This window comes from Nuphar pumila, chromosome 7 (assembly GCF_984573655.1).
Source record: "Nuphar pumila chromosome 7, dmNupPumi1.hap1.1, whole genome shotgun sequence".
NCBI classification, from domain to species: domain Eukaryota; kingdom Viridiplantae; phylum Streptophyta; class Magnoliopsida; order Nymphaeales; family Nymphaeaceae; genus Nuphar; species Nuphar pumila.
This window is the reverse complement of record NC_143255.1, coordinates 120,651,026-120,939,383: the sequence shown is the minus strand read 5'-3', so window position 1 is coordinate 120,939,383 and position 288,358 is coordinate 120,651,026. Positions and strand designations below refer to the sequence as shown.

Below are 288,358 nucleotides of genomic sequence, written 5' to 3'. Positions count from 1 at the left end.
CAGTTTGAATTTAACAATGATTTATACATTTAATCCAGTAGTGACTTGTTCAATGCAGCAGTGATTTATTCAATGCAGCAACGATTTACACGTTTCAAGCAGTAGCGATTTAGCCGATTTATAATTCATGATTTATATATTTAAAGCAGCCATGATTTATACATTTAATGCAATAGCGATTTATGATTTACAATGATATGTACTTATGAAGGGTTTGATTTTTAAAATGATTTGCAATTAAATTTATGTGTTGTGCAGGTTAGCAATGACTAGAATTCGTAAGACAAGAAAGCCTTCATCGTTGGAGGGGATGACTCTTAAAGAAATCATCCGCCAATCCGATATATATGAGGGTTGTGTAAAGAACCAAAATATAATGAACATTGACCATGAAAAAGACAGAAACAAATTGTTGGATATTTATTATGCGGAGCCTGATCCACCAGATATTGAAGATGAAAAGCAAACGAAGAAAAATGAGGAAGAACTAAGAATGAAGAAGAAGAAGAAGGATGACAAAGAGAAGGAAAAGCAAAGGAAGGAGGAGGAGGAGAATGAAAACTACGCGCACTTATGAGGCAAAAGGATTTCTTCCTGTCGACCATGCAAAATTAAATCTACATGAACATCATTCTTCATGTTATCTGTCATGATCGTCAGTTGCATCACACTATACTATGCATCGAGTTGTTATTTACCATGCCAATTAAAGAAACGACTTATCCTATATGTGTGTTGATGATAGCGATTCACGTGACAACGATTTAATGAAAGCTACGACGCTTTGAAGCGATTTCAATTTTAATCACTAAATGAACAATAATTTGAATACGCAAATTGCCACCACAATCGCACAACAATGTAAACGCCGCATAAACACGTTTCAATATCATAATAAAATATCTTACAAATCGATATACATATCACATAATATATTACAAATCGATATGAAAATTCAGCATAATAGCTTACAAATCGTGATTTGCGTAATACTATTCCAATATTTTCTATACAAAGACAAATCGTTGTGGTCGACATATACATCATTGTGTAAATCGCATAAATCGTCAACCATAATCCAGGTCTCACAAGGCATATCGATTTTTTATAACGAGCGAGATGTGGAACGACATTTACTGTTGAATCCCAAATGTTACAACGATATGTACTTATGAAGGGTGTGATTTTTACAACGATTTGTATGTTTGAAGCAGTGATTTATACGTTTAAAGCAAGAACAATTTATATGTTTGATAAAATAGCGATGTATACTTGTCGACGATAGCGATTCACGTGACAGCCATTTAATTGTAGGTACAAAGTTTTGAAGTGATTTCCATAGAAATCACTAAATGAACAACGATTTGAACACGCAAATGGCCACCTCATGTCGCTACAATGTAAATTCCTCACGCATATTTTTCAATTATATACTACAATATCTAACAAATCGATACTAGAAAACACTTAATATTTTATAAATCGGTACATATATCACATAATATATTACTATACCTAAACCTATACTCTAAACCTTAAACCCTTAATATCTTAATAAACCCTAACCCTAAACCCATAATATATTACTAAATACTAAACCATAAACCCTAATGCCTAACCCCTAACCCTGAACCCTAAACCCTAAACCTAAACCTAAACCCTAAACTTAAACCCTAACCCTAAACCCTAAACCTAAACCCTAAACCCTAAACCCTTTATTGTAAACCCTTTAACCCTAAACCTAAACCCTAACCCTAAACCCTTTAACTGTAAACCCTTTAACCCTAAACCATAAACCATAAACTATAAACCATAAACCTAAATCTTAACCTAAACTAAACCCTAAACCCTAAAACCCTTAAACCCTAAACCCTAAAAACCCTAACCCTAAATCCTAAACCCTAAAAACCATAACCCTAAACCTAAATCCTAAGCCATAACCCTAAACCTAAAACCCTTAAGATATTGCTTTGATTATTAATATCGACTTAAGATATTGTTTTGATTCTAAATAACAATTTTTAAGATATCAATATGAATTTTCAAATCGATTTAAGATACTGTTCTGAATCTTAATATTGATTTCTATGCTGATTCTTAATATGGATTTAAGATATTATCTTGATTCTTAATATTGTTTTGATTTTAAATATCGATTGTTAAGATATCAATAGGAATTTCCATATCGATTTAAGATATTGTTTTGATTCTTAATATCAATTTAAGATATTGTTCTGATTCTAAATATCGATTTTAAAGATATCAATACGAATTTTCAAATTGATTTAAGACATTGTTTTGAATCTTAATATTGATTTCTACGTTGATTCTTAATATCGATTTAAGATATTATTTTGATTCTTAATACTGATTAAGATATTGTTTTGATTCTAAATATCATTTTTTAAGATATCAATAGGAATTTTCATATCGATTTAAGATGTTTTGATTCTTAATATCGATTTAAGATATTGTTTTGATTCTAAATATCGATTTTTTGGATATCAATACGAATTTCCAAATCGATTTAAGATATTGTTTTGAATCTTAATATCGATTTTTATGTTGACTCTTAATATCGATTTAAGATATTGTTTTGATAATAAATATTGATTTTTAATATATCAATAGGAATTTTCATATCGATTTAAGATGTTGTTTTGATTCTTAATATCGATTTAAGATATTGTTTTGATTCTAAATATCGATTTTTATGATATCAATACGAATTTCCAAATCGATTTAAGATATTATTCTGAATCTTAATATCGATTTCTATGCTGATTCTTAATATTGATTTAAGATATTGTTTTGATTTTTAATATCGATTTAAAACATTGTTTTGATTTTAAATATCGATTTTTAAGATATCAATAAGAATTTCCATATCGATTTAAGATGTTTTGATTCTTAATATCGATTTAAGATATTGACTTGATTCTAGATATCGATTTCTATCCTGATTATGTATATCGATTTATAAGCTATCAACAATAATTTTCATATCGATTTGTATGATATTTGATCATTGAATTGCATTATACTATGACAATATTTTCGTAACAAAGGTAAATCTTTGTGGCCAACAAAGACGTCATTATAAAATCTTTTATTATAAAACGTGAACCACCAAAAATGTGAATCGGCAAAAAATCTTTGGCAGGTCCCATAAGCATTAAACTCCTCAGCTATAAAAGGAGTTCTTCGCAATATTTCCCTCTAAACGTTCCACAAAAAATCTAACACTTCATCTTCTTTCGTCAGAGCATCCTTTGTTGTCTCGGTGAGTTTTTATGTTGTGCAGGTTACCGATGGCTTATATTTCTAAGAGAAGAAACGCTTCGTCGTCGACAGAGAAATCTCTTGACGAAATCATCCAACAGTATGCTTTGTATGAGCAATTAGAAGCATACTACAAAATAATGAAGATTGAGAATGATAAAGAAAGGGAGTAATTGTCGGTAAAGTATAGAGCATAGCCTAATCAGTTATATATTGAAGATGATAATCCAACAAAGAATGATGAGAAAGAAGTACATATGAAAAAGAAGAAGGATGATGAAGAGAAGCAAAATAAAAAGAAGGAGGAGGATAATGAAAAAAGCAAAGGAAATCAAGGGAAAGGAAGGAGAAGGTGGAGGATTGAGGAAAGCAAAGGAATAATAAGGAGAAGGTGGAAGTGAAGCGAAGGTAAAAGGAGGAGGAGGAGGAGAGAGAAAAGCAAAGGAAGAATAAGGAGAAGGAGGAGAAGTGAAGGCAAAAGAAGGAGGAGAAGAGAGAAAAGCAAAGGAAGGAGAAAGAGGACGAGGAAGAGAAGGAAAGACAAAGGAAGAAGCATGAGGAGGAGGAGAGAGAAAGGTAACTGTAGAAGAAGAAGGATGAGGAATAGAAGGAAAGGCAAATGATGGAGCAGAAATATTTGAAAAAGCAAATAAAGATAAGGCAAATGAAGAATGAGGCAGAGGAGAAGGAAAGACAAAAAAAGAATAAGGAGAAGAGGGAAAGGCAATTGAAGAAGGAGGAGGAAGAGAAGGAAAGCCAAATGATGAAGATGGAAGAGGAAAGGCAAAGGAAGAAGCATCAGGATAAGGAAGAGAATGAAAGACAAAGGAAGGAGAAGAAGAAGAAGAAGAATGAGGATGATGAAGGGAAGAAAAGACAAAGAAAGGAGAAGGAGGACGATGAAGAGAAAGAAAGAGAAAGGAAGAAGCAAGACGAGGAAGAGAAGGAAAAAGAAAGGAAGAAGCAGAAGGAAGAGAAGGAAAGCAAAAGGAAAAAGTAGACGATAAATGCAAAGAATGGAAGGAAGTAAGAAGTACAAAAGCAAAGGAAGGGAGGGGATGAAGAGGAGAAAAGTGTGACCAAGATACGTTAATCGCTACTGTATGTCACGATGTACTGTTGTAGGTATTATTATGTATAGCGATTATTATGAATAGCAATTACTATAAATAGCGATTACTTTGTATAACGATTACTATGTATAGTGATTATTATGTATAGCGATTACTCTGTATAGTGATTATTGCGATAGCAATTAAAACGATAGCGATTACTTTGTATAATGATTACTGCGATAGCGATTACTATGTATAGCGATTAACTGTGATTTGATATTTTGTGTTACATGCATGTCAGAAGAGAAGCAGAGCAACAGGTGAAAAGTTGAAAGGGCGGTGTCAGTGGCTTGTAGTTCTGTCGTGGTTTAGAAAGCTCAATGAATATCAGAAGGACCGATTACGAAAGATGCACTTCGGCGGCCTTCTGGACCAACATTATTTTGAAAATTATTGGAACACCATGACCTACCTGGTCAATATGTGGAACCATAAGACAAACGCGTTCCAATTTGGGGGTTTTGAGATCACCATGACCTTAGAAGATGTGCCACGGATTACGGGTCTTAAGTGTCATGGAAGTGTTGTCCTAACACGGGATTAAAACTATAACCCAAGGGACAATTGCTCGACCATTCTAGGAATGTCGATGAAGCAATGACGTGAGTATTTCTGGTGGAGTCAATTGCTTAACGATAAAAGTTCATTTTTTCCGTAATAAATGGGAAGGTTGGTCCATTGCATGTGCATATGAAGCAGCTAAGCTAGAGTTGCGCGGCTTCCTTCTTTATTTTTTTGGACTTATTTTATTTTCTCATTGTTTGGTTCAAGAATAAGTTACTTGTGGCTGCAGTTCCTGGAAAACTTAAATAAAGTCGACAACTGGGCATGGGTGCTGCTATGCTCGCACACTTGTACAGTCAACTTTACTGTGTGAGTAGGGGTACGAAAATCGTCACGAGGTTTGGCCATTTGTTCAGGTATTTGTTTATTATATATTTAGTGCTTGTGGACTAAGCTCATTGAAGGTTGTAGTCTTACTAATATATTATTTTTATAGGCTTGGACGTGAGAGCATATTGTCGCCTTGTGTCCTCAATGTGGCCCTGCAGTTTGTGGTTTTCTCAAGATCGGTCAGTGGGCTTCAATAAATGTCAAGGAGGAAAATGCTCAATTCACTTTAGACGGGTTGCAATTAAATGAAGTAAATGGTTTAAAATCATTGTAATGTTTAGCATTCTTAAATAATCATCGCTTTAGGATTTGGTCTTCCTTAATACAAATCGTTATCTCCTTTGCATCTAACTTTCATTAGCGTAAATCATTATAATGTTTAGCATTCTTAAGTAATCACTGCTTTAGAATTTTGTCTTCCTTATTACAAATCGTTATCGCATTTGCATATAACTTTCATTAGCGTAAATTATTGTAATGTTTAGTGTTCTTTAGTAATCATCACTTTAAGATTTTGTCTTCTTTAGTACAAATCGTTATCGCATTTGCATCTAACTTTCATTAGCGTAAATTATTGTAATGTTTAACATTCTTAAGTAATCATCGTTCTAGAATTTTGTCTTCCTTAGTACAAATCGTTATTGCATTTGCATCAAACTTTCATTAGCGTAAATCGTTGTAATGTTTAGAAATCTTAAGTAATCATCGCTTTAGGATTTTATATTCCTTAGTACAAATCGTTATCGCATTTGCATCTAACTTTCATTAGCGTAAATTGTTGTAATGTTTATGATTCTTAAGTAATCATCGCTTTAGGATTTTGTATTCCTTAGTACAATTCATTATTGCATTTGCATCTAACTTTCATTAGCGTAAATCATTGTAATGTTTAGCATTTTTAACTAATAATAACATTCATCATTTTGTCTTCCTTAGTACAAATCGTTATCACATTCAATATTTTGCATGAATAATTATGTCTATATCTAAACCATAATCTCGATTATACAAGTTGTGTGGAGACCTTATGAGGATGAGGAGGACGAGGACGATGAGGTTATTGTCGAGGCTGCAAGACTGTCTGTATGTGATATTTTGCTCTTTAAAGAAGGGGGAAGTTAGATTTTCTAACTCAAGATTCAGAATAGATCTTGAGTTTTGAAATAATCAAAGGTTGAGATGGACCTGAATTTAAAGAAGGGATTTAGAAAATAAGAATTGAAAGTTGAATATGGATTTCAAAACTGGAGTTTAGAATTGAAAGTGAAGATGAAATTTGAAAATAGAGTGGAATTCTAGATAGTTTGAAATTAGAATGAAAGTTGGATGAGATCTAGATGGGATTTGAAATTGGATTTTGAAATATGGACCTCAAAAAACATGGATTTGGACTTGAAGTCTGGAATTTGCGATAGTATCTAAAATTTTGGATTTAAAAATGGATTAGAAATCCATATGGAATTTAGAAATGGAATTGGACTCGAGAAATCCAAAAGGATTTTGAGAAAGGAATTGAATTTGAAATCTCGTGATGAACCTGGAAATTTCAAAGTTGAATTGAACTTTGAATTTAAATTGAATTTGAACTTGAATCTGAAACTGGATTTGGAATTTTTTATTTGAACTATGAAATTTGATTTGGAATCTGATTTTTTTATTTTTAAAGTTAAATTGAAATTTGAATTTGGGATATTGAATTTTGAATTTTAGAGATGAATTCAGAATTTCAAAGTTAAATTGAACTTTGAAATTAGAATATTGAATTTTGAAGTAAAAATAGAATTTGAGAATATGAAGATGAATTTTAATTTATGAATAAGAATTGACGATTAATTTAAGAAATGAAGAAGATGTTTGAAGGATTGTCTCAAAATCACTTGATTTTTGAAGAAAAAAACTTGAAATAATATGATGTGATTCTGTCCTAAATGACGAATGAATTTAAATTTGGATTTTTGAAAAGTATATTTCATTCTTTAAGTGAATTGAAATAAGATTGAAGATATAATGCATTCCTGACTATGGTCATTGATTGTATTATATAATAATCTATATTTAAATTCACACGAAGAATGTTCATTGATATATATTTTGAGCTAATTTTAAGTTGAACTCTGATAAAGAAAAGAAATATTTAGAAAAACTATGATGATTTTTTAAAAGGGATCCAGTGTGGATCCAGTGTTTATCCATAAAAGATAAAGATCCTAAGCATTGTCCACATTTTGACTATGGCCATCAATGTGGGTCATTTGCTTAGGATGAAATACCTCTTATTAGAATGATGCACATGCCATTTGTATTTCACCATTATGGATTTTCAGAAAAAGAAAATAATGAAATGGATAATTCATGATATTTACATGCTCATACATTCTAATCTAAAACTGGAAATGTAAGGTTCTTATTAATATCTTGCTATTATATCATTTAAATTGAAAAAAAATCCTTCAACCAAGAAAGAAAACAATATTTTAGATGTATTTTTGCAAAACAAAGTTTGTGTAAAGGCATAAAAGGTAGTGGAAGGTGTCAATTCAAGGGCCTATGTGCTCGTACATAAATGGGATATTCTGATGAGGAGACTATATATATGTACATGTTCCTACTTTAATGACAAGGATGATGCTCATATGATGCTTTCATGAGATATCATAGGACATATGAACCAACTATGATGGAATTCAGAAAGGAATATATCATTGTAATGCAATCTAAGGTCCGAAGTACATGTGCCTAAAATATGGTATTCATGAATAGGTTTATGCCATGACATATCAAAAACCGTAAAAGGAATGAAACAACAGGGGATAGGCTATTGTGGAAATGACGACTCCCAGTATGAATGGTGACTATCATGAGATGGAAACATGGGGGCAGTAAGACACATGAAGATGTTATGCCAATGAATGGAAGCAAAGTAGGTAAGATGCCCTACAGTAGATATACTAAAATGAAATAATGTACATGTAATGAACAATGTAGATAAGCAGTAGATGCTCAAATGCACATGACAGTAGGTTAATGGGGTGATAGGGTAGGTGTTGGTTAATGCATGGTTATAGAGGATGAAGGTGCATAGGATTAAGCGGTTGGAGTGAGCACACAGGTGTATAGGATGCTGTTGTAAAAGAGGTAATGAAGTGGGTGATATTTACAGAAGGGTGAACAAAAAAGGGGTTATATGCATGGTTCCTGCGGGGAATGGAGTTGGGTTTTAGTGTACTGCAAGTAGGTGGGAGTGAGTATAGGAAATTCCTTAAGTGCTGTTGTAATAATGCAGTAGGGGATGCATGTGAGGTTGTGGCAAGGTAGATGCAACTTACAGCAAGTAGGTACAATGCTGCGATGGAATGGAAAGGGTGAGAGATATGATGTTAATGAAGAAGGAGCTGTGGTGACATGAATTAAAAATGAAGAAGTATAATGGAAGTGACAGATAAGGTGGGATGATTTATAGCAGGAAATGAAATTGTTTTTTTTTAGGAAATCACAGCAGGATGGTGTTGTGTGGCAAGCGTGTGATGTATTATATGCATATGTTGTGGAGTAACCAAAAGAACATGTTGGGGGGGAAGATGTTGTAACGGAAACAACAAATGGTGCCAAGTGGTGCTGATGTTGTTAGTGAAGGATGTAGCAGGGTGGTGTGAGAGTGTTAGATACTACCTATTGAGGGCAGCTGGAATGCAGGGAAACACAGTGGCTACACGAGTGCAGGAAGTGCCAGCAATGTGTACAGGTGAGTGGTTAAAGGACTGGTGAGTATTGTTGTGATAGTGACAAAAGAAGCATATCAGCAGTGTGCTGATATGGTGAAAGCATGCAGATGATGTGGCATGTGCATTTGTAAAGGTGCAGGTGCTATTGGTAGTGCACAGGGAGTGAGAGTGGATAAGGTTACATATGCTGCCCAGCAGGTGATACCAAGGTGAAAGAATGCGAATGTGAGATGGGCATAAAGTACAGTAGTGTAAATAAAGATAATGTGTAACATTCATTGATATGCTATGAAATTTCAAGTAACATATTCTGGCATAACAAGTATATTCATTAACACACTAACACAATGCTTTACCTTGATATGCAAGTATTAACAGAGACATTATTCAAAGGGTGAGTTTAAAACAACACCCCACAATCGTAACAACTTGATTGTCGACTTAACTCTTGAAGGTGACTTTACAACAACTAAAGGGGGGGGGAGGTTCAACATAATAGAGCAATGAATTCTCCTCTCATCAACAACAGAACGACAAATTGCAATGACTTGATTGCACATAGCAACCGATCCTTGCCAAGTAACTCTAGAGGATGGTTAAGAATTATTTTCTAATGTACAAATATCACACACGTTCACTTGATGGTTCAGCGATCAGATGCCCCTATCATCTCAAAAATATCCTAATCACATATGGCCTTTCTGTAAGCTCATAAGCCAAATTGTTCCAGGGTGGCCAATGGCTCCACAGAAAATTCTCAGATCATAAACTTATAATCGAAGTAACTCATAACACCATACTATGAAAAATAATACACAAAATGTACAGAGTATATAGAAATTAATCTGGATGGATCCAGATCTCTTAATCCTCCCATGATGATAGAGCCCAGAACATAGGTATATATATAAATGATTGCTGGTGTTTTGTAATTCCAAACAAAATAAAAAATAAATATAAAAAGATGAAATATAGTTCGATGAATATGCTCTCGAAGGGAGACAAGCCACCCATGAGAGAATCAACCGTCATTTCTTTTCAAAAATTGGAAGAGAGATGGTATGGATGAGGCACAAAAATAAGCAAACCTCGTAAAATTTATGGTATACCAAGAGAATCAGGAGGGTCGTTGGCTGCCTTACCTACTTTCTTCTTATTATCATAAGACGTAATAGAGTTTTGGGAATTATCGGGTAAACGCGATGGGTTAATAGGATAGCCCAATTTACAAGTTCAACTAGGTTTTTGTGATCCATATTCACATCCATTTGCCCTAGTTCTTGTTCAACTTGACCATCTGGGAGCGAGGAAATCCAGTTCGTACAAGATGCCACTCCAACCTTTCAGAAATAAACATCAAAGCCCAAATCATGGTTGTATATCCAGACTAAACCCTGCGAGTCATGGAAATCACACTGGAGATTGGAACAAACCCATGACACATTATTTAAGATCGAAAGTATTTTGGCCAAATTCTGGATCAATTCATTCCATGTCTTCAACCACTATAAAGGATTCTGGGTTAAATTAGCCACAAATGCACGAATGAGTCATGATCGGCTTTCAGTTGAAGACAATGAATCATCCGATTGAGAAGCTGATGGCTAATGGGGGGTGATTTTTACAGATATAAGTGTGATCACAACAAGGAATTGATGTACAACAAGGCTATATAAAATGTAGAGATGGATGATGCATTAAATTAGCTACTGAACCGAAAATATAACAGGTAAATAAATGATGAAATGCTTTAGCAAAATTACTAATGGTACGCGTGAATCACTAGATACATAATATGAAATATGCAGGGGATGGGAATGAGCCGTTGGCACCAACCTGAAGCCATAAAGCTTGCAGGTTTGGTGTTCACTCGATTACCCACAATGGATGCAGACTGGGAGATGAGAGTCTTATGTAAATTGAAAATCAAAATGAGCGTAGGAATTTAAAATACAGGTAAAGAAATGAAAGCAAAAGACAGAACACCAAATATAAACAGACATTCAAAGTGTGCGAAAAGGAAATTCGTAGAAAACTACAAAAGAAAAACAAAATATAGGAATGTATTCATTCCATTGATATCGCAATATGCAGGTCGATCTCGCTATATGCAGATCGACCCTGTAAATCATGCATTCGGTGAATAGAAATTAAAAGTGAAAGGAGGATAATGGAGATCATAAGAAAATAAAGCTTGAAATGGCGATTTTACAGAGGATCCGAAGGAAAAAAGGAGGAGTTCTTACCTTGGATTAATAGAGGTTGAAACTGAAGGAGTGAATCTTCTATACGTGCTGTCAGAGGGTCATTCCTTCAGTCGGTGAGAAAGATCAAAAGAGAAAAATCATGAGAAGAAGGAGAAGAGGGGGGGTCAGAGGAAAAGCGTGAAGAAGAAGCATGAAATGGTGGTGGGGAGCAGGGGATCGATCTTCTTTGAATTGCTTGGAGTCTCTAGTTCGCTTGTGTTGCCAGAGCTAAAAACCCTTTGATCCAAACAGAGAAAAAAAAAGAAAAGGGGAAGAAGGAGATTGAGAAGAAGCCGGGTGGAGGGGTGAAGAGGCGATCGATGACCCCTTCCCATGTGCCTCTTTTTATAGAGGGAGGTGGAAGAATCGGGAAGGGGATAGAGGGAGAACGTGATCGGGAGAGCGACTCCTGAGGCTAACGGAAAGCCGTTGAGATTTTACAATGGAGGTCTCCCATATCTTTCAAAATTTTACAAAAGAAGGTTTTCAGAAGGGGCTTTAGCTAAAAGGGGATTTCAGAAAAGGAGGTAAAACTAATTTTCCAAATTTTTTGAAGGAAAGACCCAAAAATGTAAGTGACATATGAGACTTTTAACAAGCGAGACCCAAATGAGTTTTTTTGAAGCATTTTTACAAAATTTTTGTTTTAAGACTTAAGATTTTTCTAAAATGGGTTTTTTATAAAAAATGCAGGATTTGTTTCAGAAAATGAACCTCAAATGGATCTGGATCCAAGATTTTCAGCAAAAATATTGGGTTTGGATATCAATTTGAGATCGAATCCAGATAAAACATCCGAGAAAATTTAAAGAATTGATTTTTTTGATTTTTTGAAGAATAAGAGATCCGGGATCAAAATTGGATCCAGATACCTGATTTGGATCAGAAGATGGGTCAGAAATAAGAATTGAATCTGGATTCCAGTGAATCCGAGAAATGAATGGAAATTTGATCAGGAATTGACCCAATTTATTTAGAGAATGGGCCCAGGGGTAAAAAGAGAATTTTTGGATTTTTTGGAAAATTTGGAGTGTTCACACTTTCCCTATTTCATCAATTAATGACCCTGAAGTTCCCATTTTTAAGAAAGCTGTTGAGAATTTTCACTTCTCTTTGGCTTGGTAACTTATAAATTGATATTAACAAACAAAACAATATCACCAAATCGACACTACAATCGCGATTTGGTTACATTGCATATACTGAGTGAATGGACGATACCGGATGGGGTAGAGGCCCTTGCTCGCATCTGTAACCAAGCATTCTTGTTAGAAGATCCCACTGCCTTACAAATATCTTCAAGTTTCCAACCGTCAAAATGATAAAATCTACTTGCAATAACAAAACAATGCCTTAATGACACTCACAACAACATACGTTCTTCAACAATAGCATGATGACATGGAAATGTACTCACCACGCTTTAATGGCACTTGTTAGAATGTTTGTGCGTCATTGTTTTTTTTCATACTGCCTAACAAAAATAAAGAAGAAGAGATGATTGTAAAAAGAGATGGCTGACGAATCCCCCTATGACGCCCACCAATGATCAAATCAGTCATTCGATTTCTAGTTATCTCCATGAGGTAGGAACAAACCCGAAAAAATTTTCTATCTAACACAAGGTAGGAACGAGAAGGCGTCCATGTGTTATAGCACAAGCTAAAAACAAAAGCGAAACGTGCAAATCTATATGCGGGGACCGGGAGGACATTTTCGTTTAATGCATATCTATCTTACGGGAGGACATTTTCGTTAAAAGCATATCTACCTTTTTTATATGTTATTTTATTATAAAGTCATTGTGGGCAACATTGGCATATGAATTATTGCGGGTCCTAAGATATTCCTTCATACACACCGGAACATGCGAATTTGTGTTTCGAGGAGAACACACAATACCCTCTCTTTTTTTTATGATGATGAAGGAACCCTCACTGAGAATTAGGCCACTCAATGGGTCCACCTCCCTGCAAGGTAAAACTCGGGGTTGAGGACACGACTACTCGACCTTATGTGCCCCAACTGTGATAAACCAACTTCAGCCACCATGCACTAGCGTGATTCGATCTTAGGCCTTCAGCTTGACACAAGACCCTGCTGACCACATGGATAGGTAAAACTCGGCGTTGAGGACACTACTACCTGACCTTATGTGTCCCAACCATGATAAACCAACTTCAGCCACCATGCGCTAGCGTGATTCGATCTTAGGCCTTTAGCTTGACACAGGACCCCACTGACCACATGGATAACCACTGAGGTGGTGTTGAATGACTTAATGTTCAGAGGTAGGCCACATAAGGCAGAGTGGTCGTGGCCACTTTGGGTCTTCCTCGCTTTGGCGAGGGTTCTTCATCATAAAAAAAGACTTAGGCTATGTTCGAGAGCCTTGCAATGAGATGAAAATAGGGTCAGCGTGTTACCAAAATATGGTATTGCCAATGTGTGATGCTGAGAGATGGAGTTGCTAAAAACATCCTCTGGAGAAAGGTGTTGAAATGTGGTGTTGGGCTTGCTAACGCCAATCCCAACGCATTTTTCAGCAATGCCACTGCACACAAACCACAAGAGTATGGAAGAATGACAAAAACCACAACACAACCTCTGATTCAAGTCCCCCAAACATAGCCTTAATGTAATACCTCATAAAGTGAAGCATGTTATATGTCCCCCCCCCCCTCGAAGACGGACGTTAGCCATAGTGCGTGTTTGGGGGTCCCAATGAGTGCCACATATATAAGCTTGTGGGGCTCGTATCCCCATGTTTAGCAACGTCGAAGTCCGGTGCGGTTGCAAAGACTTAAGTACCCTTTTCGCCATTGGTGCCATAAAATGATGATTCTATAAAATGAGCGGTTGCAAAGACTTAAGTACCCTGGAGATGGTTATTTAAGACCCAATCCCTGCACTACAGGATTATCCGAGAAAGGATACCCCATGAAGAAGGTCATGAACATCAACCCTCTCTCTCCCTTCTCTTTCTGCCTTTGTGCACATCCACCAGACGATCCTACATTGCTCCATCAAGCACCGACTGACTTGCACACTGACTGTAGCATGGTTCAACTTGATGAGTTGAAGAGCCTGATTCAGAGTTTTTGCTGACAAACATGCGCCCCCCGAAAGAAAAATTTTTGGGCCTTGTATAAATTCCTTCTTTTCTTTTCCTCTTGTAACTGTCGAAAAGGATCAATAAAGTGTTTTGTTTGATCGTTCTTGTTTATTGTTTCCTTCAGTTGTTTATTGCTCAAGGTTTTTGTAAAACCCTTTCCTGCGATTTCCTATTTTTTTTTTCGCTATGCGATTTTCGTAAATCACTACTCGAATTAGCGATTTTTCATTTTTTTTTTGCTACACACTTTTCGTAAATCTCTACTCGATTTAGCAATTTTCCATTTTTTTTTGCTATGCGATTTTCATAAATCGCTACTCGATATAGCGATTTTCCCTTTAATTTTTTTCGCTACGCGATTTTCATAAATCGCTACTCGATTTAGAGATTTGCCATTTTTTTTCACTACGTGATTTTTTTTACTCGCTACTATGTGTAAATTGTAAATCGCGATGTCGAACTCTGCCCCCTTGAGCACGATCTTCGCCGTAATCATGTTGTAGTTGCCAGCTATCCCGATGGCAGTTTTGAGGTCCGTGATGGGGAAGCCAGAGAGGAACGTGCCATTCTCGATATTGGTGGGGAGGTGGATCCTGTCGGAGAGCACGACTCTGGAGGTCGAGATGAGGACCTCACGGTGCCAAAACTCGACGAATGTCCACCAAGACTTGAGGGTGTGAACGCCCATGTTGAGCAGCGTCAGGGTGGTCTGGAAGGCATAGCTCTGATCGGAAGTATTACCGACGTAGGGGTAGACGAATTGTACTTTGAAAGACCCCATTGTAGGTGTACTGGAGGAAGATTTCGTTGTAGGTGTCCCTCGAAGGCGGCAGAGGGGCCGTCGCAGTCAGTTGCCTACTGGACGAGGGCAACATTTCAGCCACTGCTAGCAGAAAGAGAACAATGATCACCATCGGATCGCGGACTCTTTGCCTCCCTTAATTTCTTCTCTAAAGAGAGAGAGGGTTTTACCGTGTTTCATGTAAAGGAAGATGAAGAAGATGATGACGGAAAGTTCAAACGGAAAAGAAAGAAAGAGCGTTTTAGGTTTGTTTCGCTGTTTGGATTTTTGAAGAGTTAACATTATCCTCGACTTTCTAGATGGAGGATATTTTTGTCTTTTTTTTTGAACCGTCATTTCTCTTTTTTTTGAATGGAGGACATTTTTGTCATTTTCTTGAACCGTCGTTTCATGACGAGAATAGCAAGAAAGGGTACTTAAGTCTTTGCAACTGCACCGGACTCCGATGCTAAGTGATGCCGACACACACGGGAATACGTGCCTCATGTGCTTATATATGTGACATTCATTCGGTCCACCGAACACGCATTGTAGCAAACATTGCATCTTCGGGGGAGAACACACAACACCCCTACTTCTTCAGCTCACCCAAAACTCGTTTGGACTTGTAAAGTATGTTTGGCCGGCTAAGCCACACACACACACATAAACATATATAAAATGAATCAGCTCATGATCGGCTTGTAATGAGCTGAAGCTCGAGCTGAACCCATCTCGTGATGAAGTCGTCACAAGCTAACCACGACCAGGGGTTCATAATACAATTAGCTCAAGTCTTGATCGATATAAGACTAACCTGGTCGATGCCAAAAATATATACTCATCTGACCTGAGCCAAATACATGCGGAGAATGTTCGACCGGATATGGGATAATTTTGATCCATGTAGGACCCAAGTAGATTGGACCAACTTGCATCCAAGCCTGACATAGTGGTGCAAATGAACCGGATACGGGATTAGACTATATAGGACAGAATCTCGATCTAAGTACAAACAATATATCCAAATCATGTCTGATATGGTGGGGTTGAATCTAGATCGGAAATACATGTGGTCCAAATGAATTCGATAAAGAAAAATATTAAAAACAATATTTTGATGTGTAAACAATGAAATAGGAATGGATTTTGATCTGAACACAAAATATTCATCTGGGATTCTGAATGCATACTGATTCCAACATAACACGTCAGATTCAGATGGGATATCCAATTGTGCATGTATCAGAATTCATCTTTGATTTCAACTATGCCAGCCTCATGCTAAAGGTCAATCCTGGTTATAAATTGAACCCATGTGGATTTGATATTGACTCATTTGGGCTGGACACAGACTTGATTACGACCCATCCGGTTCCAACTTCATTCTGCTTTATTTTTTTGCACAATTTGAACCTGTATCTGATACATTGTGTGGGCCCCCTTCTACATCACATCATGCCCGACTCAAACTTTAATTCAGCCAACAAGGATGTGATATGGGTCCATAAACTTTTAATCCAGAATGAGACAGGCCCAGATCAATCCAGATCCTGATCAGATCGACGTCCGACCTCTCACGTGGAACCTCTCTGTCTCTCTCTTTGTTTGGAGATAGCAAGAAAAAATCATGTCATATTGTATATAATTGGTTATCGGATTACATTCAATCCCCACCACATATCTTACTCGATCTGTCACAATAAGATCCTGATCTGCGCTTCAAACAGAACCGTAATGATTTCTTGCATACAAATATACTTAAACTAAAGGTAAAACATTTGCTAATTGATGCCATGTCATCTCTAAAAATCACAGGTGCAGGTTGTTTTGATCCAATTGGACGTCAAAGATGCGGATCGGCTCTTGAATCATTTTTTTTATAGAAAAAAACTATGAGTTGAGAAAATATTGCATATTATGGGTCATAGATTTGGATGATCCCATTTCCCACAAAGCAAAATGTGTAGATTACATCTGTAAAGTTAGTTCCATGAAAAACAGAATCCCCACCCAATTCCATCGAACTAGGTTTGAATGGACTGTTTTGAGGTAAAAAAAACATCTCATCGCTCCTAACAAAACGAGCCAGCCAAACACTGGATCCGGTTCTTACTTCTCAACCCAACCCAACTCAAATTTTAATCTGAAACAAAAAAAGTTCTCAACCCAATTAAGACAGGACCCAGGCATAGCCAGCGCGGCTAGGTTCTTGTCAATATGCAAACCGTTTAAATCAAAATTCGGCTTGACTAATGTAGTGCATTTAGGGTAGGAAAATGACTAATGGTCCCGAGGGTGAGTTCGACATAAGTCCTTATATCAACATGTAAAGCATTTAGGGTAGGAAAATGACTAATGGTCCCGAGGGCTGTGAAGGGATCCGGGTTGCATCAGGTACCCGACCTGACCTGAACCTGAATTTTTTATTACGAGTGTAGAAAGTGCTGACCCGAATAATATGTGGATTGATGTGAACCCGACCAGAGCAATAAGTGGGCCGGATTTGGGTCATGATCTTTGTCAGGTATACCACCCCAGACATGCAGGTCCGAGATTGGGGTTCTAGACAAAACCTGAACTCGAACCAGGTTATTAATTATATATGGGTGGGTCTGGGTCAACCCTGACCTGGCCCGTTCACAGTCCAAGGTAGGGTTGTCAATGAATCAGGTATTGAAACCATCAAGATATACCCAACGTGCCCGGATAACTAGTGGTATGATTGTAGTTCAGGTAAAGAAAATGAAATCCTAAACCCATATCCATATAATTTAAAGTGCTTATATTCATTAAAAATACATAGAAAATACTCATGTCGGGTTTTGTTTGACCTCAGGTCAACATTTTTTATGTTCATACTTCTTTTTTTATGAAGACGTGATTTTTGATGAATTTTTATGTTCATACTTCATACCTTGGTAGGTACCGATTAGTGTGCACCCATCTTTCTAAGTTGCAGTGGTCCCGCAAACGAACAACCACGTCTGTGCACACTGAAAAACACAAACTTTATTTGGCTAGCCTAAGGCTAGAGTACAAGCTTTGAATCAACGGTGAATACACCTTGTCACTCACAGTTTTCCTGTGTGCAACTGGGCTCAATCGGAAGCCCTCTTGATTAGCCTTCCAACGCACTTTACACCTCCTAAAATGCACAAGCCAAACTCTAGAAAGGCTTCTTCAAAGTCGACCTACCCGAGCCTATCACAGACGAAGGGGAAGCTCACAGGCCTGTGCCACAATATCATGACCATTTTTTTCGCAGTCGAAGTCGTGCATATCTCATCGAATACATAGACAAAATACTAGTAAATAAAAGAAAGTTTGCAAACTTTTATGGTTTTGAAATAATCACCTAAACAACAACATGAGAAATTTGATGAAGTAATCATTTAATATAGTTTTAGAATTCATGACTTTGATAAATGCATATATAGCAAACTAGAAAATAATCATATTATAATTATTTGCCTTTATGTAGATGATATGTTAATCATAAGTAATGATGTATAATGCATGAATAATACCAAAAGTTTTCTTTCATCTAAATTTGACATGAAATATATGTGTTTAGCTGATCTTATATTTGGTATTAAATTGATTAAATACGAGAATAGTTATTATTAACTCAATCCCACTACATTGAGAAAATCTTGAGAAAAAATAATTATTATGTTTGTAAGTTAGTTGCTACTCTGATTGATCTTAGTGTTAAGTTGTTGACTAACACTGGAAGAAACATATCTCAATTAGAGTATGCATGTGTTATTGGCAGTTTCACGTATGCTATAAATAAAACAAGACCAATCATCGCTTTCAGCATGAGCAATTTCAGTCGATATACTAATAATCTAGAACAAGAGCATTAAGATGCAATATATCGAGTCCTAAAATACTTGAGACGAACTTTAAAATATAAATTATTCTATGAAAGAAAACCCGTTGTACTTGAAGGATATAATGTTGCAAACTGAAATTTTCATTCCAATGAGTCATTATCTACAAGTGGTTAGATATTTACCCTTAGATCTTGAACAACTACATGAAGATCCAAGAAGCAAATTGTGATAACTCATTCTACAATGAAAGCAGAGTTTATAGCACTAGCTTCAGCTAGTATACAAGCTGAGTGGCCTTTATGGGGGGTGGAGCCTATATAAACCTCAACTCTCACCCATTTCTTTCAGTTCTCTCATCTCCACGGGCTCTGCTCTCTCCCCACTTTTGGGTTTTTGAGATTCTAGTTCGGATCTCTATCATAGATCAAAATCCAGTTGCTACTTGGATCCACATGTTTATGCTATTTGGACCCATGATCCAACTATTATTCAGATCTAGATCCAGTTACTATTCAGATATAGATTTAGCTGCTATTCATATCCAAATCTAACTCTATTTAGATCTAGATTCAGTTTCTATTCAGATCCAGATCTAATTACAACTCGGATCCTGATCCAGTTGCTATTCAAATCCAGATATAGTTATAGTTCAGATTCAGATCCAGTTATAGTTTGGATCCAAAACCAGTTGTTGTTCGTATTCAAATTCAGCTATAGTTTTGATCCATATCTAATTGATGTTTGGATCTATATCCAGTTATAATTTAGATACATACTCACTTGTACTCAAAATTCATACTCATACTCAGGATCTATACCCAATTCAAACCTAGATCTTTCTATCATAATCAAGAGCATGTTCAAGGTAGTTCGTGTCGAGGTTATTGGGCTTACCCAGTGCAAGGGATGGTCTAATCATTCGTGATAAGGTGAAAGCTTAGTTGTATCTTACGAGCATAGTTGCACGAGTACCCATTACATCGAAGACTTGATCTTAATTGGGGCAACAATCGCTTGAAACACAAAACGTTTATGTGTGCCTTCGAGCTCACTCTTCAATCTGAGTTGCATGATCCACTAAATTAAGCAGAATTTTCAATAATTTTCAAGCGAGTCCTACAAAATAGTGTTTATGATGGTTGGAAACCTGGAGTTGCCCAAGTTGTCCTAGTTCAATGTCATAAATTTCAAACGATGACAACACAAGGTGCTTATCTTCCTCACGATTGTAAAAGTGGTGTACATGCTCACGGAGAACTATCCATAAGAACAAAAAGATGAAACCATTGTTGAAAACTGCATGAGACTAAAGTGGGAGCAGCATGACTTTGTGTATTGCGAACACATATTGAATGCACTCTTTGACACCCTGTTCGACTTCTACTAAAAAATCAACACTGCAAAGAAACTGTGGAAAGTTGTTGAAAGCAAGTACAAAATAAAGGATGCAGGAAAACCTAAGTTTTTAGTTAATAAGTATATAGATTTTAAATTCTTCGATGATAAGTCATTGCTACCTCAAATCTATGGTATACTGATCTTGGCTAATCATATCAAGTCTGAGGGTATGAACCTTGATGAATCATTCCAAGTGGTTGCAATCATTGGTAGATTGCCCATATCTTGAAAAGATTATAGAAATGAATTGACATATAAGAATGAAGAGTTTACCTTAGAACAACTTCGTCACATCTCAGAATTGATGAGGAAGCTCACTCTCAAGATAAGAAAGATGAAGTAAAAGAAGTTCGTGCTAAGGTAACATAGTTAAATGCAAACTAAGGTTCAAACTCAGACTTAAGAAGAAAAATAAGAAATCCAAATTTGACACTAAAAAGATAAAGATTGTTTCGTGATATACTTATAAAAAATCAAGTCACTATGCGAGAAATGCAAATATAAGAAGAAATTTCAAGGCAATAAAGTTAGTAAACATGATGATGACCTGTGGATGTAGTTAGTGAGATATTTATGATTAATTTGGATAAAGGGTGCTACGTGAATTCTGGATCAATAATTTATTCATGCAATAATAGAAGTATATTCAAAACGTATGAAACTGTGGGAGAAGACCATATGATCTATGTGGGTGATAAACATGAAGTCATGGTTCATGGAAAAGGGAGTGTGGTACTTCACTTCACCTTCAAGAAGTGTTTAACCCTCAAAAATGTGTATTGTGTACCTATCATTGTGATAAATCTTGTATCTACCCATTTGCTTACAACTTATGGTTTCAAACTTTTATTAGAATCCGGCAATATTATATTGTCGAAGAACTACAAGTTTGTAGGCAAAGGTTACGCCACAAATGGGTTGTTCAAGCTCAATCTGATAAATAAAGTTGATTCTGCTTCAGTTTATATGTTTGACTCATATAATTTATGACTTACTAGATTATGACATGTTAATTATAAGTCTTTTGAGAAGAATGAGTAACTTAAGACTTATTCCTAAATGCAAAACTGAACATGTTAGACAAAGTGACATCTAAATTATTAGATTTAATATATAATGATATATATAATTTAAGAAAAAAATACTCCAACTTATGAGGGTAACAATTATTTTATAACCTTTATTGATGATTTCACAAAATATGCTTATGTTTAGTTCTTCAAAACAAAAGATAAATCTTTTAAAAAATTTAAGATTTTTAAAGCATAGGTTGAAATCTTTCATAATTGCAAAATAAAGTCTTTTAGATCTTATAGAGGTGGTAAATGTCTTTCAAATGAGTTCATTGAATTTTCTAAAATTCATCGAATACATAGACAAAATAGTAGTAAATAAAATAAAGTTTGCAAACTGTTAAGGTCGTTGTATGGTTTTAAAATCATCTAAACAATGACATGAGAAATTTGATGAAGTAATTATTTAATATGATTTTAGAATTCATCACTTTGAAAAATGCATATATAGTAAAGTAGAAAGTAGTCATGTTATAATTATTTGTCTTTATGTGGATGCTATGTTAATCATGAGTAATAAAGTATAATGAATGAATAATACTGAAAGATTTCTTTTATATAAATTTGACATGAAATATATGAGCTTAGCTAGTGTTATACTTGGTATTAAGTTGATTAAACACAAGAATGGTTATGCATTAACTCAATCATATTTCATTGAGAAAATCTTAAAAAAAAATAATCATTACGATTGTAAATCAATTGCTACTCCAATTGCTCCTAATGTTAAGCTGTCGATTAACACTAGAAGAAACATATCCCAATTGAAGTATGCACATATTATTGATAGTCTCATGTATGCTAGAAATAAAATTAGACCAGACATAGCTTTCAACATGAGCAAGTTGAGTCAATATACTAGTAATCCAAAAGAAGAGCATTGAGACGCAATATATCAAGTCTTGAAGTACTTGAGAGGAACTCTAAAATATAAAATATTCTATGAAAGAGAACATGTTGTACTTGAAGGGTACAATGTTGCAAATTGGAATTCTCATTCCAATGAGTCATTATTTACAAGTGGTTAGATATTTATCTATAGATCTTGAGCAATTGCTTGCGGATCCAAGAAGCAAAATATGATAACTCATTCTATAATGGAAGTAGAGTTGATAGCACTAGCTTTAGCTAGTATGAAAGTTGAGTGGCTAAATAATCTCTTAATAGAGATTTCAGTTGGAGACAATCCAGTACCCCTCATAGTTATGTGTTGCGATAGTCAAGCAGTTATATACAAAGCATGAAGTAATATTTATGATCAAACATCTTGACATATCAATCTAAAGCACAATTATGTAAATAGTTTACTCAAGCAAAGAGTAATCTCAATTGAATATGTGAAATCTTGTCAAAACTTAGTGAATTTGTTGATAAAAGGACTTTCTTAATATATTGTATTTAAGACATCGAGGGGAATGGGGTTGAAGTTTATAAAAACAATCATTGTTGATGTAAACCCAACCATATGATAAGGGTCAAACCATATCGAGTGGTTCAATGGGAAGAACAAGTCTTTGAGTGATTGGATTGAGCACTAAATATTTTTTTATTTATGATGTCAAGTGCTCAAAACCTGTGTAAAAAGGTTGACTTCGAATTGAACTCTTAATAAGATCTATAGACCTTATGGCCATGGTATTTCAAATATGTTTACACCCTTGATGGACTCACCTATGTGAGTGTGAAGGTGAGGTCGCCTTTTATGACACTTAGACTTTGTCTCTAAAGTACTCAAGAAACTAAGATACATCACAAGACCCTTAATGTGCGGCTTGTATATATTAGTAGACACATTATGACCACTTAAAGTGAAAGTGTATGTTACAGTGTTTGGAAGGTCAAATAAGATTCTCAATTCAAAGCTAAAAATATTGAGGTCCCAAACCGATTAAGACTAAGTAACACTAATGTGGGAGTTCAAACCCAAAATGTACCTTCACTTGTGCACTGAATCTTCGTGAACAACCTTTTGAGTCTTCTTCTATAGTTTTGATCCATGTGAGAGATTGTTGAAATATAGCTCAAAACTATTTCTATATATTCCTTTTATTTTTTATTTTTCATTTTTTCTTACAAAAGTTGAGTCTCACATTAAAGGCTTTTGCAAAAACTCTTTTCCTTATATAGAGGGGTGGTGCTTTAAAGAGCATTAGATCTTGGGCTTGTACATCACTTATTATTGGATATTAGATCTTGATATTGACTCTTGACCCTTGACCTTTAACATTTGACTTTGGACGTTGGACTTAGATTTGGATTTGGATCTTGGACCTTAGGTTTTGAGCTTTGCGTTTGGTCTTTGATTTATCTTTTTAGTATTTAGGACAAATCTAATCCTCATGTCTAAAACTGACTGTTGATTCACCCATTAATTAACCTTGACCCAACATTAATCTATCCGGATCTTATTTTAATCCGTTTAAACCTTGCCCAATGGTTTTGCATAGGCACTAAAGGTTCAAAATGGTACGTAGACCCCCCCCCCCCCCTCTCCTTACCCCTGACTTGGTTGACCATTGACTTTTGACTCAGTCAAGGTTAGATTTGACCTTGTCAGGGTCATTTCTGTTCAATTTTTGTGCCCCTATTTTCATGACAATTGGGCCTTTATGGCTGGCCAGCCATGGCCCATTTAATTCTAGTCATTTGGGCTTCTTAAAGACCCATTATGGCCTTTACGGTGGCCGAGGGGCTGGGGCCTATATAAACCTCAGTTGTCTCCAATTTTTTTTATCTCATTCGGAGCTGTCTCATTTTGACTCTTTCTTCTTTTTAAGATTTTTAGAGATTCTAGTTCAGATCCAAATCAGGTTATGGTTTGGTTTTCTATACAGGATCCAGATCCGGTTGTTGTTCGCATCTCTATCTAGGATTCTAATTAGATTATTTTTCAAAACCATATCTAAGATCCATATATGGTTGTTGATCAGACCCATGATCCAGTTGCTATTCAGATCCAGAATCAGTTATAGTTTGAATCCTAATCCAGTTGCTATTCAAATACAGATCCATTTATAATTTGGATCTTGATCTAATTGTTATTCAGATCCAGATTCAGTTATAGTTTAGATCCTGATCCAGTAGCTATTTATATCTAGATCCAGTTAGAGTTCAATCTTAGTTGACTGCCCCACTAAATTAAGCAGAATTTCCGACAACAGGTTGTTCCTCACATTATAGATGCTATTCAGATTCCTGTGGATGGAGAGGAAGGACCTGCTGATGGCTGTGTCATAGAATTGGGTGGAACAGTTGGTAGAAGTGATTTCACTGGAAAGTATATCCAAGTATCCAGTTTCTAATTGACCATTAATAAGGCCCACTTTTTGGTTAAGTGAAAGGCTATGCTTACGTCATTTTATTATGAGTAACCTTAAGTATGTGATGTCTGTAGTTTAAATGAACAAAGCTCAAAGACCAAACTAATGTCTCATTATAGTTACTACAATATTTCAGAAAGGTTCCAATCAAGTACGATGTCAAAGATCACATGCATTCTTTTCCAGGCTCAACCAACATAGTTTTATAATCTAAACTTATGTGAAAATTTTGCTCTGCTTTAAGCAGGCTAGTGTCCAACCTTTTCTCATACACAGACTTTTAGTGAAAATCTTGGCCACAAGCCACTGATCTTGAATTGTTGCATATAAGTTCAGCTTGTTCAAGTGTTGTCCCATTGATCTATGCTACCTCCTGCCTACGAAATGTGACCTTTTAAGGTGATGATGTGGCATTTATACGAAAATGCAGTCCGCTCTCTCTGTAGTCTCTCTCTCTCTGTATGGCAAAATTCTTGTCTCTTTGAATGATGGGTGCATCATTTATATTGTGACACCATTTATGTTCATTTACAAAATCTTGTTAACATGCTGAAGCTGTTGGAAAATTTATTAGAGAAAAAGGTATTTGATTTAGAAAGTATACTGTTTGTGTATATTTATAAATTTGTTCTATATGATTGATTTACATGGGCACTCTTATTTAATGTGCAAGTTTAAGTATATAGACCAAATTGGCATCGGCACGTGAACCAAATCATTGCTGAAAATTATTATCTAGTATCTTGCATCTCAAGATTATCTTTTAAGTATGTATCGACTATTTGTGTTGGCAGCTTAAATATGTATCGACTACTTGTGTTGGTAGATTATCTTTCAGACATGATGCATTTTATCTCATGTATAGATTGAATCAAGTCTTTCAGAGGAAACCTAACATATGATCTGAATTTTCTTTTCCTGTTTTCTTATTTCTTGGTGAAAATTAGACTGGTTTCCACTTAAATCAATTTGAGAGTTGCATAGCTGAGAATTGTGGTTTCGTAAAGTTGATGATCTCTGGTTATGGTGTCAATTTGCTTTAAACATCAATATTAAATCTATACTTGTGATAAGTATTCCAAATAATCTATTCATACTGGGTCTTCATGCTGGTTACTCTGATTGCTTAGAAGCTTGCCTGCTGGTGTTTTGAGTTATTCATTTTTGAATATCTGAAATCTGTTGCGTTAAAGAGGAGTGGGAGGAACCACTTAGAGCCATTCCAGAGTGTGTGCTGTGGAGCATTGGCTGGTGCAATTTCTGCATGTATCACTACCCCTTTAGATGTTGTTGATGCCAGAGGCAAAGGCTAGGATAGCAATTTCTGTGTGTATATAATGTGAGGCAAAGGCCTGGATTATGCTGTTGATGGAGAAGTCTCAGAGTATGCAATTTTGGGATTTTGGTTTCATGTGAGGGGGATTCAGCTGTTGAGCGAGGAAAAAAAATACGATGTAAAGTGTTACCAGTTGTCTATTTGCTTGATCTTTTTATTGCACAGATTGTTTTCATAACCTTATCGGATTATCTTTACTTAAGCATTGCATGTAGAATCTATATTTTTTTTATATAGGGAGGAATTTCAATCTGCTATGCCGATTTTGCTTGGCTGAAAGCAGGTGTGGCTCTTTTAGATGCTGATCGGGCAGAGAACAAATTGTTGACTGAAAACCCTCAGTGACGATTGCAGACAATGTTATTGGGGTGATCTTTGCAGCCAGAGATACTACTGTTGGGTTTTCCTTCCTTATTACTCTTCGCCGCACTCCAAGCCCTATTCGCTGCAGTCTCTTTCAAGCATGTCGCCTGATCTTGTTGAGGACGTTTTCGTATTCGTTGGACAGCGATTTGTAGAAGTCATCTCAGTTGAATGACGATTCAGTTGTTCAGAGTTTGTGGATCAGCGATTTGTGGTTTGGGCTTGGAGTTGCGTAAGTCGACTTCATATTCGCTGCATAGCGATTTGTGGTTTGGGCTTGGAGTTGCGTAAGTCGACTTCATATTCGCTGCATAGCGATTTGTGGTTATCGTGAGATAGTGATTTGTGGTGTCAGTCGGACAGCGATTTGTGGTATCACTGGATAGTGATTTGTGTTGTCAGCAGGAGAGCGATTTGGAGTATCGCTGGATAGCGATTTGTGACTTCAGCTGGAAGTCGGTTCGTGATATCACTACATGGCGATTTGTGGTCATCGTTGGATAGCGATTTGTGGTCATCGCCGCATAGTGATTTGCTGGTATTGCTGGAATAACAATTAGTGTTTCTGATGCTTCGTAAGTTGTGCCAAACGTTTAGTCTTTTTCATGTTTAATGTGGGTCTCGTCCCCTATATATAGGATGGATGAGAGAAATGAAGATAACTTTTCAGTGAGAGCTTTGCAAAGCACGAAAAGGCAGAAAGTGTGAAACACTTTTAGGGCACCGAAAGGGTGTGGAGAGAGAATGGCTAAGAAGTGTTGCTACACTTCTTTCAGGACATCTTCGTCAAGGTGGTTGTTCAAATCATTTGTTACTTGTTCTTCAGTGAGGTATATCCTCTTGTTCATTTCGTTACACCTTGTGTGTTTGTAAGGCTTATGCCTTTTGGCCACTTTGTAATCTTTGCAAGAAGATAGTGTAAGGTGCTGACCTATCGGTCGTCGTGGACATACCTCAGTTGAGAGGGAACCACGTAAATCGTTGTGTGTTGTTTTTGTTTCCACTGTTGGTTTAGTTTTTTATTTCTTCCACTGTCATCGTCGCATTGTTTCCATCGATTCACACTTGTGGGGAAGACTCAATCATTCTGTTTGTTTTTGCTTTATCCCCAACAACTACAGCTAGTGTGCTCACATGGATCCTCAAGTATTTAGCAGAGAACCCATCTATTCTAAAAGCAATCATGGTATGTTTCAGTTCATTTTTTCCTTTTTGCATCTCTGTATTGTAGTTTTGAGTTTCTTCTTCTTTCATGTTGGTTTTGGTATAGAGTCTGATGTAGGGAATTCAACTTTGTGATGTTCAGGAGGAACAAAGGCTATAAGGAGGGATAAAGAGATTAGTGATGGAGACAAAACTCTGACTTGGGCAGATGAGGAACATGCCTTTAACATCTCCCGTGATATGGAATCGATGAGGGTAGCCATAGTAAATATGGCTGCAATAGGTTTTTATATCCTTCTTTTTTGTGTATGCGACAGAGATTTGCTCATGCGTTTTTTCTCTCATGCCGCCCCTCCCGAAGACGCACAGTTTGTAGTGCGTGTTCTGGGTCCGAATGAGCACCATGTATATAAGCTTGTGAGGCTCGTATCCCTGTGTGTGTCGGCATCACTTAGCATCGGACTCCGGTGCGCTTGCAAAGACTTAAGTACCCTTTCCCGCTGTTCCCACCAAGAAACGATGATTCAAGAAAAAGACAAAAATATCCTTCATTTAGAAAAGTGAAACAACGGTTCGAGATCCTCCATCTAGAAAAGTGAAATGTCGTTTTGAGAATTATGTTAACTCTTCAAAGTCCAAACGTTTCATTTTCGCCATAAGTAGTAAACTTTTGCACCATCTATTGTAACAGTAACTCCCTTTGACGACGCATCCCTTGTCATCGGTTGTTGCCACTGGACCCTCTTTTGTCATCGTCTGCTTTCACTGAAGCAGCCTTTGTCGTTGTCTTCTACCACAGGAGTACTTTTTGTCGTCATCTGATGCCATCAGAGAACCCTTTGTCGTCGTTTGCTGTCGCCAAAGCATTCTTGAGACAACGATTTTGCAGTGGCAGCATCATTGCCACCATCGGCTGTATCTACCTTCTGGGTGTTTTGTAAGGTTTTTTTTTGCAAAAAAAATTATTTATAAATCTGAATACTAAATCTTACAACTGATTGTACTATTCATGCTAAATAACACCTATTTTCATACTGAAACAAATCGATTTGTACCTATCCACCTTTTGGGCATTGAAAAATAGTTAGCATGATTTGTTCTTATAAAGCAGCAATGATTTAATGAAATTATCATGATTTATACTTAAGTTTGATAAATTGTACATCAATGTTTACGCATGAAGCCCAAATGTTACAACAATATGTACTTACTTATGAAGGTTGTGATTTGTACAACGATTTATAAGTTTGAAGCAACAATGATTTATATATTTAAAGCATTAGCGATGTGTATATATGAAGTTACCTCGATTTATACTTAAGTTTGTTAAATCTTACAACTATGTTTATTTATGAAGCCAAATATTGCGATGATTTATAATGTTGGTGATTGTTTAACGAATGGGATAATTTGTAATATTATATACTTGGGGAGACAGTTATAACATATAATGATGTGGTTAAATTTATGTGTTGTGCAGGTTTGCAATGTCTAAAGCTCGTCCGACAAGAAATCCTCTGTCATTCAATTTCATGAGACTTAATAAAACGATCAACCATTCCCATCTATATGAGCGTTGTGAAGGGTATCAAAATATAATGAAGATTGAGAATGATAAAGAAATGGACAAAGCGCTGGAATTGTTTTATGTGAAGGATTATTCATCAGATATTGAGGGTGAAGAGCAAAGGAAGCATGAGGAAGAACTAAAGATGAAGAAGTAGAAAAATTATGATGAAGAGAAGGAAAAGCAGAAGAATAAGGAGAAGGAAAATGAAAAGCAGAGGAAGAAAAGGTGTAGGAGAGGGAAAGGCAAAGGAAGAAAGAGGAGGAGGAGGAGTGGGAAATGCAAAGGAAGAAGGAAGAGGAGGAGGAGAGGAAAAGGCAAAGGAAGAAGAACGAGGCGAATGAAAAGTAAAGGCAAATAAAAAAGGGAGGAGGAGAAGAGGGAAAGGCAAAGGAAGAAAGAGGAGGAGAGGGAAAGGCAAAGGAAGAATGGAGAGGAGAATGAAAAACAAAGGCAAAGGAAGAAGGAGGAGGAGGAGAGAGAAACACAAAGAAATAATAAGAAGGACGAGGAGAAGAAAAGGCAATTGAAAAAGAAGGAGGAGGAAGAGAAGGAAAGGCAAATGATGAAGATGGAAGAGAAAAAGCAAAATAAGAAGCATCAGGATAAGGAAGAGAAGGAAAGGCAAAAGAAGGAGTAGGAGGAGAATGAGGAAGAGAAGGAAAGGCAAAAGAAGGAGTAGGAGGAGAATGAGGAAGAGAAGGAAAGGCAAAAGAAGGAGAAGGAGGACGAGGAAGAGAAGGAAAGGCAAATGAAGGAGGAGGATGGGGGAAGAGAAGGAAAGACAAAGAAAGTGGGAGGCTGAAGAAGATAAGGAAAGGGAAAGGAAGAAGCCGAAGGAAGAAGAGAAGGAAAAGGAAAGGAAAAAGTAGGAGGAAGAGAAGGAAAGAGAAAGGAAGGAGGAGGAAGAGAAGGAAAGAGAAGAAAATAAAAAAGAAGAAAGAAATTGAAAAGCAGAGTAGGGAGCCGAAAGCGCGAAGGAAAAAGAAAGACAGAGGATGGAGGGAGGGGATGAAGAGGAGAAAAGTGTGACCAAGGTACATAAATCGATTTTGCCTGTCACAATTTATTGTGATAACTATTACTATATATAGGGATTAATATGATAGTGATTACTATGTATAGCGATTACTGTGATAGTTATTACTATGTATAGCTTTTACTGTGAACGATTTACTTTGACTGTGATTACTATGTATAGCGATTATTGTGAATGATTTACTGTTATAGGTATGATTATGTACAGTGATTACTGTGATTGCGATTACTATATATAGCGATTCTGCAACGATTATTATTTATAGTGATTACTGTGTACAACAACGTGTAGAAGTACAAATGAGACTAATTTTGATTTGATATGAATAATATATTATTTTGTGTTACAGGGAGGTCACAAGAGAAGTAGAGAACCAGGTGAAAAGCACAGAGGGCGGTGTCAGTAGCTTGTACTTCTATCGTGGTATGGAGAGATGAGTAAATATCAGAAGGATTGATTGCGAAATATGCACTTCGGCGGCATTCAAACCAACATTCTTTTGAAACGTGCTGGAACACCATGACCCACTTGGTAAATAAGTGGAATAATAAGATGAACACATTCTAGTTTGATTCTTTTGAGATCACCATGACCCTAGAAGATGTGGCACAGATTATGGGTCTTAAGTGTCATGGAAGTGTTGTCATATTACGAGATTCAAACTATACCGCAAGGGACAAGTGCATGGCCCATCTAGGAATGTTGATGGAGGAATGAAGGTAATATATTTCTAGTGAAAGCAATTCCACATCGATGAAAGTTTGTACTTTTCGTAATAAATGGGAAGGTCGGTCTGCTGCATGTGCATTTGAAACAGTTGACCAAGAGTTGCGTGTCTTTCTTCTTTATTTTTTTGGACTTACTTTATTTTCTGATTTGTCTAATTCGAGAATAACTTACTTGTGGCTGCAATTCTTGGAAGACTTAGATAAAGTCAACAACTATGCATAGGGTGTTGCTATGCTCACACACTTGTACAGTCAACTTTACCGTGCGAGTAATGATACAAAAACCATCGTAGGATTTTGGCCATTTGTCTAGGTAATTGTTTATTACATATTTTGTAGTTGTAGACTAAGATAGTTTAAGGTTATAATCTTACTAATATATATGATTTTGTAGGCCTAGTTGTGGGAGCATATAGCCGCCTTGCTTCCTCAGTGTGGCCGTGCAATTTCCGGTTTTCCAAAGATCGGTCGGTGGGCTAGAATAAATAAAAAGCAAGATAATGCTAAGTTCATTTTAGATGGTCTGGAATTAAATGAGGTAAATGGTTTAAAAACGTTTACAATCGTTTTAGCATTTATCATTTATTAGTATAAATCGTTGAAATGTTTAGCATTCTTAAGTAATCATCGCTGCAGGATTTTCACTTCGTTAGTACAAATCGTTCTAATGTTTAACAATCTTAAGTAATGATCATTGCAAGCTTTATATTCCTTAGTACAAATCGTTATCGCTTTAGCATTTAACTTTGATTAGTGTAAATCATTCTAATCGTTATCATTCTTAAGTAATGATCATTGCAGGATTTTGTATTCCTTAGTACAAATCGTTATCGTAAATCGTTGTAATTGTTAGCTTTCATAAGTAATGATTGTTGTAGAACTATTTCTTTGTTAGTATAGAGTGTTAGCTTTTTAGCATTTAACATTCGTTATTGTAAATCATTGTAATATGTAACATTCATTAGTGTAAATAATTTTAATACAAATCACTTATTAGTAACAGTCGTTGTAATATATTTAGCACTTGTTATTATAAATCATTTTAATATTTAGCTTTCATTAACATGAATGATTTTGTTTATATATAAACCATAACCTCTAATGTACAGGTTGTGTGAAGACCGTATAGAGATGGGGAGGATGAGGACCAAGAGGTTGTTGCTGAGGTTGCAAGACTGTCTGGCTGCGATATATTGTTGTTTAGCAAATCTGAAGCCGAGTTGCAGCATGGTAGTCGAGTTCTCCTATAAGTTGGCTTGGGTCAGTCATCCCCAAAGCAGCCTATGGAAGTGAGAATCATGATGAACAGTGGTGAGGTCAGGAACATGGATTGACACGAATGCTTCAGGGAATAAATGGATAGCTGGTACAAAGGAGGTGTTTGTGCCATAACATATGATTATAAAGAACGACAATATGACCCCAACTATTTCAAAAAATATTGGGAACCCATGCATCAAAATCTAGAGATTAAGAAGAAGCAACATAGAAATATTGAGAACCCATGTGTCCCTCCTGCCCCTCATCATGTCGTCTCCCAGCATAGAAAACACATCCATCGTGTCCCTTTGACTACAACAACGATTCCCTCAGTTGCAGTACACGATGAGGAGCGAACACGACTCACTAAAAAGAAAGTAGACTCTGCCACAAGGTTTGAGATGCTGGAGAGGGAGAATAAGGAGTAACAGAAGCAGATGAGCAATTTGGGGAGACAAATGCAGTCACTGGTAGAGCTGATTACCAGTGGTTTTAAAAAGATCGCGGGAACCAAGATGTCATCGAGGAAAGAGAGTTCACCAAGAAAAAGAAAAAGATGATTTGTATGTTAATGTCCAACTGAGTCATCAACTGCCACTGAATAAACATTATATGATTTTTTATCATGATATTTATATGTTGTAATTCTATACTTCTTTATTGTAATTCTAGAATTCTTTTTTATAAAGTGGCATTCTATAAATGTAAGTTTCTTTTTTAAATAAGCGTAACACACAAGTGCCACTAAACAAATCATTATAATGTTCGACCTTCATAAAAAAAATCAAAGAAGTGTTTAGCGTTGTGTACTGCGCAAAATTAGAATTGCTTTTATGAGTTTTTTTCATATGACCTTTTAAAAAAGATTTTGAAAATAACTCGCCTCCATTTTAAAATATAAGGAAATTATGAAGAATGGGACTCGCATGTCGGTACGAGGTTCGACCATTCCTGGCGCTATAACCAGGGGTAATCGAACCAAGGATCAATCTAGTGCTTTGCTTTGCTCAACTTGTCTAAATTGATGTTCTATTTCTTAAATGCACAAAGAATCAAGCATGTGCTATGACTTAGAAAAATGCAGGTTGTATGCTTCGAATATTTGGAAAAATATTTGAAAAGGAGTGATTGAAAAATCGTGAATCAGAGCTGGGAAAATACTTTTGAAGAAAAGGAAACTTGAAAAATCATGAACTTGGACTCAGAAAAATATTTAGAAAAGGGAAAAACCTTGAAAATCTATTTTGAAGAAAATCTGAGCAACTTTGAGAAAGATGATTTTTCTGAGATGGAATTGGAAAAAGGGATGGGCGTGTGGCCCTGTGAAACTCTTTTCATGATGCAATCTAACCTAGATGATGCATGGATGCAATTTGAGAAAATATTTTCTAAAGAATTTAAGGAAAATCTTTGATAAAAAGAATTTTTTGTACCTTATAGAATTTAGATGAGATAAACTCAACACATATTCCTGATTATGGCCACGAATATGCATTGAATATATCTCATTTGATTCTAAAAGAAGAAAATACTTGGAAAAACTCTGAAAATATGCCATGGTTTCTGAAGATATCCTAAGAGTGTAGGTCGTTTGTGACTTAAAAGAAGATAAATCTGGATATTGTTTGTATTCTGACTATAGCCACAAATACAAACTCAATCGAGTTTATTAACTCCATAAAAGCGAGTGTGCATGACATTCGTGTTGATCATTGTGGATTTGAAATATACATGAATCATCATCCATCACACATTGACATTATTGAAAAATAAAGTATATGCAATGCAACCCTAATCTAAGCAGAAAAGTAAATTTTTATTCCAAATTCACAATTTGATCTACATCAATTATTGAAAGAAAATAAAGAAACAAAAAAAGGAACAATCTAATCTTGAACCTTCCTGCAAAATTAGCAAACTTGTTATTGGAAATACGTCGACGTTTCGGGATTTATCCAACAATATCAGAAATTGATGGATTTATCCAGATATAAGCCTTTTCTCATGCTTCTCTAAAATAAACACAATAAAGGATGATGCAGAAATAAATAAATAATAAAAATAAATAACTTTGAAATTTGAAATTTTAAGAAAAATGGCCAAAATACCTTTAAAATTTGACTTTTATTGCAAAATAGGGTTAAAAACAAGGTTTTCATAAAATATTTTTGTAAAAAGCTAAATGTGGGGATCAAACGAATTCAAAACAATACCAAATCGGTGAAGGGTACCCTAATATGATTATGAACTAGTCCAAACCCTAAAAATATAAAACTTTTCATGAAAAGTATGCAATATTATAAAAATAAATAAATTTTCCCGTGTTTTAATTGAACCAGGACTCCGCGGGCATCCTATTGTTATGAAATAACTAAATAATGCATCAAATGAATGCCAAAATCTGTAAAAATTGAAATGGATACTTCTAATAACCCTAAAATTAAAATGTAATAAAAAATTTATATTTTTGTTATTATTTAAATATTAAAATTAAATAAAGAAAGAAGATTATGTGATTTTGCTTGCGGGCACGTACCTGTCATAGTGTCAGACCCGAATCAGGCATCAAACAGTAGGGGTGGCAATCGGGTCGGTTGGCAGGTCATGTCAGTGGGTTGGCGGGTCAGCATACCTCAACACAAACCCCACCCGTTTATTAAACGGGTCGGCTGTGGCAAACATGAACCTGACCCATTTATTAAACAGGTAACCCGACACGACACGGTTAACCCGTTTAATAAACAGGTTGGGTAAACGGGTTGGCGGGCGGGTTGGCGGGTCGGGTTCAGATAAATGGGTTGGCAGGCGGGTTGGCATGTGGGTCGCTACATCTGCTCGAGAAAACCCTAAGTTCGAACGAGTTGTGTCTCTAGAAGCAACCTATGAAAGCAATGCAGGTAATTCCTGACAGAAAAAAGGAAAGAAACATAGTCTTTCTTGAACAAGACTCACAGCAGGCGGGGCCGCCGGCATTCTCTCCACAACCCCCGGCTCCAGAAACCACCATCCGAATTCCCTGCCTCCGGTCCGAAAGCTCCTACCTCAGGCCAAAACCAGTCAATCACCGACCTCAACTCCGGCAATGGTTGCGGAGTGAGCGAGAAGCAGTTCTCTGCCCTAATTTTTGGGACCAAAGAAGCCATCATATCGAGCATCCGGCTCTCTCGTCAAAGCACATGCTCCCGCTCGAGCGTGATCTCCCTGTGGATCCTCCTCGATCTGGCACCTTCTCTCAACGTCCACCGCAATCAACTCCGTGCGGATCTTCTGTTTCTCGATCTCCCACCGCAGAGCATCCCTCAAACTTAGGGTTTTCTCGAGCAGATGTCCGGGTTTAATAAACGGGTTGGCAGGCGGGTTGGAGGGTCGGGTTCGGGTAAATGGGTTGACCCGCCTGCCTAACCCATTTACTAAACCGGTCAGACGGGTTGGCGGGTTGGCATACCCCTAACACGAACCCGACCCGTTCAATAAACGGGTTAGGCGGGTCGACCCGTTTACGACACGAACTCGTTTAAGCCAAACCTGAACCCGGCTAAGAAGTGGGTTAGCGGGTCGTGTCAGATTTTGCCACCCCTATCAAACAGTAATAAAAAACCATAAAATTTCACATGAAGAAACTAGACATCTGAAAAAAATAATCCTTTTTACATATCGTTCTAGCAATATACGTTTGATTCCAGCAAATGTATAACGGTTCCAGAAAAGATAGTTCTGATTTCGGTTAAAATAAAAATAGCAAATAGAAGTAAAAAATTACCAAAATCACACAGATAAAACTAGACATGCATCTGAATTCGTGACTTCTTAACGACCAAAAAAACAATTTCCAGTTAGGGAGATACGATCCGCATAAATGATGTATAATGATCTCTGAGAAACAAATTTTGATTTATGATAAAATAAAAATCGAAAACTACCATAGAAAATTTTAAAATTTTTACAAAATATACTAGACATCCTGACAAACACATTGTTTATTACGGATCATCGATCGAATCTTCGATGAGGGAGATATCACCTCGATAAACTATCTTTGATTCTATATAGCGTTTTCATGGTACAAGAATCAGAGTTTGGTTTTTGAATTTTTAAACACGGTTACAGAACCCAAAATAGTCCAATTTTTTTATTGAAAGTCACTGACACACGCATGGTTCCACCCTAAAAAAATAGATTTTATTAACAAAAAATGCACATAAAATAATAATGTTCCCGCGTGGCCAGAATCAAGTTATGCATATTACCGATGAAACACATGAAATACCCTAATCTAAACATGCAAAATCATAAAGGAAAAGTATGATCAGTGCATGGATCATGATTTAATATGTAAATAACTGAAATAAACATGATCATGATGAAATAAATAAATAAATAATTCAAGGAAAACACAGTTAAAAACATGATTCAACCTTTGAAAGAGGGATTCGATCCATAGAGGGATCGAATCTCATCAATTCTTTGGCATAAACATAAAAAGCAATAATCTAAGCTATTTCAATAGATCAAAAATGTGGAAATCACTTTAATACAACCTTAGATCATATTCTTGAATTTATTTCACGGTTCTTGAATGAATAGCATGCTTGAATCTCATACCGAAGGGGTGACAATGGCTAAGATACTAAATAAATCATTAAGACTTAATAAAAATAATGAAAAGTTTAGAAGAAATCTTACCTTGGGGGTTGCAACAATGGAGGAGCTGCTGGAAGGAGAGAGAGAGAGAGAGAGAGAGAGAGAAAGAGAGAGAGAGAGAGAGAGAGAAGGAGAGGATGAAACAATGAGGGGGTCGACCCCCATGGCCGAAATTTATAAATTTTCTAACTCTTAATTAAAGAGTTTAATTAATTAAGATAGGGGGGGGGGAGGTTCTTGAAGTGTTCTAACCTAACAAGGCACTAATTACTAACCTTAACTGAGTCCTAGTTGAATTGAAACCATCTCAAATGTGGCGTCACTCCTTGTGGGCCCATATTTGGTTTTTAAAACATTTAATTAAAAGTTAAAAATAAGGTTTAAAACACTAAAGCGAAAATGGACTTTAGAAAATCAATTTAGACACTTTCAAAATTCTAACCTCAGTAAAACACTGACTAAAATCTAAACTAACCTAAACAGTTTCAAATGTGGCGCCATCTGGTGTGGGCCCCACTTGTTTTTCAAAAAACAATTTTGAAAATAAGGATTTTCAACAGAATTTAAAAATGAAAGATGAGTTTGAAATTGAAAGTTTTAAATCCACTAGAGTCCTACATGAGTTGAAACTCTCTCAAATGTGACACCAAATATGTGGGCCACACGTTTGAGTTTTTTAAATGGTTAGAATAAAGGTTAAAAAGAGTTTTTTTGAAACAGATGAAAATAAAAGCGAAGAATAAATTCGAGAAAATTAGAGTCCTGAACCAACTGAAACTTTTGACTAGAGTCCTAAACCAACTGAAACTTTGAAATTTGGGTTTTAAAAGACAAATGAAGAGGTTTTGAAAGATCTTTTCAAAATTAGTAAAAACAAAAAAAAATGAAATTAGGGTTAGAGTCCTAAATTGACTGGAACTCTAAAATAGAGTCCTAATCTAACTGAAACTCTCAAAATTGGATCTATTTTCAAAAAATAAGTAAAATAAAAGTAAAAAATAAAAACAGAGTAGAGTTCTAAACCGACTGAAACTCTGAAATAAAGTGCTAGAATTTTGAAATTTGATTTTTTTAAAGATAAATTAAAAGAAGTTTTTGTAATATTTTCTCAGAAATGAAGTCAAGGTTAGAGTCTCGATTCAACTAAAACTCTGAAGCAGAGTCCTAATCCGACTAAAACTCTAAAATTTTGATTTTTTTTCAAAGATTCTAAAAGATTTTCTTGAAAATAGGTAAAAATAGAAATGAAAGGTAGAGTCCTAATCTGACTGAAACTCGAGAATAGAGTCCTAGTCCAACTGAAACTCTAAAATTTTGGCCAAAATGCAAGAAACGGGCAAGGGGTAAGGCTAGCTCTGATTTGAAACCAAAATAGAATTTTGAAATGGTTCAAAAAGGTGAAAAAGATAGAGTCTTGATCTGACTAAAACTTTGAAATAATTAAATTTTGATAAATGAAAGAAGTGATCTAGAAGCGACACCACCTAAATGGGTCCCATCCGAGAATTGAGATCAGTTAAAAAATGAGTTTAAAACAAATCCAACTTGCTTTCTACGGAAAATGTTTTGAAATAACGGAATATGAGATCCTAGGGGTTGAAAACGGGCAAATATCGATCTAAAACCCAAGTTTTTGAAATTGATTTTGAAAGAGGGTTTTAAAACTCGAATCTAGATTGAAGATTTTAAAAAATCAAAGTGCTGGATCTCGAGGAAGACATACAATGCGATGAAATGCAATGAAATGTCACAAAATGACGAGAAATGATATGAAATAATATGAAATGACATAAAATGATATGAAATGATTATGAATTATAAACTCTGAGCGAAGGATTTGAAGTCTCGGACCCCTGGCAGAAACAAAGAATTGAACATTTCTGTTCGCGGATAAAAATTGAGGATTGGATTCAGATCAGACACTGGATTCAATCCAAATGTGAATTGAATCTCGGATATAACTAAAATTTCCAAGAAAGAAACTGATATGAGCTCTGATTGGTGGGTTTACCAGTTGGGGGAATGACAAAATGACATTTCAGACAAAATGATTTGAGAAATGATTTTGCCCCTGCAGGGCATAGAGTGACACTGGGGACGGGGTTTAAACTGATTTTGATTGGTTTAAACCAGATCCTATGGTTTTTGAACTCAGGTGAACTAAAATGACACCAACTGAAACAAATTCCTATGCTAAATGATCGAGAAATGGTGCAATTCTTAGAGAAATTGTGAGAAATGCACACTGAGGTGAAATGGACCACAGCAAATGCATTGGGTTTGAGCTGGAATAAAGATTAGTAATATTAAGATGAACTAAATTTAAAGCTCAAACACCAGTTCAACTGACTAGATTTAGCTCAATTTCAGCTCAACTGAGCTAAAATGGGCCAAAATAGAATCTGATACTACGAAAAGTGGATTTGAACTAGAACTGAGCCACTTGAACTCTTGCTAAGCTCAAGATAGACTCAGTAGAATAGGATTCACTGGAATTGACTGACTCGGGAACAATCAACTACAATTCAAGCTGGAATTGTGCTCATTTCTGAGAAAATAAACCAATTTTATCCAAAATGGTCAAAAATAAATAGGGTTCGCTCATCGTGAGCTCAGGTGAGCTAGAAATGTCAGACATTCTAACTTTTTTTAACTTAAAAATGAGCTCGATCGACTCTGACTAACAGGGATCTAAGGTGACCTAGGGGTAAAATGATAATTTTCCTAATAAAAAGGGGTGAATCAACTGCTAAACTAGAATCGACCTAGGGCTAGACTCCTACATTGACCTACGAGGGGTTGTCATCTGCTAAAAGAGGGTATCTGAAATGTATGAGGAAAATTTGGGGTGTTTATAAACATATTTACATAAAACCACGCTATATAAATTCTCTAATTATACTGTAATATTCAAATTGCCCTTGAATATTGTGGTGAATAGGCTGGCATGGTTAGCTTGTAATTGTGCTTTCAACTTTAGACAAGCCCAATAGGCTACTAGCTGTTAGGAGTTGTTAGTAACTATAATTAATTTATAAGGAAGCTGCCTAACACATTAGCCATTTACCAAGCAGCCTACATAGGGATGCCAATGGATCAGATATATTTGATGTCCAACCCAATTTTGATTCCCGTTAGTTGGATATCCAATTAGTTGGATTTGGTATTGGCAACATCTAAGCGAATCTGAGATGTTTACATCAAGATAACTGCCTACATACCCGCCTAAGGTATAAAATGACATTCTATTGAACAACTCATCTTATGTTGTCATGTGGTGTTTTGTTAAATAAATCAATGATAAGACATTTTAGCCAAACAAAGGTCAATTGACCCATTTTAAAACCAAGTATGTCTTAGAATATAACTCATACATGTGTTTATATAGAACCAAAACCAGTGACCAAAATAGATACACAACTAGAAATGATTGATTAATGGCCATATTACAATAATTAAATAGCAGCTAGTCAAAATTGAATATCCACTAGCTAGTTTTCAATAGAGCAGAATTGGCTCTCTTGAATATTTAATAGTAAAATAATCACTAGCTACCGGCTCATTAACAATCAATAATCAGTACCAACGGGTGCTCCGCTTGTCTGGTCGGAGCAGCTAGTACACATCATCTTGTGTTGGGACATTACAGGTTCAAAACCCAATGATATTGTTGTATAACTGGTAGGGATCTGCATAAACCCAGCTTGCCTTTCAAAAAAGCAACAACCAATAATCAGTATCTTCAACAGCTAGCTAACAACTAGCTCACAATATTTCACATATGTGTGGAGTCAAGTTAATGCATGGTTTCCTACCTTCTTTCAATCTCCCAAAACAAATGTATCCATATTGCGTATATGTTAGGTGATCAATTTTGAGATAAAATAGCAAGATATATTAATTTTTTTTAGAAAAAAATGGAATACATACTAAATTAAATGACCATTGTAAATAAGTATTCTACTAAACCCAAATAGTTTGAAAATAAGTATTCTACTTTGTGTTGAATTATGTCAAGCTTTTTCATAAGAAAAAAATCATAATTCAAATACTACAAGAAATATTATCAATCAAGTATGATATATCCACATATGATTAAAATTGAGTATATAATTTTATTATTTTATTTTATGAAAAATTATCACATTTTTTGTATATTTATATGAAATAATCAAAATAATAAGATATGCTATACACTTTTATACATGATCCATATGACATGCCAATTTAACTATGCAAATAAACTTGTTATGACCACATCAATGTTCTAAATTAGTATATAAGATCATAAATAATTTATTAAAGTATCTAAGCATAACTAGACAGATCAAATTGCAACTAACATATTCTTGCAATTAGAAACAAACAAGTAATTGTAATAAATAAACTTCGATGTCATTTTAGTTAATATGATAAATAAGATCATCATCAAAGACAACTACGCCTTCATCCCAAAACAATTGGGGTCGGCGATATGAACCAACAAAGAAAATCATTTTGGGTCTTCCACATGAATCTTTCTTCTCCAATCATTTCTTTCCAATGCCATGTCCTCGGTGAGATTCAAAGCATTCATGTCCTTTCCTATCATCTTCATCCAAGTCTTCCAAGGCCTACCCCAGCCTCTTTTAACTAATATATTTTCCCATTTCTCCATCCTTCTAACTGAAGCATCAATAGGCCTTCGCCGAATATGTCCAAACCACCGTAAACGATTCTCTCTCATCTTATTTTCAATGGGTGCAACGCCTACCTTCTTACGTATCTCCTCGTTCAAAATCTTATCTTTTATTGTATTTCCACACATCCATCTCAGCATACGCATCTCAGCTACACTCATTTTTTGAATATGATGTCTCTTGGCAGCCCAACATTTCGTACCATATAGTAAAGCGGGCCCAATAGTCATCCTATAAAACTTTCCCTTCAACCGCAATGGCATTCTACGATCGCACAACACTCCAGTTGCACTTTTCCATTTCATCCACCCAACCTTTATCCTATGATTTACATCTCCATCAATTTTTCCATACTTTTGAATGATAGATCCCAAATATTTGAAACAATCATCCACCGGTATTTCTTGCTCACCAAGCTTCACTACACTCCCATCACTACTTTGTTGCTTATTAAACTGACATTTCATATATTCTGTCTTACTCTTACTCAACTTAAAACCTCTTGCTTCCAATGCCTGTCTCCATAATTCTAACTTATCATTAACCCCAGCTCTAGACTCATCAATCAAAACAATATCATCAGCAAACAACATACACCACGACACATTTTCTTGAATTGATCTCGTAAGCTCATCCATCACTATAGCAAATAGGAAAGGGCTTAAAGCAGTTCCTTGATGTAACCCAACCGTTATAGGAAAATTGGTTGTCACCCCTCCACAAGTGCGGACATTGGTTACTACTCCTCCATACATATCTTTAATTATACTAATGTACTTGAGAGAAACACCTTTCTTCATCATTGGTCACCAGAGAACGTTCATAGGTACTCTATCGTATGTCTTCTCCAAATCAATAAAAACCATATGCAAGTCTTCGTTCCTCTCTCTATTTCTCTCAATAAGTTGTCTAAGAAGATGTATAGCTTCCATAGTTGATCTTCCAGGCATAAAAACAAACTGATTCTCCAATATCATGACAACCATCCTCAACCTAGACTCAATCACCCTCTCCCAAAGTTTCATAGCATGACTCGTGAGTTTTATACCATGATAGTTTGTGCAATCTTGTATATCACCCTTATTCTTATATAGAGGCACCAAAGTACTCTTCCTCCACTCATTAGGCATCTTATTTGTCCGCCAAATCTTGTTAAAAATATTTGTCAATCATTCTAAACCTTTCTCTCCCAAGCATTTTCAAGCCTCGATAGGTATACCATCTAGGCCAACTCTCCCTTCTTGATTTCATTTTCTTCAAAGCGCCTACAATTTCTTTCTTTTGAATCTTGCGCATGAAGTCACGATTCATCTCTTGAAAAGGAATGGACTTTATTAATAGGAGAATAATTGTAATAAATAAACTTCGATGTCATTTTAGTTAATATCATAAATAAGATCAAGCTTATTTAAATAAGCAACCAAATCTGCCAAAACAAAAAATGTTTGATTTTCATGCAATTCCATACATGAAAGGGGAGGAATTTGCATTTAGCTTAAAAATATATAATTTTAAAAAATTATTGATTTTTGATATACACTTGTGAAGCTATTGCTTCCGCAAGCTGATTATGTCAAGTGCTATCAGATTTTTGGTTATGATATGACCCAAATATATTCATAGGACTAAATCAAATATTTGAATAAAAAATATACATAAATTAAAAATAACATTAAGAAACAAATAAAAAAAAGTATGCCATTCACCAACCAAAGCTCCCAACTTCATGTTGATTGAAAAAGAAAGAAAAATAAGGCTCAAGACCACATCACCTTACTTTAATCATTATTAAAAGATAATCGGGCTCAAGCTTTTGTGCCCACCATAGGTTTTGGGGCACACTAAATGGGTCAGACTTGAGCTTCACTCTTTATTGCTTCTCTCTAGGGTGAGACCCTCTATTTATATAGTATAGAGACTTTAGTCTCCTATTAATAAAAAAAATTTAAATTATGCCAATCTCAACCATACTTTTTTAATAGTTTTAATTAAAATACGACTCTAAAAGTTATAGAGATTTTAAGGATATCAAAATAAATTCTAACAAACACAATAATTATAAACATGTCCAAAAACAAGATTTACAAAAAAAACTTGTTTGGCAAATCACGATTTTCACTCCATATATGCATTTATACTAGTATACTAATTAAGACCATATTGAAAGATGTACTAGTGGTCTTGCCTTAATATAATGCGCTCACACTAGTTACTTTTACGAGCATAAAATTTTGTTTGCTCACCCAGTATATAGACACACAATACAAATTTAGGATATGCTCATTGTTTAAGACCAAAGACTATATAGCCAATCATATTTCGAAGGTTATTGATGAGTGTGGTTAACAACCATTGTCTTTGAATAAAGCTACATGCCCTTGCTCATATCAATTTGCTTAACTGGCAAAGAGACATTGTTGGGTCTACTACAAGCATATGTATTGCATGCTTCACGATCTTTGTTGGGTCTTCAAGTGATTTTTCTACATTGGCATCGTTAGTAGGTCTATCTTTTAAAGAAATTGTCTTCAAGAGACCTTACCATAGAAAAATAATAAGATACATTATATCACCCCAACACACTTAGGCTTACATTTCTAACCTGATTTGTGAGACATTAAATACAGTGTATCCAAAGTTCTAAGGTTGAGGATTTTTCTCATGTTAAAATTGACACAACTTATATAATTTTTCAGATGAGCTCATCTTGCAATCAAAACTTAAAAAATAAAACAAGATCTTGCAAAAGTCATAGTTGCATGTAATACCAAAACAACAATTCACAAACATAATCAAGTCTCATATTTGATTATCCATGTATTTTATCAAAAGTTATGCAAGGCCATATAAAATATCCAAGAGCTATTGGCTCATAAAAAATCAAGAAATATTTTCTTCAACAGCTAGCTAACAACTAGTACACAATAACTCACATAAAGTTAATACATTTCATCCTACCAAATCAAACATAGCCTTATTGAGTTAATGTTAGATGGACATTTTTTAGATAAAATTGCAAGATATATAAAAAATTCGAGCTAAATTTGCAACACTTGTTAAATTAAATAACCATTGCACAATCAAAATAGTTTGAAAACAAGTACTTTCTACTTTCTCTTGAATCATGTCAAATTGTTTCTGAAGAAAAAAATAATTGTAATTGTTGTTCTCATGTTGGCAACAATTTCATAGAACTGGCCAAGATATCATTTTCATAAAGGAAAATTTGCACCGAAAGGTAAGGTACAATTTGTTGCATTTACCCAAATAGACCTCCTTTGTATTGTATAGGATCAATGAACCTCACATTTTAAATATTTTGCAAGTACATTGTTGACTAGACTTCATTCCCCACAAAGTATAATTTTCAGAACTGCTTCCATTTTATATAAAAATAGTTCACATCCAGTCAATTACATGGGTAGTGTGATCATCGCAAAAAAAAATCTCTTGTATTCCTTCTCTTTTCCTTTCTAGCCTCTATTTCCCTATTTTTAAGGGAAAATAAAAAAAGACAGAAAAGAAGAGAGAAGAGGAAAATAAAGAAGAGAGAGAGGAACTATTTTTTCGAAGGTCTCACTTGACCTTAATTTTGAAAATATTTTGAAAATTACTCGCCTCCGTTTTAAAATACTTGCGTGAAAAATGGAGAGACAGAATTCGCTCGTCGATACGAGGTTCGACCATTCCTGGCGCCTTTACCAAAGGTAATCGAACCAAGAATTGAATTTATGTCTTTTTACTTTGCTAAAATATTATCTAAGAATTTATTCTAAGTCTAAATGCACAAAGAATCATGCTTGTGTAATGCAAATGCAGAAATGCATGTTTTTGAGAAAATAGTTTAGGAATTTGGGATTTTCCAAGTGATTCAGAAATAAATTTGATAATAGAGTAAAGAAATGATTCAAAGGTTTGAAATTGGTTTGAAAAGTTAGATTTTGAATCTAACTTTAGAATTTGAAATAGATCTGGAGAAAGAGACTTGAAATTCCAAGTCTTGGAGTAATCATAGACTTGAAAGTAAATCTTGAATTTGAAGAAATGAAGCAGAGATTTCAAATAGAATTTTTTTGAAGTAAAAAAAGAATTTTCAAAGTCAGAATGAACTTTGAAGTTGATTCTGAATCTAGATTTTGAATTTGAGATTAAATTTTGAAAGGGAATTAAATTTTCAAAATCAGAATGGACTTTGAATTTGGATCAATTTTCAAGAATCGATTTTGAAAAAGGAAATTTTGAGTTCAGAACCTAAAAATAAGAAATTGAATTTAGACTTGAGAAATAGATTTTAAATTGGCTTCGGAAATGAGAATTGAAAATGGAAGTGGATTTAAAATCTGGAATAAAATTTTGATCTGAAATCTGGAATCCTAAATGGAATTGGATCTGAAGTCTGGAATCCAAGATGGAATTGAATCCAGAATCTGGAATCCAAAATGGATATTGGATTTGGAAATCTGAATCCAAGGTGGAACTAGGTTCTAAATCTAGAATCCAAGATGGAATTGGATTTTGAAAATCCAAATGCGATTTTTTTGAGGATGGATATGGATTTTGGAAATCGAGATTTCAATTTAAGAGTGTGTTTTAAACTTATAGAAAATCAAATTTTGAGATTCAGAATTAATCTCAAAACCTTGATTTTGAATTGAGAATCAAAACTCAATCTTTAGATAGAACTTTGAAAAATAAAGGAAAAACTTGATTTAAAGCTTGAGTTTTGAAATCAGAAGATGAATCAGAAATTTCAAAGTTAAACTGAACTTTGAAATTTGATCTGAAATGCTAAATTGAATTTGAAATTGAATCCTGGAAATGAAAATGAATTTGAATTTTCAAAGTTGAATTGAACTTTGGAATCAGATTTGGATTGGAAATTGAATTTGGAATATATGAATGAATTTGAATTTTCAAAGTCAAATGGGACTTTGAAATTGAGTTTTTGAATTTCGAAATGAGATAGAAAGCTGAATTGAAACAGAATTTGAAGATTGATTTGAGAAATGAATAATATATTTGAAAATATATCTCAAAATCACTTGAATTTTTTGAAAAAGAATTTTGAAAATATGATATAATTCTAACCTAAATGATGAAATAAATTAAAGAATTTTGAAAATTGGATATTTAAAAAGCATATTTCATTCTTTAAGTGGATTGGAATAAAATTGAAATTATAATACATTTCTGACTATGGTCATAAAATGTATTATATAATAATCATATCTAAATTCAAATGAAGAAGAAAATATATTTTGGTGCCTTTATAGAGTTTAAAATGAAATTAACTCTCAATATATCCTGACTATGGCCATTGATATATATTTTGAGTTAATTTTAAATTCAACTCTGATAAAAGAAGAAAATATTTGAAAATATGATGATTTTTTATAAGAGATTAAGTCTAAATCGAGTGTTATTCCATAAAAGATGAAAATCATAAGTTTTGTTCACATCCTGACTATGGCCATTGATGCAAATCGTCAACTTAGGATTTAATCACCTGTTATTAGAAGGGTGCATGTGCCATTCGTGTTCCCATTTGTGAAATTTTGAAAAAAAAAATGACATGAAAACAAGCGATTTCTATGATATGTATGCTCATACATTTTAATCTAATGCAACGAATGTGAACTTCTCATTAGGATCTAACTATTACAATCTAGATTTGCCTTGAAATTCAAATTCCTAATCTAGAAAAGAAATTCAACAATTTATAATTTTCTGCAAAGATAGAGTTATTGTGAAACAAGATTGAACATATGAGGCAAAATGTAGATATCATATTCACATTGAATAGAGAATGTATGAAGGCATTCATCTAAATGCATATGGAAATGTAGACGGGAAGTACATATGGAAGTATGTATGCATGCACATTCACACAACTGATACTCTATGTAAAACTCAAATGCCTATATATTGCATATATGTAATATATAATATCTGGGCCTTTATGCAAATGTTTATCAATAGATAACAAATGAGATGCATGAATGACATTGAATCATTTCTTACAAAATGCACATGTAGTACTTATGTGAATGAGGAAGATGCACATATGAATTCATGTAATATATGGTATGTCGATGTCCAGCTGGTCTAGAATGCTTACAATCATGAGATGTTTGATGCCTAATCAAGGCTGGGGGCACATACAAAAAGGTGAGAATGTATAACTATACTAGGCACAGTTGCAGATGAGATATATCAGTCACCCCTAGGATACAATCATGTGGCTTGGAATATATAGGTGCAGTGAGGTGAGCTACAAAATAGGCAGTTAAAGGAAGGTTTGGATATGATATACAGAATGATAGTGGGTGAAAGGGGAGTGTCAACAGGTAAGATGTAGCCTACACCAGGAAGAGGAATGACTATGGCAATGGTGGGATGGTGCGAAAATGCAGGAGGTAATGTATATATATCTATACTAATGCAGAAGCTAACAAGGTAGAATGATGGAAGCTACTTCTGTCAACACAGCAGGTAAACAGTGCTACACATGAGGGTATGTTGTGGCATTAGAAGGGGTGTAACGAGGATGTATGCAACACAACACTTTCGATATAACCATACTAACATATGCAGAATGCAATAATGCAACAATGTTGACAGTGATTAAGGCAAGTGGCTACCAGAATGTAACAAGAAAAAGAAATCCTAGATTTTGAGAAATACTTAATAAATAGTTGCAGAAATGCTAAATATGATATAAAATGACTTTCTATAGACATGAAGCCTGTATCACAGAGTGGTGTGACAGACGAATGAAGTTCTCTGGTTTTTCAGAACTAATATGTCTTATGATACTACGTTGAGTCTCCCTCTGAAAGTGCATGCATGATTGCCGTTGAATTGTGGCCCAAACACCATCAGATGACGCAAATGTCATCAAATGTCACCAATGCTTGGCATATATCTTTGTGATCATTGTTCAAAATTGCACCACACAGAAGCATGAAAGAATGCATTAGATCAAAAAAGAAATCATAGATCTAAATGACACCGCAGTATGGCAAATGTATTGAAGGTTGGTATTCAGCAATTGTAAAACTGATGGCAAATGCATATATGAGAGTTACATCTTTTCTTCCTTTCTCAAAACTAGCCAAGTTTAGTAGGTCACATTGCCGATGACAGATAGCTAGTGACAGAGATCTGATTTGATTTCTGTTGGTTGAACGAGCCACGACAAGGTTGTCCCGGCTTAGCATTCTACAAGCAAGATTCCAGAAATTTGAACAAATTTTCTAAGTAAATTTTAAATCAACGGCTATCCTCTTGAAGTGTCACTCATCAGTAGCTTTGGCGTGAGGCTCCTGTGGCTCATCAATTCAAGACAAGCAAAAGTCGTGCATCGACTTATGGGGCAAGTGAATTGATCACGGTAGCATCATACTTGGTCCTGTTTGACAATGCTTCATCAATCGCTGCATTTGACACTGTTAAGGATATACATCCACATGAAATTTTCCATTGATCCAAACTCTGCTAAACAATGAACTGGCCGAACCACAGTAGGATCGGTCTCTAATGGACCAATACAAAGGAAACACAACGTGATTCATATTTGGAATTAACTGTACTGACGTGCCTTGCAGAACTTAATAACAATACCAAGAATCAATGAAAATTTATTGATAATCACAGATATATCAATGGAAATAGACTTCTGCTCATGCAATGCTTGACACTCAGGTAAAAAAAAAAAATCAAACAAAGCTCATCGATTTTACAATCAGAAAAGAAATAAAGGTTGAAGGGAGGATGTATTATAGATAGAATAAAACTAACACGAGAAAGCAAATGCTAATGAGACCTAAAAAAATGACATCCAGACGAAATGGTGATGTCTTTGCAAAACCTCCACGATTTCTCAATAGGTGTGAATTGTATCAACTGATCTGTTACTCTCAATGATGTCGATGAATTCTTAATAGATAGTGATGCATTATAACCAAGATCGGCATAAAGTGAGTAAACAATAATCAGCAAAGTCGGTTGTCGGCGAGAATGAATCAGACGTTATTATTAACAGAGGATGCAAAGAAGCATGATGACCAAAAGATATTTACAAAATATAACAGAAAATTTAAGCAAATATACTGAAAGGAAATGTAATCAACGCGTTAAGACAGGGATCATACGAGAAATTGGAAATTCAGGAGAGAACGCAAAAATGAAAGCAAGTTATAGCTGGAAATTTTGGACTCGGGTTCAGATGAACCCTGTCGGATTATCAAATTCGACAGCCTGAGCCCAGAAAATTGTCGCATAAATGAGACAAAAAATAAATAATAATAAAAAAAATTTTTGCAACGTGATGATTCCATTACTGTTAAACAAATGGTAAGTAGGTTTGCTATAGGCAAACCACCGCTACCACTGGTGCTTCAATGGGATAAAGAACGAAAGAAAATAAAAAATCGGAGACTGGGGGGAGGGATCCTTACCTTGTTTGCCGAGGATTTCGATTTCTTTTCAACAACTATAGATAAGGCATTGTAGTTTGCAGAGTTTGCGAAGGAGGGGATTCTCCTTTCTACTTCTCGTGGAGCTCCCTTCTTGGATCCAAAAGGAGAGGATGGGGAAAAAGGGCACGGAGGGGAAGGAGATGGACCATCCTTCTTGGTGGAACTGTGTAGCTGCGGCTGGAGGTTTTATTTCGTTCCCCAGATCAGAGGAAATATCAGAGACCGGGAGAGAAGATAAGAAGAAGAGGTAAAGGAGAAGAAGAAGAAAAAAGGGGAGGAAGAGAGAAGGATTTCAGAAGGCTCGGTGGGGTGAGAACGGATCCTCCTGGGCTTCCCTTCTGCGCCCATTTTATAGAGGGGAGAAGAAAACTCTGGAAGGGGTTGTCGTTGGAGATGAACGGGAGAAGAAGAAGAACCTTGATCGATCATCGATGGGTTGAGAAGCGACTGGAGGGTTGGCGATCGAGAGAGAGAGAGAGAGAGAGAGAGAGAGAGAGAGAGAGCTCCTGAAGGAGGAGAAGGTAAGCGACTTTTGTAACAGAAAGCCGTTGGCAGGAATTTTTCAAAAATTCAAAAACAAGGCTCTTTTAAAAAAAATCTCAAAAAGTTTTTTTTTAAACCACTTTTTTGTATTTTTCTTTTTCCAAATTATATATATATATATATATATATATATATATATATATATATATATTTGTTGTTGTTTTTTCTCATATTTTCTAATTTTTGTGTTTTTGAAATAAAAACTCTAAAAACTAAAAGATTTTAAACTAATTTTGCAAAATAAAAAGAAAGATTTTCTGAGAATTCGGGTTTAAACTTTTGAAATTTCTTCAGAAAACGGGTTTGGATCCGAGCTTTGAGGAAATATTCAAGTTTTGGACCTCAAATTGAGACAAATAGAACAACGGATCCAAACGAATATCAGATGAATTGTCTAAGCCTTTCATAAATTATTTTTGGTATTTTTGTAATTTCAATTTGAAAATTGGATAACAAGGCTCAGATTGAATTTTTATACTGGATCCGGATCCAAAATTGAGTCAGATATATCAAAATGGATTCTGATTCCAGTGAATCTGAGAGATAACTGTAATTTAGATTGAAAATGCCTCAATTTACTCAGACAATGATGGCTATGGGCAAAAAGGAAATATTTACAAAAACTTTGAAAAAATTGGGGTTATCACAGGTAGCCACTAAATCTGCTCTATAAAAACAAGATAAAAAAAGATATTTGAGTGCAACTAGTATTTTATTTAAGTATTTAAAAAAAATGACCGTACAATATGACAAACTTCAATTTCAAAATTTGCACAATTCATGACTTCTTTAGGACCATTTTACCCTTTACACTAGCAAATATTTTGAGGTTTACACAATATATTGGTATCTTCAATCTTATTTCAATTCATTTAAAAAATGAAATATGATTTTCAAAAACCTAATTTCAAATTCTTTTAATCCATTCATTTAGGATAGAATTACATCATATTTTCAAAATTCTTTTCATATCATTTCAAAATTCAAGTGATTTTGAGATAATTCTTCAAATATCTTCTTCACTTCTCAAATCAATCTTCAATTCTTATAAATTTTAATTCTTCTTTCTATTCTCAAATTCTATCTTACTTCAAAATTTTAAACTTCAATTTCAAAGTCCAGTTTGACTATGAAATTTTGAATTCATCTTCTATTCAAAATTCAATTTCCAATTCAAATCAAATTTCAAAAGTTCAATTCAACTTTTGAAAAATTTCAAATTCAACTTTCTTGAATACAATTTCAAAGTTCAATTCAACTTTGAAAAATCAAATCCATTTCAATTTTCAGGATCCAATTTCAAATTCAATTTAACATCTCAGATCAAGTTTTAAAGTTCAAATTAACTTTGAAATTCTCAGATTCATCTTCTAATTTTTAAATTCAAATTTAACATCAATTTTATTCTTTATTTTTTTAAATCTCCAAAGTTTCATCTAAAGATTGAGTCTTGATTCTCAATTCAAAATCAAGGTTTTGAGATTAGTTCTGAATCTCAAAATTCATTTTTTCCTAAGTTTAAAGCCCACTTTTAAATTCAATCTGGGTTTCCAAAATCAAGATCCATCTTCAAAGTTCCATTTTTTTTTTTTTTTTAAATCCAATTTCATCTTGGATTCTAGATTTAGAACCCAATTCCACCTTGGATTCAGATTTTCTAAACCAGTCACATCTTAAATTCCCGATTGTAAAATCCAATTCATATTGAATTTCATATTTAAAATCCAATTCCATCTTGGATTCCAGATTTTAGGATCTTATTCCATCTAGGGCTTCAGATTTGGGATTCAACTCCATCTTGGATTCCAGACTTCGGATCCAGTTCCATTTAGGATTCTAGATTTTGGATTCAACTCCATCTTGGATTTCAGACTTCGGATCCAATTCGATTTAGGATTTCAGATTTTAAATTCAGTTCCATTTCCAATTCTTATTTCTAAAATCATTTTCAAATCGATTTGTTAAGTCTGAATCCATATTCAACTCCTCTTTCAGGTTTTGAAATTAAGAATTCATTTTTCAAAATCAATCCATCTGAATTTAAAGTCCATTTTTTACTTTAGAAACTCTGTTTTTTTCAAAATTCTATCTCAAGTTCCAAAAATCTCCTTTTCTCCTCGTTTCTTCAAATCAAAAATTCATTTCATAAACTCTGATTATTCCAAGACTTAGAATTTCATTCCAAATTCTAAGTTAGATTCAAAATCTAACTTTTTTAAACCAATTTCAAACATTTGAATCATTTCTTCAAATTTGTTTTAGAATCCCAAAATTTCAAAGCTATTTTCTTAAAAGCATACATCTTTGCATTTGCATTGCACAAGCATGATTCATTGTGCATTTAGACTTAGAATAAATTCTTAGATAATATTTAGACAAAACAAAAAGGCATAAATTTGATCCTTGGTTCAATTACCTCTGGTAAATGCATCAGAAACGGTCGAACCTCGTACCGACGAGTGAATCCCATCTCTCCATTTCCCCACAAATTTTCAAAACGAAGGTAAGTAATTTCAAAATATTTTCAAAAAATTAAGGTCAAGTGAAACCTTTGCAAAAGAGTTCCTCTCTCTTTCTTTCTTTTCTCATTCTCTCTTCTTTTCTATCTTTTATCCCCCTTCAAAAAGGGAACAGAGGTTACAAAGGCTAAGAGAAGGAAAAGAGACAAACAAGAGGACAAATTTTGCAATGATCACACAACTTCAACGATACAAATCGAGTTAAATTCTTAAATACAAATTGATTTCATTCATAAAGACAAACAAAGATATATCAATTTCACGGTAACTTAATAACTATAAATCGACGTGATTTACAACCACATTCATTTACAGAAAAGATGAGTATTTAGTTACAATACATCATGACCTATGGTTTGGCTTAAATACAATACATGACCATCATCATCAAAGAAAATAGATATCATCACCAGTATCAAACCCACATCCAAATAGTTATGTGCTTTGAATGCAATCTAGGTGCACATGAAATGTAGATTGCTAGTATAGAAAGCTTTAAAGTTGCAGATTGTATGGGATACCAACACATGGAGAAAATGATGCTCGCGCAACTGTGACATATTTGTCTTGAAGTATATCGAAGATTAGGTAGATATTTTTTCAACTGCGAAATATGGTTTGCGAATGATGGATGGTCTGACAGTAAAAAGCAGATCAAATAGATGGTCATGAGCATCACATTTTTTCTATCATGCAGAATATTTGTGCTTGCTTCGGTATGGAGGCAACGATTAAATATGATTATAGTCATTATATTCTGCATAAACTTTGATATACTTTATAACAAATATGCCACAATCATATGTGTCATGAATATATCGATGTATACACAGAAGATAACCACCATAATCATCATCAAAGATTATACAGATCTTTTCACACATCGTGAAATAATTATGTTAGCAGCATCAAACTCCATCTATCAAGCACAGGTAGAAGGAATACAAAAGAACAAAGAAGAAAGGAAAATACAATGAACAAGAAGAAGAAAATGAAGGCGGAGGAGAAAAAATAAGAAGAAGAATAAAAAGTTGTGTTGTCGTAGAAAAGAGGAAAAAAGGTTAAATAGATTAGGGTTTTAGACCTTAACAACGGGTCAGGTCAGGTCGGGTCGAGTAAGGTTTTATATAAAATAGGGTTTTACATAGATCTGTATTCGGGTTTTAGTTATACTAGGGTTTTACACACGTGTACACAAATCGACACAGTGTTTAGACTTAGTAAAGTAAAAATTGATTTAAGTAACAATTGCAAATCGATGTCACTGTTTCGTTCACAATATTTTAGTAACAGTTGCAAACCGATATGAGTAGATCGTGATATTACATATCGATATCGTTCACAAAGACATATCGTTGTCGTAGATGATGATGGTCATTTATTTTAAATAAGCCAAACCATTGGTCATGATGTATTGTAACTAAATACTAATATTTATTATAAATTAATATGATTATAAATCACGTTGATTTGTACTTAAGCAGCTTTATCTATGTGAACAATAAGTCATATCCCGATGTATACAATTATTGATTTTATAAAAGACAGACAGGAAAACAATAAACAAATCGACACGATGTTTAGACGCAATACACTATAAATCATTGTAATGTTTGACCTTCGTAAATAAAAATCATAAAAGTGATTAACGTTGTGTACAATGGAAATTATGATTTAGTTTTACATTTTTTCTATCATGATTTACATAATGATTGATAAAAGGTTGAAACGATTTGTATGTATGAAGGCTATGTGCTATTGCGATTTGCTTTTTTGGGCTATGTCTATGTCAACGATATTTTTTATCGCGATTTACACAATGATTGCTTTAACGGTTCAATTCGATGTCTCATTTAGAATTAATAAAGTACAAATCAAGGTAACTTCAATGATACAAATTGTGTTAACTTCTTAAATACAATTGATTTCGTTCACAAAGATAAACAAAGACATATCGTTGTCGCGGTAACTTCTTAACTACAAATCCACATGATTTATAACAACAGTCATTTACAAAAAATATTAGTTTGTGTAAATCGTGATAGGTCACTACATGGTATAACGTTTTATATACCAAATATATCACCATAAAGGCGATTTACTAATGGTATAAAAATTAAGCTATAATGATTTAACAACGATCATGCATAGGTAATAAATGCAACAACTTTTTAAATTTAAGATAGTTTATTTATAGAACTTTTTGCGCAACGATTCAACTAGAGTATATGTATAACAATTTGTATATGTGAAGGCTAGATGAGACAACAATTTTTACTAATGGTATAAGCATTGAACAATAGAGATTTACCTACAATATCAAAATTGTAGCTTTATAGGTTAGATGAGACAACGATTTATACATGTGAAGGATACATATTACAAGGATTTATACATGTGAAGGATACATATTACAATGATTTATACATGTGAAAGATACATTATTAAACAGAATTCACATGTGATTTCTGTGTTCCATAGCTCACTTTCTAATTGAACTGAGCCTGACATAAAACAGAACAATGTAAGACACCACATTAAGTTTCACAAGAAATGCAAATATCCTCCCAACATTGATTATATACCAAAATACTTGTAAAACTAGTGTTATCGTTCCACTCAAACTGGTGTGTAGGATTGAAGGTTTCTATATTGTAGTGCACGTTTGTAGGGTATTGCTGCATGTTGAAAATTACACAAGTTAGATAATGATAAGTTGCGCGTAATGTAATTTACATAGGAAGCAATATAATGTACTACATACTTGTTCATGTGAAGGACTTGGTTGTTTTTGCTTAGGGTTTGGTTGTTTCTTAGACCTTTTCTTGTCAACCAATTATAGTGCACCATTTGTCCTTCGACGTCTGCGATTAGAGACATGTTTTCTTTTGGCACCTTTCGCTAAGTGAATTTTTTTATCATAATCTACAATATTGACTTTTAACTTGTTGAAGATGATGTTTACGCTTCAGCGCAACTTCTCATGAGTGTCAAGGAAAGCAAGATTTTCACCTCCGTTGTTCGCTCCCATTTTCTTAGACTGGTCTTCATGAGCTGCAACATACTGATGGTGAATTAACTGCATGTTTTTAAGTAACTCCCTTGACACTTTTTCATGCATACATAGGCTCTACTTTTCAATTTAAGTTTTTAACGTGCATAAGTGTCCTACATAGTTATTGGTAACATGAGGCTATGTGACACTTCTCATCAACACTAGATTGACTGACATTATCTGTATCCAACAATTCAATCTTTGCTTGTCTCGTCCATCTTCATATTAAATATAACTAAGGTATTTCTTGTATCTTCTCTTGATTAACTGCTTTTAATGCATGACGACATAAAGTACATTTGAATTCATACATTTTATACGTACATTCAACTGTTCCATTGTCAGCATTGTACGTAACATGAGCTTCTTGCCTTTTGAGATGCTCTTCGCCCTCCCATACAATATGGTATTTGTGCATATTCTCGGTTTGCACACGTTCTTTAATGTTGCAATTCATGACCTGTATAACCTTCTTCTTAATTTATTCAAATATAGTTAGTGTATACAGATCTGCAGGTCGCATCAATATTTTTATGCCCAAAGTTACAAAGCATGTATTAAAGCATTTCACATTTTGTTCGAACTCATTCTGTCTAAGACCGTATACAAACAATTCATATTATTCCATAAAGCGAAACATTGTTAAACATGAATACAATGTTTTCTTCAGTGTGACATGCATAGATTCAGCTATTTGTGTGATTATCATACATGCATAAAAGTATTATCTTCCATATGCCAATGCCCACTTCTTTTTGTCTGCATATAATTTTTTTTTAACCACACACAGTCTTCAAGGTCATACATCTGAATCATTTTCTCTCAAGCAAACATAAATATGACCTCATCTACGCTCTCAAGTACACACCTTGTAAACTTTTTGTCAAACCCTCTCTTATGATTAAATATGTGTCCTATGTTCGTTTCTGCATTTTGAAATATATGTCAGAAACATAGTCGATGATGTGCATCTGGCCATACATAAGACATTGCAACCGCAGTTGCGTGATCACCATCTATAAGTACAACTTTATGTTGCTTTCCACTCATTTTTTGTGTAAATACTCTGAACAACCACTCAAAGTTTTCCTTGGTTTTGGCATACAAAAAAGCGCCAACTAATATACCACTATATAAGTGATGGTTCACTATGACAAACTACGCAAATGGTCACTGTTCAGTATTAATCTTCACTGTTGTATAAAAAATAAGTCCATCATTGAAGCATTCATAATCTATTCTTGACTTTGAATCTGCTCAAAACATATTCACAACATACCCATCTTCATCCAGTTGCATTGCACTAAAGAAACCAAGGTCATTGTTTGATTTCTTCTGTATATAATCAACCAAAGAACATATTTCTTCATTCTTTATATTATTTGTCATCTTCCTTCTGAAGTGGTTTATTAGATTCATAGGTGTGAATCGCACATTCTCGTGACCATCATCTATGTGCGCATATAAATTGTATATCTTCCTTGGTGCAATGACGACGCTATAAGCTATTTTAACAATTACAGCATGTGGTTCAGTTACTTTACGATGTGACCTTAACATAGGAGTCATAAATGAACTTTCTAATTCATGGTTATGATCACTGATTAAAGTATGAACTACATATTTCCCATTCAGAAGTCTTCTTAACAACATTATCGCTGGACATCCATCACTTGAATCTGACTTACTCCTTGTTGGATTTTCACTTGACTTCTTCCAACCTTTCTTAGAACAAACATATGTCTTTCTCACCATGACACCATGTGCATTTTTTGACCAAGAATACCTTATAACACTGAAGCCAAGTTTTAAGGCATAATTATTGTAAAATTTATATGCAACTTCCTCATTATTAAACTCTATTCATCCTGCGATAAGAGAATCAAGTGTACTATCATGTACATTCCCAGTGCCTGCACCTTTATCAAGTGTACTATCATGATCGTTTACCTTAATATCGAATTGCATTTCTTCGGCCGGAACATTCAAGTCAAGAGTGAATCCAATGACTGCACCATTCTTATCAAGTGCCTCATTAGTGTACATGTTCATTTTTCCAGGTGCGTCATTAGTACAAATGTTCACTTCTTCATAACTTTCCAATGATTGAGATACATTATCTTCACTGCAACCATATGATAAACTCACCACTGTCATAAGCAAGATATCAATTTGCGTTAGCCAACACATACATTTACTACGATTTATTCAATATGCATATAACAATGAATACCAAAGATACGATTGAATGAATCACAATATAAAAACAACAATGATTTGTTATTTGCTTATACTATGCATCGAGTTGCTATTTACCATGCCAATAAAATAAAAATTTAATGTATATGTGTGTTGATGATAGTCATTCACGTGACAATGATTTAATTATGTCTACAACGCTGTGAAGCGATTTCAATAAAAATTGCTAAATGAGCAACATTTTGAATACGCAAGTCATCACCAGAAGCGCGCAATAATGTATTTTTGCACACCCACGTTTTAAAATCATACTATAAATATCTTACAAATCAACACTAGAAAATACATAATATCTTACAAATCAATATACATATCACATAATCTATTATAAATCGATACAACAATTATGCATAATAGCTTACAAATCGACACGATAATATCTTATAAATCAATATACATATTGCATAATATATTATAAATCGATATGAGAATTCACCATAATAGCTTACAAATCGATATTAACAAACAAAACAATATCTCACAATTCGGTATTATGTTACAACCACAATTTGCGTTAGATTACATATGCTGAGTGAATGGACGATACCGGATGGGGTAGAGCCTCTTCCTCCAATTTGTAAACAAGAATTCTTGTCAATAAGTATGAGCGTCTTACAAATATCTTTAATTTTACAATGGTCGAAAAGATAACATCCACCTACAATAACAAAATAACGCCTTAATGGTACTCAACGATGACATACATTCCTCAACAATAGCATAATGACATGGAAATATACTCACGACGCCTTAATGACACTTGTTGTAATGTTTGTGCGTTATTGCTTTTTTTCATACTGCTTAACGAAAATGAAGAAAACGAGAAGTCTGTAAAAAGAGATAACCGACAAATGCCCCTATGATGCCCACCAATGATCGAACCAGTCGATCGATTTATAGTTATCTCCACGAGGTAGGAACGAACCCATAAATGTTTTGTAACACAAGGCAAGAACGAGAAGGCAACAATGTGTAGTAACACAAGCTAAAAACCAAAGCGGGAACCTGGACTCGAGACGACGACAAAAGGTGCTCCAACTCTAGCAAACGACGGTAAAGGGTGCGTCGTCAAAGGGAGCTCATGTTACAACAGATGTTGCGAGCTCATGTTACAACATAGGAGTTTACTGCTTAGGGTGAAAACATAACGTTTGGACTTTTTGAAGAGTTAAGATCATCCTCCCTTTTATGGATGAAGGACATTTTTGTCCTTTTTTCAAACAATAGTTTCATAGCGAGAATGGTGAAAAGGGTACTTAAGTCTTTTCAATCACACCAGATTCTGATGCTAAGCAATGCCGACACACACGGGGATACGAGCCCCACATGCTTATATACATGGCGCTTATTCGGACCCCGAAACATGCACTATAGCAAACCCCTCGTCTTTCGGGGAGAACACACAACACCCTCCCCTTTTTTAGTGTGATGCTTGGTGCTAAAGGGTTTCGATGATGCCTTTTTGTGCAATTGCAGAAAGCAAAATGCAGAAAACTACAAGCCTCCAACTGCCAATTACGGTTGGAAATTGGTTTCGGATCCTATTCAGATCCAAATCCTCAATTATTTAGCTGTTTAGAATCCAACTCGAGGACGACTTAACCGACCTATATGATCACCATCCACGTGTCCGTTTGAACGGTAAGAGATGAAGACATTGGGGGTGGGGGACCGAAAACTGAAACAAACCCAGGCATAACTCTTTATAGGGAGTTATTTTTTTCGCCCTTCAATTTCTCCTCCCCTTTCTCCCAACCGATTCATGGGGGAAGCAAGTCTCTAGGGTTCGTTTCCAAAACGACCCAACGCTCGTCGGAAGGCAGGAAATAGACGAAGGAGAGCCGTCGATCGTCTTCATCTTCGGAGATCGAATCGATCCAGCGCTGGCCCGCCATGTTCGAAGCTCATGTAAGGACTTTCATCCTCTTCTGCGGTCTCTGTAATCACCTGACCATGAGAGTCTCTGCAACTCATGAAATCTAATTGTTTTTCCTCTCTTTATTGTATTCTTCTCGGAATTCCGTCTTTGGATGGAATTGAGGGATCGAGATTTTCAGATAATTCCTTTTTCTTCTTATCAAATTCGATGGAGTTGTTGCGTGTGTACAGTTCTGCTGTGGCAATGCGTGTGATAGAATCGTTAAGTGCATGCAAGATCATCTCGTTCACGGTTTTGTGTTTTCCTACGTTGTTGTTGAGTGCATAACGTCGCCGTGGTCGCTTATCGGCATCTTCAATTGTTACATGAAATTGCTTCTTTGTCATTTGCAGAGTCGTTACTGGAATCTTTGACAATAGTTGAGTATGGAGATCGTAGTCTTTAATGTCGTGCGCACGATATTAATCATCTATGCAATTATCTCACAATTATTTACGAAAATAAGTTGCTTATTGGGCGTGACTAGAGAGTAAGAGGCTTTGGATTATAGGAAGGATCATGATATAAATCTCATCGCCTCCTGGCCATGAGTAGAAAGTTCAAATTGCAGTGAGTGGAAGTGCAGGACTTCGGTGCACAATGTATCTGATTTTGATGCGTGATGAAATGCATTTCATGTCAAATGGTTTATTGTTCTGCACGTTTTTTGATATCAAATATGGATTAACACGTTGAAGCATGCACAAAACCTGTCCAGTGGCTATTCCTGATCATTTTCCAAAAAGGATACTTGAGCTAATTGGAAAATCGTTACAAGAAAGCACGTGGTATTGATGGGTTGCCTACAGTGGTTTTACACAGTTTGGGGTGCTACTCTATGTTGCATGCTCTTCCTACTCTTTTAAGGTGCTGATTGAATAGATCATCAGAAGAGCTAGGTGAACTGCTTGATATCGGGAAGATGTATATATAGACAAAAACCACACACATACACACACATGTTTGTGTGTAGTAGTAACCTGTCCTAAATGCTTCTTAACACACAGTTGCACATGGTTTTTGCTTAATCCTAACCAGTATATGTGTTCATCATTTCTTATTCACTAAAAAACAATGCTTTGGATCGAATTGATTCCCTGAGAAACCTTGATTTTTGTTTCACCAAGTTTTGGTGCAATATGAGCTGTCAATTTTTGATCACTCTACATACACATCTAAACACGAAAAAATCCCTAATCTTGGACAATATGAATGAATCCAGATTAAGCAAACACCCAGAACATTGTCCCTTTGAAGCCGTTGAGGAGAGTTTAGGAACTACTTATTACTTTATATCATAGACACCTGTATCATTAAAGGTAATTTCTTAGTGAAGGTATTTCTCGAAGAGATTTTCAAATGTTGATAAATCTCGGGAATATCTTGGGAGTTTAAAAAATTGAAAAAATATAAATAACAACGAAAAAGATAAGAAAATAATAAGTTTTGCATTATTTTTCTTTAAAAAATATAAAGAAACACATGTTAAAGGTTTTAAAATATAAAAGAAACAAAAAAATAGGAAATGTAAACTTAAAATAAAAAAGGTTTTTTTTCCTCAAAATATTGTGATATTATCACGATATATTCCTGGTATTATCAGCTACCTTGAAATGGCTGATAATATCGCGATAGACATCGGTCACAGTGCCTTATATATGTATGTGGAGAGAGAGAGAGAGAGAGAGAGAGAGAGAGAGAGAGAGAGAGAGAGAGAGAGAGAGAGAGAGAGAGAGAGAGAGTTGCGGACTGCAGCCAACACACCAGGGCCATCCATGGCAGATGATGGACGGCCCCTGCGTACTGTGCATCGTGTGACGTACATGCAAAAACAGGTGACCACAGCTAAATGTCGTTTTAACGATAGTATCACATTCGTGTTGGCCATGATAGGGCAGATGAGGTTTGGCAGCTTACCCCCCTCTCTCTCTCGAGTCTCTATATGTATATATATGCAAATGCACAGGAGCATGAGCAAATACATGCATGGGTATAATGGAATATATCTCAATTTTAATCATCTACTCTAGGTGCTACTTCACCAAAAAAATTATTGAGAAAGAATAAAAGTTGGAAAATTGTACTTGTGTGTTTTATGAAGTTCTCATGTCAATTTTGCTGCTTTATATACTCTTGGTGCTATTTCAGTAAATCATTTTTGGTAAAAACCAAAAAGAAATCAAAATTGCTGAAACACCTCACAATTCCGATGGTGTACTACCCAGGTTTGGTTCCAACCCAACCTGAAATTGCACACAAGCTTTGGGCCATCTTGATGGAATTTTATTGAAGTCATTTTTGTCTTGTGCACTTATATAGAAGTCGAGGTGTCTAACAGTAACTAAGTTGAAGGCATTATTCAAAAGTATCTATCTGGAGTGAGTTTTTATTTTTAGTTCATCTTATATGTAAAAACTCCCTTGCAATTCAGGTAAGTTATCTTTGAAGTTTTGATGTTCATAACTGGAAAATTTGACCATCTACTGTCCATCTGGTGTAGTGGCTGTAGCCCTAATTCTGGTTGATGAATCAAGAAAGTTTCTCAGTGCTATGTGATGTTTCAGTAGGCCTCCATATAGCTGATATAATGCAGAGGTGATTATCTAATGTATGACATGCCATCACATTGTTTTGTTACTTTTTACTTTCAGGTATCACATTTACTAAAGAAGTACCTAAGTGATTATGTTCAAGGGCTTTCTGCGGAAGCTTTGAGAATTAGCGTTTGGAAAGGTTTGAGTATTGCTATTCTGTTTTGTTTTGACTATTTGATTAGAATGAACTTTCATGCATTCCAACTTTCCAAGCCTCTTTCGGTTTTTGGTTTTAATCTTCACATTCAAAGTGAACCAGACCGTGCTGCCTAGGTTATATAATTAGGGATGCAACTGGATCAGGTTTGGGTTAGGTCAATATTGTACTGACATTGGACCATGATTTTGAATGGTGGGTCCAGGTCTGGATCCAGGTCCATCTCATATCTCACTGTGTAAATCTGTAAATCAGACTAGATTTGCTTTACCAAAAGAAGGTATCAATGAATTTCTATTAAATAGTTTCATGGGATTCAACCAATTGTCCTGATCATGAGATATCAATGAGAAATGGGGGATTGGTGTTATCAGAGAATTTCCTGTAATTATTTTTTCCTAGTATAAAGTGAGTCAATTATCCACTTTGGTATCTTTCTGAATAAAATTGTTGATACAGTTCTTCAATCAATCAAGAGTTTTGATTATTGGATAAATAGGTAAAACATCTTGATTTTCAGATAAAAAATGCAAAACAGGTCTGGATAGACTTGGTTCTAGCTTGGGTTTAACCACTTTGTTAATGTGTTTACATGATTCTGACCCAGATATGGAAGTCCTGACCAAGTGACCATATGTGTTCTGAATCAATCTAAGATTTTGATATACCGTCCAGACTAGATGCTGGTGCTCCACATCAAACAAAGAAGAGAGAGAGAGAGAGAGAGAGAGAGAGAGAGAGAGAGAGAGAGAGAGAGAGAGAGAGAGAGAGAGAGAGAGAGAGAGAGAGTCCAGACTAGATGCTGGTGCTCCACATCAAACAAAGAAGAGAGAGAGAGGATGTTAGATTATGCTTGAAATTACTCATACTGGTTCCAAGTGCTGAATGATTAGCAAGAAACTTTGTATCACAATGTAATTGCTATTTGGCTGTGAATACTTGTATCTTTTGCGTTGGTTGGAGTCTCTTAGGATTATTGAAAATAGACTTCCTCATCTTATTGTAGGTGATGTTGTTCTGAGAGACTTACAACTGAAGGCTGAAGCACTGAATTCTCTCAAACTTCCAGTTATTGTAAAAGCTGGATTCATCGGCACAATAACATTGAAGGTGCTTTTGGTCTGCAAATCTCCAGTTGCTAACTCCTCTCTGGTTTATTCTTTTCATTTCATTCCTTTACTTGAAATCCTTTATTTTGGTGATTTTAGTTTGTGTTGAAATACATAATCATGTTTATTTTAAGGTGAAAATATTAATCATTTGATGAATTTAGGATTAATAAGTAAAGGGAACAGAATAAAAATGGTAGATGGAGAATATCATGTTTTCTTTAAGAAGGAAGAAAAGGAAAGATAAGAATATAATGTGTATGTATGTATGTATAATGGCGTTGTGAACGTTTTCTTTATAAACTGCTAAATTGACCATTTTGATGAACTTATTGATCATAATTGTCATTGATGTTAAAGCTCCCTGTGTATAAAATCTTCTTTCCTTTCTTGATGGAATCCGTTTTTATTTTAGTCTATTTTAGGTGAATAAACCACTATTGTTAACTTGTTAATGTACACTGTTGGTCCTTGATGTTAAAGCTCCCTATAAAAAGAAATGTTCTTTCTTCGCCATATTTAATTTTTTTTAAGTCTAATTTGGTTGATAAACAATCAATCTTTGTAGTAAATTTGCTGCTTCCGATTGTTATTTTGTTGTTTGATATAACTTTTAACTTGGTTTTCTTGATTAACTCCAACTGAATGAATTGGCTTTTACATTTGCTAAGAATTGTTCAGGATATCAGAATGGGTAAGTAAACTGCTGGTTCTGACCCTTGTAAAATGCTTGATGAATTATCTCATCCTTCCATAAAGTTTATGCATATGTCACAAAGATATGTGGACACAATGAAATGTGACACGGGTTAGACTTGCAAATTCAATTTTTTTTTCTGAAAATGGGACACATGGAGACAAATTTTTTTAATAAATAAAAAACTATGTTTGATGTTTTAATAATAAAAATGAATTCTTATTGAAATAATATTAAAAAGTATGAAAATATTAAATAAAGACTGTGCGAGTCGGCATGTCTGAGCGTGTCCACTTGTGTCACTAAGAACACACCCAAAATGGTGTTTCCGTGTGTTATAGGTTTATGCACTCCACTAATCATGTTTTGGTTGCTTGCATTTATGTGTGCATGTGTGTGCGCATGCCCATGCAGTTTACTTGTTGATAGTTCTTGTCAAATGCCAATATCTGCGGATAAAAGATCATTTAGGTGCAGTTTTTGTTCGAACTGCTCATTCACACATGTTCTTGATTCTAGGATACAATCATGAAACAAGAAATCTTCAGTTGATTTACTTTGTCGTGCAATAATTGGAATCATCAGATATAGACAAGTGGCATGAGATGGTTGAACAAACTTACCACATTGTCTCATATCTTTCAATTTTTTTGTATTGTTTGCTGGTGGGGGTTGGGATGGGGGTGGGGTGTGTGAAGTTCTTGTAGATTTATAATTTGAACACCAAAAGTTTTTGTGCTTGAAAAAAATTGACTTGTCATGGAAAAGTCATTGTCACTCGGTTAAAGCATAGAATTTTCTTTTGGTAGGTTCCTTGGAAGAGCCTAGGGAAGGAACCTGTTATTGTCATAATTGATCGTGTTTTCATTCTTGCCCATCCTGCACCTGATGGACGGACACTCACAGTAAGCTTCTTTGTATGTAATTGTTCTTCAAGGAGCACTGTATTTTTTAACAGAATATTCATGTGTTTTTGTTTGTTACTTCTTGTAGAAGGAAGATAGAGAAAAGTTATTTGAGGCAAAACTTCAGCAAATTGAGGTATGTAATTGCTTGTTACATTTTGAAAGAAGTCTCTTATTTTTCTTTCGAATGATTTGCTCTTGATTTATTCTGGCATGAAATGTGGTAGCTGGTATGTTTTTGATTGATATGAATTTGCCATTTAGGGTTGTCCATTCTATTAGTGGTGTGCCTATGGCATGTTGAGATGGTTGTGTTTGAACTTTGGTTTGACCGTAAGTAGTTCAATGGGTACGTAGTTGGCATATCATATCAAGTAATTCAAATGAACAAAGTAAAACTATGTTATTACTAAAGCCATTGTTATTGTTGCTTGTGTTAACATGAAACCAGCTTAGCCAGTCGGGTGGTTATTCTTATTCCTGCTGTATTCTGTTGGTACTTTGCATCTCTGGCTAACTGCCACTCACAAGTAGAACAAAAGACAAAAAAACCATCTATTTCTCTCTCTTTGCGTGTATGCATTCCCCTTAGATTATCTGGCACATCTGCTACTGAAAAGGGTTGATACTCTATTATAGCCCATTTAGATGGAATTAAGGATCTAAATGGCAACTCATTTTGTGATAATTTTGCATGAAGGTAAAACAAGAACAAGGGTAGTTTTTTGGATTAGCAAGTTGGGGTTAGGTAAACGCTACCCAGTTATAAAATAAGCATTACAATCAGATAGAAATTTCCAAAGTAAACCAGTCTGGTGGTTTATGTTTTCACACGACATTTAAATCTATACAATCCTCCATGCATTATAAAATCACAAAAGTTACACTTCACTATTCCTTTGCGAGACATCTTTAAGTCAACTAGTATACAATATTTCAATGCGTGACTCCCACCTAAGCCCTGATTAAGCCTTTTAGGGGTCTTCCGCTAAAGCTCCGCCTAGTGCTTTTGACAACTAAGGTTGGCCCACACCACATACTTGGATGAGTTGAGTTTGTAAGGAAAGAAGTTCACAACTTCCTTGTCGTCCAATGGTAAAGAGAGAAAGGAGAGAGAGAAGGGAGAGAGAGAGAAGAGGGCAATGAGGAAGGATGAAGGTAGAATAAGAGAGTTGTGATCTTAGATTCACGAACAGATGAGCAAGCGAGTTTCCCGATCATATGAACACTCCGAGCACGACCTCCAATGTCACCAAGGATCAAGAGTTCAAGGCTCTGATACCATGTAATTGAATGATATTCAAAAGAGAAGAGAACAAATGCCACTTATTTTCAAGAACACAAGTGCAACAAAGTGCTCACAAAAAATTACACACAGGAGAGAGAACACTAAATATAAAAATATTATTTTATTAACTTGAAAGTTTGTGCTTGTGAAAGAGTGATGGAGGAAGGAGAAATGAGAAGAAGATGAAGCCCCAAAGGTTTTGCAAAATGAAAGGGCCAGCTCCCTGTGCCTTATTGTACTAGAGTCACTGTGCTCTCTTGTGACTTGCATTGTAAAGTTGCGTTTCGAGTCTGTTTTGCTTTTGTTGAGTCTGATGTAAGCTGCCCGGTTCAGATGAATCAATACCTCGAAGGGGCAGCCCGTATACTTGAACTGTAATAGCCTGCAGGCAAAATTGTGAATGAATCAAATGCGTCTTTCTTTTGTTCACCCTCGTTGTGATTGCTTCTTGTGATTGCAATTCTTCTTCCTCTATTCTCTCTTGCTCTCTTGCACTCTGATTACAAGCTTCCACGACTGGCAAGCGAGCTGACAAGTAGGCTTGCGGTTGTAAGGAATGATCGTTGTGCCACGCTGGCCTATTGAAGGAAATAGGCCCGTGACAAGTGGTACCAAAGCCCATTCTCGTGCTGGGGAAGGGACTCCGGAGTCGACAGACGCGCCGACAGGCTACGATTTGTGAGCAAGATATCGTGGCGCTCTATCAAAACTTGTGCAATACCAATGACAAGGCAGTTGCCGAAGCTGAGGAGATGAGTTCACCTTGGGGCCAAGAGCAGATGGCTGCAACTGTCAACGGGCTGATGGAAGATGTGACTTCGCACGAAGAAGCGATTTCACGCGCAGTTGAATCATTCAGTGGACTGAATGATGTGGTGGCGAGCCTGCAAGAGCATGTGATCTTGCTCATGGAACATGTCACTTCGTTGACGACTATAGTGGCCAACTTGCACACTGAAGTAGGGGAGTTTCAATTGAAGAACCGCACATTGCAACAGACAGTGACCCTAAAGAGGGAAATGGTGAGAGGCCATCAAGGATTGATGTGCTAAGACCAGCAAAGTTCAATGATACTCGCGATAGCAAGGCCATTAAGAACTTCTTGTTCCAAGTAGAAGACTACTTGGATATTCAGAATATGATCGTTGAAGATCTTAGGATCAAGGCAACAACAACTCTCCTCGATGGAGATGCTATCACTTGGTGGAGGTGAAAGCGTAGTGATATGGAGAGGGGTCAATGCGTGATAGACACCTTTGACGACTTCAAAATGGAGTTGCACAACTATTTCATGCCAATGAATGCGCAGAGAGAGGCATACCTGATGGTCGAAGAGCTTAAACATACTGGTTCGTTACAAGACTATGTTAAAACATTCCAGAAGCTTATGCTTGAGGTGCCTAACATACCAGAAGAAGACAAGCTCAACTGGTTCATTGTGGGACTTCAGCCATAGGCACAATCTGAAGTGGAAAGGAGCAACCCCCATATTTTGAAAGATGCATATGTGACGATCGAGCGCTTAGTTGACACTCAACGTAAGCCCTTTACCCATCAACCAAAGTCAGTAAGAAGCCTGACCACGGAGACAAAAAAGATGAGCGACACGAGAACAAAGGTGAGACGTCGCCACGCCACCAATCCGACAAGAAACAAAACTACACAAAGTATAACAACAACAACAAGGATGCGATTGTGACATGTTGGTTCTGTGGCGATAGGCATATCATCAGGCAGTGCCCAAAGTGCCTCGTGAAGGACGACGAACATGCCAATGCTGCACATGCAAAATACAGTGATACTAAGACCATGCAACTGCGAATGAGAGCCATGCGGTCGATCAACGCAACTAGAAGTTGCACAGTTGAGAACATGCATGTTAGCAAAAAATTGATGTATCTCGAAGTCATTACGAATAGAAAGTCTACTTCAACAATGGTAGACTCCGGGGCTACACACAACTTTGTCTCGTGGGAAAAGGCAGAGCGATTGGACTTGAAGCCCGGGCCAAAACAGATGACCATCAAAACGGTGAACTCTGAGGCCAAGCCCATCCTTGGTGAAGCAAGAGATGTGGCTATCCTAGTGGGGACTTGGGCCGGCAAAGCCAACTTCTATGTGGTGCCCTTGGACAATTTTAAGATGATTTTGGGTATGGAGTTTCTGCGGAGCCAGAATATTATGATGTTGCCAAAGTTTAACACGTTGACGATCATGAGGTCAAACCTGTTCCACACAGTGCAATGCCTTACGCAGAAAGGCAAGTCTTAAGTGTTATCGGCGATGCAGCTGAAGAAGGGTGTCAAGCATGGAGAGAAGACATTCTTAGTTGCTGTGCGCGCAGAAGAAGGGAAGGTAGAAGCAACAATGCCGTCGACCCTAGCCCCACTGTTGGAGGAGTTTCGGGGGGGGGGGGTGATGCCTTCGGAATTGTCAAAGCGTCTTCCACCAAGACGTGAGGTCGACCATAAGATTGAGTTGACCCCGGGAGCGAAGCCTTCCGCGATGGTTCTATACCGCATGGGGCCAACTGAGTTGAAAGAGCTGCGCAGGCAGCTAGATGAGATGTTGGATGCATGCATCATTCATCCATCGAAAGCCCCATTTGGCACCCCAGTTTTATTTTAGATGAAGCATGACAGTTCCAAGCAATTGTGTGTGGATTACCGTACACTAAACAAGGTCACAGTAAAGAGCAAGTACCCGTTGCCACTAATAGCAGACTTGTTCGATCAGTTGGGCAGTGCCAGAGTCTTTTCAAAGCTAGACTTGAGATCGGGTTACTGGCATGTGAGGATTACAAATGACGATGAGCCGAAGACAACTTGTGTCACCCGTTATGGTGCTTACGAATTTTTAGTAATGCTATTCGGGTTGGCAAATGCTCCAACCACGTTCACGACCTTAATGAATCAGATTTTTTGCCCGTACTTAGACAAGTTCGTGGTAGTCTACTTGAATGACATCGTGATCTACAACAACAATATGTAGGAACATGTCAGGCACTTGCAAACAGTGTTTCAGGTGCTGAAGGAGAATGACCTTTGTGTCAAACGAGAGAAGTGTCCCTTTAGGTAGGAGGAGTTCAATTCCCTTGGCCACGTTGTGGAGCGTGGTGTGCTGCGCATGGATGGGCAAAAGATAAGAGCCATTCAGGAATCAGTTCCGCCAAACAAAGTCCTAGAGTTGCGGTCATTCCTTGGTTTGACAAACTACTATCGACGTTTTATCGAAGGCTATTCCCTCGTTGCTGCGCCCCTCACAGATTTGTTGAAGAAGAATCGGGTATGACTCTGGATAGGAGCGTGCCAAGATGCCTTCGACGACTTGAAGAAAGCCTTAGTGATGGAGTTAGTGCTGTGACTGTCTGATTACTCAAAAACTTTTGAGGTCCACACAGACGCATAAGACTTTGCTATCGATAGAGTTATTATGCAGGAGGGTCATCCGATTGCATATGAGAGTCGTAAGCTAAATGATGCAGAGAGGCGTTACACAGTGCATGAACGTGAGATGACAACCATCGTGTATTGCCTCAGGACTTGGTGGCACTACCTTTTGGGTGCCCAGTTTGTCGTTAAGACGGATAATGTGGCCATGAGTTATTTTCAGACACAGAATGAGCTGACGCCTAAACAAGCTCGGTGGCAGATGTTTTTGGCTGAGTTCGACTTTGCCTTGGAGTACAAGGTTGGAAAGACCAATGTTGTGCCGGATGCCTTGAGCTGCATGGCTGAACTGGCAGCTGCGTGCACAGAGCCTTCTGAAGTGGAGGGTGCATTACTGAGCCGTATCTGTGAAGGTACGCATCAGGATTCTACAACGCAACACCTTGTCTCTTTGGTGCAGGCAGAGAAGACTCAGCGATATTGGCTACAGGATGACCTTCTCGTGACAAAAGGGGGATGCGTATTCATGCCGCGGTGGGAAAGCCTCCGTCGAGAATTGCTTAAGGAGTGCCATGATACACTATGGGCTGACCATCCTGGTCAGGAGCGGACCTTAGCATTCCTTGATCGCGGCTACTATTGGCCACAGATGAGGAACGACGTGGAGGGGTACGTGAAAACATGCCTCATCTGCCAGCAAGATAAGGCGACAAACCAGAAGGCTGCCGGTCTTCTTGAGCCTCTACCAATTCCAGAACGTCCTTCGAATAGCATCTCCATAAACTTCATTGTTAGTCTGCCAAAGGTAGAGGACCTCAGTTCTATTCTGGTCATCGTGGATCGTTTATCAAAGTATGCCACCTTCATCTCAGCTTCTAAGGAGTTCCCTGCAGAGAAGACTGCAGAGTTGTTTGTAAAACATGTGGTGAAGCACTGAGGTATACCAAAGAGCATTGTGAGTGATCGCGATGCTCGCTTCATGAGCGAGTTCTGACGTGAAGTATTTCGACTACTTGGCTCGGATTTGCTGTTTTCAACAAGCTTCCATCCGTAGACAGATGGGCAAACAATGCACATCGACGGGATACTTGAGCAGTACCTTAGGCACTTTGTTAGTGCCAATCAGAAAAATTGGGTGAAGCTCCTTGACGTGACACAATTTTGTTACAACCTGCAGAAGAGCGAGTCTTCAGGCCACAACCCGTTTGAGATAGCCATGGGGCAGCAGTCACTGACCCCGCACACTCTTGCCGCACAAGAAAAGGGAAGGCCATCCTTCGCCTATCAGTTTGTTCTCGACTGACACGAGCAGAATCAGTTGGCGAAAACATTCCTGCACAAGGCGAGAAAGAGAATGAAGAAGTGGACGAGCAAACATCGCCGACCCGTTGGGTTCTAAGTGTTGGTGAAGTTATATCCAGGTTGCACATGCATCTTCCCCGGGCGACACCGCTGATTGCTCAGAAAGTATGAAGGACCCTTCACCATCACAAAAACGTGGGCAAGCTGCCGTATAAGCTGAAGTTGCCCCCAAACTTCAAGGTGCACCCAGTGTTCCACGTGTGCAACCTCAAGCAGTTCCATTCAGACGATGGAGATCCGGAACGCAGCGTGCCACAACACGCTCTCATCATGCAGAGGGCCCCGACAGTATAACGGTCCGAGAAGCACCTCAGTCAGATCCTTCGTCACAAGGTCAACTACTTGGGCGAAGCGAAAAAATACTTAGTGCAGTGGGAGGAAACAACATAACCTACATGGGAGCCAGCTTTCCGGATGAACAACCGCTACCCGACTGAAGTCAGGGCTTACCATGAAACAGATAGCGCCGAGGACGGCGTATGATTTGAAGGGGAGAGCATGTTTCCTTGTAACCTACATTGTAAAGTTGCATTTAAAGTCCGTTTTGCTTTTGTTGAGTCTGATGTAAGCTGCTTGGTTCAGGTGAATCAATAACCCGAAGGAGCAGCCCGTATACTTGATCTGTAATAGCCTGCAGGCAAAATTGTGAATAAATGAAATGCATTGAGCTTTCTTTTGTTCACCCTCGTTGTGATTGCAATTCTTCTCCCTCTATTCTCTCTTGCTCTCTAATTACAAGCTTTTGCGACTGGCAAGCGAGCTGACAAGTAGGCTTGCGGCGGTAAGGAAGGACCGTCGTGCCGTGCTGGCCTATTGAAGGAAATAGGCCCGTGACACCCCGTGAGGGTTACAAAAATACAGACATGAAAAGTAAACTAAAGTACAAGTGCCATTAAGGAGACTATTGCGACATTTGCTATTAATGAAACTTAATTGACTTTTAAGTAGCTTTCTAGTTTTACTTATTACTAACCGAACACTACTCTAGCCCACTATTCTAACAGGTAGCAGCCATGGATTGGATTGGCTGCAAAATGGAGTGCCCGGGTTCTTAGAACTGTTTTGCCTTTTTCCTTTTGTTCTCTTATTTCTTTTGGGGCACTGTTCTCCATGCTTGCTATGAACTTTTGCTGGTTGATTTTTTGTTACATGAGAGTTTATCTTTCCATTAATTGTAGCTCTAACCCAATATTTTGTGGAGGGGCTGTTAGTATTATTTTGTTTGGATCTTAATCACAAATATCAACAAGATTTTGAATATCTTGCAAAGAAGAACGTGATTTAAACTTAAAATGAAATCTTTACATATTAAACGTGAGATATTCAAAACATCGCTAAAAATGAATATCTCATTTTTTGTGAAATTTTAAAAAAATCACGAAATAAACTGATTATTGCTTCGATCACATTTTCTTCTCCACAATATTTAATGCAATGCTGCTTTAACCAGAGTTGCCAGTCGGGGAAGCGGGAGCAGAAAGCAAGGAACATCCAAAATTTTAGGGAGCGGGAAGTGCGGGACGACTTAGAAGCGAACCAGAAATAGTCTTGGAAGCGAGAAGAGGAGTGAACCAGAAGCAACCTAGGAAGGGAACCGGAAGCAACCTAGGAAGCTAAAAAAGAGAAAAAAGAAAGAAAAATAAAAATAAAAACAAAAACACAAAAAAAAGAAAGAAAGAAGGGAAAGCGAGCTTCCCCTAAATGTTAAGCACACTTCTCATTTTTTTGGTGCTTAGAACGTTTCTGAAGTGCCACGTTTCATGCTTCCAAAATGCGCTTTAGGAAAACATGCTTCCCCATGTCCTATGGCGCTTCTGGCAACCTTGGCTTTAACTGCCATGTAGGCAATAACTGCTGCATGGCAGACAACATTGAATGCTGCCCACCACCTCCAAAAAGAGCCTTCAGTTGTACGAGTGAAGGGCCGGGCCCTCACCTTCTTTTATAATGTGTGTGAGGGCCATCCTTCATCAACTCCCTTCGATATGGGACTATTCTGAGTCCCTTGAAATATGCTGTACAAGGATATACGGTATGTTGCCTGTGAAACTTCCCTCACACGTTGGATTTCATGTTCTCATCCCAACTCAACCCCCCCCCTCTCTCTCTCTCTCGCTATATATATATATATATGTTTCTATTTTTTAGTTTACCGACATTTCCCAAAAATGTTCCCAGAAAACACCTTTTTTGAAAATATCCCAAGATATTTATTTGTCCAGAATATCCTGAGAACGAGATTTGTGACTATGGTTTGGATGTTTCTACCAATGAGCGGGCCTGAAACTGGGTTTGTTGTTTACTGCAATTTGTTAACTCATAATGTGTATGATTTTGTAGTTTATTCCATTATTGATCTATTGGCTTTTTCCAATTTAGGAAGCAGAGTCCACAATTCTTGAAGCAAAAGATCGGAGGCAGAAGTTGGAAAATGTGAGTTTTTTTTCTAAAATTTTGAATTCCTCTTTCATTGGCATTATTTAAAAAATTACAATTTTTTTTCATCTGTCCCTCTCTCTTACTACATCTTGTCTTAAGATTTTGGTGTTCTTTCCAACGCATTGTCTTATTCAAGTCACTTAGGTGGTAATATCAGTTATTTATTTGTTTGCACTCTTTTAGGACTTCACATTTATCTTTTTGAGGTATTGCCTTAGAGATTCTATCTTAATCTTTCCTTTGCATCTATTCCAGACATCAGATGGAAATTCATGGTTGGGTTCCCTCATTGCCACAATTATTGGCAATCTCAAAATCTCAATTAGCAATGTACATATCAGATATGAAGACAACATGACGTAAGTTAATAACTGGATTACTTGTCTTTGATTTGTTATTATCCATTTCTAAACCATCAAATATGTTGAAGAGAACATCCACAGATTTCTTGTTCTATTGATCACTCCTCTTATCTCCTTTCCTTTATGTTGTCTAATCACCCTTTTGTTATTCTTAAAGAAATCCAGGACATCCATTTTGCTCTGGGATTACATTGGCAAAATTGGCTGCTGCAACAATGGATGAAAATGGGAATGAAACATTCGATACAAGTGGTGCATTGGATAAGCTACGCAAGGTGGGTCTGATTATCAAATACAAAATTTCCCAACTCTTGCTTGCAAATGAGAGACCGTATTGATAATTGGCTGTTTTCTGATAATTTTGCTTCTCTTATTGTGACATTGGTTGCACATGTAATGATTCCTTAGTGGCATATCTTGATAACCAGGTATATCACATCTATATGTTTACATATAGGCACAAGTAATGCTGTTGATACTCTATTTTGCCCAAGTACCATATGCAGATCTTCTATGTGGAAGTATCTCAGAAGAAGTATGCTAGTGTAAACATACTCATAAAAGAGTTTTTCTCAAATGTCTTCTTGTTAGTGATTTATCAGAGGAAAATAATTTTCTAACATTGGCAATTCTACTGAATAAAAATATTTCAATGCTGCCATTCTCATTTGATAACTACAGTTGGTATTACTTGATCTCTCCTTGCAGCCTATACTTTCATGGTGCTAAAATTGTTTTCATAAGGCATGGTACATTAATTGAATTTCAAAGTTAACTGCAATGTCAAAGGGGCTCAAGAGATAAGAAGTGATTGAACTATTGGAAATAGTCTCTGGTTAACCTTTAAACTTCTGCAATGGTTAAGTTATGAATTTCTGCTTCACGCTATTCCCTGCAAGTTCCAGGTAAAATGTGATTGTATGTTTGTTGCTCTCGGTCATAAGAGTTACATGTTCAACTGAGCTTTACTTTATGCTTTCAGCTTCAAAGATATAGTTGAAAGGACAGGCAGTAAATCTTGATAAGGCTTAAACTGACTGTTATATTTGAATATGTGCTGTCTAACCTTGCTTGTAACTCGCAGTTCCAAATTTGAAAGCTTCTGCCTCCAATGTCAAAAATTGCCATAAGAGCAAGACAAATTACAATAAAAACAAAAAATAAAAAATTGAAAATTACATATTTCCCCTAAAATACATTCTAAACATAGGAAAGAAATACCTATAATATACATATACATATATGTGTATATACACACACATATGTGTAAACATATATAAATCTATATAACTTTACACCAATATCCTTGGTAAAGAGGATTTTCCCTCTTTGTGTGTCAGGTGTATACTACTAGTTTTTGAAGAAGACAAAAGCATGCTGGAGTGACGTACATAAAGAATGGGAGCAATGGTTCGGGGAAGAGGTCAAAGACTTGTAGATAAGAAGCATAAATTGAGTTGTATACACTAGGATAAGACTCAATATGCTAGGAGACAATGTTGGGATGTTATTGGGAGGCCAAACTTTCAGAAGAACATGGATCTCTATTTGGCTAATCGAGACTCTACTGAAGAAAAGGATGGGAAGGGCATTTCATTATGGTGGTCGGAGCAGAGGATTATATGTTTTTGATGAACCCCAAGCTGTGTCATCTTTGGAATAATTGATTTTGGCTCCAATTTTAGAGGATGTTCGATTGTCACGTGGTAGTGTAGGATGTCTACCCTTGTCAAAGTTTCAAACTGTGTTACCCAATGTTATTAAGGTGTTGCTAAGATGTGATGTATGTCAAAGAGTGAAACATTATCGTACCTCGTTTCTCTGTAGTGTCTCAAGAAGTTGTAACCTTTTGAAATCCTATATTCTGATGTATATGAGCCATCCTGTGAGGTGTTAGTCGAAGGTTGAAAACTCCATTTTTTTTGTATCTTTTGTGGTTGATTATGCTAGGAGGACTATTCTTTTCTTGATGAAAGTAAAGGATGAAGTGATGTCAGTATTTCCCATGTTGCCCAATATTTCCTCAACAAAAAAACTAAAAGTCTAAAACTGTTTACAAGTTAAAAATTTATGCATCTACTTCTATATCAATCAGATCTCAACATCCTTCTTTAGCAAACAACATGATTGATTGATCCATCTGTATAAGTGATGTGTTTTCAGATTTTAAGTTCGAAAAAACCAACAACTATATCCATGTTAACAGATGCAGGGCATTAGATGCTGCATTCAAATAAACATGGTACACTGTGACAATTTTCATGTTAAAAATGCGCAGCTTTAAGCACGAAATGGGGGAAAAGAAAAAGAAAAATGGCCATAATGACTGATTGACTAATATAAGTATGTAGTTCAAGGTGATCCACTGTCATAAGTGTTCATAAATGCAGCAAAATTAGAGGCCATGCTCCAAAAGTGGATTCCATTTCATCTACTATTAGAAGAAGAGGCATATTCTGAATCTTTTGTTTTTAAAGGTCATATACAAGGATGATAGACATCAACATTGTTCACAGCGCTCAACCCATCAGCCCTATAAAATTTACAACACTGGGAAAAACATTGTTAAGTCTTTTGGCATACCTAAATCTGATTAAACTTGAACCTATCATGGAGAAGATTGTCTCTAAAATGACAAACTTCTAGTATGTAAGATGAGTTTTAATATCTTAATAGTTAGTACATACAAGAAGGAAATAAAACCAATATCTATAATGTAGTTGCCAACAGCAGATCTTAAATGACAAGGAAAGGAAAGAAAGAAAATAGCTTTCAATCTAATCAAAATAAAAAACAACGAAAATGAATACAATATATATGGAAACATACAAAATTAGGAGTAAGAGGTTAACTAAGTGAAAATATTGTCATGCCTAGTACATATAATGAACTGCAATAGCATACGAGTTTGACACAATCAAGATTAACCATAATTAAGGAAAAGCGCATAGAGTACCTAAGAATCCTAATTCCAAGGAAGCGGGAAAGGAAAGTGGTTGGGATCTTGATTCCCAGTCTTCACAGTATTTGGATTTTGACTTTTTTGTGAAATGATAGTGATATAATTATGACATATTTGGATGCTAGATTGTTTTTTCAAAATTTTAGGTAATGAATATATTTTAATGATTAATTTATAAGGTTGTATTTTAGGTGAAGAAATCAAAGATTTTCACTTTAGATTATCATTGGAAAATAGGAGTTCCACTTCAGGCTATAGGCACTCTAATGTAGGAAATCCAATGTTGCGGAAAACATACAATGATCTCTAGATTGTAGAGCAATAGCCTGTTAAATTTGTGTGCATTTATGTGTAAATTTGATGCTTACATAGAACCAGAAGTGGAGGTGAAAACACCTCTTGATTTATAGTTTATACTGGGAATGGAGGTGAAAACACCTAGAACAAGGTGGGAACTCAAATATCTTGCGACTCAGTGTGCCATGAGAGAACAATGCATATTGTAGGTATTCTCCCATACGCAATTGGGAAGGCAGGTCCTAAGGAACCATATGTTAGCTAGGGATGATAGACATGTTCTCTCTGATTTTTTTCTGTATATTTTATATGGATACCTTAGTTGTCAAAGGCGGTGCCTAGGCGACTTAGGTGCAGCCGCACCGCTTGGGCGACCAGGACTGGGCGGTGGGGCCCTATATTGCCGCCTAGTTTTTTTTAAAGCCTAGTTTTTTTATTAAAGACATCATTTGTTTTCTTCTTCGAGAAGAAAAAGAAGAAGAAAGAGAAAACATGTTATTTGTCTATTGCTTGTATTATGTTTATTGTTGAGAAGAATAAGAAGAGTAAGACATTATTCCTCTATTGTATTATGTCTATTATTGAGAAGAAGAAGATATTATTTGTGTATTGTTAATTTTTTTGTATACATGATTTTATTTTTTGTGTATTGTTCATTCACATTGTTAGTTGGATTGTTTGTTTATTCAATTGTTAATTTATTCTTAATTTGTTTGAGCAAGTTAAAGTTATGTAATATAATTGTTTTACAGTGTTCAACGGCATATTATTCGTCTATTGCTTATTATTGATTGATTTTATGTTGTATACATGTTTCTTATTATGTTTTTTATGTTTTGTTTAATTTTTTTTATTTTGATACCGCCTAGGCCCCTCCTAAATTTTTTTTGGGGCTTACCGCCTAGGCTCTGCCTAGCGCCTATGACAACTAAGATGGATACAGGATTGCACAGTGTATGGCCCTTCGACAGTGAACTTTCACTTACAACCAGCTCATACAACCGATTCCCATGCTTCTCAAGCTACTAAAACCAAATAGAGCTGTTTGGTCCCTTGAAGCTCCGGTAAAGGTCACAAGATGATGGACTTGCTTTTTTTAAGCATTTTAGTGGAGATCTTGTAAGTAAAATGACCTGGTCAATCATGAAATTTAGATCAATGAAATCTCCTCCGTAACATGCATCTGAATAAGCAGAAAGCTAGGGGAACAGATGGAGACTTGATGTCTAGGTCTATGTAGTTTTGCAAACTCAAACGAGTGCCAAAATCTCAAATCAAGGCTCTTGTAGTTTAATGAACTGAGTTCAAGCCTGAGTTTGGGGTCACTAAATGTCAAGCTGAGCTGTATCATAAGAGACGAGAACATATTGTAGATATTCTTGCAAAGGAAATTGGGAAGGCAAGGCTTAAGGAAATCATATGCAAGCTAGGGATGATAGACCTGTTCTTTCCGGTTTTAGTGGGAGTTGTAGAAAATACAATTGTTATTCTTATATAAGGACAATTGAAAGTTAACGAGGGCCTCCAATAAAGTCCACCAAATCACCAAAGTGAACATACAAAAGAGCCAAAAAAGGGCTCACTCAAAAAATCCACAAAAGGCTACACAAAAGAGGCTTACAAAATATAAAAATAATATTTTGTTGATGTTCAAAATATACGAGAATCATTACATTGAGAGAGGGGGTTCACTGCTATTTATATACAATATGGGAACTCAATAGAGATGTTGGAGCTAGTCCAACGACTCTATTTAGGGCCGATGGACGAGATCCAACAGCTCTATTGACTAGTCAACTTTATGTTGACTAGTTCAAAAAGAACTAAACAAACAAAAGAAAAGAAAAAGAAGGCAGTTACAATAATAAATATGAATATATATATATATATATATATATGCATATGTATATATGTACATAATGTGAAGAGCCTAACATGCAATCAAGTTTCCAACTAACTTGATACTTCAGACATTCATAAGCATATGCTAGCACAAAGTAGCATTCAAGTATTCACACCACACACCACCACACACGTGAGCAAAGTGCTTCAAATGCATTGTTTTATTAATGAATATAAGGGAGTAAAAACCCTTTTCATAAGGGAAGTTTACAATGGGCTGAAACCCTTATTTATAGAGGAAGTCAATAGAGAGGTAGTCGTTGGGCTGTACCCAATGGCTACAGTCCCAACGTCTCTAATTCTTTAGCAGACTGTGCAGCTGCACAATTTGTCTTTAGCAGAATGTGCAACTGCACATTCTGTCATTAGCAGACTAACGTCTATAATTCTTTAGCAGACTGTGACTGTGCAACTGCAGAGTCTGTCATTAACTGACAAACAATACAAATTTAAAAGAAACAAAAAAATACAGTAAGTAAAAAATAAAAAAAAAAGATTGCAAATATATAGGTATGTACTTTAAATACACACACATATATATATATATATATATATATACGTATACATACTCTTGTATTAAGAAGAGTATATATATGTATACATGTATATATATATTCAAGTATATATATGTACTATTTTCTAACACTCTCCCTCAAACTTATGGTGAAATCACTGAAAGTTTGTCAAGTAAAAAGCTGAATCTTGGTGAGCACAGTGCCTTGGTGAAGAAATTCGCAAGTTGATATTCTGATGTTACATAAGGAAGATCAATATTCTTTAAATATTCTTCACGAACAAAATGACAATCCATCTCTATATGCTTAGTTCTTTCATGAAATGTATGATTTTAAGCAATGTATATGGAGCTCTTGTTATCATAGCATAATCTTGTAGGATTCTGAATGTGAATTCCCATATCTAAAATTAGTTGTTTGAGCCACACGATTTTCATGGTAGTAGTTGTCATTGCTCTATATTCCGTTTCTGTAGATGATAGTGACACATTTTGTTGTTTCTTGCATCTCCATGAAATCAATGATTCACCTAGAAACACACAAAAACCAGTTGTTGAGCGTCTATTATTTGGATCTCTTCCCCAATCAACATCAGAGTATGCAATAAGATCTAAGGAGGAAGAAGAAGATAGAAAAACTCCCTTATTTATTGTACTTTTGACATATTTAATGATTATCATGATTGCACTCATATGAGTTGATGTTGGGGCATGTTGAAATTGGCTGGCTATATGTACAACATGAGCTATGTCAGGTCTTGTAATACTTAGATACATAAGGGATCCCACGAGCTGTCTGAAGGGAGTTTGGTTGTCCAAGGGCACTCCATCTTCGACTCGTATCTTCATTCCAACAGTCTCTAGGGTGTCAACAACTTTATCATCTGATAGTCCTGACTTGTCAATAATATCTGAAGCAAACTTTGTTATTGACAATATGTATCCTCTGTTAGATTATGATACTTCTATACCAAAAAAGTATGTTAGAAACCCAAGATCTATCATTTTAAAAGAATTTTTCAAAAATTGTTTTACTTTTTTGATTCCTTCTTTATCACTACCTGTAGTCAACATATCATCAACATACAAAAGTCAAATTGTAATCCCTGCAGGAGAATTCTTGGTAAATAAAGCTGTATCAATATAGCATGGTTTAAATCCATATCTTATAATAACATTGTTAAAAGTATCAAACCAAGCTTTAGGTGCTTGTTTCAGCCCATACAATGCCTTTTTTAATTTAAGCACTTTTCCTGAAGGAATTATCAATCCTGTTGGAACATCCATGTATACTTATTCATTAAGATTCTCATTCAAAAAAGTGTTTTTAACATCTATTTGAAATATATTCTAATTTTTAATCGCTGAAATAGCTACAAGCATTCGAACTGTAGTCATCCTGGCAATAGGAGCAAAAGTTTATTCGTAATAAACTCCGTATTCTTGAGAATATCTGTTGTCAACTAGCCTCACTTTATGTCTTTCCAAGGATCCATCACTTTTGATTTTTACCTTAAAAACTCATCTATGGTCTTCTTTTCGATAGATAAATTTAGAAATTTTCAAGTATTAGCTTCTTTAAGAGCATCTAATTCTATATACATAGCTTTTATCCACTCGGGTAAATTATTGGCTTCATTGTAACACGAGGGTTCAAAGTAAGAATGAATAGCTATAGGACAAGCTCTATGTTTAGGGGAGAATGAGTCATAAGATACAAATTTATTTGAGATCCTTGATGTTCGCTCAACTCTACGAATAGTCATTTGTTCTGAAGGTATTTCTAATACTTCATGATTACTTTGATTTTCATGTTCATTGGTTGCATTTCGATTCCTTCTAGTGTATACTATTGGTTCAGCTGTTGTTATATTCTCAATAGGAGGTTCTACATAAATATTTTCATCATTAGTCAGTAGTTTAAACAAGAATGAGTAATCGGAATTCATGTCTTGCGACATGTTTCCTTCAAATCCACTTTCATTTTGAACAAAATTAACATTCTTTGAGACGACAAGTTTATCATTTTTTATATCATAACATTTAAATCCTTTTTGTGTTTCAGAATAACCAATGAAAGCACTAAGAATAGCTTTAGAGGACAATTTATCTCCTTTATCATTTAAAACATAACGTTTGCAACCAAAGATTCTCAGTCCTTGATAATCAGGTTCATATTTAAATAAATTTTCAAAGGGAATTTCATTGGACAATGTTTTTGAAGTCATCCTATTTATAAGATATATTGAAGTTAAACGCTTCAACCCAAATATTTTTTGGAACATTTTTAGCAATAAGGAGAGTCCTTGTAGTTTCTATATTGTGTTTGTGTTTTCTCTCTGAAATTTTGTTTTGTTGTGGAGTTTAGGACACCATCTTTGATGTAGAATTCCTTCATTTTCTAAAAATTGTTTAAATTCATTTGACAAATATTCTTCTCCAGATTCAGTTTGGAGGATTTTGAGTTTTCTTTCAAATTGATTTTTAATCATGTTATGAAATGTTTTGAAGATTGCGAATACATCAGATTTAAATTTAAGAAAGTAAATCCAACAATATCCAGTGAAATCATCGATAAACACAACATAGCAGGAGAATCCTCCTTTAGATGCTACAGGTGCAGGACCCCACACATCTGAATGCACTAATTCAAAAGGCATTGAAGAGTAAAAAGTTCTTTGACCATAAGACAAGACTGTCATTTTGCCAAGTAAACATTCTTTACATTCAATTTTTTTTACAAATATTCTTGGTAACAAGTATAAGATTTAATTTCTTTATATTTGGATGCCCAAGTCTATGGTGATAAGTCCGTATATCTTTTGTTTGGGCAATGTTACAAAATGATTCCTTTGGAATACAAAGGAAATCCATATAATAAGATCTCCTTACTTAGAACCTTCCCCAATCAATTTTGCGGATTGACGATCGTGCACCCAACATTTATTTGATGAGAAAATGACATCACATCCATAATCTGAGATTTGCGAAACTGAAAGTATGTTAAGATGAAGTTTAGGCATAAATCTTATTTTTGGAATATAAAATTTGCTATATTTTGACAAATCATTTTTAAAAGTTCCAATACCTTCTATTTCTAAGGCAGTACCATCAGCAGTGAAAACAAATGATGTTTTTGAATTAGATTGACATTGAGATAATATAGACTTATGTGGAGTCATATGAAAATAAGCTCCTGAATCATATTGCCAAGAGCACATACCAGGAGAGGAAGATGATGCAATGGCCGCTCCTGAGGTAGATCCTTTAAGCAATGGTTGTTATGCCTCCGTTAGTTGAGATAAGGATTTGGTGAGGTCGTTGAGATTCAAAGTCTCCTTATCTTGTTTTGATGGTGCAACGTCAACACGTTTTTCTTGAGGTCTATATTTGTATTTAGGACATTCAGACCTAATGTGACCTGGCTCATTACAGTTATGGCAAATGATTTTTGATTCTCCTCTATTCCTATTAAAGTGAGACAATTTATATGGCTTAATGTAATGTCCTGGTTTAGATGCGGCAAAAGCGCAATCCTCTTCTTGACCATTGCTAGAGGTAGCAAAAATACTAACATTTTTACTTATGTTTAGCCTAGTTTCTTCTCCACTAAGTTTAGTGAGGATCTCATGAATAAGAGGAGGTGATGAAGATGATAGCAAGGAGACCCTTGTTTGTTCAAATTCAGGTCTCAAACCATAGAGGAAGGCGATGAGTCTATCTTCTTCAACTTGAATTCTTCGCATTTCTATACACTTACCTTCTCATTTGGGTTCAAATTGGGCAAGTTGGGTCCAAATGGAAGATAATTTCATAAAGTAATCTCTTACATATTCGGCGAAGGCCTAATGATGCTCCAGTTAGAAGGTTGGAGAAATGGGAAAATATATTAGTTAAAAGAGGTAGGGGTAGGCCTAGGAAGACTTGGATGGAGATGATAGGAAAGGATATGAATGCTTTGAACCTCACCGAGGACATGGCGTTGGATAGAAATGATTGGAGGAAAAGGATTCATGTGGAAGACCCAAAATGAATTTCTTTTTTGGTTCATATCGCTGACCCCAATTGTTTTGGGATGAAGGCGTAGTTGTTGTTGTTTGTTGTTTGATATTTCTAACCTTTTCTTTGAGATAATATTTGTGAGCCATATCTTTTTCGGTAAATATACCTTTAAGATATTCTCATGCTTCATTTGCCTTTTTGTAGCATAATAGATTTGAGGCATTTTTCGTCTCAACTCCACTTAGCATCCATGAAAGGATTTTTGCGTTTCTCATTTTCCATTCATCCAATTTTTTATAGTATTCTTTCATGGCTTTGTTTCTTTCTTCGAGACTAGTCTCAACCCCATTTTCACCTAATGAAATTTTGGGAGTGGGTTCAAGAATATTACCTCTTACGAATCCCCACAAACCTTGACCTTTGATGAACGTCTCCAAGTGTCCCGCTCAAATGTTGTAGTTGCTTCCTTCAAGTTTGAATGGTGGAATAAAGTTGGAATTCTTGTATTGTGTGAAAAAGATTCACCCATGGTGAATTAGAGAAGAAAAAAAGAATCACCACCACGAAGTAGAGTACGCACGCTTTACGATGTAGCCTACCATACACCAAGCTCTGATACCATGCGAAGCGCCTAACATGCAATCAAGTTTCCAACTAACTTGATACTTCAGACATTCATAAGCATATGCCAACACAAAATAGTCTTCAAGTATTCACACCACACACCACCACACACGTGAGCAAAGTGCTTCAAATGCACCCTTTTATTAATGAATATAACGGAGTAAAAGCCCTTTTCATAAGTGAAGTTTACAATGGGCTGAAGCCCTTATTTATAAAGGAAGCCAATAGAGAGGTAGTCGTTGAGCTGTACCCAACGACTGTAGTCCCAACGTCTCTAATTCTTTAGCCGATTGTGCAGCTGCACACTCTGTCTTTAGCAGACTGTGCAACTGCACAGCCTGTGATTAACTAACAGAAAATACAAAGTAAAAAGAAACAAAAAGATAAAGTAAGAAGTAAAAAATAAAGAAAAAGAAAAAAGATTACAAATATATATGTATGTACTTTAAATACGTATATATACATATACATATACATATACATACCCTTGTATTAAGAAGAGTATATATACATATACATGTGTATATATATATATATTCAAGTATATACATATATGTATTATTTTCTAACACATAATACATATGCATACATTGGTATGTATACATATAAATACACATATTATATATATCTACAATATATGTATGGACATATGAAATTTAACACTCCCCCTCAAACTTGCGGTTGGACGACCAAAAGTTTGTGCCTAAGAGAAAGTGAAATTTAGGTGCAATGAGAGGTTTGATGAAGAAATCTGCTAACTGGTATTCAGAGTTAACATAGGGCAGATCGATAGTGCCATGTAGATACTCCTTTCATATATAATGACAATCCATCTCAATATGTTGTGATAAAAAAGTCCGATTGCTGACAATGTAGATAGAACTTTTGTTTTCACAATATATTCGTAAGGCTCCATTTGTTTGAACTCCTATATCGGCTAAGAAATCTTCTGAGCAATACCAATTTCATAGTGGTTGTAGTCATGTCTCGGTATTCAACTTCAGTCCAAGAGAGCGACCTTTTGTTGCTTTTTACACCGCCATGAGATCAACGATTTACCTAAAAATGCACAAAAACTATAGTTGAATGTCTGTTATTGAGACCACCTCCCCAGTCAACATCAATATAAGAAATTAAATCTAATGTTGAATAGACAAATAAAAAAAGCCTCGATAAATATAAGTTTTAATATATCTAATAATGCACAAGACAACACCCATGTGAACAGAAGTGAGAGCATGCTGAAATTGACTAGTTGTGTGAACTGCATGCGGTATATCAAGTCTCGTAATTGAAAAATAAGAAAGTACTCCGATAAGCTGTTTGTATGACGTCAGATTTTCAAGCGGTTCTCAATCATCAATTCTCATAATGGCATTGACTACCTCATGAGTGTTAGCCTTGTTATGACCGGTGATTCCAGACCTAAAAACAATATTTAGAGCAAATTTAGACTGAGACGATAGATAACTTTTAGGAGAATGAACAACTTCAATTCCAAGAAAATATTTAAAAAACCCAAATCAGTCATTTCAAAATGTTTCTAAAGCTCATGACGTTTAGAATCACTATGCCTAGTGTATTGTATACAATTTTGCTCTCTACAGGATTACTCTTATCTAATCTCATCATCATGAGATTGTTCTTCACTCTCTGCATCATTTCTAAAGCTCATGACTTTCTTCAATATCAAAATCACTCTGTGGAGTGTTAGGACACTATTTTTGTTGTGTGATGCCATTTAGGTTAGGGGTTTTGGTAATCTTTAAATTCTTTTGATAAAAGTTCTCTGCCTGAGTGAGTGCGAAAGATAAAAATATCATTTTTAAATTTATTTGTAACCAAATTGTGAAATATTTGAAAAATATAAAAACTTCAAATTTATGTTTAAGAAAATAGATCCAAGTATGTCTAGAAAAATCATCAACAAAAATTACTTAATAAGAAAATCCACCTTTATATATCACAGGAGCTGGGCCCCAAACATCCGAATGTATTGACTCACGCGGTCTAGAAGAAACAAGTTTTTTCTTGAAATAGTAATCTCTTCATTTTGCCAAAGAATACCATCCTCACAAGTAAAATTTTCAGAATTACAAAATTTTCTCAAACTTGAAAATACTGAATTTTGGATACGTTCGGATAGCCAAGTCTTTTATGCTTTTGGTATGTCCCATCCTCCATTCCTTGATATCAACACTATTAATGAGCCAAGACATGATCTTGGTATGTCCCATCCTCCATTCCTTCCATTTTTTCTCATAATTATCTTGGGCTTTAGTTTTCTTACCCTTCGTAAGAGGAAGTTCCTTCTTGTTCTCTACCTTAGTGAGAAATAATTTAGGCTCCTGATCGGATCCATCCACTAGTTTCCACAACCCTTTCCCCCAAATATGGTTCTTCATAATTGAAGACCATGTTACATAGTTGGAATCATTAAGTTTCACCTCATAATGGCGACACTTTCTTTGTCATCCATTTTACAAGGGTGAGAGAGAGAGAGAGATAAAGAGATTTGACTGAGAAAAGATATGGAGAAGGACAAAAAGAAACAAACACGATCACTCCAAATTTTTTTGAAGTAGAGTCAACACCGATCTAGCACTACCAATAAATCACACAAACACTTGGATTTGAATCCAAGTGTGCAATCAATATCCAACGAACATCAACGAGGAGCTTCGCACCACCAAGCTCCGATACCTTGAAAGGAAACGAGAGCCTCAACAATGTCCTCCAATCACCAAAGTGGACACACAAAAGAGTCACAAAAGGGCACTCACAAAACCCACAAAAGGGCACATGAAAGAGGCTCACAAAATATAGAAATAATATTTTATTGATTTGAGAGAGGGCGTTCACCAGTATTTATATACAATATGGGAACTCAATAGAGACGCTGGAGCTAGTCCAATGGCTCTATTTAAAGCCGTTGGACTAGCTCCAACAACTCTATTGACTAGTCAACTTTATGTTGACTAGTTCAAAAAGAACTAAACAAACAAAAGAAAAAGAAAAAAGAGAAAGAAGATGGTTACAATAATATATATATGGTACACACACATATATACATATGTATATATGTACGTAATACATATCCATACATTGGTATGTGGACATATAAATACACACACATATTATATGTATCTGCAATATATGTACAGATATATACAATTTAACAACCGTTTCATAAGTTCAGCCTTGATTTTGATAAGTTATTTGTCATTTGATGGTTTGTGCAGGGGTATGTCTGTAAACAGGATGACATCCTAATTATAAACCTAACTTTTTGCAAGGAATGAGCAGCATATACCGTGATCATTCCCCCCCTCTCTGTATTCACCTCCACTTCTCTTAACTGCTCATTTCTTTGTAGTGTCTTCTTTTCCCATCACTCCTAATGTGCTGATGCTCTGCACCAAGCTAAACTGAAGGCTGAAGAGAGAGAGAGAGAGAGAGAGAGAGAGAGAGAGAGAGAGAGATACCTTAATTTTGATAAAGACTTGTCATGTTTATCCTCTTAACTCTACCTTATGCATTTGAATGGATTGTTTATGATAATCTCTTTCTTCCTAACTATAACCATTTACCATATTAAATTTATTTCCTCATAACTCCCTTAAACTAAAAAGGCGGGTCCCGAAACAGGACAACGAGTTTCTAAAATAGCAAAATCTTCTCATACATTCTTAAAACCCATGAAGCCCCAAACTGAACGACCTTTGTTGAGTGTCACAACATAGTGAAACTTGCTTGAAGCAACATATAAATGTTAAAATTTGTATCATACTGAGATCAATAATCAGAATAAGAGTGAAGATTCTCCAAAAAAAATTCCCTTTATTTTAATTGTTAAAACCCTATGGTGTCAACCCAGTACTGTAGGTGGAGAAGCTCTAGTAGGGGTGTACACTCTTTTGAGTTCAATGGTCCGGATCACATTGGATGCCAAATGAGCCGATAATACTTTCCCATACATGCACCCCTTGTGAAACTCTACATTACCATCAAAGCATGAAATGATGGTGCTTCTTCCACTACCTATTTCGATGACATTATGAAGGTTGGACTGCTTAGAGAGAGAGAGAGATTAACCTTTAAAAAAAAAGTTATAGTAACCAACTTGAGAGAGAAAGACAAACATGTAGAAGTGGGATAGAGATGGAGAGGGAGAGAGGGAGGGAGGGTTAAAGAAGTGGGGGTGAATGTTGGTTGAGAGGGGGAGGGAAGAGAGTCTTATTTTTTATGCATCTATGTTTTGAGTCTACTTAAGTTTGGAGTCAAGTTAGGGACAAATGAGAAACTGCCATGTTGTCTCTCTTAGGCTTGGATCCAAATTCCAAAGCAGATGGATGGGTTATTAAGTCTTTTTATATTATTTTATCATTTGCAAGCATCATCCCACCTGTACCTACCTCATTGGGCATCCAGGCTTCCAGAGTCCAAGTACCCCTCCAGGGTACTTAGCATGCCTGCTTCCATGGCAGGAGCAATGGACTACTCAAATACGGTAGTCAATTAATTTAATTTAATTCATTCATATAACCCATCCAGTGTGCTCCTGGTGCTTTTAAACCAGCTGAAAAGAAAACCCCAGCGCCTTTAAACCAGTCAGGCATTAGTTTAGGTTATGTGTGCATGCATATTCAATTTTATAAATTTGGGTGTACTTGTCGCAACCCCCATTGGTCTTTTTCAACCACATGCCTAGCCTTGGCAAAATACATGTGCACACATCACACCAAATGCGTCATAACACTTTCATAACATGTCACACAAATTATAACTCTCAAGTTCTTGTATGGCACCTAATCACAAGAACAATTTCGAGCTTTCACATAATCATGTTACTACAATATCCATTATCGTGCAAAATTCACAAGAACATGCACTTACTTTCATGACATCCGCATGCAGATTCAAGATATCAATTACAATATCATACTTAAAACAAATAGCATTATCGACCTCATCATTTTTTGTCAAAGATCAATGACAACATAATATCCTTTTTCATATGCATATAATAAATTCTGCATTTAGGAAGACATACTCATGTGTGCTCATTCCATTGACATGATGGGCAGAACATAAAACAAACCAAGCCTACATAATTTTACCGGTTTTCCAAATGGAACGACCATCCCAAATGAGTATACAACCATACCATTGAGGATGGGGCTTACCTGATATATATATATATATATATAGGTTGGCTGGGCTGCACCGGACCGCTACTAGTCATACCGTGATACCATATGATTTTGATCTTGCAAGGTTCTCACACAAGGTAGCACACACAAACTATATATATATATATATATATATATATATATATATATATATATATATATATATATATATATATAAAGGCAAGCTGCGCTGCGGCAGACCCCTATAAGTTATACAACATACCACTGATCAGGGCCTGCAACGTACCAGCAGGGTGGCACACCCTGCTGGTCACCCGAAAGGAAGGGAAAAGGGACAGGCTGGGGGTCGGGCTGACCCCAGCCTGCCGTGCCTTATAAGGTGGTGTGCTGATGTCATTACAAGAAACCAGCAGTAATGGTAATGCACGACACTTTGTGTGCATTTAGATTTATTCTATCACTCCTGTCATATATGAAAGACTTCTCCCTATTTTAGCAATGCAAACATTAAGTTTGACCAAAAATATGAGTTCTAGCCAATACAGTTTTCTTAAGAAGCCAACTAGGAAACACATCCTCCGAATATTTATGTGAATAGAAATACAATTAACACTTGCAGGGAGGGGAGAAAACTCATGGTTACTAAAATGACACAAGTAGAGAATGGTTTCACAATGTATTAAACAAATAGCAACAAATAAAAAATAAGAACCACAAGTAATTCCATACGCATGTATAGGTGTTGAACCCAGTCATGAATAAGCAAATCAGGCCGGGGCACTCTCAACCATAACCCCCATGCACATTCACATCCAGGGTCAGCTTGAGCAGATCAGGCCCGTGGCTCTTTATGGTGCATGGTCATTTTTTTTACTGCTGGGCTAATCCCCTTATATAGCCTTCTTAAAAGAAATAAACCTAGCAGAATCACCGTATTGCAGATCCTACTCGATTCATCATAGTATGCTACACAAACAAGAACTCAGTTTCAAAAAAAAAATAAAAGGTTCAGGACCAATAATATCCCATCCATTAATGGTCTGGCATGCCATGAAAAGGAAATGCAAATCTCAATACCCATACATCTTAACGTATTATACCTTAGGAAATATTATTTTTATTATTTTTTACATCGGCTTAGCTTCTCCAAAATGGATTTCTCGGAAATCGTTTTGGAGAAAACTAACATCGTAATCCTTGTAATATCAATCCCTTGCAATGCTTAGGGACCGATATGCATATAGGGACATGCATGTACTGATATGCATGTATGGATCTACCACAGCAGACACACATACCCCTAACACTAAGCATACACCAATGATCATGCGTACCTACCTTAATTCAAAAGCGGTTGGAATCAAGAAAACGTCCACTTTGAATTGATGGGATCGGTTGAATTGAATCGCCTCCCTCCACGCTTAGCTGCACTACCAATACCAAAAAGTTCTTATAATGGAGTCTCCTACCCCAAAACGTGTGGATGAAAGAAAAAGATAGAAGAGAGATCAAAGAAGAAAAGAAAAAGAACAAAACAAGAAAGTGAGGGGGGGATGGGTCGTGTGACGGGTCCCTCTTTTATAGAGGTAGTGAGTCTAGTGACCCAAATCTATTTGGAATAGGAATCCTCTTGGAGGTTCCTATTCACAATGGGGATTGATTTAGAGTCCACCTTAGTGGGGACTCTCAAAATCGTGTAAGGGGTGGAAGAGGTTACCCCCCCCCCTTTGAAATGAAATGGGGATCTTCGAAACACGAGCTTAGATTCACAAGGGCAAGTGTCAAGAATGACACTAAAGCATAGCCCTTAAAAAGGGTATAACTGGAAACAAAATAAAAATAAAAATGTATTTTTTATTGATATGAAAAACCAATTGCTTAAGAAGCATTGAAATAAAATACAAGAGGGGCTGCACCCCTTTATATACACAACTGAAAGAGGACTCAATAGAGCTGTTGGACACAGTCCAACATCTGTATTAAGCTCATTCTAGTTCAAACTGAACTAGATGACATAAAGAAAAAAAATAAAAATAAAGAAAAAAAATTACAGAAAAGAAAGAAATGAAATATATATATATATATATATATGTACAGTTTTACATTTTAACACCCCTTCAAACTTACGGTACAATGAGCGAAAGTTTGTCTAAGAGAAAGTGAAATCGGGGAGCAACGAGAAGCTTTGTAAAGAAGTCTGCTAACTGATATTCTGAAGTGACATATGGCAGATCAATTATCCCGTGTAGATATTCCTTTCTGACGTAGTGACAATCCATATCGATGTGTTTGGTGCGTTCGTGGAATGTTCTGTTACTGGCAATGTAGATCGCACTTTTGTTGTCACAACACATTTGTGAAGCCTTTGTTGCTTCAACTCCAATGTCAGCAAGCAGTCGTCGGAGCCAAACTACTTCCATGCTCGTGGTTGCCATGACTCTGTATTCAGCTTCAGTGGATGAGAGAGATACCTTCTGCTGCTTTTTACACCTCCACGAGATCAATGATTCCCTTAAAAAGACACAAAAGCCAGTGGTTGAGTGTCTGTTATTGGGATCACCTTCCCAATCAACATCAGTATATGCAATTAAATCAAGAGAAGTGGAGGAAGATAAGAAAAGTCCTCGTGAAAGAGAGGACTTGATGTATCTGATAATACGCATGACTGCTCCCATATGAACAGAAGTAGGAGCATGTTGAAATTGACTTGTTGTGTGAACAACATATGCTATATCTGGTCTGGTAATGGATAGATAGGAAAGTGCCCCAACAAGCTGTCTGTAGGGAGTAGGGTGTGCAAGAAGTTCTCCATCATCAATCTTCATTTTAACATTAACGACTTATAGAGTGTCAACTTTCTTATCATCAGTAATACCAGACCTGAAAACAATATCAAAAGCAAATTTAGTCTGAAATAATAAATATCCTCTAGGAGAATAAGCAACTTCAATGCCTAAAAAATATCTTAACAAGCTCAAATCAATCATTTCAAAATGAGATTTAAGAAGTGTTTTGATTGTTTCAACTCCCTGTTTATCGCTTCCGGTGATGATCATATCATCCACATAGAGAAGAAGCACAATGATCCCTCCATCAAAATTCTTAATAAACAAAGCAATGTCAGTTAAACATAATTGAAAACCAATATCAATCATAACACGATTAAACCTATCATACCAAGCTTTGGGTGCTTGTTTAAGTCCATAAAGAGTTTTTCTAAGCGAAGGACTTTACCTTTAGGAATACTTAGACCAGAAGGGGGTTCCATGTATACTTCTTCAACTAGCTTTCCATTTAAAAAAACATTTTTGACATTCATTTGAAAAATACACCATTTTTTGATAGAAGCTAAGGCAATTAAGGTTCAGACAATTGTCATACGAGTCACCAGAGCAAAGGTTTCTTCATAATCAATCCCATCTTCTTGGGCATAACCTTTGGCTACTAAACGAGCTTTATATCTTTCAAGAGTACCATCACTCTTGGTTTTAATTTTATAAACCCATCGACATCCTATAGTTTTCTTCCCTGGAGGAAGATCTTGAATATTCCATGTGGAAGCCTTTTCAAGTGCATCTAATTCAACTTTCATGGCTTCTATCCATTTGATATCATTTTTTGCTTGAAAATATGTGGATGGTTCTTCATATGAGTGAATTAATGCAATAACTGCCCTATATGTGGGTGAGAAAGACTCGTATGATACAAACTTTCCTGGAGGCCTCGAGACTCGAGATGATTGTCTAGTTGGAATGTTAGAATATTTTTCAAGTGCACATGGAGGATTAGACTCTTGTCGCCTGGAATATTGAATACTAGTATCTCTATGAACTTCTTCATTTTCAACATTAAGATCAATAATTCTTTGATCATCATCAAAGTTACAGTCAAGGTCATATTCATCAGATGTTGATGTTAGATCTAGCAAAAAGGAGTACTCAGTGACGTCTTTTAATTTTTTAAATTCAAAGAAGCTCTCATTTTCAAGAAAGGAAACATTTCTAGACCCATATAGTCTATTATTTTTGAAGTCAAAACATCTATAACCTTTCTGTTTTTCAGCATATCCTAAAAAGGCACAGAGAATCACACGAGGGGAAAGTTTATCATTTTTGTCAGTAAATATGAAACATTTGCACCCAAATATTCTTAGTCTAGAGTAGTCTGGAGAAATGTTCATAAGTTTTTCAATGAGAGTGATATTTTGTAACGAAGAAGATGACATCCTATTAATGAGATAGGTGGCAGTTAAGGCAGCTTCTGCCCAAAAGTCTTTCGGGACTTGATTTGCTATTAATAAAGTCCTAGTGGTTTCTATAATATGGCAATGTTTTCGTTCTGCCAGTCCATTTTGTTAAGGTGTATAAGGACACGATCTTTGATGTGTGATGCCTTGCAATTTAAGATAATTTTGAAAATCTGTGGATAAAAACTCTCCCTCTGAATCTGTGCAAAAAATAGTAATATCATTTTGAAACTTGTTTTTAACCATATTATGAAAAGTTTGAAAGTATGAAAATACTTCAGACTTATGTTTGAGAAAGTATATCCACGTATGTCGGGAGAAATCATCGACAAAAATAACATAGTAAACAAATCCTCCTTTAGAAATTACTTGTGCAGGACCCCAAACATCCGAGTGTATTAATTCAAGTGGTCTTGAAGAGAAAAAGGTTTTGTTCTGAAATGGTAATCTTTTCATTTTACTGAGAATACAATCTTTACAATCAAATGATTCAGAGTTACAAAATTTTCCTAGATTTGGAAAATGTTGGATTTTGGCTATATGTGGGTGACCAAGTCTCTTATGCCACAATTCCAACTCTATTTTTTGAATATTATAACAAAAAGCTTTCTTCTGCATTTCCAAAAAATCCATGTAATAGAGTCCTCCTTCTCTATGGCCTTCCCCAATCAGCTTGCCTAACTGGCGATCCTGTACCCAACAACCATGAGAAGAAAATGAAATATTACGCTCATAATCAGAAATTTGAGATACAGATAAAAGATTTAAATTTAATTTGGGAACATGTCTAATGTCTGGAATAAAAAATTTCTTTGTTTTATAAGTTTTTTCAAAATTTTCTATTCCTTCTCTTTCAAGAGAAGTCCCATCTACAGTAAAGACCTTTGACACACTTGTTATTTTTTTAACATATTTGGATAGACTTTGATTATTTGGGGTCATATGAAAAGTTGCACCAGAGTCAAGGAGCAAAGAAATTTTACCTGGATCAGAAAAAGATGAGGCTGCTGCGCCGGTTGAAGTTCAGATGAGGAAAATACACCTTTGATGAGAGGCTGGAGAATCTCCATTAGTTGGGTCAGGGAAACTGGTGCATCTTGATCTTTAGGCTTCGATCCAGCAATTGCAGCTCTTTTTTCTCTCGACTCCTTAAGTTTGGGACATTCTGGCCTGTAGTGTCCCGATTCATGACAGTGATGGCAAATAACTTTCTTCTTATCATAATCACCATTTTGTCTGGTAAAGTGAGAAGGCCTATATGATCGAATATGATTCCCTGGTCTAGACACAACTAAAACGGAATCATCTTCAGTTTTTAAAGAACCTTTCCAGAGACAATTTTCTTCCATTGTTTCAACCAATAGAAGAAATTTTTCCCCTGTGAAGTAGGGCCAATTTAGTGGTTTCAAATTCCGGCCTTAATCAGTGATAAACTGGTAAAAATGTTCAACATTGAGTTGTTTCTGATGAAGCTCGATGTCTTCGGCACAATGCCACTTTGGTTCTAAAATGGGTTCTTCCAAAAGTTCGGACAACCCATTGTAATATTCACAAATAGTTTTGTCTCCTTGTCTCATCATTCGAACTTTTTCTTGGAGGTTGCACACGTGTGCAATATCTTTAAGGGAATACATATTCTTAAGGTATTCCCATGCCTTGTCGGCACAATCAAATTTGGCAAGACTTGAGCATTTTTTAATGTCAACGCTATTGATAAGCCATGACATTATCTTCGCATGATATATTCTCCATTTTTTCCATTTCTTCTCGTATGAGGCAATAACCTTGATTTTCTCTTCTTCCGATAGAGAGACCTCTTAGTAAGAGATAGCTTAGGTTCCGAATCGGAACCATCCAGAATCCCCCATAGGCCTTTTCCCCATATATGGTGCTTCATGATTGAAGCCCATGTTACATAGTTCGTATCACTTAGTTTCATAGGCATGATGGTGACTTTATCATTGTCATCTATCGATTACAAGGAGAGGAAGAATAGGGATAAAAGAGAAACAAGAAGGAAAATGAAAAAGAAAGAAGAAAAAACAATACAACAAGATGTGAAATCTTCCCCACTGAAGTGATAAAACACTTCTCTTCAAGTGGCAAACACTTTTGCAAACAGACACGAAAATCGAGACAGATTTTCCTCAAGATTTAGTACTTCCGCGGTTCTGATACCATGAAATGAAATGGGGGTCTTCGAAACACGAGCTTAGATTCACAAGGGCAAGTGTCAAGAATGACACTAAAGCATAACCCTTAAAACGGGTATAACTGGAAACAAAATAAAAATAAAAATGTATTCTTTATTGATATGAAAAACCAATTGCTTAAGAAGCATTGGAATAAAATACAAGAGGGGCTGCACCCCTTTATATACACAGCTGAAAGAGGACTCAATAGAGCTGTTGGACACAGTCCAACAACTCTATTGCTAGTCAAGTCTGGACAGGACTTGACTAGCAACAGTCATTTTAGTTCAAACTGAACTAGATGACATAAAGACAAAAAATAAAAATAAAGGGAAAAAAATACAGAAAAGAAAGAAATGAAAAATGTATTTATATATATAATAATATAATATTATTATATTTATATGTACAATTTTTCATTTTAACACCTTTCTCTATCTTCCTTAATAAAAGTCCATGCCAAAAATGGACTCCAAAATCGTATTTTGTGAGGGGAGGGTGATTTCTACTTACCTTACTCAATTTAAGAGTAAACCTATAACAAGTTAGGGAGGGGTGCCACTTGGCTCCTCCACACAACATTCCCTTTTTAAATGATTCATTCCCAAAATCGTATGGGAGGGGTTTTGGGAAAGTCAAGACTTTCCTACTTGTTTCCCTATTCAAGGTGGTCTCTGGTACATATACCACCTTAGATTATACCATGGGTTTTTAACTCAATTTAAATAAATAAATTAATATTTCTCAAATATGGCAAGTAGGTGGGGCGTCCCACGCCAATGTCGACTATTTGATTTTAAATTGGACCCATCCCATAGCGGATCCAATTGTCTAAGTGGGGCCCACCTAGTGGCGTCCCACCCTGTGTGTTTGTTTAGTAAATTAACCCAAATAAAAATCCAATTGCACATTTATTTAAATTCAAATGCACATTAAATTTTAACTTCCTAATTCAATTTAAATTCAAATGTAATTGGAACCTCATTCTAAATTAAATTAGATTTCATGGTCCATTTAAAATATCTGAAATCCATTCTTAGAATATCTAAGATCCATTATCAGACTGTATATGTATTTAGAGATGTCAATTGGATCATATATTATCCGACATACTACTTGGATCCAAATTAAATTCTAATTTTACGTGGAATCTAATTTCAAATTAAATTCATTATAGAGATGCAAGCTCATTTGAAATTCAATTTTGAATTATCATACCCATTTAATCTTGTTTAATAAAAATTAAATCCGAAATTGAAACAAAAATTCACCTTTATTGATTTAAATAAGCTCTGAAAAATTCATAGTTATTACAACAAATGTGTTTGTTAAAAGCATACATACAATACAGATAGAAACTCTATTTATAGAGCCTTACATAGAGGAAAGAAAGGCGGAAAAGGGCGGCAGTCCAATAGTTGTTGGACTGCTTCCCAACAGTCATATCCAGAATTACAATAAAAATGAAAAAAAGACTACAGTCCCTGTTGGACTGTATTTATTACATGACATAAAATGACCAAAAATACCCCTGATATATTTTAACAGTATAAAGATGCTGTATAGTTGAATTATTTGACTGATGTGATATGTGCATCTCTTTCATAATGGCTATTTGCATAATAATTGATCCTGTGTTGGTAAAATTAATTTTTGATTGGAAAGCTTTTTGTGTATACATTTCATTTGTAACTGTTATCTACATGTAAATGTCTTGATATTGGCAACAGGAGATATTTGGGTTTGAATTTGAAAACAAAATTTCTTATATATTGTATAGTCTATTCATTGAGCATAGATTCATTTCTATTATGGTGGCTGGTTTGGTGCTATCAATCTTGTCCTGAAATTCTTGAAATTTTTATCCGATCATTAATTTCTATACGTTGCCGTGGTTTAGTCAGTACAACTTCAGAGATTGGCAGTGTATCATGATCCCGACAGCGCCCCTTGGAAGGCGAACAAGAACTGGGCAGATCTGAGTCCCAAAGAGTGGATTCAGGTCAGCATTGTAGGCCTGTTTGATGATCAAAGACATCTTACATGGTGAATCATTTCATTTCTTGATTCACTATTATTTGCTAGCATACATAAGTTTGAGATAAATGTGTATTATGCAGATTTTTGAGGATGGAATCAACGATCCTGATCCTGATAATTCGTCAGTCTCCAGATGGGCTCTGAACCGTAAGTTTTTGGTGTCCCCAATCAATGGGGTTCTCAAATATCATCGCCTTGGGAAGCAAGAAAGGAAGGACCCTGATATCCCTTTTGAGAAAGCATCGCTTGTCCTGAGTGATGTGTCCCTCATAATTTCAGAGGTGGGGTTTTTGATTCTTATAACAGTGGTTTTGCATATCCTATTATCTGCTACAAAGATTGATTGATATTGCTGGTTGCATCTGTTTGACCTAGCTGTTCATGGTAAAATGCAGGCTCAGTATTATGATGGTATAAAACTTTTAGAAGTTATTTCTAGGTACAGGACACATGTGGATGTTTCTCATTTACGACCGAAAGTATCTGCTTTAGAGGATGCTCGTGCATGGTGGCAATATGCTGTTCAGGCAGGATTGCAGCAGAAAAAAATGTGGTAAATTTTCATACTTAGTTCACTGAAGCAAAAGTAGATAAACTTCTAAAAATGAATATAAACACATTTGAGAGTCTTTTTTTTGTCAGTAACTAGCTTGCTTGGTTAGATGTTGAATGATTCAATGTTTTGGAACTGTCCAATATCATTAGCAAACAAAAGTTTTCAGGACCTCTATCATTCTTTTATTTTCCATTTATTAGGCTCATTTCCTTTGTGTTTTTAAAGAATTGAAGAAAACAGTAAGTATCAGGATGCTGAAAAAATACTTGTTTTTCGGAAATTCATGGATTCCGTTCTGTTACCACACGTAGTTTAAATCAATAGTTAATAAGTTTCCTTTAAATTTTCATTAAAAAGTGACTATGTTTGTTATATAGGCTAACTATATGCTTTCATGTTGTTACGGGCCTACTTCTTCAATAGGCCAGCGCGGCGTGACAGTCCTTCCATACCGTCGCAAGCATTCCGGTCGCTCGCTTGCAGCAGTGGAAACTTTGATAACTGAAAGTGCAAGAAAGTGAGTGAATAGAGAGGGAGAGAAATCACAATCACTCGGAAGCAATCACAACGAGGGTGAACAAAAGAAAGCTCTTCGCATTTACATTCATTCACATTTTTGCCCGGAGGCTCGTTACAGTTCAGATCTACGGGTTGACCCTTCAGGGTATTTTTGCATGGGTGACTCGGAGAAAGTTACAAATGACTCGACACTTTACATCAAGACTTATCCAGGACAAGCCATCTGCTTCGTGGTAGGCCCTGACTTCGGTTGAATAGCGAGTCTTCATCCAGAATGCTAACTTCCACGTCAGCTTCATTGTCTCCTTCCACTTCACCAGGTAGTTCTTCGCTTCGTCCAATGAATTGACCTTGTGGCAAAGGATCTTGCTGAGATGCTTCTCGGCTCGTTGTACTGCCGGGGCCTTCTGCAGGATAGGAGCACGTTGTGGCACGCTACGTTCCAGATCTCCCTTGTCCGCATAGAACGGTTTCAGGTTGCACACGTGGAACATCGGGTGCACCTTGAAGTTTGGGGGCTGATCCAACTTGTATGCTAGGTTGCCCACTTTCTTGGTGATGGTGAATGGTCCCTCGTACTTCCTGATAAGTCTGCGGTGCCGTCCACGAAAGATGCTGTGTGATCAGGTTAGAGTTTCACCAACACCTGGTCTCCAATACGGAACCTAGCAGGACGACTGTGCTTGTTCGCCCACCTCTTCATCCTCTTGGCCGTTTTGTGCAGAAACGCCTTTGCCAGCTAGGTCTGCTCGTGCCAATCTCGAACAAACTGACAGGCAAATGATTGTTAAAATATGATGTATATATATATATATATAGATTACGATACATACACATATATATTATCATATATATGTTTATGTGTCTATCTACATATATAAATATATATATTTATTTTGTAATACCCGATAGGGGTAATTCTGTCATTTCACTTATACACGCATATCCTAGATATGCTTTCTTTTACTTTTTTTCCTTTTATTCTTTTTCCTTTTTACCTTTTTTATTTTTCTGTTTTTATTGTTTGAGAGGGGTCCACATAGAGTCGTTGGACCCCTCCAACGGTCATAAATATGACCGTTGGAGGGGCTCCAACGACTCTATGGGAGCCCCTCCTTGGGTCCCTTGCTGTGTATAAATAAGGGGCATGGCCCCATGTATTCCTTAAGCTTCTTATGAAGCATTTTATGAGTGAAATATATTTTTTTCCTCTTTGTGTGTTTTGACCATTTTTTGTGGTTTATTTTGCCCATTTGTGGCCTCTTGTGGATGTGCGTGCTTCCGTGCTTTCTCTTGGAGATTTCACCTCTCTCATTTGGCACTTCATTACATGGTATCAAAGCCTTGGTTGAGAAGGCTTCATCGGATTCTCTCTTGACAAGTAATATCTCTCCTCTCTCTTATCTCAAAATTCTTTTTTTATAAATGGCCAACAAAGATGCAAGAATCGATCTCTCATTCAAATTGGATGGGACCAATTACCGCATGTGGACGACCGCTATGAAAAATAATCTCAAAGGTAAAAAACTTTGGGGTTACGTATGTGGAACCATTCTAGAACCACAATTGAAGTTAACCAAGTTTGAAGAAGATGAAGAAAAAATATTGAACGAAGAAGAAAAAGAAAAGACTATTCTTGATTACTCTTCTAAAATGGAAGATTGGGAAAGTGAGCATGCTAAAATCTTAGCATGGTTCATGAATAATGTTGAATTGAAGATTTGTGCAAATCTTGCAAAATTCAAAAAGGCTAATGAAGCTTGGTTTTTTGTGAAAGGAATGTACACCCAAAGAGACCTTGCTAGGCACTTTTTTCTACAAGAAAAGGTAAAAGCTACCAAGGAAGGTGATATGAGTATTAGGGACTACTATAGTGCTCTATCCTCTTTATTGGATGAGCTTGTTCTTCTCGAGCCGCAATGGGAAGGAAGTGCTATTGCCATGAGACAAGAGCAAATGAAAAAAGAGGTTCTTTCAATTTATTCATGGGCTTCGTCCCAAATTTGAGCAACTTAGAGGATCTCTTCTTCATAGGGCCTCTACTCCTCTAAGTGATATTTTGGCCGACTTATGTCAAGAAGAAACCCGTTTGGCCTTAAAAAGAGATGTTGATGAAGTACATGCCGTGTCTAGACTCGGCAACAATGTAAGATCATATAAACAACCACATTTTTGCAAGAATAATGGTGGTGGAGGAAGAAAAATCATTTGTCATAATTGTAATGAACCGGGCCATATTCGTCCGGATTGCCCTAAATTCAAAAAGAAGGTGGCTTCCGTGGGTGAAACTCCTCCAATCATCAATGAAGATTCAAAGAAGGATGGTGACATAAAGGAGTCCATCGCTCATCTAACCGAAACTCTTCAACAATTTATAAAGATGAACTCCTCTACATCATCCTCTTCACCTTCCACTTCCGGTGCCGCCATCTCCTCCTTTCCAGGTATGACTTCTTGGATTCTTGACTCGAGTGCCTCTTTCGATATGACTCCAAATGCATCACTTTGTCAAAACCAAGTCTCAATAAATTCAAATCATATGTATCCACCGCCGATGGAACATCCTTGAATGTTGAAGGCATTGGAAATCTTGAGAAAACTTATGACCAAAACAAAGAATTTTTTGTTCCCAAAATCCGAATTATTCCAAAACTTAATCTAAAGCTTTTTTTCGTTTCTCAAATTACCGATTTTGAGTGTAATGTTTCTTTTTCACCAACCCATTGCTATGTACAGGATCTCCGGTCCGGGAATCGGATTGGGCAAGGCTATAGAAGAGGGGACCTTTATTATATGGATTTTTTGTCTTTGCCATCCAAATCATTTTGTAATCATGTTCAATCTAAAGATATTGAGACTTGGCATAAGAGACTTGGACACCCTAGTATTTCCAAGTTGTACCTTTTTCCGTTTTTGGAAAAATTTTGTAATACAAATACATTTACATGCAATGATTGTATTCTTGGGAAAATTCACTCTCTTCCATATTCACATAGTAATTTCGTGTCAAAAAGACGTTTTGAACTTGTGCATTCCGATGTATGGAGACCGACACCCGTTATGTCCAAAGGGGGCTATTCTTACTATGTTTCTTTTATTGATGACTTTACTAGATACACATGAGTTTACATTATTAAGAATAAATCCGATGTCTTCACTAATTTTAAAGAATTTCACGTTCTTGTTCAAAATCAATTTTAGCACAATATAGCCTTATTTAGATCTGACTCGGGAGGTGAGTACATGTCTAAAGATTTTCAAAATTATTTTAAAACAAATGGAATTTTGCACCAACGATCTTGTCCTAAAACTCTGCAACAAAATGGTCTTGCGGAAAGAAAACATAGACATTTAATCGAAACCACAAGAACTCTTCTTGTGTCTAAAAATGTTCCTAAAAACTTTTGGGCCGAAGTTCTTCTTATCGCAACATATCTTAAAAATCGTATGCCCTCTTATTTAAAAAATGTTTCACCTTTTGAAAAATTATTTAAAATTACTCCAGATTTTAATAGACTAAGAATCTTTGGATGCAAATGTTTTGTACTTAGTCAAGGACAAGATAAATTGTCACCTAAAGCTCTTGAATGTGTGTTCATTGGCTATGGTGAGAATAAAAAAAGCTATAGATGCTATGATATTTGAAACAACAAACTGTATGTGTCAAGAAATGTAAACTTTATTGAAGAACAAAATGGTTTCGATATCCACACATCTAGGTAAGACATCAATTATTTTTTTCTATTTGACTTAGCTCCTAGAATTGAGTCCCCTGAGGCAATTATTTGTGATACTACTTGTGATGGCATCTTACATTATAATGATATACCACAACATGATAATGTTTCCCAAACTGAAAACCTTAATGATATAAATGTCTAGTTTTGTATCTCTCAAGGGTCCCATCACTATGGGTTTCTTTCCCTGTGGAAGTTCTTGGATAGACCAAGTATGATCCTTTTCTAATGCATCTAGTTCTACTCTCATAGATTTAACTCATTCAGAGTGATTAGGGTTCTATATATGAATGTATTAGAGCTATGCATGTTTGATATTTGGATGAAAAAGAGTTATAAGATACAAATTTGGATGGAGGTTGTGAAACTTTAGATGATTTCTTAGTTTGCAGTTCTTCACTCAAGTTGATTTTTTTTAATGTGCACGTGGTCGTTTTTGATTCACCTGTCTAGACTATTATAAATAAGATTGATCATCATGAGATTCTTCATTAAGAGGCTCACTATGTCTTGATTCAATAATATTTTCAAAAATCATATTTACAATCACAATCATCAACGTCTTGGTTGAAACCAAGGTCAAATAAGAATGTGTACTCAGTTACTTAGCTTGCTCTTTACCAAAGAAATTTTCTGTCAAAAAAGGTTATATTTCTAGAAATATACAAATTTTCATTTTTAAGATCATAACATCGATATCCCTTTTGGTTATCAACATAACCAAAGAAGGCACACGTAATAGCTCTTGGTGAAAATTTGTCATTTTTGTTGGTCAATACAAAACATTTGCAAACAAAGACTCATAATCTGACATAGTTAGGAGAGAGTTTAACAAGTTTTTCAATAAGAGAAATATTTTGTAAAGAAGAAGATGTCATTCTGTTTATAAGATAAATAGAGGTTAAGACAACTTCGGCCCAAAAGATCTTTGGCACATGATTAGCAATAAGGTCCTTAAAGTTTCAATGATGTGCTTATGTTTTCTTTCACCTAAGCCATTTTGTTGTAGTGTGTGAGGATAAGATCTTTGATGTGTGATGCCATGCAGATTAATCTAATTTTTAAATTTATTTGAAACAAATTCTTCTCATGAATTAATACGAAATATAAAGATTTTATTGTCAAACCTATTTTTAACCAATTTATGAAAGTTTTGATAATAGAAAAAGATTTCTGATTTGTGATTAAGGAAGTATATTCAAGTATGGCTAGTAAAATTATCCACAAATATGACATAATATGCATATCAACATTTAAATAAAACATGTGTTGGACCCCAAACATCCGAATGTACAAGCTCAAGTGGTTTAGATGAAACAAAGGTTCTATCATAAACACAATCTTCACAAGAGAAATCATTAAGATTACAATTTTTTTTTCAAATTTGAAAAATATTGGATTTTGCATACATTTAGATGTCCTAATCTTCTATGCCATACATTCAAATCTATTTTTTGGACATTACAACAAAGAACCATCTTTGGGTATCTCCAAAAAATTCATATAGTAGAGATCTCCTCTATGGCCTTGCCCAATCAGCTTTCCTGACTGGCGATTCTGTCCCAAACATTCATTTCAAGCTAAGAAAATATTAGAACCATAAACCATAATCAGATATTTGAGAAACGGATAAAATATTTAAGTTTATTTTATGAATGTGACGAACCTTTGGAATAAAAAAACTTTTTGTGTTTAAAATATTTTTTTCGAAGTTCCATATTCCTTCAATTTGAAGAGATGTACCATTGGTCGTAAAAACAATCAACACACTTGAGTGATATTTGGATAAAATATGTTTATTTGGAGTCATATGAAAAGATTCACCGAAATCAAGAAGGAAATTTACCGAGGTCGGAATAAGATGAAACAACGACTCCAGTTAAAGAAGACGCTCTCTTGAGAAGTTGTTGAAGAGCTTCCATTAATTGAACTAGAGATATGCTTCCAATGGATGAATCTTAAGGTATGAAAATAACACTCGACTCTTGTTGAGAGCTGATAGAAGCAACCTTCTTCTCATATGACCCTCTTAGTTTAGGACATTGGGGCCTAATGTGTCCCGGTTCATGGCAATTATGACAAATAACTTTCCTTTTATCATAGTCATTGAGGTGATTTATATGCACGTATGTAATTTCCCGGTATAGAGATGGCCAAGACCGAGTCATCCTCACTTTTGGTTATACACTTTTTCAATCTATTTTCCTCCATGCTTAACTCTCTAATAGTATCTTCAATGGATGGGCTTTTTCTCTATGTATATGGATGGATTTTATAGCTTTAAATTGTTGTCTTACGTTGTTGATAAATTGATAAAAATACTTCGCATCCATTTGTCTTTGGCGAAGACAATGCCATTTTGCCTCTAGAAGAACCAATTCTTCCCAAAGTTCTAATAGATCATTTTAGTATTCCCTTGAATCATAGTCTGAATTCTATCTTGTACATTGCACATGTGCAATATCCTTAAGAGAATACATTCTCTTAAGATAATCCCAACCCTTCTTAGCATGCTCAAATTTGTCAAGTCTTGAAGACTTTTTAACATCCACCAAGACATGATCTTGGCATGTTCCATGTTCCATTTTCCATTCCTTCCACTTGTTCTTATACGTGGTTATAGCTTTGACTTTCTCGTTTTCGATTAGAGGTACCTCTTTCCACCCTCTACGGTAGTGAGAACTTGCTTAAATTCCTGATCAGATCCATCTAATAGTCTCTATAACCCTATTTATAATAGAAGCCCATGTTACGTAATTGAAATCTTTAAGCTTTATGGGTTTAATGGTGACATTATTATTGTCATCCATTTTTACAAGGGCTAATAGAGATAGAAAGATGAAAAAAGAAAAGATAAGAAGAGAAGAGAAAAGAAAAGAGGAGAAAAAAAAGCAATATGAGTAGCACGAGCACTCCTCCACCAATGGTTCACATGATCACTCGAGCACTTGCAAGAACAAAGTATCCCCCAACAAGTAAAGAATGCACAAGCACAAATGCCACTAAGGACACAATTACAAGTGCTACAAAGAGCACAATCACAAGTGCCACCAAGGGCATACACAAAGAATAAAAATAATAATCTTTATTGAAGAACAATATGCAAGAAGCATAGTGTTTACAAAAAGGGGAGACCCCTGTTTATATTACACAAGACGGAGAAGAAGAAGAGTAAAAGAAAGGGAGAGAAAGAGCAAAGAGGGGAGAAAGGACCCTCCAACGGCTAGATTTCTAGCCATTGGAACCGTTGGATCAACTCAACTCAAAGTTGACGTGGTCCAATATATATATATATATATATATATATATATAAATTACAATTTAACAATACCGGTTGTAAGATATATCTTAGAGTTCTCTTTGTTCATGAGATATCCTTATAGGATGGGGAATAAGGTAGAGGATGAAGTCACCTTTAGATTTGAGTTGTGGTCGATGAGGTTACCAGGGTTCAGAGCCAAAGTGGATTTGTGGAAAGCATCGGCAGAAGTTTGAAGTATGGTTAATTCTTAGAACCTTTAGAACCTTTTCAGAACTATCCGGGCAATGAGTTGACAAAGGGAAAGTGTGATATCTTGTTTTCCAATATTGACCATCGATGTCCAAGGTGGTTGAATTCATTTTCTACTGCACATGTGAATTGCCACTAGTGTATATTGGTATGTATCTCACCAAGAATGGTGGAAAGATGACCTTTGGAAAGGGATTAAGAACGAAGAGGCAGCAAGAGTTCAAGCCTGGCTGTCAAGGTCCCTATTTTTGGCTGGTAGAATCACACTAACCAGTGGGAAAAGTGTCTGCATGTGTTTTGCAGAGTTCTAAAAAGAATGTGCAAAAGAGTGAACAAGTTTATGATAGAATATGGGGAGGGTCCTATCTTGGGGCTGGCTGACTGCTTTTAGGTTGGGCTCAAGTTCTTTGGAGTACGGAGGACTGGGGATCAGGAAGTTGCTGCTGCTCAACATTGCACTCTTGGCCAAATGATGGTAGCAAGTTTTTTCCATAAATCTATGTTGCATAGCTACTCATTTTCGCTCCCATTCCATATGCCATATATGCAAATCAATTGGAAACTTCATAAAAATGGCATTATTCCAGTATTTGGAAACTTCATAAAAATGGCTTTATTCCAGTATCTGCAGTCGTACCCTTGTGACATAGCTGTCAATTGGACTTGTATTAAGTTATATAAAGCAAAATATGGCTTTAAAACTAGGCCTTGGACATGGATTATCACCAGCAAATGGAAGGACTCGGCTATGGGTAATGATTGGTTGATGACACTACATCTGTTTGCCGCTATGCTAGACATTCAGCTGGGATATGGTGACAACCTGAATTTCTGGAAGGACAAGTGGTGCAATGCTGTGTCTATGGCTGAAACTTACCCCAGTCTATACCATATTGCAAAAGATATAAAAGTCGATACGTCGAGCGCTGGCAGCCAACAGTGGAATGGAGCAATCAATTTAGAAGGTCTCTCAATGACTGTGAGTTATAAGTTGGTACAAACATGGTGAAGGTGATGGATGAATGGAAACCGAGTGCTGCTGATTCAGTCACTTGGAGGTGTGACATATTAAGGGCATTTGCGACAGCATGTTCATTCTTAAAATTTTATGTGACATCTCTTGGCTTCTAAAACTGGTAAAAAAACAGGAACTGGATATTTATTTGAAAATGGTGTTTCTTATCAGCGTGGTGGTTCACGTGGCTTGAATAGAACAAGTCTTCAATGGAAAATACGCACACCATGTGTCTCTTCACTTATATATATGTATATAGGAAAATGAAAACCTACCCAATAAGAAACATTTATTGGATTTTCATTGTTTTTTTGTTATTCTGTCCTTACAGATGTGTTCAGCATGATTGATCTACTAAAAATTGACATTTAGATCATGCATTTTGGATGGAAAAAACGGTATTTGGAGCCTCAGAAATTTATGAAAGTATAGGCTGTTGATTTTTGAAACCGTATAAAAACTTATCCATGCATCGGAATCTAATGCTCCAAGAATTGATTCCTATAAAAACAAGAGGTCAGAATTTTGAAAAAGCACCAAAAATCCATTAAATGTTTCTTATTGGGTAGGTTTGGGAGGTTTTCATTCCCCTATATATATCAATGGAGCAAATTGAGCATCATGTGTTTGAACCACTCACATCAAACTGGTTTATGGAATTATCATCTTTGACTTGTAGCTAAAGTATTCTGTGGAACAAAGTAAAAAAATTCAAGGTTCCATAAAAGTGATTTCACATCTCATAATAAAAAACTGCCAAAAAGTGTTGCATTTTAACATGAAACAACTGAAAATTAGAAAGCAGGATAGACACTCCAAGAAGGGAGTTAACAACTTACACCTAACAACTTTGTTAAATTTTGAAGCACTACTTTGTGGTGCATTAAAGATACACATTATTGGTAGTTATAGTAGTAAAAGTTAATGCACTCTTTGCTCATTAATTGCTACTGTTTTTTTTGTATCAGTTACAGGTTATCATGGGATCGAGTGCGATCTCTTTGTCAGCTTCGCCGTAGATATGTTCAGCTCTATGCAAATTTTCTTCAACAGAGTTCATTGGTTGACAAGTTGGAAATAAGACAAATAGAAAGGGACCTAGACTCCAAAATTATTCTCTTATGGAGGTGTGGCATATTTAATACTTTAACATTTCGACTAATCAAGCATGATTGAGGCAACCATACCATTCTCTACATTGTTGTTTCTAACATTGCAGCACTTTATCAAATTTATCCTTTTTAGGTTGCTTGCCCATGCGAAGGCTGAAACGGTAAAGTCAAAGAAAGTAGCTCGTCAAAAGTCTCGTGTCAAGAAAAGCTGGTGGTCACTTGGATGGTGTGTGAACTTCAACCTGCTGATGGTTTACATTGGATTAAATTCATGCAGTGCCTGATGAATTCATTGTCTTCTATGCTACTGCTTTCCACTACTCAACTTTCTCTGTGTTCATGTTTTGAGTCATGCTTCATAACTCTGTGACCTAATGTTTTTCAGGGGTGCATCTTCCACGGATTCGGTTGAATCAAACCACACTTCAGGACAAGAGCTGTTAGAGGAGCAAAGGCTTACTAAAGAAGAATGGCAAGCAATTAACAAGTTATTAAGTTACCAGTCTGAAGAAGAAATGGCTTGCCTTTCAGGAAAAGATATGGAAAGTATGATGCAGTACCTGGTGAATGTTTCCATTGGAATGGCGGCAGCTCGGATAATAAACATTGAGCAAACAGAGATCCTATGTGGCAGATTTGAACAACTTCAAATGTCTGCTAGGCTTTACCCAAAGAGTATTCAATGTAATGTGACATTGAAACTCTATGGCTTGTCTGCTCCCGAGGGATCACTTGTGCAGGTTTATTTTCTTCTGTTATCATTTATTTAATGTTGTATACAAGATTCACTCTATTGGAAATATTTATAATTTTATTTGTAATTTGACTTTTTCATGTCCCTTTCAGAGTGTCAGTAATGAGCAAAAGGTGAATGCCTTGGCGGCAAGTTTTGTTTATTCACCATCAGAAGAAGATATAGATTGGCGGCTTTCAGCAAACATTGCACCATGCCATGTCACGGTAGTTAGTGGCTTCTTTGCCGTACTTTAAATGTAGTGTCACATCTGTTGCTTGTTTTTACCTTATGTTGATTTTGTTTAGCTGTTATAATATATTATTTATCATAGATGGGAGATACAAATTCTTTCACATTACGTTACTTTTTGATTTTGATGGAAGTAGTTCATTATTAATCATTTTCTTTATGTGGGTTCCAAGCATTTTTCAGAAAAGGTTGTTTGTTTTACATCTGTATGTTTCTGTATCATAATCTGGATGAAGGGAACCAAAATTCTTAGGTACAATGGATTTGTTTTTTTAGGTTTCTTTTCTCAATTGTATCTGTATGGGCTTGGTGGTACATATTGTAACTGTATCTGTTGCTTTTGTAATATTAGTTTGCATCTCTCTCTCTCTCTATATATATTGATTTTGTAATATTAGTTTGCATCTCTCTCTCTCTCTCTGTATGTATATATGGGGGTACAGTCGATTGTGCCTACAATCTAGTTTCACGATGCGAGTTGTCTTGACATCATGTAACCTCATAGATGTGTTCATCATGCTTGATTTAGTAGGAATCGAGTCTTGGATCATGTTTTCTCAATGAGAAAACATGTTTTTATGAGTTGGGAAAAATCCATGCCTTCATAGTTCATAGCCATTGATTTTTGGATAGCTGGAAAAACCTGTATACAGGCCGGATTCCAGCCATCCAAAAGCCGGTTCCCACTAAACAAAACATGTACATCACATTATATGGTGTTAGATATGAGAAAAAAACCCCATTTGCTAGGTCGTTTGCACATACGAACGACTGTAGCAAATCTTAACCCATATATATATATATATATATATATATATATATATATATATATATATATATATAAAGTCCGAATCTTTTGGATTTGATCACTAAAATCCAAGTGACAAAACCCCTCTTTGTAGCCAATTCAAAACGAGTTTTTTATTGTTTTTCTTTATACCACATTATTGTATTTCTTTCATTTAATGCTTCATTCAATCTCTCATTATTATTTTATTGTATAGTGTTTTTCATTTTTTCTACCCTTCTTGTACCCCCACGAGACCCTCAAGTATCTCTTTCTCATTTAATGGGCCATCTTGTCCGACAAAAATGGCCTCGAGATCCGTGCTCTGCAGTTCACACGATGAAGGAGAAAAAGAAAATAGATGGTGAAGAGGAATAGGATCATACCTATCTCTTAGGCCACATCCTTTTATACTGCTACGATTTATATTCAACATTACAAAAATACCCTTGTTAAGTGAAAAATAATACAACTCAGCCTTATATTACAAATGTTAAAACTACCCTTAGTAAATAATACTATTTCTACCGTGCCCCCTCAAACTGTACACGGGCTATTTAGGATCATGGACAATTTTCTCTTAAGCTGCCAATGTTGGATGTAGGAGAGAGGCCTGGTAAAATGATCTGCAATTTGATCACCTCCTTTGATGAACAAGGGCTTAATTTCTTGACTTTCAACCTTTTCACGAACAAAATGCTGGTCCAGCTCTACATGTTTCATTTTACCATGCTGAACAAATTGGTAGCAATAGCAACCACACTTCCACAAAACTTCTGCTGTAACCTCTGCCATAGACCCGTATTCAGCCTCTGTACTAGATCTGATCACAGTACACTGCTCTCTACTTGACCAGGAGAATATGATTTCCAAGAAAAACTCCATATCCAATGACTGACCTCCCAGTGCATGGGTCTCTTGCCCAATCACCTCCAAACAAGCCAACACTATTAGGAGAATGGAGACAGGTTTATTTCCACTTCTATAAACCAATCCAACAGTGATGGTGCCTTTGATGTAGCACAAGACTCTCTTGGCTGCCTCCACGTGACATCGTTTAGGAGCATGCATGAACTGGGAGATCTGGTTTACAATAAAAACTAGATCGGGACAAGTAAACGTCAAATACTGCAAAGCACCAAGAAGACGTGGCTCCTCAAGCTCCTTACATTTGGCATATCCCAATAATAGGTGTAGAAACCGGTCTACAATCCTTTATCCCAAATCTAGTAAGAAGGTCAAGAGCATACTTGTGTTGCACAAGTGTCATAGATTTGACTGTACGGTCTGCTTTTAAAACAAGAAAATATCTCAAACCCAAATACTTCATGTGAAACTTCGAAATGAGCATGCGTTTCAGTTTTGCAATTCTTTAGACATCATTCCTGGTAATAATGATGTCATCAACATACACCAAAACTATGGTAATATGCATTTAGTCGTAATGCAAGAAAAGGGAATAATCACACAGACTACGAGAAAAACCCTGTGTACAAAGTGTGTTGATGAAGGTTTCAAACCATGCCCTGCAAGCATGCTTCAGCCCATATAGTGCTTTCTTCAATCTGGGCACAGTGGTTCGGGGTCTCTCTCTAATTACCCTGGCGGATGTCATGTAGACTTCTTGAAGCACATCGTGGAGAAATGCATTCTTCACATCCATCTGACTTAGTTCTCAGTTGTGGATAGCAACGAGCAAAATAACAACTTTGATATTACCCATCTGCACTACAAAACAGAATGTCTCATCAAAATCAAGGCCATATTCTTCGGTGTAACCTTAGTTGTTATAGGCGCTAGGCAAAGACTAGGCGGTGAGCCCCTAAAAAGGCCTAGGTGGGGCCTAGATAGTACTCCAAATAAAAAAAGTTAAAAAAACATACAAAATATGTAAACAAACTACTAAAATTAATAACAAACATGTATACAACATAAAATCAATATACAATAAGCAATAAATAAATAATATGTCGTCAAACATTGTAAAACAATTATATTGCATGACCTGCTCAAACAAATTAAGAATAAATTAACAATTGAATCAACAAACCATACAACTAACAATGTGAATTAGTAATATACAAAAAATAAAATCATGTATACAAAAAACATTAACAACAACAATAGACATAATACAAGCAATAGACAAATAAGAAGAAATAAATAATTAAATAAACAAACCATGATGCAACTGATAAACTGTTAAAAAAAATTTAGAATAACTGAGCAATTGAATAACCAAACCATACGACTAACAATGTGAAATTATGAATAAAGTGGTAACCTGCTCAATGCAATTGATAACCTGCCTAATGCAAATAAAGAAGAAGCCATGCAACTAATAACTTGCTTAATACAAATAAAAGGCAAGTAGGCAACTACATAATTTAAACACAATTAAAGTCTTAACAATATTAAATTTACATTTAATTTATACTAAAATGTCACAAGTCATAACTAAACTACTAAGTGTTCATGATAACTAAAAAACTAGCTTCTAGAGCCTATTTGTCAAACATCAGGAAAATATTTCCTCGATTCTGCATCCAAATGCCACTCAATGATCTCTTTATGTTGGGCTATTTTTTTGTTAAGTGGGCCATCATCATCATCTTCAGAATCTTGAACAATGGTTGGAAGTCTTTCTTTGCATTATTGCAATATTCTTCTTCGAATTGCTTCTAGTTCAACTATAATATTAGCGCAAAAAGTGATAAGAATGGATGGAGAATCACATGAATGCACATATTGACTTAGACGAGCAATATGTTGTTTAAATCTGATTTGTCCACCTATAATAATAAAATCACAACACACATCTAGAAATGTTGTGCAGTATTGCCATGCAGGATCATGTTTTCAAGGGGCCATCAAAAAACATAAAATAAAACACAATAAAAAATTAAAACATAACCAATTAACTACCAAATAAAAATATGAGCATAAAGATATTCAACAAGTCTACACACATAACTAAATTAAGTAAAAAAGAAAAAAAATTAAGCAAGCAACTTATATGTCAAAGGCAACAATATGTAGCACATTCAAATATATTTGCAAATATAAATACATACGACACTCTAAGTTTGTTCAAGTCTAAAATAGTCAAAGAACCCCAATAAATTTATAATAAGTTTATAATAACAACTTGAATTTAATCCTTAGTTGATGAACTTAAAAGTCCATCATCATCATCGATATATTGCTATTATTCTTTAGTTTCATTTGCAGAGATAGCTTCTTCCTCTTCTTCTTCCACCCTCACCACCTTCTTTCCTTTGTGAGACCTTTTATTTTTTAGGTCTTTAATAATATGCATTTTTACCCTTGTCTTATGCCTTGACGATTCAGATGCCTTATCAATAAGATCTCATGTAAGTGACATGTCATCTTCGAAAATACCTCATCTTCACTTGACCACAAATCTTTATTATCGACTTCTCTTAAAACGATTGAGGTCGAGATCTCCTTTGTTCATTCGCTCCTCATACCTTCGCTTTAATCTCTGATTATATTGCACAAAAACCAAATCATTCAACTAGTGCAAAAGTTTGTTTCTTTTCTTAATATGAATATGCAAAAAAATATATATAAAGTTAAAATATATACAAATTGACAAATATTATATAGTAATTACTAATTAGTAGTAAATAATATTTTATCGCTTCAAAAGTACTCAAATTATGTTCTCAACTGGATGCACTGCATGTGAGGCCTAAGACTCGAACAATAAAGGTCTGGAGCTCAGGACAATCAATGGCAAAAGAAATCCACCAATCCACTAAAAAAAATCAAATTAGATGTAAATAAAATATATAAGTTATAAAAAATAATGTAAAGCTCGCCGACCTCAATTGTTTTGGGATGAAGGCGTAGTTGTTGTATAAAAATAGTGTAAAGCGATTTATATGAAATTTAATCTTTCCTGGCGTTTGCACTTTTCTCTTCTTCTTTGTTAAGTCCATCCCGAAAGGCCCACTAGCAGTTCTATATCTTATGAGTTGGTCTACTAGTGCTTTTTGATTCGCTTTGCTTCGAACGAGATGATTGTTGCAATCATATAAGCCATTCTTTATCTCTTCATTGGACTCAATATTTTTATACTCATAATATATGACTCATGCAAAGGTTTGTGCAATTGATTGCTCCATCTTTTATCGATTATCTCTCAAACCGGGTTATATCTTTCTCCGTCATCGTACAAATTTACCTATTAATTAAAATAATTGAAAATAATCATTATAAAAGCTAAGTTAAAATTTAAAAACAAAATTTACAATTAGTAGAATGCAAAAAAATTAACTTATACCTTGATATGTTCCTTTACACGGTCTATTGTCTTGTAGATGTAACCCATAACAGGTTTTTCATCGTAATCAACCAATCAAATCACGTCAATCAAAGGGGCCATTGTTTTCAGAGCACAACTCACTCCCTTTCAAAATTTTGAACTCAAAATCATGCTTTCACATTTTTTACCAATTGACATTTTTGATAAACTACTTTTTTCCCAATCATCTCCAATAAACATGGACCTTAGGCCTTTTTTGCAATTATATATGCTTTCTAGAGTAAAAAATCTAGTAGCAAATCTCTTCACTGCAGACTTGTGTAAGTCCCTTTGTGTGCGTGCTCTCATCATACTCAACACTTGAGTATGTTTGTATATGAATACTACGAATTGCCTTCTTTTATAAAAATGTTCTTCAACTCTTTCAATTCTCTTATATCTTTGAACATTTGATCTGTACAATGTGCAACATAGGGAGTCCAAAATAAATGTCTTCACTTATCCATCAACAACTTACCCGCTTTGAAGTAGTTAGAGGCATTATCAGTAACAACTTGAACCACACTCTCCTCCCCAACTTCAACAATATCATTCAACAATGCAAACAACAAATTTGCATCTTTTACTTCATTTGATGCATCGACCGATTTCAAAAACATTATTCCCAAAAGACAATTAACCAAAAAAATAATGAGTGTACGTCCTTTTATATCGGTCTAGCCATCTGACATTATGTTGCATCCATATTTGTACCAATGCAGTTTGTATTGGTCTAAAAACTCCTTTGTTTTCTTCATTTCTTTATTCAAAAGTGGTTCTCGTAGCTCGTGATATGATGAAGGCTTTATACTTTGTCCAAATTGACCTATAACTTCAATCATATTGTAAAATGAAGGCAACTTTGCTGTATTAAAAGGTATTCCATCGTCATAAAACCACCTACTAATGTACTCACACACTGTTTCCCTTTCTTCCTTTTTGAAGCGATTCTCTAACGTAGTTTGCTTGTTTGCTTCCCTTTCTTTTTCTGTTAGATCACTACAAAAATATAAATCCATGAGCCCTTTTGCTTGTGGTGATCTCAAGCTGAATGTACTACTCGACTGTCCCTCCATCTACGAAACTGCAACATGTCTTTTGCCAGAATCGAAAGCTGAGAACAAACTTTCACTTATTTCTTATATATTAACTAACTCTCTTATTTTTTTCATCTCTCTTCTTCTTCGATTTTTTCGTGTACTTAGAAGGACTTGCTTGAGATTTTTGTATTTGTTTTATCACAAGCCTTCACGTTTCTTCCAATCCCAAGTAGCAACTACTTTATTCTGAATATGCCTCGTTTATAAGTTATTCCACATTTAAGGCACGCCACAAAATTTGGATCTTGCTTATCCTTAATATAGGCCCACTTCCATGCTGGATCACCTGATTTTAGCTTGAAGTTCTGCATATCTTTGAAATTTGAAAATGTCGAGCTTGGAGTGGACCCGCTAGCACTTGCAGAAGAATCCCCTTCCATGTTCTAAAAAATGATAAGAATCTAAAAAAAATATAACATAAACACAAAATATGAATTCAGCCTTTCAATGAACACATATTACATATATATAAATATATAATATTTTACATAATAAGTAATAGTCTAAACATGCTTTTGAGCTTTTATAAAAAAATTCAAAGAAACAAATAAATAAGCATGCATGTGCAAGTGTTCATGCATATGTTATTTTCTGCAGTCAATGTGTTATTTTGATGGCACAAATGCTGTCAACTAAGGTGCATGCACATATATGCACACATAACCACAAATGAGATTAAAATACACAACATACACGCGTTGTCATCTATTGTTTATAAATTAGCTGCAGTCAATATGTTATTTTGATGGCACAAATACTGTCACCTTTTTATCTCACTGGTCACTGCAAAGTTCAAGATTTTCTCGTAAATACTGCAATCACTATCTCTCCTTTGCCCCAACCTGCTTATCGAAGGGCAAATGAATTAACTTTGCATAAGAATCAAATTCATAGCAAATATCAGAAGAAAAGGCAAAAGAAGTATGCAGTCATGATGACATAACAAGGACCCTGTTCATCCTTTTCATTTAAACAAGAACTTTATATTCCCATGAATAAAATGTTAAGGGAACAATCAATCATGTTTGATGGTTTGAGAACCAAACTGCTATACCTTGCAGAAAACACTGAGTACTCTACTGCAGTTTTTGTAAATCACACTTGTGTAATGAAGCGGATAAAATCCAATACACATGAAAGAATACACTTTCAATCAAGTAAAATACTTAATTGAATCAGGGATCCACCCGCACAAGGGTCTAAAGAATTGTTATTTCATATATTTACTCATGAAAATGAGTTAAGAAACTACAAGGCCTTCAAGGCCTAGTTATAATACAAAGCCATATGGGGAGCAGCTCCAAATAGCTGTTGAGCAGCTTCAACAGCTACTTTGGAGCTGCTCCCAATACTTCAAAAGCTGAAAAAGTAAAAAGTGAACAACAAAAAAAGTAAAAAACAGAAAAAAAGAAAAATAGATTGTCAGCCCTTAATGGGCCGATGCCTATTACATTGAAAATACCAAAATACTCTTGGATGGGTATTTTGGTTTACAGTTAAGTACATATACATATACGTATATATATGTATATATACATATACATATATGTATATCTTAACACCCCACCTCAAACTCATGGTACAACCACCGAGAGTTTGCCAAGTAAGAAGTAAAATCTTGGAGACAGAAGCGCTTTAGTGAAGAAGTCTACTAATTGATATTCAGATGGAACATAGGGCAATGTGATGGTCTTTCTCAGGAATTCTTCACGAACGTAGTGACACTCCATCTCAATGTGTTTCGTCCTCTTATGAAATGTATGATTGCTTGCAATGTATACAACGCTCTTGTTGTCACAACATAATCTTGAAGGTTCTGCAATATGAACCCACAAGTCTTCGAGAAGTTGTTTTAGCCATACTAACTCAGATGTAGTTGTCGCCATGGCACAATACTCAACTTCAGTGGAGGAGAGTGCCACCTTCTGCTGCTTTTTGCATCGCCATGAAATTAGAGAGTCACATACAAATACACATAAACCAGTGGTTGAGCGTCTATCATTGACATCCCCTCCCCAATCAGAATCAGAATATGCAATGACTTCTAGTGAGGATGATGATGATAAAAACAAGCCAAGATTAATAGATTTTTTAATATATCTAACAATTCTCATTACAACACTCATATGCACTGTACTGGTATCATGCTGAAATTGACTAGCATAATGAATAACATGAGATATATCAGGGCGGATAATAGAAAGATAAGATAAAGCCCAAATCATCTGTCTGTAAAGCGTTGGATCTTGCAAGGGCTCTTTATCATCTTTTTCATTTTAGCATTTATGACTTCCGGAGTGTCGACCAATTTTTCATCCGAGAGTCTTGATCTTTCAATGATCTCTGCTGCATATTTAGTCTGACAAAAAATAACCACGATGTGAGTAAGCAACTTCTATTTCATGAAAGTATTGTAAAAAACCAAGATCTGTCATATCAAAGTTGACTTTAAGCACATCTTTGATATGATTAACTCCCTACTTATCATCTCCTATGATTATCATATCATTTACATACAGTACTAAAATCACCATCCCTATATTAGAAGACTTAACAAACAATGTAGTATTAGTAAAACATGATTTAAAATAAAGTTGTCATCACATCACTGAACCTATTATACCAAGCCTTTGGAGCTTGTTTTAGGCCATACAAGGCCTTACGCAATCGGAGAGTCTCCCCATGTGCTAAAGTCAAGACAGGTGGAGGATCCATGTATACTTCTTCGTCTAGATTACCATTTAAAAATGTATTTTTGACGTCCATTTGAAATATAGACTATTTCCTAATTGATGCTATAGCAATGCGAGTTGTAATAGTAGTCATGCGAGCAACTGGGGCAAATGTCTCATCATAGTCAATCCCATATTCTTGACTATATCATTTTGCCACTAACCTAGCTTTATATGTTTTTAATGTTCCATCGTACTTAGTTTTTACCTTGTAAACCCATATGCATCCTATAGTTTTTCTTACTTTAGGTAATGTTTGAGTCTCTCAAGTTTTTTCTCTTTCTAATGCTTCTAACTCATCATTCATGACCTTAACCCATTCATGACAATGCTTAGCCTCATGATATGATTGAGGTTCAACATACGAGTGAATAGCCATTAGGCAAGATACATACTTTGGTTCAAAGGAATCGTATGAAACAAATCTACTATGAGCTTTTGAAATTCTTATGGATTTTCTAAGGCTAGAAAGGTCTTCTTCTTGGCTTTGAGAGTATCTTTCAAAAGCACATGGTGGATGACCTTCGATAAGTCGAGCATAGGTTTGTAAATTATCGTGAGATAAGTCTATATTGTTAAGACTCCTACTCACATTCTCATTTGCTTCGTGTATGACTTGGATTTCATGAATATTTTCACATTTATCATTGACTAGATAAAAAAAGAACAAATAGTTACAACTCTCTTGGATATTATCCTTGAAAAAACCCATTTCATTTTTGAGAAATGTAATATTTCGAAAAACATAGAATTTGTTTCTTTCAATGTCATATCATCTATATTCTTTTTGGTTTTCGGTATAACCCAAAAACACACAAGGAATTGCTTTAGGAGAGAGTTTATCATTCTTGTTGGTAAGAACAAAACATTTGCACCCGAATACCCTCAACCTTTTGTAATCGGGAGACGTTTTATAAAGCTTTTCAATAGGAGAAACATTTTTAATATTTTTTAAGGGCACTCTATTTATCAAATAGATTGCCGTAAGAGCGGCTTCGACCCAAAAAACTTTGGGAACATTTCTAGATACTAGAAGTGTTCTAGTGGTTTCAATAATGTGTCTGTGTTTTCTTTCGGCAATACCATTTTGTTGAGGGGTGTACGAACACGATTTTTGATGTATAATCCGATTTAAGTCAAGATAATTTTCAAAATTTTTTGACATAAATTCTCCTTCGGAATCAGTTCTAAAGATTTGAATATTGGTTTTAAATTGATTTTGTATATGACTGATTTTTTTTTAAAACAATCAAATACTTCCGATTTGTGTTTTAAAAATTTGATAGTTTTGGAATCAATTAACTAATTCTGAGAGAATCAACTCTGAAGAAGAGAAGAGAAGAGAAGAGAAGAGAAAGAGGAGATGCTGACATTTAATCAAATGTGAAGAAGAGAAAAGAAGGAGATGTTAACGTCCTTACCAGAACTGAAACGGAAAAGAAAGGAGGAAGAAAACACACACAGAAATCAGGGTTGAAGTGGAGATATTTTCTTGACTTGAAAAACTCAGATCATCTCCTTGGACATTCCTTCTGGAAAGCAATCTCATGCCCAGCTTTAACACCACTCTGATACCATGTTAAATTATGAAGATCTCCACGTTCACTAGTGCAGAAAAGAAGGAACGTGATATTGGGAGAAGAGGTTGCAGGAAAAACACGTTAAAAAAGCTTCAGCGTGTTTTCATTGTATTAGGTTATGAGTATTTAACTAATACACAATTTTAGGGTACAAAAATACCCTCTAACAACAAGCATAATTATAACACTTTCAACGTTTGGATCTTGATCCGATCCAGTACATAAGTCGTGTCTGGTCCTGCACAGATCCGACTTGGGCCCCGGACCCAATAACAACTTCTTTTCATAAAGTTCTTCAAAAAGGGGTATAGGCTTTTGGGTCATGTACATGGCTATAAAAGTATTGTACTCAGAACCCAAGCCTTTCAGGATTTGAGTACAAATGTCTAGATCCTCCAGGGGACTGCCTATCGCTGCCAGGAGATGTACTTCACTTTATTCAGAAACTCAAGTGCACTGGAATCACCTCTCTATACCAAACCAAACTTTGACGTGAGATGGTAAATCTTAGGGGTGGATATTTGCTCAACCCATTTGTGGAGAATCTGCCACAGATCATGTGCTGACACACCTGTAGGAATATGCAACAGTACTTCTTGAGAGAGATTAGCCTTTATGTAGGCTAAGACTTCTTGATCATTCTTACAGCATGTAGTGTAGGCTGGATTCTTTGAAATAACAGTCTTGGTAGCCTCACCATCCTTAACATCTCTTTGAACCTCAAACACGAACTCCGAGGGCATGATTTCAGGTCTGTCAAGGTGCCCAATCAAATCGTTGCTGTTGATGAAAGATATGATTTGCTTCTTCCAAGTGATGGTATTGTTTTCACTCAACTTCTTGGTGACCAATTGACTCATGAAAGAAGAATTAATTGGATTTGAGGAAGCCATTATGGAAACTATAAAGAGAAAATATGAAAAAAATTGAAATAAAGGATGGAAATATATCAAAAAAAGGGTTCAAATGAAAAGGGGATCAGATCTTATGCCTGAGAATAACACCAGAATCTATTGACGTTAGCAGGGGATGACATCACCAGGTCATCCTTTTTTTTGCTGATTAGATTACAATATGTAGGAACAGGTCTGGCCTTAAGGTCATTTTTTATCGACCTTTTTTACCTCTTTTTTTTTTGCTGGAAGAACATATTAATGCTGGTTGAGTCACCAAATAACACTAGATTAGCAGATTTTGTTCAAGAGTATCGATCTAAAGACAGAAAAACATAATATAAGAGGAATACTAAAGAAATAAGGAAAATATTGACTTTCCCTATTAATGTGGTAAAGAGGTTGGAAGAAAAAGAAAGAGCATACGTGAAGAGGGTATTAAGAGGAGAAAAAGAGCTCAGATTTAAAGAAAAGAGAATGCAAAAGAAAGATTAGTGTTGAAAACAATGATTTGGGATTAGGGTTTGAAAAAAAAGAATCTTGCCTCAGGATCCATGCCATATAGTTCACACAATGAAGGAGAAAAAGAAAATAGATGGTGAAGAGGAATAGGATCGGTGCCCCTCTCTCTCTCTTAGGCCACATCCTTTTATATTGCTGTGACTTATATTCAACATTATAAAAATACCCTTGTTAAGTGAAAAATAATGCAACTCAGTCTTTTTATTACAAAGGACAGATATACCTTTAGTAAACAATACTATTTCTAACATTGTCAACCAATGAAAACTTAACACATAACCCTTCTCTTTTTAGTACCCTCCTTTACTCACCTCAAAAATGCTTTCCAATGCTCTCTCCTATTCTTTGGGATAATGTAGAATGGTCTCTCTTTCTTTTAATCAAGCCATCATGTGTGCCCTTCCTCCAATCTCTCTCTCTCTCTCTCTCTCTCTGTGCATGATTGTCCACGAGCCTAGCTAGCCCAAAAGGTCTACAAAATGAGACCATTGCACAAAAGTAGGGTGCCAAAGTATCCTCAACAATCCATGGAGAAGCCACTGCATCTCGAACCGTGGAAAAGATGTTGAAAGGCAAGCCCTCATCCTCATGCTCATCATAATCCAAAGTGGCCCGTCATGACTAAACCCTGTGTCCAACAAAAACCTACTGTAGTTGACCCATCAAGATGACCCCAAGCTTGTCTTCAATTTTAGGTGTGGCCGAAGTCAAACCTAGTTGGTACCTATGAGAATTTTGAAGTGTTTCTCATATCCTGTTTTTTCTTTATTTTTTCATAAATTCTTCTGTTAAATAATGATTTGTTGGTTACATGAGCTAAAATAACTCTTTGGTGTGAAAATTTACAAACCATTGAAATAGCTTGTAGAGTACATGCAGTATTGAAAGTGGCATGAAAACTTCATAAAATGCAAAAATTCAAGCATGCAACTTTTGTTTTTCTCTCTTCTTGTCAATCATTTTTTAGTGAAATAGATTCTTAGATTATATGATTGAGATTGATATATATTTCATGAAGCCCATGTATTACATTGTGCCCATGGGTTTTCTACTAGTGTGTGTGTGTATACTGTATACTCACACACATGCACATAGATATACACACAGATTTATATATGCCCATGCATATGTACCACAAAAATAAATTTTTATATGTAAATTGATATATGTATGTATATATGCATGCATGAATTTATTGAGAGAGAGATGCCAAATTACATATATACATGTGTGTGCATTTAATGTAATGAAGCAAGTCCAAAGTGCTCAAGAAGAGTCTTCAAAAGACACCACTAACAAAGCTACCAAGGGAAAATAGCAAAGGCCTCCAAGGGCACAATCACAATTCACAACTCACAAAGAGAGCAAACACTCAGAAGTAAAAATAAATATTTTATTTAAGATAAAAATGCATAAAACATGCATAAAGTACACAATGTGGGAATCACCCCATATAAATACATAAAAGCCACAAAGACTAGCTGTTAGGCTATGTCACACGGACTCAGCTAGGGAGGCACCGCACCCGAGTCGACACGCCCCGACACGGGTGCGGACACGGACTCGGCCCAGACTCTGTCAACGCCGAGACAGACTTGGTCAAAGAGTTGAGGCCGAGTCCGTCCACATTTTGGACTTGGTCAACTTTGACCGTGTCCAAAAATGTCCATTTTTAAGACGAAAAACAAAAAAAAATCAATTTTTATATAACTTTTAAAAAAAAAATATATATGACCAGACTGCAATGCAGTTGCACAGTCACAGACTGTGCAACTGCAACTGCACAGTCTGTGCAACTGCAACTGCACAGTCACAGTCACAGACTGCATTGCACAGTCTATGCAACTGCAGTCTATGCAACTGCAGTCCATTTGATTGGGGATGTGTGATCTTTAAGGGGAAGCGTGATTCCTCCAACGAAGGGTGAGCTGCCTACTAGAAAGTTGCTTCTCAGTGTTCAGGACCAATACTTAGTAGTTGTATATGCATAATTTTATATTCTTGAAATATCTTTCAATTTATCAATTTAAAGGAATATAAATACAATACAACCAGGATTTAGCCAGAGCAAAGGTAACTGAAACATGAATGTGCCCTCTTCCTGTAAGATGTATATTTTCATATGCAAGTCATATTTTCTCTACTGAAAAACTTGATATTTTTATATATTCATGTACTGATAAATGACAATGAAATTGCTAATAAATTTTTTCTGTTGCTATGTTATTGCTTCTATATATATATATTATATATATATATATAGCCGAGTCTCCGTGTCCAAAATTTTTGAAATTGCGCCGCACCCGCACCCGCACCCATGTGACATAGCTGTTAGGACTAGTCCAACGACTAGCTACCAACAGCTATAAAGAATAAAAAGTAATAAAAAAGGAAAAATACAAAAAAGGAGTTATATATTATATGTATTACGTATAACATATTACATGTTGTACATATTGCAAAGAAATATATGGGGGAAAAAAGAATACATATGCATATATGTACACACATACATATATTATACACACACAATTACTTACAAAAATATACATGATAATATAACATTTAACACCTATGAAAGTTGATGTGGTGGTAGTTCGGTGCAAATGATGTATGTGTGCATGTATTTTTTGAGGGAGAGATGCTGAATTACATATATACGTAAACATGTGCATTTAGCACCTACTAAAGTTGATGAGATGGTACTTTGGTGCAAATGCTTTATAACAATTTAGAGATTGCATGCATAGTTTCTGGGTTTCACTCTCACTTTTTTGTTTGAACTTTGAATTAAAGGGATCTGTGTGTATTTACGAGAGAGAGAGAGACTTTGTTCCTTTTCTTTTAATTGTAGGTTCCGAAGTTTTGACTTCATAAATCATATTTAGCTTACCTAATAGACTACTAGCAAAGTTTAAGAATCTTATTTATGAACTTATAAGCCACCTAGGTGCAATTTGTTTGTCTTATACATTGATACAAATAATAATTGCAACCCTTCCATCACAAGCTGAAACGAAAAGCTCTCTACCATGAATGGAACCAAAACAATACTTTTTTGGATTAGGTTTACAAGAAGACACTGGAATTGAACTGTCCAAGCTCCAAAACATTCAATTTCTAACTTGATTAATATCTATAGTCTGATCTATCTCTAGAAAAAATCTTAGCTCAATCCAATAACTGGAGAACCTCAAAATCATCTGAGTAAAAGAGTAAATTCTGTTTTCCTGCAGTAAGCAAGGTCCAGAATTCCAATCTCAATTGGGAGTTGATAGATCTCGAGCAGAGAGTCCAGAAGTGCTCAAATTCAATAAGAGTGTGCAATTAAGAGTAATCAAAGGGGAAATCAAGATTTTGGAATGATAACACTTGAGTTCTGCCTGGAATTGTGCTCAGAAAATGCGAACACACTGACTTTGCTGCAATTTGACCTTCTATGAGCCTTGATTCTGGATCCACTCAAATTCTCAATGGAGATATTCAATTTCCAGTTCAATTCACATCTGATCTTACTAATTTTTTCTCATTTCACTTGGTTTTTATCATTGACCAATGTTCTACCTCCGATCAATCCATTAGATGTAGTGTGATCAAGCTTTATGATACTTGATCTAATCGATCAGCACGTCAGAATAGCTGATCACCTCTTAATCTCTCTAGACAATCGGAAGAACTGCAATTTTCATGAATTTTCATACCTCCGATCTGTTCCAGCACACAATTTGTCTTGATCTGAGCTTCAATTGCAGAGAACTCTATGAATTTCGGCCAAATTGCATTAAAAATTAGTCATGCTCTCCACGATTGCCAGATTTCAGGTTGATTGACGTCCTCTCAATCAAATTCCAGGACCGACTGCTTTATTACCAAAATGATACCAGACTTAGGTGATTTATTGGACGATGAGGGAATTTGGATGAGAACTGAGAGATTGGATGAATTAGGGCTAGAGATAAGGGGGTTGGCTAAGAGGATGGAGTGAAAAAAATGAGAGGGAAAAAGGTTGAGTGGGAGGGAATTATGGAGGAAAGCATGAATTTCTTAATAAATACTTGGAGATTTTTTAGGTATGGGAGCCAAGTTATCTAACTAGAGGCAAATCCACTCTAGTAGATTGGCGAGGAAGAAATCCAAGGGGGTTCTATAGAATTTTCCAACTTAGACCCTATGTATAGAGTCAAGCGAGCCAAAATGACAGCATTACCCTTTGGGTACATCCATAATATCCTAACTAGACATGGATCCTCACTTAAAATGGATCCAATTACAAGTGCCAAAGCCAATAAAAGTAGACCCACTTGGGGTTTGTATCAGAGTTTACTTAATGTCACAATCACCTTTCTCTTGATTTCTGCCCCATGCATATGCATTTACTATGACTGGATCCTCATGGATTTTAGTTACATCTGTTCATAAAGGCGTAGTCTAGTGAAGAATTTATCTACTCATAAGCAATTAAAATATGACATGGATGTGCTTTTCTTTTTTGTGTTTTATGCAAAATAGTCCGTCTCATTGATTAGTTGCAAAACTGTCCCTCTCTTATCTGACGTTAGTGCAAAGAGGTCGTTTAGTTAAAAGGGTGTTAAATTAACTAGGGTTTGACAGTAACCATGCTTGGAGGGCTCTGCAAAATGACTGTTTTACCCTATACTAAAATGAATACATCTTATTGTTGTTTTGTTAAAAAGTCCTAATGAAGGCAAAATGGTCATTTTACAAGCATTTAACTGCTGCGGTTAAAAGGTGGGGACACCTCTTAACTCCAAGGACGACTTTTCAAGGGTTAATCAAAAGGCAGGGACTATTTTGCATGTGAGAGACTGTTTTTGAAATCATGTAAGGCAGGGACCATTTTGCAAATCTGCCATAATGCAGGGGTTCATTTAAAAAAAACCTTTTCTTTTTTGTATTGTCAGTTTTTTGTTCTGTTTAGGGGCTTCCAATTCTATCTTATAAATTTTTTTCTGTGTTTTTCTTTCTGTGATTTCTAGCACGCATTAAAAACTAGCTGAAGAAAAAAATAGTTCGGTGGATAAGTTTAACTTGCCAAAACACACAACGTTAACACTTTGTTTTTCCTTTGTTTTAAGCAATCAAATCACCTACTTTGATTTTAAACACTCCCTGGGAGGGGCTATTAGCAAGAAGTGTTTATGTCCAAGTTGTACTTGCTGATAAATGGAATTTGTTTCTTAACTTTGATTGTTGATATTCTGCTCTTGTGCGTACCATGAACAGGTGTTGATGGTGACTTATGATCGTCTTTTGGAATTTATCAAGAGAAGTAATGCTGTTAGTCCTGTTGTTGCTTCAGAGACTGCAACAGCTTTGCAGGTAATACTCAAAACTGCAGGTTTGTTGGTTGTCTTTAGAATGTTGTAGCAGTAAGGGTTATCATACCATGCAGTTTAAATACATTTACTTTGTCATGATTTATATTTCTTCTTCATAGCAAATATTTGATTGCAAAATTTAATCTCAGATGAAGTTAGAGCGAGTAACAAGAAGAGCTCAAGAGCAGTTTCAACTGGTTTTAGAAGAACAGAGCAGGTTAATGATTTTCCTATTGTGCTTCTTTCATGCTTAGAATTCATCATGACTTGGGCAAACAGTTTGATAATAATCAAATAATCTCTTGGCTGGTTTCTTTCTGTGTCACCACTTCTGCTATTGGATCGAGGGTTGTGCTGAATCACACTGGTGTCACCACTTCTGCTTATGGATCCAGGGTTTATGAATCTAGCCTGCTTCTTTTAAAATCAAATCTGTAGCTGAACCACAACCTGCCATTCTTCAGTTGCCAAAATATTCAATCCAATTTTCATAGCTTTAGAAACCTCCAAATGGGAGAAATAAAGTAACAAAGTCGGAAAGACTAAAAATATTGGAGAAAACTTTGAAAGGTCTTTTGCAACTTCTAATGCCTACTACTGTAAAACGAATATGGAGATCAAAATAACAATATTCAAGTCCTTTTGGCTCTAACTCCAATTACAATTAAAAGAGCATGAAGAAGCAGGAGCACAATCTTTTAAAACTCATTTCCAGTAACCACGTACCTACTATGTAGCAACTGAAAAAAGGCCATGTAAACTAGGTAAAAAAAGGAAAGATTGCTTGAAATATGATCTTTCTTGCCAACAGTTAAATATTGGTCAGAATGACATTGAAATCACCAAATTAGCAAGTAGGAGCCAGTATAGTGAAGAAATGTTCTTTAGAGATGAGAAAAGAAAAGAGTCTTATGAAGTATGAGAAAAGAAAAGAAATCTCTCCAATCATGAATTGATGCAGATGAGAGTGAAAAACTGCCTGTTTTGCATGTTAATAAATTTTAGCATTAGGTATATTTTATTTTTACCCCAACCCTTTCTTCTTTCTTTCGGTTTCTATGAATCTAAACAACCAGTCAGTGTACCTATGGTTTAAAAAATTTGTGAACTTTATGATCATAGACTAGTCATTCCACCGGTTGGTTAAGTTGATTAGTTGTTCAATTAATTTCTTTCAACTAGGCAAGCAAGCTGTATCATTTGTGTGTTCCTAGTGTGTGGCTTGTCTAGCTGGCTATCTGATCAGTTAAGCATGGTTCTAACTAATAGGACAGTTATGATGTATAGCTTTGGTGAATGGGTACATCTTAACATTGATGCTCAAGGTGAGATTTCAACATGTTTAGAGCCACATTTTCTTACTGCATTAGCTTACGAGTGTCATGTTGCTGAGAGCTTCTCCTGACAGTACAACAGTTGTTGATGGCTCTGTCCTTTTGGCAGTTGTTTTCTGCATATGATATTTTCGTTTGTTTTTTGAATATTAACTTTCATTTGTTTCAGGTTTGCTCTTGACATTGACTTTGATGCACCAAAATTGAGGGTTCCATTGGTGTCAAATGGATCTATTGATAACTGTGGGCATCTGCTTTTGGATTTCGGGCACTTTACTTTGCGAACTAAAGTAAGCTACAAAATATGTAAACACCGTGACACTGAGGGTGTGTTTGGTTGCCTCGGATCTCAGATCTGAGTGATCTGATAGCCTAGGAGCCGAGATCCTAGAGTCTCTAGTGCACAGTGTATCTAGCCCGACTCCCCACATACTCTTTGGCTTCAGTATGTGTATCTAGGGGGGCTTTTGAGGATCTCAGAACCGAGCATCTGAGACCCTCTGTTTGAAGAATAAAGAAACTGTCATGGGCCCCATGCCAGATCAGACCCTTGATCTGCACCCCCTAATAATGTCACCTCTTTTTTGCTTGATAATGTGTTATCTTTTGCAGGAAGGTTCTTACGATGACCAAAAACAGAGTCTTTATTCTCGCTTTTACATATCAGGAAGGGATATCACTGCTTTTTTTTTGGATGCCCCTTTGAGTAGTGCATGCGATGATTCAGGCCTATTGACTTTCAGTTGTCCATCGCCTAATGTACGTCTTACAGCTGGAGTGAATGAAGTCAGCTCTCTTATTGATAGGTTTGGTGCATTCTTGATTATTGAGCAGGTAATTCTGCTTTCTTAGGTACCACTGTGGCAGGAATTTTATTGCACTTAATGACATTGCGTTCTAATAAAATTGAGGGTTTTCTTTTGTGATCTCATGCTACAACTAGTTATTGCATTCAAGTAGGTTTATCTATTATGATTTCATACTGTTAACTAGTTGTAACATATGCATTTATGTATGTAACATTTGGGATATATGTTTCAAGATCAAAGTTCCACATCCAAGTTATCCACCAAGAAGAGTTTCTGTTCAAGTTCCAAATCTGGGTATTCATTTTTCCCCATCAAGATATAGCAAAATTCTGGACTTACTGAACATAATTTATGGAACAACTACAAGCAGTGATCAAGTGGCTAACAAAAATATTCAGACTGGCATTTCATCTTATCTTGCTGCAGATGCTAGAATTCTCGTTTGGACGGTATGATACTTTTACTGATTGTTAATTAGAATAGAGCACAGTATCTGCTTCCTGTTATGATCATGTATTTCTAAATTTTTAGGGAATAGGAAATTCAACGGCTGAGTGGAGACCTTGTTTTCTTGTTCTTGCTAACTTGCACCTCTATGCTCTTGACTCAGAAACTTCTCAAAGTTACAGGCGGTGTATCAGGTATTATACTCACCTCTATGCTTTAACTGCTTTCATTTAATGTTTTGGGACTTTTGGCTCATCTACAGTCTCCTTTCTTGACCTCTTGCAGTAGATTAAGTTCCTTTATTCAGATGATGCTTAAAATTGTAGTCTTGATTTACAATTCTCTGATTTGGACAGTATGGTTGGTCGACAAGTATTTGAGGTTTCTCCGACAAGCATTGGAGGATCATTGTTTTCGATTGCTGTGAGTTACAGAGGGCTTAATATTCAAAAGGTGATCAACTGTTTCTAAATGTGAATCTGTGTTGTGCAATTAGATTGTCAACTTGTGTCATCTTTATTTCTCAGCATGAATTGATTAGTAAAATTTAAGGTGGGCAGAACATATATCTTCACCATGTGTTTGGTGTGGCTCTTGCTCACTTAAGCTATATGGCTCCGGACTTGTGAAAATGTATTGATGCATGATATCTGCATGTTATGATTTAACTTAAGTTTTTGATAGTTAAATAGTTGGTTTCAAGTAATTTTGCATTTCTAGAATATATAGATGAATTTTTAAGTGTCTGAAGCTTGGCCAAGTACTCATGAAACTTGTTATTGTGCTTTTAAACACATTGTACATGTGTCTCATTGTGTATATTCAAACTATGTAAATATCATAAAGGGATTTTGGAGGGTCTAAGGTACAGGTGCACCATGATATACATCACCATGAAAACCAAACACTGGAAAAAGTATAAACCTTCAAGATTCCATTGGTAGTTCCCTTCATTGCTTCTTTATAAGCGTGACACTGAGGTGATGATGGGTGATCTTCATCAAGCATTTCATCTTCAAAATCCGAGATAACCTCTAACAATGACTTTGTGGTTTGCGCCTTTCTTCTATCAATTTGTCTTAAGCTATTGGTTGAAATGTTAATGCCTACATTATTGTACAAAGTTCCCTTACCCTACGACATGACATTTGCACTGATATAACCAACCACGAATTACGAGCCATGAAATACACACACTTAGTAGTCTATTTGCAAACTCAACCGGTTCACATTATCACCATTTTAAGTTGTTTGTGTATCTCTCTTCCTCCCTCCATGGATGGAGCTAACAAAGCCTCAAAACAATGACTCATTTATAGGACCATGAGAAAAATTAGAGTAATAAACCATCTAAATGGACAAAAGAAGAGGATTAAGAGAGAGAGAGAGAGAGAGAGAGGCAATTGGTAGAAGCAGAAAAAGTAGATTGAGGCAAGAGAAGGAAGAAGTAAAAAGAGAAAGAAAGGGAGAGGGAGTGATAAGAAACCCCACTTAAAATAGTGCGGATCAATGTTATTAAAACGCGCCTCAAGGCACAAAAAGTGCACCTCGCCTCAAGGCGAGGGCCTTTGTGCCTTGAGGCGCAGCGTAAAAGCGCAAATGCCCTGAGGCGTACGCCTCGAGGCGAGGTTCGCCTCAAGGTGAGGCATACACGCCTCAAATTTTTAGTCAAATGGGGGGTCAAAGCCTCCATTTGACCAAAAATTATGGTTAAATATTAGGGCCCCCGACCCTAATTAGGGTCGGGGGCCCTCATTCTGTCAGCCTCGTCTCTCACACACTCTCTCCCACCTCTCGCTCGTCTTGGTCTCTCTCACTCTCTCTCTCTCTCTCCAACTTCTCGCTCGTCTCACACATCTCTACTTATCTTTCACTCACTTAGTCGCTCGTCTCTCACGCACTCGCTCGTCTAGGTCTCTCCCACCTCTCGCCTTCGTCAGCCTAAAAAGAAGAAAAAAAAGGTAAATTTATACAAGGCAAGGGCGACAACCCTAAACCTAAACAAGTCGGGTCTGATCCATAAGAAACCGGGTCTCAAACTTAAGCCCCAAAAAAAAAATGTTGGGGGGAGCCCCCGGACCCCCCTTACTGCAAGGGAAAAAACTCTGAATTAGGCTCCACAACTCATCAGATACTGGTACTTCAATGGGCATGGGTCAGACTAGTTTTTGGATTTGACCAATCAAACCCAATCCATTACCAATTTTGATCCATTTTATGATGCATAAAGGGTTGTTTTTATTCATTATTGTATGGTGCGTGATACACACAAACACACATGCATGTATACCTATTTTTTCTCAAACAAAAAAAAACACATATGCGCACATACACACACATAGCTGTGTTGTACCCCTATGCCCCATACTTTTGTAAATTCTGATGTTGTACCCTATGTGCCCACACCTGCATCCATACCCATAGCTGTACCTATGTGAGAGTTTATAGATTCAACGAGATTTCATTAGAAAAAAGTGAACAAGAAGCTTTTTGCAGCTTCAATTAACCTTTATCTATTATTTCATATTAATAGATGAATTCTGACCCTTATAATGACAAGCTACTTTTAGTGAATGTTAGTGGCAAAAATTTAACACACTACATTTGAATAATAAAGTTGCCCAATTTTTTAATTGTTTGATATTAAGTTTTTTTTATTAAATATTCTTATATGTTAGCTTATATCTGTGCTTTACTCTCATTTTGAAGAGTTTTGGACAAATATATTAACGTTTGGTTGTTAATGCTAAATGCATTTTCTAATTATGACATGATGTTGTTAATGCTAATATGTATTTCGTTGTTAATTTTTTATTGAATGAATGCTCATATTTTATTTCTTAGATACTTACGTAGATCAACTTGTTGCATTAATGTTACTTTTACATGTTAATCTATATTCTGTCAATATTTATTTGAGTTTTTTTAATTTCTTGTTGGTTGTTGCTTCATCAATAAAGCAGTATTTATTTATTTATTATTTTAGATATTTTTTATAGTTTTTTTTAAGTTTTCAAAAAAAAATTGAGGCTTACGCTTTACGCCTCGCCTCAGATTTTGGTGGAGTGCCTCGCTACGCCTCAACGCTTTTCACAACACTGGTGTGGATCAAACCTATTACCTTGAGGTTTTGAGTTTTACCTCCATGTTATACCTTCAAAAGTGATGATCGTGCCTCTAATCACACGGATATGACTTTTTTTAGCTTGTAGCGTTGCCGCCTCATATACCTACATGGAAGATTCCACAAAACTCACAAATATCAAGAGTTTTTCACCCAAAATCATTTCCAACGGAACTCTAACTCAAAAACGACCCAGATGAAACCAACTATAACAATCAAAAGCTGTAAACATGATCAGAACAGAGAAATTTCTCAAATCTGGACAGAAGTGTAACAATAAAAAAAATTCTTTGGATTCGGGTCGGCTCCGGACCCGGACCCAGCCTGAGGCACCGCCTCTCGTGCCTTTGAGAGACAGCGAGGCAAAGGGGGGAGGTTTCTCGAAACCTCCTTCCCCTCTACCCTTTTCACTGTCTCTCTCGATTCACTTACTCTCTCGCTCACTCGACTCTCTCTCCCTCACCGACTCTCTCGTCTTCCTCGATTCGTCGGAGACCACTGTCAGCCCGCCGCCACCCGCGACCTCCTTTCCGATCGTCGACCGACCGAAGCTTCATCGGCGACCCCCTTCCTTCTGGCGAGCTTCCCTCCGGTGACCCACATGTATGCTTCTTCGCCCCTCTTTTCCTCCTTTTCCCCTCTCTTTCCCTAGTTTGTCTTTCTCCCTCACCTCTCCGTTGCGCAGGGAGGGTGGCCGAGCCGCCTCCCTGCTGCCCTAAATCACAGGGGAGGGGCAAAGCCCCCTCCCTGCGAGTCCTTTTAGCGAGGGAGGGGCGGAGCCCCTCCCTGCGCCGTGGTTGGTAAGGGAGGGGCCGAGCCCCTCCCAGTACCCTCTTGTTGCAGGGGAGGGGCCCAGCTCTTCCCTGCACCCTTGTAGGTAGGGGATGGGAGGGGGTGGGGGGCTGAGCCCCCTCCCTATTTCCTGTTACGGCTGGGGAGGGGCTGAGCCCCCTCCCTGTTCCCTATTACGGTAGGGGAGAGGGTCAGCCCCCCTCCCTGCTTCTTGTTACGGCAGGGGTGGGGGTCGCCCCCTTCCCTGCTTCTTGTTATGGCAAGGGAGGGGGTCGAGCCCCTCCCTGCTCTTTGTTTCGGCTGGGGAGGGGTCGAGCCCCCTCCCTGTGCCTCTTTGCTCTTTAGGCGGGGGCATCGCCCCTGCCTCCACTGTTTTTCGGCAGGCAGGGGCAAGCCCCCTCGCCTTGTTTTTCCCTGGCATCAGACAGGGGCTTCGCCCCCTGCCTGTTCACATTTCATTAGGCAGGGGCCAAGCCCCCTGCCTCCGTGCATGTGCATGTTCATGTCTATTGAGTCCGATACAATTCATTGGATCTGAGTTCAGGTCTTCTGAGTCAAATATGTTTGACTGAATCTACTTGGTTAACTGGATCCAGTATAGTTCAGCTCGGTCCATTCAGGAATCCACTGCGAGTGACTGTCTAATTTGGTTGACTGGATCCTATCTGGTCAAACTGGTTTGACCAGTAACAACGTATGTAGTCAAAAGTGCTAGGCTGTGCTCAGTCATTAGACTCCTAAAAGGACTAGATGGGACTAGTCAGATTAGTGGATACCTCATTTAAAAAATAAAAAAATATACAATTATTACATAAAATATGTTTGATTCTTTTTGTAATAAGATGTTTTCATCAGACAAGTACACAATTACCCATGCTTTCACAAAATATATATAACCACAATATAAATATGAATATAAATATATTTTATTCATAACATATTCAGTATAATCAACAAAACATGCTTTCTGCCTTTCACAGAAAATTGATTGTTACACTCACAAATATATTTTATTCATAGCATAATCATTATATATATACAAAAAAAATCATACTATCCGCCTTTCACAGAAAAATATCACAGAAGCGCAGTAACACACATATATAAATAACATGTTACATAATCAGTAATACTAAAAACATGCTTTCAAGCTTTTATAATTTTTTTTACAAAAACTAAGACATATATCTCACTTTAAGCTTTTAACAGAAAAATTCATTAGAAACAAATTAATACATAGATATATAAAAAATGTAGTCATTTAGAATTACCCCCTTCCCTTTGTATGGTTATATACATATATATAATAATAATAATAATAATAAATGACTAAACTGCTTTAGTATGTACTCTCTTGTATACAAGTAATAAGTGTTTTTAACTAATCTTCATCTGTTACGTGTTTCTTACTAGTTATGTAATGTCAATAAATACTATTTTTTGCTGAAAATCGTTCAAACTGGATCATGTTTTTATGTTTGATATATGTATAATATAGAAATTAATATATAATATATAAACTAATTTCATAGTCATATAGTAGAAGATAATTTTTTTTTAGGTCCAACAAGTATTATACATATACCTATGCTTTGAAAAAGAAGCCAACAAATCTTAGACGAATTAGGGTCATATTGCATAACAACTTTGACTCTTTTATTCATGCATTCTAAATAATTTCTTCATTAACTTGTTGAATGCTTCCTGGTTAGTGATTACTTTTCATTTCATATGTCTCATGTAAAAATAATTTGTCAACCAAACGTGGGCTAATTTGTTTGTGTTTGTTCTCTTTCTATTTTTAAATTCCATTTCTATTGATTGTTTATCAATCATAGATGGAAATGAGCCAAAAACTTGCATTAAATATTCTAATCTAAGAAATGCAGGCTCTAGAGTCTTCTAGCACCATGATCACGGAGTTTCGAGATGATGAAGAGAAGGCAATATGGATGCGAGCACTTGCTCAAGCAACTTACAGAGCTTCCGTAAATCTTCATCCTTGCTCCGCAAAAATCTCTTTGTTCTGACATTTTTTAGATAAAGCTCAGAAATTCAAATTTTGCCAAGATCTTTATTGGAAATTTTGTGCAGGCTCCTCCTGCCATGGACATACTTACGGAACTAGCAAAAAGTATGCATGAGTCTGGATTACCTCAAGTAAGTTCTTATGGGAATGCAGACTTAGTTGTGAATGGCACTCTGGTAGCGGTGAAGTTGATGATCTATGGGGAGGTATGTTTTATAACAGTTGTCAGTGTGCAAGTTATCCCATTTTACAAATTTGGTTTCATAGAAATCCTGGTTTATAATACTAATTGATCCATAATAGTTTAGCTTATATAGATCTTGCGATAGACATGGTGTGCTTTCTCTATTTATTTATTTTTAATTTGTAGGTGGAAGAAAAAGAGAGTAAAAAGTCTGAAGAGACCCTCATTGTAGAGATCCTTGCAAGTGGAGGAAAGGTTCTCATATTTATCTGTGAAGATACTACCTTTTTATTTTTTTCTCAATTACAATTATTTGTGATACACTTTCTATTGCAGCATTCAGGTGCATTTTCATTATGTAATAGTTAGGGTAATATAATGATCATCTCAGTCTGTTAGCGCTTACTGTTATTATTTGTATTTGCTGCTTCCAGAATCACAACTCATGCTACCTCCTCGAAGGTTATTTTGCCTTATTTTACTGTAGAAAAGAACATTATGCCTGGCCATGATTTTTAGTGCATATATTGATGAAAGAATCATTCATAATACAAGGTGAACTGGATGCTTGATTGCCAAGAAAGGGGTTAGGGATTCAAAGGGATGTAATGGTGTAAAGTTTAAATTAGCTTCTATGAATCTAGGACGAGTAATTGGAATAAACTTCTCAAACAGTTATTCCAGGCTGAACATACAGACAAGTTGATTTTGCTGCATACAAATTGAGTAAATTAGGTGATCATGATGACTGCCAACTTGCATAGATTGAAAAGTTGCATCATAACTTAATCTTCAGTTAGCTCACACCTAAGCAATTAATAAGAGTTGTATACATGGACAAGCTTGCATGCATACCATTCAATAGAGATAAACTGGATTGCTTCTTAAAATGGACTAATCCAATGGCAGGAAAATTGGATGTTTTCTCATCATATGTCCCATGTCTTTCTAGTAGTCCTATAGGATTAGCTGATGACTGTATCACTCATGTCCATTTAACCTCAATTTTTCTTTTTCTTTCATTCCCATAAAACCTTTTTTTGTGAGTTCCTTAACAAAAGCTCTTAGCTGATCAATGATTTCTTTTAACCTAATTGTTGTGTTTTTCAGGATCCATAGACTGAAAAATTGTTGGTTGTAATAGTGATAATAAAGGGCTTTATACCTTAAATGGCTCACAGGCATTGGCATCCTTGAGAGAGTCCATTTTATCTCCTGTAGTAGAAGGTAATCAGTTACAACATGTCAGGTTAGGTCATCACCCACTATCTAAACTGTAACGCCCCAAAATTTCAAAGTTGCGAACCTTTCAGAAAACAGGCAAAAGACTAGAAAAAATCTCTTCCCTTTCAGAGTTTGTTTATAAAATCAGCGGAAGACTATTCTTTTGTTGAATTTAGAAAGGCAAGCTGACAACTTTGGGCACGTTAGCTAAAAGAACCAAAACGCACAATCCAAAACACTTGGAAAAGCCACTTTCATTTAAGAAGTTCCCCTAATAGTACAAAATTCGGATATCCAAAGGAAAACCCGTGACAAAACAAAAAAACGTCCAGGACACGAGCTAAGAGTAGGAAAAAGAAATCTTGAAGCCATCTTTCCATTGCATCATCGCATGTGGTGTACCTAATCATCACCTGTACCCATAAAATGAGTTAGTTTCGCGAAAAACTAGTAGGTGCATAAGAGAGACTACATGCAATTGAATTAAGAACATTTAATTCAGCATGCTAAGCAATTTAAAGCAGATCAACAGTTAAACATGTAAGCAGTTCAAAGCAACTGTCAAAACGTAGCATGACGATTCATTTGATCGTAAGCTGTGAACTACCACGCAACTAGCTTGTTTTCGTTCCTTGAACGAGGTCTCTACATTTAAACATTATCAAGACATCGTTTGTATTTCTCACTATTTCTAACACACTTTTTTCTAAACAACCTTAATTTATTCTTATCTCTCAAGGCCTTACGCGACCAACTGTCACCTGTTATGACTTACTCAAGGCGTCATACTTTCACAGAAAAACCCGTAATTCCGTAGAAGGTCCAAAACATGATCTTGATCTTAAACGACTAAAGATCTGATTCTCACATCTGGGTTCAACATATAATCATGCTAAAACAGAAAGCCAAAACTATAGATTTATAACTGGCTATCCCAATCAATCTCAGAAGATCATCACAGCTCACCATAACTTTTTATGGTAATCAAAATCATAAGATCCACGTCGGATCGCTTGGTCTGGGAAATGTACGACCTCATAAGAAATTACCACCATGGATGGTATACCTGGTTTTGGACAACACACTTCCTCACAAGAGTTCACCGTCTTTGCGGCTACCCGCTCTTGGACAGTGTACCTCCTCACAAAGATTCTACCGCTCTAGCCGGATTACCAAACCTTGATCATACATAACCTCATAGAGAATCCTTTGGAAACCCGATCCTCAACAAATGCCATATGCAATGAAAATTATTGCGATACACGCATCAACACAAATGACCGCTCTCAGGGTTGATAGCCATTACTATAATTAACAAGATCCACGCCGGATCACCTGGTCTGGGAAATGTACAACCTCACAAGGAATTACCGCCCTAGATGGTATACCTGGTCTTGGACTATACACTTCCTCACAGGAGTTCACCGTCTTTGCGGCTACCTGCTCGTGGACAGTGCACATCCTCATATAGAATCTACCACCCTAGTCGGGTCACCTAGTTTTGATCATACACGCCCTTGCAGATAATTCTTTGAAAATCAGGTCTTTAACAGATACCATACCCAGTGTTACATGCATCAATACAATCGACTGCTCTGAGCAATTGACTGCTCTTGGGGTCAGTAGCAACCAATCTGGGCACAAGCATATATACCAGCAATATACATCGAATCACTTCACATGGTAAAACAAAACATAAGATCACACATTCCTCCAATATGGTTCCAAGAACCATGAACATTTATCACATACTTTCAACATTTTTTATCATGTGGCATTTCAATCACATCATACAGAAGCATATAATACTACACATCGTATCATTGCCACCAGGAACATTGCATTCCTCAAATAGGACCTCGAAGCATGCATAAACAAAGCATGGGTTCTATACACATGAGAACACGCAGACTACATAATATGAATAAACTAAACATCAACATATGTAACTCCTACGTAGTTCGCTAAATTCATAGGATTCAAGTTATATGTGCAAATATTCAAATTATTGTATCATCATATGCATTCAAATTCTTATCTCAAAGTACATCGCATTCGACCTTTCTAGCGTGTAATTCACACACATATCTTCAAGACATTTCAATCAAAATCAAGATACTTATCAATTATGTTATACAGGTATGATATATTCACTTAGGCAATCATAACGCAATTCTCTGCAATAAAACTATGTATGCGTGATGTATTATTCACCTAAATAGTCTAAACTAATCATACAAATATCAGAGATACCAAAGTCATATGCAATTGCATCGATAAGCTTTTACTTGACGAAAATACATATTCAAAACGCACGAAAGTCTTATGACCCATCAACCAATGTGAACATATTTTATGTTTCGATATTACTGGCCTGCGGGTACGCGCAGACAAAACGTAAAAACAACTGAGATTAATTCAGGCATCAGTTATTCTATGTATTTTCAATAACCCGAATAACTAGTTGAGTCCGCTCCTAAGGAGACAACTTTAGCCTAGAGAGGATTCCTCAAAGGCAGGTAAGCAGTGCCACAGATGCATCCAACTTCTGCAAAAGTTCATAGGATCTACCACCTAGGATAATGTCTGGTAGTCCCTTCCCCTAACTCCAATGATTGGAGAGGCCAGATCTTTGCCTGTGGGGTGGTTGTTAACAACCTGTCCATTGGAGTTTTGTACCGCTCCGTCCTCTCCCTTGACAGACAACGAGAAGCGAATGGGTGCGTTAGGTGTTGCTTAACCAATGACCCATTCTATGCTGTGGTCTTTCAACCACTCGAGCATCTAGCCCGTGAAGGCGATCAGTCACCATTTTATGTGATTATAGTATTGTGCATTTAGCACCATTCGAGGTCGCACGACCGTCTTATCCGATCATCGCAGTACTAGCGTGTAGTGTACGACTACAAGTACTCTAGGATGAAAGGGGTGTAGTTCATCAATAGGAACCTCAACAAAAGTGTTTCACAAAGATATAATGTTTCTCAAACTTTACTTTTGACATTCTTTATCTTTTGAAACAACTAACAACTTGTGCCAACATCTGGCATGTGATTTTCTCGAATCTCATCCGCTATCGTGGTATCTACATGCCTCGCATGACTCGATACTGACCTCAATGAACGGGATACGGGTTTCTCAACAGAATCCCCGCTAAGAAGTTCGCTCAAGCCCCAATTCAGGGTTACTCGAGATATGCCGAATAGACGAACAAAACCAGCCAAAACACGTTCTTCTAAATACTTCGATTTGGGGCAGTCTATGATGCTTTTGTGCAGTTCCCTAAAATCTCAAGTCTACTTTGCAGGACTGTGTACTCGAAGAGCCATGATCCTTGCGAGGTATCCCTCTCCTTAAACGAAGATGTATCTCCAAGCTCTCGACTCAACTCTTGTCGCAAGAGAGAGAGATCGGTAAATGCCTTTGCATCCTCCATGAGGATCCCTTTATAGCACGTGCAATGAGCGAAAACCTGAGCGTCATCTGCAATAGCAAGGCAGTAACAAAATATTTGCAAAAGCAAGAGCATAGGCGCAAAGCGCGACGACAAGGTAAAGACTTGACAGAAAGTAAAGGACAAGGATCATGAAACCGCATCCTTGAGTTAAATGCGTACTCGTATAAATATATATTTGTATATATATTTATTTAATTATCTTTTTTAGTTAATTGAACTCAATTCAATTGTCCAAGTCCTTCGTGCAATCTTCCCCTACCTCGGAGAGTTGCAAGCTTGCTGGCGCCTGCGGGTGTAAACGATTGACGGCTTGGGTCGCGGAGCGCGAGCGGGATCCGTCATACGAGCTGCAAAAGTGACAATCAACATGCTATCTCAGTTAGAAAAGTAGAGAGGATAGGGGTGTTGCCGATGTCCTGACGTGAAAGAAGCAGAAGCAGGGGCAGCGTGCCCCCGGCGAACCTGCTTTACGAGCAAGAAACAGGGGCAGGGGCTGTGAGCCCCTGCTGATCTGCTGTCAGCGAGAAACATGGAGGCAGGGGGCTGCACCCCTGTCTGAAGAAGACAACGAGGGAGGCTTCGCCCTTGCCTGCCGGATATGCAAAGAGGCAGGGGCGAGGCCCTTGCCCGCAAGCCACTAAGGGGGAGGCTGGGGGATTCGCCCCTGCCTGCCGAATATGCAAAGAGGCAGGGGGCGAAGCCCTTGCCTGGCGCAAGAGAAGAGGAAGGTAGAGGGCCTTCCCCCTGCCTATCGAAAAACAGCGGAGGCAGGGGCGAAGCCCTTTCTAAACAGGATAAAGGGCGCAGGGAGGGAGCTCGACCCCTCCCCTGAACAACGAGGGTGTAGGGAGGGGGGATCAACCCTTCCCCTGGCAAATAGAGTGAGCAGGGAGACTGGGGGGAAGGGCTCAACCCCCCTTATTGCGATAAGGAAAAATAGGGAGGGGGTCGAGCCCCTCCCTCGTAACCCATACCACAAGGAGACAGGGATGGGGCTCAGCCCCTCCTTGGGGAAAAAAGGAAGCATAGAGGGAGCCGAGCCCCTCCCTCGTAACTTGTACAACAAGAAGACAGGGAGGGCACTCGGTCCTTCCCTGACGAAAAAGGGAAAAAGGGAGGGGCCGAGCCTCTCCCCTTCACCTTGCACCACAGGGAGACAGGGAGGGGGCTCTGCCCCTCCTCGACGAAAAAGGGAAAGAGAGGGGATCGGGGGTAGGGGCTTTGTCCCTGCCTACCGAGAAAACTCAGGTGGCAGGGGCAAGGCCCCTGCTGACTTGCCAAAAAGCGAGGCAGGGGCCAACAAGCCCCTGTCGAAAGCCTTATCACAGGCGGCAGGGGGTGTCGCCCCTGCCGACCTGCCGAAACATTAAAGGCAGGGGCTAGAACCCCTGTCGACCGACTAAAAGCAGACGACAAGGGGCGTCACCCCTGTCGTCCCGCTGTAAGATGTCAGGCAGGGGCTTTATCCCCAACCGGCTGACCTAATGCAGATGGCAGGGGAGCGTCGCCCCTACCGTCCTGCCGAAGAAGAGAAAGGGGAAACAAAGAAGACATTAGAGGGGAGTCAGGGGTTACCTGAACCAACCGCAGGAAAGGGGCCACCACCGGTGGTTTGCTGGCGTACGTAGGGGGAGTGACGAAAGGTCGCAAGGAGGGAGAGCAGGGAGGCGATGGGGATATCGCCGGCGTCGAGTTCCAACGTACGCAAGAAAGAGGCAGAGAGGGCGAGTGAATGCCCCCGACGTCGGGCTCCGACGACTGTCGTGGATGCCGAAGGTGGTCGGCTCCGACGGTGAGGTCCGACGAGAGAGGGGGAAGGGGGTGAGTATCGGGGAGAGAGAACGAGAGGGCAGAGTGAAAATGAGAGGGGGAGCGATGATGGTCGATGCGTGGGGGAGGGGCTCGTCGACTGTCCCTCCCTCTTGCGTGTTTTATCTTTAAAATGCGCAGGCGGTGGGCAGTGAGGCGGTGCCCGACCGCCTCTCCTTTTGGATCCGGGTCGGGTCCAAATCTGGATCCGACCCGCGTCCAACAACAAATTTTTTTTTCTCGAGGGTTTTACATAAACTAATGAAATGTGTTGCCTAGCAATGTTAGGATAAAAAATATGTCTTGCAATGTGGTACCTGTCAGTGGGTAAAACATCACCGTGCTTGAATTTCTACTAGTACATCTAGGATTAGTGAATCTTTTTGAAAATTTGAATTCATATGTGTGTGTTTTATCCAGTTTCCTCCATTAGTGGTCATAGGTATTTTGTATCTTGTGGATTGCTACTCTAAAATGAACCACAATGTGTTTAATGGAATACATAGAGGAGATTGCATCTATCTACCCCATTATGCACAAATGGTTTCTAAATTCTATTACATTATGCTCAGATAATGGAGGTGAATATGTTTCACACTTACTGAGAGACTATCTCAATAAAGCTGGAACTGAACCCAAATGACTCGTCCTAACACTCCTCAAGAAAGTGGAGTTACTGAGAAAAAATTGGCACTTGCTTGAAGTTTCTCAACCACTTTTGATAGGAAAGAATGTGTCCAAATGTTACCATGGAGATGCACTATTGACTGTAACCTATCTTATCAATAGGATGCCGACTGAAGCTCTAACTGGAAAGACCTCTCTTGGGATCCTATATTCTAAAGCTAAAATGTTTTATGTTGTTCCTACTGTTCTTTGGTTGCATATGCTTTGTTTATATTTTTCTTAAATTTAGAGATAAGCTTGGTCCTAGAGTGAACTAATGCATTTTTTCATGATATCACCCTAATGAAAAAAGGGATAGCATTATGCCCCAAAAAATAAGAAAAGATATATGACTATGGATGTCAAGTTTTTTTGAAAATAGAACATATTTTCATAGTGAGATGGAGTTCATTAAAGGGGAGTCGAAGTTATGGTTTGCCCTTAGTTTCCGTGGATAACCATGAGAGCACCTTAGAAGCGGAGAACAACAAGGGTGCCAAAGAGTTGAAAGTGTATGAGTGGTGGGAGAAAAGTCAAGCTTCTCCACTACCACCATGAATGATACTTTCCAAGAGTAAGATCCTGATGTTGCACAAAGTGAAGAGACTACATAGAGCCGACTTGAAAGCAGTACCGATATTGATCTACTGAAATAAACAGGAATGCTGGACTTTAAAAGTATTGATAGCTCAATCAAGTTAAAAAAGAAATTAGGTCTATGTGATCAGGGCTATGTCACATGGGTACGGGTACGTGTGCGACACGGGTTCGGAGCAATTTCAAAATTTTTGGAGACGGGGACACAACTATATATATGTATATATATTTTTAAATATATATATATATAACAATAATAAGACTTGGTCAAAGTTGTGCTCAGTAGGGGACACAGCTATATATATATAATAAGACTCGGCTATATATATTTTAAAAAATATATAAAAAGATTGTTTTTTGTTTTGGGATGAAGGCGTAGTTGTTGTTGTTGTATAAAAAGATTGTTTTTTTTTATACTTTTTATACGTCTTTTGCCTTAAAAATGGACAAAAATAGACTTGGTCAAAGTTGACCGAGTCCAAAATATGGACAGACTCGGCCCCAGTGCGTTGACCGAGTCCGACACTTGGTTGACCGTGTCTGCCCTGTGTCAGAAGCCGCACCCGTGTCCGCACCCGTATCGGGGTGTGTCGACACGGGTGCGTCGACCTTATAGCCAGGTCCGTGTGACTTAGGATGGGGGGTGTAGTTCAAGGATGTGGGGGGATATCAAGGACTTACTGGAAAGCCCATTTACCTTACTATCACACAGCCTGACACATGATGGCGGTGTATCATGTACTGAGATACTTAAAGAAAAATCCAGGACAAGGAATCCTATATATTAATTAGGATATTTAAATATTGAATTATACTCTGATGCAGATTGGGCAGGGTCCGAGGATACACAAATTCATGGAAGAGTAAAAAACAAGTAGTGGTGTCCAGATCCAGTGCAAAGGCTAAGTATAGAGCTGTGACACATGGAATTTATGAAGGATTGTGGCTCATGCATGTGCTTACTGAGCTGGGATTCAATGCAAAAACACCCATTACATTATCAAGTAACAATAAGTCAGCCATGCAGATAGGGTCTGATCCAGTTTACCCCAAAAGGATAGAGCATGTAGATATAGATTGTCACTTCATCAGAGAGAAGGTTGAGGCGAAATTGTTTTTAGGTGACGTGTGTTTTGAGCTTATAGATATAGATTGTCACTTCATAAGAGACAAGGTTGAAGCCAAATTGTTTCAGGTGACGTATATGAGTTACATCTTCAAGATGCTGATATTCTCACTGATGCTGTTAGTAAATCTGCGCCTAAAGAGGTTATGAGAAAGTTGGGGATATCGTGTATATTGTGTTACCTTTTTTCCTACTTTGCGAGTTTTTTTAATCTATTTAATGTAGTCTTGTTATTTTTTTCTCTCACAAGTTTTTTTTTATCATTTTGTAAGAAAAGGGGTTTCACAGTTTATTAAGTGTGTAAGGGTTTATGATATTCCTATCATAATGAGTTTTAAAGGAGCTTCTCAATAAACTATATCAATGTTTCCACCCTTTTCTAGGTGGTGCAATTTTGTGCTTTTGCTTGAAACTTGCAAGTGTGCTGAGCTGATCCTTTTATGAGATTGTATTTTAAGATCACACTTGTCTGATGTTCTCTGGTGATATCAAACAGAAGGAAAGGGTGTGCACCACGTCTTTGATGAAATGTTTGAAGGATGTGATTTTAGATAAAATGATTCAAGTGTTTATGGAAATGTTCCAGTTGGGTGCTATTTGAAAAGTTGATTGAATTTGATAGAACTTGATCGGATTCACTTTTCGTTTGTTTAAATAAGCTTAGACCTGGCAAAAAACTACTGGTTGTGTGCTGCAATTGGTGGTGTCAATGTTGTCCTGCTTATTTAGCTTCTTATTTACTTGGTCCTGTTTGGATGTGTTTTTATTTGTTGGTTACAAACACTAATAAAAGGACATTTTATAAAGAAGAGCCTTGCCTTTATTGATAATCATTAAATGTTTGAATTACATACTATTTAAACTAGAATGAAGAAAAAAGGGAGATAAAGTAGCAAGTAGGACAGGATAAGTATGTAATGAAGTGGATCGAATCCGATGAATATGCAAGAACACACACCTCAATTAAGTGGGAACACTTGATTGAATAATCACACCACCTACACAAGGGTCAAATGAGAAAGTATATTGCATAGAAAACTCTCTTGAAAAAGAGATGAAATAATACAAAGGCCATGAGGCCTATTTATAATACAAGAGGCTAAAGGGGGCAGCCAATATGGCTGTTGGGTTGCTCCCAACGGTCATATTTATGACTGTTGGGAGCAACTCCAATAGCTATATTGGAGCTGGCCCAACAGTAAAAAACCAAAAATTATAAAAAACAAAAAGTAAAAAGGTGAAAAATTATAAAAAACAAAAAGGCCTATTTATAATACAAGAGGCTAAAAGGGGCATCCAATATGGCTGTTGGGCTGCTCCCAACAATCATATTTATATGGTGATAGTGGTAGTGGTGGTGGTGGTGATGGCGGTAACGAAGTGGTGTGATTTTGACATCACTTGACTCTTGTGAAGTTCCAAGTTCCAACCAAGACAACCTTCTTCTCATAAGCATTTTTCAACTTAGGACAATAGGTTTTGACGTGTCCCGATTCATGACAATAATAATAAATGACCTTTTTATTATCATCATTGCTTTGTTTTCCATAATGCTCATTGTTTGGCCTTCTATGGTGTGGTGGTTTTTAGGTACATACATAGTTTCTCGGTCTAGATACGACTAGAACCGAGTCATCATCACTCTTAGAAATCCTCTTTTTTAGCCTATTTTCTTTCATACTTAATTCCTCTATAGTGTCTTCAATTGAGGGAAGTTTGCCTCGATGAAGAACGAATTTGGTGGACTCAAATTCCAACCTTACTCCATTAATGAATTGGTAGAAATGCTCTGCATTTATTTGATTTTGGCGGAGTTCTATATCTTTGGGACAATGCCATTTTGGTTCAAGAAGAGACAACTCTTTCCAAAGCTCGGACAATTCATTATAGTATTCTCTAGTACTCTTGTCCCCTTGAGTCATGTTTCAAATTTTATCTTGCAAGTTGCACACATGTGCAATATCTTTAAGAGAGTGCATTCTCTTGAGATAATCCCATGCCTTATTTGCATGTTCGAATTTAGCAATACTAGAATACTTTTTAATATCAACACTATTAATAAGTCAAGACATAATCTTGTCTTGCGTCATTCTTCATTCCTTCAATTTCTTCTCATAGGTGGCCATTGCCTTGGTTTTTTAACTTCCGTAAGAGGCACTTTTTTCTCATTTGGGTTTTGGATTGGTCCCGTCCACTAGTATTCACAACCATTTTTCCTATATGAGGTGCTTCATAATTGGAGTCCATGTTATATAATTTGAGTCATTGAGTTTGATGGGTTTTATGGTGACATTTTTATTGTCATCCAATTTTACAAGGTCTGAGAAGATAGAACAAGAATTAAAGAATAGAAAAGAAGAAGAAGAAGCAAAGCAAGGTAAAGATCAGGAGCACTCCAGCACCAAGCAAGCACCACTGATGATGAACACAAACACTCCTCCATCGAGTTAGCACCACCAATCTTTTACTTGGAGCGCAATTACAATTTCATAAGCATTTGAATTGGAATTGCAAAAGAGCTTCAACACTTTTAAATTTTATGTAACACGCTTCCTGATTTACCGAAAACAAATTAAGCGTGATCACTAAGCTCTGATACCATGTAAGGAAATGAGAGTCTAAAAAAATGTTCACTAAATCACCAAAGTGGACACACAAATGAGCCACAACAAAGTCCACCAAAATACCAAAGTGAACCCACAAAGAGCCACAAATAGGCTCACACACAAAACCCACTAAAGGGATCAACACAAAAGGCTAAAAATTAATTTTTATTGATGACAATTCATGCAAGAAGCATTACAATGCAGAGGGGATTCATCCCCTATTTATACACAATGTGGGAGCTCCATAGAGTCGTTGGAGCTGGTCCAATGACTCTATTTAGAGCCGTTGGACCAACCTCCAACGACTCTATTGACTAGTCAACCAATTGTTGACTAGTTCAATAAGAGCTAAAAGTTTAAAAAATAAACTAACCTAGTTCTAACTTAGTTATATATATACATATACATATGTATTTACAATTTATATATATATATTTTTAACAGCAGTAGTGGAGTGGAAGAAGATAATAGTAAAGAAAAAAGCAATTGCCCCATTGTTCAAAAAAAGTCATTTTTTATTATATTTATGAATTTAAAAAAAATAAGACTATCAAATACCAAAACTTGCTATTTCAAATAAGTATAAAAAGCAAGGAGCTATTTACAAAAACATCCAATCAGGGGTTAATGAATCATTTCTTCTAGAATTAATGCTTTCTTGTGACTAGTTCATTTTATCTTGAACCTTGGTCACACCAGCTCCAGTTCAGTTGTAGAGAGCTATGGAGAAGAATTTGTAATGCTTTTAGAGAGCTCGTGTGTATATTCCGTTCATCCTATGACGGTTGTCATTGGATGTACATGGGTTTATGCAATCAAGGTTGTAGTTCTTGGGTTCATTGAACAACATAACACATCACTGGTAGTAAAGTGGTACAAAAATAGTTTCACATAAACTTTGTATTGGCCTTAGTGCAAATTTCACAAACTTTAGCTATGCATATCTTTTGGGAATTAAAACATTGAGATGGTGTATTTTGACAATTAACTTTTAAAAATGCATTCTTGTTGTAGGACAAGGCAGCATATGAGTTTACCACAAGGCCTTGATACATTTGCCAAGTTTCTAGACTTAAGCAATATATGGTCTCTAAGTTTATCGGGGTTTTGAGTAGTTTATTTTTGCAGTTTCCTTCTTATATTCTATTGGAGCCATCATGAACATGTGTTTTTGTTGCTACCACTCATCGGAGCAGAATTATATGCTATTTTATGGCCCTGTTTGGATGACAGAGGGCCAAAACCTGGTTTGCCAAAAACCAACCCACAAAGGGCTGTTTGGATGACCAAAAGCCTGGTTTTCAGGTTTTTGGTCACAGGAAACCAAAAAAAAAAGGAAAAAGAAAAAAGCGGCCTACCTTTTCTTAGCCAGCCATCGACCAGGAAATGGCCTGGCTGGTGTTTCCTTGCCAGGCAACACCAGCCATACCATTTCCCGGCCGTTGGCTGGTCGGAAAATGGCTGGACAGCCATTCACTGAAAAAAATGAAAAGAAAAAAAGTGGAATGGATGGCTGGCCATTTTCTTGCCAGCCAACATGCTTCTTGCAAAAAACATAAAAAAAAATCTGGCCTGTTATTTTCGGCTAGTCACTGGTGGGAAAATGGTTGGCTGGTACTGCCCTCGGCGGGCGATACCGGTCCGGCCATCTTATGGCCAGTGGCCGTCCAGAAATAGCCGGAACTTGTATGGGGTGGGGGCATCAAACCAGATTTGGCCAAAACTTGGTTTGGTGACACTAGACTAGGAAGCAAAAGCGGGGAAAAACACGAGAAGTGAGATATTTTAAAATCTATAAGAAGCAGAAGCAGGAATCAAGGAATCAATTTAAAAGCGGACTAGGAATACAAAAAGAAGTGATATGGGATCAAATGGGAAGCAAAATACAAATCAAAAGAGAAAGAAATAAAAACTAAAATAAAAATGATCATTCTTAAATTTTGTGATTTCGTAGTATAAGAATTAGATTCTTCTCAAAATCCAAAAATGATGGCTGAAAATTTAAAAAAAGTACATGACAAGTGAGCAGGAAGCGTGAAAAGCACATGAAAAACATAAAAAGAAGCGTATAGGAATCAATATCATGTAGGGAAGCAAGAATGAAATGTGTGAGAAACATAGGAGAAGTGTGGAAGAATCGAGATTCTTATCAAGTTTCGGAAGCTAGGAGTTTTGCGCTTCCGAAGAGAGTTTTGGAGAAGCACGCTTGCCACCTATCTATGAAGTTTCCAGTAAATCTGATCCAAACAGCCACCAAACTAGGTTTTGAGGCCACCCTCTTTTACGGCTGTTTGGATGCCAACAAACTAGGTTTTGAGGCCAGAAAATAGTACCTAAGTATATTAGAGATAGTATTCATATTGTCAATAGCAGTTTAAGTATTTAAGATGAAAGACAATGCTATGGGCTGTCACATGGACTCTTAGTCTCTATGTCCTGTCACATGCCTATGCTGAGACTAAATAACACACATCTGCAGGCTATGCTAGTGCTTTCGTCACATATAATGAAAATTGTGTGCTGATGTTCCAAAAATGCTCAGTGTATTATGGACACCTGGAAAATGCAAAAGGTCTATCTCTTGCGCAAGAAACAACCCTCAAAATGCCCTGAAACTTATGTCACACAGACACTTCACTGAGCATGTGTACCCTGTATCGACACGGTATGACACTTGAACACTTCGTGGACATAACACGGCACTTCATGGGCACAGTCAAACTAGTTTCACACAGTCAATGTTGTGCAGTTAACTTTATCTATTTTCTTTTATGATTTTGTTTGTTTATTTCATATCCACTTGAAGTTTTTTTCTTTTAAAATTTGTCATGAATTACATTACATTTCAATTTCAATTTACTTTCACTATTCGATGTTCCAAATTATGGTGATTTAGAATTGTTGTTTTATACATACGCACACACACATACATACATCTATGTGTGTGTACGGCCATATCCTCGTGATCTAATTATTGAAAATTATCGAATCGTACCAAGCGAATCTGCATCGTGTCACGCTCCCGCATCTGTATCCATGTGATATAACTTGAAACCCTCTAATGTGCATGAGTTCTCCAGTTGCTTCTAATTGAATGAGAGACCAACCTATGGGTCCGTTTTAACCCCCCCGCAAAAATGTAACTTAGTGTGCTGGCCCAGTTCAATACACCCGATACAGGAGTGATGTGGGCTCAAAATGCAATATGAGTGTCATGTCATAAAACCTCATAGGTATGATACATGTCATACTATATTGTACGATAATGTATGATACTTGCAACGTTGATGAAGATCATAAAAGGAAATAGGTAAATTAAACAATGTCGACTGTGTCTCACGTGCATTTCACTATGTCCATTAAGTGTCCTGGTGTGTCCTAGTGTTGTGTCATGACAATACAGGATACACATGTGAAGTAAAGCGTTCATGTGACATAGGTTATGAGTAGTAAGTTGTTTCTTTTCTCTATCCGTTATTCTCATATATCATGGATAAAGTAATTTTCTTTTATACTTTGAGGCTTACTTTTGCCGAGTTGTATAATTTTGTTCATTATTTTTTGGATAGCCAGGGGAAACCACTATTACTGTTCGGACATCCCAATTGCACATTGTTAGTGGCCCTATTTTGGTGTCCACAGTGCAAATGCACGAGTCACTAAATCATCCCAATTGCCCCCCTGCTCACTCAGGATAGTTCCCTGTTGGTTTCAACTTTCAACCTTGTGGCAGGGATGCACACATTGGATATCAAACTCACAATGTCTTTCAACTGACGTTTTAAGTTGACCCATCTAGCCAGGTGTGCGGAGCCCTTGTGGGTGTATCATTTCACTCATTCACCTTCTGAAGTAGCATCAATTTTTTTTTCTCTGGCTTCTCTTGTCAGAAAATGTTCAAACAATTTTTATGTGGCTGGTCGTTCATGCATCATATTTTTTCTTGAGGATCCACACTGATTGTATCATAGATGACTCTTAGTGTTTCTCACGTGGTCAATATGTGTAAGAGAGGAAGCCTTAGGTCTCTGTCTGATTTTCTCAATTGTTCTTTTCCTTCTTACCTATCCATATTGGTTTGGTGATTTTGGTACTGCAGCAAGTATATATAACTGCTATCTTTACTTAATGCATGTAGAATAGTATTGCAGAGATGGAACGGTATCATTTCTATGTTAGATCCTTGAAGAACTTACATTTGTAGACAATCTGGTCCTTATGCTGAATGTTGGAAAGAGTAGTTAGCTGCTATGAAATAATTGATGCATTCCTATATGAACACAGTGACTATGAGGATAAGTGTGTGTTTTGGTCAATGCTTGTGTTCTCTCTTTTCAAATTATTTATATCATGTTTTTTGTCTTTCCAATTGGAGTAGTGGTTTTGGTATTCTACCGAATCCTTAGAATTGTGGTCATCTTATTCATGTGCAGTGATAGCCAAGAATATTAAGGGTGTCATTTCTTTGTCGGATCCTTGAAGTGCCTTCTTTTTGTAGGCAATCAGGTCCTTATGCTGATTGTTGCAAAAAGTACTTTGTTTCTGTGGAACAATTGATGTAAACTCCTGTATGAACAACATATATTTGATTACAATTACACATTTTTATTCTATTATGTGTGTATTTGCACCGAGAAACTTGTTTGTGGATTATTTTATTAGAGGACTTTTTTGAAGAACCTTGAAATTTACATGTAAAGTTACTATCAGCTAATAATAGTTTCTTGAGAAAGGGGATTTGTGGTGCTTTTATGGTCTGAAATATATCAACAGCATTTAAGTTTGGCTTGCTTCCATCTTATTTTGAATTCTTAGTGCTTTCCAACAGATAAACCTTGTGAATTGGGGTGGTGATCTGACCATGAATACAAAACTGCATTCCTTGCAAATTAAGGATGAATTTCAAGGTCATCTTTCAGGGAGTACGAAGTATTTAGCTCGTTCAGTTCTGAGGAATTCTGGTGATGATTTCGTCTGTACCCATGGTGCACCTGATTCAAATCCTTCTGAAGTACTGGAGGAAGAGGATATTTTCAAAGATGCTTTGCCAGATTTTGCAACTACTCCTGATCAGACCTTTTACTTGCAAATGAATCAAGAAATTCCGTCTCTTATGCCATTTTCTTCTGATACTATGGATACTGCTTTTGTCCTTGATGATGACAAGGTGAAGCGGAAAAGTTTACATGGGGAGATGTTTTACGAGGCACAAGATGACGATCTTTCTGATTTTGTTGTGGTTACCTTTTTGACAAGGCATCCTGGTTCGCCGATATATGAGGGAGTTGATGTTCAGGTATAGTTATGACTGAAGTGGTGGTAATTAAGTCCCTTTCTTATACACAGTTTTTCTGTCAGCATTTTTCTTCCCCCCACTAAGTTTTAAAAAATCAACAGATGTGCATACGTATGTCAAAGTTGGACTTTTATTGCAATAGACCAACCATTGTAGCATTGGCTAAATTTGGTTGGGACCTGAGCACGTTGAATTCTAGAGGCAGTGGTAATGGTTTCACCCAAATAGAGGAAAAAAATGAAACAAATGAACATACATATGTCAGAGGCTTACTTGGTTATGGAAAAGATCGGGTTGTTTTTTATCTGAAGATGGATGTCAAAAGCGTTTGCATATACCTTAACAAGGAGGATGGATCACAGCTTGCGATGCTAGTGCAAGAGAGTTTTCTGTTGGATCTGAAGGTGACTATAATCTCTTTCTTTGGTTTGTTAAATTTATTTAAGGATTGTCTTCTTCCTGCTTGAACTTTCACCAAATCTTTTCAATTTTGGAGCACTATAATCAGTCGCAATTTAGCTTGATTATGGTTATATTTTTTTAACAGTGGATTTTGTGAATGTTTAGTTAATTGAATGTTACCATCAACAAGTGCTTTGTCAAGAATTTATTCCAGTACAGAAATTAATTGTTACCTGATAATTCCTTCCACCTTGTGTGAAGATTACATTTATCACTGACACACGGTTGATCACATGCGATATTTGTGTATCCAAATTCATAGGAAGTTTCTGTTTCATAGGATGTTGCTGTTTCTCGTTGTGAATGATATATATTTCTTTGTTTTTTATGCAGATTCATCCAAGTTCTATGTCTATTGATGGCACCTTGGGAAATTTAAGACTTTGTGATATGTCCCTTGGTTTGGATCACTGGTGGGGCTGGCTCTGTGACATACGCAATCCTGGAATTGAGTCACTCATAAAGGTATCTTTTTGTTGCCTCCATCCTCTTGCGACAGTTTATCCTTGACTGGAACTTTTCAGTTTACTAGACAGAAAGAATGAGCAGATTTTATCCTTTTTGCTATTTTTGGATTATGTAGTTGTCAACAATATGGTAACTATCATAGTGTATCTTATCTTATTTCGGGCTCAATCTATATGGATTACAATAGGCTTTTTACAATCTTTGTTGTCAGCTTTGCTGTCATGCCCCAAAACCAACCAGTAACTGGTCCTGTCTTGGGGTGACTATAAGCTATTCGTTTCTGTCATCGGGTTTTAAATAAACCCAACAAAGCTTTAGAAAAGCAAGACCATGAACATTTCTAGAGCATTCACACAACTCTATTTAATAGCTCATCTTTTATTAAAATCTCCATCACAAGACAAATACAACTATGAGATGATTATCATGATTTCTAAAAGGTCAAACTAATATCTCCACCGAGGTTCAGATGCTTGACTTCCATGTCAATATTCTAGTCTAAATATCCTGTGTGTTTCTCTAAATTCTTGCTACTTTAACTAAAATTTTCACTCTGAAAAAAATAATAACATTTAATAAGCTACATGATCATTAGGAAACTAATTATAATTTTAATAATTATGTTTCTAAGGGTTTTAAGAAGAGACATTTTAAAAGGACATTTTCGAAAAGACAATATTATAAACTTTTAATCACTTTTGCAAACTTCATTTGAACAAAACCAACTTTTCAAAATGCAGTACATATACAAAAGACAATAAAATCTAATTTAAAACACTTCATAAACCACTTTGCAAATTCATGTAACTTTCTTTTCAATAGTTGGCATTTCTTATTTCGTTAAACTTTTGGAACGCTTTCAAAAACATCCGATTCACATTCCCATTTACGATCTGAAGGGCCGATAAATCCGCAATTTGTTTGTGCTGATAAAATTCATTTGCGCTTCAAATGGGCCAATTACACTACCGGTAGCGGGCTCCACCACTCGCCTTAGTTGTCATAGGTGCTAGGTGGAGCCTAGGCGGTACCCAAAATAAAAAAAACAAAAAAAAAACATAAAAACATAATAAGAAACATGTATACAACATAAAATCAATCAATAATAAGCAATAGACAAATAATATGTTGTTGAACAATGTAAAACGATTATATTACATAGCCTTGACCTGCTCAAACAAATTAAGAATAAATTAACAATTGAATAAACAAACCAAACAACAAACAATACACCAAAAATAAAATCATGTATACAAAAAAATTAACAACAATAACAATATACATAATACAAATAATAGACATATAATGTCTTCTTCTTCTCAACAATAAACATACTACAATCAATAGATAAATAATGTCTTCTTCTTCTTATTCTTCTCAACAATAGACATAATACAAGCAATAGACAAATAACATGTTCTCTCTTTCTTATTCTTCTTCTTCTCCTCCTCGAAGAAGAAAATAAATGATATGTTTTAAAAAAAAAGCCTAGGCTTTAAAAAAATCCTATGCGGGTGACTGCCTAGGAGACAATATAGGGCCCCATCGCCCAAACCTAGTCGCCAAGGCGGTGGGGCTGCGCCTAGGCGCTGCCTTTGACAACTAAGCCACTCACTAGATATTCGAAATGGGCAAAAGGTCTCATGTCCGCTTTTAGAAAATTCCAATAGGCCACTTGTTAAATTATATTGAATATATATATATATATATATATATATATTGAGAGACATTTATACATATATATTATATTTGTATATATGTCTCTCTCTCTCTCTATATATATATATACACACACACACACACTTTGTAAATACCCACTAGGGGTAAAATAGTCTTTTTACACTTTCATGCATATTCACTTAGAATATGCTTTTTCTTTCTTTTATTTTTCCTTTTAATTTTTCCTTTTTTCTTTTTCTTATTGAAGTGGGCCCACATATTAATGTTGGATCACTCCAATTGTAAAATCCAGTGTTTAAAAAAAAATCGGACCTGGACCCGACCCGGATCTATACCCGAGCCTGCCCCAGCCCATCGAACGGGCTTTCAGGGGCTGGCAAGAGGCAGCATACAAGGGGCCGCCCACCCCTTGCGGCCTCTACAAAAGGAGTGAGAGAGGGGGAGGAGAGGTGTTCGAGCCTCTCCCTCGACTCTCTCTCATCTCTCCCCCTCTGTCTCTGCTCTCCCTCCCCGACTCCATCTCTCTCTCTCGTTGCTGAACGATCACCGGCGAGCCCCTCTACGTAGAGGCAGCCCGACGACCTCCCACCTCCCCGACGACCTCTCTCCCTCCGGCAGCCCAGGTAACCCCCTTCTCCTCTCATTCCCCCTTTCTTCCTCTGGGTTCGCCGGAAGGCCGACAGGTGGCCGACGGCCGTTGCCGTGCCTTCCTCTTTTCCGTCAGGCAAGGGGCTTCGCCCCTTTGCCTTGGTCTCTTTTAGCAGGCAGGGGACGGAGCCCCCTGGCCTTTTTACTGTTTCGGCAGGGGCCATCGGCCCCTGTCCTTCTCTTTCAGGTAGGGGCCGATGGCCCCTGCCCCTCTCTAGACCGACAGGGGCCTCTGGCCCCTGTCCTGTTTTCTGTCGAGCCAAGCTCGGCAGGGGCCATTTGGCCCTTGTCTCCTCTTCTGAGGGCCGCAGGTGGGCATTTGGCCCCTGCGACCCCCTCTCTCTCTCTCTCGTTTTGCCTTCCGACAGGCCAACGGAAGGGGCGTGGGAAGCCCCCTTCCATTCGAGGTAGAGCTGCCGGCAAGGGCCTTTGGCCCTTGCCTCATAATTCTTCAGGACTCGGCAGGGGCCCTTGGCCCCTGCCTCGTTCTTTTAGAAAGCCGACAGGGGCCAAAGGCCCCTGTCTCGTCTTTTGGGAGGCTAGCAGGGGCCTTTGGCCCCTGCCGCCCGAATATGTACGACGGGCAGTGGAAATAAGCCCCTGCCCGGCCTTCGTTCCGTTTTCAATTAAGATTCATGATATTATTGTACTCTTGCAGTGTTACGCAACGGAGCCCGTTCGCGCCCCGCGAACCGAACCGGCGATTACCTACGTTCGTAGGCAACCTCTTTGTCGCAATACCCCACGGTAGGGGAAATTGCACAAGGACTTAAATAACTGAAGCTAGCTTAAATAATTAAAGACCGAAAGAACAAAAAATTTATATACGTATATGTATATAAGTATGCTTTTAGCTCAAGGACGCGGTTTCACGATCCTTGTCCTTTACTTACACATTTTTCTGCTTTCTGTCTTTAATTTGCCGCCGCGCTTTACGCCCAAGCTTTTGCTTTCGCATTTCCTGCTTTCGCATTTCCTGCTTTCTGTCTTTAATTTGCCACCGCGCTTTGCGCCTAGACTTTTGCTTTCACATTTTATGCTTTCTGTCTTTAGCTCAAGGACGCGGTTTCGCGATCCTTGTCCTTTGCTTTCGCATTACTTGTTCTATGTTTGCCGTCGCGCTTTGCGCCCAAGCTTTTGCTTTCGCATTTCCTGCTTTCTGTCTTTAAAATTTGCAACCTCGATGGATGAAAGGGGTCTTTTTGAATCAAACATACGGTTCTGCAAATAATGTTGGTTTTGAAGCATCGCAGCGGGTCATCCTGAATCAAGCATTCGGAAGGAGTAGTTTTTCTACTCTGTTTGGTATTTTTGGAGCAACTCGAGATTTCCCAAAATCCGGGACTCGAGCAAGCTGGTGAGCATAATTTTCTCATGCGAAATCCGCATTCACCGTTTATCGTTATCAGTGTCAAAATTTGTGTTTCTTGTTGACACTATAATAACGAATATGAGATTCGAGAAAATCACATGCCATATGTTGGCATATGACATTGGTCATTTCAAAAGCTTAGAATGATGACATTATATCTTTGCAAATTATGTTGTTGAGACTCCCATTGAGGACCTAGAACCCTTCCTTGTAACATGCTCATAGACATGCATGGCATGCCAGTAATACGACTGATGTTTGAGACAATCATTCGACCTCGACCAATGCTACGAACACATTGGTAAACCACATTACAGATTGATTGATTTTTCGCCTTCACAGGTAAGATGCTCGATTGGGTCAAAAGACTAGAGCATGTAGAATGAGTCGTTGGTTAACCCCTGACACACCCATTCGTTTTCTTATTGTCTGTCAAGGGAGAGGACAGATTGATACACACACTTCGATGGGCAGGTTGTTAACAACCATTCTACGAGCAAAGACTCGGTGTCCCCAATCATCAGAGTTAGGGGATGAGACTATCAGATATTATCCTAGGTGGTAGATTTTTTGGACTTCTGCAGAAGTAGGATGCATCCGTAGCCACGAACGGCTTTGGGGAATCCTCTTTCGGCTAAAGGTCGTCCCCTTAGGAACAGACTCAACTAGCTATTCGGGTTATTCAAAATACATAGAATAATAGACGCCCGAACTAGTCTCAGTTGTTTTTACGAGTCGCGTCTGCGCGTACCCGCAGGCCAGTTAATGATGGAATATAAAATAACTTGTGCACTCCACTTGATGAATCGTAGAATTGTGTTTTATGCTCAGTGATTTCAATTCATTATTAAATGTTTTGTTATATCGTGCAACATGTGCTAGTTAGACTTTCATTTATGCTAATAAAATGCTCATGTTAGTTCAGCAACTGTTTAGTTACTCATCATGCATAATTAATTGTTTATGCTTCTTTCAGACATTTCTGTCTACTTGTGCACCTACTAGTTTTTCACGAAACTAACCCATTTTATGGGTACAATTGATGATTAGGTACTCAGCAGACGATGCCGCGATTGCGAGATGTCCTCAGGATCCACTGTTTCTACTCGCAGCTTTTGTCTTGGTCGTTTTGGGTTTTGTTACGGGTTTCTTAGAGAAATCCAAATTTTGTACAAACTTGAATTTGTTTATGATATAAATGATTTCATCTGGATATTTGCAAGTTATGCCATTGTCTTTTATGCTCTTTTAGCTAACGTGCCCAAGATTGTCGACTTGCCTTCTTTTCTTTTAAAGAAATGCTTTCGCTGATTTTATAAATAAACTCTGAAAAGAAAAAAAGATTTTCTAGCCTTTAAACCGTTTTAAAAGGTTTACAAGTTCGAAATTTTGGGGTGTTACACCAATGATCATATTTATGACCGTTGGAGGGGCTCCAACGTTCATATGAGAGCCCCTCCTTGGTCCTCTCTTGTATATAAATAAGGGGCTGTCCCCTTTGTAATATTAAGCTTCTTTGAAGCTATTCTTAAGTGAAGAATCTATATTTTTAGTTCCTCTCTCTTTTATGTTTATTGCCACTTTGTGGCTTGTTGTAATCTTGCCCATTAGTGGCTATTTGCTTGTATGCGTGTGCATTTGTTAGTTACTTTTTGACATTATCTCTTTCCCTTAGCATTTCGTGACATGGTATCAGAGCCTTGGTTGTGAAAGCATCATTGGCTCCCCTCTTGTTCATATTTGAAGAAAATAGTGTCACATTTTTGCTCTTCATTAATCTTCTTCAAAGATGGCTGACAAGGACTCAAAAACAGATCTCTCATTCAAATTTAATGGAACAAATTATCAAATGTGGGCGTCTGCCATGGAAAACAATCTCAAAGCTAAAAAACTTTGGGGTTATGTGTGTGGAACCATTCTGAAACCACAATTGAAGCTTACAAAGAAAGAAGGCAATGAAGAGAAGGCCTTAAATGAAGAAGAAAAGATCAAAGCTATTCGAGAGTATCAATAAAAAATGAAAGATTGGGAAAGCGAGCATTCCAAGATATTGGCATGGTTCATGAACAATGTGGAGCTAAAAATATGCGCCAATCTTGCAAAATTCAAGAAAGCCAATGAAGCTTGGTTTTTCATAAAAGGTATGTATACCCAACATGATCTTGCTAGATATTTCTTTTTACAAGAAAAGGTAAGAGAAACTAAGCAAGGAAACATGAGTATTAGGGACTACTATAGTGCCCTATCCTCATTATGGGATGAACTTGCCCTTCTCGAATCACAATGGGAAGGAAGTCTATTGCCATTGGCAAGAGCAAATGGAAATAGAAATATTTTTCCAATTCATTCATGGGTTTCATTCAGAGTTTGAACAACTAAGAGGGTCCCTTCTTCATAGCGCCTCTACCCCCTCTTAGTAAAATTTTAGCCGATTTGTACCAAGAAGAAACTTGCTTGGCCTTAAAAAAGGATATTGATGAAGTTCATGCCGTATCAAGACCGGGAAACAATGTAAGGCCATATACACCACCTCATTTTTTGAAAAATAATAATGGAGGTAGAAGAAAAATTATATATCACCATTGTAGTGAACCAGGTCATTTTCAGCCGGATTGCCCTAAGCTCAAGAAAAAGGTGGCTTCCGTTGGAGAGACTCCAAACAATTCAAGTGAAGATTCAAAGAAAGATAAAGATATAAAAGACTCTATTGCACATCTTATCAAAACTCTCCAACAATTCACAAGGATGAATTCTTCTACACCTTCCACCTCTGGTGCCACGATCTCATCCATCCCAGGTATGTTCTCTTGGATTCTTGATTTAGGTGCCTCTTTTCATATGACTCTGAATGTATCTCTTTTATCAAAACCAAGTCTCAATACTTTTAAATTCTTTGTTTCCACTGCCGATGGAACATCTTTAGATGTTGAAGGAATTGGAAACCTTGAAAAAGTTTATGGTCAAAACAAAGAATTTTGGGTTTTGAAAATAAGAATTATTCCAAAACTGAACTTAAATCTTTTTTCAGTTTTTCAAATCACCGATTTTGGATGTAATGTCTCTTTTTTACCTACCCATTGCTATGTGCAAGATCTCCGGTCTGGGAAGCAGATTGGGCAAGGCCATAGAAGATGAGACTTATACTATATGGATTTTTTGTTTTTGCCATCCAAAATTTTTTGTAATCATGTTCATTCTAAAGATATTGAGACTTGGCATAAGAGGCTTGATCATCCTAGTATTTTCAAGTTTTATCTTTTTCCTTTTTTGGAGAAATTTTGTAATGAAAACACATTTACTTGCAATGATTGTATACTTGGCAAAATACATTTGCTTCCGTATTCACATAGTAACTTTGTTTCAAAAAGACCATTTGAACTTGTGCATTCCGATGTATGGGGACCGACATCCATTTTGTCCAAAGGAGGTTATTCATGCTATGTTATTTTCATTGATGACTTTATTAGATACGCATGTGTTTATTTTATTAAAAACATATCCGATGTCTTTTCTAATTTTAAGGAATTTCATGTTCTTATTTAAAATAAATTCTAAAACAACATAGTTATTTTTAGTTCCAATTCTGGAGGAGAATACATGCCAAAAAAATTTCAAAACTACCTTAAACTAAATGACATTATACACCAAAGATCTTGTCCAAAAACTCCTCAACAAAACAGTCTAGCCGAAAGAAAACATCAACATCTAATTGAAACAAGAACTCTTCTTGTTTCTAAAAATGTTCCTAAAATTTTTTGGGCCGAATCTATTCTTACCACAACTTATTTTATAAATCATATGCCTTCCTCTTCATTAAAAATGTTTCTTCTTTTGAAAAATTATTTAAAATATGTTCGAATTATAAAAAACTAAGAAGTTTTGGATGTAAATGCTTTGTTCTCTTTCAGGGACAAGATAAATTATCACCAAAAGCTCTTGACTGTGCTTTCATTGGCTATGATGAAAATTAAAAAGGTTATAGGTGTTATGATGTACAAAATAATAAGCTTTATGTCTCAAGAAATGTAAACTTTCTTGAAGAACAAAATGGTTTTGAAATTCAAACATCTAAAGAAGACGGTGATTACTCATTCCTATTTGATTTAGTACTTAGAACTAAGTCTCAAAATGATTTAATTTGTGACAATACTTGTAATGATAATTCACATCACAATGATGATGTGTCACATATTATTGATGATTCTCACAATAAGAATCTTAATGATATTAACATATATACCCGACGTGAGTGAAATGAACATCAAAGATCTTTTGAAAGATACTCTCAAGATTTCTCCTTAGAAGAACAAGTTGAAGAAAACCAACTTAGGAGATCCTCTCAAAATAGTAGACCTCCACAAAAATTTGTGTCATATGACTCATTTTCTCCAACATATAGAACTTGTCTAATGATGATACATTCCTTTTATGTGCCTTGCACATTTAAAGAAGCTAACGAAGGGTACATTGGATTGATGCTATGAAACTTGAGTTAGAAGCACTTAACAAAGCAAACACTGTAATGAAGTATGCGAAAGAATCAAGAATGCAAATGCATTCACAATGTCCAACAATGGACTTGGCACAAAGGCACACAAAGAGGGAATCCACTAAGGGATAATACGAAGAGGCCTTACAAGAACTCTACATAAAAAAATACTCTTTTTATTAGAGGAAAAGCTCGTAAGAACATGACAAAACACAAGGGGGGATACCCCTTTTTATACACCCAAGGGACCACAAGGGGGCTCCCAATAGAGTCGTTGGGAGACCCCAATAATCACATTTGTGACCATTAGGGCCCCCAACGACTCTATGGTGGCCCCCCCTATGTGGCTTAAAATAAGGAAATTAAAAAAGAAAAAAGAAAAGAGAAATACAAAAAAGAAAAGAAGAAAATACATACCCCTATCAGGTATTATGTGAAAAGAACATAATACCCCTATTGGGTATTATGGTGTACAAGAAGGAATATATATATATATATATATATGTTAACACCCCCCTCAAACTTTATGGGGAGATGACAAAAAGTTTGCCAAGAAGAAACAAGAAGCGGGGAGCAGGAAGTGCTTTATTAAAAAAGTTTGCAAGCTGATATTCAGATGTAACTGTCCCACGAAGATACTCATCACGAACATAGTGACAGTCCATTTCTATATGTTTGGTCTGCTCATGGAAGGTGTGATTGCTGACAATATAGATGACACTTTTGTTGTCACAGCAAAGCTTCGAGGCACCGTAAATTTCAACTCTCATATATTGAAGAAGACTTCGAAGCTACACAATTTTCATTGTAGTAGTTGTCATAGTTCGGTACTCAGTCTCAATAGAAGATAACGAGACTTTCTGTTGTTTCTTGCATCTCCAAGCAATTAGAGAATCTCTTAAAAAAACACAAAAACCAGTAGTTGAGATTCTGTCATTTAGGTTTCCTTCCCAGTCAACATCAGTATAAGCAAGTAAATTTAATGAAGAGAGTGAGGATAGAAATAGCCCTTTAGTTAGAATGTTTTTGATGTAGCGAATGATCCGAAGAACGACACTCATATGCACAATTGTAGGAGCATGCTAAAATTGGCTAGCGGAGTGAACAACGTGAGCGATGTCAGGTCTGATGATAGTTAGATAGGTGAGAGATCCAATGAGTTGTCTGTATGGTGTAGGATCTTCTAGTAGAACCCCATCCTCCAACCGTAGTTTAGCATTGATAACCTTTTGAGTCTCCACCTTTTTATCATCTGAAATTTCAGATTTAAAACATATATTTTCAGCAAGCTTCATCTGTGATAATATGCACCCTCGGGGAGAGTATGCAACTTCAATGCCAAGAAAATATCTGAGAAAACCTAAATCAGACATATCAAAATTATCTTTTAACATATTTTTAACATTAATAATACCCATTTCATCATTACTTGTGATGATCATATCATCAACATAAAGTAAGAGAATGACAATACTATTACCTGCACTTTTAATAAAGTGAGCAGTGTTAGTATAACATGAACGAAATCCCAACTTAATCATGATAGCACTAAATCTATCATACCAAGCCTTAGGGGCTTGTTGAAGACCATATAAAGCTTTTAATAATTTAAGAGTTTGACTTTGTTCAATAGTAATTCTCGGTGGAGGATCCATATATACTTCTTCATTTAATTGACCATTAAGAAATGCATTTTGGACATCTAATTGGAATATAGGCCATTTCTTAGATGATGCTACAACAATTAAGGTTCTGACACTAGTCATTCGAGCCACTTGGACAAAAGTCTCCTCATAGTCAATGCCGTATTCTTGTATCCCTTAGCTACTAATCTTGCTTTATAGCGTTCTAAAGAACCATAACTTTTTGTCTTAACTTTGTAAACCCAACGACATCCAATAGCTTTTTTATTTGGAGGAAGTTGAACTATTTCCCAAGTTTTGGCCTTTTTTAAAGCATCTAGTTCTACCCTCATTGCTTCAATCCAATGAGATATATTCTTTGTTTGATTGTAATGTGAGGGCTCATAGTAGGAATGTAAGGCTATTAGACAAGCTCTATAATTAGGTGAAAGAGATTCATATGAGACAAACCTATTAGGTGAAATTGATTCTCTAGAGGATCGCCTAAGGGAAGTTTCTTCTAGAAGTTCGTTAAGTTGCAAGAATTTTTCTAAAGCACTAATAGGTTTCTCTTGCTCACACCGGGTGTAAATATGGAGATTGTCATTATGAGTTGGTGGTACTTGTGTATCTTCATTATTATGTGTATTTTCTATTATTTTCGAATGACTTAAAGAGTCATTATTTATATCTTCTAAAAGATCATTTAGAAAAATATATTCAATTTCATTTTGTTTGTCTAATACTTCAAATCCGTTCTCATCTTCTAAAAAAGTCACATCTTTTAAGACATATAACTTATTGTTTTTATAGTCAAAGCATCTATAGCCCTTTTGATTTTCACCATATCCTAAAAATACACATTCAATTGCCTTTGGTGATAATTTGTCTCTCTTATACAAGAGAACAAAAAATTTACATCAAAAAATACGAAGACGATTGAAATCGGGTGTTATTTTAAAAAGTTTTTCATAAGGAGAGATGCTATTTAACTTTGAGGACGACATTCGATTGATTAAGTAAGTGGAGGTTAACATGACTTCGGCCTAAAAATTTATAGGAATATTTTAAAAAATGAGTAGTGATCTAGTGGTTTCTAAAATATGCCTATGTTTTCTTTCCGCTAGGCCGTTTTGTTAAGAGTTCTTGGGCATGATCTTTGATGACAAATGTCATATTGTTTTAAATATGTTTGAAATTCATTTGACAAATATTCTCCACCAGTCGGATCTAAGAATGGATATGTGACTTTGAAATTGGTTTTGAATTTTTGCACAAAATTATTTAAAATAGTTAAAGACTTCCGATTTAAGATTAAGGAAATAGATTCATACATATCTAGTATAATCATCAATAAACATCACATAGTATGAATAACCACCTTTAGATAGAACCAGAGATGGTTCCCACACATTCGAATGCACCAATTCAAAAGGTCTTGTTCAAATAATGGTTCTTGTAGGAAATTGAATAGACTTCATTTTTCCAAAAAAACAATCTTTGCAATTGATATATTTTTCTTTACAAAATTTGTTTCCAAAAGGAAAAGATACATTTTAGAATAACTTGGATGTCCAAGTCTTTTATGTCATGTTTCAATACTTTTATCTTGAACATAAGTACAAAAAGAGTTTGTAGGGAGCGTCAAGTGATCCATATAATAAAGATCTCCCTTTCTATGGCCTTGCTCAATCCGCTTCCCGAACTGGAGATCCTGACAAAGCACCCTTGAGATGAGAAAGATATTTCGCATCCATGGTCGGCAATTTGGGAAACGGAAAAAAGGTTGAGATTTTGTTTAGGAACTATTCTTACTTTTGGAACAAAGAAATTTTGAAATTTTTTAGAATCTAAAGTTCCAATGCCATTTATTTTGAGAAAAGTTCCATCGACCGTAGAGACACAAGATATTTTTGAATTGGTGCATATATTGGTTAAAGCACTTTCATGGGGAGTCATGTGAAAATAAGCTCCAAAATCTAAAATCCAAGAATACGTACCGGGAGGTGACGAGGAAGCAATGGTGGCACCAGAGGTGGAGGAAGTAACCTTTCAGATTTGTTGGAGACCCATGGATATTTGACCAAGTGTGTCCTTGAGATCCACACTTTTGCCTTCATCTTCTTTAGTGGAGGATTCCTCAACGAAAGCCATCTTAGGCTTGAAAGTCTCATTCAATTTTGGGCATGCGGGTTTGATATGTCTCGGCTCATAACAATGATGACATATAATCATCTTCCTTCCACCATTACCTTGCTTTCTAAAACGGGGAGGTTTGTAGGTCTTAACATGATTGCCGGGTTTTGATACGACAAGAACTTCATCCATACTTTTACTCATGCCATGCCGAGTCTCTTCTTGGGTAATTTCAGCAATTACATCCTCTAATGGAGGAAGAGTGGATCTATGAAGGAGTGAGGATCTTACTTGTTCAAATTCGGGACGAAGCCCAAATAGGAATTGAAACAATCTATCTTGTTCCATTTGTTTTTGTCTAAGCTCCACATCCTCCATAGGCACCCATTTAGGCTCTAAAAGAACCAATTCATCCCACAAAGGGTTTAGATCACTATAGTAATCTTGGATGCCCATATCCTCTTGTTTCGTAGTTTTAACTTTCTCTTACAAAAAATAGGCTCTTGCAAGATCTTTTTGGGTATACATACCCTTCATAAAAAACCAAGCTTCATTGGCTCGGCAAAATTTTTCAATATTTGCACATACCTGGAAATCACGTCTGAATAGGGTCAGCGTGTTTTTCATTGTATTAGGTTATAAGTATTAAGATAATACAAAATTTTAGGGTACGAAACTACCCTCTAATAAGAAACAAAATTACAACATTTGTGTATTTGGATCCTGATCCGACCCGGTACAGAAGTCTGGTCTGGTCCTGCGCAGACCCGACTTGGGTCCAAGACCCAATAACGACTTCTTTTCAATCAGATCATTTGGTATCCTCCAATCATGATGCATGGATACACACAATAAGGTACAAAATGTACCTATTCACTTAATTAATAGGTTCCATATAGGAAAGTCCAAACTGCTTTGGTATTCTAGTGTGATAGAGGGTTTCTGTCAGAAGATTGGACTCAATAGGCCTCTGTAGGCTGGGGACTACGAGGCTAAATGCTTTAGATGACATACCTCGGAAGACATGAGGACACTATCTATATATATAGGAAAAGTGGTAGCTGCCTAACACTTTTTGAGCCTACTGCCAGCCTACCACCAGTGAATAGGGGTTCTCGGGTTGTTTTTTGCAAATCTGAAGTTGTAGATGTGTTCAGCATGGTTGATTTGCTAGGAAATGACACTTGGATCATGCTTTTTTGTTAAAAAAAAATGATTTTTGAAGCGATGAATATTTTTGAAAATTGTACACTGTTGATTTTGAAATCTTATAAAAACCTAGCTGCGTATTGGAATCGGACGATCCAAGAGTCGATTCCTATAAAGTGAAGCATGCAGAATGCATTTGTATGGTCAGATTTTAGAAAAAATAGAAAAATCCTTCCAAATCCTGGTAGGCTGGCGTAGGCTCAAAAAGTGTTAGGCAGCTACCACTTTTTTTTTTTTTTCTCTCTCTCTCTATATATATATATATGTGTATATATATATGTGTGTGTATATATATATATATATATATATATATATATATATATATATAAGACTTCAAATTCTTATTGCACCATTACTATATTCCAAGACTCAACAGTTACAAAGTTGTCATTGTGGATAGCGACTTTTATAATGTAAAGAAGTGCAAATAGTTATAAAAGAAAGGATAACATGGGAAATTAAGAAGATGACAAGAGTGTGTCTGAAATAGGTTTAATTATGTTTTTAAGCATTTTGGCTTGTCTAGTGTTTGCGTTTATGTCATGTCATGTCATGTTGGGATGAGATACTACACTACCTTGCTAACATTTACCTTGCTAACTGGCAAACAAATAAAATAAAAGTTTAGAAACAAACAAATAAAATGAAAAGTTTACTTGCAAAAAAGAAGGGTCAATGTGACTGCTGATAAAATTCTTGACTTTCCTATACAGTTGAATGAGCTACACAAGAGAGAAAAAAACTAAATTTGGTTTCATGAAGCATAAAGAGAGCTCCTTTGAAGCAGCATGTTAAAATATATTATATATACATCTAAATGTGTGTATATATATATATATATATATATATATATATATATATATATATAAGTGTATTTCTCTATGTAAATCAAAATAACCAAGGGTATTTTGGTCATTTCACTGTCTTGTATAGATGGTGCCCCTGTTATTTTTTTTTTCATTTTTTCTTTTTCTTTTATTCTTTGTACATTGGAGGGCATAATGGAGATTTACCAATAAAGCCCTTGAGACCTCCCCAATGGCTATATGGGCCTCTCCTTTATCTATAAAAAGGGCTTTATCCCATCTTGTATGTGTGGCTTCTCTAAGAGGTGTTCCTCAATAAAGATACATATTTTCAAAGTGTTCTTGCCCTTTGTGGCTCTTGTGTTAGCACATTAAGTGCATCTTGTGTGTTATTTATTTGTCCCTTTGTGGATTCAAAGGTTGTGATTGTTCTATTGCTCTTGTAATTCAACACTTGTTGTATCTCTCACATTTCCCACCGGTTTGTGACACAGCCATGTTTGAAGATGCGAAAATTGGCTACTTCACCCTTGAACAAATGATAGAATACATAGTAGCATAAAACACAATTTGGTTGAATAGGATAAGATACCAGTGATAAGAAAATATAAAAGAAAACCTAACTCTGAACTTTATCCTTTTTGGATACTTATTTAGTTATTTTTATTATTTTCTCTTGCAACTTTCCAGTTGAATGTGATAAGAAACTAACCATGTGGCTGTTAAGTGTTGAATGAATAGTGATTTTTTTTTTCTGATATTGCTAAACAATATCTTGGTTGCTGCATTCTTTTCTGTTGCTGGCAGGCTTTCATTTGCATTATAGGTTTGCAATAATTTTCAGTGATTTATGTGCATGAGAAATCTCCAGTTCAATAATTCTTTGTAGCTACTCTCGAAACAAGCCTTAAATCCCTTGCTCGTATCTGATCTAGTCACAGATGGAACAGAGGACTCTTTGATGGTCCTTGTAGTTTCTCACCAGAGCTGTCTAAGTTTGTATTATGCCTCGAGTTCCAAAATCCTTTGTTATTAACAGTTTAACACTCCAGAAACTTGTGGTTTATTTTCTATTTGACTGCCCAGCTCAGGAGCACTGACTGCTTTTCTGGTTTCTTCGCAGTTTACATTTCAATCTTACAATGTTGAAGATGATGACTATGATGGATATGACTATAGCTTGAGTGGTCGACTTTCAGCAGTTCGTATTGTTTTCCTTTACAAATTTGTCCAGGAGGTTAGTTGGCACAATAAACTCCTTCAAACTGAAAGTCTTGATTTTTTTGAAGATCATGGTAAGAGATAGCTATGGTGGCATAGTCCATGCACGTGTTATAGCTCTTGAAGGATTTTAATATTTTAAATCAGGGTTACCGGAAACTCCACTTACATGTGGGAAACTGGTTTCCGAAACCGGAAACCAAGCGTTTCCGAAACTTGTGGGAAACTTCTAAAAATACATGGAAAACACGTTTCCCATCTAGTGATAAACCCGTTTCACATCACACGGGAAACCTTCTCATTTTATATTGGAAACTTGTTTCCCTTATTTGGGAAACACGTTTCTATACATTTCTTTTAAGTTTTCCTTAAGAATTTTTTTAATAAAAAATTGAGATGTGTGTTATTCAAAATTTTAGTAACTTATTTAAAAGCTAAATTTTATAATATAATTAAAATATTACGAGAATGTAATATATTAGATGAAATTGGGAATTTCAAAATTTAATGCAACTCCATTATCTTTTAATTTCTTGATTCGATCTAAGCCTATGTTGCATTTAAATACTTTATTTATGATATTTGTTAATTTATTAAAAGTAATCTAACAATGCACTCATTTATATAAAACATAATCAATTTTATAGTAGTTTTATAATTGTAGTCATTGTAATCATATATTTTACTAAGAAAAAGTATTAATTCTTACTAATTTTCATGATATTATTATAAAAGTAATTTTTTTGTAAATTTACAATATTCTTTATCTATGCATATTGTCGGCATTTGCACTTTTTCTCCATACACACACATAAATATATATATATATATATATATATATATATTTTCGTTTCCCATTTCACATGAATTTAGAAAGTCTCATTTCCAGATTCTGTTTCCCAGCATGTTTCTCGTTTTCCCTTCCTGGCAACTTTGGTTTAAATTTCCTTATGGTTTATTTTTCAATTGATAAAATGCCTTTTTTTGTCTCCTATTGATAGTTGATTGTGCATATTCATTATCCTTTGGTCTTTTGATTCTTTTCATAGGTGGGGATCTTTTGCTTCTATAAATTTTTGCTCAACGTTACAGTTTGTCTAAGTTCTTGAAGTGATTCTTCCGCAGTTTACTGCATACTTCATGGGACTTGCAACACCACAGACGGAGGAAGCAATTAGACTTGTTGACAAGGTTCGCGGAATTGAATGGCTGATTCAAAAATATGAAATAGATGGAGCTACTGCATTGAAACTGGACTTGTCCTTGGACACTCCTATAATTATAGTCCCCCGAAATTCAATGAGCAAAGAGTAAGCTATGTAATTTAAATGCCTTTCTTATTGCTTAGCTTATCAAAAGTGGGACTTGAGCTATGATTTATGACTGGCGAGTGAATAAGTTGTGTATATCAGTTCCAATGATGTGAAATGGTGGTTGTGCTGTGGTTTGTTTAGTGCAACAGCATCTTCTTTTACCAATAGGAAGTGGTAATCTGTTTCCATAAGGGGATGAAACACTTTGACAATGTTATCCCTTTCTTTTCCACAATATATTTTCATTTGTGATAATTTTTTGGGGTTTCCTTCTTGATTCTTTTAATGTGTTTGTGCTCAGTGTGATAAGTTTTTGATGCATGCTGGAACTCCTGTTCAGTTTTATGCAGCTTGACCTTGGGCGTCTAGTGGTGAGGAATAATTTTAGCTGGCATGGCTGTAAAGACAAAGACCCTTCTGCTGTGCATCTTGATGTGCTTGATGCTGAGGTTGTCTCATTTCTGCTTTTCTTATGTGATTGGTTTCTTCGGTGGTTCCATATTAAGAGCTTGACATTCAAATATTGACCAATTACATTTGCTTTCACAGGTACAAGGTATTAATATGGCTATTGGAATCAAAGGGATCTTGGGGAGACCTATGGTTAGGGAGGGCCAAGGGCTTCACATCCATGTGCGTCGTAGTTTAAGGGATGTCTTCAGGAAAGTTCCTACAATGTCTGTAGATGTCAAGGTAAGACTTTGGTTTGATCAGATGTTTTCAACCTTCAATACTGCTTTTGACTGCTAAGACTAGGGTCATACCTGTTTAACACTTGTCATATAAAGTTCTATAAAACTTAAAAAATTTAAAGGCATGGGGGAGAGAAATTGTTTGGTTTTTCTTTTTGGCCTTCAATCCTTTTTGGACACAATATTTTTTGGATAAGAAAAAATTGTTTATTTAGATCCACTGTTATTGTTGCATTTAGAAATCCTTGATCAAATTGTTGCCTATTTTCTGATCCACTGATTATGTTGTTTGATTGTTATATATGCTTGCACGTTGGAATATATTAAAGTATTCACTAAATTCTGATTTTATGATTCTGTTTTCTGTTTATATTTTGTGTAACAAAAAATAAGTTGCAATATTTTGTTAAATAATATCAGTAGACATAACTGATATGATTATCAACTGTGTGCATTTATTATAAAGTAATATGCTTCCAAGAGGGCAAAATCCCGGAATTATAGAAGACGAGCCAAATGCATTTTTTCCCTTTTTTGTCATCATATTGCTTTGCTTTTTCTTATCTTTGGTTAACAAAAGCAATTGTAGAGAAGTTACATATACAGATTCATTTGATATTATCACCTTTGATGTTTTGATTCTGCAAAAATGCCTCCAATTATATTTCAGGTTGGCTTATTGCATGCTATGATGTCAGACAAGGAGTACAATGTTATTTCAGATTGCTTCTACATGAACATATCAGAGGTACCAAAACTTCCTCCATGTTTTCGGGGCAGCACTTCTGTCCCTAAAGAGACTATGCGCTTGCTGGCAGACAAGGTTAATTTTCACAGTCAAGTCATTTTGTCTCGAACAGTGAGTCTGTTCACTGTTGAAGTTAGTTATGCTTTGATGGAGTTATATAACGGGTTTGATGAGGGTTCACCACTAGCTCATATCAGTGTAAGCTTTAAAATTCTTTACACCATGGAAAGCCTTTTAGATTCACAGTTTTGTTTCTGTTGCACATTTCTTTATAATTAGTTCTGTGTTTTTCTGTTTTTTGAGAGAAAGAGAAGTTACAATTGGTTCTGTGTATTTATCTAATATTGTTCCAGTTATTTTTATCTTTGGTGACTTCAGCCTCTTCTCTATGGATATAAATCTTTGTTGGACTATGATAAGCTTGTCTCTAACTTGATCATTATTCTTCCACAGCTTAAAGGACTATGGGTATCCTATCGTACTACGTCACTTTCAGAAACTGATATCTACGTCACTATTCCAAAATTTTCCATACTGGATATTCGTCCTGACACAAAACCAGAAATGCGTCTTATGTTGGGATCACCATCTGATGTTTTCAGACAGGGTCTATATAGAACTTCTGATCTGGCAGTTAATGATTCTTCTTCCATGAGCATGCCTGTAAATGATGCTAATGAGGATCCTCCAAATTTAACTATGCTATTAATGGATTATAAGCTGCGATCATGCTCCCGATCCTTTGTGTTCCGTATCCAGCAGCCACGTGTACTTGTAGTTCTTGACTTCCTTCTTGCAGTTGGGGAGTTCTTTGTTCCTGCTTTGGGTGCTGTAACTGGGAGGGAGGAAATCATGGATCCCAATAATGATCCTTTAACTCAAAATGGCCACATATTATTGTCAGCCCCCCTCTATGAGCAGACAGAGGATATTATTTACCTGTCTCCAAATAGGCAACTAATTGCAGATGCTTCTAATGTCGCTGAATTTGTCTATGATGGCCGTGGAGGAAGAATCTGTTTAAGTGATGAATATGATTTAAATGGCAATTCTATGATCATAACAAACCCTATTATCATAATTGGCCATGGCAAGAAGTTGCGCTTTAAGAATGTAAAAATTAAGGTAATTATACTTCGCATTATTTCTACTGAGTATTGGCAGTATGGGGATCAGATTGAATTAAGAATGCTGCAATGTACATATGCCCTCATATTTTTTTTTATGATTTTAGAACATAACTATGTAACTCTATTATAGCCAGCAGTAATTTCATCACACATGCCGTCACAGGTGTGTACTTAATGGTGTTAATGTGTCCAATGCTTCTTTATATACTGTAATTGATTTTAATTCACTGATCTTGATTGTTTTTTTTTCTTTGTATGATTATTATAATATCCATCATTTTGGATGCCATTCAACTGTTAAGAAATTATAGTGATACAGAAATAATCTTGAGGATATTGATATCTTGTCTATCAGGGCTTCAGTAAATCATACAGCAATAACCTTTGGTTATGAGCATGCTTTTGTTATGTTTTCCATGATACCTAATACCTAATGTTCTCAAGATTTCATTCAATATGAATTTTGTTACGTAGAAGATTGAACCCCTATTTTGATGACTTTATAAATAGCTCTATGCCGTTTATATTATTTTCAATAGCTAGTTCTGGTGTTTGGATATTTTTTTTTATTTTTTTTAGAAAGTTTTTGTAATCTGAATGAGAAATCATCCCTTGTAAAAAACAGGGGGGGGGACCCTACCTTTTTTTTCACTAATTATTTTCTTCCACTCCACCGCCACCACCACACTATTCACGTTCTCACACTCATGGTGGAACAAAGTAGAAGCAAGAAGGCTGAACTTCATTACTTTCAATGAGTTACAACAATATATGGGAGACGTCCTCCTTAGCCTCAAGAAGAATGATATATATACAAATAAAAAGCTAATACTTAAAATGTAAAACACATTATACATTAGATTCCTCAACACTCCCCCTAAAGCTTAAGATGATGTGAGCACAATCATTCCAAGCTTGAAATGAAATGTTTGAAATGTCCTGGAAGACAAACTTTTGGTGGAGCAATCTGTGATTTGATGAGCCATCCCAACGTATACTAATGAGATGACTCCTTCCTAATATTGCTCCTCGAGTGAAGTGACAATAAGTCTCAATAGCTTGGTTCTTTCATGAAACTTGGATTTTTGGCTATTTGAATTGCACTTTGATTGTCACAATGTAGTGGAGTTTCCTCACCAACCTTGACTCCCATATTTTCAAGCAACCATCTCTGCCACACAATCTTGGCAGTAACCTGGCCCATAACCCTATACTCAGCCTCTGCATAAGAGGGAGCAACTCTTTGTTGCTTCTTACTTTTCCAGGATATCAAAGAATCTCCCAGAAACGCAAAATATGTAGTTGAGTGACGATCTTGAGAGACCCCTCCAAAATTTGCATTAAAATAGGCCCTCTACTCAACAATTGTTGATCTATGTCACATAGGTGCAGGTACAGGTGAGTGCGGGTGCGACGATGCGGCACTTTAAAAAAACTTGGGTGCGGGAGGGTATATATATAATTTTTAACAGTTAACCGTAACACTAATGAAATAAAAAACAATTATCATATAATCAATTCATCATGCATGCAATAAATCAAATTAACAATCTACAATTGTTATTCTTCATCAATAAAAACTAACACCACAATTAAATCAACCTAAATATATTAGGACTACGCTAAGTGAATTAAGAAAACAAAAAACAATCAAACAAGTAGAATAAAAGTAAATAATAGTAATAAAAGAAGCTAACAATGCATAATTACATACCCAAAGTATATCCTACACAATGTATATGACAATGAGGCAATGATCCTAATAATTTTCTGCTTCATCATCAAATTCATCATAAGGAGGAAGATTAGGCTCAGATAAGTTCATGTTTATATTGTTGAAATCATGCCCCCCCTCTAAGTCACACTCCTCTTGGTTTACATTCCCAAATTTGGATCATCCTTGACTACATTACAATTAAAATTTAAAAATGTTAAATACTTGCATATTTAAATCAAGAAATTAAGAAATAGTCAAATAACTAAGAGAGCAATTAGTACATGTATTCCTCATTGGTTCGCTAAAATAATCAAAGATTTGAATGAACAAAGATTAAATCCTCTACATGCTTGTTGGTAAGTTTGTTTGTCTTCATGTTGTGGATTTGAGCATATGTGCTCTAATTTCTTTCACAATAAGATGAACTAGCAAGCTAGGATAACAATATCAGTTTAAGACGTTGGAGAATAAGTGTTTATCAATATGATGACCACCATGTGATAGGATCTATATCCTTCTCTCTCGCTATTAATGTTTGTCCATATAACCTCGAAGAGGAAAATTTTCCAATATCTTGTGTGACTTGCTTTATAATATGTGATTCTCGATAAAGTCTTGCCATACACATATTTCTATGCCTTGATAACTCTGGGTCTAAATTTGAAGGGACACGACCAACACCACCTTCTTGTCACTTCTTTGCATAATATTTGGGATTAAGATAATGTGTCATGCAATGCAAATGAGTGTTGCTCTTATCTCATCTTCTAACTAAAATTAAATGTATATGATTAAAAAATTCTAAATCATCCAATGCAATTTTTGTTCTCATGCTTGAAAACTGCAACTTGAATTTTTTTAATCATATTATCCCACATTTCATAAACTTTATGAAGCATGGGCTCATCCTTGTCAACTTCTCTCAGCATTTTCCAAATAGGTTTCGCAAACTCAAGGCAATATACGATTCTATCCCAAAACTGATCATTAATAATGAATTTCTTAATATTTGGAGCCTTTGACATGATCAACACGATAAAATGTTCAATTATCGTTAGTCACCATGTTAACCAAAAGATTCTTGACTTCCTTAATTCTTTTTCACCATCACAATGACAGACACAAAATGTGTTTTAGCAACCTTCAACAATTTCAGATCAGAATGTCTATTAAATATGGCATTAGCATGATGATGGTTGATAACAAAATTCTTAATGCTTTTGGCATTTTTTTCTAATTCCTCAATCCATGAACATAGAGCATATGCTGGTGAATTTTCTTCTTCTTTCGAGTTGCAAATGCTCTTAAAAGTCAGATTCAAGTTGTGAGTTACATAGGGTGGAACGCCTTCAAAATCCTAGACTTGTAACTTTTTAGAAAAAAAATGAAAGCTTTGTAATCATTCCCTTTTCAGAGTTTAAAATAGCAGTTCAACGAAAAATGATGTTGAGTCAGTAGATATCTTCTCTCAGAATAAGCCATCTCAAGCCTCAAGAAGTATTTTAGCTTCCCAAGTCTTTCATTTCAAAGCATTCTGCAAGTTTGAGCTTTATCTGTTCAATCTCTATCATCCCAACAATAATCATATCATTCACATATAGCAAGAGTAAACAATGTCCCTTGCTAGATGATGTCGCAAACAAGGTGGGATTGTGCTAACTCTGTCTGAACCGCAAATTCTTAATTGCAGAACTAAAGTTGTCAAACCATGCATGAGGTACTTCAGGCTATATAGTGATATTTTTACTGTTTGAACACCTTGCATTAATTTCTTGAACACTTCTTCCTCCAAGTCCCTATTTAGAAAGACATTATTAACATCTAGCTGCCACAAAACCCATCATCTAATTGGTGCTACTAAAACGAGTGTCCTAATCATAATCTTGTGAACCCCTAGAGCAAATGCTTTGCAAAATCTACACTATATTATTGACTTTACCCTTTGGCCACAGGTCAAGCTTTATATCTTTCTATTGTTTCATCTGCCCTTGTTTAATCTTGTATACCAATTTGCATCCAACAACATTTTTGCCACTTGACAACTTGATTAATGCATTTAACTCTTTAATCATAGCTTGTTCACTTTTAGGTTGCATAACAACTTCAACATAGGTTTTGGATTCATGATATGAAAGAATTAAGACTAGAAAAGCTTGGTGAGTAGCATAGAAAGATTCATATGTAATAAAACAAGTAGGAGAAACACTGTAACGCCTCCAAAATACTGGACTTGTAACTTTTTAGGAAAATTTTTAAAGTTTTTTTATCATTCCTTTTTCAGAGTTTAAAACAACAATTCAACGGAAAATGATGTTTGAAATAAAAAGTCAACGGACCTTGGGCGTATTACAGGCGAACATTCCTTTACACAACAAATTTGTATCTCCGTACAAACATTGAAACCATATAGATTGAAAACGAGTTTTTTAATAATTTAGAGTTTATACAAAAGAATTTCCAAAGGAAACCCTTATACAAAATTTTAAAACGTCCTCATGAGCGGAACGTTAGAGAAAAAGTCGTATCTTGATATCATCACGTCATCGCACCATCGCTTGTCATTCTGACCTAATCATCACCTGTACCCATAAAACATATCATATTGATACAAATATGGTAGGTGCATAGATATAACAATTTAGAACAAGGGTAACATATATGTTGTTCCTTTCGTGATGTGCAGTTCAAAATAAGCAAAATGAGCTTGATAATCTTATTTCGATATTAACTATCCAGAGGGTATGCATAGGAGAGAACATAGAAACAACTTAGATTGCCTGGGGGTTTGTTATGATATGTATTTTGATACCCTGGACAACTAGCTGAGTATGTTCCTAAGAGGACGGCCAGTGACCGAGAGAGAATTCCCTAGAGTCATTCGTGGCAAGGGATGCATCCAATTTCTGTAGAAGTTCATGGGATCTGTCAACTAGGATAATTTTTGGTAGTCTCATCCCCTAACTCCGATGACTGAGGACACTGAGTCAATTGCTACTCGAGGAGCGTAGTTATTAACAACCTCTCCATCGGAGTTTTTGTAGCATCCCATCATCTCTCTTGACCGAACCAAAGAAACAAATGAGTATATCAGGTTCTATTTTAACTGACGACCCATTCTCCATGCTCTGGTCTTTCAAACCAACTCGAGCATCGTGCCTGTGAAGGCGATTATCACCATTTATTTGATTTGCAGGCTACGAGGTTACCATAAACCTCTCATCCAATCATCGTAGTACTTACATGCCGTGCATGTTTCATAATACCGTTACGATGAGAGGGGTATCAGTTTCTTAGAAAGAAACCCCAACATTTTTATGAAAAATTAAAGTCTCGTGCTTTAGGCCAGGGATATCTGAGTCATTCAGATATCAAAACAAAGGACCGTACGTACTACTTAGGGCTACGCAGTCGAAGACCTTTCGTTACGCATGGTTAAGGGAAAGACTTGGTTGCGAATATGTAAACGCCAAATATTCGTTATTCGCATGTAAAATTTCTTTTTTTCTTAAAGACTTGGCAAGTATGCACAATTCGTAATACAAAGTAGGCAGGAGTACGCAAAACTGCATACTTTATAAATATATATATATATATATATCAAAGCATAAGTCTATGCCCATTTTAGCGCATTGGCAATCTAAATGACATAAAGCCAAACTTGATGTGCGAAATCACACATCGAGCTAAATAGACTGTGTAAGTAGTGCATGATATACGAAATCATATATCGGCTAAATAAATTGCATAAGCAGTGCACGTTGTATGAAACTGTACATCGGCTAAGTAAATTGCGTAAGCAGTAGCTCGTGTACTTAACAGCGCGGTGGCGAAGTAAATTTCATAAAGTCAGACACGATATGCGAAACCATACCCCGAGCTAAATAACTACATAAGCAATGCACGATGTACGAAATTATACGTCTGCTAAATAAGTAGCATAAATAGTGCACGATGTACGAAACCGTACATCGGCTAAAAAAATGTGTAATTTGTAGCCTGTGCACGTAACATCGCAACGACAAAGTAAACGACATAAATTTTAAATGAACAAGAATTATAACGCCCCAAAATTTCAAACTTGCGAACCTTTCAGAAAACAGGCAAGAAACTAGAAAAAAACTCTTTTCTTCAGAGTTTGTTTATGAAATCAGCGGAATACTATTCTTTTGTTAAATTCAGAAAGGCAAGCTGACAACTTTGGGCACGTTAGCTAAAAGAACCAAAACACATAATCCATGTTACTTGCAAAACACTTGGAAAAACCACTTTCATTTAAGAAGTTTTCAAATAGTACGAAATTCAGATATCCAAGGGAAAATTCGTTACAAAACCCAAAATGTCCACGACGGGAGCTAAGAGCACGAAGATGAAATCTTGAAGCCATCGCGCCATCACCCGTGGTATACCTAATCATCACCTGTACCCATAAAATGGGTTAGTTTCGCAAAAAACTAGTAGGTGCACAAGAGAGACTATAGGAAACTGAATTAAGAGCATTTAATTCAGCATGCTAAGCAGTTTAAAGCAGACATGCAGTTAAACAGGTAAGCAGTGCAAAACAGGTAAGCAATGCAACTGTCAAAACACAGCATGACGATTCATTTGATCGTAAGTTGTGAACTACCACACGACAAGCAAGTCTCATGACCCATCAACCAGTGTGAACAAACTTTATGTTTCGATAATTCTTGGTCTGCGGGTACGTGCAGACAAATCATAGAAACAACTGAGACTAGTTTGGGCGTCTGTTATTCTATGTATTTTTAATAACTCGAATAGCTAGTTGAGTCTGCTCCTAAAGGGACAACTTTAACCGAGAGAGGATTCCCCAAAGGCAGGTACTTGGCAATGGATGCATCCAACTTCTGCAAAAGTCCATGAGATCTACCACCTAGGATAATGTCTGGTAGTCCCTTCCCTTAACTCCAATGACTGGGGATGCCAGATCTTTGCCCGTGGGGTGGTTGTTAACAACCTGTCCATTGAAGTTTTGTACCAATCCATCCTCTCTCTTGACAGAAACATAAAGGCGAATGAGTACGTCAGGGGTAAATTAACTGACGACTCATTCTATATGCTCTAGTCTTTTGACCAAATGAGCATCTTGCCTGTGAAGGCCATCCCATTTTTATCTGTTTACAACATTGTGCATTTAGCACTATTCGAGGTCGCATGACCGTCTCATGCGATCATCGCAGTACTAGCGTGTAGTACACGACTACAAGTACTCTAGGATGAAAGGGGTATAGCTCCTCAATAGGAGCCTCAACAGAAGTGTTTCACAAAGATGTAATGTTTCTCAAACTTTACTTTTGACATTCTTTATCTTTTGAAACAACCAACAACTTGTGCTAACATTTGGCATGCGATTTTCTAGAATCTCATCCGCTATCGGGGTATCTACATGCCTCGCATGACTCGATATCAACCTCGATAGACGGGATACGAGTTTCTTAACAGAACCCCCGCTAAGAAGTTACCTCGATCACCAATTCGAGGTTACCCGAGATATGTCGAATAGACGAACAGAACCAGCCAAAACACATTCTTCCAAATACTTTGATTTGGGCAGTCATTGATGCTTTTGCGCTGCTCCCTAAAATCTTAAGTCTACTCTGCAGGACTGCTTACTCGAAGAGTCAGGATCCTTGCAAGGTATCCCTCTCCTTAGACGAAGATGTATCGTTAAGCTCTCCACTCAACTCTTGTCGCAAGAGGGAGAGCGGTAAATGCCTTTGCATCCTCTACGAGGATGCCTTTATAGCACATGCAATGAGCGAAAACCTGAGCATCATCTGCAATGGCAAGGCAGTAACAAAACATTTGCAAAAACAAGAGCCTGGGCGCAAAGCGCGATGGCAAAGAAAAGACATGACAGAAAGTAATGGATAAGGATCGCGAAACCACGTGCTTGAGTTAAATGCGTACTCATATATATATTCATTTAATTGCCCCTTTTATTTAATTGAACTGAATTCAATTGTCCAAGTCCTCCGTGCAATCTTTCCCTACCTTGGGGAGTTGCAAGCTTCTAGCGCCTGCGGGTGTAAATGATTGACGGCTCGGGTCGTGGAGCGCGAGCAAGATCCGTCGTACAAGCTACAAAAGCGACAGTCTTAGCAAGCTAACACTAAAAACAAAAGGTCGATGGCTATAACGCCCCAAAATTTTGACTTGTGATTTCGAAAACCTTATCGAAAAACCTTTCAAAGATTTAAAGTTTAATATTTAAAAACAACAGCGGAAGACATTTTGAAAGGAACACAAGTCAACAATCCTGGGTACGTTAGCTGAAAAACCATCATTCACATGTACAACATCTTAAAGGAATTTAAGAAATAAGGCAATCGATTAAAATCTGCAGTTTATTACAAAATGAGCCTTTTATTCCAAAGTTCAATAAATCTAAGAAAAAAAAACTCCAAAAAGTCCCAGAGCCAAGCCGTCAGCAGAAAGAAAATGAATCTTGATCCACGTTGCACCACGCCATCGGCCGCCAGTGAAGTCCTACTCCTCACCTGCCCATGAAATGGGTCAGTTTCATAACAAACTATTAGGTGCACGAACAGATAAGTAGAATGAAAATAAAACAGGACATTCATGAGATAAGCAATTATGATATTTAAGCAATTAAAGCAGTTGTAGTCTATTCTAGCAAATGTAATAAGTGCAAAGAGAAGCAGTGTAAGTCTCAGTCATCTATATCTATTCCTGAATATATTCTTTAAGTTCTGATATTAACTGGCCTGTGGTACGCACAGACGCGAAACGTAGAAACAGCCGAGACCGATCCGGGGGTTTATTATGTCAGGTGTTTTCATTAACACGGATGGCTGACTGAGTCCGCTCCTAAGGGGACGGTCAGTGACCAAGAGAGTAAATCCCCAAAGGCATTCGTGGCCCATGGATGCATCCAACTTCTGCAGAAGTGCCTGCGAATTACCACCTAGGATAATTTATGGTAATCCCAATTCCCCTAACTCCGATGATTGGGGAAAACCGAGTCTTTTGCTCGTGGGGTGGTTGTTAACAACCTGTCCATCGGAGTCTTTGTACCATCCATCCTCTCCCTTGATGAACCGTGAAGATCGGATGGGTACGACGGGGGTTTCTTAACCACCGTCCCATCCTACATGCTCTGGTCCATTAGACCCACTCGAGCATCTTGCCTGTGAAGGCGAAATGGTCACCATTTTATGTGATCTCAGCATTTTGCTAATAGCATTCATCGAGGTTGCCACAACCTCATCATCCCACCATCGTAACCCACATGGGACGTACTTGTCCAAAAGTACGATCGTACCTTCCTAGAGGTACAACTACGATGAGAGGGCAACATAATGGTTTATGATTCTTTTGTTTCCTACATGACATGTTTTGCTTTTCTGAGCAATTGGCTTGTGGAGGCCGATATTATTAAATTCGGTAAAGTATAGATTTAACCCTTCAATACCCTCCATGATCTTACATAAAATTCATATTGTACCTGCCTTAAGGTTCGGTTATAATGGCAATTGCAGTGGTTTTGAATCTCTTCACAAAGTCTATCTCAAGTATGCAGTTTCAAAGGAATAAGCATGCATAATAGACAATTATGAGTTAAGCACTCGTACACGTAAACAGGCATGACAAGTAAACTACTTGATTCTTTCTAGAATGAGTCTACCTAGTGGATTTATATTATGAAATAAAAGAATCACAAAGAGTAAAACATGGATCAACAAATATTTCTTCAGAGTCGCAAATATGCAAAATAATTATTCTATCTCAGAAGTCTTATTTCATTTTGTTCATACACACTATTCGTACGACTTTCCCCTACCTCGGGATGTCGTGCAGCTGCGTGCGTCTACGCGTGTAGATGATACGAGGCTCGGGCCGCGGAGCCAGAGCGAGGGGTCCGATGCGAGGTCTGCAACATTGCTACGTTAATTATCATGCGGAAAGTAAAAGAAACAAACCTGCCTACAGGAAAAGAGAGAGGCAATAGGGGTGTGCCCCTACTGGCTGAAATCAGGAAAGCGACAGGGGGCGAACCCCTGCCTGCCGACAACAGTGGGGCGACTGGGACAGAGCCCCTGTCGAAAACAGCGAGGCGACAGGGGGCCAGCACGAGACGGCAGGGAACCAGCCCCTGCCGGTAGCATCGATGCGGCAGGGGGGACAGCCCCTGCCGACAGCCAAAAGATGGCAGGGCTAGCCCCTGCCGACAGAGTGAGGGAGAAAGCTCGAGACGGGGGGGGGGGGACAGGGGAACAAGCCCCTGCGTGCCGAGAATCAAGGGGCAGCAGGGGAGTATCCCCTGCCCTCCCAGAAGCCAAGAGGCGGCAGGGGACGAGCCCCTGCCAGCCTAGCAAAACTAAGGGCAACAGGGGCATTGCCCCTGTTAGCCGAGAAAAATCAAGGGCGACAGAGGCATTGCCCCTGTCAGCTGAGCAAGACAAAGAGTGACAGGGGCATTGCCCCTGCCAGCCGATCAAGACAAAGGGTGACAGGGGCATTGCCCCTGCCAGCCGAAACAGGAAGGCGGCAGGGGCACTACCCCTGCGCGCCAAAACTTTAGAGGCAGCGGGGCTAGCCCCTGCCTGCCGGGAACCATGAAGCGGCAGGGGCACTGCCCCTGCCTACCTATGATCGAGGGGTGGCAGGGGGACTAACCCCTGCCAGAGAGAGTGAGGGCTTGGGACGGGGGTGACAGGGAGGGCAACCGACCTCCCGTCGGTTCCCTATCACCCACCGAGGAGAGGGAGTGTCGCAGGGGCCATTGGTCCCCTGCCGGCACTCCGGCGCACCCCCAGATGGAAGAAGGGACGACAGGGGCCTTGCAGGCCACCTGTCGGCCCTTCGGTGAATACCGGAGAGGCAGGAGGGCACGGCAGGGCTGTGCGCCGCCTGCCGGCCTCCCGGCGAGGTGACAGCGAGGGGGGTGAGGAAAAGAAGAGGGAGGAGAAGAGAAGAGGGAGGATGGCGTACCTGGGAGCGGTGGCCGACGTCGGCGACAGGGCGCAGCGAGGGAGGTGACTGGCGCGGAGGGGGGGAGCGAGGGCTGCGAGAGGGAGGCGTGACTCCCCTCGCCCTCCAACCTCTCTCTTAAAGTCGCAGGGGAAAATCAGAAGGGGAAACCCTTGGTGGGTTTCCCAAATTTGCCCGCACGCGAAGGGGAAAGAAAAAGGGGGGGGGGGTTGCGGCGCCCGAACGCTCGGGTTACTTAAAACCCTAAATAAAAAGGGGCCCGGGTCGGGTCCGGACCCGACCCGGCCCGGGTCCAAACAGATTTTTTTTTTTTTAAATGGGGTTTTACAATGGCATTGCCGCTAACCTAATGTGAAGGAAACAGAGGCAGGGGCATCGTGCCCTTGCACACCTGCTATAAGCGCAAGAAGCAGGGGCATGGGCTACGAGCCCCTGTTGACCTGTTGTCAGCAAACTACGATGAGGCAGGGGGTTGCACCCCTGCCTGATAAAGTAGAAGAGAAGTAGGGGCAAAGCCTCTGCCTGTCAACAACGAAGGGGAGGCAGGGGGGCTTCGCTCCTGTCTGTCGAGCATGCAAGGAGGCAGAGACTTGTCCCCTGCCTGGCGATTATGCGAACAGGTAGGGGGCGAAGCCCCTGCCTGATGCCGGGGGAGAGGTGTTAAAATGTACCCATCTATTGTTGTAATTAGATATATTTTATATATATAAAAGATGATACATATACATATATGGTATATATGTATATGTATCCTCCTATTTATATATATATTTTCATTTTGTTTAGCCGTAGGGGTATTTTAGTCTTTTTCTCTGTTTTACGCACATTCACTTTATGAATGTGATTGTAATTTATTTTATTTTTCTTTTTCTTTTATTTTTTATTTCTTTTTTCTCAAGTACCAAAAGGTACCTTGGGGGGCCCACTCAAATAGACGTTGGGCCCCTTCCAACGGTCACATTTGTGACCGTTGGAGGGGCTCCAACGTCTATGTGTGGAGCCCCTCCAAGGCTCCTTTTTGTTGTTATAAATAGGGGCTCTCCCCTTTGTATTTCTTACTACTTGAGGGAGCTTATGCTCAATTTGTAATGGGGTTTTTACCCCTTGTCCATTGTTTCTTCAATGATATGCAACTTATGACTTTATGTCATATTTTTCCCTTTTTATGGGTTTTATGGGTTAGCACATTATGTGCTTGTGTTGTTTCCCTTTAATGGGTATATTTGCACTTCACGTGCATATGTATGGGTTCATTATTGAACCCAATGTATTCCAACTCACTTTCTAACATGGTATCAGAGCAAGGTTGAGATCGAGTTGCTCTTTGGTGCATCGGGAAGCGTGGTGTTCAAGAATTTTAAAGAAAAATGGTGAAGTATTCATTTCTCTCTATTGTTTTTCTTATAGTTATTCGGTATGCATTCTATTTCTTTGAAGTATTGTATGAAGAATTTAATATGTTCTTTGTTTTTTTTTATGTGTGCTCTTTGTCATTAAGTCCTTTTATAAAAATTTGAGTTACTTACTACTCCTTTGAATCTTTTTCGTATGTTTTTCTTTGAAAATTTTTAAATGATAACTTGTTTTGCGAAAAATTAGATATATGATTGCTCAAAACTTGATTTAATCGGTCGGTAAAAATTTATGACCATTGGAACTTTGAATCTACTTTTTAAACCTAACCTTGTTTATGAGAATACCTTTATATGAATGTTTAGTCTTTAAAGAAAGGTATGTTAAGATTAAAATGTTTGTGAAATGTAGCTTTTTTGAAAATTGTTTGTCATATATGAAAAATTCCATATTATGTTCTCTTACCCAATGTGTCCGTTTTATATGATCAACATTTAATTAAGAAAGTTTTTTTTTTATATATAATACCGGTTGAATTAAATTTTAAAATGGTCTTATGGAATATGGTGATTTTCTTTTCATCTTTACACTCTTAAGGATGTTTTCAACAGCTCTCTCTCTTTTCAATAAGAGATATTTATATTTTTATGTTGTGTTGTCTCTTGTGGGTTTGGGTGTTTGCCCTTTTGTTTGTTCATTAGTGAATGTTGTAAGTGCTTAATGCACTCCTTGCTTTTCAGCATATTTCATTATAAAAGTTATTATCTTCCCTAATGTTTATTGCGTACTTATTTCATTAGGAGTAGGTAAGAATCTATTAAGTCATGTTTTTTGATAAAACTAAGAGTTTTTTAATTTTTCCCTCAATAAATGTTTAATTTTTATTTATGCCATAGTACAATCTTATTTTATCATAAGGTTTTGTTAATGAATCTATTTTGTTGGGATTTCTTCCACTTTAATGGAGTTTTCCCCTTCGTTGGGAGTTTTATTTGTGTTTAAGCTCTCCTTAAGGAGCCTTTCGGTCCTTATAATCTTCTTGTGAGTATATACTCTTTTATGGAGATCTCATGATTGTTTATGAGTATCATTTTTAAGTTGCAATAGTAGATTTCATAAGTTTTTTGAACTTCACCATCTTTATGAATGCCTATATTGGCCTAAGTTTGTTATTTTCGAACTTCACCAACTTCACCGCTTAATTGCACCTTATATCTTTCATAATTAAGGCTTGTTTGTTCCAAATCGGTTCGTACGCATGATGTTGCTTAATATTTCATGTTATGTTTGTTGCATAATAAGCCTTTTTGGTGTACAAGACTTCTTTTGAAGATTAAGCATAATTTGTAGTTATGCAAAATTGTTTTGATGGATTATATTGGACCTTTGATTCAATTTGTTAATCGGTCCTCTTTGTAAAAAAAAAAAAAAAATCTTTTCGTTGGAGGAAGGATATTTCAAGACAATTGGAGGAAGGATATTTCAAGTTTCATTGCATCCTTGCCGAAGCCTCTTGGAGTCGCCGAAGCCTCGTGGAGTTTTGCCCTTTTTTTCAATCTTTTCGTTTCCCTGCAAAGCTTGAGGGGGGGTGTTAAAATGTACCCATCTATTGTTGTAATTAGATATATTTTATATATATAAAAGATGATACATATACATATATGGTATATATGTATATGTATCCTCCTATTTATATATATATTTTCATTTTGTTTAGCCGTAGGGGTATTTTAGTCTTTTTCTCTGTTTTACGCACATTCACTTTATGAATGTGATTGTAATTTATTTTATTTTTCTTTTTCTTTTATTTTTTATTTCTTTTTTCTCAAGTACCAAAAGGTACCTTGGGGGGCCCACTCAAATAGACGTTGGGCCCCTTCCAACGGTCACATTTGTGACCGTTGGAGGGGCTCCAACGTCTATGTGTGGAGCCCCTCCAAGGCTCCTTTTTGTTGTTATAAATAGGGGCTCTCCCCTTTGTATTTCTTACTACTTGAGGGAGCTTATGCTCAATTTGTAATGGGGTTTTTACCCCTTGTCCATTGTTTCTTCAATGATATGCAACTTATGACTTTATGTCATATTTTTCCCTTTTTATGGGTTTTATGGGTTAGCACATTATGTGCTTGTGTTGTTTCCCTTTAATGGGTATATTTGCACTTCACGTGCATATGTATGGGTTCATTATTGAACCCAATGTATTCCAACTCACTTTCTAACATGGTATCAGAGCAAGGTTGAGATCGAGTTGCTCTTTGGTGCATCGGGAAGCGTGGTGTTCAAGAATTTTAAAGAAAAATGGTGAAGTATTCATTTCTCTCTATTGTTTTTCTTATAGTTATTCGGTATGCATTCTATTTCTTTGAAGTATTGTATGAAGAATTTAATATGTTCTTTGTTTTTTTTTATGTGTGCTCTTTGTCATTAAGTCCTTTTATAAAAATTTGAGTTACTTACTACTCCTTTGAATCTTTTTCGTATGTTTTTCTTTGAAAATTTTTAAATGATAACTTGTTTTGCGAAAAATTAGATATATGATTGCTCAAAACTTGATTTAATCGGTCGGTAAAAATTTATGACCATTGGAACTTTGAATCTACTTTTTAAACCTAACCTTGTTTATGAGAATACCTTTATATGAATGTTTAGTCTTTAAAGAAAGGTATGTTTTATGGGTTAGCACATTATGTGCTTGTGTTGTTTCCCTTTAATGGGTATATTTGCACTTCACGTGCATATGTATGGGTTCATTATTGAACCCAATGTATTCCAACTCACTTTCTAACAAGAGGAAGGGCGCTCTGCCCCTGCCAGCTGAAAAGCAAAGAGGCAGGGGCTAAAAGCCCCTGCCCGTTAGTCACAAACGGGGAGGCAAGGGGCTTCGCCCCTGCCTGCCGAAATTAGCGGAGGCAGGGGAGACACCCCTGCCTATTAGAAGGAGAAGGCGCATGGTGGGTCGCAACCCTTCCTTTGAACAACGAGGGTGCAGGGAGGGGCTCGACCCCCCCCCCCCCCTACCGAAGATGGTGCAGGAAGGAGGTTCGACCAATGTTTTAAAACTCGTTGAGTCAACTCGTTGACTCGGCTCGGGTCGGCCCTCCAGCAAGTCAACCCGGCAAGGCAAACTCGGTTTGCCAAAACTCGGGCTTGACTTGGCCTGACTTGGGCGATTTCTTGGATGTTTGAAATTTGATTTTTTGGGTATTTCAGAATAAAAAAAATTGTTTCTTGCATCAATAGGGAATAATTAATTGGCTTGTATAATTTGATCAGTTGTCTTGAGAATTTCTTTGATTTTGTTATGGATTGTCTCACACATCGTATGTAACCCATACTTTCTCTCAAATATCTTTCTATTTTTCAAATTACTGAAATGGCTATATTGTTAATTTATTTTTTATGACTGAATAGGATCTTGACTTTGAAAAGAACTTGTCTTTAGCTATGTGTAGTTGGAAGTGTACACTACATGAGCAAGTTTCATGTGCTTGTTATGACTGTGATTCTTGAGCCTATAGTGTGGTTGTATTTCTCTTACAAAGCACATTGGATATCCTTCATAGTTTCATCTCAAAAACTATAAGCCTCGGCCCCTCATTCTACTGTTCAATATTGTCTTTTATTAGATGATTTCCTTGTGAGTCTATTCTGCATAATCAGATACTGTGGCCAATTTTTTCTGGCAGTCATCCTAGTGCAGCTTAAAAGTGTAATTCTATATTGTACATGGTTACTTTTGATACGTGGGCATGTTTCATAAAGCACAAGTCCAATATTTTCTGAGCCAGGATCAAACTCTGATTTTGAAGTGGATTGAGCCTACAAAAGGTAGAACCTGGTGAACTGACCGTTACAACATTTATGAGTTGGTCAGGTCTCATCAACTTCAGTACAGGCCAAGCATGAACCATTTTAAAAAGTCCCAACTACAAACATATTTTGCTTAACGTGAGCCCCTGTATATGAGTTTATCATCTCTTGTTTACTGAAAAACATGGTTTGAAACAAATTATATATTATTTTCTTTTAAAATCAAAAGTTAACAAAACCCGGTCCGAGTCACCGAGTTGACCCGCCGAGTCACGAGTCAATAAAGAACGAGTCGAGTCCCGAGTTTTAAAACCTTGGGTTCGACCCCTCAATTGGCCGCAGGGAGCACAGTGAGTGCTCGGCCCCTCCCCTGCCAAAAGGAGATGCGGGGAGGGGGACCGACCCCTCCCCCGCCAACAGAGACATCAGGAGAGGGGGCTGGGACCCTCCCTCGCAAAACACATCGCGGGGAGGGGGCTCTGCCCCTCCCCTGTGATTTAAGGCAGCAAGGAGGGGGCTTTGCCCCTCCCTTGCGATCGAGGGAGGCAGGGAGGTGGCTCAACCCCTCCCTGCGCAAACGAAGAGTGAGGGAGAGAGAGACAGAAAGAAAAGGAGAAGAAGGGCGAGGAGAGCATACCTAGAGGTCGTCGGAGGAAGTGGGGTCGTCGTCGGCGGCTACTCGACAGACGCGAGGAGAGTGGGAGAGGCGATCGGGGGAGAGAGTGAGAGCAGAGGGGAAGGAGGTTTCGAGAAACCTCCCCCCTTTGCCTTGCTGTCTTTAAAAGACACAAGGGAGGCAGTGCCTCAATTGGTTATGGGTCCGGATCCGGATCCGGATCCGGATCCAACCCTAATCATTTTTTTTGAGCCTTACAAGAATACTCAAAACTGTGTCCTTGAGTTTAAAAGCACATATATATATATATATATATGTATATGCTATACGTATAAGTTAGAAGTATTCTGACATTTGTCCTCATATGCAACTTTTTCTTACCTCGGAGATGGTTGGATTTGCTGACGATTCTGAGCATAAGTTATCAAGGGCTCGTGCCTTGATGCGCGTGCTGCGTCCGTTGCGCCGATGGGGTGCACTAAAAGGTATTTTATCGTGCTGAGAAAGAAACAATGAAACCTTTTTAATTTATTGAAGTAAGCAACACTTGTGTCGCAGGGGTGGAACCCAAACCTAGTTTGAACCGACCGGACCGAGCCAGGCTCGCTACCAAAAGGATGGATTGTACCGAACTCAACTCGGTTGAGCCAAGTAAGAGGCAGCCCAATGCTGCCCCTTGACTGAGCCGGGCTCATGCCAAGGGTGAATCGAGCTGGGCTCGACACTAGCCGGACTTAGCTCGCCTGCGTCCGATCAGCAAAAGGCGGGCACCGAGCTAGGCTCGGTAATGTCTGAGCTTAACTCGGTCGGGCCTACCCAGCATGGTTGGGCCACTGCCGTAGGCTAGAGCCATCCCACGGCTGGGCAGGCCACAGTCGAGCCAGGCTCGGTTTTGGGGCAAGAGGGGAAACAAAGGGGAGGGGGTGGGCTCGGCGGTCTCCTGATCTAAAGGGATGCTATGACTTGACTGTATCATATATTAGAGTTTTTTTCTTGTTTTGAAGTTACTTGTGATTCACCATCGACTTGGTCACTAGGTATTTTACTTGAATTCCCCCGGACATTATTGTGCAAAGTTATCATGTGTTGCTTCCTTAAAGAACAGGCAGTTTTTTTGTACTGCATTGCTGTAATGAAGCTGCTGCATCATTTTTGGCTTTACTTTGTGGTCTACCTTTTCTTTTTGCTATGATCTATGTGATCTTGGGAGTGACTTATTTGGATGAGTTGCTTGTGTTTTGGGTTCACACTTCGAACATTTGAATTTGCTTTTCATGATATTTTATGCCTAAATTCCTCATTTCCCCCCCTTTGATGTTGAACTGAATGATTCTTTGCTTCATTAACTGTGAAGTTATGGTTGTAGTGTTGAAGAAAATAATTTCCTTATCGGTGTAATAAAATTTGGTTGCTTTTATATGTTTTATTTAATCTACTTTGCTTGCTCTATTTTTTGATGTATTTATGTGTCAAAATTCAATTTAAATTGATGTTACGTGAAGGGTCCTTTTCCTATGAAGTATTCTTTGTCTAAATAACTCTGCATATTCTTTCCCAGAATGGTGGATTACTGCTTAAGGGCACATACTTGAACAATGATAGTAGTTACACTGTCTGTGAAGAGGATGGTGTTGTTGTCTCATATTTTGATGAAAGACCTGATGAGGGGACAAAGCGATATGAGCACATCCATGATTTTGTAAAGTCCTCGTCTTCTGCTGTTGACACAGTGAATGATTTGAGTCTTGTCCATTGTACTACTTTTGAGGCACAGGTACAATGCAATTGTTAATTTTGCTTAGTTGCATCTTGTTTCTTTTTTATTAGTTTTCATGCTTGTATAATGCGATTCATCATTTAATGGTAATCTTATATTTTCATATGTTCATATGGATCATCTGCACTGTTAGACTATGCTCATTCAAAATTTTCCCTTTTCCATCTTGACATTTGTTGGTTAACGCTCCTGAATTTTAATGTTTTTATTTTGTTTGGCAAATGATAAGACAAGTTCTAGTTTTGTGCCACGTGTGTGTGGAATACTTTCATGTAATATAAATTTCAGGATGTTTGACTTTGATCTGAATTTCTTTTAGTTTGGAGTCAAATCGTACCTCCACACCTTTTATTTCCATCTATCGGAGGCTTTGATGTTGTTGGACTGATGTCATCTTTAAAACCTATAGCTATGTCACATGGGTGCGGGTGCGGGTGCGACACGGGTGCGGTGCAATTTCAAAAATTTTGGACACGGGGATTCGGCTATATATATATATATATATATATATATATATATATATATATATATATATATATATATATATATATATATATATATATATATATATATATATATATATAAGACTCGATCAAAGTTGTACCCATTAGGGGACAGGTGATGAGTTGTGAAGCCTGATTCAGGATTTTTTCCTTACAGGAGGGTTTTTTTTCCTTAAATTCTGTAGCCCAGAAAAAAAAAATCAAAAAATGGACCAAAATGACCCTGGGTGCGTTGACCGCACCCAGGGTCGGGTTGACTGAGTCCGAGCCGCACTCGTGTCGGTGCGTGTCGACGCGGGTGCATCGACCTTGGAGCCGAGTCCGTGTGACATAGCCTATAGCCTATCCTTCACATGTGCTAGGCATGCTGTAGGTCTCTGTCTTCATCATGTTTGCTTTTGCTCTAAGTTAACAACCATGATTTAGCAGAAACCTGCTAACCATGTGCTTTCCATGAAAGTGAATCTGCTAGTTAAGATATATATTACCTGACACTTGTATTTGATCAAACATTTAAAAAGAAAAAACACCTTTAACTTGTTCTCTACATAAAGCGGAATGCTGCAATTACATGTCCTAGTAGGCTAAATCATCGATTTCTTCTAAAAGAAAAATAAATTCATTCAGGTTGAATAAGAGTGTTCAAATGACAATCAATGGAAGAAGAGTGTGCAAATGGGACATAGATAATGGAGAATACATAGCCTACCTAATGTCCTAATGTCATGAAAAGATTGTCATAGGTTGCATCAAAGTGGTCTAATATATGAATTTATAGGACCATATTGTCTTGCATCTCCAAGATATCTCAGAAAAATAAAAATGTAAATAATTTTTAGAATATTTGATCAAGCAAACTTGATTCTTGAATAACATGGATGGAATGCATATATGAACAATAAGAATAATAAAAACAATACTATTCTCAAATATAATGCATTTTTTTTCTACTTAAGCACATATTCATGGATTCTATAGGTCTAACAGCCATGTACCCCTTGGGGTTATCCCTCAGATTGGTGATCAAGAAAAGATTAAAAAAATTTATAAAAATAACAAGGGAAAAAGGAAAAGTGTCTTAGTGTCCATTGCTAACCAGCTTTATCAACCAATACAAAATGATAAAGGCAGTCTTCCTCTTTAGAACATCTCCTTCCCGCTTCTCTTTCTCCTCAGATTTTAACCCCAATGTCTTTAGTTCTTTCATTTGTTTTCACTTGCATGTCTGGTTCTAGGTCCTTCAAAATTTTCATCTTTGTCAACCATTGTTTTCTACCAACTTTTTCCTTATATCTGCATTGTTCAAACTCCAAACTAATAGGGTGGAAATAGTTCTTGTTGGTGCTTGAAATAATGTGTATATATGTATTTTCCATTTGATATTCTACATTTTTAGTTTGGTCTAAAAAACTAAATAGTGTGTATGAAGATCACTGATGCCTTGTTTGGATGTGTTTTTATTTACTGTTTACAACTGTAAATAAAATACACATTTTATAAAGAAGAATCTTGTCCTTATTTATTAATTAAGTGAATGTTTGGATCACAAACTATTTAAAACTAGAATAAAAAAAGAAAGAGATAAGTGGTGACTGTGGGAGAAAAAAAATAAGACAGGAAAGATGAAAATTGTTCATGTAGTGGTGAGGGTTTTGGTGTTGAAGGGGCGGTGGGGATGGTGGTTTTGGTGTTGAATGAGAGGTGGTGATGATGGCATTGAAGAAGTGATGATAGTGAACAATGAATGGTGATGATGGTGGTCATGGGGATGGTGGTGGTGATGATGATGGTGATTGAGGTGGCTGTGGTCAAAGTGACGGTAGTAGTAAAGAATAGGTGGTAAGGTGGGTGTGGTGGTGGTGTTGATGGTGATAGTAAAGAATGGCTTGTGATGGTAGTGTTGGTGAAGAAGTGGTGGTGAATAACATATTATGATGGTGGTGGTTATCAAGAAGTGGCGGTAGTGGTGATAGTGATGGTGGTGGTGGAATGGAAGAAGATAAATAGTAGTAGAAAGAAGAACCGATCCCCCTTCATATTTGGAAAAAGGAGTGCTTTTTAGTCGTATTTATGAAAGCTTGTTGGAAAAAAGGGGGGTCACTTTTGCTTGAATGTTGGAATATATGAGACGGGTGCCAGCTCATGCAAATGCTAGTGTAAGAGCATCCATGCCAAACTGTATTGCCTTCCTTTACAAAAAGATCATAATATATGAGCCATTGAATATATAGATATTGTATTACACATAATAAAACTTGATACATGCTTGATATAGTGTTGTGTTAGCCGCTTGACTGCATTGTATGTGTCGAACTCATCATGATTATATATATCTAACTCCGAATGAATAGCTCTTTACATGCTTATATTTGGATTCAGATCCTAAATTGAGTTCAAGTAGCCTGTTATATGACACTAGGGGATAATCTAATGGCGGGTTTGGAAGTTGGAGGATGAATATGTTAATATAATTAACCAAGCTATCTCTTATTAATCACATTCCAGACTGGTTTATATTGGCACATCTTAGTCTCAAAGTTACCTTTGATTTGTTCTGTTTTATTCATCTTATCGTGCAGGTTAGAATGAGTGGCTTGTGATTACTATCTACTTCAATGTATCATTATTCACACTATCATTCTTATAACTACAGTAGGTCTCTATTAAGAGGAAATCGACTTCTACTATTTTTTTGGTGCTTTCCTACACAGAAGGAGATGTAATGGTTTTGATATAACGCCATATCTGACACATCATGATAGACTCTTGGTAGCATGCAGGGGGGCGGGTGTTTGCGTGTTTTGAGCATTAATCTATCTTTTTTAATCAAATTCTTAATTTATGATGTTTATCGATATGGATCTATATTTGGATCCAAATTGTTTTCTAGGATTGGATCTTCTACCGAGTTCTAGATCCAAAAGTGTCTAAAAAGCTCGTATAAGTTAAATAACTTGATAAACGTTCAAAAGTTCATCGATTAATAAATATTGATGAATTTCTCATAAAAATACCTAGAATACTCCCTTATTTTTTTTTTGAAAAATCTAGAAAATCTGCTGACTTTACAAAAACATTAGTGATGATTATGTGTCCTGTTGTAGTACACAGAGAGAGAGCTTTTCTCTGAAAGACAGAGACAGAGAGGGATTACTAAAAAGCCGTGCACATGTCACATGCATAGAATTTTTTGCAAACCTGCGATGCAGTACACACACCTACACTTTTTCATGTATTGAATCATTTAATTGGCCCTGCGCACTACTTCATACACAGTTTCCTATCGGAAGCTGATCAAACACATCTCCAAATGAGTATTCTATCTGGTCCTACGTTGTTAAAAGCGCGCCTTGAGACACAAAAGGAGCGCCTCACCTTGAGGCGAGGCCCTCTGCGCCTCAAAGCGCCGACCTAAGATGTGCTTCATCAATAAAGCATTTTTTAGTATTTATTTTAGATTTTCTATTTCTTATTACTTGTTGCTTCATCAATAAAGTATTTTATTTATTTATTTGTATTTTTAGATATTTTTTATAGTTTAATCCTTAGTTTTTTTTATAAGTTATATAATCAGTTTCATGTTAATCTCTCATATTTTTTAGTATTTTATTTTAGATTTTCTATTTCTTATTGCTTGTTGCTTCATCAATAAAGCATTTTTTTATTTATTTGTATTTTTAGATATATATTTATATATTTTTTTAAGTTTTCAAATTTTTTTTAGGCTTACGCTTTACGATTAGTTTCTCAATTACTTTTACATGTTAATCTCATATTCTTTATTGTTTATTTTAGATTTTCTATTTCTTATTGCTTGTTCCTTCATCAATAAAGCATTTTTTTATTTATTTGTAATTTTAGATATTCTTTGATAGTTTTTTTAAGTTTTCAAAAAAAAATTTGAGGCTTACGCTTTACGTCTCGCCTTAGTTTTTGGTTGAGCGCCTCGCTACGCCTCAACGCTTTTCACAACATTGATTTGGTCCATGACACTTATGTACATAGTCGTTCCATACCGACTAGCAAGTACACGGATGCTTTAGCCTCGCGTGTGTGATCGTTGCAAAAAATTTTCTTTCTTTTTAGGGAAGAAAAAACTCTCGCAAGGTCCACTTGACCTTTTGAAAAGAGATTTTTAAAATGAACTTGCCTCTGTTTTTGAAATATGCGAAAAAATTGGGAGACAAGGCTCGTTTGTCGGTATCAATCGTTTATGACACCTTTACCAGGGGTAATTGAACCAAAGTTCAAATTTTATACCTTTGTTTTGCCTAAATTTGTCTAAAAAATTATTCTAAGTTCTAGAAATGCACAGAATCATGCTTGTGCTATGATTTTGAACTTGAAAATATGTATTATTTTGGAAATATTTCAGAAGTTTGGATTTTCCAAGCATTTTTTAAATGGATTTGAAGATATATTTATTTGAAAATGACTCAAAATGATTTAGAAATCAATCTAAAATCACCTATAATTATTTTGAAATTACAACTTGAAATTGATTTTGAAATCAAAATTGAAAGTTTTTGAAATTGTAAATGAAGTGGAAAGTTGAACTTGAAATTGAATATGAACTTTGAACTTGGAACTGAAATGAATTTGAGTTTGAATCAGAGTTACCGGAAGCGCCTAGGTAAGCACGGGGAAGCGCCACTTTTAAATGGGAAGTGTGCTTCCCTTTTATGGGAGGCACCCTTCCCCCTCGCTTCTGAATTTTTTTGTATTTTTTATTTTTATTTTTTTTCACTTCCCCGGCGCTTCCTAGGTCGCTTTCGGTTCGCTCCCTTGGTCACTTTCGAGACAATTCTCGATTCGCTCCTAAGTGGTCCCACGCTTCCCGCTTCCTAAAATTTTGAAAGTGCCTCACTTCCTGCTCCCGCTTCCTCAACTCGCAACCATGTTTTGAATCGAAAGAGTTGAAGTTTGAACTTTGAAATTGAAGTTGAAATCGAAATTGGAGTTTGAAATTGAAATTTTGAATCGATTTTTGAAATAAGAATTGAACTTGGAAATCGAAATTTGAAATTGAATTTGGAATTTAAAATTGAAATTGAGAATCAGAATTTAGAACTGAAATTGGAAATTAAAATTGAACTGTGAATTTAAAATTGAAGATTCGAAATTGAAAATGTAATTCAATTTGAAAGTTAAATTGAAAACTAAAAATCGAATTTGAAATTTGAAAATAAAACTGGAATTTAGAATTGGAAATTCCAATGAAATTCAGAATTTATTTTGGAATTAAAGTTAAAATTGAGAATTGAAATAAAATTCAAAATTCAAAATTTAAAATTGAAATTCGAAAATAGAAAGTTAAAATAAAAATTGAATTTTGGGATTTGAATAGAGAATTGAAATTAATATTTGAAATTAAAATAGAATTTAAAATGTTTAAGAATTGAAATTTAATTTTTTTGAAAAAAGGTTTTTGAAAATTAACTTAGGAAATATTTGAAAAATACTTGGATTTTGAAAATAATTTCCATTTATAAATGATTTGGAATTTCGAAAAGAAAATTGGAAAATAATTTTGAATTTGTGAATAAAAATCGAAAATGACTTTGAAAATCATTTGAATTTTAAAAGAATTTTACACTTTATAGAATTAAAACAAGATTAAATTACATATATTCATGACTATGACCACAAATATATTTTAAATTAATCTTTATTAAAATTCTAATATAGAAGAAAAAAAGATTTTGTGCCTTTGTAGAATTAAAATAAGATTAATTTTTATATATTCTTGACTATGGCCACAAATATATTTGAATTAATCTTTATTTAAATTCTAATAAAGGAAGAAAAAAGAAATCAATTTTTTTGGAAATTGATAATTTTTGAAAATGACCTAAAAGTGTAATTTGAATTTTATTTAATAAAGAATAATAATTCTAAGTATTATTCGTATTCCGACTATGGCCGTAAATACAAACTTTACTTAGTTTTATTTATTCTTTATTAAATGGTGCACTTGCCATTCATGTTTTTCATAGTGTTTTTTAAAAATAAAGAAAAATAAAATGCAACACATTAATGTAAAATTAATCTATATGCTCATTCATTCTAAACTAAGCATAAAATAAAAATTCTCATTAATAGAATTATTACAACCCTTGAGTTAATTCTAATAATTGAAAAAAATAAAAATCCTGCAAAATGAGCAAAATGTTAGAAATAAATATAGGCATCTATCGATTTTCTTCAATTATTGAAAATTTGAAGAAAATTCAAAATTTAGCATTTTATGCCCCCAAAAAATAAAGAAATATTAAAATAAATGCAAATAATGCATGGCCTTTGCAAAAGAATTTTGAAAATGTGATTTTGGAGTTTTAAATTTTCGAAATTGGGGTTTTAAACATGTAAATTCATTTTAAAACTTGAAGTTAAAATCAATTTAACTTTGAAATTGAGTTTTTAATGAAAATACATTGAAAATGATTAAAATAAAAAGCAAATAAACTCCAATTTTTGCTTAAAATGAAGTTAAGCCATTTTAATTTAATAAAAATCATTTTCAATTCGTGAAATACACGAATTATGTTTGAAAATTGAATTTTAAAGTGTTAAAATGCCCAATTTAACTTTATTTTAACAAAGTAATGCCTTTTGCAAAATTGGTTTTTGAAGAATACAATGGATGAAGGGTCAAATGGCCATAGAAATTTATAAAATTTGATATGAAGACTCCTAACAACCTTAGAAAGACTCTAGAATTGAAAAATGTAAAAGAAGTTTGAAGAAAAATCCGAATTAAGGCTTTTTATCAAATTAAAATAGGATTTTATAAAATCAGGATATACAAACGAACCTTGTCAGAGTATTTCGAATGAATGAAGGCCTAAAACAATTCAAATTGAGTTGTAAAGAAACATTTTTCTTTTACAGAAGTTCAAAATCATTTTTAAAACTCGAGTTATGACTTAAACATTAGAGAATTAATTTTAGAAATAAGGAATTGGATTTTGAGAGACAAGATTTTCTAATTTTAATGTTTCATAGGCTAAACCAATTTAATTTCTTCCAAATTTGTGGGAGAAGTTGCTAAATTCAACTAAGAAACAACTCCAATTTACAGAATTGGAAAATCAATCCTGGTTTGGAAATGGTGACTTTGTGAAGTCACTGTTTCCAAACAGGAAATGTTCATGTTACAAAAGTTGAAGTTCTGTAACCAATCCCGATTTTTGACAGGGTTGGAATGTCAAATGAGTATAAAAACTAATGAAATTTAATATAGATAAACTAGATTCAAAATGAAAGAAAATCCGTTTTACAGATTCTAAAAACGAGTTTTCATTCGAGAGCGCTAATCTAAACAAGTTGAGATAAAATTTAAGTATGGTTTAATGAAGCAAAATGGAAGGGTTCTGATTTTCTATCAGAATCAAACATGAAAAATCTATAAAAGTTGTTGAAAATTTACAGAGATAAACTAAACGTGCAAAGAAAAAAGATCCAATTTACAGATCTAGAAAATGATCTCCCATTTTTGGAGATCCAATCCAATCAAATTGAACCAAAACCTGTAAAAGCCTGACAAAGAAAAACGATAGTGTTATGGTTTTTTATCTAAATGGCTAGTGAAAAGGGAATGAAAATGTATGAAATTTGGCATGCATAAACTAGACATTCAAAGGAAGAAATTCCTTTTTATAGATTTGAAAAATGATCTCCCATTGGGGAGATATGAATGCAACAAGTCAATCTAGAATTCCTTCATAGAAATTGCTGAAAATTTATAGAGATGAACTAGACATTCAGATAAAGAAAAGCCATTTTACAGATCTCAAAAATGATCTCCCATTAGGGAGATATGACTCTGACAAGATGGGTTAAAAACCAGAACATTAAAATGATACAGTATAACAAGGTCATGGTTTCAGACTAAAATCTGGTATGAAAACACCATAGAAATTATTAAAAATTGGCATGGATAAACTAGATTCAATGCTGAAGACATCCCTTTTTACAGATTGGAGAGATCATCTCTGGTTAAGGAGAAATCACTCTAACAAGTTGGTCTAATTTCAGGAAAAATTCGGATCACCCAGAATGACAGGGTCCGAATTTCAATTTTTAAAAGGTGTCAAATCAACTCAGATTGATCTGATTTCTGGTGGAGATCCCGAAAATATATGAATGAATATGCAGCAAAAAAATCAGATTAAATTATGTCTAATTATATACGAATTGATGGAATAAAAAATGCTCTAGAATGAAAAATATCATCTAAACATGATTGAATGGAATAGAACCTCATTAATGAATTGATCTAATGATCAAGCATGAGATCTATCATTTCAAATCATGGATGATGATGAAAATGATGCAAAAACAGATTTAAAGCATCTAAAAATGAAATTGAAAGCATTGAGGCATAAATTAAAATTGATTTAGCCAATTGAAAATGAGATTTGATCTATTGAAGATCAAATCTCCTAATTCTAATGGCTTAGAATGAAAATGCATAAATCAAATAGAAATTCAAAAGCATGAAATGAAAATTAGCATAGAAAAGAAGTAGATCTATATTGCTAATTATGAAATTGGAAAGAAATTGAGTAAAGAAAAAAAAGATCTAATTAAAAAAAATCAAAAATTGCAAAAAGAAAAGAAATAAAAAATCAAAAGAGGGAAGAAGGGACTTACCTTTGGGCTGAAGAGGGGATCTTCTTCTCCTCAATTGGGGCCAATCCCAAGGAGGAAGGAAGAAGAGAGAGATGGAGAGGAGGAGAGAAAGTGAGAATTCTTTTGATTCTCTCAATTTCTCAAAATTTCAAGTTATGGAAAAGAGACCCCCAAGGGGTCTATTTATAGCCCAACTTGGGGGCATTTTGGGCATCAAGATTTTAGAAAATATCTTCTCAAGGTTGGCGCCAACCCCATGTGGGTATTTCCCTTTTTTTCAAGTGGGCAAAAGGGTGATTTTGGCAAAAGATAGACATGTGGCACCCCTTTTGCAAGTGGGTGCCCATGTGGGTCTTTTTCAAGTTTTTTAAATGGGTAAAATGGGCATTTGATTGAAATTTTGACACATGGCATCACTTAGCAAGTGATGCCCATGTGTCTTTTTAAAGGCAAAAGGGGGTTTTTAAAGGTAGATTTAAAAACAAATTTGATTTGATTTTGAAAATGCCAAGTGGCGCCCCTTCTTTGAAAATATATTTTTGTCTTTTTTATTTTAAAATTAAGATGAAAAGTGAAATAAAATATGAGAAATAAAAAAGGGGAATTTGGAAATAATTTGATTCAAAAATCCAATTTTGATTTTTGAAATCCAAATTGGGTTAAAACCGGATCTATATTGAATTTTTAGAAATTTTGCAAAAATATTGAATTTGGATTTGAAATTCAAGGATTATTTTTTATATTGGGGATAAAAATTGGATCTTGATTTTGAATTTGAAACCCACAGAAAAATGGATTTTGAATTTGGATCTGGATCCATTTTGTTATTTTGAAATCTAAATTGAATTATAAATTGGATCCAGGGTATTTTCAAAAGTTTTTACCAAAATGATGGATTTTGAATTTAAAATTTGAGAATTGATTTTGAAATTAGAATAAAAATTGAATTTTTAAAAGGATCTAGTTTCGAGGTTTTGAAAAAGATTGGATCTGAATCTCGATTTGAAGGAAATTGGTTCGAAATGAGAATCGAACCCTGAATATGGATTTCTGAAGAATTGAAAATGGAAAAACCCCAAATTCATAATAAAAATTGGGATTTTGGATTTGGATTTGGATCCAGCTCAGAGAATGGAATTGGGTCTTGGATCTGGATCAGAATCCAAGAAGTGGAATTGGATCTCAGATGTTAGATAAATCTGAGTTCAGAAATTGATTTAATTACCCTTTTGAACGGATCAAAAGATGGATCCAGACTGAAATGGATCCGAAAGGGTTACTTGGATCTCGGATATCCCATGAGATATTCTGGGTTAAATGAATAAATTGGACTCTGGATATGGATTATAGAATGAATCGGATGAAAAATCCAAGTCCGGGATTAAAATTGGACATCAGATCTAGTATTTAATCCACTATCGGAATTAAAATAGATTGGATCTCGGATATTGATGAAATATCAGATGAAGGAATTAATCCAAGTCTAAATTTGGGACTTGTCCTAGTTCAAAAATTGTTAGAAACGATGTTCTGAAGATTTTTTTTTTGGTTTTCGCACTGTAGAGGTAGAAACACGGTACTGAACTGGTCTGAATTAATTTGAACTGAATCGGGTTAAAATGAACTGAATCCCAAGTCAATTATACTCAGGTGAACTAAATCCGGAGCTAGAACACTAGCTCAACCAGTTGGGGTTAGCTCCATTTGGACTGAATTGAGCTCAATTGAGCTCAAATGAGCTAAAACGAAGGTCCAAGCGTGTGAAAGGTGACTTTGAATTGGAATTGGACCACTCAAACTCTTGATGAACTCAACTTAGACTCTTGGGGATAGGATCTACTTGATTTGGCTGTCTCGGGGACAGTTTGGCTGAAATTCAAGCTAAAAATGAGCTTATTTCGCCTGAAATGAATATAATTTAGCTCAAATGAACTGACACAGCTCCTCGTGAGCTCAGTGGGGCTAGAAATGACTGTCATTCTAACTCTTCCGAACTTAGAATGAGCTTGGCTACGACGGACTTGACGAAAGGGCTAAGGGGACTTAAGGGTAAAATGGTAATTTTATTGACAAAGCGGTTAAATTGACCTCTAGACCGGGATAAACCTAGCGGTGAGACTCTATACTGCCCTACAGGAGATTTGGCATCTGCGAAAGGAGATGTCCGGAATGGACCTAAAAAATTTGGGGTGTTTATAGTGTGCCATGGGGCGTATCACAAGTCCATGGGCACGCCCAAGCATAACCTTGCCATGGAAGGACAAGGCCTTGCGACTCCTAGTCAGAAGACCAGTTGATGATTGTATGCCATAGCGAAGAGCACCACCCAGACTGGTTAGCCGGCTCCTAGGCATTCACTCGCTTAACTCCGAGTCACCGTACTCGGTTGGAACCACTTAAGTTGATCCCTAGGGGAATTATCCCTAACCTACACGCACCCCTATGCGTCCAAACACTATGCATGGGAGACTCATCAAAGTCGTGAGGTCCTTAACCAAATCTCCAAAGGCAACATCCTCTGATCCGATGACACTGTTTAACCAAATAACTTTTCACGTCTGTGCCGCCACACACTGTCGCACTAACAACGATACCGTTGCCTATCGCATGCCATGCTACCACCGCACATCATCTATCAAGCCAATGCATACCGCAGGTTTCTAAACTCGATGCATTTTCCACTCAGGAGAGCTTTGCACTGCACATGCCCCATTCGGAAGGCTCGTTCCGGAACAACACACATGTTTGCACCAATTAGTTATCATGTGAAGAGATGGGAAAACTGGTTAGTTAAATTAGCTTGTTTTGAAGCGAGAAAATAGGGAGACTAGTCCTACAAGTTTTCTTAAAAAGTTAAGAGGTAAGAGCTTCGCACTGCACATGCCCCATTCCGAAGGCTTGGTCTGGGACAGCACACATGTTTGCACCAATTAGTTATAATGTGAAGATATGGGAAAATTGGTTAGTTAAAATAGCTTGTTTTGAGGAAAGAAAAATAAGGATACATCATATGTTAGATCATATTAAATGGTGAAAAAAGGATTAAAGAGACAAGTTGTATGGCTCCTTAAAAATAATTTTGAATTTACATTGGCTAATTCATCTCATAATTAGATTAGATGTAAGAAAAATAGAAGTCATGACATGTTGATATGTTCCCTTTGTGAACCCAAGGTACTTGGATATCTTTAGTTTTAGTTTTATTTTTATTTATTTTGAGAGAGATGGAGAGTCTTATTTTAATCATGTGGATATGAATTTAGTTAGGCATGGAATTAGGTTAGGGACAAATAAGAAATTGTAACATCTTATGACTGAGGTTTGGTTGCTCCTTTTATGTATTAATACTTGTTCCACTTGGTCTATTGTCTGTTGTTGTTAGTTATTCACTTGGCTCTATTTGGGTATCTGCAGGTTGTATCTCCAGAATTCACCTTCTATGATAGCACAAACATATCCACAAATGACTCCTTGCAATGTGAAAAAATTCTTCGTGCAAAAATGGACATCAATTTTATGTAAGTATCTAGCATTCTTAGACAGATATGATTTGGTTTTATTACTCTATGGTAGAAGCCTAGATCTCTATAATTACTAAGTTTTAATTCCTATAATCTTTGTTGCATTGAGACAGTTGCTTTTTGTGCTTCTGATTTAGGAATCACTTTTTGATATGCATCTTGTCAATAGAAAAGGTAGACATTCCCAGTAATGTTGGTTTCTCCTTTTCAAAAAGATAAATTCTGTTTCCAGTTTACTTTGGTATGGACCACATTAGCCCTTAATGTGGTGGGTTCCGAGCTATTTAATGAAGATCCTCGACCTATTAGAGGCTTCAATCAAATGGGATGAAGAAGAGATTGGGGGAAATTTGAGGAAACAAAAATGAGGGAGATGGAAGAAGGGGTTTTCTCTCTTTGGGCGAGAGAGACCCCTCCCTTTTCATTAAACTATTCCTTGCCTCCTTACATTCTGAATTGGCTTATTACCTTTCCCTAACCCTGTGGGTAATCGGATCAGGTCTAGGATTGGCCAGATCCATTCACTAACTCTTTTGGATATTTATAAGCCTTCCCTTGGTCCAGTCAGATGGGTCTTTTAGATCCTTTACAGCCCACCCTCCTCTGGAAGTAATTACCCCTGCAGAAAAATCCTATCAGACCCTCCCCCTTTTTCGGGGCACCTTGTCCTCAAGGTGCAGACTTGCGGATATCTCTTCATGATTTCGTCTTAGATTTCCCAGGTGGCTTCCTCGGGGTTGGCATGTAGCCACTCAAATAGGACTTCAGATATTAGTTTGCCCGCTTCTTGTCTCTTTAACTTGGACAACACCTTGGCTGGGGTAGGAAGGTGCTCTTCCCCCTCTGTTGGTGGCATTATGCCATCAACATGTCCATGGTAGGATTTGAGACGACTTACATGAAAAACAGGGTGCATTGCCGATGTGTTTATCCAAATAGGCTCATTTTTTTGTTTGAATTGATTTATTCTGTTGTTTGGGGCGTGGTACATTGATATCCATGTCCAAGTGCAAATATTACGTTGTCTTTATTGATGATTATGTATTGCTGTGGATATTTTGGCTCCAAGTTCTTTGCACATATTCATGACTTATTTCTTCAAAACATAGATATGCTGGTTGGTTGGATACTATGTCACATAGGTGCGGGTGCGGATGCGGCGATGTGACACTTTAAAAAAACTTGGGTGCAGGGGTGCGGGGAGGATATATATAAATATAAAAAATTTAACAGTTTTAAGTTAACACTTGGTATTTGTGTGCATTTATGTATTTATATATAATATAGATAAAAATGTACTTGATTAGGGTTAACTTAATCTACTTTCGGATAGAAATGAACCTCCGTGTGGTTGACTTCACCTAACATAAAGGAAGTTGTGTCCAAGTGTCGCACCCGCCTTGGTGCGAGTGCGACGCGTGTGTGGTACCCTGTTAGAGGAGTCTGTGTGACATAGGTTGGATATGATGATAAATACAGCGGGTATAGATATTACAATTTTGACACTCATGGGATGATGGTTGGATATGATGATGAATACAAGGGGTATAGATGTTACAATCCTGACACTCATGGGATGATGGTTGGATATGATGATGAATACAAGGGGTATAGATGTTACAATCCTGAGACTCATAGGATTATCATTCCATGACATGCTCTTTTTTATGAAGATAATGATACATAGTCTATGTGATTTTTAGTTGTTTTGCCTTAAATGGACAGTTCTTCCTTCTGGCTATGTGGAAGGGTTAAAGATTGTGCAGTTGAACATGCACTTAAGCATAATTATGTCATTATAGCTGAATTTTCCCAAAACACATTGAATGCAAATGTGAAGGAAATTATTGGCAGCAAAAGGCTAACAAAAGTTAGAGAACAGTGGTTAGATCCAGCACTGAGGCTAAGTACCATGTTATAGTCACAGCAAAAGTGTTACGGATTCACCATTTACTTTCAGCATTAAATCAGCTCATTAGTAGATCCTTGCTGTATTGTAAGAATAGAAGCATCTGATTATATCTATTTTCAGCATGGGAAGATGAACCACAAGTTGGACCAACATTTTATGAGAGTAAAAGGTAGAGAACAAAGAGATCCAACTATTCTTTATTCAAGGAGATCAAGTTTCAGACTTGTTTACTAAGCTACTGTCTAATATCGCATTGATTATTGAAAGGAAAATTGTCCATGTTTGTAACCCGTTATCCAGATCTAAACCTAGATCTATGATCTGGATCTTGATCTTGCTCCAGATCAAATTTACTTCAGTTTTAGGTTCATGTTTTTTTATATTGTTTATGAGCTTGTTTGGTCTTTTAGATATTATTACTGGAAGATGGCTGTAATTACAATATCTAAGATTATTATGGGTTCCTTTTTCTGTCATTGTAGTCGTCTAGTCCAGAGTTACTGAAAGCGCCATGGGGTATGGGGAAGCACGCTACCCGAAGCACGTTTTGCAAGCACGAAACGTGGTGCTTCCAAAACGTTCTGGGAAGCGCCAAAAAAATTGAGAAGCACACTTCCCCTTTTTTTCATTTTTTTGTGATTTTATTTTTATTTTTATTTTTTTCTCTGCCTCCTCGCTTCCTAGGTCTCTTCTGATTCGCTTCCTAGGTCGCTTCCAAGACGATTCCTTATTCGCTTCTAAGTTGTTCCGTGCTTCCCGCTTCTTAAAATTTTGAAAGTGCTTCACTTCTTGCTTCCGCTTCCCGAATCGCTTCCCCGACTGGCAACTCTAGTCTAGTCTACTCTTGTCTCTTGTGCAAACATGTGGCAAAAATCCTGAAGCAAGTTTGTCATGTTTTTGATGATCAACAAGAAGTGGTACACTTGCATAAGAGACATACAGAGTTTGTCACGGGGGCAATCACTAGAGTTCAGGTAGCGGTTGATGGTGAGGTCATTGAAAAAATATTGGGAGGGATATACATTGGGATCAGTCTAAAGTACTTAATTGCAATCTCCTTGAAGACTTAAGTGAAAAGAATCTCGTGCAGAGATGTACAAGGGATGGCTCATGGATATAGTAAGTTACTTTGTGGGGATTCCTTTATGTTGAATTAGGATTTCTTCCTATTCTTCTCAGTGAACCTTTAAAGGTGCTTATCATGGAAATCACCTTCTTGGGGGATATTAGAGATTTTCTTTGCTCATTAAGGTGCCATACTTTGATTGGAAATTGGTTTGAGGCTTGTTGTTCTTCATAAAAGCTAAGTTGAATGAAGATAAGGAAAAGACATAACAAGTGCATACATGTTGAATATAAGAGTTACAAAATATTGGAGAAAGCTTGCGAGTTGTCAACTCAAAGGGGTAATTCGTGGTGTCAAAATGTGTTACATTGAATTTTTTTCATAGAGAGAATTATATAGATTGTGCTTTTAAGAGTGACTATCTGAATCTCATTGTTATGTCCCCAAGAAGAGAATATTCAAAGAGGCATGCCTGAGATGCTTCTGAAGGCTGTTTGAGAGACTATGTTGACACAACCCAGGAAGGGGATTGGGAGATGTTGTTAGATGATTACTTGTCATTTGGGAAAGAAATTGTAACATGCCTCCATATGATTCTCATGGGTCAATGATGGTCTCGTGGATAGATCGCCCTGGTTGTCCAAGTCAGTTGGTTGGGTTTCTGGTTTGCAAACACCTTCTAATGGCAGTTGCACTCGCCAAACCTATCAGAATGATAACTGCAAAGTTTCTTCAGCTGGTAGTAAAGTAGCCCAACAACACTCATGGCCTGCACTGGACATGTTGGATTACCAAAGAGTATCTAGCTTCACAGGGTTAACAATTTGGCGATTAGGCTAATGCATCTTGATTGGAGGAGTATCTGGCGACCATTGAGAGTTTTAGCTCATAATTCTATGAGATTTAGGTTGCGGGTTCTAGGTTCAATGGTTTGAACCAATATCATGTTATATTTGTGGAATTGTGATCAGCTTTGCCCAACCCAATTGGCGAGTCCTTCCTAGACATGTCCCTTAGTCTAGTCAAATTAGGAATTTCTAAAAGGCCTCATACAAAAGGGACTTTACAATTACTTTTTCAAGTGGGTCTCTTTGCACCCCTACAAACATCTCTCTTATGCACTCAATGGCAAGCACAAGGAACCCTTAGCACTGCAACTTGCCTGTCGGAGATGGCACTAATGTGGAGCTAGGAACGGATGGAGGTGTTGCAAGATTGTTCACGGAGGATTATCTCGAGGAGTTGTAGGTAGGGACCCTAAGACCACTAGCAAGTACCACGATCACACGAATACTTTTAGATGCTTCTTCACGAACACAATTACTTTCCTCAAGACCGACAGTACTATAGCTCTGATATCATGTAATGAAATGAGCGAAAAATAAATACAAGTCAACTAAGGGTGTAACGCCCCAAAATTTCAAACTTGTGAACCTTTCAGGAAACAAGCAAGAGACTAGAAAAAAATCTCTTTCCTTCAGAGTTTGTTTATGAATTCAGTGGAAGACTATTCTTTTGTTAAATTCAGAAAGGCAAGCTGACAACTTTGGGCACGTTAGCTAAAAGAACCAAAACGCACAATCCATGTTACTTGCAAAACACTTGGAAAAGCCACTTTCATTTAAGAAGTTCCCCAAATAGTACAAAATTCGGATATCCAAGGGAAAATCTGTTTCAAAATCCAAAAAGTCCAGGACACGAGCTAAGAGCAGGAAGAGAAAATCTTGAAGTCATCGCACCATCGCTCGTAGTATACCTAATCATCACCTGTACCCATAGAATGGGTTAGTTTCGCGAAAAACTAATAGGTGCACAAGAGAGACTACAGTAAACTGAATTAAGAGTATTTAATTCAGCATGCTAAGCAGTTTAAAGCAGATATGCAGTTAAACAGGTAAGCAGTGCAAAACAGGTAAGCAGTGTAACTGTCAAAACGCAGCATGACGATTCATTTGATCGTAAGCTGTGAACTACCACGCAACAAGCAAGTCTCATGACCCATCAACCAGTGTAAACAGATTTTATGTTTCGATAATTTCTGGTTTGCGGGTACGCACAGACAAATCGTAGAAACAACTGAGACTAGTTCAGACGTCTGTTATTTTATGTATTTTCAATAACCCGAATAGCTAGTTGAGTTCGCTCCTAAAGGGACGGATTTAGCCGAGAGAGGATTCTCTAAAGGCAAGATTTGAAAACGGAAAGATTTGGACCCATTCATATTAGGACTGGAATCGGGTCAGACATAACTTCATAGGCAGCTTTAGTCCAATCCAATTGGCTATACGAACAAGAAAATGTGGATCACCTTAATAACGCCATCACACCTGCCTTGGATGTCGTTCATCTTAAAAATGAATGACACTCATCAAAACAGTAAACAAGCTCATTGTGAGCTGTTTATTTTAAACCATTCCGACATCGAAAAAATGAGGGCCCATCCAAGTGATAAAGCACCTCAATAGTATAGGTTTTGGATGTCGTTCATCTTGAGATCAACGGCATCCAGAAGTGCTCTGGATGCTGTCTCATGTACAATATGATCGGAACTGCAGACAGCTAGAACAATCTACGTTACAATGGAGGCTCTGCTTGTTTGGCAGGAGCGCTTAGTGTACGTCACCTTGTGTTGGGACGTTGCAAGTTTGAATCCCAATGGTATAGTTGTATAACTGAAAAGAGTCTGCCTAACCTCAGCTTTTTCTGTCGAAAAAAAATAAATATTATGAGTCGTTTGAATTTACCACAACTTCGTTATAAATGTAAAATCTTCGATGGAATTGTAAAATATTTAAAATGTCAGCGTTTCTTAACATGATTTAATCACAATTTAACGGAGTTTTTATTTCTCTTGGGTCTTATTTGTGTCGCAATATTTTCAACGTAATTTGGATATACCGATATTTTCGACATCTACTCATCTTTTAAAATTTATTCATGCGATTTTTCTTTGCCAACAAAATCCTGATAATGAAATTTGAGACCTAGGTATCAACGGGGTGAATTCATACAAGTGTTAGACCTGTTTAGCCCACTTTTCTACAAATGGGTCTGACATAATTGCAAGATCCAAAATCCAGGTACTTGGCAACGGATGCATCCAACTTCTGCAGAAGTCCATGGGATCTACCACCTAGGATAATGTCTGATAGTCCCTTCCCCTAACTCCAATGACTAGGGAGGTCGGATCTTTGCCCGTGGGGTTGTTGTTAACAACCTATCCATTGGAGTTCTGCATCAATCCATCCTCTCCTTTGACAGAAACACAAGGGCGAATGAGTGCGTCAGGGGTAAATTAACTAACGACTCATTTTATATGCTCTAGTCTTTTGACCAAATGAGCATCTTGCCTGTGAAGGCGATCTCATTTTTATGTGTTTACAACATTGTGCATTTAGCACTGTTCGAGGCCGCGCGACCGTTGTTAAATTATGTAATCAAACTTGTAATTTCGTATATATATTTTATATATATAAGGTAATACATATACATATATATAATATATGTATATGTATTTACCAATTATATATATAAAATATATATAGTCATAGTAAGGGTAGTTTAGAAATTTTACACATTCTTTTTCGAGAATATGTTTTTTGTATTTTCTTTTTTTCTTTTTTCTTTATTTTTGCTTTTGCATTTAATGCATTGTACATGCATTGGGAGGGGCCCAACCCACTAGTCGTTGGACCCCTCCAACGGTCACATTTGTGACCGTTGGAGGGGCTCCAACGACTATGTGGAGCCCCTCCCAAGGCCTCCTCCAAAGCCCTATTTATATGGGCAGCTCCTCTTGTATTTCTTCAAGGGATTTGGGATTATAGCCCAACCTCTTTAGTGTTTATGAAACTTATGGGTGCAAGTGCACATTTGTGATTCGGTGTGTTGTGTTTGTTGTGCACAAGTGTTCTTGGGTGTGTATGTTCACACATTTATTCGTAAGGTTGTTGCATTATCGACTAAAGTATCTTGTTGAAGATACTTTTACAACAGGTAGGGGCGAAGCCCCTGCCTGATGTCGGGGGGAGAGGAGGGGGGCTTTGCCCCTTCCAGCCGAAAAGCAAAGAGGCAAGGGCTAGGCCTCTGTCCGTTAGCCACAAATGGGGTGGCAAGGGGCTTCGCCCCTGCCTACTGTTAAAATGTAACTTTTCATATATATATATATATATATATATATATATATATATATATAGAGAGAGAGAGAGAGAGAGAGAGAGAGATGTACATATATACTATGTATATATGTACATATATATCTCTATACATATACAAATATATATATTGACATATCATTGTAAAACCCGATAAGGGTGCTTTTGTCTTTTTTCTTTTTACATATATTTCAATTGAAATATGGTTGTATTTTTTACATTTTATTTTTCTTATTTTTATTTCTTTCTTTTTTTCTCTTTTGATTACAAAATAGAAGGACCATTGGGGTCCCCACCCTTCTAGTCGTTGGGGCCCCAACGGTCATTAATATGACCGTTGGGGCTCCCAACGACTAGAAGGGAGCCCCAATGGCCCCTCTCTCTCATTTGTTCTCCCTCTATATATTTGAGGGCTCACCCTCTTGTATAATAAGGGTTTTTACCCCCTTCCACATAATGAAGATGTAGCCTTTGTGGCTTTGCCCCTTCGTGGGTTTATATGTTGGCACATTACGTGCTTTTGTTTACCCATTAGTGGGTGTGTGTATTCACACTTCATGTGCACATTTTTTGGTTCATTATTGAACCTAATGTATTCAAAGTCGTTTCCTTAGATGGTATCAGAGCTCGGTTGGGATCAGGTTGTTCTTTGTTGTATCGGGAAGCATGTTATTCAAGAAATTTCAAAGAAAAATGGTGAAGGTTTCATTTCTCTCACTCTTTTCTTTCTTAAAGTTATTCAGTATGCATTTCATTCCTTTAAGTGTCGTGCATTATGAAGAATTAGATATGTTTTGCATATGTGTTCTCTTTGTCATTATGAGTTTGGATTCTTAACATTCCATTGAACTCTTTTCGTATATTATACCTTTTCGTATGTCTTTTGAAATTTTTTAAAACCGATGAACTTGTTTTTTCGAAAAATTAAATATATGATTGCTCAAAACATTCTTTAATGGGTCGGTAAAAATTTATGACCATTGAAGTTTTGAACTTATATTTTATACCTAATTTTTTTTATAAGAATACCTTTTATATGAAAGGTAAGTCTTTAAGAAAGTTATGTTAAAATGTTTATGAGATATGTAGTGTTAAACTATTGATCACATACTCTTCTACACTCTCATCATAGTTGATTGGTTCGTATTGAAGGTATGTGTTTATCCACTAAAAAGTCCTATATGAGGCTTCTCATAATATCGTGTGTTTCTTTGAAAAATGATTGACATATATTATCTATGAAAAATTCTTAATTAAGTTTTGATTCCCCTACCTAATGTGTCCTTCATATGAGCAATATTTGATTAAGAAGGCATCTTATAATACCGGTTGAATTAAGTTTTTAAAATAATCTTATGAAATATGGTTATTCTCTTTGCATCTTTTTACTCTTAAAAGATTCCTCAATTTAATCTCAAGTGTGTGTTTCATTATAAAATTTATGGTCTTCATTAATGTTTGGTGCATACTTATTGCTTTAGGAGTTGGTTATAACGTTTTAAGTCATATGTTTTTGATAAAATTATGAATTTCTCCTCATCAATAAATGTTTGATTTATGTCATAGTGCAATCTTATTATTCTTCTTTGTTGGGATTTCTCCCACTTTAATGAAGTTTTTTTTTTTCGTGTGTACCCTCCTTTGGGGATTATGTGTTTGAACTCTCTTTGAGAGGCCTTTCGGTCCTTGTAATCTTCTTATGAGTATATACTCTTTGTGAAGATTTCATGGTTGGTGTGAGAAGATTGATTGTGAACATCATTTTTAAAGTTACAATAGTTTGAGTTTAATTAAGTCATGTTTTTGATAAAATTATGAATTTCTCCTTATCAATAAATGTTTGATTTATGCCATAGTGCAATCTTATTATTCTTGTTTGTTGGGATTTCTCCCACTTTAATGAAGTTTTTCTTTTTTTCGTGTGTACCCTCCTTTGGGGATTATGTGTTTGAACTCTCTTTGAGAGGTCTTTCGGTCCTTATAATCTTCTTATGAGTATATACTCTTTGTGTAGATTTCATGGTTGTTGTGAGAAGATTGGTTGTGAATATCATTTTTAAAGTTACAATAATGGTTTTCATGACGTTTCTTAATATTTTATGTTGTGTTTGTGGCATAAATAAGTCTTTTGATATAAATGACTTCTTTTTGAAGATTTGATCATGATTAAGCATAATTCGTGTTTATGCAAAATTATTGTTATAAGACATATTGTTGTGATTGATTATGTTGGATCTTTATTTGGAAAATGTTTTCTTAAAGTGTTTTTTGCCTTTTTATGGCATTTATATTTATTCATCACAGGTTGTTTTTTGATGCATCATTTGTTTGGCCTTATTATTGTTTTTTTAGAGATGTTTGTTGAGGTGAGTTATGGGCACCTCGTGTTATGTCATTCTAGGTTGTCAACTTGTAGTTTACCCTAAAATGACTTGTTATGTGATCTCTAATTATGAGTGTGTCACTCATTTATTTTTGGCTATTGTTTGTATGGATGCTCTTAATTATGTGAACCTGTGACGGATATATGATGGTTGAAACCTTAAATGTTTTAAGGTATATTAAAATCAATGTTTTATTTATTATATATTTGTCATTACAAGTCTTATTGTCTCAAAAGTCTTCTTCTTTTATAACTCTTATCTAAGTGTCATCATATGTAGACAAGTTTTTTATTACACCTTTGTGTGTTGGTAGCCCTTTGTTGGCTTTGTTCTCTTGCTCTAGTAGTTGAACACACTTTTCTTGAGTGTTATTATATGTAGACAAGGCACGTCGATTCACACCATGGTGTGTGATTTTAGTCCATGTTGACATTTGTGTCCTTGTTCTAGTCGCTGAGATGTATGCCCATGGTTGGCTACTTTCACTCATTTCAAGTGTCATTTTATGTAGACAAGAGATGTAGTGTGTTTTAACCCATGGTTGGCTTGATACTCTTGTTCTCGTAGTTGAACATACTTGATTTTGAGTGTTTTTTTACGAAGACAAAAGATGCTTTTGGTCCATATTGGCGTGTATTCTCTTGTTTTTGTCGTTGATACACTCATTTCAAGTATTATTACATGTAGACAAGAGGTGTTTATACACACCTTTGTGTGTGTCTTTTGGCCTTTAATGACATTATGATTATGTTTTTGTTCTAGTAGCTTATACACTTGATTTGTGGGTTTTGGCTGACTAATGAGGTAATTGCTTGTAGTGGATGAACTATTGTTGAAATTTGTGAAATTTCATTCATATTTTGTCTTTTAAAAATACAAGTGAATCATATCATTAATATGCATATTTTAAAATCAAATTGATTTTTTTGCATTTAATCTATATATTAAGTGCTTATGGTTTTGGCCACCTTTGTATTTGATATGCAAAATGAGTTTTTGTAATTGCAATCATTTGAGTGAGATGTTTCTAAATGTGTAAGGTTCTCTACTCAAATAACACTCATTATTTTGCCTCTTAAGTGGACTTAAAACCTTTTGAACTCTTGTGTTTTATAACTCCTTTTATGCTCTTGAGCATTTCCTTCTTGAAATCGCTTTCAAAAGAATTGCTAAAATCAATAACACATGTCTTTCTATCTTGTAAGCTCAAGTAATATTACTTGACTAAAGTATGATTGAAGCATGTTCATTAATTACTCTTTTAAGTATTGATTCATTTCATGATATTATATGCATATGCTCATTATGGCCTTTAGGCCTTCATTCAATAAATTATGTGCAACTTATGCCTCTTCGTAGGCTTCTTGTGGTGTCCCTTAGTGGACCATTATGTTATTTCTCATTATGAGGTTATGTTTGTCCAATGTTGGACCTTATGAATGCATTATGCATTCTTGTAATTCGTTTCGGCTCACTCTTTAACATGGTATATGATTATGAAAATTGGTTTTCTAAAATCATTTTGCATACATAAGTAATTATATTGTTCTGTCAAATCATGTGCTTCAAATAAAATAATTATGTTTTTACTATGCATAGAATATCTTTTTGCACCATTACTTTTGGATGAATCATATGATATGGTTTTTGGTTAATTCATCTTGTTTGAAATATTTCACTTGGTTAAAGTGCAAATATATCTTTTACTTGGACCTTTTTTTGGTTTGTCTCACAGGATCTTGAAGATAAGATGAAAAGAAGTACCTTGGATAGATCATAGAAGATGCTCTCCATTAAAGTCAATTAGAGGAAGATATTTGTAAAGCTCCATGGCATCCTTACTGAAGATTCTTGAAGCCTTGAAGATTTTTCCTCGTGTATTCTTCAATCTTTTCGTTTCCCCTCACAAAGACTGAGGGGGGGTGTTAAAATGTAACTTTTCATATATATAAATATATATATATATATATATATATATTCATATATATATATAGAGAGATATGTACATATATATCTCTATACATATACAAATATATATATTCACATATCATTGTAAAACCCGATAAAGGTACTTTTGTCTTTTTTCCTTTTACACATATTTCAATTGAAATATGGCTGTATTTTTTACATTTTATTTTTCTTATTTTTATTTCTTTCTTTTTTTCTCTTTTGATTACAAAATAGAAGGACCATTGGGGGGCCCAGCCTTCTAGTTGTTGGGGCCCCAACGATCATTAATATGACCGTTGGGGCTCCCAATGACTAGAAGGGAGCCCCAATGGCCCCTCTCTCTTATTTGTTCTCCCTCTATATATTTGAGGGCTCACTTTCTTGTAGAATAAGGGTTTTTACCCCCTTCCACATAATGAAGATGTAGCCTTTGTGGCTTTGCCCCTTCATGGGTTTATGTGTTGGCACATTACGTGCTTTTGTTTACCCATTAGTGGGTGTGTGTATTCACACTTCATGTGCACATTTATTGGTTCATTATTGAACCTAATGTATTCAAAGTTGTTTCCTTACATGGTATCAGAGCTCGGTTGGGATCAAGTTGTTCTTTGTTGCATCAGGAAGCGTGCTATTCAAGAAATTTTAAAGAAAAATGGTGAAGGCTTCATTTCTCTCACTCTTTTCTTTCTTAAAGTTATTTGGTATGCATTCTATTCCTTTAAGTGTCGTGTATTATGAAGAATTAGATATGTTTTGCATATGTGTTCTTTAAAAGGAGTCGCAGGGAGGGGGCTCGGCCCCCTCCCTGCGCAACGGAGAGGTGAGGGAGAAAGAGAGATGGAAAGAAAAGGAGAAGAGGCGTACCTGGGGGTCGCCGATGGCGGTGATGTTGCTGGCGCGAAGAAACGAGAGAGACAAATTCGGGGACAAGAGGGTGAGAGAGAGAGAGACGAGGGGAAGGAGGTTTCAAGAAACCTCCCCCCTTGCCTTGCTGTCCTTAAAGGGCGCGAGGGAGGCGGTGCCTCCATTGGGTTCGGGTCGGGTCTGGATCCGACCCGAATCCAAGTTATAATTTTTTTCCCCGGTTTTACAAATGGCATACAAACATACAATACAATGTGCACAACTACAAATCCACTTAAGGATAACACTATAAGCCAAATAGGTCTTGCAACATAATGTAAAAATGTAGATTTTATTGATAAAATGCTTAGTGAGAAGCATAAAATAAATGGGGACATTGTGTCCCTATATATATACAACAACACAAAAGAGGGAGCCTTGGGAGTTCCCAACATCTCTATGGGTAATCCCCATGTAGCCCCTATGGCTATATATACATTTATTTAAAAAAGTAAAAAACTATCTAACTAACCTATTCCTATTGAACTAACCTAGTTACATAATGTGAAATGACCAAAATGCCCTTGTTGGGCATTATATATATATATATATATATATATATATATATATATATATATATGTATGTATGTATTTTTTTAACAGTTTTGTCCCTTCACCTTGAGTAAAAGTATTTGCATGTTGGTAACTGTAATGAAGAATATTATAAGCACCAACAATGCAAAGAACTCTTTAAAAGAGTCAAGCAAAGAGCCAAGAGCACAAGCACAAGCACGTAAAGTGCATAAATAACCCACTAAGGGGGTAAAGTGCCTAAAAGGCAAAGGCATTATTATTGAAGAAAAGAAATAAGTGGGCTTAAAAACCCATACCTTTACAAGAGGGAAAGCCCTCTATTTATAGAGGAGCAAAGCACTAAGAGAGGGGCCACAAGGGGCTCCCTTCTAGTCGTTAGGAGCCCAAACGGTCATAAATGTGACCGTTGGGGCCCCAACGACTAGATGGGTGGGGCCCCTTGATGGTCCTATTACAATAGAAATAAGAAAGAAAGAAAAAAGGAAAAAACAGAAAAATAAAAAAGAAAGGGAAAAACCTAAAAAGAAAATGTACAGACAATTTACCAAAATACCCCTATCGGGTATTTGAATGTTCAGAAAATTGAAAAGAGATATATGTATATATATATATAAGTATATGTATATATATATATATATATATATTTATATATACATATTTTAACAGTAACTTGGTATATTTGGACAAGATAATTTCACAATATAACCTCAAATAAAGTTCATCAGCTACCTACTTTATGCTACATCTCATGTTTCTTGAAGATGATGAATCTACTGAGTATATGATGTCTTATTGCTCCTTTTTCTGACAATTATTTATGGCAGCATGGCCAGACCTAAATATGATTTTACCATTAATTGGCTGTACTAGAGAGTGTTGTAAAAATCATATTGGAACCCATATCGGAATGGTCAGGGGATATGGACGACTGGTGTTGTATCATATCATATCATAAGATACAGAGAAAACTGATGCTTAAAATTTTTCGAAAAAAATAAAAAAAAAATTTAAATCAATCAAAGAAAATTAAAAATCATAGAATACAAGAAAAAAGTAAATTTAGCCTTAAGATCAACCAAACATAGATGTAACGTTAACATCAAGTAAACTAGTAATGTTTGTTAAAATGTATATATTATATATTTTTTTAACTATTTTATTATTGTAATAGTTTTGCCCATGTAGGGGCATTTTGGTCATTTGTATACATGTAATAAGCACTGCCCATTAGGGAAAGTTTTTGTCTCTTTTTATTTTATTTTTTTATGTTAAAGAGTCATTTCCCTTTTTCATATGGGCTTATTGGACTTTGTCCAATATGGTCGTTGGGAGCATCCCAACGACTATGGCCTTCTATGGTCTATATAAAGGGGCTAAAACCCTTCTTATTTTTTAATGCTTTTTCTAAGCATTCTATCTCAATAAAGGATTATTTTTTATGTTTTTTTGTGTTCTTTTATGTGTGCCCTTTGGTGCCTTTTGTGATCTTATGTATGTGCCATTAATTGGCTTGTGTTTTGTCCCTTTGTGGAATTGTGTTTGTGCACATTTAGGCTCTTTGTAGTCATTCTTTGCACTTGTGTGCTTGTGTATTGCCTTTGGCATTGTATTGTCCCTTGTAGGACTTGTGCTTGGGCACATTGTAGTTTGCTTTCTGCTTTATTTCATTAGCATCGAGACCCGAGGATCTGAAAGAGAGTGAGCCCAAGACCAAGGCCAAGCCGAGAAAGACAGAAAAATGAGAAGGGGTGCTTCATCTCCTCCAACTTCAATCTCGCACAAATCAAGCTTTCGCGCTTGATTTTGGTGTTTAGAGCAAAAAAAGAGTGGTTTAGGACATAAATGAGTAAATTGAGCTCAAGATCACTCTCAGAGCTCAAGGTTGGCAAAAACCCTAATGTTTGAGGTTGATTTGATCTCAAGAGGCTATGGATATGCTTGAAAACTAAGTCACACGGACTCGGCTAAAAGGTCGACACACTCATGTCGATCGTACTTGACACGGGTGCAGACACGGCTACGACTTTGGACACGGGGCGGACACGGTTAACCAAGTGTCAGACTCGGTCAACGCATCGGAGCCGAGTCCGTCTAAATTTTGGACTCGGTCAACTTTGACCAAGTCTATTGTTGTTCATGTTTTAAGGCAAAAGACGTATAAAAACTAAAAAAACAATCGATCTTTTTATATATTTTTTTTAAATATATATATATAGTCGTGTCTCCTAATGTGCACAACTTTGAAAACGAGGTTTAGAGAGAGCGAGGTGGTCAAAAAGTAGGGTCAAAATGAACCTTGGGGCCTTAAAAAGGCCTCTATAAGTGGCTGGTCTCTACTTTTCCGGCACTGAAAAAGTTAAAAAAAAAAGTTGTGTAATAGAGGGTGTATTGTACAATACACCCTGCATCATATGATATGGTCCAATACGGACCTATGATCTTTGACTTACCGATACATGAGGTAATAACGTAAAGGTTCTTGCATCAATGCTGCAATACAGCATAATTGTATTGTACGATACAATTTGTTATCGATAACAATGCTAGAGAGGTTTTGCTTGGTCCATGAATCTTGAGAAAGTGCAAGTGCCGGTCACTGAAATGCATCAAACTATACAAAAGGATATCCAAGTTTGTGCCGTGAAATAATGGACCAACTGCAATATTTCCTCGATAGGCCATTTGAGAATAGGAAAAAATGTTAATTGAAAACATTCTACTTCATTTGTATTTCATCAATGACTCCTTGTCATTGTTATTTCTCAAAAACAAAATTACTTTGAAAAATATGGTAACAATGAGTCATTCCCTGAGAAAATTTCCAAAAGTGTGAACCTTTTCATTTCACTCTCTCCATTTTTGTTGTAGCTATGTTAGCTTGTTGTTGTCGCTTGTACATTGTACCATCAGGATTGCATATGTGTTGACTATATATGGTGTGTTCTAACTCATTTCATTGCACATATATTTTGATGTAATAATATAGTCACAATATGAAACCTGCACTTTACATGACAATCAGCTTAAATTGGAATAGTGCACTATCCTTGCATGGTTGCACCATGCCTCACTGTTTCGACTATAATATCAACAAGATTTTCTCAAGAATTTAAAAGTAAATGGTTTACGCTTGAGAAATTATTGGTTTAATATTAGGATATTCTAAAATTGAAAATAAAAACTATTTTTTTCATTTTCCTATTTTCGATGTATTGAAATTATTGGCATAAACTGCAAGGCATGATTAGCTTCAAAATCTATAATAGGGTTGTTAAAAACAAATATTATGCTTCAGTTATGCTGCAATTATTCTTAGGATAAGTGTTTCTCCTTTTCCACGAATTAAATTCTAGTTCATGGATTAGTGTCCATATAGGCTTATAATCTGCTATGCATCTTTTTACAAAAGATTAGTAGCATACTTGGTACAAGGCACCTTGTAAGCCAAAAGAGTTTTCGCAGTGGACCAAGCTCCTTTTCTTGAAACTTCTTGAGAAGACAGTTTCACATCATGAATATGTTTTTCAGAATTTCTTATAATAACCATATAATTGACTTATTCAAGAGTTGCTATAATATGACAAATCTCTTTAATTATAAATAAGAAATTTTCACTTGGCTGCAAAGTAAACATTGTTCATGAGTAACTTGACAGAAACTCTCCAACCAGGCAAATGAAGCCTACTTTAGACCATAAATAGGTTCTCTAGGTAAAAATATTTTCCCTCTGAGATCCCTTTCATGATACCTTGATGTTTGCTCAATATATACTTATGTAAATCCCCATGAAGAAAACTAGGGATTCCTCCTCTCTAAAATTGGTTCTATGTTTTTTATTGTGCTAACTCAAATGACTGTTATTTTAAATAATGCTTGCGCAGATTTTGCGGGGCTGTGATGTTAACATTTCTGTCAGGCAGTTATAATCCTTTCTTTATGTTTTCTGGCTTATGTGCTCCTGCACTAATCTTGAGTATGGTTGTTCATGTGGAAGTATTTGTTGCCAGGAAGCTTGTATTGTTTCTTACACTGACACATTGTCAAAATTTCTAGGTTTGCTTCGAAAGGAAATGATACTTGGGTAAGGGCTCTTATAAAGGATCTCAGCATTGAAGCAGGTTCAGGTCTTGTTGTCCTTGATCCAGTTGATATATCAGGAGGATACACTTCAGTCAATGACAAGACAAATATATCAGTGCAGTCAACTGATATATGTATCCATTTGTCCTTAAATGTTATTTCATTGGTGCTGCACCTGCAAAATCAAGCCGTTGCTGCACTTCAGATTGGGAATAACAATCTTCTAGCGGCATGCACACATTTTGATCAAATTTGGGTGTCGGAAAAAGGTTTGCTAACTCATATTGTTACTATTTTTCAAATAATGCCGTTCAATGAAATAAAGTTGTTTGTTTTATATTGGTTGTTGCAATTGGATATAGTAACATTTACTTTCCAGTTTTTTTAGTGGCTTATTCTTGACTAATTTTTTGTTAGGGAATGGTTCTGGATTGAATCTTTGCATTTGGAGACCTCAAGCACCTTCAAATTATGCTATTTTGGGTGATTGTGTAACATTTGGGTAGGTCAATATATCATTGGCATAGTTTCTTGCACACACACACACACACACACACACACACACACACACATGTCGACACAAAACCTAGGTTCAAACTACATATGAACTGGGCATATCAGTTTGATCCTGCTTCTGGTTTATTTTGACAGTTTTTTTATATAATAAATTTGATACTACGAATGTGATCCACATGCTTGGTTTTGTAGAAAACGGCTCTTGGATTGTCTGATTATGTCATGTGAACAAGTTCTTTTAAGGATTCAAAAATCAGTGCTAACAATTTCTGTAACTTTCATGGCTTAAAAATCATGTTTTTCCTTCGAAAAAACATGATCCAAAATTCCTAGCTGTTGGACCATGACAAACACAGTTGCAGTAAAAGTGATTTTATATGGCCCAGTTCATACGAAATGTGGGTTGTACCTACCATTATATATATATATATATAGATAGATAGATAGATAGAGAGAGAGAGAGAGAGAATATACACATATTTCTTCAACTTCATTCATTGATCACAATAGTTTATTGCATTAAAAAATCATTGCTTTTTTTCTTTCAATGTGCTTCTTGAAGTTGGGGGAAAAAGCACCTGATCAGCACAGAGTTTATTCTTTCTAATGTCAAATGACATTTAAACATACAAGTTAAATTGTTTTATGTATCCTGTTACCTAAGCAAGTATGGTTTTTCAAGGATGTTTGAAGGCTTACTTAATTGCTACAGTAAGGAGCCTTATTTAGAACACTTGTGTTGTACATGATTTAATTATTAACTTTGGGGATACATTTTTTATCAAAAAAGTGGTGGAGCAAATGCTTTTCTGAATTAAAAGGTTTAAACTTCTTCCTGTCAAGGAAATAAGAAAGGTGTAATAGAATGTATCCTAAAAACATAAATGGTATTTTAAGAGGTCCATGATTCTATTGTATTTGCAGGCCAGTTCCTCCATCTCAGGCAGTAATGGCAGTTAGTAACACCTATGGGCGTGTACGGAAAGCAGCCGGGTTCGACCTTGTTGGTTCATTATCCCGTATCTACGGACTGGAGAATAGCGGCAACCAGTCTGTTGATGAACATGGATCCTCATTATGGATTCCAATTCCTCCACCAGGCTACAAAGCATTGGGATGCATAGCTCATGTTGGAAACAAACCTCCGCCCAATCATATAGTTCATTGCATACGTTCTGATCTAGTAACTTCTGCGGCTTTTCTAGATTGCATTCTCTATGTACCTCCAAATCCAAGGTCATTTTTCTTTTGTCCCTATCCTTTTCTATGTCTTGCATTGTTCCTTTATATCCATGCTTGCACTCTTTGTTTACAAACCCTCAGTTTTGAAAGTGGCTTGTTTTTTTAATTCATTGCCTGATTTGTCTATTTCACAATCTCCTTCATGTCACTTCAAATTAATTGCAATAGTTGGTCATGGTTCTTATGATTTTTTGGCGGCAGATTTCCTACTGGATTCAGCATGTGGCACATTGAGAATGTAGTTGGTTCCTTTTATGCACATTCAATGGTTGAATGCCCTAAGAAATGTTTGAGCTTTGATCTCCATGAGATTCTTAGAAGAAACACAAGCAAAGCTACAGCTTCTACGGATGATTTACCAGTTGATTTCTCTGTTGATGATGGTGAGAATCAGCATGTGAGAACACATAGTTCAAGTACCTCTGGCTGGGATATCCTAAGATCAATATCGAAGTCCAGTGGCTATTACTTGTCAACTCCACATTTCGACAGGATTTGGTGGGACAAGGGTTGTGAACTCAGAAGGGCAGTTTCAATTTGGAGACCGCAGCCTCGTCCTGGTTTTTTAATACTGGGTGACTGCATTACAGAAGGGTGAGTTAGTATCCTTTCTTTTTTTTTCTTTTCTTTTTGCCATTTTTTTTGTGATCATTTTGATTAGTTGCTTCTGCTCTCTTGCTTTCAGCTTAGAACCACCTGCTTTAGGCTTGGTTTTTAGGAGAGACAATTCTGGAATATCTGCAAAACCTGTGCAGTTCACCAAAGTTGCTCATATAGCAGGAAAAGGGATTGAAGAGGCTTTCTTTTGGTTCCCAGTCGCCCCTCCTGGTTATGCTTCTTTAGGTTGTGTAGTATCAAGAGTGGATGAGTGCCCCTCTGTGGAATCCTTTTGCTGTTTGCGGATTGATCTTGTTAATCAGGCAACAATTTCAGATCAGCCAATTTCCTGTTTTGCTAGCTCAAAGGCCTCTCAAAACTGGAGCATTTGGAGAGTTGATAATCTGGTTGGTTAGCAATGTTTGGTTTAGCTGTTTAGCTACTTATATAGGATCCTAAATTGATGTCATTTGCCTTGGGATGTTTGTTTGTGATCTGGTTCTTTTATCTCTAAATGACTTTCTTGCTTCTTTGCTTTAGTTGATAATCTGAAGTGCTGATTCATTTTAGCCTTTTATTTCTATTGAATTGATAACTTCTTCCATGTTTTTGTTGGTGATTATTCATATTTCTTGTTATTCACTTTTTGTAGGCAAATACCTTTCTTGCAAGGTCTGATCAAAGAAAACCATCTGACCGTCTGGCTTATAGCATAGGCGATTGTGTAAAGCCTAAAACAAATGAGAATTTAAGTGCTGAAATGAAGCTAAAATGTTTCTCTCTTACCGTTCTTGATGACTCCTGTGGGATGGTACGTGTTTTTTGTCGAATGTTTTACAGTTGATGGAGGCTGTGCCTTATCGTTAACATATGATTTCAGATGACACCTTTCTTTGATACAACGGTTACAAATTTAAATCTTGCAACGTATGGTCGACCTGAGGCAATGAGTGCGGTTTTGATCTCCTCTATTGCTGCATCCACATTCAACACAAAGCTTGAAGCATGGGAGCCTCTTATAGAGCCTTTTGATGGGATATTCAAGTAAAGATATGTGCATACATACATATGCATGTGTGTTTGTCCTCATAGTGATGGTTCTTGCTGGCTTTGATTGTTTTGTGGTTACTTGTTCAGTAAAGAGTAGACTCTGACATTAATAATTAATTCACTCTTTCTAATGTTGATTTTTTCCTTTTTGTTTTGGTTCTATGGAGGTATGAGTCATACAAGACCAACTTGCATGTGTCCACTAGCACTGGCAAACGGGTCCGTGTTGCAACAACTGGTACTGTGAATGTGAATGTTACTGCTGCAAATCTTGAAGCCTTTGCTGGTGTTCTAGTGTCTTGGAGAAAGCAAGCACAGTTCAGGCAGAAAATTTTACACGATGACATGGTCAGAAACTCAGAATGTTTTCTAGTTGTTTAACGATTACAAATTTTAGCATTAGAGTTGCACTGAGTCCATTAATATGGATTTCTTGTGGGCTATTCTTGTTTTTTTCTACAAATTTTTTTATCGTCATGACTGATTGATTGCTTTTGGATGCTGATCTCTTCTGATTGTTTCAGGAAAATAGGTCTTTGATATGTTTGGATGACTCGAATAGTTCTGCATTGGAAGAAACTGATTCTCATAATTTCTTTATTGAGAACAAACTGGGATGTGACATTTATTTGAAAAAGTTGGGTAATAACTCTGAAGCTACTGAATTGATAAGGAATGCAGAAAGCACTTCAGCATGGTTTCCTCCATCTAGATTCTCAGATAGGTTTAACAGTGCCACTGCAGTGCACGTGATCCACCGCTTCGTTGTTGTTCATGTGTTTGAGTCTAGGGTATATATTTCTTTTTTTTTGCTCTTTTAGGAATGTCTATGATATCTGTTGATGATTGGAAGCTTTTGTGTTTGCAGGGACTGACAATTTTTTATGATGGAAATGAACATGATTTTTTCTGTGCTTTACGTTTGGTTGCTTCTAATCAAGCATCAGATCAGCAAAAACTTTTCCCTCAAAGTGCAAGAACACGGTGCAGTAGGCCTGCTGTCACAAAGTCGGATAAATTGTGCAATGGTGTTGTACGATGGAATGAATTATTCATCTTCGAAGTTCCTCAGAAGGTCTGGTTGAGTTTGTGGTTGCTACTTTAATCTGTGATGTTCCCCACAGTTTGCCATTCATTGTCGCTTATCTTGTGTGTTATAGATGACTTAAAACCTGTCACAGAGATGCAGACATGGGTATGGGACACAAGCTTTGTACAACACGAGTTTTGCAAAACTAGGACATAGGGCTATGGCCACAACTACAATTGCACATATTATATGTGAAATTATGTTAAATTCAGAATTCTTGATCTGAGAAATAAAGTATAAATATCTTAAGAGTAAATTCTTAAACAATTCTAAGCTACTATGGATAATAAATGTAGATAATAAACATAAATTTATGCGACCAGTTATCTGAAAGAGCAATATTAACATTAATGTGCACAAATGTTTAAGCTCTTAGATAAGATTTATTTTTACTTGTCGAGTGCCCTCCATATTATCCCCCATGCCTAATGCTAAGCAATAGAAGTCGCTTTATTGTCACTCTTTAACAAAGAACATGTTTAACCATACCCACTTTGTACTCAATTTAGATAAGGGAATTACTAAAGGGGCATTTGAATACCTTGGTTGTTAGAACTGAAGGTCTGATTTGGCATGGGGTCCATGCCAGGTCGTTCCTAAACAAGGGATCTCGGAACCTTATTTCCAAGATTTCCTTTCTCCCCCCAAAATACACAGATATGTGGCCCAAAAAAGAAAGAGTGGAATTGTAGGGGGCCTGGCTGTGCTGATTGATCAGGGCAAGATCCTTGTATCTGAGATCCTAGGATACCAGATTGCCTCAGATCTGAGATTGAAATCTTTCAAGTCATGTCCTAGCTGTTCACTTATCGCCTTCTTCAACTTGCATACCTGATTAACCGAATTATTATTATTATTCAACTTTCAAGTGACAAAGCTGCTCCTGGCATGGGCTTCTTTATGTTAATCATACACTGATCTTGGGAAAATTTTCAGGTATGGCTCACATATTACGATAATGTTTGTGTCTATATTGAATTACAAACTCTACAAATTAATGCAAAAAGAACATGAAAGTGTAATGAAATACAAGCTCACATGAGGCTATAGAAAGATCTCAACCACACAATAATGAAGCCACTAATGGGCAAAATACAAATAACCACAAAATGCTTAAACACAAGATCACAATCAAGAACACATGAAAATAAATAATATTGGATTCAAATGCTAAAAAACATTAAAGTGAAGAGGGAACTAACCCCTCTATTTATACACCAAAGGAGACAAAGGGGGGGGGGGGGGGGTGGAGGGGGCTCCCATAGAGTCGTTGGGGAGAGTCCCAATGGCTCTATGGAAGGACCAAAAAAACCCTTGGTCAAATCAATAAAAGAAAGAAAATTCAAAATAGGCCCTAGTGGACTATTCTAATTACATGTGATAATAGACAAAACTACCCTTGTGGGTTATGATAATATATATATATATATATATATATATATATATATATATATATATATATTATCATACATCTTAACACCCTCCCTTAAACTTATGGTCAGATCATCAAAAGTTTGTTAAAGAGAGATAAATCAAGGTTTAGGAAGAGCTTTGGTGAAAAAATCTTCAAGTTGATACTCTGAGGTGATGTACGACAAGTCAATAATTCTTTTCAGATACTTATCACGTACATTGTGACAGTCCATCTCAATATGCTTTATTCTTTTATTGGAAGGTGTGATTACTTGCAATATAAATTGCAACTTTTGTTGTCACAAGATATCTTTGAAGGTTTGGAGATGAAAACTCTCATGTCTTGGAGAAGAATCTTTAACCATACTAGCTCGATATTTTGCTTCAGTTGAAGACAATGAGACATTATGTTGTTTCTTGCACCTCCAAGAAATTAAGGAATCTGCTAAGAAAACACAAAAACCTGTAGTTGAAATTCTATCATTTGAGTTACCACCTCAATCAGCACAGTATAAGCAGTTAAATCTAAGGATAAAGAGGTGGATATGAAAATCCCTTTTGAGATTGTGTTTTTATATATCAAACAATCCTCATAATTGCACCCATGTGTACTGTGGTAGAAGCATGCTGAAACTGACTTGCGGCATGGATCGCATAAGCGATATCAGTTCGAGTGATAAAGAGGTAGGTAAGTGATCCAATCAATTGGCGATATAGAGTAGGATCTTCGAGTAATGTCATCTTCAAGTCTTAATTTAGCATTTATGACTTCTGAGGTCTCCACCTTTTTTCATCAGGAACTCCTGACCTAGTACATATGTCAGCAGCCAATTTCATCTAAGAGAGAATATATCCTCTGGGTGAGTAGGCAACTTCAATGCTTAAAAAATATCTCAAAAACTCCAAGTCAAACATCAAATTTTTTCTTTAGAACATATTTAATTTCAATAACCTTTTCTTTTTCATTTCCTGTGATGATCATGTCATCAACATATATAAAGAGTATCACAATCTTAGTACATGTTTTATTGACAAAAAGAGTGTCAATATAACAAGAATTGAATCTTAAATCAGTTAACACAATACTAAATTTATCATACCAAGCCTTAAGGGCTTGTTTAAAACCATACAAGGCCTTTTTGAGCTATAAAATTTTATCATTAATATTAACCCCTAGAGGGAGATCCATGTAAACTTTCTTACATGGATCTCCATTTAAAAGGGCATTCATATTATCTAATTGATAGATTGGTCATTGTTGAATGGAGGCAATGGCAATTAAGGTTCGAACACTAGTCATCTTAGCAACAGGAGCGAAGGTTTTCTCATAGTCTATTTCATAGTCGTGAGCATATCTTTTAGCAACTAATTTTGCTTTAGACCTTTCTAAAGACCCATCACTTTTGGTTTTGACTTTAAATACCTATCTACATTCTATTAGGTTTCTTGCCTAGAGGGATCAACTATTTTCCAAGTGTTGGCTTTCCTAAGGGCATTAAGCTTCATTTTCATTGCTTCATTCCAATGGGGATATTGTTTGTCATCTTTATAATGAAATGGCTCATAAGAGTGAAGAGTTATTAAACATGCTCTAAAATTGGTAGAAAAAAGAATCATAGGATACAAATCTAATAGGAGCATTAGAAATTTGATCTCCTAAGTTGGGATTCCTCTAAGGGTATATTTTGAAATTGTCAAGGGCACATGGATGATCACCTTGTCCTCAAGTAGGTTTAGATGATTCCATTAAGCATCAATTTTGGGAAGATTTAGATGGAGTAGTACAAGGGATATCTTATGGAGAAAAGCTTTTCATCGGCGGTGACCTTAATGGACATGTAGGCATTAGTAGGGATGGATTTGAGAGTATACATGGAGGCTATGGTATAGGAGAAAGAAATGAAAGTGGAGAAAGGATTTTAGATTTTTGTTTGTCCTATGATATGATCTTAGCAAACACTTGGTTTAGGAAGAGAGAGTCTCACCTAGTAACATTTAAAAGTGGGGTTAATACGAGTCAGATAGATTTTTTCCTACTTAGAAAGAGAGATAGGGGTTGTTGCATCGATTGTAAGGTTATACCGGGAGAAAGTGTAGCTACACAACATAGAGTCTTAATTTTAGATCTTAGAATTAGACAATGCCTCAAAAGGGATAGACATAAGATAGATCCTAGAATTAAGTGGTGGGCACTGAAAGGAGCTAAACAAGGAATGTTTGTAGAACAGGTAGTTAAGGAAGTTGATTGGTGTCTCGAGGAGGATTCAGAATCAATGTGGAATAAGATAGCGGGTGGCATGAGAAAAGTGGCTAAGGAGGTATTGGGTGAGTCTAAAGGCGGTGCACCACTAGGTAAGGATACATCATGGTGGAACGAGGATGTCAAAGTAGCTATTAAGGTTAAAAGAGAGTGTTATAGAAATCTAAGTAAGAGTCGTGATAATGAGAATTTGGAGAAGTATATGATAGCAAAGAAGGAAGCTAAAAAAGTTGTTCGAAACGCGAGGGCTAAGGTATATAAGGAGGTTTATGACAAGTTGGATACCAAAGAAGGCGAGAAGGATATTTATAGGCTTGCAAAGATGAGAGATAGGAAATCGAAGGATTTGGGTATGGTTAGATGTATCAAAGATGAAACGCAAAGGGTTTTAGTCAAAGATGGGGAGATTAAGGAGAGATGGAAAGATTATTTTGATAAGCTATTTAATGATAGTCATGCTCAAGATCTTGGAGACATCTCCATTCCTTTTCATGAGATAAATCGTGACTTCATGCGCAAGATTCAAAAGAAAGAAATTGCAGAGGCTTTAAAGAAAATGAAATCAAGAAGGGCAGTTGGCCCAGATGGTATACCTATCGAGGCTTGGAAATGCTTGGGAGAGAAATGTTTAGAATGGTTGACAAATCTTTTTAACTTGATTTGGCGAACAAATAAGATGCCTAATGAGTGGAGGAAGAGTACTTTGGTGCCTTTATATAAGAATAAGGGTAATATACAAGATTGCACAAACTATCGTGGTATAAAACTCATGAGTCATACTATGAAACTTTGGGAGAGGGTGATTGAGTCTAGGTTGAGGAAGGTTGTCATGATATCGGAGAATCAGTTTGGTTTTATGCCTGGAAGATCAACTATGGAAGCTATACATCTTCTTAGACAACTTATTGAAAGATATAGAGAGAGGAACAAAGATTTGCATATGGTTTTTATTGATTTAGAAAAGGCATACGATAGAGTACCTAGGGACGTTCTTTGGTGGACAATGATGAAGAAAGGTGTTTCTCTCAAGTACATTAGTATAATTAAAGATATGTATGAAGGAGTAGTAACCAATGTCCGCACTTGTGGAGGGGTGACAACCAATTTTCCGATAACGGTTGGGTTACATCAAGGATCTGCTTTAAGCCCTTTCCTATTTGCGATAGTGATGGATGAGCTTACGAGATCAATTCAAGAAAATGTACCGTGGTGTATGTTGTTTGCTGATGATATTGTTTTGATTGATGAGTCTAGAGCTGGGGTTAATGCTAAGTTAGAATTATGGAGACAGACATTGGAAGCTAGAGGTTTTAAGTTGAGTAAGAGTAAGACGGAATATATGGAATGTCGGTTTAGTAAGCAACGAAGTAGTGATGGGAGTGTAGTGAAGCTCGGTGAGCAAGAAATACCGGTGAATGATTATTTCAAATATTTGGGATCCATCATTCAAAAGTATGGAGAAATTGATGGGGATGTAAATCATAGGATAAAGGTTGGGTGGATGAAATGGAAAAGTGCAACTAGAGTGTTGTGCGATCGTAGAATGCCATTGCGGTTGAAGGGAAAGTTTTATAGGACGACTATTAGACCCGCTTTACTATATGGTTCGGAATGTTGGGCTGCCAAGAGACATCATATTCAAAAATTGAGTGTAGCTGAGATGCGGATGCTTAGATGGATGTGTGGAAATACAATAAAAGATAAGATTCGGAACGAGGAGATACGTAAGAAGGTAGGTGTTGCACCCATTGAAAATAAGATGCGAGAGAATCGTTTACGGTGGTTTGGACATATTCGGCGAAGGCCTAATGATGCTCCAGTTAGAAGGTTGGAGAAATGGGAAAATATATTAGTTAAAAGAGGTCGGGGTAGGCCTAGGAAGACTTGGATGGAGATGATAGGAAAAGATATGAATGCTTTGAACCTCACCGAGGACATGGCATTGGATAGAAATGATTGGAGGAAAAGGATTCATGTGGAAGACCCCAAATGAATTTCTTTTTTGGTTCATATCGCTGACCCCAATGGTTTTGGGATGAAGGCGTAGTTGTTGTTGTTGTTGTTTTCTTTTTGCTAAGTCATTTTGTTGAGGGGTTCTAGGACAAGACCTTTAATGACAAATGCCACTTTGTTTCAAGTAATTTTGAAAATCATTTGACATATATTCTTCTCCCGAATCGGACCTAAGAATTGATATATTACTAAGGAATTGATTTTTAATCATCATATGACATTCCTTAAAAAAGGAGAACACATCGAATTTAAGATTTAGAAAGTAAACCCATGTGTATCTAATGAAATCAACAAAAACAAGGTAATATGTGTAACCTCCCTTCGATATGACCGATGAAAGATCCCATACATCTAAATGCACTAATTCAAAAGGACGAGTAGAAGTGAAAGATCTTTGGGGAAAAGGAATAGCTTCTATTTTTTCAAAAATGCAATCTTTACAAGATATATATCTTTCATTACAAATATTTTTCAAAAAAGAAAGGAGATACATCTTGACATAACTAGGATACCCAAGTCTCTTATGTTAAGTATCAAAATTTTTTTTTGTACATAATTACAAAATGGCTTGGGTGGAAGGGACAAAAAATTCATAAAATAAAAATCGCCTCTCCTATGACCTTGCCCAATTAGCTTCCTTGATTAGAGATCTTACATGGTGCAATCTTTAGATTTGAAAAAAATTTTGCAACCATGATTGAAAATTTGCGAGACAAAAAAAAATTAATTTAATTTTGAAACAACCTTATTTTTGGAACAAGAAATTTTTCCGAAGAGTTTGAATCAAGAGTCCCAATAGTATTTATTTTCAAAGAGGTTTCATCGTCAAAATCGCATTCTCATGATGGGTCATATGAAAGGAAACACCCAAGTCAAGAATCCACATACCTGAAAGCGATAAAGAAGATGCAATGGTGGCACCTGAAGTAGAAGATTATTTGAATAGTTGTTAAAGGGTCTCCGATATTTGACTTAGAGTGTCTTTGATATCTCCTCCATTCTTGCTAGATTCTTCCTTCTTGGGTGTGATCTCTCCAATAGAAACAATTTTGCCTTTAAGCTTTGGGCAAATCGGTTCAATGTCTCTGTTTATTATAATAATGACAAATAGCACCCTTCCTATATCCATTATTATAGTTATATTTTACAAAGTAAAGAGGCCTATTAGCCTTTACATTGATACCCTGCCTAGTAACTGTAATAACCTGAAGAAAAAAAATTTATAACCTTGGATTCGGGTCAGATCAGGAATCGGACCCGACCCAAACCCAGCTGAGGCACCGCCTCCCTCGCTGTCTCTTAAAAACAACGAAGCAAAGGGGGGGAGGTTCTCGAAACCTCCCTTTTCCCCTCTTTGCTCTCTCGTCTCTTCTCTCTCACCCTCTCGCTCCCTCGACTCTCTCTCCCTCACTGACTCCCTCGTCTTCCTCGATTCGTCGGAAACCACTGTCCGACCGCCGCCACCTGCGACCTTCCGTCTGACGACCACCAGGTACGCCTTTTCTTCCCTTTTCTTTTCCCTTTCGCCGCCTCCTCTTCCTCTTTTCTCTTCTCGCTCCCTCGTCTCTCTTTCTCCCTCGCTTCTCCGTTACGCAGGGAGGCGGCTTGGTCGCCTCCCTGCTGCCCTAGATTGCAGGGGAGGGGCAAAGCCCCCTCCCTGTGACTCCTTTTAGCCGCCCCTCCCTGTGTCGTGCTTGGTAAGGGAGGGGCTGATTCCCCTCCCGATGCCCTCTAGTTGCAGGGGTGGGGTCGATCCCCTCCCTTCATCTCCTTACTGCAGGGGAGGGGCTGAGCCCCCCTCCTCCCTTTTACGGCAAGGAAGGGGTTGAGCCCCCTCCCTGCTTTCTGTTACAGGCAGGGGAGGGGTTGAGCCCCCTTGCTCTTTATTTTGACACGGGAGGGGGGGTCGAGCCGCTCCCTGCTCCTTGTTGCGGCATGGGAGGGGTCGAGCCCCCTCCCTCTACCTCTTCTCTCTTTAGGCAGGGGCATCGCCCCTGCCTCCGTTGTTTTTCGGCAGGCGGGGGCAAGTCCTCTCGCCTCGCTCTTCTCTCGCATCAGGCGGGGGCTTCGCCCCCCTGCCTGTTCGCATTTCTTCAGGCAGTGGCCAAGCCCCTGCCTCCGTGCATGTTCGACAGGCAGGGGCGAAGCCCCCTGCCTCTCTTCTGCTTTGTCAGGCAGGGGTACAACCCCTTGCCTCCTCGTTGATTGCTGACAGCAGGTTAGCAGGGGTTCGCAGCTCCTGCCCCTGCTTCTTGCGCTGTTAGTAGGTGTGCAGGGCCATGATGCCCCTGCCTCTGCTTCCTTCACGTTAGGACGACGGCAGTGTCCCTGACCTTCTATTTTTAGTGTTAGTGTGCTAAGATTGTCGCTTTTGCAGCTCGTACGACGGATCTTGCTCGCGCTCCGTGACCCGAGCCGTCAATTGTTTATACCCGCAGACGCCAGCAAGCTTGCAACTCTCTGAGGTAGGGGAAGATTGCACAGAAGACTTGAACAATTGAATTAAGTTCAATTAACTAAAAAGGACCATTAAATAAATATATATAGAGAAATATATATATTTATACGAGTACACATTTAACTCAAGGACGCGGTTTCGCGATCCTTGCCCTTTACTTTTTGTCATGTCTTTACTTGTCGTCGCGCATTGCACCGAGGTTTTGCGTTGCACTCCTGCTTACAGTCTTTACTTTGTCGTCGCGCTTCGCGCCCAGGCTCTTGCTTTTCCATATGTGTTGCTACTGCCTTGCTATTGCAGATGACACTCAGGTTTTCGCTCATTGCATACGCTTTAGAGGCATCCTCGTGGAGGATACAAGAGGCATTTACCGCTCTTCCTCTTGCGACAAGAGTTGAGTCAGGAGTTTATCGATTCATCATTGTCGAAGGAGAGGGATCCCTAGCAGGGATTCGGTTTCTTCGAGTACGCAGTTTTGCAGACGAATTGGGGTTCGAGCGAACTTCTTAGCGGGGGTTTTGTTGAGAAACCCGTATCCCGTCTATCGAGACCGGTATCGAGTCATGCGAGGCATGTAGATACCCCGATAGCGGATAAGATTCTAAAAAATCGCATGCCAAATGTTGGCACAAGTTGTTGGTTGTTTCAAAAGATAAAGAATGTCAAAAGTAAAGCTTGAGAAACATTACATCTTTGTGAAATACTCATGTTGAGGCTTCTATTGAGTAGTTATACCCCCTTCATCCTAGAGTACTTGTAGTCGTGCACTACACGCTAGTACTGCGATGATCGGATGAGACAGTCGTGCGACCTCTAATAGTGTTAAATGCATAATGTTGTAATCATTTAAATGGTGACTGATTCGCCTTCACAGGCAAGATGCTCGAGTGGTTTAAAGACCACAGTATAGAATGGGTCGTTAGTTAAGCAACCTCTAATGCACCCATTCGCTTCTTGTTGTCTGTCAAGGGAGAGGACAGAGTGGTACAAAACTCCAATGGACAGGTTGTTAACAACCACCCCACGGGTAATGATCCGGCCTCCCAAGTCATTGGAGTTAGGGGAAAGTGGCTACAATAGTTATCTCAACACTTCTGCAGAAGTTGGATGCATCTGTGGCACTGCTTACCTGCCTTTGGGGAATCCTCTCTCGGCTAAAGCCGTCCCTTTAGGAGCGGACTTAACTAGCTATTCGGGTTATTGAAAATACATATAATAACAGACGCTCGAACTAGTCTCAGTTGTTTTTACGTTTTGCCTGCGCGTACCCGCAGGCCAGTAATATCGAAACATAAAGTCTGTTCACACTAGTTGTTGGGTCGTGAGACTTGCTTTTTGCATAGTAGTTTACAGCTTACGATCAAATGAATCGTCATGCTATGTTTGACAGTTGCACTGCTTACCTGCTTTGAATTGCCTACCTGTTTGCACTGCTTACCTGTTTTAAACTGCCTACCTGTTTGCACTGCTTACTTGCTTGAATTGCTTACGTTCTGCACTGCTTACCTATTTAACTGCATATCTACTTTAAACTGCGTAACCTACTGAATTAGATGTACATAATTCAGTTTCCTGTAGTCTCTCTTGTGCACCTACTAGTTTTTCGCGAAACTAACCCATTCTATGGGTACATGTGATGATTAGGTACACCACGAGCGATGGCAATATGGCTTCAAGATTTTCTTCTTCCTACTCTTAGCTCGCGTCCTGGACGTTTTGGGTTTTGTAACGGATTTTCCTTGGGATATCCGAATTTTGTACTATTTGAAAACTTCTTTTAATGAAAGTGATTTTTCCAAGTGTCTTGCAAGTAGCATGGTTTGTGCGTTTTGGTTCTTTTAGCTAACGCACCCAAAGTTGTCAGCTTGTTTTATTCTGAATTTATCAAAAGAATAGTCTTCCGTTGATTTCATAAACAAACTCTGAAGGAAAGAGATATTTCTAGTCTCTTGCCTGTTTTCTGAAAAGGTTCGAAAGTTTGAAATTTTGGGGTGTTACAGTAACAGCGAAAACATCTTCACCTTTATTAGTCATACCAAGGCGAGTTTCTTCTTAACATACCTCAGCAAAAGCATCTTCAAGAGGCATAGCCTTAGTCCTACGAAGAAGAGAAGACCTTGTTCAAATTCCGATCTTAGACAATGAAGGAATTAGAAGTGTTTTTTCTCAATTTGTTCTCTGCTAAGCTAAATATCTTCGGGAGCTACCCATTTTGGCTTAAGAAATGCTAATTCTTCCCAAAGAGGAGACAAAGCACTAAAATAATCAAGGACGCTCATGTCCCCTTGTTTAGTGGTTTTAATTTTGTCTTGACAAAAATATTGTCTAGCAAAATCTTTTTGGTTATACATACCCTTAAAGAAAGAACCATGCTTCATTGGCTCTTCTAAACTTAGCAATATTAATACATATTTTTATGTCAACATTGTTTATAAGCCATGCCAAAATTTTTGCATGGTTGTTTCTCAATCTTCTACCTTTATTTAGTGTTCATGGATAGCTTTAACTCGATCATCTCCTTCAAGTACCTTCTCAACACCTTCTTCGATTTTGATAAGCTTCAAAGAGGGTTCAAGAGTAGTGTCCATCACTTGCCTTTGAGGTGATTCTCCATAGTGGAAGCCCACATCATGTAGTTTGATCCATTGAGTTTGAAGGGGAGCTCTATTCTCGATTCATGCTCCATGTCGAAAAAGGAGAGGGTAAAGAAGAAGAGAAAGCAAAACACTGTGATCTCCATGTCAAAAAGGGAGAGGGTAAAGAAGAAGAGGAAGCAAAACACTTTAGTCATAAGCACATGATCCTCTATCACCACTAACAAGGCCTCCAAGATCAAAAGAACCCAGTGGGCTTTAATAAATACAAGCTCACAAGAGGGATGCCACAAGAGGCTATAGAGAGATCTCAACCACACAATAATGAAGCCACTAATGGGCAAAATACAGAGAACCACAAAGTGCTTAAGCACAAGATCACAATCAAGAACACATAAAAATAAAAAATATTGGATTCATAAAATGCTAAAAAGCATTAAAGAGGAAAGGGGACTAACCCCTCTATTTATACACCAAAGGAGACCAAAGGGGGGCTCCCATAGAGCCGTTGGGAGCTCCCCAACGGTTATATTTATGACCGTTGGGGAGAGTTCCAATGGCTTTATGGAAGGACCAAAAAATCCCTTGGTCAAATCAATAAAATAAATTTAAAAAAATAGAAAGAAGAAAATTACAAAATAGTCCCTAGTGGATTATTCTAATTACATGTGACAAAAAGACAAAAATACTCTTGTGGGTTATGACAATATATATATATATATATACATAGATGTATATATATAAAATATAAATACATTTTAACAAAAAGTGCTGTAGATTAAGTTTTGCTTAGGGGAATAACCTGTTACTCATTACCAGCTCTTTGCTCTTTGCTCTTTGCTCTTTGCTCTTTGCTCTTTCGTAAAAGTGGAAGATCTAACTAGTCAGCCTGCTTTACCAATTTGGGATGAAGTTTAGAAGAGTATAAGAAAAAGATATCAACTTTTATGTCTTGTCAATTTTTATTTCTTATTTGATCGTCTTTCGCATAACTAAGACAGCAGGGTCTGCAATCTGTGGCACAGCCTATGGAAAGCAGTGAGCTATATAATGATCATGAGTAAAACAGAAACAAAGAAAAAGTGACTTTGAACAAGAATTTCTTATCCTATTAAATTTTCTCTGTTCTATTCATGTAATTTTTTTTAGTTTTCTTATGTATAACCGTCAGTGTCAATTCATTTCTGTCTTCTTGATCAAATGTAAATGAACTTCCAATGTCATCATGCACAAAGAAACTGATGGATTAGTAGAACTGGTTGTTTTAAATATTTCTGTTTGGTGTCTATCAATGGATATATCATTTCTAATTTTCATCCTTTTTCAGGGCCCTGCTAATTTGGAAGTTGAAGTCACAAATCTTGGAGCAAAAGCTGGAAAAGGTGTGTTTTTCATGATCTCTATGTTATTCGTATAAAAGTTTTTGTTTGTTCATTTGCTTATTAGGGTTGAATAAGTAGAAGACGAGGTAACTGAAGCCTGTATGTGCACATGCCTGTATGCATGCATGTGTGTGTATATGTGAGAGAGACCTATTAAAAGTATATCATAAAGCAGAAAATTATGTTAGTTTCTTAATAACATTTTAATTGTATAAGAAAATTTGAAAAGGTCACTCTTAATTGTTTAAAACCATTTGAAAAGAGGAACCTAAAAGTATGAAGCGAATCTGATGGCACCTTTATATTACAAGACAGCCTCTGGTTCAGCAAAGATATTAATAATTCCTACTTGGAGTTGGTGTTCAGTGTCTAATAATATTTGAGATTAGGAATATAAAAATATTAACATGATCTAATGCCACCTTTATATTACAAGACATATGCTCAGTTCAGCAACATTGTTAAATATTTCCTACTTTGAGCTTGTGTTCAGCTACTCTCTACTCATAACCTTTCTCAAAATTTGTCAATTTGTCTAATATTTTTTTTGTTGTTTGAATGGAAGCAATAATCTACCTCAAACTATGAAGAAAGAGGGTAAATGTCTGGCAATTTGTTTAATAGCACTCTTCTGCTTATTTCTGCATGACTTGAGCTCCTGCCAGCCAACTGACTGCTATATGAATGGTGGAAGATGAGAAACTTTGAGATGGAACACAATGAGAGCTTCATTCATTTTTTTAAGATTATTTACAACCTTTATTGGGGTCGGCACTTCTTTACACACTTTTTCCATTCCCAAAATGGCCTTACAATAATTGTAATGTACATAAGAATGATGCTGGACAGAAACATCCTGTACATAACAAAGAAATGGCAAATATTCCCGACTAATATACGACACTATTTACAAAGATTTTTCTTTTCATCTGCATCCAACACTAGGCAACACTGGCACTTCTCAAGGCTCCAGTTTTTTGTTCAATTATTTTGTACACCCTCTATCCGGACATTTTTTGATGTAAATGTACTTTTTAGAAATTTCAGTTATTATATGAAGTTTTGCTTGAAGTATCAGAGGAGGACTTATCAAATTAACTACTAGCATCTTGTTCATTCTTGGCCTGCATTGCTAATTTGAAAGCCTCCCTTTTTGTAGTTCACTCCGAAGTCAACGTTCAAATGTTCTTTACCCTGTTGTGTGAGGATCAACATGATGTGTCTACCGTCACAACACCTATATCCATGTCTAGATGACAATGGTTGACATTAGTGTTAAATATATATATATATATATATATACATGTATTTTTGTATGTATAATAGTATATATACATTTAAATGTATATATACTATACTTTTCTTTATTGTAATACGTAATACCCATCAGGGGTATTTTAGTTATTTCTCTTTGTAATAGGATCTGTCCAATAGGGACAAATTTATTCTTTTTTCTTTCTTTATTTGGTTAGGGGCTCTATGCTCTTTTGACCATAGAGACGTTGGGAGCTCCCAACGTCTCTATTGGGAGCTCCCAAAGGCCTTCCTCGTGCCTTATGTTTTGTGTAAATTGAGGGGGTTATCCCTCTCCCTTGTTAATGTTTTTTCTTAAGCATTTATAAAGATTATATTTTTTATGTGTGTGTTATTGCTCTTTGTAAGTTTTGTGTGCTTAGCCCTTTGTGGCTTATTGTATTTAGCCCATTAGTGGTTTTTGTGTTTGTGCCTATGGTACCTGGACACTCCATTTTTTCCCGCGTACCCGTGTCGACACCCGAACACATCATTTTACCCTCCACACATACAAATTTTATTCAGTTTATAATTTTATAATTATGTTTTCAGTATATAATATATATTTTAGATATAGCATATATATTTAGATTATATTCAGTTTATTTTGAATTTATTTTGTATTTATGTGATATTTAATATATATATAGCCGTGTCCCAGTATCCACATTTTCTGAAATTGTGTTGCACATGTACCTGCACCTACACCCGTACCCTGGTGTCATAGGTTTGTGCACTTTTGTAGCCCTTTAGTGGCATTGTGTTTGTGTACACCTTGTTTCATTACATGATATCAGAGCATTTTTGTCAACAGATATTAGAGTTGTTGGGGTTCCCCAACAGCTATAATTATAGCCTTTGGGAGATCCCCAACACTTGTGGCCTATTTAAAGAGGGTTTCATCCCCTCTCTTGTTAATGCTTCTCTTAAGCATTTTTAATACAAATTCTATTTATTTTTATTGTGCTCTCTTGCTCATATTGTGAGTGTGATGTGTTAGCCCTTTGTGTCATATTGTATTTTGCCCATTAGAGGCTTTTGTGTGTGTGCACACATTGTAGCCCTTAGTGGCATTGTTCCTGTGCACTTGTGTTTTCATTGTATATATATGAGAACTGAACATATTAGGCCCTCTTTTCTCGTTCTCCCCTGTTAGGCCCCGTAGTTTGAAGTCTTTTATGATAGATCTGAATCGTTAGATGTGTTTAGCATGCTCGATTTAGTGGGAATCGACTCTTGGATCATGTTTTTTGATGAAAAAATGTATTTTTATGAGCCGAAATTTTTTTTGCCTTCATATCCATTGATTTTAGATCACCAGAAAAACCTGTATACAGGTCAGATTCCGGTGATCCAAAAGCCAGTTCCCACTAAACAAAACCTATAGATCACATCTATGATGTTAGATGTGAGAAAAAATGCCAAAAACTATGATTTTTGAAGGGGCCTAACGGGGCAGAACCAGCGCATTACTCTCTCTCTCTCTCTCTCTCTCTCTCTCTCTCTCTCTCTCGCTATATATATATATATATATATATATGTATATATATATATATGTATATATATATATATATTATTTATTTATTCATGTTGTTGTGTATGTATTATAGTATATATAATTTAAATGTATATATACTATACTTTTTTTATTGTAATAAGTAATACCCATCAGGGGTATTTTGTCTTTGTAATAGGGTATGTCCAATGGGGACAGATTTATTAATGTACTTTTTTAAAAAAAATTATTTTTCCTTTCTTTATTTGCTTAGGGGCTCTATGGCCTTTTGACCATAGAGACAGCTATATTTATAGTCGTTGTGCCCAACGTCTCTGTTGGGAGCTCCCAAAGGCATTCCTCATGCCTTATGTTGCGTATAAATTGAGGGGGTTATCCCTCTCTCTTGTTAATGATTTTTCTTAAGCATTTTATAAAGATTATATTTTTTATGTCTGTGTTTTTGCTCTTTGTAAGTTTTGTGTGCTTAGCCCTTTGTGTCTTATTGTATTTAGCCCATTAGTGGCTTTTGTGCACTTTTGTAGCCCTTTAGTGGCATTGTGTTTGTGTGCACCTTGTTTCATTACAATTAGATGTCCATTACATGGTACAGGATCCCTGAGATCAATGTTTTGCTATATAAGCAGCCAGCCATTTTATATATGTACTCCATGCCATATTGCTCTTGTATGGTGTTGCTTTAAAAAATTTCGTAAACGTCTACTTGGGTGTGAAGACAGGTATGCCTGAAGTCCTAATGCATATTATGTACATTATACCTGATTGTGTGATGGTTAAAAAGATAATCTTGCCCAGAAGTGTTTGGAACACATGCCCATATACATGTTCATGGGGCATGTCCGTATTTCAAATTAGATGTTTTGAGATTAATGATTGGATGAAGAATTCTCAAATATGAAACTGTTCCAGAGTATCATAGATTAGATGTACTGAAATCCCTAGATCCCCTTCAACCTTATGTATTGTTAACTTTTACAGAGAACTGAATCTAGAAAGTCGTTCTGATTCAATTTGACAAGTGGGTTCCCTCTCGGTCGGTGTGGAAAAGATTGATCATGAGCACCCACAGCTTGTCTTTGAAGTTAACATGTTACATTGTATACTTCCGATTTACTTGTAATGGCAGCAATGGATTGGTTGTTTGCTAAAATCATGTTATGAAATTGATGAAGCAGCATCAATTCACATTAATTTAAGAGGTCACAAGAGGCCTTGTAAAATTCTTACCTATGATGTGCTTAAGATCACCACGGATTAAATAAGCTCTTGCAGATCGTATTGTAATATCATGTTGTCTTATGTGTTCAATGTTTGATGTTAATCTGCACTTATTCCATATTTTGTTACATGAATTTGGCCTTTGAAATATTGGCATCCCATCTCTTCTATCCAAGGGAGAAGATCTCAGCACACGTAAATGTGGCCTGTAAGTGTGAAGGAAATTTCTCTGATGGCCACAATGCAATATTTTTTTCTTCCAGTGTTTTTGCTGCTTATCTCTTTTGTATTTTATGTTCCTTTTGTTATGTTCTCACGTGAAACTGGTCATTATTGTTATTTTATCATCTCCATTCTTTATCTAGTGATCTTTAGCTCATAGATTTTCTTGTTTTGTTAACTTTCTCCATCATACAATTTGTTTATGAAGTGTATTATGGTAGGTATTCAAAGATATGGCTCATTAAAGCCTTTTTGCTCTTCTGTTAGGCTGATCTTCTATTTTATAATGTAGGGGAAGTCGTTGGTGTGTTTTCAATTCCAATTACTGATGGTGCATCAGTTTTAAACCCCAAATTTGCACGTATATCTTCACACAGACATAGTGATCTTCCAGATTTTGCTTCATATTCTCTGAGGAGAAAGGTCCTTTTACTGCCCTTTGTTCCTCTCACTTCAACCATCCATTCCATGCTCATATCTGAAGTTAATAATGCATAGGTGCATTTATTGTTGTTAGTATTTATAGAATGCTCGTTATATTATCAGTGAGTTGGGAGAAAATGTTGATACATAACTGTATGTCATAGCAGGCAAGTATTGGGTCATTATCTTGATAGACCTAAAACCTTCTTCCTCAATCATTCACTTGTTAATCTGATGCAGCATTCAGTTCTTAAGCATTAATTAACTACAATTTAGTTGCCATATCGTTAACGTTTTGTTATTTCACCTGCTTCTTGGTTGATGTACATTTTTGGTTCTTCAGGGCCAAGTTGCTTTTGAGGGAGATGGACAGTCATGTGGGTGTCTGCTTGTTTCAACATCTTATTTTGAAAGGAAAGCTCATGGAATCACTCTGAAGGATTTAAATATTAGAGAAACTGAAAGTGACACTGATTTTTGGGTGGGGCTTGCTTCTGAGGGACCATGGATAAGCCTCCCTAGATTGCTTCCCTTATCAACAACTCCCAAAGCACTTAATGGTGATTTCTTTGCATTTGAGGTTGCTATGAGGAAGGGCAAGAAGCATGTAACTTTTAGGAGTCTTGCAATGGTTGTAAATGATACAGACTTGAATTTGGAAGTTTGCATTTGCCCTCTAACACTAATTGATGATGTATTTTCTATTTCGACATTAGACACAAATAAAAATACTGTTGTGACAGAAGAAATATTTGAAAATCAGCATTATCAACCTGTTTCTGGTTGGAGTAGTAAGTGGCCTGGCATCTCCAACAATGATCCGGGACGATGGAGTACGAGGGATTTATCTTATTCATCAAAGGTGGTTCCTTGTTCTTAGTACAGTTAATTTTCTTCCTGTTTTCAATAATTTAGCTATCTAACAATATCAACTTTGTATTTGCAAGGATTTCTTTGAACCTGCTCTCCCGACTGGATGGCGGTGGATATCTGATTGGAACATAGATAAGTCATCATTTGTAGACAGCGACGGTTGGGCTTATGGATCTGATTTTCAAAGCCTCAGATGGCCTCCAGTTTCATCAAAAATGTCTAGAAAGTCTGCTTTGGATTTTGTTCGTCGAAGGCGTTGGATCCGTGCAAGAAAACTCTTTTCTGAAACTTCATCTAAAATTTCAAGAGAAGTTCTTCCAATTATGAAGCCTGGATCATCATGTGTTTTACCTTGGAAAAGTATGACAAGCGGTGAAGATATGTGCTTGCAAGTTCGTCCATTTGTTGAAAGCCCTCAGGTCCCATATTCTTGGAGTAGGACAGTGACTGATGATTCTGGCCATGCGTATGGAAATGATGATCGTATTGCTGAAGGATTTACACGTTCTTCCACACTGGTGCCTGTTAGTGGTTTCATGCTGAACCGACTTGTGAAGAAAGATATGCTTTTGTTTGCTACACGCTGCAATAACAAGAGAGAGCCTTTCTGGTTCAGTATTGGAGCAGATGCATCCATTCTTCAAACAGAATTAAATTTCCCAGTTTATGATTGGAGGATATCACTGAACCCACCTCTCAGACTAGAGAACAAACTTCCATGTTATGCTGAATACTCCATTTGGGAGAAAACAAATGAAGGGAATAGAATTGAACGGCAGCATGGTGTTGTTTCACCAGGCTGCAGTGCATTCATATATTCTGTAGATGTGCGTAAACCAGTATACTTGTCATGGCTTGCTCAAGGTGGTTGGGTTTGTGAAAAGGTAGCTACCATATACTTAACATTGGCATGCTTTATCGATACTGGTTGATTTTGAGTCTAATGTAATAATAATTTTCCTTTCCAACAGGATGCGGTTCTTATTTTGGATCCAGCTCTTGGCCATGTCTCTTCATTTTGGATGATTCATCAGAAAAATAACAGGTATAATGATGCCATATTCTTGTAGAACAACCCAATATGGCATGTCTTTTATATTTTGGATTTGGATTTACTATGATGTTACCTATATTTGACTAAAATATGGTGAAATAGTCCAATTGCTCTAATTTTCAAAGCCAGGGGAAACTTTGTAGAAAAATAAAGGTCTAAACAGGAGCTCCATATAAAGTGTGACACATTTAGCCTGGTTGTTTCTTGTTATCCTTAAAGACGAAGTGTCTAGCCAATTCAGTAGGCATCATGATGCAAAAAAATTTACTTGAGGAACCAGTGGAAACATGTGTATGTGTGTGTTCCTGCAGAATTTGATAAGTCACCAATTTCAATATGTGATGGTGCATGAATATTTTGATGAATTAAGAAACTGTTTGAGGTGTCCTTAGTAGTCAACATTGCTAGTCGGTGTCTAGGTGTGACTAGATGTGTAACGCCCCAAAATCTTAACACAAATTTTGAGGATTTTTTTTTAAACAGCGGAAACAAGTAATACTATAAGGTTAAGTATTCCGGAATATTACAGTGGAGAGCAAGATCAAAACATTTATTTCATTTCGTTATCAATGAATAATAACATCAGAGTTTCTCAAATTATTCTTGGAACAGTAAATCCCAAAATCTCAATCCAATGCCTCATCCCGCAGCCGCTCATAAGCTCTACTTTTCACTTGAAAAATGATATATTTATAGGAATTAGACTACAACTGTCTAAGTAGGAATTACTGTAAATTTTTTCGCAGGTATATCATGTGTCAAGTATGTGATGTGGGTGTCGTGTATGATTTTCAGCATATACAGAAACAAGTAAAGAAAACTACACAACAACAGTAACATGTATAAAACTTAGCCGACAATTTATAGCATTTAAAGAATTTTTCATGCAACAGTTATAAGTGTTAGGCATGCAGAAACATTAAAGCAGAAGCAAGTAACAAACCTTTAACAGGCATTAGGAAGTAAACATCATACACTCATCATCGTGTAATGATTGAGGGAACAATTGGAATATGCATGATCTAATGCATAGCAGAAAAATGCATGACTTATGTGTAATGCATGAATCCTCTTATTATCTTTTATTAAGTTTCATTTTCCATATGCATGCCTTATTAAATGCACACAACTTTAAGTTCCTCTTTTTACTAACCATTGCCCGCGGATACACCAAACGGGTACAGTCCACGAGGTCAAGTTAGGTTCCTAGGGTAGCTTAACACACACTTTGTATTTTATTACTGAATTTCAAACTTAGCCTTCGACCGATATCAGGAAAAAACACCATCCATCGGACCATTAGACCTCCACATCTAATATCGGGGACACCAGAGACACCCCATGCCCACAAGTGTCACTTTCTTGGTACCAAAACAACAGTTGTGTCGAACACACCACCCCCAGGTAAAGTGACGGACTCTCCCTAAAACCGTGGCAAGGATAAAGAACATCAATATCGGGTTCAGGGGACAAAATAAAGCACACGGAGTTTTTGTATCCTCACAGTCTCTCCAAGGCCAGAACTCTAAGATTCTTATTCTCCATATGAGAGATCCCAGAACGTATATTACACTGTTCTTAATTATTATCTTTTTATTAAAAGCCAATTATTTAGTTTTGCAATTCAGCATGCAAAAACAATGCAAAAGCTCGCATTTACCCCTCCAACATCCATCACGGGACTCCCGCCCGTGGAAACACATAGAACAGTGCAATATAGTGTAATAAAAATAAATGTGATTTTTGTGATGCATTTAAACAATTAAAGAAAGAGCAAACAAAAGCTCAAGGCTCTCTAGGCATGTGATGATTCATTTAGACCATCAATGCATCATACGCAAAAATTATAATAATATGCAATTTATGCAATGATACCAACATGATTTCAAATGCACATTCATTCATACCAATTTAACAATGTGCATGAGCTACCACAGTCATATGCATGTGTTCATCATCCATGTGAAATTGTTTTCATGTAATCCCTTAACACGTGCATTCATTTATGATTCATAAGTACATGAGAACATTTATGCATGATTGTACATGCCAAACACACATCGATTTTATCATATAGTACAGTCCACTATGGACTGAAATGTAATTTAGCATTATAATAAATAATGTGCCAAACAGTCATATTATGACTGTTGGGCACAACAGTCAAGATATGACTATTGGGAGGCAGTCCAACAGGACTGCCACCCAACAGTCATAATAATGATTGTTGGAAGGCAGTCCAAAGAGCTTGACTACCTCCCATGTGTTGGAGTGAGGCTCAATAAATAGAGCCTCACTCCCTTGTTATTCCTCAATGCTCTTAGAAGCATGTGAGGGTTTTCTCTCGAGTTTTTTCCCATTTTATAGGCTTGTATGCCTCTTATGTTGTTTGCTATTTTTATCTCATTTGAAATTGTATTTGGTCCATTAGTGACCAACCTTAAGTGAGTTTATTAAATCCCTTTGTTGGCATTGTGTTTGTTTCACTATTGTTTCATTGTACCTTGTTTCATTACATGGTATCAGAGTTAGGCTATTGAAAGAAAGAGAATCTCGTGAAGGAAGTGTTCTTCGATCATTCCCTATCTCCTTTATTCTAAACTCAAGTATTCATTATGGGAGAAAGAGAGTCTGCCACCGTCATCACCTACAAACTCAATGAAACAACTACTTGATATGGGCAACGGCTATGGAGAATCATATCAAAGGAAAAAAATGTGGGGTTTTGTTAGTGGTTCTACTAGTAAACCACAACTTAAATTGACTAGAAGAGAAGGAGATCAAGTCAAAGCCTTGTCCGAAGAAGAAAAAGAAAAAGCCTTGAAAGAATACCAAAATAAATTGAAAGATTGGGAGGCAAACAATGCACAAATACTCTCATGGTTTATAAATACCATTGAGTTCAAGATCGCCACCAATATCATCAAATTCAAGAAGGCATGTGACGCATGGAGCTTTCTAAGAAGTACCTTTATCCAAAAGGATATGGCTAGACTTTATTATATCCAAGACAAGGTACGTAATTCAAAACAAGGAGATAAAAGTGTAAGAGATTTTTACGGTATTTTATCTCCTATTTGGGATGAATTAGCCATGTTGGAACCAAAATGGGAAGGTTCGGCTATTGATATGAGAATGACCCAAATTGAAAGAGAAAAATTTTTCTTTTTTTTATGTCCCTCGACCGAAATTTGAGCAAGTAAGATCTTCCTTACTTCATAGGACCCCTTCTTTTTCTATAAGTAAGGCCCTTGCTTAAATTTGTCAAGAAGAAACAAGACTTGGAATGCACAAGTTTAATGATGAGGTCTTTAGCATGGCATGACCCGAAAATTTTGTGAAAACATATAAACCACCTCACTTTGAAAAGAAGTTCAATGGGGAAGGACACAATGGAGGAGGATACAAAGGTAAAATTATCTGTCATCATTGTAAGGAACCCGGACATATAAGACCGGAATGTCCCAAATTTAAAAAGTGGCCGCCTTAACTGAAAAAACTCAATAATCAAGAAAAGGGGGCAACTTCAATGAATTAAATCTTGCTCAAATAGCAAAAGCCGTCTCACGACTTCTCAAGGCTACACCTTGTACATCCGGGGTTGTCATCTCTTCCTCGTCTCCTTCAGGTAAGACCTCTTGGATTCTAGACTTGGGTGCTTCTTTCCACATAACTCATAATGAGTCTCTATTATCCGATTGCATTAAATCATATTTCTCATGTGTGTCAACTGCCGATGGTATTTCTTTAGAAGTCAAAAGCTTAGGAAACCTTGATGATATTTCAAAAAAAAAATTGTTCCAAAGGTGAGAGTCATTCACAAACTAGATTTAAATCTTTTTTCGGTCTCTCAAATTGCTGACTATGGTTGTAAAGTATTCTTATCATCTAAGGCCGGTTGGGTGCAGGATCTCCAGTCAGTAAAGCTTATTAGGCAAGGTCATAGACGAGGAGACGTTTACTACATGGATTTCTTGTGTTTACCAAAATACTCGTTTTGTAATCATGTCAAAGACATTAATATAGATCTTTGGCATAAAAGATTAGGACACCCAAGTATATCCAAATTATCTCTTTTTCCATTTTTGAAAAAATTTTGTAAAGATAAAAATTTTGTATGTGAAGATTGTATACTTGGAAAAATGCAAATGATACCTTTTGGGTCTAGAACTTCTGTGACACATAAAATTTTTGAATTAGTGCATTCGGATGTGTGGGGTCCCGCTCCTGTTATGTCAAAATGTGGTTATTCGTACTATGTTACATTTATAGATGATTTTAATAGACATACTTGGATTTACTTTCTAAAACTCAAATCTGAAGTTTTTTCATGTTTTAAAAACTTTCATAATCTAGTTAAAAATCAATTTAAAATAAACATTAAAGTCTTCCGCTCCGACTCTGGGGGAGAGTTTCTTTCAAATGAATTTTAATTATATCTAAAAAATCATGGAGTTGTGCGTCAAAAATCATGCCCTAGGACACCTCAACAAAATGAGATTCTTTGAAAAAAACATCGTCACATCATTGAAACTACTAGAACCCTACTTGTTTTAAAAGAAATTTCAAAGCAATTTTGGGCTGAAGCTGCCCTAACCGCAGTCTATCTAATAAATAGAATGCCTTCTTAAACTTTGGAAAACAAGTCTCCTATTGAAAAACTCTTTAAAATTTCTCCTGATTTAAAAAGGCTAAGGGTATTTGGCTGTAAATGCTTCGTGCTTCTTGAAAAATATAGCAAACTATCTCTTAAAGCCATAAAATGTGTCTTTCTTGGTTATGTTGATAATAAAAAAGGATAACGATGTGATGATAAAACAAATGATAAACTCTATGTTTCTAGAAATGTTACCTTTCTAGAAAATGATAATGGATTTGATTTTGAAGTTCCTAAGGAAGAATCCGAGTATGTTTTCTTATTTAATTTGTTACCCAATAAAGGTATTAGTAATGATATTGATACCTTCGAGTCTATTAATGACTCAAGTAGCGAACCATCTCAAGATCCTCTTCAATACTCTAGACGAAATACTGGGGAGGATCCATGTGCCTTTGACAGATATAATCAACTAACAAATACTGAAGAAACTAGTGTTATAAGGTCAGAACGAACACATAGGCCTCCAAGTAGGTTTGTCTCATACGAATCCTTCTTACCAAACTACAGGGCATGTCTTCTAGCTATTCATTCCTATTATGAACCATCCAACTATAACAAGGCCAAAAATATAAACGAATGGGTTGAAGCCATGAAAATTGAATTAGATACATTACACTAGGTTCACACTTGGGCATTTCAACCTCTTCCTATCGGAAAGAAGACAATAGGATGTAGATGGGTGTTTAAAATTAAAACAAAAGTGACAGGTCTCTTGAGAGATATAAAGTAAGACTTGTTGCAAAAGGATATTCTCAAGAATATGGTATAGATTATGAAGAGACTTTTGCCTCAGTATCTCGTATGACTAGAGTTAGAACTCTAGTTGATATAGCATCCATTCAAAAATGGTCGATATATTAGTTAGATGTTAAAAATGCATTTTTGAATGGAAACTTAAATGAAGAAGTATGTATGGATCCTCACCTTGGTCTGTCTATTGAAAAAGGCATGGTCCTTCGTCTTCAAAAATCCATATACAGGCTTAAACAAGCCCCTAAAGCATGGTATGATCGGTTCAGTAGTACGATATTAAAACTTGGATTTAAATCTTGTTACACTGACACTGCTCATTTTTGTGAGATCATCACAAGGAATGATCAAAAGGAAATTGAAGATATTAAAATTTTGCTTAAAAAATCCTTTGATATGACTGATCTTGGTTTTTTGAGATACTTTTTAGGGATTGAAGTAGCCTAATCACCAAGAGGATACATTTTATCTTAAATCAAGTTTGTAGTTGATATTGTTGAGCGTTCAAAAATCACTGACACAAAATATGCGGATACTCTTGAAGTAATAAATGTGAGTTGAAGATGGAGTATTATTAGATGATCCAACCCCTTATCGACAACTTATTGGATCGTTGATGTACTTGTCCATTATAAGGCCAGATATTGTGTATGTCATACATTCTGCAAGTCAATTTCAACATGCGCTCACAATCGTCCACATGAGTGCAATATTAAGAATACTTCGATACATCAAAAAAACTATATCTAAAGGACTATTCTTATCCTCTTCCTTATCCTTAAGTCTTATTTCTTACACTGATTCTGACTGGGGAGGATATCCCAATAACCGTCACTCAACTATTGGCTTTTGTGTGTTTTTAGGTGATTCTCTTTTTTTTTGACGATGCAAAAATAACAGAAAGTGTCTTTATCCTCTACGGAAGCTGAGTACAGGGCAATGGCTACCACAACCACTGAAGTTGTGTGAATGAGAGCACTACTTTCCGATATGGGTGTTAATGTCTCAGAACCTTCAAATCTATGTGTGATAATAAAAGTGTCATTTATATAGTCAGCAATCAAACATATTACGAGCGAACAAAACACATTGAGATCGATTGTCACTATGTTCGCGAAGAATATTTGAACGGGACTATTACATTGCCATATGTCCAGTCCGAATTTCAGATTGCAGACTTCTTCACCAAAGCTCTTCCACTGCCTCAATTTTTGTATCTTCTAAGCAAACTTTCGGTGATTTATCCATAAGTTTGCGGAGTTGTGTTAAAAATAAAATTGTATTCAAATACCCGATAAGGGTATTTCTATCTTTTATCATACAGTACAGTCCACTAGGGACTGAAATGTAATTTAGCATTGTAATAAATAACCTGCCCAACAATCATATTATGACTGTCTGGAGTGAATCTCTATAAATAGAGCCTCACTCCCTTGTTATTCCTCAATGCTCTTAGAAGCATTTGAGGGTTTTCTCTAGAGTTTTTTCCCATCTTATAGGCTTGTATGCCTCTTGTGTTGTTTGCTATTTTTATCTCTTTTGAGATTATATTTGTTTCATTAGTGGCCAACCTTAAGTGAGTTTATTAAAGCCCTTTGTTGGCATTGTGTTTGTTTCACTATTGTTTCATTGTACCTTGTTTCATTACATTTATTCCTTCCTCTTTTATGCACAAAGTAGCACGTACTAAATACTGAGGACGATAAACGTAGTGTTTATTTTTACTCTCGGTACAAAGCAGATGGTATGATAAAGGAAAAAAGTCACGTGAACCGCATGTTTACTAATTCAAAATATAGATGCCTCCAAGTGCCTACGGCTATAAAAAAAGCTCATGTTAGTGAAACCACTTTGGAGACCATATAATTTCTTGCAATAGCCTTGTATATTATCTTTTCTTACCAAAATTGATTTGTAAAATTACATTCTAAAGTGAACTAGGAGAAAGTGCCCCAAGGGGGGGGGGGGTGTAGTGGGGTGGGCCTTGGCTGCTAGACGGGCAGTCAAGGTTCGATTCCCATGAGTGTCTCCCCTCTGCATAAACCAATGCGTAGCATAGGCTGCGGGGGCAGGTATCCTAGCCTCGGAGTTTTATGCTGTCAGCATGACGATCGTAGGTATGGCAGGCTGATCCAGTGTGACTAGGTCTTCATGTCGGGTATGGTTTCTTCGGGTTATAAATCCAAAAAAAAGTAGGAGAAAGATGAGAGAAGATAAAAAGGAGAAGTCAGAAGAGAGAGAAAGAGAGATTGATCCAGTGTGACTAGGTCTTCATGTCGGGGGTGTAGTGGGGTGGGCCTTGGCTGCTAGATGGGCAGTCAAGGTTCGATTCCCATGAGTGTCTCCCCTCTGCATAAACCAATGCATAGCATAGGCTGCGGAGGCAGTTGTCCTAGCCTCGGAGTTTTATGCTGTCAGCATGACGATCGTAGGTATGGCAGGCTGATCCAGTGTGACTAGGTCTTCATGTCGGGTGTGGTTTCTTCGGGTTATAAATCCAAAAAGAAGTAGGAGAAAGATGAGAGAAGATAAAAAGGAGAAGCCAGAAGAGTGAGAAAGAGAGATTGAACCCATAATCTTTTGCACAGTTACTTAGAATGATCAATTATTTGAAAATACTTATACATATATCATCGAACATAGTGAATGAAAAGAAAGAGTATTCAAAAGTTAAATCAGTTCTGCCGAATCAATAGTCCAAATTGAAGTATGTGATAATATTTTACGTTAGGTATAATAGTGTTCGCGAACAGAAAACTTTTGGGAATTATCCGCCTCCAGACATCAATAAGCTCATTTTCAGTTTTGAACCATAGACAGTGACTGCTTAATTTTTTAACATATTCTTGAACCAGATTGCATCTTAATAGCATCATTGCAACTTCATAACGATTTATTTGAGTATGGTTTGACCACTGCATGATTAATTGCTATTGAAATTACTTGGGATGCTGTCTTTCCTTTGCCACTTCCATTATTGAAAAGAAACTTCATCTACAACAGAGAGGCCCGTTGTGGTTGGTCAATAGAATACAAATTGAAAGCTAACCCTAGCTGAATCTAAGTTCAAAAAAAAAGTGCTCTTAATTGTGGTGGTGATGAAAGAAATGATGCTAATCAGTTCAGTTTTTAATGTCTCTGCAAAAGGTGAATCTTTTCACTTTCTAATACTACTCAATGATCAGATTAACATTAGTAATTTCATCCACTTGAAGCTTCACTGGATATTTCAGTATCATCATCATTCTAGTTTTGGATTTGTTGTGTTCTCTTGAGAGTCATACATCAGGTTGTTATTTTCTTTATAATAGAGGAACTGATGATGTCTTCCTTATATAATATACTGTACTTGTTCTCTGTGCAGGAAACTGTGTGTGAGTGTTGAGCATGACTTGGGTGGAACTAGTAGTGCTCCTAAGACTGTTCGAATGTTTGTTCCATACTGGATCAGCAATGATTCAGGATTGCCTTTGTCATATCAGTTAGTTGAGGTTGAACCTTCAGAAAATGTAGAGAATGATTCCCTGTTACTATCTAAGGTAGTTAAATCAGCAAAATTGGCCCTGAAGTCTACAAGTTTCACTGATGGGAAAAGGTCTAGTTCAAAAAGAAATGTTCAAATACTTGATGCTATTGAGGAGCTAGGTTCAAGCCCGGTGATGTTGTCAACACACAATTATCCAAGCCATGGCTCATTTCTTTCTCCGCGTTTTGGCATTGCGGTCGCAATTTCTCATTCCAATCATTATAGTCCTGGAATTTCTCTTATCGAGCTTGAGAACAAGGTAAGTTGATTGTGGAATGTGAAATGATTTTTCCTCTAGTCTATCATTTCCTACCGGCCTATTTTTCCTCTGCCATCCACCAGATAAAATGCTTGATGAAATTTTTTCCTGTCTTTGTCGTCCATGTTTTTCGGATGTCTTATCCACTCAGCACATTCTTCATGATCTTTTTTTTTTTTTGCAGGAACGAGTTGATGTAAATGCGTTCTCTCCAAGTGGGTCCTATTACAAGCTTTCAGCTTTTTTAAGCATGAAGTCTAATAGAACAAAGGTACCTTGAACTTTTTGTGATTAATGCTTTTTGTGATCAGAAGAGATGTTAGGTGTCTGTGGCTCATGAGAATATAACTAAATCCTTACTAATGCAAGAAAATACATAATAGTGTTGAGTTATTGAAAGGACAGCTTTATCAGTCTCTACATACTACTCAATGCCCTCACAGTAGCACCATTAAGATATCTGTTGATTGGGTGTATGAGATGGAAAATACACTTGTAAATGCAAAAGCACACACTGGTGTTGAGATGGTGACTTGATTCATTGAACTAATGTTAGTGCCATTAAGATATCTGTTGATTAGTGATATGAAGATCTTCGAGTGATGTGCACTATACATGACAAAATTTGCTTTTTGGTTATTAATCCTAGGGTATGGTTATTGTACCCTGATCGCGGCATACACTCGCAAAGAGTTTGAATCACTTCTTACTGTTCGTTATATTATAAGTGAAGTTCCCTGGTGTTAATCCGTCCAATTCTTTAGAGAAAATTGACATTGGTTCTAGGTCAGTGTTTACTTTGATTATGTAAACTTGAGTTACTTGAATGGTTTTCTAGCATCTGTATGTTAAAATGTAAATATATATAATAATATTATTATATTATTTTATATATATATAAATAAAATGTTTTTTCTTTTCTTTTTTTGTAATTTTATGTTTTTCTTTTAGTCGTCTAGTTCAGTTTGAACTAGACTGACTTTGCTAGTCAAGTCTCAGTCCAGACTTGACTAGCAATAGAGCTGTTGGACTGTGTCCAACAGCTCTATTTAGAGCCGTTGGACACAGTCCAACAGCTCTATTTAGAGCTCTATTGAGTCCCCTCTCCCTGCTGTGTATATATAGGGGTGCAACCCCTCTTGTAATGTATTCCCAAATGCTTCTTAAACATTTAGGTGTTTTCATATCAATAAAGATTATTTTATTTCCTATTTGTTTGTTTTCTATTATACCCTTTTTAAGGGTTATGATTTAGTGTCTTTCTAGACACTTTCTTTGTGAATCTAAGTTTGTAATTTGAAGATCCTCATTTTATTTCATGGTATTAGAGCCGCAGAAGTATTAGATCTTGAAGAAAGGTTGCCTCCGTTTCCGTGCCCATTTGCAAAAGTGTTCGTCACTTGAAGAGAAGTGTTGTATCACTTCATTGGGGAAGATTTCACATCTTGTTGTTTTGTATTTCTTTCTTTTTTCTCATTTCTCTTCTTGTTTCTTTTTTTATCCCTACTCTTTCTCTCTTCTTGTAATTGATGGATGACAATGATAGTCACCATCACGCCTCTGAAATTAAGCGATACGAACTATGTAACATGGGCTTCAATCATGAAGCACCATATATGGGGAAAAGGCCTATGGGGGATTGTGGATGGTTCTGATTCGGAACCTAAGCTATCTCTTACTAAAAAGGAGGGAGATAAAGAGGTTCCTTTATCAAAAGAAGAGAAAATCAAGGCTCTTGTCTCTTACGAGAAGAAATGAAAAGAATAGAGAATATCTCATGCGAAGATAATGTCATGGCTTATCAATAGCGTTGACATTAAAAAATGCTCAAGTCTTGCCAAGTTTGATCATGCCGATAAGTCATGGGAATACCTTAAGATTTATAACTGGATTAAGGCCGGAATTTGAAACCACTAAATTGGCCCTCCTTCATAGGGGAAAAATTCCTTCTATTGTTGAAACTATTGAAGAATTAACAATGGAAGAGAACCGTCTCTGAAAAGGCTCTTCTAAAGCTGAAGATGATTCTGTTTTAGCTGTGTCTAGACCAGGGAATCATGTTCGATCTTATAGACCTCCTCACTTTAACCGGCAGAATAGTGACTATGATAAGAAGAAAGTTATTTGTCATCATTGTCATGAGTTGGGGCACTACAGGTCACGATGTCCCAAACTCAAGGAGCTAAGAGAGAAAAGAGCTGCAATTGCTGGATCGGAGTCCAAAGATCAGGATGCACCAGTTTCAATGGCACAACTAATCGAGATTCTTCAGCCTCTCATCAAAGGTGCCTCTTCTTCATCTGAAGCCTCAAATGGCGCTGCAGCCTCATCTTTTTCCGATCCAGGTAAAATTTCTTGGCTCCTTGAATCTGGTGCATCTTTTCACATGACCCCAAATAATCAAAGTCTATTCGAATGTGTTAAAAACAAAACAAGTGTGTCAGATTTTTACAGCCGATGGGACTTCCCTTGAAATAGAAGGAATACGAAATTTTGAAAAGATTTATAAAATAAATAAATTTTCTATCCCAGAAATTAGATATGTTCCAAAATTAAATTTAAATCTTCTATTTGTGTCTCAAATTTTTTATTATGGATGTAATATTTCATTTTCTTCTCATGGTTGTTGGGTACAGGATCGCCAGTCAGGAAAGCTGATTGGGGAAGGTCATAGAGAAGGAGGACTCTATTCCATGGATTTTTTGGAAATGTCGAAGAATGCTTTTTGCTATAATATTCAGAAAATTGAGTTGGAGTTGTGGCATAAGAGACTTGGTCACCCACATATACCAAAATCCAATATTTTTCAAATCTAGGAAAATTTTGTAACTCTGAATCATTTGATTGTAAAGATTTTATTCTTGGCAAAATGAAAAGATTACCATTTCAGAACAGAACCTTTTTCTCTTCAAGACCACTTGAATTAGTACATTCGGATGTTTGGGGTCCTGCACCCGTGATTTCTAAAGGAGGATTTGCTTACTATGTTATTTTTGTTGATGATTTTTTCCGACATACGTGGATTTACTTTCTTAAACATAAGTCTGAAGTATTTTCACACTTTCAAATTTTTCATAATATGGTCAAAAACAAGTTTCAAAATGATATTTCTATCTTTCGCATAGATTCAAGAGAGTTTGTATCTACTGATTTTAAAAATTATCTTAAATTGCATGGCATCACACATCAAAAATCTTGCCCATATACTCAACAGAATGGGATGGCTGAACGAAAACATCGCCATATTATAGAAACCACTAGGACATTATTAATAGCAAATCTTGTCCTGAAAGATTTTTGGACAGAAGTTGCCTTAACCGCCACCTATCTCATTAATAGGATGCCATCCTCCTCTTTACAAAATATCACTCCCATTGAAAAACTTATGAAAGTCTCTTCAAACTACTCTAGACTAAGAATCTTTGGGTGCAAATGTTTCATATTTACCGACAAAAATGATAAACTTTCCCCTCGTGCGATTCTATGTGCTTTTCTAGGATATGCTGAAAATCAGAAAGGTTATACATGTTTTGACTTCAAAAATAACAGACTATATGTGTCTAGAAATGTTTTCTTTCTTGAAAAGAGAGTTTCTTTGATTTTGAAAAACCAAAGGAAGTCACTGAGTATTCGTTTTTGTTAGATCTAACATCAACACCTGATGAATATGATCTTGACTGTAACTTTGATGATGATCGAAGAATTGTTGATCATAATGTTGATGACGAAGAAGTTCATAGGGATACTAGTATTAAATATTTCAGGAGACAAGAGTCCAATCCTTCATGTGCGCTTGAAAAGTATTCTAACATTCCAAATAGACGATCATCTCGAGTCTCGAGGCCTCCAGGAAAGTTTGTGTCGTACGAGTCTTTCTCACCTACGTATAGGGCAGTTATTGCATTAATTCACTCATATGAAAAACCATCCACATATTTCCAAGCAATAAATGATGTCAAATGGATAGAAGCCATGAAAGTTGAATTAGATGCACTAGAAAAGGCTTCTATATAGACTATTCAAGATCTTTCTCCAGGAAAAAAAACTATAGGATGTCGATGGGTCTATAAAATTAAAACCAAGAGTGATGGTACTCTCGAAAGATATAAAGCCTGATTAGTAGCCAAAGGGTATGCTCAAGAATATGGCATTGATTACGAAGAAACCTTTGCTCCTGTGGCTCGTATGACAACTGTTAGAACCTTAGTTGCCTTAGCCTCTATTAAGAAATGGTTCATTTTTCAAATGGATGTCAAAAATGCATTTCTAAATGGAAAACTAGTTGAAGAAGTATATATGGAACCCCCCTCCTAGTTTAAGTATTCCTAAAGATAAAGTCCTTCGTCTAGAAAAAGCCCTTTATGGTCTTAAACAAGCACCAAAAGCTTGATATGATAGGTTTAGTCGTGTTATGATCGATTTTGGCTTTCAATTTTGTTTAACTGACACTGCTTTGTTTGTTAAGAATTCTGATGCAGGAATCATTGTGCTTCTTCTTTATGTGGATGATATGATCATCACCGGAAGCGATAAAAAGGGAGTTGAAATGATCAAAACACTTCTTAAATCTCATTTTGAAATGACTGATTTAGGCTTATTAAGATATTTTTTAGGCATTAAAGTTGCTTATTCTCCGAGAGGATATTTATTATCTCAAACTAAATTTGCGTTTGATATTGTTTTCAGGCCTGGTATTACTGATGATAAGAAAGTTGATACTCCAGAAGTGGTAAATGTTAAAATGAAGATTGATGATGAACTCCTTGCGGATCCAACTCCTTACAGACAACTTATCGGGGCACTTTCTTGTCTATCCATTACCAGACCAGATATAGCACATGTTGTTCACACATCAAGTCAATTTCAACATGCCCCTAAATTTGCTTTTGACATTAAAAAACTTTTCAAAACCCATTTTGAAATGACCGATTTGGGTTTATTAAGATACTTCTTAGGAATTGAAATTGCTTACTCTCCCAGAGGGTATTTATTATCTCAGTCTAAATTTGCTTTTGACATTGTCTTCAAGTTTGGAATCACAGATGATAAGTGATTTGACACTCCTAAAGTTGTCAATATCAAGTTGTAGATTGATGATAGAGAACCGCTTGAAGATCCTACTCCTTACAGACAGTTTATTTTGTGCACTCTCTTACCTCTCAATTGTTAGACCTAATATAGCACATGTTGTATACATAGCTAGTCAATTTCAGCATGCTCCCACTTTTGTTAACATGATAGCAGTTTTGTGTATTATTAGATATATTAAAACTTCTCTTTCTCGAGGCCTCTTTTTGTCTGCTTTATCTACATTAGATTTAATTGCTTACACTAATGTTGATTGAGGAGATGATATCAATAATAGGCATTCAACTATGGGTTTTTGTGTTTTCTTAGGTGAATATTTAATTTCGTGGTGATGCAAGAAGCAACAAACGGTCTCACATTCGTTAACTGAAGCTATTCTGAATATCAGGCAATGGCTACCACAACGATGGAGGTGGTCTGGCTCAAAAGATTGTTAGTCGATATGGGAGTTCAAGTGACTAGAGCCTCACAAATGTGTTGTGACAACAAGTGTGTGATCTACATTGCCTGCAACCCTATATTTTATTAATGTAGTAAACATATAGAAATGAATTGTCAGTACGAGAGGAGTATCTACATGGGACTTGATCCGCCTCATGTTACATCAGAATATCAGTTAGCATTTTTTTCACCAAAACTCTTGTTGCTCGTGGATTTTACTTCCTCTTAGGCAAACTTTCGATCATCGTACCATAAGTTTGAGGGGGAGTATTAAAAGTGTACATATATATAGTATATATGTATTTATATATCTTTTTCTTATTCTTTTTTACCTTTCTTTTTGTCTAGTTCTATTTGAACTAGATTCAGACTAGTCAACACATTATAGACTAGTTTGATTGCCATTAGAGCTAGTCCAACGGCTACAAATAGAGCCATTGGACTTGCTCCAACAACTCTATGTGAGTCCCCTCTTCTATATAAATGGGGGTGATCCCCTTCACATTGTAACAATGCTTCTTGCATTTTGCGGATTGAATAAAATATTTATTTTATATTTTTGAGCCTTCTTGTATATGCCCTTTGTTGGGCTTTATTGGTGTGTCCTTAGTGGACACTTGTTGTGCTTGTCCACTTGGATCTTTGGTGGACACTTTTGTTCGTGATTGAAGGCTTTTGTTTCATTACATAAGTTACTCTTATTCTTGCTTCAATCTATCTGGGAGTAATTTTCCATTATGCAAAATTGCCCTCCTAACAGTAAACGAGTGGAAGAAGGAAGAAATAAAAATTGGTGGTTATCTTATAGATCAGCACTTATATTGCTTTTAGGTCGTCTTGTTCTTGTTGGTCATGACCTTTATAAGTATATAGTCTGAGGATTTGTCTATCTTCAAGTTAACCTTCTAATGTTTACATACCATGGACATGCCAAAACTAAATTGTCCTATGAAGATTTTATAAAGTTTTTGCTTAACTGTATCAAGCAAGACCTAACTTGGTTGACTTGATTTCTTTTTTGTATATGAGTAAGCTATCAATGTATGTTGCAAATCATGTAAATCCACTGCCATACAGAACCCCTATGTTACCGTGACACGGAGTTTGTGCCGCTGTACCCATGTCAACACAGGTACCAGGCGCTGTGCGTGTACGCCTAGTACCCGAAAAATATCACCCCCCCCCCTCTCCCAAAACCCTCGACTCTCTCTCCCTGGTCTTGCTCTTCCCCCCTCTTTGTCTCCTTCTCTCTCTCAGTTTACCCCTCTCTATCTCTCTCTTGCCTTCTCCCTCTCTCTCGAGAGGGAAGATGAGAGAGAGAGGGGGGGTTACATGAGAGCCAAAGAGAGGGGGGCGTACCTCCTCTGCTTCTTCTTCATGCAACGAACTGAGAGATAGATATACAGAGAGAGAGAGAGAGAGAACAAAAAAGGGGAAGGGCTAGGGTTACGCCCTTCCCCCCCTTTTATAAGGGGGCTTCGTTGACATGTTTGGACAAGTCCAGATCCAAACTCTTTTTTTCTCTCTTTTTAAGATAAAGAAAGGATTTTTAATATGGATCCTAATATAGATTTATACATAATCCAGAGCCAAACTCTTTCTTTCTCTCTCTCAGTATATAATATATATTTTAGATATAACATATATATTTAGATTATATTCAGTTTATTTTGTATTTATATAATATATATATAGTCGTGTCCCTCTACCCACATTTTTTGGAATTGCCGTGTCGTACCCGCACCCATACCCAGGTGACATAGCAGAACCCATGTTCTATACCTCAGTAGAGCAAATAAGAGTCGACATTTTGTTTTTTTCAGCGAAAATTCCTAGTATCTTTTACTGATTATATAATCTAATCCCAGATCATTTTTAGACCTTTTATAGATTATGATTGTTCTTTTTTTCTTATATAATCCCTTTTGACAACCGTGTCTTGTCCAGGTTGTTCATTTCCAACCTCAAACAGTGTTTATCAATAGGCTAGGGTGCAATATCGCGTTGAAGCAATGTGATACTCTACCAGAGGAGTGGATTCATCCTTATGATCCTCCAAAACCATTTCAGTGGAGATCCATTTACAGAAATGAACTATTAAAAGTATATCTTGGTCTCTCTGATGTGTATGTTCTTCTTGCCTTCTTGAATTTGTTTGCTATTTATTTACCTTTGGTGGTTGTACCAGATGCGGTTGGAGGGGTTCAAATGGAGTACCCCATTCAGTGTGCAGAGTGAGGGTGTTATGAGGGTACAATTGAATAATGATGTCGGAGACACCATGATGTATGTCCGAGTGGAGGTTAGAAGTGGGTCAAAAAGTGCCCGATACCAAGTTCTCATCTGTCCTGCATCATCTTCAAGTCCTTACAGGTACATTATTCATTATCATTTATGTCTCTCTTCTTTCCTTTACTGCTTTTGCCTATCTTCAGCATCTGGCTTTTCTACATGAGCAGGATTGAAAATCAGTCTATCTTTTTACCGATACGCTTTCGTCAAGTTGATGGAACGGATGATTCATGGAGGCCTCTGCCAATAAATTCTGCTGTGCCCTTTTTTTGGGAGGACCTTGGTCGGCAGCGGTTGCTAGAACTTCTAATTGATGGTGATGGCTCTATAGAGACAGTCAAATGTAATATTGATAACACCTGTGATCCTCAACCATTGTACATCTCCTCTGTAACTTCAAGAGCTCTATGTGTTGCTGTTCTAAGGGAAGGATCAGTAAATGTTGTTAAATTTAGTGATTGGATGCCCAGTAACAATCTATTATCTATTTTACCCAGAAAGATTGATCATCTGCCTCAGTCTTCTAGGGCCAGTCATAAAGAAACTCTATCAGATTCTTCTTTTGAGTGTCATGTTATTATTGAGCTTGCTGAACTGGGTTTGTCTGTTATTGATCATACCCCAGAGGAGATTGTTTATTTGTCAGTTCAGAATCTTCTACTAACTTATTCTACTGGCATGGGGTCTGGAATCAGCAGGTAGGTTCTTCATTTACCTTATGTTGTTAGTGAATATTTATATTTGCATTCATGAGATCATGATAATTCACATCTTAGCATTTGAGTTTGATACTTCCCTGAATTCTTGGTATTGTCACTTAGAAGTTTTCTTTTATTACTTTAATTCTTTTATATTGTTTTACAAATTGTCAAGTTAAATTTTTCTGTCATTGCAGATTCAAGCTACGTATGGCTGGAATCCAAGTTGATAATCAGTTGGCCTTGACCCCAATGCCTGTCCTGTTTAGACTTCAAAAGATCACTGATCAACTTGACTACACTTTGAAGTTATCTGTAACAGCTCAATCAGATGGCTCGTCTGATTTTTGTGTTTATCCCTATATTGGTCTCCAGGTATTACAGGATGATTGTATTTTTTATGCTATATTTTATACAAAATCTAAGATTGGCAATTTAAGTATAGTTCTGAGTAATTTCTTTGTGAACATTATTCTTCCTTAGTTTTTTCACATATCTGGTCTTGAGCGTCAGAATGGTCTTTTTGTTATTCTCTGCAAGTATTATAATTTGGCAGTAACATGTTGAATTTTGGTTACTGTAGGGTCCTCAAGGTACCTCATTTTTTGTCAAAATCCATGAACCTATTTTATGGCGCCTTCATGAAATGTTCCAGAAAATCAACTTCAGCAGCATTGTGGCTGATCAGGGTACAACTGTTCCTGTTGATCCAATCATACAAATTGGGTATGCAAAAGTCTGTCTTGAATTTCTTTCTGAAAGCCTCTTTTTTCTTATTATTATTGTGTTTCCTCTTTCTGACATAAGTTCTTGGCAAGATAGTCTTTTGAATATTTCAGAGATCCAATTTAAAGTATCAATGACAATGTCACCAACCTTGCGTCCAAGAGGTGTTCTTGGGTTCTGGTTATCCTTGATGACAGCTTTGGGAAATACAGAGAATATGCCAGTAAGACATCTGTCATCTATTGCTATCATTGTAGGGGGTCATTATCATCCTTGTTGTGTTGGGCAAATAGTATGAGAGGTTGACTGGGGTATGTTTTATATTGTCGCCTTCTATTGTAAGTGTGTTTGAGTCACTTTTATCAATCTCTGTATCTTGTTGATAGAAGTTATTGTGGTCAACTAGTATACCACGATGCTTTCTCATAAGCTCTTTTTATCTATTTTGTGTGGTAGATATTCTTGTTCTTTATTCTGTTCAATAGTGGTCAGAGGGAACATGAAATTATTGAGCTTTAGATCTCTTATCTGCTTATCCAAAAATGAATTTATGGCTGTACAACTGTATTTTCTTGCACTACAGTAGCATATGTAGTATCTTATGTATGTTGCAATCTACAGATACGTATCCATCAACGATTCTTCAAGGGCATATCCATGCGGCAGAGTTCGATTGTTAGTGCTGCTATCTCTAGTATTCAGAAGGACCTTCTCAGTCAGCCTCTTCAACTCCTTTGTGGTGTTGATATACTTGGCAATGCCAGCAGTGCTCTTGGGCACATGAGCAAAGGTGTTGCAGCTTTGTCAATGGATAAGAAGTTCATTCGAAGCCGTCAGCGACAGGTAATTATCTGCTTTCTATATTTGTCACACTGCTTATATGCTTTTTTGTCTATGTTGCTGAGTACTTGTGTGCAGGAAGGCAAAGGTTCTGTGGAGGACATTGGAGATGTTATTAGAGAGGGTGGTGGGGCTTTAGCAAAAGGCCTATTCAGAGGGGTCACAGGCATTCTAACGAAGCCACTAGAGGGTGCAAAATCTTCAGGTGTTGAGGGATTTGTTCAGGGTGTAGGTAAAGGAATAATTGGTGCAGCAGCACAGCCTGTGAGCGGTGTACTTGATCTCTTATCAAAAACTACAGAAGGGGCAAATGTTGTAAGGATGAAAATAACCTCAGCTATAGCTTCAGAAGAGCAGTTACTTCGTAGGCGCCTTCCTCGTGTTATTGGTGGTGACAATGTGCTCCGTCCATATGATGAGTACAAAGCACAGGGCCAGGTTAGTCTTCTCTACGTTCTATCCTGGCATCCTTTCTAAGGATCCATATGTTTCCAATTCATTTTTTTTGGTTTTATGCTCTTTTCTGACATCTTGAATTCTCCTCTTCCCTTCCTGCCCCATCCCCCTCCCCCCCCCCCCCCCCCCCCCCGGGTTTCATGGTTCTGTTCAGCAGATTCCAAAGATATCTGCTCCAGTTGTTTTGGGGCTTGAAATGTGTTGTTCCTGTTAAGATATACTGTTAAAATATACATATACGTAATAAGCTACTCTTTCTTTATATTTACTTTCATAATCAAGCTTGCTTTATGCCATTCTTCACTGTCATTGCTTTTTGTGTGTATTCACTAATTTGCATCCATTGTCTTATGAAGAAGAATCAAAGTTCCTTTTACAGTGCCCACATTTCTTCATTCATGTATGTTGATTGCAAGGAGAGACAGAGGAAAAGAGTTCATGTGTCTCATGCCTCATTTCTCTGTTTTCTTTCTTTTTTTTTCAGGGGGAATGGTGATGGTTTGGGGAAGGAGGATGGGTTGGGTGGATCTCAGAATATAATGCAAGACGTATATGTTTTTAACACGTTTGAAAGTGAGACCGATATGCGTGCATTTGGGGTACCCCAAATCCATATCCTATTAATGTGTGTGTATATACTTATATCTTTTAGATATGTATGTAATAGGTAATGCCCATTAGGGGCTTTCTAGTCATTTCCATTTATGTAATAGGGACTGTCCATTTGGGGCAAATTTTTAAAAATCATTTTTAATTTTCTCTTATTTTATTTTTTCAGGTTTATAGACTAGCCCCTTAGCTCCCTTGTTTGCTCTATAAAAGGGGATTCTCCCCATGTATTTTCTTCATGCTTTCTCAAGCATATTTGAGTAATATAAACATTTATTTTGTATGTTGTGTTGCCTCTAGTGGCTTGTGTTTGTGACTCCTTGTGAGTATTGTATCTTGCCCATAAGTGGCTCTTTGTATTTGTGCACTCTTGTATGTTCTTGTAGCCCTTAGAGGCATTTGTTTTGTGTGCATTTTTCTTGTTTCATTACATATCCAGCTAATATAGATATGAATACAGTTCAGTTGAGGTCGGATGCATCTAAGTCTACCTATATCTGCTTCCATGTCAAACTGGGTCACTCAGTATCCAACCAATTAATACTTGACACTATTTGTTTTATTTTATTCTAAATATATAAATGTATTATAATATGGATGACGGAGTTGGAATGTGGATGCTATTGGACTGACATTAAATTCAGCTTTACCCATATCTCCTATGACTTTATTCATATCCAGATGCTTACTACATGACATGTCCCTATCCTGCCTATTTTTATGATAAATTTCAGTGTGATGATCTATATCCTTCAAAATAAATGCATTTTTGACATATATGGGAATGTCTTACCTGTTCTCGGCCTTTAAATGAAAACTCTCATACTTCCTCATCAATCACTAGAATGATATATACAAAAGGTTTCGTATTTACTGTCCTTTCTTGCATATGAAATTGGAAATTAAGAAAATTCACGACTACCCTTGGTAATACACTAATTTATTGGTATTTGCACTGGAAGCAAGCTATATGTTACTTGATTAACTTGCATATAGGTATCTGGCTTATAGGTTACTCTAGTTACCATTGTTTTGCCACTGTAAGTTTCCACATCAACCATAACATTCTAATGTTGATCCTGTTGGAATGGTTTATTTCTCCAGCTGCTGGATTTCTTCCACTGAATGCTTTATATTTAGAATACATCCATTTATCATATGTGGAGATGATGCAAGCTTGTTTATCTTTATAACTGGATTCTTTGGAAGATTTTGTATTTTTTATTTTTTCATCTTGGCAAGTATTCCTTTCCTGTTCATGAGCAACATGTCGATATTTTAAACTTACATGAAATTTGTTTTTTTTTTTGCTTCAATGCTATTAAAATGTATGTTTTCATGTTGTTTTGTAGTGTTTGAATTTGTTCCTTTTTTAATTTCATGGTTGTGGCTGTGATTTTATCCTGAGGCAATTGTTATTTATCTTGAAGATTATACTACAACTGGCTGAATCTGGTGCAATGTTCGGCCAAGCTGACCTTTTTAAGGTCAGGGGAAAATTCGCTCTATCAGATTCTTATGAAGATCATTTTATACTTCCAAAAGGAATGATTGTTGTTGTCACCCATCGGAGAATATTACTCTTACAAGTATGTTAACCTTCGTTCCTTTTGGTATTGTTGATTTCATTTCATTTATTATCTTCCCACTGACAAATGATTATTTTCTACTAGCATCCTATGAACATTTTGGCCCAAAAGAAATTTAATCCATCACGAGACCCCTGTTCAGTTTTATGGGACGTGTCATGGGATGATCTGCATAGTATGGAACTTGCGCATGGAAAGAAAGATGATCAAAAGTCACCTCCATCTCTGCTTATACTCTACTTGCAAAATAGAGTGACAGGCTCGAAGGAAATTTTCCGTGAGATAAAGTGTTCTCATGAATCTCATCAAGCTTTGGAAATTTATAAATCAATTGAGCAAGCTATGAACACTTTTGGACCTAATCATGTCAAGGTCTGATTTACAGTTAATTGCTAAATGTTAATGCTATTTAAGTTGTATTTTGTCATTCACTTATTATGGTTGTTATCTAGGAGATGAAAAAGCGGAAGGTGAAAAGGCCATATTCAGCCTGTGGAGGCATTGGTTGTTCTGTAACTGGTTTGAAAGAAGTACTTGGGGTTTTTACTGGCCAGGAAACACTCATGGGACTTCCAGTTAGTTCAACTTTTGGTACTTTACTTGGTTCTCCAGAAATGCAATCTCAGTCCATGCTGGAGAAGGAACATTGAAAATCGTCTCAAAGGCTTTCAATAGTGTTTGGGGATTGCACTAGCCAGGAAACACGTGCAAGTTCACATTGGTTCATCTTTTGGTGTGCTAGTTTTTCATGCAGCTTTCCAACCTTAGCATAGGCTGGGGAACATCCATAAGATCATGTCTTGAAGGCTTGGAAGAAATTTTTTGGTTTGGACTGGCCAGGAGAATCCTATGTCAGTTCCACATTGTTCAACTCTCGTTACTTGGTTCTGCAGAAATGCCGTCCAAACTTGATCTGGTGGGAATTTGCATTGAAATGATATATTGAAGTTTTGCCATTTTTTCCTGTGTCATAGCTGTGGATTCTATAAGCATCTCTAGGTATACCCCATCAACTTGGAAGCTTTTATATTTGGTTTTGTCTACTGTTTTGTTCCTTGTGGCTGCTTGAACCTTCTTTTCCTTGGGTAATTTATGTAACTATGAGTTTCAACCAACTCGTATGTTAATTCAAACTACTACTTAAACTGCATGTTAACACTATGTTGCTATGATATTTTGTGCACTATTGTTATATTGATAATGTTTACCCTGAAACTTCTAGTTTTGTAATTGTACTACTGTCTGAGGAAAAATGTGGGTTTTCCAGAGTTTGTGTCGCAAGGTATATGCTAGCATTATCAATGGTCCTAATACTATTTTGTGTAGGCTGTCATTGTTCGGTATTTTTCAATTCAAAGTTTTGGTTTTTAGAGTTCAACTGCTTACCGGCTTCAAGTCCTTGTTTATGTTAAAAAGTGTAACTATATATAATATAATATATATTATTTATATATTATATTTTCTTCTTATTTTTCTTTTTTCTTTTCCTTTTTTATATTTCTTATTTTTGTCTAGTTCACATTGAACTAGATTTTTTTGAACTAGTCAAGATTTGACTAATCAATGTAGTTGTTGGAGCTAGTCCAATGGCTACAATTGTAGCCCTATGGAGCTTCTTAGAAGCTCCTTTCTCTCCTCGTTTGTGTATAAAAAAGGGGTGATCCCCCTCTCCATTGTAAGTGTAATACCCGTGAATTTTATCCGATAAATTAACTTGAAATTTATGTCCTTGAACTGGTACAAGGATATTTTTATTATTGTATGTGTTATTTGTATTCGGATATCGGATATTTTGTTTGGATCTTCAATATCGGATTCATAATATCATGTTTGGATTTTCGATATTCCAGTTGGATCTTAGATGTCGGATCACTAAATTTGATATTTAATAATGGATTTTGGTCAAATGGATTGGATCTCTGGTATTGGATCCTCATTATTAGGGTCAAATTTGATATTGGATCCAGGATGAATGAAGCGGATCAACGAAGTTTAAATCAGATTCTTAATAAGAATATTTCTATATCGGATTTATAGCACCGTATGGGGATCCGTAGTAGCCTATACGATGTTTGGATCCACACTATTTCATTTGGATCCTGGACTTCAGAGATTTAAATATGGTAAGAGTCCAATTAAAATTTCTAATTGGATCTGGGATACGTTGCTTGGAAACGCAAAATATTTGGTTTGGATCCATAATATTAATTTGGATCCATAATTTCAATTCATAGTATAAAGAAAACCTTGGATCCTTAGATTCAGATCTCAAAACCTTATGCCGGAGAGGTTTGGACCCAAATTACCTTATTTGGATCTCGGACATCGGAACTTCAATATTAATTTGGATCCATAATTCCAAATCATATGATCAAAACTTTGGATCCCTGGATCCGGATTTAGTAAGGGGATTTACGAAGCACAATGGACTTTGGATCCATGGTTTCAAATCCTTGTAATAAGGAGAAAATTTTTGGATTCAGGATCCATAGCAATTCAAGAAGGGTCCGTGTATAGAATACCACATATACATAATGAATATATATATATATATGATGAATAATACAGATTCATAATTGGACCCGTATGGGTCCAAATCACGGGCTTAAATGGGTAATGGATCTCAGGGGCGTAGCTAGGATTCATGTGAGGGGGGGCAAACGGGGGTGTAGCAAAAAAAATTTTATTTGTGTGTCAGTCGGGGGTTCGGGGGCACTGGCCCCGAAAAAAAAATTTGAGATAAAATAAAAAGTGGCTACAATTATTAATAAAAATCTATTTCATATGGACAAATCAAACTATTTGCTGCAGTCAAGGCTGGGCTAGGATTGGGCTTTTAAAAAAAAAACAAAAAAAAAATAACTGTTTCGGCAGGCAGGACTGGGCTGCAGCCCAGTCCTGCCCCCCCTAGCTACGCCCTTGATGGATCTGCATATCCCGAATGCGTATGGACCGCGGGTCTCGGACCCGATCCCAAGCCGCGCCCCATGAAAGAAAAAAAAGAAGTTTTAAGTTAAAAGGGGGCCTGCTATAGGCCCTGCACATTAAGAAGGGCATATTAGTTAGATGCTCAATGCCTATGTAACTGTATAGTATGTGTATGTTCAACTTTGTACAAAGTTGCATATCAAGCTGATATTCAATGCAAACTTAACTGCATATTAGGTTGTTATTCACTGTTACATGAAGTTGTATATTAAACTAATGCTCAAGTGTATATTTAGCTGCATAGTAAAATGATATTCAATTTTATATTCTAAGTTGTATAAGTTAGTATGTTCAAATGCATATTTCTTAAAATGTTCAAAATGTTCGTTAAGTGTATATCTTTTAGAATGTTCAAATGTGAATGTGTTGGGAGAAAGGTATATAGTTGTATTACCAAATCTCTAAGATTACACTGCATGCTCAATAAAGGACACCAACAGTGTCTCTGCTTGTTTGGCAGAGCTTTTAGTGCATGCCACCATGTGTTGGGATGTCACAAGTCAAAACCTAATGGTAGGTTGTGGCAATTTGCTATTGAAGAATAAATAAATAATAATGATGATGAATGATGATCAGGTAATTGAACCTATGGGTCGGTTTGTTGTGGACATATGAGTGTCAAGCCAGTGTGTTGAGGGTCATGCATAGACCATCGAAGTTATGATGAAAATGAGAATATAATATTGTGTGCCCGACTGGTTTAAAGGCACCGGGGCATCGGTGCTTGTCGGTTTAAAGGTACCGAAGCACTTTGGGTAATAACCATAATACTGATGAGAAACTTAAATTTAAATTTTGTGGCCTGACTGGTTTAAAGGCACCGGAGCACTCTGAGTGGATTTGTACAATCAATATGAAAAGAATTTGGATGTGTATGCCTTGGTAAAATGACAGGTTGGGGGCCTACTACTATGATAGTAAGAGGTAGTTGGGAAAATGCCCCCTTTGAGTAATTTAAATAAATGAAAAGATTAACCCACTTAGATTCGGGCTTATCTTGGAGATGGTAGGTGGTACAAAACTCCGGGGACATGTGTTTTACTGTTTTGAGCTAAAGTGACTCGTTGGTCCCCAGTCTTCGGACTTGGGGGGGACCCGGACTACCAATGTGTCCTAGGTGGTAGCTCTTTGTTCTTCTGCAGAAGTTAGGGATGCATCTTGTTTTGGCCTTTGGGAGGTTCTCTCGGTCACTGGCCGCTCTATTAGGATTTAAAATTTCGGTTAGAACGTTCGGGCTAATAAAGCAACCATGAATAATAAACCCCCGAATGTTCTCTTCCGTTACGGGTGATTCGGCATGCGTGTACCTACGGGATAAATAAAGATAAACATTAATTAGAACATTTTAGGTATCACACTGAGTAATTCACTATACTTATAGCTTCACAACTCTTTCAGAATATAATTTTGTACTTTTAGCATACTTTAGAAATTGTAACATGTGAGATATTTGAATCATGTTGATGAGTAGCCAAATGTTATTCATGCTAATGTTGTGGTTGTTAGTTAAATGATATGCTTGTTATTGTTGTTGCATGGTTTGCTATACTTGTTTATGTATATACCTATTACTGTTGTTGCATAGTTTGGTTTACTTGCTTCAGTATATGCTGAAAATCACACATAACACCCACATCACATACTTGATACATGATATACCTGAAAGAAAATCTATAGTATTTCTTACTTAAACAGTTGTATTCTAATTCCTATAAATTTACTATTTTTCAGGTAAAGAATAGGGTTTATGAGCGGCTGTGGGATGAGGCATCGGATCGAGATTTTTGGATTTACTGTTCCCGGGATAGTTTGGGTTCATTTAATTTATTTGTTCATGTCATTTAAAACTCTGATGTTAATTTTTATCGATATTGGATTAAAATGAATGGTTTGGTTTGCTCTCCACTATAATGTTTCGGGATATTTAACCCTATAGTTTTTATTGTTTTCGTTGTTATAAAAAAAAATCTTCTAAAAATATGGGTTAAAATTTTGGGGCGTTACAGTAAGAATGCTTTCATGCATTTCATATGAATGAAATAAAGTTTATTAGTTTTTTATCTTGTGTTCTTCCATTTATACCCTTTTGTGGGTTATGATTGTACTGTCTCCAATAGACACCTATTGTAAGCTTTTATGCTTTTGTGGAAGATCTTTATTTCATTACATAGTACCATAGCTTGGAAGCTTCTAAATCTTGGAGAGTTTTCACTTCGGTTTTCGTGCCTTAGCAAAAGTTGATTCATCCTCTTGTTCGTGATTTAAGTGATTTTGTGCCACCTTAATTGAAGAAAGAAGACGTTTGGAGGATAGATTGGCTACACAAAATTCGTGATTGTGCTCTTGCCCTTTCCTTATTTTTTTTTGTTCTTCTTTCTTTTCTTGTTTTTCTCTTCTCGTCTATCTTTCTTTTTTCTCTCACCCTTGTAAAAATGGATGACAATGATAAAGTCACCATTAGGGGTGGCATTCGGGTCGGGTTGGCGTGTCAGCATACCTCAACCCGAACCCGACCCGTTTATTAAACGGGTCGGCTGTGGCAAACACGAACCCGAACCGTTTAATAAACGGGTAACCCGACACGACCCGCCAACCCATTTAATAAATGGGTTGGGTCGGGTAAACGGGTTTTCAGGTTCCCGGGTCAGGTTGGCGGGTTGACGGATCGGGTTGGCAGGTAGGCAGGTTGGCGGGTCGGGTTGACGGGTCGGGCAGACGGGTTGGCGGGTTGACCCACCCGCCTAACCCGTTTATTAAACGGGTTGGCGGGTTGGCATACCCCGAACCCGACCTGTTTAATAAACGGGTTGCGCGGGTCGACCCGTTTATTAAACGGGTTGGCTTAAGCCCAACCCGAACCCGCCTAAGAGGCGGGTTGGCGGGTCGTGTCAGAAATTGCCTCCCCTAGTCACCATCATGCTCATAAAATTAAATGATACCAACTATGTGATGTGGGCTTCAATCATGAAGCACCACATTTGGGGAAAAGGATTGTGAGGAATAGTAGATGGTTCCGATTCGGAACCAAAACTAATTCTCACAAAATTTGAGAATGAGAAAGAAGTACCTCTCACGAAAGGAGAGAAAAATAATGCATTGGCTACCTATGAGAAAAAATAAAAAGAATAGAGGATAGGGGATTCCAAAATTATGTCATGGCTAATTAATAGTGTTGACTTCAAGAAATGCTCTAGTCTAGCCAAATTTGAGCATGCGAATAAAGCTTTGGAATATCTTAGAGGTATGTATTCACTTAAGGATATTGCACATATGTGCAATTTGCAAGACAAAGTTTGAACTTTGACTCAAAAGGATAAAAGTATTAGGGAATATTATAATGAGTTATCCAAAATTTGGGCAGAGTTGCTCTTCTTGAGCCAAAATGGCATTGTCCTAAAGATATTGAATTTAGTCAAAAACAACTCAATATGGAACACTTTTATTAATTTATAAATGGTTTAAGGCCGGAATTTGAAACAACTGAATCAGTTCTTTTACATTGAGGAAAGGTTTTCTCTATCATTGACACTGTAGAGGAACTAACTATGGAGGAAAATAGACTCATGAAGAATACTCTAAAGAATGAAAAAGATTCTGTTCTAGCCATATTTAGACCGAGAAATTATGTGCGCACTTATAGGCCGCCTCACTTTGTTAGACAAAATAGTGATTATGGCAAAAGAAAAGTCATTTGCCCCCATTGTCATGAACCGGAGCAATATAGGCCTCAATGTCCTAAGTTGAAGAGAAGAAAAGAAAATAAAGTTGCATCTGTTGGTTCGAAATCAAAAGATCAAATCATTCAAAATGCACCTGTATTTATGACACAATTAATGGAGATTCTTCAACCTCTTCTCAAAGGAGGTTTCCTCCTCAACTGAAGCCTCAACCGGAGTAGTTGTCTCATCCTTCTCTGATTCAGTAGCTTTCCTTGGCTCCTTGACTCTGGTGTTTCTTTTCATATGACCTCAAATATCAATAGTTTGTCCAAATGTCTTGACAATAACTAAAGTGTTTCAAAAGTTTTCACAGCTGATGGTACGACTCTTGAAATAAAAGGAATAGGAAATTTTGAAAACCTTCAAAGATCCAAAAAATTATTTATTCAAGAAGTTAGATATATTCTAGAAGTTAGATATATTCCTAAACTAAATCTAAACCTTTTATCTGTTTCTCAAATATCTTACTATGGGTGTAACATCTCATTCTCTTCTCATGGTTGTTGGGTACAGGATCGTCAATCAGGGAAGCTAATTGGAGAATGCCATAGAGAAGGCGGACTCTACTATATGGATTTTTTGGAATTACCTAAGAATGCCTTTTATTATAATGGTGAGAAATTAGATTTGGATCTATGGCATAAAAGACTTGGTCATCCTCATATATCTAAAATCTGATACTTTTCAAGTTTTTAAAAATTTTGTAATTCTAAAAATTTTACTTGTAAAGATTATATTCTTAAAAAAATAAAAAGATTACCATTTCATGATAGAACGTTTGTTTCATCTAGATCACTTGAGTTAATACATTCGGATGTTTGGGGTCTCGTACCGGTCATATCAAAAGGTGGATATGCATATTATGTAATTTTTGTTGATGACTTCTCTAAGTATACTTGGATATACTTCCTTAAACATAAATCAGAGGTCTTTTCACATTTTCAAACATTTCACAAAATGGCTAAAAATAAATTTCAAAATGATATTTCCATTTTTCACACAGATTCAGGGGGAGAGAATTTTTGTCAAAATAATTTAAAAACTACCTCAACTTTCATGGCATTACTCATCAAAGATCTTGTCCACACACATCTCAACAAAATGGTTTGGCCGAACGAAAACACCAATACATTATGAAAACCACTAGGACTTTATTATTAGCAAATCAAATTCCAAAAGAATTTTGGGTAGAAGTTGTTAAATTATATAATTGAATCTTGTAATCTTATATATTTTATATATATAAAGGATGATGCATATACATTTATGATATATATGTATATGTATCTATCCACTTATATATATTCTTATTTTAGTCATAAGGGTAGTTTAGTCATTTCCTCATTTTTACGTACATTCATTTTCGTGAATGTGATTGTAATTTGCATTTTATTTTTATTTTTTATTTTTATTTTTTACCTTTTGTCTTTTCCCAAAAGGTACCTTGGGTGGGCCCACTCAAATAGACGTTGGGCCCCTCTAATGTTCACATTTATGACCGTTGGAGGGGCTCCAACATCTATGAGTTGAGCCCCTCCAAGGCTCCTTTTTTAGTTTTATAAATAGGGGTTCTCCCCTTGTAATTCATATAGCTTTAGGTCAAAGCCCAAGTGATTAATAAAGTTTTCCTATTCTTTTTTATGCCTTTGTGCATTTGTGAGATTTAGTGAGTTGTGCTTTTGTGCACAAGTGTTCTAAGAGTTCTTATTGTGCATGAGTGCACGTGTTTATCATCAAGAATATTAAGGTCTTGATCATAGTATCTTGTTGAAGATACTTTTACATGGTATCAGAGCGAGGTTGAAGAAAGAAAGATTTGTGGATTCTCACATTTTCTGGTGCCTCAAAAAATGTGCCCTCAAATATTTGGTAATTTGGGTGGATCATTTTGTTCATCCAATACTTTAGAAGATTCTTCCACCAAGAAAGATCTAAAATTCTCTTGAGGTACGTATCTTTTTTCCTTATTTCTCCTCTGTAATGGGTGAAAAAGATTTTCATTTCTCTTTCGGCTTTAAACTCAATGGCTCCAACTATCACGTTTGGGCCTGAAATATGGAGGCGCATATTAAAGGAAAAGGTCTTTGGGGTTATGTCCAAGGCTCGATTCTCGAACCGGAGCCTAAGATCACCTTTATGGAGATGGGAGAAATAAAAATTCTTGAAGGAGAAGAAAGAGTCAAGGCTCTTGAAGATTATAGCAAAAAACATAAAGAATGGGAGATGAGGAACTTCAAAATCCTCTCATGGATTTTCTCGTCCGTAGAGACAAGAATCAATGCCAACATTATAAAGTTCAAGAAAGTTTCTCAAGCATGGGAATACCTTGAAAAAATGTACACTTCAAGGGATTTGTCCCACAAATACTATCTTCAAAAAAGGGCCTTGACCCTTCAACAAAACGAAATGACTATTAGAGCGTATTTCGCGGAGTTGTCTTCTATTTGGGATGAGATTGCCATGCTTGAACCCAAATGGAGCGGAGAGGCTATTGAGCTTAGGCACAAGCAATTAAAAGAATATCGTTTTTTAAATTTTTTGAATGGGCTTAGGCTCGAATTTGAACAAATCCGATCGTCTCTCCTATCCGCCTTCACTTCCCCCTCTCTTGAAGATGTAATTACTAAACTAAGTGGTGAAGAGACACTTTTGGATATAAGTAAGAATAACCCAAGTGTTTTAGCAACACCTTCTTATAATGAAGAAAATGAAGGTGTTAATGTCGTTTCAAGACCGGAGAGCAATTTAAAGACCTACAAGCCTCCTCATTTCAAGAATCAAAACCAAAGTTCAAGCGGTCAAGGAGAAAAGAGGGATTATAGCAAGCTCTTGTGCCACTTTTGTAAGGAACCGGGGCACATCAAGCCAATATGTCCAGAATGGAAGAAGTTGCTAGCCATGGCTACCGCATCCCAACCTCAAAAGGAAGAGTGCTCTGTTAAAATGTATACTCAAAAACATTATTGTAAGTATAAATATATATACTTATATACCTAGAGATACGTATACATATGTTATATGTATACGTATCTCTATATATAAGTATATATATTTATACATTTTTCCCCTTTTTACCCGAAACGGGTATTTTAGTCCTTTTACACTTTTGCGCATATTCCATTTGGAATATGTTGTAACTTTTTCTTTATTTTTTAATTTCTTTTATTTTTATTTTTTGCTTTTTGCTTTTTCAAAAAGGTGCCTTGGGGGTCTCCCCAATAGAGTCGTTGGGGAGCCCCCAACGGTCACAATTGTGACCGTTGGGAGCTCCCCAACGACTCCTTTGTGGAGCCCCCAAGCACCTCCCACTTCTTGTATAAATAGGGGTGTTCCCCCTTGTATATTGTTGAGCTTGAGAGTCTCAAGCATTCGGTTCCTTCTATAAAATACATGCCATTGTGCATGTTTATTATTTTTACGCTTTTGCGTATTTGTTCAAGTATTGTGAGAGTGCCTTCGTGAACATCCTTTTTCATATTCTTTGTGCTCGTATGTGTATTGTCTTTTCATAGACAATTTTACATGGTATCAGAGCAAGGTTGATTATTGAAGATCGTGGGATTCTCCTTTTTTCGAGTGCCTCGAAAAACGTGCCTTTCGATTCTTGGAGATTGAAGTGGTGGATCTTTCTTCTCAAATATTTTAGAAGGATCTTGTGTAAATTTGGTGTTGGAAATACTGTGTTGGTACGCTTTTTTCTCTATCTCTCTTCTCTCTAATGGGTGAAAAAGAGTCCCATTTTGCTCTTGGTTTCAAATTAAATGGGTCCAACTATCATGTTTGGGCCGAAAATATGGAGGCTCATATAAAAGGGAAAGGCCTATGGGGATATGTTCTTGGCACTATTCCGGAACCGGAACCCAAGATTACCATAGTTAAAGAAGGCGAAATCAAGATTCTTGAGGGAGAAGAAAGAACCAAAGCTCTTGAAGAATACTCCAAGAAACACGATGAATGGGAAATGAAGAATTTCAAGATTCTCTCTTGGTTTTTCTCATCCGTAGAAACCAAAATTAATGCCAACATTATTAAATTCAAAAAGGCATCGGAAGCTTGGCATTATCTTGAAAAAATGTACACCTCAAGGGATCTCTCTCACAAGTATTACCTTCAAAAGAAGGCTATCTCTCTCTCCCAAGGTGAAATGACGATTAGGGAATACTTTGCCGATCTTTCCTCTATTTGGGATGAGCTTGCAATGCTTGAACCTAAATGGAGTGGAGAGGCAATTGAGCTCCGTCATAAGCAACTTGAAGAAGATCGGTTCTTCAACTTCTTAAATGGGCTAAGGCCCGAATTTGAGCAAATAAGGTCATCTCTTCTCTCCTCTTTCACTCCCCCTTCTCTTGAAGATGTTCTCACCAAGTTAAGTGGTGAAGAGACTCGTATGAATTTATGTAAACAAGGACCAAATGTTCTTGCGGTCCCTTGTAATATTGAAGAACATAGTGAGGTCAATGCCGTATCAAGACCCGGAAACAATGTAAAAACCTATCGTCCCCCTCATTTTAAATTCCAAAATCAAGGTGAAAATGGTGGTCAAAGAGGAAGAAGGGACTATAGCAAAACTATTTGTCATTTTTGTAAAGAACCGGGACACATCAAACCCGTATGTCCTAAATGGAAGAGACTTCTAGCTATGGCTACTACTGGGGTACCACAGAAGGATGAGGCATCTTCAAGTGGGACCCTTTCTATAAATCAAATAGTGGAAGCCCTTCAACCTCTCCTCAAGGGATCTACCTCCGGTGCGGCCGTATCCACGTCTTCTCCTCCAGGTAAAATCTCTTGGCTTTTGGACTCTGGTGCATCTTTTCATATGTCCCCAAACTTTTTGTCACTTTCCGATTATTTGAAAAATCGTTCCCCATCTTATGTCTCCACTGCTGATGGAACCTCTCTTGAAATTAAAGGAATAGGTAATTTTGAAACTCAAGAGTTTTCTATTCCAAAAATCAGATTTATACCTAAACTTAACTTAAACCTCCTCTCTGTTTCTCAACTCACGGACCATGGCTGTGATATTAAATTCTCTTGTGACAAATGCTTAATACAGAATCGCCAGTCCGGGAAGTTGATTGGGGAAGGCTTTAGAAGAGGAGATCTATACTATATGGAATCTCTTCAAGTTCCAAAAGTTTTGTGTAATGTTGCCCGACATAAAGATATAAATGTATGGCACAAAAGACTTGGTCATCCTAATATCACCAAGTTATCATATTTACATTTTGCAAAAGACCTATGTAAAAGCTCTTTTTCTTGTAAAGACTGCATTCTCGGAAAAATGCGCAGCTTACCTTTTGAGCAAAGAACTATGTTCTCTTCCAAAACTTTCGAAATTGTTCACTCAGATGTTTGGGGACCCGCACATGTGGTTTCAAAAGGAGGTTTTTCTTATTATGTAATATTTGTGGATGACTTTTCTCGTTACTCGTGGATATATTTTCTTAAGTTTAAACATGAAGTGTTTTATGTTTTAAAAATTTTCACTCAATGATTAAGAATCAATTCAATAGCAACATAAAGATTTTTAGAAGTGACTCTGGGGGAGAATATCTCTCCAATCACTTTAAGGTATACCTTGAGGATCACGGTATTAGTCACCAAAGGCCTTGTCCTAAAACACCTCAACAGAATGGGTTGGCTGAAAGGAAACATAGGCACATTATTGAGACCACTAGGACTCTTCTTATATCTCAAAATATTCCTAAAAACTTTTGGGCCGAAGCAGCCCTTGCTTCTATTTATTTAATAAATCGTCTACCATCTAGGTTATTAGGCAAAATATCTCCTTTTCAGATTCTACATAAGCTTGAACCTGATTATAATAGGTTAAGGGTCTTCGGATGTAAGTGTTTCATACTTACGGATAAGAATGACAAGCTTTCACCCAAGGCTATCCTTTGTGCTTTTCTTGGTTATTCCGAAACTCAAAAAGGGTTTCGTTGTTACGATCTTCGAGAAGATAAGCTATATGTCTCTAGAAATGTAACTTTTTTAGAAAATGAGAGTGGTTTTGAAAAAAATGTTTCTCAACAAGAAAATTTTGATTACTCCTTATTTGACTTGTTATCTAGTAATGATGACATATCCAGTAATGATGATGTATCATTAAACCATGATGAGGAAAATGATGAAGATATTGGTGAACATAATGATCCAGAAAGTAGAGTTCCAAGTGAGCCTATTACCTACTCTCGTAGAAACCAAGACACCTTTAGAAGTGCTATTGATCAATATAGTGAGCTTTCCACTCCTCTTGACCATAGAAGATCTGAAAGAAATAGAAGACCTCCAACCCGCTTTGTATCGTTTGATTCTTTTTCACCCCGATATAGGGTTTGTCTTAGTGCTATTCACTCTTATTTCGAACCAAGAAATTTTGCAGAAGCTAATAAATGTATAGAATGGCAAAATGCCATGCAAAGTGAACTTAACGCTCTTAAAAGGGCAGGAACTTGGGATTTTCAAACTCTACCTATAGGAAAGAAAACTATAGGCTGTCGATGGGTCTTTAAAGTTAAAACTAAGAGTGATGGTTCTTTAGAAAGGTATAAAGCTCGGTTAGTTGCTAAAGGGTATGGGCAAGAGTATGGAATTGATTACGAAGAAACCTTTGCCCCTGTAGCTCGGATGGTTACTGTTAGGTGTCTTATTACTATTGCATCTATTAAAAATTGGAACATTTTTCAAATGGATGTTAAAAATGCTTTTTTAAATGGTGATCTTAACGAAGAAGTATATATGGATGCCCCACCAGGCATGATAATTCCTAAGGATAAAGTTCTTCGTCTTCGTAAGGCTCTCTATGGCTTAAAGCAGGCCCCCAAAGCCTGGTATGATAGATTTACCAGTGTAATGTTGGAAAATGGTTTTTCATATGTTATACTGACACTGCTTTGTTTACTAGAAAATCTAATGCAGGGATTGTAATTCTATTACTTTACGTTGATGACATGTTAATAACAGGTGATGATGTTAAAGGAGTCAAGGGTATTAAGTCTGTCTTGACTTCAAAATTTGAGATGTCAGACTTAGGTTTTCTGACATATTTTCTTGGAATTGAGGTTGCCTATTCGCAACGTGGTTATTTTCTATCTCAATCTAAACTTGTCTGCGAGATTATTGATAGGTCAGGTATTTCTGATGACAAAGTATGCGAAACTCCTGAAGTTGTGGGAGCAAAAATGAAGATTGACGACGGTGTGCCTCTAACCGATCCTACCCCTTACAGGCAGTTGGTAGGGTCTTTAATGTATCTTAGCATTACTCGACCCGACTTGTCACATGCTATACACATCGCCAGTCAGTTTCAGCATGCTCCTACAACCATTCATATGAGTGCTGTGCTCCGCATCATCAGATATTTGAAGGGAACGGTAAATAAGGGAGTATTTCTATCCTCTTCCTCTGAATTGAAATTGCTTGCTTATACTGACTCAGATTGGGGAGGTGACCCTAGTAACCGTCACTCCACCACTGGTTTCTGTGTTTTCTTAGGTGAGTCCTTGATCTCGTGGCGATGCAAAAAACAACAAAAGGTTTCCCTGTCATCCACTGAAGCCGAATATAGAGCCATGGCATCTACCACCATGGAAATAGTATGGATTAGAAGCCTCTTGGAAGATATGGGAGTAGTTGTCAAAGAACCAACCAAGCTTTGCTGTGACAATAAAAGTGCAATCTACATTGCCAAGAACCACACATTTCACGAGCGAACAAAGCATATAGAGATGGATTGCCATTATGTCAGGGAAGAATACTTGAAGAAGGTCATTGATCTGCCATACGTGACGTCTGAGTATCAACTTGCGGACTTCTTCACAAAAGCACTTTGTTCGCCTAGATTTCATTTCCTTCTTAACAAACTTGCGGTTATCACACCGTAAGTTTGAGGGGGGGTGTTAAAATGTATACTCAAAAACATTATTGTAAGTATAAATATATATACTTATATACCTAGAGATACGTATACATATGTTATATGTATACGTATCTCTATATATAAGTATATATATTTATACATTTTTCCCCTTTTTACCCGAAACGGGTATTTTAGTCCTTTTACACTTTTGCGCATATTCCATTTGGAATATGTTGTAACTTTTTCTTTATTTTTTAATTTCTTTTATTTTTATTTTTTCCTTTTTGCTTTTTCAAAAAGGTGCCTTGGGGGTCTCCCCAATAGAGTCGTTGGGGAGCCCCCAACGGTCACAATTGTGACCGTTGGGAGCTCCCCAACGACTCCTTTGTGGAGCCCCCAAGCACCTCCCACTTCTTGTATAAATAGGGGTGTTCCCCCTTGTATATTGTTGAGCTTGAGAGTCTCAAGCATTCGGTTCCTTCTATAAAATACATGCCATTGTGCACGTTTATTATTTTTACGCTTTTGCGTATTTGTTCAAGTATTGTGAGAGTGCCTTCGTGAACATCCTTTTTCATATTCTTTGTGCTCGTATGTGTATTGTCTTTTCATAGACAATTTTACATGCTCATCATCTTCAAATGGACCTCTCTCATTGCAACAAATTGTGGATGCTCTTCAACCTCTTCTCAAATGGGCTATTTCCGGAGCCGCCTTGTCAACCTCTTCTCCTTCTGGTAAGACATCGTGGCTTTTAGATTCGGGTGCTTCATTTCACATGACCCCAAGTATGAGTTCTTTTTTCGATTACTCAAATAATTGTTCTCCATCCTTTGTTTCATCCGTGGATGGAACATCTCTTGAAGTAAAAAGAATTGAAAATTTTGAAAAATGAGGTTTTTTTATTCCAAAAATTAGATTTATACCTAATTTAAACTTAAATTTACTTTCGGTTTCTCAAATCTCGGATCATGGGTGTGATATAAAATTTTCATCTAACAAATGTTGGATACAGGATCGTCGGTCCGGGGGATTGATTGGGGAAGGCTCTAGGAAGGGTGATCTTTACTACGTCGACTCTTCAAATTCCGAAAAACCCATTTTGTAATGTTGTCCAACAAAAAGATATTAATGTGTGGCAGAAGAGACTTGGACATTTAAATATTGTAAAAAAAATTCATTTACCTTTTGTTAAAAGTCTACGCAAAAGTGATTTCAATTATAACGATTGTATACTTGAGAAAATAAAAAATTACCTTTTGTTAGAGATCTATGTTTACAACAAGTCCTTTTGAAATTGTCCATTCGGATGTATGGGGATCGGTGCCTGTTTTGTCAAAAGGAGGTTTTGCATATTATGTCATTTTTGTTGACGACTACACGATATATTGTTGGATTTATTTCCTTAAACACAAATATGAAGTTTTTTCGACTTTTAAAACCTATCATATGATGATTAAAAATCAATTCAATAGGGATCTAAAAAATTTTAGAATAGACTCTGATGGAGAATACCTTTCAAGTGAATTCAAAAATTATCTTGAAATTCATGGTATTCTTCACCAAAGATCTTGTCCGAAAACCCCTCAACAAAATGGATTAGCCGAAAGAAAGCATAGACACATAATAGAGACAACTCGAACTCTACTTATTTCTCAAAACATTCCAAAAGGTTTTTGGGCTGAAGCTGCTTTAGCGTCTGTCTATCTAATAAATCGGCTCTCTTCGAAAAACTTGAACAATATCTCGCTTTTTGAAATGTTGTATACCAAAGAACCCGACTATAGTCGGTTGAGAATTTTTTGTTGCAAATGCTTTGTTCTTACTGACAAGAACGACAAGCTTTCATCGAAAGCCATTGTCTGCGCCTTTCTTGGATATTTTGAAACCCAAAGAGGGTTTCGTTGTTATGATATTAAGAATGATAAATTATATGTTTCCAGAAATGTGAGTTTTTTGGAAAATGTTAATGGTTTTGAAAGAAGTGAACCTTTTAAAGAAAACATGGATTACTCCTTTTTATTTGAATTATTAGCTCATGATGATGATAGTGATGATGAACTCACTCCCAATGAGGCCAATGATAAAGAAGACGAAGAAGATATTTCCTTCCATCTTCCTATCTCCCAACACAGTGATGAAGGGGCATCGAGAGACACTATAACATATACCCATAGTTTTAGGAGTGCGATTGAAAAATACGGTGAACCTAGTGGTTCCAATTCAACAAATGATGAAAATCTACGAAAAACTAAGAGAAATAGAAATATGCCTTCTAGGTTCATCTCATATGATTCATTTACTCTTAAACATAGAGTCTGTCTTAGCGTCATTCATTCTTATATAGAAGCCAGGAACTTCGAAGAAGCCAAAAAAAAATGATGAGTGACTGAAAGCAATGGAATGAATGTGATCGTTGGAGGGGCTCCAACGTCTATGAGTGGAGCCCCTCCAAGGCTCCTTTTTGGGTTTTATAAATAGGGGTTCTCCCCTTGTAATTCATATAGCTTTGGGTCAAAGCCCAAGTGATTAATAAAGTTTTCCTATTCTTTTTTATGCCTTTGTGCATTTGTGAGATTTAGTGGGTTGTGCTTTTGTGCACAAGTGTTCTAAGAGTTCTTTTTGTGCATGAGTGCATGTGTTTATCATCAAGAATATTAAGGTCTTGATCATAGTATTTTGTTGAAGATACTTTTACAGAAGCTGCCCTAACTGCTACCTATCTCATTAATCGAATATCATCTTCTTCTTTGAAAAATATAACTCCAATTGAAAAACTTGTCAAATTATCTCCTGATTACTCCCAATTGAGAGTTTTTGGATGCAAATATTTTGTCTTCACCAACAAAAATAATAAACTTTCCTCCCAGACCATTTCTTGTGCCTTCTTAGGTTTTGCAGATAATCAAAAAGGCTATAGATGTTATGATTTTAAGAATGAAAAATTATGTGTCAAGAAATGTATCCTTCTTGGAAAAATAAAGTTTTTTTTATTTTGAAAAGGCCAAGGAAGTAACCGAATATTCTTTTTTATTGATTCTGAACATAATGTTACTAATGAAGAGCAAACCCATAGGGACACTAGTTTACAATACTCATGACGTAGAGAATCTAACCTTCCATGTGCATTGAAAAAATATTCCGAAGCACAAACTAGGTCTTCCCGAGTCTCTAAACTTTCTGAAAAAATTGTCTTACGAATCTTTTTCACCCACATATAAGGCATTTATTGCATTAATACACTCATATATAAAACCTACATCCTATACTCAAGTCAAAAATCATACAGAGTGGGTAGAAGCCATGAAGGCAGAATTAGAAGTATTAGAAAGGGCTAACATTTGGACCATTCAAGATGTTCCATAAAAAAGAAACTTATAGGTTGTAGGTGAGTTTATAAAGTCAAAACCAAGAGTGACGGAACTCTTGAAAGATATAAAGTCAGATTAGTGACTAAGGGGTATTCGAAGAAACTTTTGCTCTTGTTGCTTAGATGACAACAGTCAGGACATTGATAGCCTTAGCCTCTATTAGAAAATGACCCATATTTCAAATGGATGTCAAAAATGTTTTTCTCAATGTATACTTAGTTGAAGAAGTTTATATGAAAGCTCCTCCTAGCATTAGTATTCCTAAGGGTAAAGCTCTTTATGGCCTTAAAGAGGCACCAAAATCTTGGTATGACAATTTTAGTCACGTTATGCTTGATATTGGATTTAGAAATTGTTTAACTGACACTGCTTTGTTTATTAAGATTTCTGATGTAGGAATTATTATTTTTCTCTTTTATCTGGATGACATGATCATCACCAGAAGCGACAAACAGGGAGTTGAAAGCATTAAAAAACTTCTTAAAAATCATTTTAAAATGACTTATTTTGGTTTATTGATATATTTTTTAGGAATTGAAGTTGGTTATTCCCCTCAATGATATTTATTATCTCAATCGCTTTTGATATTGTTTCAAGGTCTGAAATTAAAGATGATAAGAGGGTAGATACTCTAAAAGTTGTCAACATCAAAATAAGAATCAATGATGAAGAACCTCTTGATGATCGTACTCCTTACAAACAGCTTATTAGAGCTCTTTGCTATCTTTCAATTACTAGACCTGATATAGTATACATTGTACACACATCTAGTCAGTTTTAGCATGCTCACACTTCTATTCACATAGGAGCAGTTTTGTGTATTATTAGATACATCAAGTCTTCATCGTCACAAGGCCTCTTCTTGTCTGTTTCATCCTTATTAAATTTGATTGCTTACATTGATGCAGACGGGGGAGGTGATCCCAATAACAGGCCCTCAACCACTGGTTTTTTGTGTTTTCTTAGGTGAATTCTTGCTTTCGCGGCGGTGCAAAAAACAAGAGGTCTCTCTTTCGTTCACTGAAGCTGACCACTAAAATAATGGAGGTAGTTTGGCTCAGAAGATTGTTGGCTCACATGGGAGTTGAAATGATACAAGCTTCACGCATGTGTTGTAATAACAAGAGTGCAATCTATATTGCCAGCAATCGAACATTTCATGAACGCACTCAACATATTGAAATGGATTGTCACTATGTCAGGGATGAGTATCTACACGGCACCATTGATCTGCCACATGTCACATCAGAATACCAATTAGTAGACTTCTTCACCAAACCTCTCGCTGCTCCAAGAAATCATTTCTTCTTAAACAAACTTTCGCTCATTGTACCGTAAGTTTGAAGTGGAGTGTTAAAAAGTATAAATATATATAATATAATATATATTATTTATATATTATATTTTCTTCTTATTTTTCTTTTTTCTTTTTTCTTTTCCTTTTTTATATTTCTTATTTTTGTCTAGTTCACATTGAACTAGATTTTTTTGAACTAGTCAAAATTTGACTAGTCAATGTAGTCATTGGAGCTAGTCCAACGGCTACAATTAGAGCTATTGGACTAGCTCCAATGACTTTATGGAGCTTCTTAGAAGCTCTTTTCTCTCCTCATTTGTGTATAAATAAGGGGTGATCCCCCTCTCCATTGTAAGAATGATTTCATGCATTTCATATGAATGAAATAAAGTTTATTATTTTTTATCTTATGTTCTTCCTTTATGCCCTTTTGTGGGTTATGATTATAGTGTCTCCAATAGACACCTATTGTAGGCTTTTGTGCTTTTGTGGAAGATCATCATTTCGTTACCGCTTAGTACTTTCAGAATTTGTTCTTTCTATTCTAACATTGTTCTGCTAATGGGTTGTTCCAAGCCATGTCTATGTTCCAACTTCTAAGTCCTTTGTTACTGGCTATCTTAAGCGGGTTTGTATTATATAGACCGGATATCGTGCTCATGTCCTAAATATAAACCATTTCTGTAGTATCAACCTTTTTGGCTGCAAGTTCATTCCAAGTTATCTCGGCTTTGAATTTGCAACATTAACTGGTATTATAGTACAGATAGCTTGTGTAATGAAGATTGATTTTTCTCATCATTAAGGAGTTCCAAGGCCTTTTCCTTGTCACACATGCTTATTCAGTTAAGTAGTTTCTCTTTATTGATATTTGGTCTAGTTATTTGTGCCTTTTGTTTCGTCCAATTGTGTATGATTCATGCAGGAGAAACTCTTCTGTCACGACTCCTGTTTTTAACTTACCGACATGTATCTTGTGAAGCCATGAAGGATTTGTATGTTTGTGTGTAATTTGTTAGTACATCTAGCATTAGATTGGGGATTCTTCTCGTTTATACGTTGAGTTAAACATGTATTGCAGGGATTCACATGAGTTCAGATGATAAAATCAGAGAAGATATATATGCTGGGGATGATGGCATTTTTTTTGTCCTGCAACATAGGGAAGAGTTCTTTTTATCTCCCTTTGGACTTGACCGATTTATGCATTCATATGTACATTCTTATGTTCATTGTTGTAAATAGTTTCTTCTACAGTGTTCACAGGTTAATGATATCCAATATCTCAAGGTTATATTTCTGTATGCTGTTTTGTGCACTGTTGTTTCTATTTCTTTTTGGTATATGGAGGCTCTGTTTGGATGATTTACATATTTTGTGAACAATAACGATAAACAGAAGCGAAATTTTAAAAAATTCCACTAAAGTTTTTGCAATAATGATAAACACACCTAAGTTTTTTACATTGTTAAAAATTTATGTTCCGTTAATCAAAAGCACACTTTGGACAATTTAACGTGGGTTATCATTAAGGCGGGTTGAGTTAATAGGATAAGCTTACTGATTTAACTTCAAGACAAAAACTTTTTCTGAAAAAAAAATCGGAAACACACCTGAAGTTTTAGCATTAATAAAAAATATTCCTAATTTTTGGTAATTACGACACATTTAACAGCAAAGTTGACGGAAGTAAGCCCTCGGTTCTTTTTTATTAAGCATGAAAGGTTTAGGTGTGTTATTAACAATATTGAAAACATAGGTGTATTTTTTTATTGTTGACCAATATTGAGTTGTATTTTTGAAAAATTCCCTAAACAAATATAAGGACGATCTGGATGTTGCTGAGAGTCTTATTTTGTTTTAAATGAGGTGATCAATGGGGTCTGGGTGAACTGCCCTCTGCCCAGGCAGGCAGCAGGCATCTCAATCTCTCTTTTCCAGGGCACCAAGAACATTAATTTTTCAGCATGCTTTCCTTGTTCCCCGCCATGATATATTTTTGAAAAATTCCTTAAACAAATATAGGACTTTCTGGATGTTGCTGAGTCTTATTTAGTTTTAAATGAGGTGATCAATGGGATCTGGGTGAACTGCCTTCTGGCCAGACAGGCCGCAGGCATCTCAATCTGCTCTTTTCTAGGGCACCGAGAACAACAATTTTCCAGCTTTTTTTTTTCCTCCATCTCCAGCAGCACTCCTTTCACCATTTCAACTACAAACAGCATCATTTCCATCACCACCCATTTCTCCTATTCTTGCACTTATCCGTTCAGCCCTCCAGTCCCACCACCTTGCCAACATCTCTTACTCGATCAACCCCAACCATGAGTGATCTCCCAAAATCCCTCTTATCCATCACCGCAAGTTGGCAGGCCTTTGGTTGGTAAAGTTTCTGAGGTCCTTCCTGCCCATTGGAGATTACACCCAGGTTCTGTCTTTTGGCAAGTGACACTTTATATGGGTTTCAAATTCATGGCGTCCCATCAACTTGCTGATGTTCATAGGACTTCTTACCACCACCAGTATCTCCCTCCTCCCTTCCATTCCCAGTTTGGCAATTATTTAGGATTGCATGCCCAAACTCGAAGTTGTGATCCACGAGAAACACCATGATGATCTCATGTATGCTTTTGAATTGGATGGCGGTGTTTAGGGCTGTCAATTGGTCTGAGTACCCATCCTGTCTAGGTGTACCTGAACTCACCCAAAATTGTTGGGTTCAGGTTCTGGCTCGGGTTTTGTTGGGTCACAAAAAATGAAATCTAAATCTTGAATCCATATAATTTTAGAAGTCTATGTTTTTTAAAATACATATAATTACTCTTGGGTCGAGATGAATGTCCAGCAAAGGGTCGATTTGGGTACCCAGCAAAAATTGTAACCCAAATCTGGTTTGCATATTGCTCCAATCAGGTTTTGGTTGACCCAAATATTATTCAGGTCAGCATTTTTATGCCCATAACCAAAAATGTAGATTCTGATCGGGTAGTGCACTCGATACAAACCCGAACCGTTGTTGTCAATAATGCTTACATGGCTCCCATTTACATCCTTGAGCTCATAGATGAGTTGGGTACACCTTGATTTATTTCACAGGGGGCTGCCATTTTGGCCACCTGCCTCTGGTGACACGATTCTAACCCTTTAACATGACCCAGGCCTGTACAAACATTATTCTAATAAATTTTTATCGTATTTTATGAAAAATATTTTTTATGTATTAAATTATAAAATGTAGTATCTTATTGACTAAAAAGCTTAAAAGTTGTGCCGCTGTGGCTTTTTAAAAAATTTAGA

General features: G+C 36.5%; 1 protein-coding gene across 2 annotated transcripts; it reads left to right on the top strand.

Annotated features, from left to right (window-relative positions):
* Positions 1-60,132: 60,132 nt before the first annotated feature.
* Positions 60,133-286,361, top strand: LOC149833224 (calcium-dependent lipid-binding family protein). Of its 2 annotated transcripts, XM_090015000.1 has the most exons (65): positions 60,133-60,329; positions 62,991-63,072; positions 64,097-64,200; positions 65,706-65,801; positions 65,890-65,937; positions 74,220-74,273; positions 74,535-74,638; positions 74,799-74,916; positions 98,434-98,535; positions 98,654-98,854; positions 98,969-99,126; positions 108,880-109,038; positions 109,157-109,249; positions 109,409-109,763; positions 109,870-109,983; positions 127,197-127,292; positions 127,441-127,508; positions 128,795-128,915; positions 129,238-129,459; positions 129,668-129,883; positions 129,966-130,075; positions 130,238-130,334; positions 135,687-135,785; positions 135,892-136,032; positions 136,197-136,265; positions 152,324-152,791; positions 152,893-153,195; positions 153,587-153,718; positions 168,807-168,920; positions 170,030-170,214; positions 170,558-170,666; positions 170,767-170,910; positions 171,580-171,855; positions 172,111-172,782; positions 190,815-191,030; positions 203,585-203,688; positions 220,648-220,943; positions 221,092-221,176; positions 222,115-222,426; positions 222,634-223,026; positions 223,118-223,436; positions 223,682-223,840; positions 223,910-224,073; positions 224,247-224,427; positions 224,604-224,870; positions 224,948-225,154; positions 237,235-237,289; positions 241,831-241,961; positions 242,305-242,823; positions 242,909-243,718; positions 243,806-243,879; positions 252,663-253,083; positions 253,268-253,354; positions 260,560-260,715; positions 260,801-260,985; positions 261,072-261,602; positions 261,800-261,977; positions 262,186-262,328; positions 262,425-262,551; positions 262,950-263,171; positions 263,247-263,606; positions 265,664-265,822; positions 265,907-266,194; positions 266,275-266,821; positions 286,143-286,361. In XM_090015000.1, the coding sequence occupies exons 1-64, from the start codon at positions 60,315-60,317 to the stop codon at positions 266,470-266,472; spliced, it is 12,792 nt and encodes a 4,263-aa protein (XP_089871126.1). In that variant the 5' UTR covers positions 60,133-60,314; the 3' UTR covers positions 266,473-266,821; positions 286,143-286,361. The 2 variants fall into 2 exon arrangements, with proteins under 2 accessions (XP_089871126.1, XP_089871127.1); XM_090015001.1 differs by lacking the exons at positions 60,133-60,329; positions 62,991-63,072; positions 64,097-64,200; ... (3 more) ...; positions 74,535-74,638; positions 74,799-74,916 and having other exon boundaries at positions 98,457-98,579.
* Positions 286,362-288,358: the final 1,997 nt, after the last annotated feature.

Excerpts from the sequence above, each read along its gene's own strand:
- LOC149833224 (XM_090015000.1), top strand. Across the intron at positions 135,786-135,891 it reads AAGCAACTTACAGAGCTTCC|GCTCCTCCTGCCATGGACAT; the intron begins GTAAATCTTCAT and ends AATTTTGTGCAG. Across the intron at positions 241,962-242,304 it reads CATATTCTCTGAGGAGAAAG|GGCCAAGTTGCTTTTGAGGG; the intron begins GTCCTTTTACTG and ends TTGGTTCTTCAG.